This window comes from Euleptes europaea, chromosome 9 (assembly GCF_029931775.1).
Source record: "Euleptes europaea isolate rEulEur1 chromosome 9, rEulEur1.hap1, whole genome shotgun sequence".
In the NCBI taxonomy this organism is placed as follows: Eukaryota; Metazoa; Chordata; class Lepidosauria; order Squamata; family Sphaerodactylidae; genus Euleptes; species Euleptes europaea.
The window spans coordinates 71,914,932-72,203,289 of NC_079320.1; the positions used below are offsets into that span (position 1 = coordinate 71,914,932).

The window sequence follows — 288,358 nt, forward strand, 5'->3', positions numbered from 1 at the left end:
TAAAAACCCCATTTCATCATCTAAATCCAGGCAGGTCACCGACGCTGATTACTCAGAGGACGACAAGGAATCAGAGCAGAGTTCTGAGGACACTTTTCTCCCTTCCCCTGAGGATAGGGTGGGAGACCCTAACCTGATCTCCCCTTCGGAAGACCTTAAGGTTTTCTCAGAACTGCTACTTAGGATGGCCAAGGCTCTAGGTTTGATGGCTATCCAAGCCGACCTCAAACCATCTGACCCCATTATGGGAGTACTGAATAACCCAGGTATAGGCCCTGCCACACTACCATTAGTACAGGGCATTAAGGAAGTTGCCATGTCAACTTGGCAACGGCCAGCCTCGGTGATAGCCTCTATCAAAAAGGTGGAAAATTTGTATAAGGTCACAGAAGAAGGGGCAGAGTTGGTGTGTAAGCACCCCCAGCCTAATTCAATAATAACTGAGGTTTTGGCCACAAAATATAAATCTGGAGCCCATACAGCCCCTCTGGACAAGGAGGGGCGTAAGTTAGATAGCTTGGGACGCAAGCTTTATTCCTCTAATGCTCTGGGCATACGAATTGCTAATTTCGGAGCCCTAATGGGTAGATACCAAATGTCCCTGTGGGACAGAGTGTCAGAGGTTTTGGAATTCTTACCTGAGGACAAGAGGGTCCTACTTAAGGGCATACAACTGGAGGGCCAAAGGTTGGGTAAAAACCAGATAGCATCAGCCCGCCATATGGCAGACTGTTCGGGAAGAGGCATGGCCTCAAGCATTGTGCTCAGGCGCCATTCGTGGCTTAGAGCATCCTCTTTAACGCAGGATGTCAAAACTAAAATAGAAGAGATGCCTTTTGATGCGAAAGCGCTTTTCTGTGAACAAACCGATGAGGTACTTCATAACCTCAAGAAACAGAAGGCGACAGCAAAATCATTGGGGGTCACCCTACAATCTACACCTGTATATAGGCCTAAGCCTCCCTATAGACAATCCCAACCATACTATTCTGGGAGATTTACTAGACCCCAATCTTGGGAATACCAACAATCTCAATCCCGACAGTACTCATCTTCCCAGAATGATAAGAAATTTACCCCTAAAGGGAGAGGAAAGAAGGGGGGCTATACCCCCCAGGATCAGGGGGGCAAAAAGACTATGTCCTGACGGTTAAGCTCTACTTTGCATAAACCGGAGGTGGTAGATGCAATGCTACCATACCCCATGTTATTGCACACTGTTGTATCAAGTGCTGTTTCTCAAGAGTTACCTGTGTTCTTTGAGCGCCATGGTGCTTTTTACAGTAAATGGTTACAGATTTCATGCGATTCCTGGATTTTATAAATAATAGAGTTGGGATACTATCTAGAATTCTCAACTATACCACCGTGTACCACTCTGCACCATAATACTGATAAGGCAGCCCCTGAACTCTTGATAGAGATACAATCTTTATTACAGAAAGGAGCGATTCGAATAATTCCACCCACAGAATCGCAATGGGGGTTTTACTCCAGGTATTTCCTAATCCCTAAGAAAGGTGGAGGAAAAAGGCCAATTATGGACCTTAGAGACCTAAATGAGTATATTGTTGGTAGGCGATTCAGGATGCTCTCTCTACAGGAGATTTTGCCATTACTCTCGAATGATCTATGGTTTCCAGTCTTGGACCTCAAAGATGCGTACTTTCACGTGTCCATCCATAGACATTGCAGGAAATTCCTAAGATTTACAAGTCAAGGGGTCACCTATGAATACATGGTCTTACCTTTTGGATTGTCCTGTGCTCCCCGCGTGTTCACAAAGGTCATGGCAGAGGTGGTGGGGTTCTTAGCTCTTAAGAATTGTACTATATACCCATATCTTGATGACTGGCTCATCGTGGCTGGTTTGCGTCAACACCTGACCAAGTCACTAATTCTAGTGACAAACACCCTAACAGAACTGGGCCTGATTATCAACGTGGAGAAGTCCCGACTCACCCCCTCCAAGGTAGCGTCCTTCATTGGAGCTACACTGGATGCGAATAGAGGCTCTGCTTTTCTACCAGTTCCAAGGATTAGATCTATTCAAAAACTGGTTAGAATTTTTACGGCACAAAGGTACCAAAAAGCCGTGAGGATACAAAAAATGCTAGGCCTTATGGCATCTACTATTGCGGTAGTCCCATATGCCAGATTGCGCATGAGACCCTTACAAAATTGGTTCTTATGAGCATTCAAGATTAATGTAGATCCCCAAGGAAAAATGTTATCTATTCCCAGGGTGATTATTAAATCTCTAGTATGGTGGTCACAGGAAACCAACCTACTTAAGGGTGTTAAATTCGGAGTCACATCTCAGGATATTCAAATTTTTACAGATGCCTCCATGGGGGGCACATTGTGGTTCCCTTCTAGCTAAGGGCTGTTGGACCCCTCATCAGGCCTCCCTACATATCAATGTTTTAGAATTAAAGGCAATTAGATATGGACTTTTTTCTTTTTCAGAGATTCTTGCCCACAAGGCTGTTCTTATCGGCACGGACAACACTACGGCTATGTTCTACGTGAACAAGCAAGGGGGCACAAATTCCCTAGCACTATGCCGAGAGGCTACCCGCATATGGGAATGGGCAATAGAGAAACAGGTATCCCTCACCGCCATTCACGTAGCAGGCTGTCACAACATCACAGCAGACGCCTTAAGAAGGGATACATCCGAGGACCACGAATGGTCTATTTCCCACAATTTTTTAGATCCTATTTTCCGCAGTTGGGGATGGCCAGAAGTAGACCTTTTTGTCTCAGAAAAAAACACGAGGTGTCATCAGTTTTGTTCAAGGGCCGCACAAGGGAAAGCGTCTCTAGGGGACGCTTTTCAGATCTCATGGTCGGTAGGGCTGTTGTACGCTTACCCACCCATCCCTCTGATTCCCAAAACATTGGGAAAGGCCCTGCACGACAAGGCGAATCTAATCCTAGTGACACCATTCTGGCCAAAGAGACCATGGTTTCCTACCCTGTGGAACATATCTCAACACAGGTATGTCAAGTTTCCCAACTCTCCTGCCCTTCTGACCAGGGGAGAGGTATTACACCACAACCCATCAGCACTGAGCTTAACAGCATGGAGAATCACCTGGTGACAGAGTGGTCCGATAGAGTAGCCCAAGTCCTCCTATCGTCACGTAAACCATCTACCAGGAAGGCATACACCCTCAAGTGGGAAAGGTTTTCCAACTGGGCATTGTCACGTGGGATTGAACCACAGAGGTGTCGCTTACCACTTATATTCGACTACCTCCTATCCCTAAAAGACAGGGGTCTTTCTAACTCATCAGTTAAATGCCACCTTGCAGCCATTTCGGCTTTTCATGATGGTATTAATGCCTCCTCACTGTTTTCGAATAAACTTTGTAAAAAGTTTTTGAAAGGACTTCAGAATTTATTTCCTCAGGTGAAAGTTCCAGTGCAACAATGGAGTCTTTCCCTGGTCCTGTCTCACCTAATGTCAAAGCCTTTTGAGCCTATGGCGGCATGTGAGTTATCTTTACTGTCGTACAAGACAGCTTTCTTAATAGCAATAACGTCAGCTAGAAGGGTCAGTGACCTAAGGGCCCTTAGATCAGACCCTCCATTTATCAGGTTTTTCCCAAATAGGGTCATACTACGACCAAGTTTGACATACCTACCCAAAGTGGTGTCAAAATTTCATCTCTCACAGGGCATCACGTTACCTGTGTTCTTTCCAAACCCACAGTCACCTTCAGAACAACAGTTGCACGCGTTGGATGTACGTAGAGCGCTGTTATTTTATTTACAGAGATCAAGACCATTTAGAAGGGATGACAATTTATTTATTTGTTTTAAGGGTAAAAATAAAGGGAAGGTGGTCTCCACTCACACCCTATCCAGATGGGTGGTATCAGCAATTAGATTAGCATACCAAGCAGGGGTAGACTGCCCTCCTCACCTACATGCACACTCTACAAGAGCTCAAGCAGCCTCGGCGGCCTTCACAGCGACGATTGACATCGCCGAGATCTGCAAGGCTGCAACGTGGTGCACACCGATGACCTTCATCCAACATTACGCCATCGATGTGGATACTAGAGCTGACGCAGCTGTGGGGAAAGCAGTGTTAAACACGTTATTTCGGTAACCATCTCACACCCACCTCCACAGTAAGTGAGTTTGCTATTCTCTCATGTGGGACTGCACAGAAGCCCCGAAAACGAAAAACAGTGTTGATTACCTGTAACTGTTGTTCGTTGAGGGGTCTTCTGTGCAGACACACACCCCTCCCTCCTTCCCCGCTGTGGGCTGGCACCGTAAAAGAGTGAACTCCCCGCGGCGGCGATTGGAGAACTGAGGGAAGAGTGCTCCCCCCCCCTTTAAGTGACTCTCGGACGGTTAAAACCGTTAAGGCTCGGCCAGAGTTGGGGGAGGGGAGCGCTCCTAGGGAGACAACTCTTCCATAAGCTTTGTTAATCTTTCCGTGGCTGGCCTGCGTAAGTGCAGTCCCATGTGTGCCTGCACAGAAGACCCCTCAACGAACAACAGTTACAGGTAAGCAACACTGTTTTTCTGGAACTACATTAATTTTAAAAAACTTTTTAAAGTATCTGAAAGGATAGGCACATGGCGTGTAGTCACATACAGCCATACAACCAGTGGGGTGGATCCAACAGTGCATTTCCATGAGTGCAAGATTTCTGCCTGTGGAGCACATGTGCCCATTTTTCAGCACTAGGGTAAACATCTCCTATTCTTAAGAAATGAACAGGATTTCCCCAAAGCACAAGGCCTCCTCTCATTAATCGCATCTGTATGCTTATAAGAAGTCCATGAAGAAGGATTAAGAACTGGTGTCGGAGGAGTAAGGGGGAAGTAGCTCTTGTTCTGTCACAAAAATAATGTCTATACGTGGCCATGCACATCCTACAGTGACTTATTGCTGTCAGGAACCACACAAACATTTACTGTATGGTGCTTGTTTCTGACCAAGTTAAACCAATAATTCGAAAGGGGGTACCTGAGTTAGTTTGTTGCAGCAAACGATAAGCAGGAGCCTTGTGGCAGCTTGAAGACTGCCAGGCATTTTATTTCACCATCCCTTTTTGTTTTGCTCACAAAAGTGTATGCTAAAACAAAATGTTGTTAGTCTTTCAGTTGACTCAAGACCAGTCATTCATTGTTGCTCCATTTCCTCCGAAAATGGCAACACATGGCCTTAACTGAGGGGTGAGAAGTAATGGACCACAGGGTCTGTTTTCCTACAAGCTTTAAAGAAATTTCTGGGGTTCTAGAATTGGGGGAAAGGGGGAAGGAGGGCTTTTCCAACCAGTGCTGAGAAAATACAATGTTCTCCAAAAGAGAGAGAAAAGAAACACAGAAGCACAATCTGGAAGAGTAATAGTTGGTCCTTCTTTTTTAAACTTGCCTTTATTGTGCCTGTATGTTTGCTGAGCCACTGTGGCTTAGTGGTTAGAAGAACCAAAATGTGGGAGGCCCACGTTCAAGTCCCCACTCAGCCATAAAGCTTGCTGGCTAATCTTGGGCCAGCCACTGTCTGGCTTTCAGCCTTGCAGGGTGGTTGTGAGGGCAAAAGTGGGCGGGGGGAACCATCTCCACCACTGAGCTCCTAGAAATATGTGAATTAAGTGCGGTCAAGTCGCTTCTGACTTATGGAGACCCTATGAAAATATCTTTCAAAATGTCCTATTGTTAAAGGACGGGATGAACATATAACTAGGGTTGCCAGCTCTGGGTTGGGAAATACCTGGAGATTTTTGGGGTGGAGCCTGAGGAGGGCAGGGCTGGGGAGAGACTTCAATGCCATAGAGCCCAATTGCTGAAGCGACTGTTTTTTTCCAGGCGAACTGATCTCTATTGGTGGGAAGTCAATTGTAATAGATCTCCAGCTAGTACCTGGAGGTTGAGCTGAGATAAATATGCACAAGTACTAACAAAGTGTGGCTGAGTAAACAATAGTACAAGGCTCAAACACTCAAATAGCAAAGATGTATATTTGAAAGTTACAATAGTGAAAGTGCAGGAAGTGACAAAAAGGAAACTTAACACAAAATCTATTCACTAAGATCTAAAGGTCGATAAATAATTATGTCTCGATAGAATCTTTAAAAGTTCATAATAAATATATTCAAATCCTTGCGTTGTGGAGACAGAAGTCAGGAGAAGACGGAACGCGGTCCGGATGCCTTGCGTTTTCGCCGCCCCTCAGGGCGGCTTCTTCAGCTCTCCGTTATAAACAGAAACTGTTCTCCTTAAATATTCATTCAGCAGTTTCTTAGATATAAAATCTCAGGTGGACTCTTCTTGCTCCCAACTGGGCCTATCCAAATTCTCAAAACTGCATGGGGGGCCTATTCTTCACCAGTTATGCATGGGAGGTTTTGCCGCTCTCTAGATGCACATTTTCCTAGGGTTGCCAGGTCCCTCTTCATCACTGGCGGGAGGTTTTTGGGGTGGAATCTGAGGAGGGCGTGGTTTGGGGAGGGACTTCAATGCCATAGAGTCCAATTGCCAAAGCGGCCATTTTCTCCAGGTGAACTGATATCTGTCGGCTGGAGATCAGTCGTAATAGCAGATCTTCTGCTGTTACCGGGAGGTTAAGCAAAACACAAAACCTATGCGGTAAATAGGATTCCTCGGAGAATGAGTGGCACGGAGGCTCCACAATGTATCAGTGTCAATAGAAATAAGCACTGTGTCAAACTGAAATTATTTAATGGGCATTCATTGCACGCCGCAATAGTAACTGTAAGTAACCAACAAAAATTTCACGTTCACTTAATAATTCAAACAAGGTATTGAAGTGCCCACAATAAAGGTATTTTACCTGTGGCACTATTAACTGTCCCTCCATACTTAAGCAGGTGCAGGAATCCTCCTTTTTAGACGTGACACCCATGTAGATAAATGCGTGTCAAGAAACCCCCCCGTCTTCTCTTGCTTTCCTTCACTCAGTTTGCATAAAGCACATACACAAACATTCCTCAATGTGCAACATAGCGCGTTATCTATTATAAAGACCTTCGTGTCCCGGCAAAAGACTTTGCTTTGCAGAATTACTTGTTGATCTCAGTTGCCAAGAATGACATCCATGGGAACCTCAGGATTGTATCGTATTGAAATTCATTGTTAGAAGTCTATAAAGCTTGAACAATTCTAAACAGCAATTTGATGCTTTCTGCAGTGTGACTCTCTGAGGTCTTGGCTGGAGAGATTTGATCCCAGCTTGTACTGTTTAAATTGGTACCATTAAACGGCATAGCTGTAAAACTAACTCCTGATCGCCAGTGCCTTATCCTTTGATCAGACATACCTGGGTTAGTGGTTTTTTTGGCACAACAGTATGAATGCACAGAACAATAAATCTCACATTCATAGTCACATTACAACCAACGGACAAACTGTATAATAAAGCGAATTGCAGAACTAAAAAATAATAACCCACCACCACCCTCCCGTGCAGTTTTGAGAATCCGGATGGGGGGAAATGTGCATCTAGAGAGCGGCGAATCCAAGGCACGACCTCCCCGCGCATCAAGGCCCAGCGCTGCGTTTTGTGAAGAAGCCCCGCGCACGGGTGGAAAATAGGCCACGCAAGTTAAAAATGATACTTATCACCTAATCCATTTTTTATTTTTTAAATATGTTCTTTTTTATTTCTTTTTCTTTATTTCAATGGGACAGGGTAAAAGCCGGAACGGCCCGGAATGGCACGGAACGGGCATTAAACAAATCATACCACAACAAAAAGCAGTGGCATGCCTAGCAGGGGCTCCAGAACAATATTTTAGAAATCAAAACGCGGAGAGAGCGCGCATTTATTAACCCTTTCCAGGCCAAAATGCCTTCGGAATGGCACAAAATGGCCCGGAACGGGCATGAAACAAATGATACCACAGCAAAAAACAGTGGCATGCCTTGAAGGAGCTCCTGAACAATATTTTAGAAATCAAAACGCGGAGAGAGCGCGCATTTATTAACCCTTTTCAGGCCAAAAAGCCTCCGGAACGGCACAAATTGGCCCGGAATGGGCATTAAACAAATCATACCACAGCAAAAAACAGTGGCATGCCTTGCAGGGGCTCCAGAACAATATTTTAGAAATCAAAATGTGGAGAGAGTGCATTTATTAACACTTTCCAAGCCAAAAAGCCTCTGGAACGGCACAAAATGCTCCGGAATGGCACAAAATGGCCCGGAACGGGCATGAAACAAATGATACCATAGCAAAAAAAAGTGGCATGCCTTGAAGGAGCTCCAGAACAATATTTTAGAAATCAAAATGCAGTGAGAGCGCAAATTTATTAGCCCTTTCCAGGCCAAAATCCCTCCGGAACGGCACAAAATGGCTCGGAACGGGCATTAAACAAATCATACCACAGCAAAAAACAGTGGCATGCCCTGCAGAGGCTCCAGAACAATATTTTAGAAATCAAAACGGGGAGAGAACGTTCATTTATTAACGCTTCCCAGGCCAAAATGCCTCTGAAACGGCACAAAATGTCCCGGAACGGGCATTAAACAAATCATACTATAGCAAAAACAGTGGCATGCCTTGCAGGGGTTCCAGAACAATATTTCAGAAATCGAAACGGGAGAGAGAGTGCATTTATTAACCCTTCCCAGGCCAAAATGCCTCTGAAATGGCACAAAATGTCCCGGAACGGGAATTAAACAAATCATACTATAGCAAAAAACAGTGGCATACCTTGCAGGGGCTCCAAAACAATATTTTAGAAATCAAAACACGGAGAGAGTGTGCATTTATTAACCCTTCCCAGGCCAAAAAGCCTCCGGAACGACACAAAATGGCCCGGAACAGGCATTAAACAAATCATACCACAGCAAAAAACAGTGGCATGTCTTTCAGGGTATCCAGAACAATATTTTAGAAATCAAAACATGGAGAGAGCGTGCATTTATTAACCCTTCCCAGGCCAAAATGCCTCTGGAAAGGCCCAAAATGGCCCGGAACAGCCCGGAACAGACATTAAACAAATCATACCACAGCAAAAAACAGTGGCATGTCTTTCAGGGGTTCCAGAACAATATTTTAGAAAAAAACGGGGAGACAACGTGCATTTATTAACCTTTTCCAGGCCAAAATAAATCCAGAATGGCCCAAAATGCCTCCGGAACAGCCCGGAACGGGCATTAAACAAATCATACCACAGCAAAAAACAGTGGCATGCCTTGCAGGGGCTCCAGAACAATATTTTAAAAATCAAAACGTGGAGAGAGAGTGCATTTATTAACCCTTCCCAGGCCAAAAAGCCTCCGGAACGACACAAAATGGCCCGGAACAGGCATTAAACAAATAATACCACAGCAAAAAACAGTGGCATGCCTTACAGGGGCTCCAGAACAATATTTTAGAAAACACAACACAGAGAGAGCGTGCATTTATTAACCCTTCCCAGGATAAAAAGCCTCCGGAACGGCACAAAATGGCCTGGAACAGCCCGGAACGGGCATTAAACAAATCATACCACAGCAAAAAACAGTGGCATGCCTTGCAGGGGCTACAGAACAATATTTTAGAAATCAAAACGCAGAGAGCGCGCACATTTATTAGCCCTTTCCAAGCCAAAATGCCTCCGGAACGGCACAAAATGCCTTTGGAACGGCCCGGAATGGCCCGGAACGGGCATTAAACATATAATACCACAGCAAAAAACAGTGGCATGCCTTGCAGGGGCTCCAGAGCAATATTTTAGAAATCACAACGCAGAGCGAACGCACATTTATTAACCCTTCCCAGGCCAAAATGCCTCCAGAACGGCCCAAAATGGCCCGGAATGGGCATTAAACAAATTGTACCACAATAAAAAACCATGGCCTGTCTTGCAGGGCCTCCAGAACAATATTTTGGAAATCAAAACAGGGAGAGAATGTGCATTTATTACCCTTCTGAAGTGTCTGTAAGGCTTACAGTGGCATGCCTTACAGTCACTTCAGAACTACATTTCGGAAATCAAATGGACGGTGGATCCTCAATGCGAATGTCCGCGAAGGTGTCTGGGAGTTGCCAGTGCAGGGACGCTGGCCCTTGCCCTCGTGACCTCTTTTCTGGCTCTGTGGCCAATGTGGGAGCTGTCCAGCCACTGTATCTCTGCCTCACAAGAGTACAGCCACCAAGAGGTGGCTGCCATGGAGATGGCAGCAGAAGCGCCCCTTCAATGGGCTCCCACATCCCTCCCCGGGGTCTGGGATTGCCATGGCAGGCCCCAATCCATCCACTGCTCCCCCGCCACCAAGACAAGAGTCAGGAGGCGGTGCCTTCAGCGACAGCAGTTTTATTGGAAGGCAACGGGCCTTGGGGAGTGGGAGCACAGACAGGAAGGGGAGGGGGTAGATGGTGGGGAATGAGGTGCCCTTCCCATGGATCCATGGCTACCCGCCCTACATTTGCATCACCAGTCGCAGTGAGGTATCAGTCCTCGGTGCTGGCAAGTACAACTGCCATGCAGCCACCCATCTGAACACGTCGTGCCTTCCCTGATGTCCAGCGTGTCCTCCATCATCCCCACATAGTCCTGCCACCCCCCTGTGCCTATACAGGTGGGAGCCCTCAATGGCTGCATGGCAGCACCCCCTGGGCCACCCCCTGGAAGCCACCTCACGCACCGGCTGCTCCCAGCGCTGGAGGCCACAGATTGGCAAAGGGGGCATTGGCCACTCACAGCAAGAGGGTGGCTGCAAGCTTTGCCTTTGAACCAAGGGAAAGGTGGTCCCCCTAAAGAGGGGGGTAGGTCTGCCAGCGTCCAAGCTTGGAGGTGCCACACATAAGCCAATGCACTTCTGCTAGGGGCAGGGGCTGACAGATAGTTCCGTCGGCCCCATTTTTTACTTGGGTCTGCCTTCGAGACTCTCTAGCCAATGGGGCGAGACACAGGAACTGAATGTCGGGCTTTTGCTGGTTTGTCAGGCCTTTGCTGGTTGCTTGACATGAGTAGGCCAGCCTCTGGCTCCGTGTCAAGACCTTGGTTCTCATGCCTGTAAACTCTGTGTACAATTTCATCCGTCCTGTTTTCCACAACTGTGTAATATTTAGTCTACACTTCCTGGGAAGACCTTATCTCGAGTTTGCCTTGCTTTGTTTTACTTTCACAGGCTAGAGTGCTTTTTAACCTGCCAATGTAGCGCCATTAGCAGCCTTCTTCTGTTTGATGACAGTCAGTTCTTTTACTCTACCTTTTTGCTCCTAATAAAGTATTACTGCTTCAGGACTACCTGCCTGGACGAGTTTGCTTATGGGATGCTAGGGGTAGACGCCTGATCCTGACACTGCGCATCTGTACAGATGGCTGTTCCCGTGAGTGTGCAGGCCCTGGCCATCCCTGTGGTTGTGCTATGGGACGTCCAAGCTCGAAAGGCAGCAAGACCCATGGAGCGTGACTGAGCAGTGAGGTAGCCACCTGTGTGGAGACGCCTGGCTGAGATGTCATGGTGGCCCGACTGCTGGGGTTTTTCAGGGTGCAGGGAGCAGGGGAGCAGTGCGGGCCACCACCACCCCCGATGGACGCCGCTTACACTGGGAGGTCGCGGCCGCGAGCATCCCTGCACCAAAGGACACCTCCAGCTCCATACAAATGTCCACAAAGATGGCTGGGAGCTGCCAGCACTGCAATGCCAACCCATGCCCCCTGCAGCTTCTCTAGGGCTTGCCAGCCACTGTCGGAGCTGCCCAGGCACTGAACCTCAGCCTCCCCGGAGAGCCCTTAGCAGGCGCTGTCCAATGTGCAGAGACACCGCCAGAGGACCCCCGTTCATGGCTGCGGCCAGCATTAAAGTGCGGTTCTGCATGGACAGAGTGCTGTGGTGGCCCCCAGCCCTCCCACCACTCCCCTGCCAACAAGGCACCACCAAGAGGATGCGGTCAGACAGGAAAGCTTGTGGATTGGGAGGCCAAGACAATGGAAGAAGCCACAGGGGTGTGTGGTGGTTTGATAAGGGCTGTCAGCCACCATGACCTCAGGGCCAACATCCCACTTCTCCCGGCAATGCAAAACACCGACCCATGGACCCTCGGCCACTCTGCTCCCCATGGGGAGTCCGCTGCCCCCCTTATGCCAATAGGTTGCATGACCACCCGGGGATGGGCTGCGGTGGGGAGTAAGTGGCCATGGGCTCTCAGTGGAAGCACTTTCGGCTCCAAAGCTCAGGAATGCACAGTTTGTGTGTTACATTGTATGTTCATACTTCTTTCTATTAATATGCCACATATGTGGACTTTTTGGTAGCATGCAAATGTATTTGAAAGGCAAAGGATTACTCAGGTAACTATTCTTTAATTAGCCATCAACATTTCCACTTGCTCAAAAATCACATGAAAATGGTCTGAAATGTTGGGTTGCCTAGTACCTGAAGATCCCCTTGCAAAGGTAGGGATGACCTAAGAGAGGGCTATGGAAAGGACAGTTGGGCAGATGACAGGAGGGGAGAACAATACAGGATTGGGTGGGAGTGGCAGGCAACAGGGTCTTCTGTGGTGGGTCAGGGCTGAAAGGGCCTCTGGGCATGCTTTCAGTGCCAAGCACCCCCCTGCGACTGTCCAGTGGTAGCTTGGGGCTTAAGGCATGGCCTCAACCTAATGAGGGTCAACTGGCTAGAGGCTACACAGTGCAGAGCCAGGGGTTCTGTGGAAGGGGCAAATGGGTATTTCCCCTCCCCAAGAGTTTTTGCAGGTCCCCTACTTGCACATCAGTCAATTTGTTAAAGTTCTACAAGACCAAGTGCAGTATTTAACCAGCTAACAATAAAAAAGAGATGCCATATTAACGTATATAAACAACTGAACAACTGAAACTAATTTAAGCATTGCTCTCCACAGCCAGTCATGAATACATGAACACATGAAGCTGCCTTATACTGAATGAGACCCTTGGTCCATCAAAGTCAGTATAGTCTACTCAGACCAGCAATGGCTCTCCAGGGTCTCAGGCAGAGGTCTTTCACATCACCTACTTGCCTAGTCCCTTTAACTGGAGATGCCGGGGATTGAACCTGGGACCTTCTGCATGCCAAGCAGATGCTATACCACTGAGCTACGGCCCTTCCTCTACTCAGACTGGCAGTGGTTGTCCCAAGTTTTCTAACACAGATATTCTTTAATCCGGCTTGCAGCAATTCTTCTTGAATTGGGCATGCCAAAGGTTGAACCTTGTGTAGTATTTTGAACCGAGGGATTGTAGCCCCTTCTGTAGGGCCACCTAGAATATATTCAGGCAGTGGGTAAGAATGAACGTGAGTGCAATAATAAAGGGAAGGTGGGGAGGATGTGCCTTGTGTACAGTGGATGGAAGTGAATAAAAACTGTAATGCAACTGCTGTCTTTTGAGTTGGTTGGAAAGCTGCATGAAGCTTTGGTATCTGAAGAGGGATTTGACAAAAGGGACGGCAGGTGCCCAGAGAGATGCATTTGTGCATCTCCTGGGATTTCCCCTGCTTGTCTCTAATTTTTCCCAAATCTGCTTGGCCGCAAATTTGTGAGAAAGATCTCAGCAAACCCTGGATGGCTGTAATGTTAGAATTTTGCCAGGCCAACGCATACAACAGCCATCTTACCTTCCCCTGTCCCCGGAAGCAGTAGTTCACTCCCTCTGGCACCATGACTCTTCTTATCAGCACATGAACATCATTATACAATCTTATGTTATGACAATGTATCTAGCTGATTCTCTGAATTTCCAGCTTTTATTTTTAACAAGTAAGTCTCTAGCCCATTTCATTGTAGAGATATAAGTGGAAAACATATTTGCAACAAAAGTAGCTAGACACTTTAAAAAAAGACATCTGGGAATTTGGAGAATCAGAGAGAAACACTGTCATATCATAATGATATATTCAACTGCAATTTTAAAAATGAAAGATGAACGTTCTGGGGGCACTTTGACCCAGAAAGGGTTAATAAATGCATACTATTTCTGAGTATTAGTTTCTAAATATTGTTCTAGAGGGCTTTCAACACATCCCACAGTTTTTTGTGGTCCTGTTATTTGTTTAATGTCCGTTCCGGAGGCATTTTGGCTTGGAAAGGGATAATAAATGTGCTCTCTCTCCACTTTTTGATTTCTAAAATATTGTTCTGGAGCCCATGCAAGGCATGCCACTGTTTTTTGCTGTGGTATGATTAGTTTAATGCCCATTCCGGGCCGTTCCGGCCTGGAAAGGGTTAATAAATGCATGTTCTCTCAGTGTTTTGATTTCTAAAATATTGCTCTGGAGCCCCTGCAAGGCATACCACTGTTTTTTGCTGTGGTATGATTTGTTTAACGCCCGTTCCGGGCCGTTCAGAGCCCTTCCGGGCTGTTCCGAAGGCATTTTGGCCTGGAAAGGGTTAATAAATGCACGCTCTCTCCGTGTTTTGATTTCTAAAATATTGTTCTGAAGCCCCTGCAAGGCATGCCACTGTTTTTTGCTGTGGTATGATTTGTTTAATGCCCGTTCCGGGCTGTTCTGGGCCATTTTATGCCGTTCTGGAGGCTTTTTGGCCTGGAAAGGGTTAATAAATGCACGTTCTCTCCGTGTTTTGATTTCTAAAATATTGTTCTGGAGCCCCTGCAAGGAATGCCACTGTTTTTTGCTGTGGTATGATTTGTTTAATGCTCATTCCGGGCTGTTCCGGAGGCATTTTGTGCCGTTCCGGATTCATTTTGGCTTGGAAAAGGTTAATAAATGCATGCTATCTCCCCGTTTTGATTTCTAAAATATTGTTTTGTAGCCCCTGCAAGGCATGCCACTCTTTTCTGCTGTGGTATTATTTGTTTAATGCCCATTCCGGGCTGTTCCGGAGGCATTTTGTGCTGTTCAGGATTCATTTTGGCCTGAAAAAGGTTAATAAATCCACGCCCTCTCCCCGTTTTTTTCTAAAATATTGTTCTGGAGCCCCTACAAAACATGCCACTCTTTTTTGCTGTGGTATGATTTGTTTAATGCCCGTTCCGGGCGGTTCTGGGCCATTTTGGGCCTTTCTGGAGGCATTTTCGACTGGAAAGGGTTAATAAATGCGCTCTCTCTCTGCGTTTTGATTTCTAAAATATTGTTCTGGAGCCCCTGAAAGGCATGCCACTTGTTTTTGTTGTGGTATGATTTGTTTAATGCCCGTTCCGGGATGTTCCGGGCCATTTTGTGCCGTTCTGGAGGCATTTTGTGCCGTTCCGGAGGCATTTTGGCCTGGAAAGGGCTAATAAATGTGCGCTCTCGCTGCGTTTTGATTTATAAAATATTGTTTTGGAGTCCCTGCAAGGCATGCCACCGTTTTTTGCTGTAGTATGATTTGTTTAATGCCCGTTCGGAGCCATTTTGTGCCGTTCCGGAGGCATTTTGTGCCGTTCCGGAGGCATTTTGGCCTGGAAAGGGTTGATAAATGCGCTCTCTCTTCGCGTTTTAATTTCTAAAATATTGTTCTGGAGCTCCTGCAAGGCATGCCACTGTTTTTTGCTGTGGTGTGATTTGTTTAATGCCCGTTCCGGGCAATTTTGTGCCGTTCCGGAGGCATTTTGGCCTGGAAAGGGTTAATAAATGCGCTCTCTCTCGGTGTTTTGATTTCTAAAATATTGTTCTGGAGCCCCTGCAAGGCATGCCACTGTTTTTTGCTGTGGTATGATTTGTTTAATGCCCGTTCCGGGCCATTTTGTGCCGTTCCGGAGGCATTTTGGCCTGGAAAGGGTTAATAAATGCACGTTCTCTCCGTGTTTTGATTTCTAAAATATTGTTCTGGAGCCCCTGCAAGGCATGCCACTGTTTTTTGCTGTGGTATGATTTGTTTAATGCCCGTTTCGGGCTGTTCCGGGCCATTTTGTGCCGTTCTGGAGGCTTTTTGGCCTGGAAAGGGTTAATAAATGCACGTTCTCTCCGTGTTTTGATTTCTAAAATATTGTTCTGGAGCCCCTGCAAGGCATGCCACTCTTTTTTGCTGTGGTATTATTTGTTTAATGCACATTCCGGGCTGTTCCGGAGGCATTTTGTGCTGTTCAGGATTCATTTTGGCCTGAAAAAGGTTAATAAATCCACGCCCTCTCCCCGTTTTTTTCCTAAAATATTGTTCTGGAGCCCCTGCAAAACATGCCACTCTTTTTTGCTGTGGTATGATTTGTTTAATGCCCGTTCCGGGCGGTTCCGGGCCATTTTGGGCCTTTCTGGAGGCTTTTTATCCTGGAAAGGGTTAATAAATGCACGCTCTCTCTGTGTTGTGATTTCTAAAATATTGTTCTGGAGCCCCTGCAAGGCATGCCACTGTTTTTTGCTGTGGTATTATTTGTTTAATGCCTGTTCCGGGCCATTTTGTGCCGTTCCGGAGGCTTTTTGGCCTGGAAAGGGTTAATAAATGCACTCTCTCTCCACTTTTTGATTTTTAAAATATTGTTCTGGAGCCCCTGCAAGGCATGCCACTGTTTTTTGCTGTGGTATGATTTGTTTAATGCCCGTTTCGGGCTGTTCCGGGCCATTTTGTGCCGTTCTGGAGGCTTTTTGGCCTGGAAAGGGTTAATAAATGCACATTCTCTCCGTGTTTTGATTTCTAAAATATTGTACTGGAGCCCCTGCAAGGCATGCCACTGTTTTTTGCTGTGGTATGATTTGTTTAATGCCCGTTCCGGGCTGCTCTGGAGGCATTTTGTGCTGTTCCGGAGGCATTTTGGCCTGGAAAAGGTTAATAAATGCACGTTCTCTCCCCGTTTTTTTCTAAAATATTGTTCTGGAGCCCCTGCAAAACATGCCACTGTTTTTTGCTGTGGTATGATTTGCTTAATGCCCATTCCGGGCGGTTCCGGGCCATTTTGGGCCTTTCTGGAGGCATTTTGGCCTGGAAAGGGTTAATAAATGTGCGCTCTCTCTGCGTTTTGATTTCTAAAATATTGTTCTGGAGCCCCTGAAAGGCATGCCACTGTTTTTTGCTGTGGTATGATTTGCTTAATGCCCATTCCGGGCGGTTCCGGGCCATTTTGGGCCTTTCTGGAGGCATTTTGGCCTGGAAAGGGTTAATAAATGTGCGCTCTCTCTGCGTTTTGATTTCTAAAATATTGTTCTGGAGCCCCTGAAAGGCATGCCACTGTTTTTTGCTGTGGTATGATTTGCTTAATGCCCATTCCGGGCGGTTCCGGGCCATTTTGGGCCTTTCTGGAGGCATTTTGGCCTGGAAAGGGTTAATAAATGTGCGCTCTCTCTGCGTTTTGATTTCTAAAATATTGTTCTGGAGCCCCTGAAAGGCATGCCACTGTTTTTTGCTGTGGTATGATTTGCTTAATGCCCATTCCGGGCGGTTCCGGGCCATTTTGGGCCTTTCTGGAGGCATTTTGGCCTGGAAAGGGTTAATAAATGTGCGCTCTCTCTGCGTTTTGATTTCTAAAATATTGTTCTGGAGCCCCTGAAAGGCATGCCACTGTTTTTTGCTGTGGTATGATTTGCTTAATGCCCATTCCGGGCGGTTCCGGGCCATTTTGGGCCTTTCTGGAGGCATTTTGGCCTGGAAAGGGTTAATAAATGTGCGCTCTCTCTGCGTTTTGATTTCTAAAATATTGTTCTGGAGCCCCTGAAAGGCATGCCACGTGTTTTTGCTGTGGTATGATTTGTTTAATGCCCGTTCTGGGCTGTTCGGGTTTTTACCCTGTCCCTATGTCAATCTATAAGTAAATGAAATAGCAAACGTTATAAAAGTCTGTAACAATATAAGGATTAGAATCTTAAACAAAGGAGATTACAAATAAATGATAAGACTGAGGTGTAGGGGAAGTCTCTCTCTTTTATTTTTTATCTATATGTGGATGTATTTTCAACAATTATTAATTAGAATTTATACTTTGATGTTTACTTATATTGACAGTTGAATACTTGGTCTAATCCGTATCGAAAAATAATAACAATAAATTATATGTATTAAAAAAGGAGACTAGGCCGCGCAGCCGCAGGCCCCGCCAGGCGCTTCGCTGTCGGCGGCCGCTCGATTGGGGCGCGCGGCGGCAGCCGAGCGGGAGGCTTCGGGCGAGGCCTGGCGAGCTCCCTCCGCCGCCGTCTCCCGCCCAGCAGCCCTGAGAGGCGCCTCCTTTCCCCTCCAGCGCCAGAACAAACGCCGAGGAGGAGGAGGAGGAAGAGGAGCGGAGGCCCGGGAGGACGGCGGCGTTGGCTTCGGCCCCCCGCGGGAAGGCGGCCAGGGAGGGCCGGCCGAGGGGCCTGGGCGCCGCGCTGGCCTGCGCGCGTTCGTCAGCCGGCCGAGGGGCAGGACGAGGCGGGACTGAGCGGGAAGAGGGAAGGCCTTTCCTCCTCGCCCCCCCCCCCATCCATCCATCCTATCCCCCCCTCAAGCGTCCACACAGGCCCAATACCCTGCCAGAAAATATTCTTGTTAGTCTTTTAAGGTGCTACTGGACTCTTGCTCTTTTCTATTACTGCAGACAGACTAACACGGCGACCCACTGTGAATTACCCCCCAAAAAGGGGTCGCCATAAATCGGCTGCGACTTGACCGCACTTTACACCCACACACAATCTAATCCTTCCCGAGAGACGGGGCGGGGGGAAGAGGCTCCTGGCTCCCTCCCTGCAGCTGGCTTTCCCCCCCTCCCTTCCTCTTGCCTTTTTCGCCTTTCCTAAGTTTGTCCCGCCGTGCGCCCCATCCCTCCCTGGGTCCCCTTTGCAGCCAATACAGCCCCTTCCTTGTCCAGAACAGTAAAAGCGGCGTCCGTTTTATTGCGCTGCAATCGGCTCCGCCTCTGGAATTTCCTCCTTTCCTCCCCTCCCTTCCAGTATGGCGCCGCCCCTCCCGCCGATGAATGGGGAAGCCGCTCTTTAAATAGAGGCGGTGCAAAAGCGCCTCTGCCGGCCGCCCCCGTCTGGCCTCGGCGTGTCCGCTCAGCCTCTCTCCAGCTGCGGCATCACCTCTTGGCACCTCTGGCCCCAAGGCATCGGAAATCCTCGGCGCCGGGTATGTATTTCTCTATAGGTGCTGCTAACGAGGGCGGATTGTTTTTTTTTTTTTTTTTGGTCTTTTTATTTCGATTTCCTTTTTCAGGCGTCGGTGTTTGCATCGCTTCGCGCACGAGCAGCCCCTTCTCATCTTACTCTCCCCCCGACCCCCCCCCCCCTCCATTCTTGCTTAGGTCTTACAGAAAGGAATCCATTCATTCGACAAGGATCTGGAGGTTAAGGGTATGTATGAGTGTGGGGATCGCTTGGTTTCCGTGTATGTTTCAGAGGTGGTTCTTGTTAAGGCTCTTCCTGAGCCTTTTTTTATTTTTTTTAATTTTTTTTTGCTAACCGCTGTGTTTAATCAAAAGCATAAGGAGATCCTCCCTCTTCGCAGCCCTCTAGGAAGGAATGCCTTTGTCAGGGCGTTTGAATGACTCCCGTTTTGCAATGCTGCTTCCTGGAAAAGGAGGGAGGGGGTTGCCTTTGACTAAAAAGAAGTGCAAAAATTAGACTCCAGATTTCTTAAGACTGCAATTCGGAACGTACCTGTTCCAGAATTGGTATGGAGTGGATAGACTGACAGATAAAAAAACGAAGGATACCCTCTAGGTTAGAACTATTTGGGAACAATGTGGCTTCCTCCAGATTGTAATCCATACAAATTAACCCATAATAACTACAGTATATGTATTTGGAAACTTCTGAAAAATCTTTCTAGAGGATGAAATGAGGAAAAGAAAAGCTATGTGCACCGCTCTGAGCTCTTTGGAGGAAGGGTAGGGTTTTTTAAAAGTACTAAATTTAGAGTACTCTGAAGTAAATTAAATCTTGGGACATCACGGGTTGCAATATTACTTAATGAATTCTTATGTCTGTTATTTTCTGGTAGGGTATGAGCTTTCGTGAGCCACAGCTCACTTCTTCAGAAAGCTCATACCCTACCAGAAACTATTTTTGTTAGTCTTTAAGGTGCTACTGGACTCTTGCCCTTTTTGACTACTGCAAACAGACTAACACGGCTACCCACTGTGAATTATGTCTGTTATGTTTGTCTTCCACATCTCCCATAAGGAGCTCGTGGTGGGGATTTGTTTCTCATTTTATCTCATCTACCCCATGAAGTAGGTTGGGCTGAGAGTGATCAGCCCAGGGGTCACCCAGTGAACCATAGCTGGGTGAGAATTTGAACTCTACCCACTAACACCACATTGGCTGTCCCTTAGTGCCAGCAGTCCCTGTATTATTACTGGTAGGCTAAACATAAACTGTGATAGAACTTTGCTATTACCTTCTCAGTACCACCCTTTCCCAAATGGAGACCTGAGTCTTGGTAATGTTGAAGGACACTCAATAAATGTAATGGCCAGATGAGTCTTGAATACTGACATGTAGAAATCCAGTGTTGTGTAGTGGTTAGAGTGTTAAGTGGGTGATCTCGGGGCAGTCACTGGAGGCAGGCAATGGCAAACCACCTCTGAAAGTCTCTTGCCTTGAAAACCCTACAGGGTCGCTATAAGGCAGCTATGACTTGGCAGCACTTTCCACCGGCAGCCATGAAACAACCATATCTTTTCAAAGTAAGGTTTAGAATTTATTGAGGGAAATACAGGGGTACAGGAATTGAACAGGTACATAAGCATATTCAGGTGGTTAAGTGTATGAAGAGTTGCATGAGTGTGAAAGAGAGCCAGCCTTTGGCTGAGTGAGAATTTTGCACCAGGGAATGATCACAAGGAGAAGTGGGAGGGAAATTTAAAGAAGGGAAAAGAAGTTTTTAAGAGAAAAGGAATGAACAGAAGGAGTTTACCTGTCCTCAGTCTGCTGAGCTGGGTAGAGTGCATTGTCTGCTAACCAGTAGTTCCCAGCCTTTTCGGTATAGTGACCTACAAATCCAAATTTACTTGGTATGGTGACCCATCCAGGGCTGGCCCAAGAATTTTTGGCACCCGAGGCAAGTTATGGCCTTGACACCCATCTAGTTCAGCATGCTGTTTTCTACAGTGGCTAACCAGATGTTTTTGAGAAATCAATAAACATCGCACAAAGGGTGCAGCTGCCTCTGCTATGAACCCCAAGCAAGTGGTGTGACGACATACCCAGCCTTTCCATATGGAGAACACGCTCCAGTCTTTGATCACTTCCTTCCTCCCTCACTGCTTGATATAATCCCCTATAAAATTCTCACCCACTCTAGTGACCATCAGGACCCTTTGGCTTGATCAACATGTATATGCAATGGTGGGGGGGGGGGGTTAGAAGATACTGTTTCCAGGGCCAGATCTTGGTTTGTAAAATTAAAAAAGATAGTAAGGGGACGGGCAGCGGTGGTCATTAGGGAGGGCTGGCCCATGACCCACTTAGAATCATAGAGTTGGAAGGGACCACCAGTGTCATCTAGTCCAACCCCCTGCACAATGCAGGAAATTCACAACTATCTCCCCCACACATCCCCAGTGACCCCTACTCCATGCCCAGATGATGGCCAAGATGCCCTCCCTCTCATGATCTACCTAAGTTCATAGAATCAGCATTGCTGACAGATGGCCATCTAGGGCCGTGTTGGCGAACCTATGGCACGCGTGCCAAGTCCGGCATGTCGAGCCCTCTCTGTGGGCACGCGCGGGGGCTTTGAAGGGAGCGCGGAGCCGTTCAAAGTCCCCCCCTTCCCTGGACTCCCCACCGCTCCCCCCCCTGCCGAGCTGGGAGGAAACCTCAGTATTCAGGTTAAATTGCCGTGTTGGCACTTTGCGATAAATAAGTGGGTTTTGGGTTGCAGTTTGGGCACTCGGTCTCTAAAAGGTTTGCCATCACTGATCTAGGCTCTGCTTAAAAGCCTCCAGGGAAGGAGAGCTTACCACTTTCCAAGGAAGCCTGTTCAACTGAGGAACTGCTCAAACTGTTAGAAAATTCTTCCTAATGTCTAGATCAGGGGTGGGGAACGTCAGGCCCAGGGGCCATTTAAGGCCTGCGAAATCATTTGGTCTGGCCCTTCATGGGTCCTGGCAGATCTCTAGCTCAGAAGGATCTAAGACTGGTGATCCGCCCCCTGCTGCGGACAGGAATAGCCTCTATTCAAGGCGGAATGTGGGTTTGTTTTGCCGAGAAAAGGAACCTTTTCCCCCCTGGCAGAGGAGTCATCAGCTATGGAGCTGCTAGGACCACCCAAGAAACTATGTTAACCCTTTGCCCACACCAAGGGGGGGGGGTCATCTGGGGCAGCTGCCTGCGTGGGGCTTGGTCAGCTTTTGTTGATAATTTTGCATGGCCCACAAATGATGTTATAAATAGGTTGTGATAGCCAGTAATATAAATTATTTGTAAAAGGATTAGATAAATTAATGGAAGTTAGACCTATCAGTGTCTGCTAGTCATACAGTATAATCCTAAACAGGTCTACTTAGAAACCTTCTAATGGGGCTCACTCCTAGGAAATTGTACTTGGGCATGCATTGAGAATGACTGGGTATGTAAAATTCATGTGAAGAGGCCTTTATATCTCCAGTTACTAGATGTTGGGACAGGAAGCAACTGTCTCCATTGCCCTCTGGCCATGAGTTTCCCTAGGGGCGTCTGGCTGGACTCTGTGGAAAACAGAATGCTGAGCTAGGAGGACTTTAGCAAGGCAGTTTGTGTGGTTTAACAAGTGATTAAATATAACACATTAACCGATGGACCTTTTCCTGCCACTGTGACTAGTGCAGTTGAAAAGGAGTTAACATGTCTGTTTAATCATTGCCAGAAGGTGTATCTCACTGCAAGAAATGCAGAAGGCCTGCAATGCAATTTTAATATATTTTGGATTGTGAATTGAGGGGAGAAATGGAATCATGATGACACTACAAATACTTTTTATGACTGTACATAACGAAATGCTGCCCTTGGCCTGTGGGCCATAAAGTTGGTGGCTAAAGTAAGTGTGACAAGTGCAGCTCTCAGCGGGGGAGTCCCTAAGTAGAGCTAGGGAGGCCAGCCTCCAGGCAGGGCCTGGGGATCCCCCAGAATTACAGTGCATCTCCAGACTGCAGAGATGACTTTCCCTGGAGAAAATGGACTCTTTGGAGGGTGGACACTATGGTATTGTACCCCACTGAAGTCCCTGTTCTCCCCAGGTTCAGTCCCCAAATATCCAGGAGTTTCCCAACCTGGAACTGGCAACTAGGGTTGCCAGGTCCCTCTTCGCCACCAGTGGGAGGTGTTTGGGGCGGAGCCTGAGGAGGGCGGGGTTTGGGGAGGAGAGGGACTTCAATGCCATAGAGTCCAATTGCCAAACCAGCCATTTTCTCCAGGGGAACTGATCTCTATCGACTGGAGATCAGTTTTAATAGCAGGAGATCTCCAGCTAGTACCTGGAGGTTGGCAACCCTACTGGCAACCCTACCCCCATCCCCCACCAGGGGGAGCTGGCAACCCTAACCATAGCCCTATCGAAAATTAATCCAACCTAACTTGTAAGTTCTGCCCAGCAAAACTGTGATTAAAAACATTTAGAAACTTGGAGGAGAAATCTGATCAAATCAGCCACAAAACAAGTTACTTACAGTACAGTCCTAAACTGAACTGCACCCTTCTAAGCTCATTGACTTCAGTGGATTTAGAAGAATGTAACTCTGTTCAGGATTGCACTGTACAACAGATTTAGAAGAATGTAACTCTTCTTAGGATTGCATTGTAAATGAAAGAAAACCAACGTACACTTGTCATTTGAACTGTTTATATAGCTACTATGAGAATGTCCAGCTCATGGCTAGAGCAACATATTGGAGAATGTACAGTGCCCTCTCTGAAATCCACAAGTACTTGGGGAGGGATCTTGCACAGCAGACCCCTTTCCACCCAAACTAGTTTGGGGAAGGGAAGGCATTCTTCATTTGTCAATCTAGTAGTCTTTCAGAGGGAAAGGGTGGGTAACTACTCCTTCTGGAGCCCATGTAAAGAAGAAGAAGAGTTGGTTTTTATACCGTTATTTTCTCTACCATTAAGGAGTCTCAAACTGGATTACAATCGCCTTTCCTTCCTCTCCCCACAACAGGCACCCTGTGAGGCAGGTGGGTCTGAGGGAGCTCTAAGAGAACTGTGACTGGCCCAAGGTCACCCAGCAGGCTTCATGTGTAGGAATGGGGAAACCAATCCATTTCACCAGATTGGAATCCGCTGCTCTTAACCACTACACCATGCTGGCTCTGCATGTTTCCTCAACGGGTCTGCTCATGCAACGTTTTCAACAGCAAGGCAAACAGCAATGTCAAACAGTGACCTTCTTGGAAGGATCAGTCTGTAATCCTAAGAACATTTTATGGCTTACTTACAAACCTTTGAGTCACTGTGAATACGAGCGCTTCACTTAGGGCAGTGGTCAGCAAACCGCGGCTCACGAGCCGCATGCGGCTCTTTGGGCCCTTGAGTGCGGCTCTGGAAACCCAAATGTTTCTGAGGAGGAGGAAGAGGCGCCCCCCCCCAAAAGTCGACCACGAAACCTCTCCTCACCGCCCCATTTCGGGTTTATCCCCCCCCCCACGAGAGGGGCGGTGTGTGCAGTAAAGTGCCCTCCCCCCCTTCCCCCTCCTCCCCCCCTTTCCCTCCCCTCACAGCGCGGCCGGGTTTTGCACGCGGCGCTCGAGGGCCAGCGGTGCCAAGGCGGGCGGCGGCAGCCAATCAGTGGGCGGGATTTTTCACGCTGGTTTTGGCTGGCGGAGGAGGCCGAGGCGCTGAGGACGGGCGGACGGCAGGCTGGCCGGGGAGAGAAGGAAGGAGCCCAGGCGGCGGCGAGGAGGAGGAGGTCGGGCCCTGGGGGGGGGAAGCCATGTTTGATTCATGCACATTTTCCCCATCCAGATTCTCAAAACTCTGCATGGGGGGTTATTGGCCATTTATGAATGGGAGGTTTTGCCTTGGATTTGCCACTCAGATGCACATTTTCCCCATCCAGATTCTCAAAACTCAAAAATAAGCCCCCCTGCAGAGTTTTGAGAATGCAGATGGGGAAAATGTACAGTGTTTGTCAGTCATTGTCATGATTTAATTTTATGGATACCTTACTTACAACTTAATTTTTATCAATAAATAAGATCACTATTAAGTATGATATCAAGTTTTATTCAGTGTACCTATAGTTTAATTAAGACTTAAAACTTTAATTAAAGTTTATTAATAAACAGTGTACCTACCTATATAGTTTAAGTTTAAGAAATTTGGCCCTCAAAAGAAATCTCAATCGTTTGGCTCTGTTGACTAATGAGTTTGCCGACCACTGACTTAGGGGAATCCCTATATTTGTGTCAGGAAGACTCTTGAAATGAAAGGTATAGTCCTCTACAGAGAAACAAACTCTGAAGTCATTCATTTTAAACCTCTCAGGTTATGCACTTTTAGATGTGCTCTGTACCCCCGTGATATATTAAGGTATTCTGGAAACGTTTTGCTCAAATATGATGCCTCATGTACAGATGTTAGCATTTTTTGTGTAGAGGGGGAAGATAAAACCAGCCGGGCTTTCCTATTTCAGTATGCCTTACATCCACCTGTTCGATGTCGTATTTGCATAGGCATGAATCGCACAATCTGTGCCAAGCGACATTGAAATGGACAGATCGCATGACTATGTGCATTCATATGAACTCTCGGGCAGATATGACGTTCTACATATGGTTGTTGTGCATATTGAAGGGGAAGGGCCCAGTGGCAGGATCCGAGGGGGCCCCCATTGTATAATTTTAGTATCTGTACCAGGGCATTGTGTTAGGATAATGGAGCATTTGGTTGTTCTACTCTATGTAGAACATAGTTGTTCTACTCTATGTCCTCCATGTTCTACTCTAGTAGGCAGCAGCAATACTCCTGGGCCTCAAGAAGAATTTTTTCCTGTAACTGCTTCTTGAGTGCCTTTAACTGAAGATGTCTGGGACTCAACTTGGTAGGTTTCACTTGTCATAGAATCATAGAGTTGGAAGGGACCACCAGGGTCATCTAGTCCAATCCCCTGCACAATGCAGGAAATTCACAGCTGCCTCCCCACACCCCCACTGACCTCTGCTCCATGCCCAGAAGATTTTCAGCAGATACTGCGCCATCGCATCATTTCCCTCTTTGAAACTGTGTTACTCAGCACCACAATGATTTCAAATAAAATGTATGATGCATTATCCCTGTGTTGGCTTGGTGGCCTTGAATACACCACACATCCTCAGCTTCCATTTCCACATCTGGAAGTCCATTTTGCAGAGATGAGTGATAGAAATGATTAGTGAATGATAATTCAGTCGCTCCACTCATATGTTAAATTGGGTTTCACGTGCTACAGTTAACTGTGTATATCCTTGACACTTTCCTTTGTTTTTCATATCTAAGTTTGGACCCTGCAAGCTGGCACATTAATTTAGACCCATCCTAATAAAGCAGACCAATAACCTTGTGCAATGAAATGTGATGATGTTCTTTGAAAAGTTGGTCAAACGAGATTCAATTATTGCCCAGAAGCAGCTTCTTGGGCACTTGAAACCAGTAGTCAGGGCCATCTTAACGCATGGGCCCGATGGGCACTTGCCCGGGGGCCCCACGAGCATAGGGGCTCTATGCCAATCTGTGTATGTTAAGTGACTTGCCATAAATAAGTACTACTACACAGTAGTCTAGACTATACTAAACTATAAAACAATATTTGCTGCAATGTTATTGTGCTACAAATGGACATTGTGATTTGTCTCTGATTATCGACCATTTACTTTTTATTCCTGTGAGTGGTTGTCATGGGGCCCCAGCACACTGGTTTGCCCAGGGGGCCCATAATGCTGTTGAGATGACCCTGCCAGTAGTAGTTCATTATGTTAGTTGCCATAATGTTTTAAGTGAATGAGAATGTGGGGAATATTGTTATGTTCATACACAAAGGCTGTGATCCAACCGAGCATGCGTAGAATGGCCAAGGCTGTTCATTCATAGCCCTTTAAAAAAAGGGGGGTGCTAGCGTACTGCCAAACAGCTATGGAATGCAACCCCCTGCTATCTCTTCCAGATGACCATTGGTGGGATTTATTTTGTCAAAGGGCTATGGATTAGGGAAGGGAATCACACGTTGCACACATACGTTCTTACCCTTCTAGATTGTGCACAAGGAAGCAAGAATATGTTTATTCAACCAAATGTATGTTTCTCAAAAGGCTAGTATTGTCTGAATTTGCAATGCTTGTATGAGTATTTTGAAATTAAAGCGACACAAGGAAAATAGTGGAGGAAGACAGGGGGAATCTTAATTAGTGTATTATACTTTATCTAGTTAGAATGTTTGCGCTGGTTATTTTTCTGCCTTATATATGGATGCAAACCCTTTCCCCCCATATTGCTAGATAGAAAAGGCCCCTGCTAAATCAATATTTTATTTATTAGAACATTTATACTCCACCTTTCCTTTTGGCGCAAGGTGGCTTACAATAATCGTTAAACACATTTTCAGTTGAAATGAAATAGCAAACCCCAAATTTCTCCCTTCCTCCCCACCTTAAAAGAGATAATGTTGCCAGGTCGCTCTTCACCACTGGCGGGAAGTTTTTGGGCCGGAGCTTGAGGAGGGTGGGGTTTGGGGAGGGGAGGGACTTCAATGCTATAGAGTCCAATTGCCAAAGTGGCTTTTTCTCCAGGGGAACTGATCTCTATCGGCTGGAGATCAGTTATAATAGGAGGAGATCTCCAGCTAGTATCTGGAGATTGGGAACCCTAAAAAGAGACCAGATGTGATCTGCTGATTCATCCAAAGGGAGCAGTTGCATGACGTTGTGCTTGCTTCAGTGTAAATTTAACCTTAGCCCTGTCGCTTGCCTGTTGGGGAGTAGCCATTGCCTCTGAGTAAACACACCCTTGCCTTTTCTTACCCAGCCACCACAGCTAGGCACTACTTTTCCCAAGGTGAAGGTCAGAATACTGACCGAGAGCCAACAAAGTGCTACATAGTGTGACTCTGGCTAAAGAAACGCAGCAGTTCTATGCTGCTGGCATTTGCTCCCCTTGCTCAGAGCCTGACAACTAAAAAGAAAGATGTACACAGCAATTGGCCTCTGCCCTATGGCAATGATTAATTTATCTAAAAGAGGACAAAACAATGATGTGATGTTGTAGGGATTGGGTGACCCTTGCAAATATTAATGATTTTGTACTGCCATGGTAGGAGCCCTGTGGTGCAGAGTGGTAAGCTGCAGTACTGCAGTCAAAACTCTGCTCATGACCTGAGTTCGATCCCACGGAAGTCAGTTTCAGGTAGCCGGTTCAAGGTTGGCTCAGCCTTCCTTCCTTCTGAGGTCGGTAAAATTGAGTACCCAGCTTGCTGGGGGTGAAGTGTAGACGACTGGGGAAGGCAATGGCAAACCACCAATGGTAAACGTAGTCTGCCTAGGAAACGTCCGGATGTGGCCGCACCCCATGGGTCAGGAATGACCCAGTGATTGCACCTTTACCTTTTTACTGCCATGGAGTTATTGTAGCATACTGGTTAGTGTGTCGGACTAGGATCTGGGAGACCCTGGATCAAATCCCCACTATGCAATAGAAACTTGCTGGGTCAATCACACATTCTCAGCCTAACCTATCTCACAGGGCTGTTGTGAGGATAACATAAGGGAGAGGAGAATGATGTAAACTGCTTTGGATCCCTATTGGAGATAAAAGTGGGGTATAAATAAATAAAAGTTCTGTCACTTGGTCATGCTGGAAAAGCATTTATCTCTTGATAATTGTTCACAGATATTTCATTACAAATGTATTCCTGCAGTCCCTTAAACTGGCATTGGTAGACCTTTAAAGTGTCTCTTCAAAGAGATTAAGCATGTCTCTAAGATGAAAGGGTATGAAATGTTCCTGTTTGGTTAGCAATTTAAGAATTTGACTGGTTTTAAATCCTGTAAACTGATCCTGTTCCATTTTGTTTATTCTCACCAGAGCAATCATGTTTGAAATTAAGAAGATCTGCTGCATCGGTGCTGGGTACGTTGGCGGGCCAACGTGTAGCGTCATCGCCCATATGTGCCCCAAAGTTCAGGTCACAGTTGTTGACGTCAATGAAGCCAGAATCAATGCATGGAATTCTGACACTCTTCCCATTTATGAGGTAAATCTGTATTTAATAAATACTTCTCCACCTTTACTCTCTTTGCCTCTTACGATGCAGCTTTTCTCTGGTACAGCTTATTGTTGCAGACGTCTGCAAAAGTGCATCGCTTTTAAATGGTGTTGTTACTTGCATTTGGATGCTGCTGTTCCTCCAAGGGGTTTCAAGATGGCTACAGGGGTCAAAAGTGTTGCAAACACATACGTAGTGTTAAAGTTATTCTCACATGTTGCAAATTCATGAGTTAGAGAGAGAATGAGAAGGAAGAACAGCCAGGTAGAAAGCTTTCTTTCTGTGCCCTTTTCTCCATTTAAAAGCCCTCCAAAGTTTCTACAGAATGGGGGGCGGGGACACGGGACAGATGTATTAGTTTTTCCCCTCATGCATTTTCAGGGGGGGAGGGTTTCAACGGGGGGGGGGGTAGAAATGCGAGGAAAAGGATTAAATATCTCCTGCCTGTGATCTTTTCCCCTGAGTACCTGTTAATTGAGGGTTTTTAAAATGTAAACATTTCTAATAATTTTCCACATGATGTCTAAATCTTTGATTTTCTGGCCATCATATTACTTATACAGCCATGTGACCATTTGTTTCATGGGTGAGCTACAAGCCAATCACACATTGCTTTTGTAACCAACCTTCATGTTGCACCTGAGTCCCAGCAAAAATGCCTGCTGGAATGTTAAGCTTCTTCATAAACTGGGTGTGGGCGCTGGCATTTCTTTGAAACAGGATCAGTGATTTATATGTGAAATGCCACAAATAGATTAATTCCCTCTGTCTCATAGTTTTTTGGTTCAAAAGTAACTAGGGTTTTACACTGAAGAGGAAGTAGCTGGGCAATAGCATAGGAGGAAAGAGCAGGGAAGGAGGGATCATGTAAACTTGAGGATTCCCCAGGCTGATCCACATGGTACCAAACCATGGTTTAATGTTGGGACTGGGCCGAGCGATCGAGTTAAATTATCATGATCCTGTATGTGTGGAGGAATCTTCCTATTTATACTGTTTCTTAAATATACTTGTATAAAGCTTTTTAACTCTCAAAAAACTTCTTGATCCTTCTCCAGCCAGGTTTAAAAGAAGTGGTCGAGTCCTGTAGAGGGAAAAACCTCTTTTTTTCCACCAGTATTGATGATGCCATCAGAGAAGCTGATCTTGTGTTTATTTCTGTAAGTAATGGCTTTTGTCCTGGAATAATTTTGACTGTACTGAGTATAAGTAGCAGTAGAAGAGTTGGGGGAAATAGGGGCAGTCCCAATCCACACTAACCATGAGCTTCTATTACAACGAGTTCAGTTGGCGGGGGGGTGGGGGTGGTTAAAGGGGGAGGGATTTCAAGGGTAAACAAAGAAGCTCTGCCATTTTGTGTGTGGTCCACGTGTATTTAGGACCAATTCATGCTCTGCTTATAAAGTTTGTTTATATGGCAAAAAAAATTGCATGGTGCTGACATTTGTGGCTATAAATGTCAAGATTTTCCTACAGCAGACATGCAAGGGGTTACTGGGAAAGGATCTTGCCCCTGCTCCCATGTTTACCGCAGCATGATTCTATGCACATCCATTCAGAATTAAGTCCTACTGAGTTCAGTGGGAATTACTTCTGGTAAATATGCATAGCGTTCCAACCTCAGCCGTCTCAACTCATTTGTGCCATTCACAATTGACAGTGCTGCAAATTTATTTTACAGTTTGCTTCACCCCCCCTTTTTTTTTTGCATCAGTGTTTTGAAAGTGAAGAGCAGATCAGATCTATCTTAGCATTGTTTTTTTGGGTGTGTGTGTTAGGACTAGAGTAGCAGGGAAAGACAGAAAGTTCAGTTGTCAAAATACTCTGTCATTCCTGACTTGATAGATTGAAGGGAAGAGATCATGACAAACTGGGATGAGTCTGTTTCCTCCATGAAAAGACTTTGGAGAGCAGAAAGTACCTAGTGTAGAAACTTTCCTTCGAGATTAAAGACTGTGCTTCAGCGAAGCTGCAGCAATGTAGTGAATGGTTCTTTTCACAAAATCCCGCATGAGTCTAGTTATGTTTTTTTTAGCAGCCACAAGAAGCAATTGGGGGTCTGTTTTCTGCTCATTTATTCTGCCACCCAGCAGTTGGACTGAGCAGTGAAATAGAAATCTCTCTGTGTTAAATTCCTAAAATGGTTTTTCTTCAGTCGGATCTTTCCATTCACATGAGTAGGAGCCAAAATGAATCCAGGCCCACTTCACCCAATGTTAAACCAGGGTGGGGTTTTCTTTTCGTACAGAGGTTGTTGTTGTTTTTTGGCTAGCCGAAAAGAGTTTTCTTAATTCAGTGTTGAGCAACAGACTACTTTAAACACACTTACATTTAAATGAATCAGAGAGGCTGTGAGTGTGCATATTGTCTTGGAAGAGGTTGACAGTCCTGCAGATGGGCATGTTGTCATGGCGATACTTCAGAAAGAGGAACCACGCAATCTGCATGAGTGCAAAACCACTGTGCAGGACCAGAGTTTCGCCAAGGCTGGGGAGGCGAAGTCCTGAGAATGAGGCAAGGGAGGGAGGTGACACAAACCTGGAGCGGCAGAGGCCTGTCTACTGGTCTGATGAGCTTGCTTCTTTAGCTCAAGCATCCTAGGGGATACACAAGCAGGATCCCTGTCTGCCATCCCTCAAGCTCTAGTTCAGAACTTGAACTGCAGGCATGAGTCCTGACATTCTTCAAGACAGGTTTAGTCCTTTAGGCCTTCAAAGGAAATTGGCTTTTTTTCTGAAATGGTTATCCAAAGCTTAATTTTACTAGTAGATTAGACAATAGATTTTCCCTTCCAATAGAGTGACTGAAAGCTGCAAGGAATAGTACTCGGAAAGCAAGCAGTAAACAATTACAAAACAAGATCTTAAATGAGGATTGGTCCTTAGTGTTTAAGGACGCAAATTGTAAATGTTCACCTCACTTCATCCAGATACCCTTCAACAGAACTTTCTCCTTGCCAGACTATTTCCACTGGTTAGAAATTCATAAGTTCAGACGAGCTTTCTTATTGGCGAGATGTAATGCCCTAGACACAAGGGCTATACAACAAATTACTGCAGAAGAACAAAAATGCCCATTTTGTCTGGATCAAGTAGACTCTCTAGCCCACATTATTTTAGCATGTCCACGAAATAATATTGCACGAAATAAATATATCACTCCCTGAATAAAACCGCTAAAGACACTCTGAGAAGCGGATACTGCATTATCTGCTGTCAAATAGATTGGTTAATTGCGTGAGAGATGTGGCAACTTTCCTCTTTATAGTGTCATGGAAAAATCCAATTTCATTTCCCCTTTCTAAAGTGTGAAGTGGTTGATGGATAGCCAGTGGCTGTTAAATCTAGGAAAAGGAATTTTACATTTTGTCATGACAGCTAAGGAAGAAGGCTTTGGTAGGATTTCCCCCCCTATAACGATTGCCCTTTGACTTTACCTGTCATTAGGTGAACACCCCAACAAAGACTTACGGCATGGGGAAAGGCCGGGCGGCAGATCTGAAATACATCGAGGCCTGTGCAAGGCGGATTGTGCAAAACTCAAATGGCTATAAAATTGTGACTGAGAAAAGCACTGTCCCTGTCCGTGCTGCAGAGAGCATCCGGCGTATATTTGATGCCAACACCAAACCCAACTTGAATTTGCAGGTAAAGTAATAAGCGCTCATCTACTGTGCATGGAATGGACTTTGATCTCTTGTCTGCTCTTCAGGTTGATCTGTGGTTCTTGTGTGTGCAGGTACTGTCTAACCCAGAATTCCTAGCTGAAGGCACAGCGGTGAAGGACCTGAAGAATCCAGACAGAGTGCTGATTGGGGGAGACGAGACTCCTGAGGGCCAGAAAGCCGTTCGTGCACTGTGTGCTATCTATGAGCAGTGGGTGCCCAAAGAGAAAATCCTTACAACCAATACCTGGTCATCTGAACTTTCCAAACTGGTTGGTGTTGCTTAAAATAAGATGTCAGCTTGGTAGTAGTAGGTCTTCATTTTCCCAAAGCCTCACTATGACAAAATATTACGTGTCATCATATCACATGAACACATGAAGCTGCCTTATACTGAACCAGATCCTTGGTCCATCAAAGTCAGTATTGTCTACTCAAACTGGCAGTCTTTCACGTCACCTACTTGCCTAGTTTCTTTAACTGGAGATGCCGGGGATTGAACCTGGGACCTTGTGCATGCCAAGCAGATGCTCTACCACTGAGGCACTGCCCCTCCCCAAATTGGCTTTTTTTTCTGGTGTCATCATTGACTGTTTCCACCAAAAGATTTTCAAATGGCTCCTCTGATTTTTCAGTTACAAAGTCCATGATGTTTAGGCAGCGCTTACAGTTTAATTGAATGGATGCAGCTTGGAATTCTGATTCTTTGGATTCTCAGGTACCCTTTAACACTCATCGACCTGATCTAAAGCTCCCCAGTCCCTCCATGACATGTTGATAGTTAAGTCATAAAGATTATGGATATTGTGATAGCAATCCTAAACAGATCTACTCAGAAGTAAGTCCTAATTCATTCACTGGGCTTAGTCCCAGGAAAGCGGTTTTAGGATTTCACCTTATATTAGCCCATGGACTAGGAATGGGCTGATCCCTGATACTTAGAGGAAGGCTGGAGTCCTTCTGTTGTATCCATTTGATATTGCTAATTAAGCCCTTGGTATGCATCAGAAATAATTTGCTACAAACTTAATTTGTTTTTCAGTCCTACTGCATGTTTTTAGAAAAGCTAAAGGGGAGAAACTGCATGTGTTTAGAAAAGCTAGTTCAAATTAAATTATCTCAAGGCCAGTTGTTTCACATCTATTTTAACTTTTCTGCTATTAAAGACATACAATAAGCCTTGAGTGTGTGCCATAGAACGCTGATGTGGCTGTTAGAATTTTGAGAGTCCCAGCTTTCACTGTGATTGAAGAAAAATGTCTAGACCTCATGGTCTCAGAGATAAGCATGTCAAAAGTAGTGATCATTGCTAAAGGACCAAGGAAGTAAAGTTAGAAAGTATCTTCTGTTGATCATAACTTCTTCATACTTGATGATTCCAAAAGATTGCTTGTTTATTTGTTGAAAGGGAACTCCACATTAGGAATATTTTAGAATAATTTCAGTATTGCAAGGTGCTGTGGGTTGAAATCCTTCATATTTATGTAAGTTAGCAGATGCATGCCTTGAACATTTTCAGTGGCAAATCCAGCTATTGTGGGTTTTTTTAAAAACATAAAATTCTATGCCAAGAAACAACATCCAGCTACCTGTATAAACTATGTAAATTAAGGATTAGTATTCTTTATTTGCTTACATTATGCAATAGATTCTGCTGCTAATCCTAGGGATAGGCAGAGAGAGAGGCTTCTGACTCATGAAAACCACAAGTCAGTGTTGCTTGTTCTGAGTTTTCACCAGCCACAGTATATGTCTGTGTTGGTGAACCTATGGCACGCGTGCCGACTCCGGCAGCCCCTCCCCTCCGCCACCCCCCCGCCATTCACTCGCTCCGCCTCCCAGGCAGGGAAGGCAGGCAGGGAAGGCAGGCAGGAGGAGGGACCCGACCGCCGCGCTAGCACCACAGGAGAGGAAGGGACCGCTACAGAGCTGCCGCCGCCCTTGCGCACGAGGGACCGCTACGGCGGCCCCTACGACTCTCCAAAGCGGCCCCGGGGGAGCGACGGGCAGCCCTGCTCGTCTTCTGCCGCCGCCGGGCTCCTGGGGCCTCTGGGCTGCCGGCTTCCCTGCGCCACACTCGCTGCCTCCTCCCGGGCGGGCAGAGGGGGGGGAGGAGGAGGCGGAAAATGGCGCGCCCGGCGCAGGCGCAGCCACCACACAGGCGGGCGGAAAGGGCCGAACCCAAGGGGGAGGCGCCCCAGACAACCCTGCCTTCCTCGGCGCTGCCACCGGAGGCTCCGCTCCCACCTCCAGCGGAGCAGCCCCCCCGGCGCGCCCACCCCCCGGGCCCAGCCTCTGCGGAGCAACTGCCTTTCTCGCGGCAATGCCCGTGCTTGGCTCCAGCCCACTGTGCACCTCGCGACTGGCCCCGGGGTCTGGGGCAGCAGCCGGAGCTGGAGCTCTCAGGACCCGGCCTGCAGAGAGCTCTCAGGACCCGGCCTGCAGAGAGAGGCCCCTTCTTGGCAGCCCCCCCCCTCCCGGAGCCATCTGGCCACAGCTGTGCCCTCCAGAGGTGCCCAGAGCCCCCCTCCGCTCTGGCTGTCTTCACTCCCTTCCCGTCCCTGCTAAAACTCTGCCCAAAGAGGCCCAGCTTCGGAGGCCACCTGTCAGGGATGGGGGTCTTCACCCACCCATGACGGATGCTGCAAGAACAGACTGAAGGAGGACCCCACCCTCTTCCCTCCTCAAGAGGCCCAGCGCCAAGGGTGGGGAGGCTGGCCTGCCCAGGGCCGCTGCCCGGGTAGCTGCCTCTCCTCTCCATACAATCCCCCCCAACAGTCCCCGCCTGAAACCCAAAGGCTCCCTTCCTCCCAATGTGTGTTATGCCTGGGAGGTTTCGCCTTGGATTGGCCGCTCTCTAGATGCAAACTTTCCCCATCCAAATTCTCAAAACTCAACAGTAAGCCCCCCATGGAGAGTTTTGAGAATTCGGAGGGGGGAAACGTGCATCCAGAGAGCAGCAAATCCAAGGCAAAACCTCCCAGGCATAAATGGCCTGATCTCGAAGCGTTTGAGGCTGGTGTGTGTGTGTTTTCCATCGCACCCTTCTCGGCAGCCCGAGTTGGCGGGGGGGGGGGCGGACGAGGAGCTCCAAAGGGGGGGCCTGATCTGAAACCCGACCAACTTGCAGGGGGGGCCTCCTGCTCCAGTGCCCTTCTGGAGGGCATCCCCCTAACGCCGCGTTGGGCCGGGTGGGAAGCGGTGAGTAGCGGGGTGGGGGGAGAAGGAGATGCAGCTATCTTTGGGGAGGAGCCCTTTTTGGGGAGGGGGAGAGAAAGATCCCCCCCACACACACACAATTAAGTATGATATCAAGTTTTATTCAGTTTACCTATAGTTAATTAAGACTTACAACTTCAATTAATGTTTATTAAGTTAATAAACAGTGTACCTACCTATATAGTTTAAGTTTAAGAAATTTGGCTCTCAAAAGAAATCTCAATCGTTGTACTGTTGATATTTGGCTCTGTTGACTAATGAGTTTGCCGACCACTGGCCTTGTGTTCCAGATGCTCAAATCTGCGCCTTAATTCCAAATATATGGAGGTTTGGCCATTTATGCATGGTCAGTTTTGATGCTCACTCAAAGCTCTTTTTAAAAATGCAACTTTAAAACTGCCTATTCACGGTCTTGAAGCAGAAGGAGAAATTCCACCCCTCCCACTCGCTTGCTCCTTTGTTCCTGTTTGCATAGCCATTAGCATGTGCATAGCTAACCCGCCGCTGTTATTTTGCATGGTTCCTTCAGGGGGATTCTTCAGGCTAAATTGCCGTGTTGGCACTTCGCGATAAATAAGTGGGTTTTGGGTTGCAGTTTGGGCACTCGGTCTCTAAAAGGTTCACCTACACTGGTATACATTGTATCAAGTTTATCCCCACAATCTTGAAGGCTAGAAACACTTCCGGAAGAGACGCTGATCTGAGCGCCACGTTCCTCAGGAGCTCCCGAGGGACCCAAGAAACGTTCGATTTTGGGGTGCAACTCTGCACCCCCCCCCCAGGTTCCTAAATAGTGGACTGGGAAGCAGGAATACCCCTGCAGCCGAGAAGAGCGTTTTGACCCCCAATTTCTCTGCGAGAACTTCAGAAAGTCTCTCGGAACATTGGGTGTAGTCCTGCCTGCATCGAGGGGAATTACATCGCCGTGAACGTCTCCTTGGCATCAGGCTCAGATCTCCTCTATCTATTACCATTTAAGCAACTACATGGAAGCAAGGATACCTACTCTTCTAAAATCTGAGTAAGTTACAAGAACACTTTCGTTTTACCTGGATCTGGAAGCTCTGAAGGATTATTAAACACATCTATTAAATCCACGTCTCCCCACCTAATGTATAAATGACTCTTTGAAAACAAGAAAATATCTGATAAACTGGCAGAAATCTTATCAATTGGATCGGTGGGTAGACATAACAAATAGGATTTTTTTGAAAGACACTACAACTACCAATCAGATACTACGACGCAGAAAGGGGAGGGAGGAGGAGATACCCCCACCCCACTTTTTTTGACGTCTTTCCAATTCAAGTAGGTCTTCCAGCCACGTTTTCCCTGGAAGTGACTTATCTTGGAGAACCGGAAGACAGTAAGAAACTTTGGTTCTTGTAGGTTATCCGGGCTGTGTAACCGTGGTCTTGGAATTTTATTTCCTGACGTTTCGCCAGCAACAGACCACTGTTACACAGCCTGGATAACCTACAAGAACCAATGAACTCTGACCATGAAAGCCTTCGATAATATTTAGTAAGAAACTTGTTGCTTTCTAAGGCGTCTAATACCATTGCAGCATTATTGATCGTGGGACCGGAAGTGTGTCTCCCTTGTGCAACTGGCAAATATCTCCCAAGTTCCTGGATACCAAGAGGAGGTAACGGAAGGTCCACGATCCTGCAACTTCCTGTGTATATCCTGTTTCCTGCAACATCTCCGTGCTACAGTGTCTTCAACTCGATGCTGTTCTAATACTAAAGTACTACCCAAAATACAAGAATCCTGCCAAACTATTTACAAACTTACTTTTTTCGGTGTATCTGTCTGGACTTTACCAACTAAGTTTTAATAGAATTTTTAAAAGCAGCAACCATGGAACGTATGATTAATCAAATGGATCAACTACTTGCTATGATGAATTCTCAATATCAAATTATCAACCAAAAACTGGACATCATCTTAGACGAATTTAAAGAGATAAATAACCAAGTTACTATAATGAAGCCAGATGTGGGAGCAGTGGACGTTCTAACTGAGAAGACGGCTGAAGAACAGAAAAATCCTACAAAGGAACTGGAAAGCCATGATGAACAACCAGAGGCTGCATACTTTCAGGAAGAAACCACAACAGATCAGCTGGCTACAATGGAGCTGAATGTGAGAGACTTTGATTTCTGTCTTTGCACTCTGCCTGAAGAACTCTTTAATGCTAGCTTGGAGGATTTGAAGGGTGGAAAGGCTGGAGTTACTGGGATCTCTCTCTACGACTTAGGGATGGAAGAAATTACAGTGCAGATCTACTATGAGAACCCTATGTCTGCAGAGGGAATTTTACCAACAATCTCCAAGGATGCTTTTTGACGTTTAGTGTTAAAGAGGAAAAGTGGAAGACGCTGGAAATTCCGGACAAAGGGACTGGATAAAAGAGTTTACATCTTCTGGAATAAAAAAAAAGAACTGGTTAAAAGGTTTAGTTTTGGTGAAAATGTAACAATCTACTATATTAATATACTAGAAAGATAATTTGCAATTATGGGTGATTGGGAGACATGAAGGGTTTACAGAGAAATTGACTTTTAAAGGAGGTAATAAATGTTACCTAATGTTCTAATCTAATTACTATTATTGAGATTTATTAAATTTTTTGTGTTGGTGTCAATTAATTTTTTAATGAATATATTCAATCCTTTATCTTTAAAATTGTGTGTGATTTAGTTTAATCAATAAAATTAAAAATATGAGGATTGGAAATATCTATACTAAAGAGTATATAGGCTTATTGATGGATGGAGGAAGATGTAGGGGAAGTTTTTTTCTTTTTTTCTTTTTGTATTGGATATATTTTAAATGTATATGTTTATTTGATTTAGAAAAACAAAAATTATATAAAAAATTATTTAAAAAATCTTGAAGGCTAGTAACTTGCTTTTTATTTTATTTCTTTAAAATGGAGTTTGAGATTCTCAGAATTCTAACTTGGGTGTCCAGTGCCAATTTCTGTACTTGGAAACTGGGATTGTGAACATTTGGTGTCTCTTCCTTCAGTATTAGGAAACTCTCATTTATGGGGACATGAGAGAGAGTCATTGTTCCTTTTGAAACAATTGCATGCCAGTGTCACAAACCTTAGTATCACACTGAAAGTATGTTACCAAAATATGCACTTTGTCTTCAGTGATCCAGTTTATAACATTTTTTACCAGCTCCAATAGAGATACTAATATGTAATGGCTTTATCTAGTCCACTGTTGATTCTGGCAGAAGGTAACATCCTTGTTTGTTTTCTGTACTCTTCATCTTCAGGCAGCAAATGCTTTCCTTGCCCAGAGAATTAGCAGCATCAACTCCATAAGTGCTCTCTGTGAAGCAACAGGTGCCGATGTAGAAGAGGTAGCAAGAGCCATTGGAATGGACCAAAGAATTGGAAACAAGTTTCTGAAAGCCAGTGTTGGTAAATATTACAAACTATCTCTTTTTCGTTGCAGTGGAGAGCTACCTTGAAGCTGTATCCTCTTTAGGCTACAGGCATTTATAAATAAGCTCCATGAAACTTTAAAACTGGACTTCATCTCTGACTTTCCCATTATGGTGTAGAAAAGAGCAACCAAAATGATCAGGGGAGTAGAGCAACTGCCCTATGAGGAACGGTTAAAACGCTTAGGGCTATTTAGCTTGGAAAGAAGATGGTTAAGGAGACATGATAGTCTATAAAATTATGCATGGGGTCATCTGCTGAAGCTGGAGGGTGAGACATTCAAAACAGATAAAAAGAAGCATTTCTTCACACATAGTGAAATGGTGGCACTCCCTGCCCCAGGATGTGGTGATGGCTGCCAACTTGGAAGGCTTGAAGAGGGGAGTGGACATGTTCATGGAGGAGAGGGCTGTTCATGGCTACTAGTCAAACTGGATACTAGTAATGATGCATACCTGTTCTCTCCAGGATCAGAGGAGCATGCCTATTATATTACGTGCTTTGGAATACAGGCAGGACAATGCTGCTGCAGTTGTCTGGTTTGCGGGCTTCCTAGAGACACCTGGTGAACAGACTGCTGGACTTGATGAACCTTGATCTGGTCCAGCATTGCCTTTCTTATGTTATGTTCTTATGATTGCCGCAACACCTCAGTATTTTCCTATCAGGTTCCAGTGAACTTTGCATGTTTATGGTTGGCCTGAGGTCACCCAACAAGCTTTCATGGCAGAGCAGGGATTTGAATTTGAGTCGGTCAGAGAGTCCTTCAGCTGTAGCTGACTTAGCTTGTGTCCAAATCTGGCCCTGATCTCTCCCAGCGACTTGGGGTGGCAGCAGCTGGTGGCTCCCCTCTCTTTGGCTTGATGGCTGAACTAGTAATGGTGCTATGCAGTACTGTTGTTGTCTGTTGGTAAGAATTTTTGTTAAACAATTATGCATGGAGTGGAGAAAGCAAATGGAGAATTTCCCCCTTCCTTCTCCCATAATAGTAGAAGTTGGAGTGGTTCTGTAGAAAAGTGATTGGCAGTAGATTCAAGACAGACACAAGGAAGGACTACTTCACAGAGGGGGTGGTTGATGCGTGGAACTCACCGACACATGATGTGGCAATGGCCACTGGCTTAGACGGATATAAAAAGTGGATTGAACAAATTTATTATCTCTGAGCTTCCCTGTGGTATCCGAGTGGTCACTGCTAGAAACAGGATGCTGGACTAGATGGACCATTGGCCTCTCTGTTATATTCTTAGGAAGTGAAATATAATAAGATATGTGTCTCTTCCTTATAGTGTAGGACCGTGTTGGTGAACCTGTGGCACGCGTGCCATAAGCGGCACGCCGAGCCCTCTCTGTGGGCACGAGCGGAGCCGTCGCGTCTGCCCCCCCCTCCGCCCCTCCTCGCGGCCTCGACGCAAGTTTCCGCCGCACCGCAGCCAACTTTGTCACGGGGCGGGGGCGGAGGCGAGGAGGCAGGCGTAGCGGTGTGGCTGGCCGGGTAGCTGCTGGCCCGTGACAGCAGCTTCCTGGTGCGCAAGAGCGTGGCCGGCGCCTTCGCCCTCTGCCTGCTGTGAGTGGCCCTGGCCCCTTGGAGGCTGAGGGAAGAGGGCTTTCTCTCGCCCCCCGGTAGGCTGCTCTGTGATCGGTGGCAGGGAGTTGGGAATCACTCCCCCCTTTCCCTCCCCTCGGAGCCCCCCTGAGTCGGGAGCTGCTACCGAGCGTGCTTCTCCGCTCGGCACCAGTCCCGCTCCGCACACCCCAGGCCAATGGATACCGTATGCAGGAGGGCGACAGCAGAGCTCCAGAACTGATTTCCACCTCCTCGTCCATCCCAGGGTTTGCATTTTGCTGCAGGCGGCGGAGGGGAGCCGGAACGGAGTGGGAAAGCTTCCCCCCCAGCCCACTTTTGCAAACTTGCCGCCCTTTGCACCCGCACAGCTTTTGCTGCTGGTGTGGGAAGCGCGCAAGCTTGTCCCCCCTTACCCGGGGTGCGATGCAAAGGCGCCTCTTTCTCTGCAACACGGGAGGCTTTTTTGTGTGTTTTTGTGTCTTTGCATCGTTGGGGGGCGAGTTGCAAAAGTTCACCTTGCGGGTTTTCATGCAAGCCTGTGGACAACTCGACCTTTCCTCAGGGTGTGTGTGTGTGTCTCCCCCCCCCCCCCATACACCCCGTTGCTGGGGCAAGCTGGCCCCTCGCACATTTTCCCCATCCAGATTCTCAAAACTCTGCATGGGGGGTAATTGGCCATTTATTAATGGGAGGTTTTGCCTTGGATTTGCCACTCAGAATTCCTTAAAAATGTGGAATTCTCTGCCAAATAATTTTAAGTCAATGAAAGCACTTGGGATTGCTTTCCTCACTTTGTTTGGATCATCTTATGCTTGTGAGCAGCTGTTTTCAGCTTTGAATTATATCAAATCTGACACCAGAAACAACTAACAGATGACCTGAGTGCTGCATGTGTTGCTCTCAAATTTACAAAGTATGAGCCAAGGGTAGACAAATTATCAGCATGCACACAACAGCAAAAATCACATTAATTGTTCAAAAGCATGTCTTTCGATAAAAAGTTGTTTGTATCATTGAAAGCTCTGTTATTGTGTTTTTCTTTTAAGGCAAAAGATGTTAACGTATGAGTTGTTTTTTCTAAACTAAAACCTCAGTATTCAGGTTAAATTGCCGCATTGGCACTCGGCGATAAATAAGTGGGTTTGAGGTTGCAGTTTGGGCACTCGGTCTCTAAAAGGTTCGCCATCATTGGTGTAGGATGTTGTTGTACCTTTGATGGCAAAAAAAAACCTGTACAATTTTAATTGGACTGTCTGGTTTAATCCTGTTTGTTTGCTTGTTAAAAATCAGTTAATACTCTATTTTAACAGTGTTCATAACCAATATAACTCACTGTTGTAATCCACTGATAACAGCTTCTTCATTGATGAGAGTTTGGTCCTGTCTCCTAAGAGTCAGCAAGTAATTACGCTTTAGAATCCAAACTCCAGCAACACAATAATCGATTGTTTCGGTAGCACATGGAACATTCTCAGAAGTCTGGCTTGCCTAGGAAGTTTCTCTTATTTAGAAGGCTCATGAAGGCTTCATGAAGGTTAATTTGAAGTGGAGCGTTCACTTGGCTAATAACTGCAAGCTACTAACAAGGCCCATCAGGTGCTTCTAGGGCTCTGATTCTGTGCATCCATACTTGAGAGCAAACACACTGAATTCTTTGAGGTTTACTTCTAAGTACAAGTGTGTAGAAGGAAAGAAAGACGCTTCCCATATGGGTTACATGTAGAGTAACAGTTTTTATTTATTTCCCCCCCCCCCCCCAGGATTTGGTGGTAGCTGCTTTCAAAAAGATGTTCTGAATTTGGTTTATCTTTGTGAGGCCCTGAATTTGCCAGAAGTAGCTCGTTACTGGCAACAGGTAAGAATTCGTTTTGTGGAAATCTGCCCTCCATTAATACATTTACACTGCAGTCCCAAACAGAGGTAAGCTGTAGCCCATGAGCCTCACTAGACTTAGAATGGTATGTCACTGCTTAGGTTTTCGCTGTTATTCTTCCCTTTTTTCTCATTTCTTGCTTGCATTCTTTAGTAGAACATAACATTTTTAAAATCAGGAACGAGAGGGAAAGGCAAACAATGCATTTCTTTGTACATATATGTTATAAATATCTTAAAGACATGTTTGTCTTGAACCCAAAGTTTCTGTCAGAACAGACATTTAATTAGGAACTCCTTCCTTTTTTTGCAGCGAGGTTTAAGCAAGAATAGCCCAGATAACTGAGCCTTGTCAAGTTTTTAAAATTATCTCACATGGCCTTATAAGTGGAGTTTGGAATTCTAAGGCCTTGGCTGGACATTTCTTTTCTGCATCTGGTATATAAAGTAAGCCGGTCTCAGGCTTGCATGGGCCCTTGGTGAGCACCCTACCCACCCCAGATAAAAATTAATACTTAACCTGACGGGAGGCTTATCTGTACCTGGAATCTTTCTAATAGACTTGCAGGGCTGTTGGGAAATGGTTACCTGTTAGATGGGAAGCCAACTCAGGTTCCCATGGCGCCTGTCTTCTGGCTTCTTGGAGGGCAGTGGGACTCCAGCATTGCCCACTGGCTGAGTAGGAAGGAGAGCATTGGCTAAAGATCCTGAAGGCTGTCCTCTCTGCTATGGGGTTCAAAAATAGACTAGATCGGGGGTGTCAAACATAAGGCCCGCGGGCCAGCTCCACCCCTTTGAGAACTTTAATCTGGCTTGGCGAGGCATGGCCCAGCCTGACCAAGTGACATTTATGTCATATCTGGCCCTCGTAACAATTGCATTAGACACCCATGTACTTGACTTTTTAAAAGGAACATATTTTTAACTTTAATTAGCTCAATGAAAACATCCAGCTTTTAAGCATGAATATGTCTTTGGCTATTTGGGTCTCCGTTGAGCTGTGTGTGTGCCGTGACCCATACACCTGTCCTACCTGCTACTTACACATACCTGTCCTACTGCCATTATAGCATTACTGGCTAATTCTAAGCCAGTATCTCTGACAGAAGGAAGCTTGCTAAAGAAGTAAATCTGCATACACTTGATTGATCTGCATAGGTTTTCCTGATCCTTGTACATATTTGGGCTTTTATTAACTCCTTTCATCACTATCAAAATCATGCCATAAGTGTTAAAACTGCCTTGAGGACTTTTACTTGAAGTTTGGTATATAAATAATGTTGTGTTAACTACTGAATAGAAGCACTTTGCACTCCCATCCTTGTGTCCTGTGTAATTGTAGGTGATTGACATGAATGACTATCAGAGGAGAAGATTTGCTTCCCGGATCATTGATAGCTTATTTAACACCATCACTGACAAGAAGATTGCTATTTTGGGATTTGCGTTCAAAAAAGACACAGGAGACACAAGGTAATACAAAGCAAGCTCAGCCTGCAGTTGTAAGTATTCCTAGGGTTGCTGATACTCTAACCCATCCTGAATAATGCACTTTCACGATGGTTTGCAAGTGGATTTTGCCGTTTCACACAGTAAAATCCAGTTGCAAAGTACATTGAAAGTGGATTGAAGGTGCATCATTGAGGATGTGTGAAAGCGCCCCCAGTGTTATCTACCCTGCCAGTCACAGAGCACCACATTCACAACTACCATCAACCAAAAGAGCCACATTTACTTCCATCCCTAGTATGAGGCCTGCATCTTAGAGAGGCATGCAGCTTTTCCATTCCTTTAGCAGCAGCTGTTTCACCTGGGAACCCACTGCCAATCACAGTCCCCACCAGGCAAAGGCCTTGCCCATTTTCCTGAGATAGGGGACAGATGCCACACGGTAGAATGGTGCTCAGAAGAACCACATGTGGTTCCCAAGTGTACTGAGTGAGTTACTGCTCTGACTAGTTTATCACAAAGGAAACACAAATTCTATGCCCAAAATAAGTTACGAAATTACACTACCTTGAGCTTCGTTGAGGGAGGGTGGGATAAAAATGTACTTGATGGATGGATTCCTCTTCCCCGTGCATGGATCTTCATCCCTAACCATGCCCCCACAAAGCTCCCACCAGTGGCATGGGGGAACCTGGCAACCCTAGGAGGTTCCCAAGGGGAAAGGATTACATTAATCTACTCTTCCATTGTCACTTGACTATCCATGGATCAAATCAGAGAATTGTCCTCTGTGTCTTCTGTTCCCGTCTCCCACTGTCTGCAGAACCAGGCTGGGATGCTGCAAACTGAGCAGAATTGAGTGTTCAAAATACACAAAGATCCCTCTACCTTTTTCTGGCATCTGGCTTCATTGGTTAGCTTGCACCATTCAATCAACTCTTTTATACGAAGCAGAAAAAGAGGAGGATTTGGTGTCATGATAGCTTTTGTTTGAGTTATCTTTTACCTGCAATGGCCTTTCTTCTCCTTTTATGGCCTTGTGGTTAATGTAACATGCCAGCTCCCATGACTCAGCTGTTTTTTGCACTTTGAGTTTACAGGCTAGCATTAACCACTGAGATTTTAATAAAGCAAGAATGGTCTCTACAGTGCAGGTTTTAAAAATGTCATGACAGGGGCCATGGAGAGCCTGGGTAGAAAGTCTGCTGAATCAGTTGATGCATTTGTTTTTATTTTGTATTCTTTGCCAGTCCTCTTGCAAAATTGGATTGTAACACCCAGGGACACTAGTTCTCTGTATCACTCTAATAATAATAATAATTACATGATTTCCTGCGCAGAAAACCAATGCATCATTGGCATTCTGATTATACCTTTCAAAAATCTGTTTCTAGCCCTCATGCTTATAGGAGGAAAAAAGTCTTAAAAGGGTAGGAGCTGTGGGTAGCTTTGCCAGTGTAAGATTAATGTGCTTATTGAAAGGACTTCAGAGACTCAATCTAATAATTATTGTCTTCTTCCTTGTGTGTGTGTGTAAAGTGCCTTCAAGTCGCAGCCGACTTATGGCGACCCCTTTTGGGGTTTTCATGGCAGAAGACTAACAGAGGTGGTTTGCCAGTGCCTTCCTCTGCACAGCAACCCTGGTATTCCTTGGTGGTCTCCCATCCAAATACTAACCAGGGCCGACCCTGCTTAGCTTCTGAGATCTGACGAGATCAGGCTTGCCTGGGCCATCCAGGTCAGGGCGTCTTCTTCCTTACAAAAGTGGTAATCTTGTTCACCTGCAACCCATGAACCTGATTGCAATTCTGGTTTTATAACAGTCCCCTCCATATTTTAACATATAATTATTTAATGAAAGCTTCTCCATAAAAGGTGTTTGTCCCCCTTAGAGAATCCTCCAGCATCTACATCAGCAAATATTTAATGGATGAAGGTGCAAAGCTACATATCTATGACCCCAAAGTGCTGAGAGAACAAATAATTCTGGATCTTTCCCACCCAGGTGTATCTGAGGATGATCAAGGTGAGTGAGTCTTGCTTTGTAGATGCTCCTTCAGCTCTGAGATTGCACACGTATGAGCAGTTTGCCTAGTGGTTACTGTGCTCTTTGTGGCGGGTCTCTGCAGCAGAACGTCTGCAATTATACCAATGATCTACAGAGTCGAATCTGCTCCCCTTCTGATTTTTATGTGCATCTGAGAATCTTGGTGAAAATGTTACATTGCTGACACTAAAATATGTTTTTATATTAGAACATTTATACTCCGCCTTTTCTCAATAGCTCAAAGGAGGCTCACGGTACCACCTAAAACACATAGGTAGATAAATGCAGTAAAATCTAGCAAAAGAATACACAGACCTTACAGGTGTTGTCTAAAAATCAGAACATTGATGAACTGCAGAGGTGACCATCATGAAACCTGTTTACAATGTAAACTCTGAATGGAAGGCACTCTGAACAGAGCTGTCAGTGGTGACTTTCAAAGCCATGTAGATTGATGGTTTAGAGTAGACTATAATTAAAGCTGTATGTGTGCTGTGATTCCACAGGGGCATAACCCTTACACACAGAATATAGTGTTGTGTGTTTGTGTGTGCATGTGTGCGAATAATTGTTGTTGTTTTGGTTCCTTGCAGCAAGATAATGTGAAGTTAATGCTTGAATGCATCTTTTTCTACATTGCAGTGTCCCGACTAGTCACCATTAGCAAAGATCCCTATGAAGCATGTGATGGAGCCCACGCCCTTGTGATCTGTACTGAGTGGGACATGTTTAAGGTAAGCAGGCTGCAAAGTGGTAAAATTCCAAAAGCGAGAGGGGAGAAGCACCTGACTCTGAAAACAAGTCTCTGACGTTATTTGCAGGAGCTGGACTATGAGCGCATTCACAAAAAAATGTTGAAGCCAGCTTTCATCTTTGATGGTAGGAGAGTCCTTGATGAACTTCATAATGAACTACAAGGCATTGGTTTCCAGGTAATTTTTCTGTTGCCTACTAGTTGAGCCACAGTAAGATCTTTGTATGGCTTCAGTGAGAAACAGGACAGGGGCCGATATATCCTTCATTCCATTTTGTTATGCGTTTCTTTGAACACTGATACTTTCCTGAAACATATACCACGCAAATTCCATTTGCCAAAACATTTTACCTGTTTTTGAGAACCAGTGAGTGTAGTGGTTAAGAATGGTGTTTTGGAGAGTTGGACTCTAATCTGGAGAACCGGGTTTGATTTCCCACTCCTCCACATGAGTGGTGGACGCTAATCTGGTGAACCAGGTTGGTTTCCTCACTCCTGGACACCAAGCCAGCTGGGTGACCTTGGGCTAGTCACAGCTTTTAGAACTCTCTCAGCCCCACCTACCTCACAGGGTGTTTGTTGTGGGGAGGGGGAGGGAAGGTGATTGTAAGCCGGTTTGATTCTTCCTTAAGTGGTAGAGAAAGTCGGCATATAAAAACCAACTCTTCTTCTTTTTTGTTGAGGATTGGTTTGCAGACCATGATGACCAGGGCCAGTCCAAGCATATTGGCTAACTGGGCAGCTTCCTGGGGCCTCGCCAGCCAAAGGGTGCCTGCTGTGCTGGATCCCCATAAGAATGTGAATCCTCAGCAACACATTAGGCAGTTCTGGAGCACTCTTTCGAGGTATCAGGTACCTGATACCTGAAAGCCAGAACCAGTTTTGAACATAGGCCGGTTTTGGCCCCAAATCTTGTGGCTCGCTCATGTAAGTTTCCAAACCATGTATTGAACTCTCCAGAGATGGTCTTAGCCACAGGAAATCAGGGGAGCTGCCCTGAGCCCTGGAGTGGGGCAGTGTGCTGGGGGAGGGCTGAGTACCAAGTTGCCCTCATTGCTAGCTGCCACTACTGTACACAATGACAATAAGGGGCATCGCTAAGGCAGTGGCCCAAGCAATCAAGGCAGTGAGGGGTGCCCCCATTCGGCAATCAGCTGTAGACCAGTGGGAGGGCACTACTGTGGTTGCTGCCCTGCCTGCCATACCCAGTGATTCTGAAGCCTCATCCCTCAATCCAGAGCCCCAGAATCACTAAGACTGCCCCTTGAACTCTCATGAAAGCTGAGAGTTACTATTGGAGAAATATTGCAGTGTTTGCTCACATGAAGGGTGTTGCTGATCATCATATAAAATTAAGTAGGAATTTCTTACCAGGTCATATTAGCTAATGCATATTTTTGGGGGCTGCCACTTGCAACTTAGGTGTGCCTTAGCACTCCTGTTTGCATTATTTGGAATTGTTTACTCTGCAGGCCCTTTTCTATAGTGTGTATATGAGTGCTTTTTGTGCCATCTTTTGGCTTATGTAGGTTGTTGATCTGTTTGGATGGGTAGGTGAAATGGCCATGATTTTGGAGAGGCATTGGAATTAAATGCCCTTTTGATTCCTTCCAGTATTGTGCTCAGAGGAAAAGATCCAGAAGCCTCCTTAGCTATTACACATTGAGATTAGCAGTAGGCCTTGCTCTCACACATTTCTGCCCTTCCCCCACTACACAGAAGCTAATAACCAAAGCAGGAGATCCTGTCCTCGGCACAGTTTATAATGATTGAGGGCCAAGCTACATTTTCAGAACTATCACATGATACAGACTGTTCCCCTTTAGAAAGAGGGCAGAGGAATTGCATGTTTAAATGTGATTAATCTTGTCCTGTGGATTTCTCCCCCCCCCCCCTTCAGATTGAGACAATTGGGAAGAAGGTATCGGCCAAGAGGATTCCATTTGCTTCTTCGTGTGACATACCAAAGTTTAGCCTACAGGATCCTCCCCTGAAGAAGCCAAGAGTATAGGTTTTAAATCAGTAACAAAGGGTTATAATGGAATGTCTTCTGTGAGCTATAAATCAGCATCAGTTTAATAACGGGTACAATTCAGCCAAAGTTGAGGACTTAGACCTATTTGTTTCAATGCAAGGGATAAGCACCTTAAGTGAAATGAATGGGGACTAAGAAGGGCTTTACTGGATTGTGCTCAGTATGTTCTCATAATGAAGACAATTTTACATGAAGAATATCAAGGTACTTCGCACATTTCAAACCAGAATCTATTTTGTAATCGCTATTTTTATAATATTGGAACTGCTGTCATTTTTTCAGGTTAAAAACTGGACAGTTGTGATTTTTAGTAATGAATTTTTTATATTAAAAACCCCATTGACTTCAAACTGTAGACTTCTACTTTAAAAGTTGACAAAAGGATTTGTATCCCCACTTGTTGGGAACCGTAATTTGTTTTACATGTTCTAAAACCACAAGGGGTAGCCATGTCAGTGTGCTCTAGCCCAAACTACAAAAATCTTGTGGTTCCTTTAAAGACTAACAAATTTATTTGGGCCTAAGCTTTCATGAGCCAGAGCCCTCTCCGATCAGGTGTATAAAGGTTGTACAACGACTTTTGTTGGAATTTTTCCTTTGACTCTAGGCAGGGGTGGGCAGGTTGTGCAAGGACCACTTTTCACCTGCCAGAGTAACCCCTGGGGTTTAAGGCTTTTTGGCATCAGAAGCAGAAAATGCAGACAGCACCCCCAACTCGTTACCAGTGGGGGCGAATCTTAATAACAGAGCTGCCTCTTCAACAGTAGCCCTCAATTTGCTGCTCGAGGCAGGCTGTATCAGCATGCTTAATGATAGGGCTGTTCCCAGCCCCTTTTCAGAAGCCAGATGTATTTAACTAGATGTCAGTAATGAAAGAGCTTGCTAGGAGTCCAGCATCACCATAAATGACCAGAGCCTGTTGACAACCCTGGTGACTGTGGTGGAGGCAGCGTTTGCATCCACACTCAGTATACGTTTGCAATAGTAACACATTAAAGAGGGTGAGCTGTATGTGGAGTCCATTTGTTCTTAACCCTTCTCTGTCAATTCCTCTGACCTCTGTTCTTAGCCTGCCTTAGACAAAGGTTTGTACATACCCACTTAACTGGATATCTGATGCAAGCAGAACTCTCTTGGCAAGGAAGCTTTTGTGAAGTGGGAGGGGGAACTGGCTTTGTTTTTCATTTAAGCAACCGAGACGTGAAACAAATACGGGCTAGAAACGTTTACAGCCTTACTTGCAAGGCTACATTAGAAGCTAAGGAACGATTCCATTTCCTTGTCATAGACAGCAAACCTCCATTGGTTTCAATGGGTCACAGCTGCATCTAGAAGTTCTAGAACTTACCTGAGTGTTAGAGAGAGAAAGCAAGAAAATTGCTATTTAGACTGTTCCTTGGTACAAATTTAACAAACAGGTGTAATGTGTTCTGCAGTCAGATGTGTATAAGTGTGATTCAAATTTCTGCAATGGCCATTCACGGTGGGTGGGGGGGTTAGAATGTTGGATTAGGAGTGGGGAGACCATGTTTTCACATCTCCACTTATTCATAAAACATGCTGAGTGACCTTAAGTCTGTCACACAGTTTCAGCCTAAACCACTTTACAAAGTTCTTATGATCAAATGGAGAAGGAGAAAACAACATACATTGCCCTGAACTCCTTGGAGAAATTGTGAAGTAAAAGAGTAACCATCTCCCACTCTGCCCTAATCAGCCATCTTTATTATATAGTGCAGCTCGTTGTTTGAATGAGACCTGTGAGAAGTGTAGGTACTGGTAGAAAGGGGCTGAGGGCTGCCACCTTCCCATCTAGGCTACTGGTCAGGAAGTGGAACTCCAAGCAATGAAACATGAATGACTGTGTAACTTCCACCCCTGCCTTCCCAAATGTGTATTATGGTTGTACATGTCACCTACCAACCACTCTTTTAATGTTTCCCTGCATTCTAACATTTAGGAATACCAGATTGCAGGGATCACCTGTAAGTGCTACTCTCCAGAACGGCCTTTAAAAAAATCATTGCCTCCAATCAATGGTCCTGTCTATTTTTCTTGATGGGGGGGGCCCTCACTATCAGACCTTTGGCATAAGAGTTGGCCCATTGCTATTAGTGGCCGGACCCACAAATAATGTATAAATCTAGATTAGCTCAAGTGGTAACACTTGGCCGAAACAAAGCCAAGCCACTGAAAGTGTTTTCCCCCTTGATGTTTTGATAGCAGGTGCTGAAGCAAAGGTTTGAGACTCTAGCAGAATGAAATGTTGTATATGAATCATGCTTGCTACCTCACTGTAATTACAAAAAATAAATTTTATGCTCATATTGATATTAACCTGCTGTGTTGCTTTTTTTCTCCCCTCCCCCCCAGTATTACTAAGCCACTTATATTAAATAGCTTGATGAGGCACTATCGTGAAATCTTTACTAAGAAATGCTGTTCCCTCCTCTCCCAGCCCAGCAAAAAAAGACACCGGGGGTGGGGGGAGAAGGGAAACCCATGAAAAGTTATCATAGGACTTCAGCCAATCTTGCTCGCATCGTGGTTAGGAAATTTGGTAAAAACTTGCATTACTTTATGGCTATATTCTGAAACTGATATTTCAGTTTGGTAGAGGTCTCTTGAGAAGGAATGATAGGAACAAATGCTGGAGTCGTGAAGGAGCCACAGTAGACCTCTGTCATTATTTTAAGAATAATCTACAAGTGACCAAAGTTCTCCCTAAATCAATTTGTAACCAACAATTTCTACAGGCTATATAGTAAGTTCATTCTAAAATATGTGCATGTGGACAACACAACTATGTTATAAAGTTCCGTACAGATATGCAAGGGGATGACAGGCTAGCCCTTCACCCTTTTTCCATGGGTGGAAGATGTTGGGGCCCCCTTTTGACTACCCAAAAAAAAGCTGTGCCAAAATTGCTACTACGGTTAAACAGTAACTACTGCCAATTGACCACAGACTTTCAAATGATATCATGATGGTATGAATCTCTTGAGTGGTCTCAGCACTGTTAAGAGTTAATCGCAACCAATAACAACTACTGTTGCTGCTTACAGTAAGAGTGGCGAATGGGGGACTGAAAGGAGGCAGAAAGCTAAATGGTATGTTGGCCCCCAACCTTCTACCATCATACCACATCTCCAAGGTCTAGCACGGCAGTGAACGTGCCCACAGACTCAAGAAAACTTTGCATCAGTAAAATATGCCACTCTTTTGAAATGTAAAAGGGGTGTGACTTTTAGGAGCAGGATCTGCTGCAAAGAAAATATCACTGTGGTTTTCTGGTTGAAGAAGATGGGACTACTCCAGAGAAAAGTTGCTTCGTGTGTGATCTTTTATGCATGAACCAACTGCACTTAACTGTGGGCCTGCTACTGCCGGCCCATGCTGCTGCACAGTGAAATGTTTTGGATCGGCTCACACTGCCAGCACAATGCATTAGCGGCACTCCATTCTTATTTGGCAGTCAGACTGAACTATTCAGTGCCGTCTCTACACAGCATCAAACAAACCACAAGAGGTGTAAGTTATGGCAAAGACTCTGTGATAATGATCCAGACAGATTCAAGGGCTCAAGTCTCATTTAAATGGACAGCTGAAATACACATTTAAATATACTCCTCTAGAATCAACAGCATTTATAGTTTATCTTTGGTTGGGTTCTGCCTTTTGACATTGTTATTCGATGTTTCAGATTACTTTTGTAGGGTAAAAAACGTAAACTAATGCAGGGTTGAAAACATGGGTGCATTTTTTAACACCCAAGAAATTATCTACACAGCGTCTATCCAGGATCTTTATTTCATTATTGTTATGCAAATATTGAGATTTTAAATAGCTGTCTTAAGGCTGCAATCCTAAAAACACTTTCCAAGGAGTAAGCCCCACTGAATAAATGTATAAGAGTATACCTGCCTAGGACTGCTCTCTAAACAATATTGTAATGTAAAGCCATTTAAAGACATGGTTTAATATAGTAAAATATAATACGTAAGAGTTCAAAGACCATCTGCATACTTCAAGGCTAGGTTTAATTCTGCGGTCCACAAAGCCCAGCTGAATGCATACCCCCTCAGTCTCTTCATGATGCTCCCACCAGGAATCCTATACATTAAAGTGGTACTTGCACTTCTTCCAGGTAGCTGCTGTTTTAGATCACTTTTGTCTTCCTCTTCTCTACTAAGTTTTTCAAGAAAAATTCACCTACAAAACAGGCAAAAATGAAATGGGCATCAGTTTTAATCAAGAAGCAAATAATTCTTTCCCAACCTGGTGCTTCTTTAAAATTGTGCTACAGCCACAAAGCAAAGTGACTTAACAAATATTGAACTGGTCTTTTAACTTCGCCTTCTTCAGTTAACTATTAATTTATGTCTATATGTTAAGTGCTGTCAAGTCCCTTCCGACTTATGGCGACCCTATGAATTCATACCAGCTTTTATATTGTCTACTGTGGATGCTAAAACCCACATCATTAGAGAACTATTTACTAAACTTGATTTGAAAATTACTATGACTGAAAATAGATCCCATTTTAAGCTCCCTGGATGATATTTCATTGCCAAAAGGTATAATGCACACAATAGCACTTAAAAGGCAAAAGGAATCAGAAGTTTGCATGTGATAGTGGAAGTGGTAACTCTACACAGTAATTTAGAACTTAATTTTCCTTCTGGCCACAACTCATCATGCACTGCTTCTGCTCAACGACCCAATGGTGCTTTCATGGGAAACCACTGGCATGAATTGAATTTGTGCAACTGTATTTGATGGTCACGCTCTTTACAACTTAAAACATGCAATTACATGTTTAAGCAGATCCTTAAGGGACAGGCAACATTTTCTGTAACCAATGCTATTCAGCAAGACTGCAAAATCAGAAATACAGTTTCTGGGTATCTAAAGGTATATTGCTCTTAACAGGATTTGTGGGGAAGGGGCAGATGTGTAGCCTTACTTTACAAACAAGGACCAACATTTCACCTGCTTTGTATGAAGAGCGTACAAGAGGCCCACTGGCAGTGTAATGAAATCCAAGGTCGTTTCCTACTTTCTCCCAGTATTTAAACTTCTCAGGTGTAATGTATTCTTCTACCTGGAAAAGAAAAAAATACTGAGCATGATCTAGTAATCCAGAAGCACATTTTTTCTGACCTTAATGAATACAAGTTACCCCTCCTGTTAATCGGAAAGGTACTTGGGCCTGTGTTCCCAGAGAGACTTCATTCTGAGTAATGTTTAGGATTGTACTGTTTGTTTCATAGGGGATGGGCACAGAGGTGTGTCAACAGTTTCACAGAAAACGTTTTTTTAGGAGAGACTTATATTAATAGATAAAAGACTGCACAGGATAGGTTCAGAACAGAGCCAGTGTGGTGTAGTGGTTAAGAGCAGTGGTATGGAGAGTTGGACTCTAATCTGGAGAACTGGATTTGATTCTCCACTCCTCCACATGAGGAGCAGACACTAATCTGGTGAATGGGGTTGGTTTCTCCACTCCTCCACGTGAAGCCAGCTGGGTGACCTTGGACTAGTCACAGCTCTCTTAGAGCTCTGTCAGCCCTACCTACCTCACTGGGTGTCTGTTGTGGGGAGGGGGGGAAAGGTGATTGTAAGCCAGTTTGATTCTTCCTTAAGTGGTAGAGGAAGTCAGCATATAAAAACCAACTCTCCTTCTTCTCCTCTCTTTTTACACAGTTCCACTAAAAGTAATACATTTAACAGAACATTTACAGAAACCCAGTATGCATCAGCGGCAAGTTTTGTGACATCCCATGTGAATGACAGCTGTTGCAAACATTCCATAAGCCAACAATGATCAAGCAGGAAGAGCGACTGTCACACTTTGAATACAAAAACATAACGCTTTTTACCTTTAAGTGACGTTTTGTGGGTTGCATGTATTGTCCTAAGGTCAGACAGTCCACATCTGCTTCCCGTAATACTATGAAAGATAAAAAGGATATCTTGGTATGGTATTGCTTGGCACCCTGATCCTAAGCACGGTTACTCAGAAGAAAGGCTCACTGACTTCACTGGAATTTGCTTTCAAGTAACTGTATTTCAAATTGCCAGCCTTAATTCACTAAATGAGAACAACAACAAAAAAAGAGTACAATCCTCTCCTTCAAAGCACCATATCAAAAGCTAAGATTAGGACTCCAAAAACACTGAAAAGCTCCCAGTGGATGAACGTACCTTGCCGTATATTTAAAGTCAAGCATGAACAAAAGGTCTGAGGGTCCCCGGTATGCTTTGGGAAAGTGAGCCTTGGAAGCCCCATTATGAATGCACAGCTATCCACACTGTCATTTGAATCCTGTGTTCTACCAGTGCCCCCTACTCCGTTCCAAGCATGGCCTGTGCTCACATGGAAGAAGGTTGACTTACATTTCAAGGTGGCCAGTACTTGTTTGTCTGTTTCACCCAGGCCCAGCATGATGGATGTTTTGGAAATGACATCAGGTTGCACCTTCTTAGCATGCTTCAAAACATTCAGGGATTGGTCAAAGTTGGCCCGAGGATCTCGAACTAGTCTTCAGCAACAAGGACAACAAAAATGATAAATATGATCAAAAGCTGTCTATTCATAAAACAAGGGTCTATCTTTAACTTCCCCGGTTTTTGAGTTCTCTATCTGTATGTAGTTTCTCTGATCTTTCCAGCATAATTTTTTTGTCTCAGGCAAGTAAAACAGAATCTCTGCCCTAAGGCAGGGAAGAAAAACTTAGAAAAATGGAAGAGCGAACACACGCTCCCAGTGATGACTGATATTTACATTACTGTTTATAGTGACCATTCCTGCAAATTATTTGTTTGCTGAGAACAGGCAAATGTTTTAGTGTGAGTAATCATACACACAGCAAGCCAAATCTGCAGTTTTGTTTATAAGCCTCTAGCCAAAGAATGAAACCCAAAGCAGATCCACTCAGAGTCCTACTCTGGATTCTAGGGCTTACTTGAGGAAAGTGTTCTTAGGATTGCACTGAACGTGACTTACAGGAATCAACATGTGGGCCCTTTAGGTTTGGGGCGATGCACCCCACATGAATTACCATCAGTGCAGACTGCTTTCCTTTCCTCAGGGAAGGGGGCATCTTAGGAACAATGAGTAGCTCACTTTGTGGAAGCCTCACCCCAAGATGCAGTAAAAATAGAAGGCAATGATCTTCTAAGTGTGCAGAGACATAATCCTCAGCATATGCCACATTTTGTAGGATCCTAATGTGCATAGAAAACCAAAGCGGATCCAGAGCTTTGCCTTTTTACACGCAGAACCTGCATAGGATCTGACTATATACAATAAACAAAGAAATCCTATTAAGATTGGCAGATCCCCCTTCTACAGGAATGAACCCCCTTTGGCAAACAGAAACAGGCATTGCCAATATATTCTTGAAGGGTCCTTTCCAGCTTGTTTTAAAGAATATTCCATTGTGTGAAACCTATCTTTATATTTATCACCTTTCATCACCTCTGTAAATCTGGAACTGTCTCCACATTGTGGGCGTATACATCTAGCCCTGACGCAGCAACTTTCTCCACAGCCTTAAGGTCTCCTCGAAAATCAGGGGTTAAACATTCCACTAGAATTTTTGGATTCCTGAAAAGTAAAGGTTAAAAAAACTTAATACGTACAGTATATGTTATATCGTGGGAAAACAATGCTGCATTAATCTTTAAGAAAAGTTCTATGTGTAAATTTACACATACTCACACTCACCTTTCTTTTAAGTGTGATACTGTTTTTGCAAAGTGTGCTGCTCCACCATCAGGAATATCTAGGAACAGTAAATTGGAGTTAATTTTCATGCAAAGCAAGTATCTACTTTGTGTCAAAGGTGTGGGGTTTTTTTTGCTGCATTTCCATACATGGCAGCTCACAAGAATATATAAAAACACTAACGCAATTGGGCAGCCATTTCCCCAAATAAAGATGAGCTTGGCAAAAGGCAATTCATACATGAGTCTCATTCACCCAGGGAGGTGCCAGAAGGGATCAGGAAATGCACCTACAGCCTGGGAATGGCTAGGCCTACAGACATGCATCTAGCTGCAAGGTGATGTGCTGCTCATGAGAACTACACAGGGTGGATGGGAGGGGTGCATGGGAACAGGCATTCTCAGCCATGATATCACCTAGATGCTCATTTTTGCATGCAATTTAATTTAAACTGAGGCTTATCACGGGGTGGACCCAGGGAAGTCAGGAACAACTAAGAAGACTATGGTTTGTGAGTGACATTATTTGCAGGCTCTTTGCTAAACTCCTTTTGAAGTACAATCCTATGCCGAGTTACTCCTGTCTAAGTCAGCTGAAATCATTGCATTTAAACTGAAGATTACAAGGGATTGCATTGCTGGTTTTGCATGGTTTTCAGGGTATGTGTATCTTCTATGTGTTAACAGGCATTTGTAGTGGCTATCTAGTCTGGCAGGTGACCCGACTGAAAACATCCTGCTTAAATTCTATACCTTTCTCACCTCCCTTTCACATAGTCAGGGTAGCATACAAAATGTTGGCCAGTGATCCTGGAGGGTTTTTTTGCCATCTTCTGGGCCTGGAGTAGGGGTCACTAGGGGTTTGTGGGGGTGGACAGAAGAGGATGTGAATTTCCTGCCTTGTGCAGGGGGTTGAACTAGAACCCTGGAGGTCTCTTCCAACTTTATGTTTCTATGATTCTTTGTTTCCTAAGATCAACATTGGTGTGTGTACCTTCCAGCTACCCATCCCTTTCTAAATTTAATAGTTGTTCTTTTTTACTTTTATTTAGCTTGTTCTTTTTTACTTTTATTTAGCTTGTATCAATTTTGTTAAAAAATCACCATTACAATTTAGCAGGCAATTAATATTTGTTTGCATGACTTACAAATACCTTAGATAAGCATTAAACACTGAGACTTTGACATGCATACATACAAACATACATTTTGTCTTGGGAAATATGTACACTTACTAACCATCCCTATCCACAGAAGTCAGCACAACATAATCCAGACCCCATTCAGCTATTGCTCTTGCTGTGTTATATGGCTCCTCAGGATCTAATGGAGGTGGACTTTTGGCTGTCTTGACTGAGCAGAACCGACAACCTCTTGTACACGTATCTCCCATTAGCTGGAACAGGAAAGGGTATGATAGCTACGTTATTCAAGAAAGATCACCCAACTTTCTACAATTCAAATTTTAAAAATCTTAGTAGCTGGCTAGCAGATGAGAAAGTAATTCACTATACACTGCAGAAGTCTAAGCAATATATAATGTACAGAGTTGAAGACTTGCACAACCCCCTAGCCCACCTTCACTTTCCTCATGTGGCTATCACACATGGTACATGGAGTCCCTCAACAGAAACCAAGCCGCAGGTATGGCAGGACACCAAAAAGATTCTTAGCTGTACTTTGTGATAATCTTTTTTAAAGCTCCCATCTTGCCTCCTAAATGAATGACACTGAACTTCATAGTAGAACCTGCTGCAGAATTTGACTTAAGGCCTGTTCTTTTGTTACCGGGGCAGGGTGGTTGAGCTTGCAGAGATGCACACTGCGCTGGCAACATATTCCAATAGGAAGATCACACAGGAGGGGTGGATTATGTGGTTATTCCTGATGCCAGCTTCATACCTCTCTAGGACCCGCAGTCATGGACACCCCATGTCTGCTCCTCCCATGCAGACTCTGTGTTTAAAGGGTGTATTACAAGCGTGGCCTGTTTCTATACAGGAGTTTTATCCATACCATTCATACAAAGTCAGAACGAGTCCTTAGAACACTGACTATGTGACCAAAGTAGCCCACCACTTTCTACAAAGACATAGCAAAGACAAGTAGTTCCTTCCATGCCTTTCAGTCTATGCTGTTCTGGTACAGTGCCCACGAATAAACATAGCAGAGAAGTTGTTATATACATTCACTCTCCAAAGATCATTAAAAAAATTTCACATTACTGTTCTAAACAGGGTTTGTATATTAACAATAAGAAGTCTAAAATTATGGTCTTTTCTAAGACAAAGGAAATTCCCTCTTTTAACAGGCTTTTAGATGGTCTTATGCTTGAATAGGTCAAGGAAATTAGGTCTTTGGGTATCTTGGTTACATCTAATTTGGCATCCAACAAGGTCAGATTACTTCAGGCGTAGCCATTTTTTTCCTGTCCTTTCATCCTTTAAGTCATAGCTATCATTGCTGCTCAAAAGCATTGTCTCATGGAGCTTCGATGGCAGAAAGGAAAGGTACACATTCACCGCTCTTAATGAAACGTTCTGATGCCAGTGGTCAGCTTACCATTATAGTTGCTGTAGCAGTAGCATACTCTCCTCCTCCCCAGCACTCCCCGATATTTGGACAACGGGCTTCCTCACATACCTACAGTAAAAATGAAATAGCTGTTGACAGTGGAACAAGAGTTCAGCCTTTTTTAAGGAAAATAGTACTGCTATGACAATGATGACTTTAAGAAGAAGAGCTGGTTTTTATATCTCGCTTTTCTCTACCTTTAAAGAGGCTCAAAGCGGCTTACAATTGCCTTGCCTTCCCCACAACAGACACCTTGTGAGGGAGGTGGGGCTGAGAGTGTTTTGAGAGAACTGTGACTAGCCCAAGGTCACCCAGCAGACTGCACATGGAGGAGTGGGGAAACAAATCTGGTTCACCAGTTTAGAGTCCGCTGTTCATGAGGAGGAGTAGGGACTCAAACCCAGTTCTCCAGATTAGAGTCTGCTGCTCTTAACCACTACACCAACACCGGCTCATAATGAGAAGTCACAATACCAATGCAGTGGCCTAGCCTGTAGCATTCCGCCAGTGCTAAGGGCCAGTGCTAGCAGAATAACCACCCAAACTGCCCTACTGGGTTAGCAGTCACTTCTCCTTTCTCCATCCCATGCAGTGTCATGTCTGCCATACTTCAAGGCCCACAACTAACAGACAGGCCCCAAAAAGCAACGTCTTGTGTGTCTTTTCACATTTGAAGAATGCATTCTGGTGCAAGCATGCTGTGGACCCAAGATGCTCAGGGGTGGGTTTTAACAGCAACAACCTTACTAGAAATACATTGTTGCAGTGACTTCAGGAACAAAAGCCACTGCTACTAGTACATGGTCTATCAGCTCTGAAAATAAAACTTGGATCTTATGTTAATTTCCTTATGATTCTAAGACTTACTTCCAAGTAAATCCCACTAACTGCAATAGAATTTGCTTCCAAATAAGTGTGCTCAGGGCTGCAGCCTAAATCACAAGGACTCATGACTACCCAGAATTTAACAGGTATTAGATTTACCGTATGGAGATTTAAATTTCGCAGTGTAGTCTTCAATTTGTTGTAATTCTTTCCAATTGGGATCTGGGTTTTCAGCCATGGAGGAAGCCGCAGTCTGAAACAATAATAAAAACAGAAATAGCATAATACTTATTTTGTGTTATTAGGTAGCTAAACCTTCTACAGATTAGAAATTATTTTTTCCTTACAAACAATATTTTTCATAAAAATATTATTCTTTTTTTCATATTCTTGTTTGTTACTCAGCAGTGGCACCTTCCATACCAACTGGACAAAGCATTTAATGCTAGACAAAGAGTTTGTGAAGATTTCTGAAAACTGATTGTTTCTTGCACTTTTCATACCAACCCATAGCCTACATGAAGATGGTAGATAGCTAAAAACTGGTGGCCCTAAATTATCTCTTAGTTCACAGCAACAATACTCATTTCTAAATAGTATTCTCATTTTGTTTTCACCTTCAAAGTGTGCTTCTTAAGAAGCTGACATTTTGCTTCGGCAGAAAAACAACTGGAAAACAAAAAGCATTTCATTTAGATGAGGGAAACTTCGGATTGTCATGCCAATAGCCTGAAATTGCAGCTGGTTAGGAAAGTACTGGAAAGCAGAATGAAAGACAATCTTCATTTAATTACCTTTCTCCTTTCTGACGCTTTAGATTGCCTTTATATTTTGCCCAATTTGTCTTGTCTGAAAGTTCCCCAGATACAAAGTCCTGCAAATCAGGTCCACTTTGCAAACATGCCTTCTGTTCCTTTGATAACGACACTGATACTCCAGACTGGTTGCATGAATTCCTTTGAAATAACTGGGAGGAAATAACTGTATTATCTTCCAGAAGTAGAAAATAAATGTAATACCTTTCAAAATTCTAATCACCCTTTACAATATATGATATTCTAAAAGGTAATGTCCGCTTTATGAAAAAGCTGACATTTTAACCCATGATCCAAAGAATCTCTTCAGACACAAATACCTCTGACATAAACTCACTAGGGTGACTTGTATATAATCTGCCCTGATGATCCATTTTTTGGGATAGAAGAGCAGGATATAAATAATGATAATCACTCTCTTCTTTCATTATGGGGAAGATGGCAGAAGGAATGCTGGAGATGATTATTATAGTAGCAGACAAAATCCTGAAATATTGTCGAAGGCTTTCACGGTCAGAGTTCATTGGTTCTTGTAGGTTATCCGGGCTGTGTAACCGTGGTCTTGGAAATTCCAAGACCACGGTTACACAGCCCGGATAACCTACAAGAACCAAAAATCCTGAAAGTCACACTTTTGTCTGGCAGAAACTTGTTGAACTCTTTTAATACTGAAGCCACATACTTCTGTTAGCTCTATAGTGGCCAACCTCTCATACTTTCTTTCCATTTAGTTCCATTTCTCTTCATACAGACTTGCCCATTATTTCTTTACTCCTTGTTTGTTTTTAGCTCTTGAGGAAGTTGTAGATTAGAGTTGCCAAGATAAGATGTTTTGCTGTTGCTCATTTGTGTAAATTTGTAAAATTAAAAGCAATACAATTTGCAGAAAACACACCAAGCCAACAAACCAGTTACTACAAAGGGTTATGGTTTGGGGGACACAACAGAAGGGAAGCTGTGGTATTTTGCATTCTTGTGTGTATGTCAGAGCAGTAGTCTTCAACTTTTCCAGATCTGTAACCCACTGACCGCCCTGACCTGGATGGCCCAGGCTAGCCTGATCTCGTCAGATCTCAGAAGCTAAGAAGGGTCAGCCCTGGTTAGTATTTGGATGGGAGACCACCAAGGGATACCAGAGTTGCTGTGCAGAGGAAAGCACTGGCAAACCACCTCTGTTAGTCTTTTGCCATGAAAACCCCAAAAGGGGTCGCCATAAGTCGGCTGCGACTTGACGGCACTTTACACACACAACCCACTGACCTGCAATTGCATGAGAAGAAGTCATGTGACAGAGTCCTATGAGAGGGGAAAGGGAGGAGCCAGGCCTATATACCTCACAAGTGGTAAGCCCAGTATGATGGGAAGCAAACCAAAAGAGCTGGGGACAAGAAAACCAATCCTCAGGAGATGTGCCACAGTGAAAAACAAGCCTGAGGTCAGAGCAGGGTTGCCAACCTCCAGGTAGTACCTGGAGATCTCCTGCGATTAAAATTTACCTTCAGGTGACAGAAATCAATTCACCTGGAGAAAATGGCTGCTTTGGAAGGTGAACTCTGTGGCATCAAACCTCATTGAAGTCCCTCCCCAAACACCACCCTACTCAGGCTTCATTTCCAAAATCTTCAGGTATTTCTCAATCTTGAGCTGGCAACCCTAGGTCAGAGCCACTAAGGAATCCTCTCCATCACTGAGTGATCTCCCCTCACTCTTCCCATTATGTATGGTGCAAAGAGCGTCAGAAGGCGTTGCTCTGTGTCTTCCAAAAGGCAGCCCTCCAAGAGCTCAGGGCCCAGCAGAAGGGAGTCTGAGACTAACTTGAGGGTCAATAAACAGAAAAGGGGTGGGGAGACTCAACCTGAAAAACCAAAAGCTGCATACCCCAAAGGTTGGGTGGAGAAAGGTAAAATGTTGTTACGTAGAAATATATTTATATTTATTTTAGGGTGCTTATATCAGTGTTAAAAACATTAAAAATTATAAAACAAAGTACAATAGCAACTATCAAGGTTGATAAACCTAAACCACACACCATACGCGTTTCAGTCAACCGGCCTTCATCAGTGGTCAGATACAATCCCATACAATGCAAACACAAACAATAATCAAATGTATCACAATATATAAACAGAATTATAAAAGCCCAGGTACGTGCATAGGGGTGTACATCAATTTTCAAATCTGAAAGCCCACTAAGGTGGAATACCTACAGGTTGCTCTACTCTGGGCTATCTCCCCTACAGAATGTGCATGCTAGTTTTATCAGGTTGATACTGGCAACCTTAATAGTTGCTATTGTGCTTTGTTGTATCATCTTTAGTGTTTGTTGTATCATCTTTAGATATTTCTACTTAACATTATTTTACCTTTCTCCACCCAGCCTTTGACTAAGCTGAGGGTCCCAAACCACAGGGGGAAGACCTCGACTTAGCCTAAAGGGCCAAATCACCGCTGCCACCTTCACTCTCTTCCTCCCTCCTCAGGAATTTAAACTGGAGAGGGGGGATGCAACCTGAAACACGGGGACGACGAAGAACAAGTCCCAGAAAACAGAGGCTGCCCATGGCAAACAAAGGCACATATGGGCATATTTCGACGGGACAGAAGAGGAGCCATGGTTGAGGCACAGAGATCGCAGCCGCTCCCCATGGCCTCCCCCCTTCGAGACACGGGAGGATTGAGGGAGACTACCGGGAAGAACTCCCGGTACTCACCGGGCTCCCCGGGGCTGCCAGGCTGCGGCTCCACAGGTTCGCTCTGGCAGCTACCGCGGCGACAACCCCAGAGGGGGAAGCCCGGTGGAGCAAAGACATGTTCGGCCACCGCCCAGCCCGAGAGGCCTCCCGCTCATCCCCGGCCTTCCTCCCCAGCCGGATCCCCTCTCATGAAATTCCCCTCAGGCCGTTGCCCTTCAATCGAGGAACTCGGCGCTCGGCTGCCTAGCCTACGTCAACCGTTTTCTCCGCCGCGCTAACGCCTGCCAATCGAAGCGCTCGGCTATCTTCCAGACTAGGAAAACGCGCCTTCGAACGAAGGATTCGGCGCTCAGCCTGCCTTTTCCCGCCACGCAAACGCTAAGCGATCGATTGGTTCGGTCTGGGCTCCGCTGTAGGACGTGACCCGAACGTGATAGCGTCACCTCGAAGACGTGTGGTAGGGTACAAGACCGTGATGACGCAGCACGCTCCCCTTTTCCTCCTTTCTGTTAACAAGAAGGTGAGGGCCGGGTATGTTTCTTGGCGGCTCGGCGGGGAGGGAATCGGTGTCCATCCGCGAAGCCGAGGCCGTCTGGCGTCCGGAACGGCCCGCGACCGTGACGGGCGGAGGCCCACGTGGGGAAGTGGGATAGTATTAGGATGAGGGTCGGTTGGGCTGTGGAAGGAAAGGCCCAGGAGTTGTCTCCCCCCCCCCCCACGGCCCGGTCGGGTCTCAGTGAAGAAAGACAGCGCGAGCTCATAACTGCTTGTGCGCTTGCGTGAACCGAGTATCCTGCTTTGCCGAACTAGGGGTGCAGTTTTGGCCCTGGTGCTGTTTCAGTGGACGCTGCCTGTGTCCCTCTGCCGGGGGAAGAGGAACCCTCGGCTGCCGGTGACGCTCGGGCCTGGTCCGCCCATGCAGCACCATGAAGGAGTAGAAGCGCTCTGGGCATCTCACGGACTGTAGCAATGAAGAGTATTGGTGGAGAAAGTCGCCGTTTGAATGCTCTTTCTCGGGAGGGGAAAAAGCTTCTAGTCTAGCTGCTGAAGCTGGAGGGTGAGATAATCAAAACGGATGGCTTCACACAACGCATAGTTAAATTGTGGAACTCACTTCCCCAGGATGTGGTGGCGGCTGCCAACTGGGAAGTCTTTAAGGGGGGAGTGGATATATTCATGGAGGAGAGGGCTATTGATGGCTACTAGTCAAAATGGATTCTAGTCATGATGCATACCTATTATCTTCAGTATCAGAGGAGCATGCCTATTATATTGGGTGCTGTGGAACGCAGGCAGGACAATGCGGCTGCAGTCGTCTTGTTTGGGGGCTTCCTGGAGGCACCTGGTTGGCCACTGTGTGAACAGACTGTTGGACTTGATGGGCCTGGGTCTGATCCAGCAGGGCCTTTCTTATGTCTAACCCTTCACATGCTGTGCTGATTGTCCATTTGCGAGGGTGTTATTGACGGAGGAGAACTCTAGAACATGTGATCCCTTCCCTGCATTCTGAAGTAGCAATTGTACCACGCCAGCAGCTTTCCATACCAGTACTACCTCGTTGTGCTGCATGTTGAGACCAGCATTAGAACGTGGCTAGGGAAGGAAATATTAAAGGGTAAAGCTGGCGTCACAGTTACACAGAGACGTATGTTGAATGGGGTATTTTTTGCGGTAGGGTTGCTGGGGGAGGGGGCTAGGGCAGGGGATGTCCTTGTTGCCCATGGCTGAGATTTGCTTACCCAATGCTTTAGAATGGTTCAGTGGGGAGGGTCTGTGGCTCAGTGGTAGAGCATCTGCTTGGCATCCAGAAAGTCCCACGTTCAGACCCTGGCATCTCCAGTTAAAGGGACCCGGCAAGTAAGTGATGTGAAAGAACTTTGCCTGAGACCTTGGAGAGCTGCTGTCAGTCTGAGTAGACAATATTGACTTTGATGGATCAAGGGTCTGGTTCAGTATAAGGTTGTGTGTTCAGTGATGCACCTGCTTCCTTTTGGTGTCTGTAATAATGGGTGTCTAATAATGTAATGGGTGGAAAACTTTCCAATGCTGAACCTATAGTTCTGAGGGCTCTTGCACTGCAGTTCAGTCGTATTAGATGGGCTATATGTGGGGTACAAAGTGAGGACAAGCCCCAGTTTGTGTGCATGGTGTATATGGTTTCTTTGGTTAAGACTATTTAAATTTTGCTTACATTATTTAAATTGTTTAAGTTTGAATCAGAAAGTATTCTAATTCAAGCTTTTCTGGAAAACCTACATCACTGGTCTAGAATGGATTTTAGCACTGTTGCTTGCAAGAACAAGATACAGTGTGATAGAAGGTCTTTGGGGATAGCTAGCGTAGGATGTGTAGTGGTATGTTCAGGGAACTGGAAAAGGATTTCAGAATGCATGGAGGATAGATCCATCAATGACTGTTAGCTATGATGGCTGAAACTTCTAGGTTTATAGGTACATTTTTTAATGCTGTTTGTTCTGTGTGACTGAATAGTAATAGAGGAAACAGTATAAATTAAGGAATAGAATCCTTGTGAGAAGAAAAATAGTTCAATATAATATAGATTTTAATCCTGATTTGTTCGAGCATATGAATTTATGTTAACAGATGCCTGTTTATTCTGTGGCTTTATCTTTGGTGTTTAGGATGGCCTATAAATAAAGCAAATACATGATTGTATTATATGAATAGTGATTCCTACTGCAACATGTCTGTTGTTTCTCATTTAGTTTTTCTAGTTAGATTTAAAATGAAGACCATTCTCAGCAACCAGACTGTTGACATCCCTGACAAAGGTATGTGTATCTATGTGGATGTCTTTGTGTGAAAAATTCTATTATATGTAAGTGTCATGTGTTGTAGTATGGTTAATTTCTCTTTCCCCCCCTTCTTTAGTTGACATTCGTCTGAAGGGCCGGACTGTTATTGTGAAGGGCCCCAGAGGAACCCTGCGACGGGACTTCAACCACATCAATGTAGAACTTTCTCTCTTGGGAAAAAAACGCAAGAAGGTGAGTGGTCTGGCCGTTGAGAAGATCACTGAGTTCTCATTTTGTTTTTGCTGAAATGGAGCACCATGGCTTTGGGCAGGTTTGGGGGTTCTTTGTCATTTTTGCATTTAAACCACAGTTTCCCAAGGTTCTGTCGCTGGAACTATGCCTTTTGAATGGCTGGAATTTAAGAATCAGAGACATCACCACATAACCTGCAGTCCATTCTTCATATCCTCTTCTCCATGGAATGCAACAAACTCACATCTGGAACTTGGCTTGGGGGAAGGAGGGTGTAGGAGAAAGGGGTAGGGGAAGGTGTGAGCACCCACTGCCGTTTTTCTGCTACAAATCACTCCCCCCCCCCACCATTGCAGCTGTTCAACAGAAATCTGGGACCAGATGACCTGAAGGACCACTTTCTCTTGTACACTCCTGATCATGCGTTCCTGTGGATAATGTAACATCTGAATGGAGCATGCATGGATATTGCTAATACGCTACTGACAATAATTCCAGTGATTGTGGCAGTGTGAAAAGTATCAGTACAACTGCTGCTGGCAAACCATTGCCTGTACCTTTATACTTCCAGTTCATACATTATATTATCCCAAGAAATGTCAGGGTGCTGCTTGTGTGGAGAAGGTAATGTGGTGAGCCAAGCCTTATTTGACAATGAATATTTTTACCTCCGAACGTACATGCTGTGTATATTACGTAAAAATGTCTTTTTTACAAGTTGGTGAATAACTTGCCCTTTACCCATTAGAGATCCCTGCAATGCTGATTTGTAGAAATTCAGTGATCTGATGAATCTTGTAATTCTTGGACAATTGAAGGAAAACTTGCTTTATAATTGAACTAGACAATATTTAATATCTATCAATATTTTGATTTCACAGCTGCGTGTTGACAAATGGTGGGGTAACAGAAAGGAGTTAGCCACAGTTCGCACCATTTGCAGTCATGTGCAAAACATGATCAAGGGTGTCACACTGGTAAGTATTAATGTGCAATAGAGCTCAAATAAAATGAATGTTAAACCTATCGGCTTGATGGCTGAATTATCTTGGATCAGCCCTGCTTTCAGTAAGATTATTTTTATTACTTCTTGCTTTCAGGGCTTTCGTTACAAGATGAGGTCTGTATATGCTCACTTCCCCATCAATGTGGTTATACAGGAGAATGGCTCACTTGTGGAAATCCGTAACTTTCTTGGGGAGAAGTATATCCGTCGGGTGCGCATGAGGCCAGGTGAGCTGTTCAGCATGGTGGTATTATTTACTAAGCTTGAAATACAAGGAATTGTACTGAGGCATTTTTCTCAGTTTCAGTCAGTGTTAAATCTAGTTTGAAAGGGCACAACTGTGTTTGCTTTAAATGAGTCCTAGAATTGTCTTTTAAAATGGTGCTTGTTAAATGAAGTATTTCTACAATGTATACTTCATATGCAAAGATCACTTGCAGAGTCTGTGCTTTTATTTTTAAGGGGAGGTGGGATCTCAAAAGTTCAAGGGAATCTAAAATAATTGTAGAAATAGAGAACTCATAAGCACTACTCAGTCAAACAGTTAGGGTATTATCACTCCTGTAAATTTTGGTAAGATTACTATTTTCTAGCATAGGAAAGTCTCGAAACTATGCTCTGTCTTAGACGCCAGTAAGTCTCTAAGGAGAGCAAACTCTCCTTAGGAGAAATGAGAGAGGAGAATATCCTTTTTCATATCACTGTTATGGGAAATGGAATGTTCCAGCTGCAGCTTAAAATTAGGGGTTTATGGTAAAATGTGAGCTACTTAGGATTCTGTAGATTGTGTTCAGAAGGCTAAAAGAAGCTGGATCATTGTAGTAGGTTTTCTTGGAAGACTTTAAAAGGGGAGTAACATGTTCATGGAGGAGAGGGGTATTCATGGAGGAGAGGGGTATTCATGGCTACTAGTAAAAATGGCTACAAGTCATGATGCATACCTATTCTTTCCAGGATCAGAGGAGCATGCCTATTATATTAGGTGCTTTGTAACACAGACAAGATAATGCTGCTACAGTTGTCTTGTTTGTGGGCTTCCTTAGAGGCACCTGGTTGGCCACTGTGTGAACAGACTGCTGGACCTGATGGACCTTGGTCTGATCCAGCATGGCCTTCCTTATGTCTTGCAACTCTTGTCGGACAGCTGACTGCCGTGTTCTTCCTGAGCTATAGCTCTTGAACTGTCTGCGTTGGAGAAGGGTTCTCTAGATAACATTAGTGGAAAGGTCCCGAGGCCACTGGCCCCTCCTATACTGTCTATCAAAAAATTAGATCAACCCTATTGAGGGCCTCCCAAAATTATAGCAAAATCATGGTTAGGATATCCTCACCAGCATTATTGTATAACAGATCTGCATTGAAACTCTGGGGTAGATGAGTGACTTTGTGCTGTGCCCTGAATCATCTTCAGTCCTTACTGATTTGCCTGCTGGGCTGCTTTCAGCTTCAGAGTCATCAGATTCTTAATGCTTAGGGCACACTGGACCAACAGGGGTCTCCTCGTACTAACAGGCCTGTCGCTTTTTTCATAGGTGTCAATTGTGCGGTATCTCAAGCCCAGAAGGATGAGCTGATTCTTGAAGGAAATGACATTGAATTGGTATCTAACTCTGGTATGTCAATTAAGTATGGTATGTCAGTTAAGCTTGCTTGGGGTAAAGGGTAGACTGCTGGGGAAGGCAATGGCAAACCACCCTGTAAACATAGTCTGCCAAGTAAACGTCAGGATATGATATCATCCTATAGGTCAGTAATGACAGAATGGTGACTGGCCCAAGGCCACCCAGCAGGCTAGCTATATATGGATGCTGGCAGTGGGATTCATCTTTCTAGCAAAGTTGATCAAAGTTTGATTTTTCAGCTGCAAGTATCTGTCTGGCTCTTATTAAATTGTTTTTATAAGTTAAATGAGGGAGAATATTATTGTTCTATTAGTTTAAACTCCACTAACCAATCTCGATTCCTTTATAGCTGCCTTGATCCAGCAGGCTACTACAGTCAAAAACAAAGATATCAGAAAATTCTTGGATGGTATCTACGTGTCTGAAAAGGGAACAGTACAACAGGCAGATGAATAAACTCTTCAGTAGGTTGGTGCTCTTTTCACATACCTATTGTATTGTGTGAAGGGCTTGGTTTTACTTTATATTGTATATGTGAGACCTGTTCTTCTCGGGAAGACTTTTTGGTAATAAAAATAACAAGAATGAAACTGATTGTTTCATACAATGTGTGTGTGTGTGTAATAACAATCTGTGACCAAGGAAGCCACAGTTTCCCTCATTTATTTATTTACATTATTTTTAATCCACCTTTCTCACTGTGATTCAGGGCCCTTTGTTTTGGTTACATTGGGGTATGTTTTGAACGATGAGGAATAAACTTACTGACCGAAATGACATTGAAGCATTACATGTTATTACTGAATTAGACTGTAAGACTAGCTTAGAGTGAATGAAGCAGAGAATGCTTTCTGTTCTTGAATCAGAAATATTTTCACAGAAGACTCAATCTTCACATCATGTGTGAATAGTGGCCATTTACCAAGTGATAGTTCTGCTACAGCCAGTATCTTTGTGTCTGGCCAAGTATATATCCAAGTGATGACATATACACGGTTGTAAGTTAGTGTTACAGCCTGCTGATGGTTCTTCCGCTTGAGGAAGCCCACCTGGCATCTACTAGAGCAGGGGTCTATGACCAGTGGTGTTCTAGAGCCAAATGTAGCTCAATACAGAACCAAAGATGGCTCTGATAAAGAAAAAAAGTGAAATCTTAACTGTCTTTAGATAATGGGAGGCGGGATTCTAGAATAACCAGTATGTGGAGGGAATGGCAGGCAAAATATTTACAGGAATAAAGGGATTCTTAGAGATGCTTTATAGAAAGCGAAATGATAGAGGGGAACAGTTGCCAGCAGGGCACCAAAGCAATCATGCAGGGTGTATATGACTTATTGTGAGGCCTTGTATGTGCCACTTCCTAATAAAGAACTCACAACATCCAGTGTGTGGGGTGCAGAAACTTTATAATTTATTAACCAACATGTCAGTTTTCATTGTATAATTTCATTTACACAAATAGCTGTATGCAGTTTTCACTTATGCAAATGAACAAATGCCTCTGTTGATAACTTGCTCTGGGTTTTGATTTAGTTTGCCCGTTTAGTTATAATTATAAAACATTGCTTATCTTCCCGTACTAGAGCATCTGGTTTTTCTGTTGTAGCTCCTAGTCCATGGAACAGGTTCCCTGAAAAGGGGCACTGCACAGTTTCTAGAAATTTTTAAGACCATGTTGGCGAACCTATGGCACGCGTGCCACTTCCGGCACGCGTAGCCCTCTCTGCCGGCACGCGCGGTTCCTCCAAGCTGCTGGCCTTTCTGGCTCTGCCCCGGATGGGGGAGGCTGTAGCCAGGGGGAACCTCCGACATCATTGGCGGTGGCCCCCGAACTCTCCCACAGAAGCCGCTGCCATTGCCGCCGCTGGAGCGTGCGCGGCCGGCCAGGCGGGTGGGAGAGCGGGGAACATGGCCTGCGGCTTCTCCGGCGCCCTCTGGGCCTGTGCGGACGGAGTGGCATGGCTGGCCAGTGGGAGCAAAGGAGGTGCCCTCTGCCCCACCCTGCTCGCCTCTCACAAGCCTGCCGCCGCCGCGCCCCACAGCCGCATCCCCCCCTCGGCGCAGGCAGGCCAGGTGGGTGGGAGATCCCCTCTGGGCGGGGGGCTTAGGGGCCTGGGCAAGCCAGGCAGGCAGAGAGGGGCGCTGAGCTAGGCTGGGCTCCCTCCCTCCTTCCTTCCCTCTGCGCCAGACGGGCCTCCTTTCCGCTGGAGCTCCACTCTGAAAGGGGTGGGTGGAGGTGGTGGCAGCGAGGCCCAGCTGGGCGGGGGATCCTCCTCCTCCTGCTGCTCGCCCCTGGCACGTGGGAGGCGGCGGGACCCAGCCCCGTCCATAGGCAAAGGGCGCAGCGGCAGGGCTGGTGGCTGGTGAGCCGCAGGGCGGGAAGTCAGGCGGAGTCTCTGGGGCGCCTCCCTCCCCCCCTCGCTGGCAGCGGGGCAGGATTTTTTCTTTTTTCTTTTTCCCTTCTTGTCCCCCTTCCCTTCTTCCCCCTTCGCAGCTGGTGCCTGATTGTGGAAGGCTTCTGGGCCCTTGTCCATTCCCCCCTTCTCTCCTTGCATGCCTTCCTGCGCGCCGCCCAGCTGGCTGGTGGGCCTGAGCCACACCGCCGCATTGTTGGCCTTCCTTGGGCTGCTCTGCCTCTCCTGCCCCCTCACCCTTCCTCTCCCAGCTCCTTCTCCCTCACCCAGGACCTGCCCCAGCCCTCCATGGGTGTGTAGGAGCGGGGCAGGACCCCGAGCCTCCGCGAGAAGGGAAGGGTCTCCCAGCGCCCCGTGCGCTGCGGGCTGTTCTGTGTGCGCGCCCCCCACTTCTCTGCTGGGGGAGGAGGCGGGGGCTGTGTGTGTGTGTGTGTGAGAGAGAGAGAGAGAGAGAGAGAGAAAAGGAAGGCTTTTCTGTCTCTGGCCATTCAAGCATGGGAGGATTTGCCACTCTGTAGATGCACATTTTCCCCATCCAAATTCTCAAAACTCATCTGTAAGTCCCCATGCAGAGTTTTGAGAATCCGGATGGGGAAAATGTGCATCAGGAGAGTGGCAAATCCAAGGCAAAACCTCCCATGCATAAATGGCCTCTTTCTTTCTGTCTCCCTCTGTCCTTTTCTTTCCCTACTTTTCTTTCTCTCCCACGCTCCATTTCTTTCTCCCTTTCTCTCTCTTTTTCTTTCTTTCTTTCTCCCCTTCCTCCCTCCCTTCTTTCCTTCCTTCCTTCCTTCCTTCCTTCCTTCCTTCTTTCTTTCCCTCCAGTAGCTTCTCCGGCACCCTCTGGGTCTGTGCGGGCAGAGGGGTGTGCAGTCCTATTCCACCTTTGAAGTGCCCACAAGCCATCCTCCAAACACCTTTTCATTTGTCTTGCTATGTAGAGAGAAAACACTAAGGAACTAGTTGCCAATCTCCAGGTATTAGCTGGAGATCTCCTGCTATTACAAGTGATCTCCAACCAATAGAGATCAGTTCCCCTGGAAAAAATTGCCACTTTTGCAATTGGACTCTATGGCACTGAAGTCCTTCCCCAAACCCCACCCTCCTCAGGCGCCACCCCAAAAACCTCCCACTCATGGCGAAGAGGAACTTGGCAACCCTAGCCTCTCCCTCTGGGCCCCCTCTGGGGGTGGTATTCAGGTTAAATTGTCGCATTGGCACTCGGTGATAAATAAGTGGGTTTTCGGTTGCAGTTTGGGCACTCAGTCTCTAAAAGGTTCGCCATCACTGTTTTAAGAGGTGTTGCAAGGCTGTTTTATCCACTATGACTTTTCATGGGATGGTTAATTGGGGTAAAGCAGGATATAAATATTTTAATAAGCCACCGCTTGGTAAATTGTTATCTATATTCTCAAAGCAACCCAGTCTTACATCAGCTTAAAGACTCATTTTTCTGACTGCTGCAGGCTTGTACTACTCCTCTGGAATTTGTATTCACTCAGCTTGAAAATTAAGCACACATTTTTATATGAGAAGGAAGCATAACTTGATCCAGCAGCTCTCTGGCCAGGCATTTCCCATAGCCCCTTCCAAACCTGCTGTTAGATGCTGTCCTTTCCCAGGTTCCTAACAAGAGACCTCTTTAAATTCCAAGGCTAAAATTTTCTGCCAGACTGATGGAGTTGTCAGTTTTCTGATTTATAAATATCAAGCAAGGAAATGTTCCAGCTGCTGCTTTTTGGAGTTAAATGGTGGTAAAAATGCTTCTGTAGTCTGGCGTCTGAGTTGATCTGGCTGGTAGGTTCTCCAAATAATATTTACCTGTCATGCGCCCAACTGATCTTATTGTTCTCCCTGGTCCTTGGGGCCATCTAATGTTTATTGCTAGTATTTGATCAATGTACCTGATGCTATACAGGGTAACATGGACAAAAAGAAGGTCCCTGCCGTACTGTCTAGCTACAATTTGTAGCAGCAGTTTCCTGGATGCATGAGACAACACTGTGCGACGTCTCCACTGTTGCTATAAAAATGCCCTCTTTCTGGAGTGGAAAGGGGAAACTGAGAATTCAGGCCACCTGAATCTGGAAGTCTGATTTCCAGCTCTAGACAAAAGTCTAGTAGCTCAATCTTTTGGCAGAAGCACAATAGATTATGGGATTTAATCAGCTCACATACAAGTGTGTGCAGGATTGTGCCCCCCTGGTTGTATTTTTGTCTACTTTGGGGCGGGCTCTTTCCCAGGCCTTTCTTCGTTCCCACAATTGTTCAGATGCTCCGTTAGTATCAGCTGCTCTGTGGTTGAAGTGCAGTTTTTGAAATTGTTTGGACACCTGAAATGTTTATAGCAAGGCAGACTCTTGGGTGTTAAATGCTGCAAGGTTGTATTGCCAGTATTAAGACATTCGCACCTCGCCTTTTCTGCCAAACAGGGACCCCTTAGTGTTATGCTGTTCATTCTCATTTGGTGATTTGAAACTGTCTGTAGTTGAAGTCAGTAGTGCAAATTGGGATCTAGCCTCAGAATGTGTTCTTCTAATTCCTCTCTCCAGATCTGTTTTCCTCCTTCCTTCCATGTGTTCAATGTTGCTGATGAAAGCCATGGCTCTTCCGTAAATTAAAGTGAAATCACTGTTTGAAATAGATTTGCAGAATATGGTTACAAGGGGACCTGGTTTTGTGTTAACTATGTTCTTCATTACTGCATGTGTAACATAAAAATACAGGAAGAATTCCTCTAGGGAGCAGGAAAGGAAAACGCTGTGTTCCAAAGGCAGCAGCCAATTTATAAACTGTGGCTTGCAGGGAGCCACTGTTACCTCTTCACTGAGCCAGTATGAATAGTCAGGATTGTGGCTAGTCACACAAAAAGCACATATTTGATTGGCTTTTGGATTGTATGTTTTCTAGCTTTCGCCTGTATAGTCTTTCTTCAAAGCATTGTATTATGCTTCTGATAGTCAGACTGAAGAATTAATTTAGTGAGTCAAAATCTCATGTCTGTACTTGCATGCATCTTGAGTTCACGCTAGTGAAACTTACTATATTATTTAGATACATGTCCTTTGTTTAAATGCTTAATATTTTTTATTTTTTAAATAATCTAATCTTTTTATTATTTTAGATTCTGAAATGACCACCCAGGACTGAACACCTACAAACCAGATTCAGAGTCTGCTGTATAAGATGAACAATAAAATATCTTTAATAAGCTGTGTTTGCGATTTAATACTAATAAGTAGTACTTTAAAATGTTAAAGTTTTAACGTGTGGTGTAGTGGTTAAGAGTGGCAGACTCTAATCTAGAGAACCGGGTTGCTTTCCCCACTCCTCCATATGCAGCCTGCTGGGTGACCTTGCTCCAGTCACAGTTCTCTCAACCTCACCTACCTCACAAGGTGTCTGTTGTGGGGAAGGGAAGGTGATTTAAGCCACTTTGAGACTCCTTAAAGGTAGAGAAAAGCGGGGTATAAAAACCCACTTTTCTTAAATAGCTGATGCTACCGCTTCTGGAGAGGTAACCTCATAAAACAGGATGTAATTAACATTTTACTAGCAAATTTTTAAACGTGCTTCCAAGAATTTTTTTTCTTAAACATTATTTTGGAGGATCTGTAAACAACTTTGTGGTACAGTAATATAGCTGATACCAGTTTGCAGTCTGTTTGAAAAGTGGATACTGGCCTGGAATAGTACAATGCTGAATTGGATTGATTGCACTGTTAGATGTACAATTGAATCCATTCTTAAAAGTGGCCAAGAGCAGTGAACAGTTGATAACTGTAGAACATTTTGGCCTGAAGAACCAGCAGGTGAACTTTCCGTTGCACATTACCTGCTCTGAAATGCTGTGGCTACTTCTAAGTCCCTGAAGTCAACAGTAACAAGGAGTTTGTACCAAACAAAAAGGCATGCATTCCTCTAGTGTACCTGGATCCAGTTCAGCTGGAAAAAAATTTCCTGAGGAATGTGTTGAATGTCCTTTGTACTTTTTGTGAGCTGCTTTGGGAACCAATTGTGGCTGGAAAATAGGATCAAAAGGAGAAGCTTGGTGGGTCTTGAAGGTAATTAAAACTGAGCCACGGCCTCTCCCCAACAACTGAACCAACATTTAGTATTCTGTTGTAGCTGCCCTACAAACAGCTAAGCTGGCTTTATGTAGCAGTGAACAAGTTTGTATATTGTGTCTGAGATTCAAGGGGTAATGCAATGCAAAGAAACAGCTGTGAGGCAATGAAAGAGCTACTACAAGTCCTCTGCAACATGCTGATTGGCCTCTACTTCTGCTGTATCTATTTCTGACTTCTCTCAGTAGCCATAAGGGTGTAGGTGTACAATTCACAGTAAGCTAGGATTTTCATCAGATAATTGTAATTACAACTATAATCCTATGAATCTAAGTCCTAAGGCAACAAAAACAAGCCTTGACTTAGCATGCTCTCCATTCCCTTTGATGTGGAGCAGAACGGGGGGGGGGGGTTGGAAGCTTTGAGGATCATTTGCTTGATGTTCAGATGCATTAATAACTGCAGCAACAAAAACAAGACGCTTGTTCCATTTAAGCCACTGGCTTGTTTTCTTTCTAGTACCAGTATTTTCTATAGGTTTGGAGTAGCTTTACAGCTATGTATGGTTTTGGGGAGAAGGTTATACCATTTGGTAGCTGGCATGGCTATGTCAGTGAAGCAGCTACAATGGGAAAAACTTAACGTACTGTGTTCTTCCCAGTTCAAGCTATTTACAGGTTTGTTTCTTGCTTGGGTGCAAAATAGCACACAATGCCTCAGCCTCTTTCCCCCTAGCTTAGACTTAATTTGACTGCATTTTATTACAGTGTGGTTAAATCTGAAAGCAGTGGTGGGCAACAAAATGTCAGTGGGTTTCAGTGGTGGCTGCTGAACATGCTTGGTTGTCAGCACACGGAGGCATTTAATCTCAAATCTGATCTGCTCTTTGAACATCATGGCAAATGTGAGTCTGATGCCAAAGCGGAAAGCGTTCAGTTGTGCATTTTGCATGAAGGAGGTGGAAGGAAATGCAGCAGCTGAGCAGCAAGTTGGAGTTCTTGGCCATGTCAAAGGCTTTTGATTTCAGAATGCACCCTGTTTCTGCTATCTCTGCCTGTTGGTTCACCTTCATATTAGATTGCTAAGTAAACAGGTGTGCAATACAGTTTTGTGCTTCAAGGAATAAAACGCGACTAAGAGAAAAAGCAAAATTTTAGTCCTGGAGGAATTGCCAAAAGTGTAATAGGTCAAGACTTACAAAGCCGAGGGACGAGGTAGGAAGCACACTAAAATGCATCTGAAGAGGCATGTTTTTAATACCAATGAAAACATTTCTGCTACTTGTGGAAAATATGACTTTTAATGGGTAGAATGCATACTAAAGGGGGAAACAGTTTCAAGTAAGGACTGCCCACACACTGAATATTGAATGTAGATAATACCTTGGTTCTGATATAACAAAAAAATTGTTTATTTTACTGAAGTTAGTTTATGAACCCAAGATACCACTTGGATTCAATTCTGGTTTGTTTTGACAAATCTGCTTCTCTGTTCCAGTACTAAGTATGATTTGAGAAGTTCAAACAATTCATAATTAAACTGGTTTTACAGTAATGCATGAGCCAAGCCACTGGGTCACATGTTTTGCATGCCTCAAATTAACTATCAGTGTTCATCTGTCACAAAATACAACATCTGCCTTTTTTTAAAAAAATGCCAATTATAAGCATTTTTGTGATGGGCCTTACAGCTATATATATTTGGTTCTGGATCACTTGAAGTGTGCCTCAGCCTTTTAAAGAAAGGCCATCCAAACACTGTTGACTAGGGTGGCCACTGGCTGGAGGTTTTTGGGGCGGAGCCTGAGGGCAGGGTGGGACTTCAATCCCATAGAGTCCAATTGCCAAAGCGGCCATTTCCTCCAGGTGAACTGATCTCTATCAGCTGGAGATCAGTTGTAATAGTAGGAGATTTCCAGCTACTACGTGGAGGTTGGCAACCCTACTGTTGACTGTGGTAATCTTCAATGCTTGTGTTACCTAAAGTGATAAAAGATTCTAACCGCACAAACAGGTTCATATTTTACAATCTGATCAAAACAACAGAGCTCACTTTCCCCCAAATATGTTTTCCTTCTCCACCAAAAAATGCTTCTTTTTCCCTGTATGCGGGCATGTTAAAAATGGTTTCCATAATCTTAGCCAGGGCCATATATTCTTCATTATTCCAGCATTTCGTTCACTGTGGTGAGGGATAAAATTCTTAGCTGGTCATAAATAGTGCGGTTGCCTATATGAAATTGCCAAATTTTCTATGGACAAATTAGCAGCTGAGGATTTGTGTATGTGAGATACTCAGACTTTTGCCAATTATATACAGACCTTTGGCATGTTTGAAACATTCAAACTGGATTTTAATGTTAAAGATGGGGGGGCTGTCTAAATGTTACCCCTCAAAAAACACAACAAGCACAGCTTTTTATCTCAATACAATACATATGAATTTCTATCAAAGTGCACAAATTCTTCACAGTTTAATGTCTTTTTCAAGTCAAAACTAGTTAAGCAATTATACGAGGCTGCATGAGGACACTTCTTAAGTTATAATTTAAAAATAAATTAACTCTTCTGAAACTCAATGCTTTTTTCTTCAGCATACACCTGTCTTAAGGCTCACTCACATCTTGAGATTCCCTGACATGACTGCCAATAAATTTGCATCAGTTGGGTTCATTTACACGATCAAAGAGTTAATCCAGAGCTGAAGAATATGAAATGCAAAGGAAGAGGCTCTCAATACCATTTGTGCCATTTTCATTTGGTGCCATACAACAGAGTAGAATGACCATTGTCCCATATCTGGCAAGGGGAATTCTAAGAGTGATGACAGCGAAGAGGGACATGTAGCGAAAATGCTCTGGGATTCCCTGCCTGTGTAAACACAAACTAATAATTCAGGATAACCATCCCGAACAAACCACCTTGCATGTTCTGATCGTACGAAGCTCTTTTGCAAGGACCCTGGTATATGTAACTGGAGTGACTTGGAGTGCTTCCATTTAATTGTCTCATCCTTGTTGATGTGCATGCTTTATATCTGGCTGAGAATATTCTTGTGCCTGGTTTTAACAGGGATACAGATAACTTGGAAGTTTTTTGACCAGCACCACTTTCTCCTTTTTCTTTTGTGTAAAAGGATAATGCTTGTAAGCAAAACGAAAGAAGAGAAAAGGCAGCATCCCAAGAATATTATCGGCTTTTTCAGTGTTAGAAACGGGCAGAGAGTACAAGATGCTTTTTCCATTGGTGGGTCGCATGTGTTTTCTGAAGACTGCAGAGGGAAGCCGCGGTTGCTGATCACCTGGTTGTAGAGCTGGACAGCATGTTTGGCTTTAGAGTCAGATGTGAAGAATCCAAATCTGGGTTTGGCTTTTTCATCGGTCAGTTTAAATGCAAAATAGCCTCTGATCTTGACTTTGTCAATGTGGTGAGCTGAAAGTAACCATAAAGAAGTGAATGTTAACCTTGAAACTTTGCCATGGCTTGTAAACTGAAATTTCTATTTTACAGTACTTTTGATGTAGTGATTAGAGTGCCAAAGTAGGCCAAGGGAAACCCACGTTCAGTTTTCCAGTCAGCCATGAAGCTCACTGGCTAATTGTGGGACAGTAACTCTCAGCTTAATTAGTGCATTGGAGAGTTGGCATGGTGTAGTGGGTTAGAGCATCAGATTAAAATCTGGAAGAACCAGGTTCACATCCGCATTCTGCCATGGAGGCTTGCTCACTGGGTAATCTTGGGCTAGTCACTCTCCGCCTCACGTACCCCACAGGATAAAATGGAGCACAGGCGAACAGTATCTGCTGCCTTGGGGGAAGGATGAGATACAACGTGATGGAAAGTCCTAGAAAGATGATAGCTTAACCTTGTTGATTTAATAGAAATAATATGTCTTGGCAGTATATGATTAGAGTACGTAGGTACTTCCTACTTTACAAGTGACGTAGATGAGAACCAGTACGCTAGCATGGTAAATATTTAACCACCACCACCAGATGTAGTCTCATTTACAAGAAATCTTCATCAAGCTTACAGTACAGCCCTGAGCAGTGTTTTGAAGTTATTGCACGTAAAAAGATGCAATTCTGTTTATATTGCACTGATAACTGCCAAGGTGAACTGGTTCTGATATTTGTCATGGGGCCCAAGGGCTTTTGTTGCCCTAGGCCAGCCCCCCTCCCCCGTGGGTTTAGACATAGGCCAGTCTTCTGAGAATAAGAATATGGAGTTCCCTTTTCCCCCTCCCCTCTAACGGAGATGCGCTGTCTTTGCCTTCCCACCACAGACAACAAAGATACAGGAAGACTAGGGTTGCCAGGTCCCTCTTCACCACTGGTGGGAGGTTTTTGGGGCGGAGCCTGAGGAGGGCAGGTTTTGGGGAGATGAGGGACTTCAATGCCATACAGTCCAATGGCCAAAGCGGCCATTTTCCTCCAGGTGAACTACTGACTGGAGATCAGTTGTAATAGCAGGAGATCTCCAGGTAGTGCCTGGAGGTGGGCAACCCTAAGGCAGACCAATTACCCTCCTTTACCCTTCTCTCACCTTTAAAGGCTTCTTGTATGTATTTTTCGATGTAGTATTTTCGAAGTTCATCATTGTTTAAAGAATGGTCATCTATCCCACTGGCTGTCACGTAGATGTCTATGTTTCCGTAGTGCTTTCTAATCCAGTTTAGAATTTTGCGTAACCCCTCTGGCACTACTGCTGAGCGAGACGGGGAATTTAGGTAAGTCAAGTCTTGGAGAAATGCAACATCCCGATCGAATTCATACCGACTTCCATTTTTCGCCTCGTGGATCACGAACCTCGTAGTGAAGTGATTCAGCGCATAAAAATCAGCAGCCCCTTTTACAAGCTTCTTTTCCTCTCTTGTGAAATGTGGCAAAGCAGAGCGAGAGAGGCCTTTGCTGTTCTTGTACGCCAGGTATTCTCTCATGGCGGCTGGGTAGTCGCCTGCCTTAAAAATCGGATCTGAAAACCAAGCGACTTCAAACTGAAGAAATCTTTCGGCAGCTTTCTGGTGTGTGTCAACAAAGGGGTTGGCGGGCTCTGCCCAATCAGAATGCAGAGACAGAGACACCTGACCCCTCTGAAAGGATCTATATTCTTTATCGTAGACGTGCCAAGCCAAGGCATGAGCTATCAGTAAATTGTGTGCTGCTTGGTAAGTATCATTGCTACTGTTGTTGTAAATATCACTGAGCCGATTGGGCTCGTTGATCGTGATCCAGAATTTAACCAAGTCCCCAAGCTTCTGGAAACACACTTCTGCATAGTTTCTAAAAGCCTGAACCGTAGACTGGTTTAACCATCCTCCGTTCTGAAGTAAAGGCCCAGGCAGACCCAGAGAGCGGTGGGTTGGGTAATATAAGGTGACCACAGGGCTAATTTGGACTTTGATCATCTCGCTAACCACACATCGGTAATAACGAAGGACTTGCCTGTTTATGGACGACAACTCGCCGCTGGGTAGAAGCAGCGACCAATTGAGTGCAAATCTATAATGCGTGATTTTTGTTTTTGACAACAGCGCCAGCTGTTTTTTAATGCTGACAAAATCTGTACACTGAGCAGGACGGGTTTTCAGTTGGACTCCTTTCACCTGGTGGAAAAGTCCATCCCCAGTAATGTTCCAGAGATACAGGTTGGGGTCACGAAACTGAGGAGACGAGGCGACAGTTTCAGCCTGTAAATAAAATGAGATAATAAGTGAGATTGGAACAAGGGGAGAGTTTAATGCAAGCATGAGAGAAAACGGAGTTCAAACATTACCTTAATGGCAGCAGGAGATTGTGAGGCACTCTCCGCAGAAAGTAAATGCATTGCCCCAGGTGCTGATATTTTTGTGCTGGCATATATCTTTGCTTTTCTCTGTGGTCTCTAAGAAATATGGTCTATCTGGCTAATGACTCTATTGTATTCTTTGCATTGCTTTTAATTTGTTTTTTTCCAGATAAATCCATCTGTTTCTCAGTTAAATTACCCTGGTCTGACCTAACAAGGTTGTCTGCTAAAGCTAATAAAGAAAATACTGTACATCGCCCAACTATCTGTTGCTACAGATTGATATGTTATCATTTGTATAATATGTACAAGCTTAGGTTTGTTCTTTTCCCCCCAGTGACTAGTGAATGCTGATTTGAATAAATTTCTCAGTGATTAAAAGGTGCTTGCGGGTATTTCCTGATGCATTACCTTATTTTTCTTCTGCCTATGCAGACTATTGCTAGCAATGAATATGGAAACAAGGGTTTTAAAGAAGGCAGTGGCTTAGATTCAAGGGGCCTTTTGCATGAACAGAAGGAGAACCACTGATCTCTGCCCATTCCCCACCTGCAGTTACAACCCCCTGTGTAGTGTTGCCAACCTCCAGGTTGTAGCTGGAGATCCCCTGTTATTACAATGGATCTCCAGGCCACGGAGATCAGTTCACATGGAGAAAATGGCTGCTATGGCGGGTGGACCGTATGGCATTAAACCCCACTGAAGTCCCTCCCCTCTTCAAACCCTGCCCTTCTCAGGCTCTGCCCCCCAAATCTCCAGGTATTTCCCAACTCGGAGTTGGCAACCCTGCCCCCATGTCACATGTTGTTTTTTGGGGGGGATCATTCCATTTATGGGAGTGGGTTATTTTGGTAAGATATTATGCTGCAATATTTTTAAAAACCTGTGGGAAAGCCCCATTGTGCAACATAAAACATTGTGCTCAGTGCTTTCGAGTCAAAACTTAGCCCCCTCTTGATGCTTGTAACTCAACATCCTGAGTTGAAAAATCTGTTAATTACTCAGTTAGCAAGTGCCTTATTCTGGAAGTGGTGTCTGGTCCTGGCCCGAAGCTGTGGTGTATATTTGTTTTCCAGCTTGATGATTCCACAATTAATCCTTGGATTTATGAGCCTCAGGACTTTGGACTACAATGAGATTACCATCAAAAACACTTCTCCCTTTATTACCTTTGTAGATGCTCAAATGACTTTTTCTTCTTATGTCTGAACAGGGAGAGTTTAGGCTACAAGCTCGGAGATATTTCACTAGAACCTGGTTCAAACCCACAATAAGCTATGAAACTTGCTGGGCAGCGTTTAGCCAGTTGATCTCCCCCGTCTAATCTTCTTTCTCAGTAGGGTTGCCAGCTCTGGGTTCGGAAATACCTGGAGATTTTGGGGGCATAGCCTGAGGAGGGCAGGGTTTGGACAGAGGAAGAATTTCAATGCCATAGAGTTCAATTGCCAAAGTGGCCATTTTCTCCACGGGAACTGATCTCTGTCACCTGGAGATAGTTTTCAGGTCCCTCTTCACCACTGGAGGGAAGTTTTTAGGGCAGAGCCTGAGGAGGGCAGGGTTTGGAAAGAGAGTCCAATTGCCAAAGCGGCCATTTTCTCCAGGTGAACTGATCTTTATTGGCTAGAGATCAGTTGTAATAGCAGATCTCCAGCCACCACCTGGATGTGGGCAAACCCTACTTCTCATTAAGACTGAACAGTTTCCCGTTTGACCAAGCTTCAATTTGCCATGACATGGCAAATTAGAGTTTGTTTCCCACTGCAAGCCAGAATTCTAGATTTCAGTTAATCCATTTTAGAATTCTGCCTTTGGTGGGGAGTGGGTGGGGAGCAAACTCCAGTTTGCATTCAGGTATCACAACAAACTGGAGCTAGATCAAACTGAGAAGCATTCAGTTGAGCTAGAGATGAGATGAGAAGAGCAACAGGAACAAGCAGTATTTGTACAAGATGCTGAGAAACCTCTGAACATAGGGTTGCCAACCTCCAGGTACTAGCTGGAGATCTCCTGCTATTACAACTGATCTCCAGCCGGTAGAGATCAGTTCACCTGGAGAAAATGGCCACTTTGGCAATTGGACTCTCTGGCATTGAAGTCCCTCCCCTCCCCAAACCCCGCCCTCCTCAGGCTCCACCCCAAAAACCTTCCACTGGTGGCGAAGAGGGACCTGGAAACCCTATCTGAGCACCACAGCCTGAAGATGCTTACCTTAATAACAGACTCTGTCATACCCCAAAAAAAACCACAGGGAAATTGACTGTGTAAAGCTGGGGTTGACTCCTTCATAGGAAAGCCATTTTCCTGTATGATTTGCTTGTAATACAATGCAGATGACTTAGGAATCCGCTCTTTTTCTTTACTCTTGAAATCAATGTAAAACAATCCTCGTCTGGTGCTGTAAACATGTTGCCATTCAAATCCATCCAAGAGGGACCAAGCCGTGTAACCAAATACATCAATCTTGTCATACTTAATAGCTGCAGAAGGGGAATCAATGTGAAAGTCCACATCAGAGAATGCAGAATGCAAATAGACGGCTGATACTGTTGTGCACACCTAATATGTAATGTCAGCCCAGTCCAGAAAGAAACATTCAGACTGCATTCCATGTTTGAGTGCCTTTACAATTTAAAACATATTTTAATAACAATCTGACAACATAGTCACAGAGTTCATTTGGAATACATCCGTAAATACATATCTGGGCTATTACAAAATTGTTTTATCTGTTGATTAATGTGTATGTATGCATAAGAAGTTTTATTAGACCACTGATGAAGGCCTGAGGGCCGAAACGCATATGGAATGTGGTTTTAGACAATCAACCTTGTATTTGTTGCCATATTGGCTCGCTTTTAATATCTGCATGAGCTATTTATAATAAATATATTTCATAGTATAAATGAGTTCTTTTCCACCCAACCTTTGGCTACCCAGCTTTGTCTTCAGGTTGGGTCCCCCCCCCCTCTGTTTTGTACAGAGTAAGATGTTTTCAGATCAGGGGGCATTCTTCTATTTATCTGTGGCCTAATTTCCCTGTTCAAGAGCCCCATGGCACAGAGGGGTAAGCTGCAATACTGCAGTCCAAGCTCTGCTCACGACCTGAGTTTGATCCCAACGGAAGTTGGTTTCAGGTAGCTGGCTCAAGGTTGACTCAGCCTTCCATCCTTCCGAGGTCGGTCAAATTAGTACCCAGCTTGCTGGGGGTAAAGGGAAGATGACTGGGGAAGGCCCTGACAAACCACCCTGTAAACAAAGTCTGCCTAGTAAACGTCAGGATGTGACATCACCCCATGGGTCAGGAATGACCTGGTGCTTGCACAGGGACCTTTACCTTTTTAATTTCCCTTTTCAGAAGACCTTGCAGAGAGGTTCCTGCCACCTGGGGAAGTGGTTGGCCCAAGGAACAGGGGCTTCTTAGTGAGCAAAACGGAATCTGTTCCCTAAGAAGGCCGAGCTTTCTCCCTGTTGAGCTTCAGGACAGTGCTACAAATCACCATTGTTCTAGAAAAACAAATGCAATGCCACTCTTTCCCACAGCAAACACATTATTTATGGAAGCAACAGATGCACACATAAGCGCCTCTTAACTAGGGTCGCCAGGTTTCTGGGGCAGAGCCTGAGGAGGGCGAGCTTTTGGGGAGGGATTTCAATGCCATAGAGTCCAATTGCTAAACTGGCCATTTTCTCCAGGTGAACTGATCTCTATTGGCTGGAGATCAAGTGTAATAGCAGATCTCCAGCTAGTACCTAGAGGTTGGACCCCTAAATACATAAGATAAGCCATGCTGGATCAGACCAAGGTCCATCAAGTCCAGCAGTCTGTTCACACACAGTGGCCAACCAGGCGCCTCTACGAAGCCCACAAACAAGACAACTACAGCAGCATTATCCAGCCACAGCACCTAATATAATAGGCATGCTCCTCTGATCTTGGAGATAGGTTTGCATCATGACTATTATCCATTTTGACTAGTAGCCATGAATAGCCCTATCCTCCATGAAAATGTCCACTCCCCTCTAAAAGCTTCTCTCTGTCCACTCTGTCCATACTGCGTATAATTTTATACACCTTTATCATGTCTCCCCTTAACCACCACCTTTCCATACTAAACAGCCCTAAGCATTTTAACCGCTCCTCACAGGGCTGTTGCTCTAGTCCCCTGATCATTTTGGTTGCATCTTTTCAAGCTCTGCAATATCCTAATACCCCACTTACTGTCTGGTTTGAATACTGTCTTTGGAAATATATACAGTATTTTTTAAAAAGGAGTGTTTTACAAACCTTGCAAGACTTTATTAATAAAACCCTTCATTATGTAAATGACTGTGGTGTCTTCTGTCTTGACATCGCTTTTGGTGAACCACCCGTTTTCTGCAATAAAGATTCTGGGATTGTGATATTCCAATTTAATCCAGTTTAGTACTTCCCTTAGGTCGAGGGAGAAATTTTGTCCCATTTTAGGTAGCATGTTCCGTGGTATAAAATTATTAGGGCCAAAGGAAAAAGCAAAGAAATCAGCAGTTCCTTTTATATGATTTTTCTCTGCCTTGGTAAAATTGGGCAAGATAGAAGCGAGTTCACTTCTCAGTTCTTCGGGGTAATCTCCGTCCCCATGGATTGGATTGGCAAACCACCCTAAAACTGTCTGCATGGACTGCTGACACTTGGTAATGTCTGAAGCATCCTTGGAGCGGTTAGGTTCAATCCAGTGAGATCCCAGTGTTATTGACAAAAATCCTTTCTGGTGCGGCCGGAAATGCTTGTTGTAGTGATGCCAGATCCTTGCATGAGCCTAAAGAGGAAAATATAATTAATTAATTAAATGCCATCGAGTTGTAACCAATTTATGACAACCCCCATGGGTTTTCAGTGGTGGTCTGCCATTCCTCTGTATAGGAACCCTGGTCTTTCTTGGTGGTCTCCAATCATCCAAGTACTAACTATGCCTGACTGCTTAAGTTTCCAAGCTCTAGCAAGTCTGGGCTATTCAGGCTGCTAAAGAGGAAACTATACGTATACAAAAGTAGAAATGCTCTTTGGCTAAACATTTTAGCTTTCAGAGGGGAAAGTAACATACCATAACTAACATTTCTTGGTAATGTCTACAACATTAGAGGTATAGACACATGAACACATGAGGCTGCCTTATACTGAATCAGACCCTTGGTCTATCAAAGTCAGTATTGCCTACTCAGCAGCTCTCCAGGGTTCAGGCAAAGGTTTTTCACATCACCTACTTGCCTAGTCCCTTTAACTGGAGATGCCAGGGATTGAACCCGGGACCTTCCGCATGCCAAGCAGATGCTCTGCCATTGAGGCACAGCCCCTCCCTTCACAGATTTGAAGTATAGAAATAAGGGTTTTGATCCAATAGGCTGGATCTGGCCAACTTTTTCACTCACCTAATTCCTCTCTTACCACAGCGCACATGGCTTGTGTTCACGCAGCAGCAGGACCCACAATTCCCAGCAACAAAGACTGCAGTAAATTTTACCTGTGCATTAGGTCCCCAGATCCAACTAATCTAGTCTACTAATGGCAGAGCCTTCCTTTGGTGCAAGAACCCTTCCTTCAGTGTAAAAGGCATGATCTGTTGGATCAAGGTTTCTTTCACAAGAAAAAGGCTCCTAGTGCCAAAAGAAGGTCAGAATTCTAGAACCGCCACCACCTTTGGTATAAGAGGAAAGTCAAGATCTCACAAATTCACTCAGGCACAGCAAAGCATGGACTTTCTCATCTGAAAACTCTTAACAACAATCCACGTAAGCAGTAAACACATTCTACACTTGCATCGAGTGTTTTCTTAAGCTTTATGACCTCAGGCTTCCCCTTGGGGTTTCAACCCTAGTCCGCCTCCTCTGTAGCTTGGAGACCACCACGATGCTGGCAGCAGCAATGTGTCCATTTTAATTTGATACACATTTCTACATTCTAAGGCTTTAATTCTGACAACCCTCTTTTAGAGCTTATCTTGAGCAGAAGAATCCAATCCTAGGCACATTCAATTAAAAATGACAGCAAAGAAAGGACATTGTAAAAACATCAGGCTTGGTGTGTTATGGTTGTCAGTTTTAAAGATTTTCTAAGTTAAACAGACTCCTCTTCTTTCCCAGCCTAGTCCTCCACATGATTCATAAATATGAAACTTCCTAATTTCTCTTGCTGGTTTGTAGCCTGATGATACAGAAACTGGCACCCATATACAATGTCCCCAGAACTGCATTCCTATCTGTAGCTGCCATCTCAATGATCTTGGTCTTCTCATACAGCTTTTCACTGCTAGTGTGTGCCATTCTTTTCAACTGTCACAAGCATACAGGGTGGGGGGAAGGAGGCCGCCTGAGAAACTGTACCTTCTGGGGGGGGGCATATCCCAATAATTACAGTTGCCAACCACCAGGTGGGGGCTGGTGATCTCCCACAACTACAACGGATCTTCAGACTTCAGAGATCAGTTCCCCTGGAAAATATAGCTGCTTTGGAGGGTGGACTCTATGGCATTACATCCTGCAGAGATCCCTCCCCTCCTCAAACCCCTCCCTCCCCAGGCTCTACCCCCCAAATCTCCAGGAATTTCCCAACCCAGAATTGGCAACCCTACCAATGCTGCCAGTGTAGGGTTGCCAGGTCCCTCTTCACAACTGGCGGGAGGTTTTTTGGGCGGCCTGAGGAGGGCAGGGTTTGGGAAGGGACTTCAATGCCATAGAGTCCAATTGCCAAAGTGGCCATTTTCTCTAGGTGAACTGATCTCTATTGGCTGGAGATCAGTTGTAATAGCAGGAGATCTCCAGCTAGTACCTGGAGGCTGGCAACCCAATGACGGTGGGAAATTGGGTGGGAGGCAACAGGGCTGGATGGTGCCTCTCCATCACTGGTGCCCTAGACAATCATCTAGGGCTGCTTAGCGGATGGGCCTTCCTTGTCCCCTTTCTACCATGTGGTAAATGTCTGCATAGCACAGAATGTGCCTGTGGTTTAAGACTAGCTTGTTGTTTTCCATCTGGGCGCCCTTTGTTTCACATCTTCACATCCATTATTTGAGTAAGCTATCACTGAGGTCAACCTTTGTGATCGCTGGATGAAGAGCGCTGGTCAAAAGCAAAGCAATATTGGGAATGGGATGAAGTGTATCATCTTTGTTTATAAGGCTTGGGGCAAAGCCTTTAAAAACATATTTGACTTACACAGGGTAATTTGACCTCTCATCCCTTAGATAAAGGTGCCTGTCAGATTATCTGGAGTTTACCTTACCTCTGAGATGGACATTTTTGCCTTGTGAAGAAGAGAACATCTCTTTACAGGCAGAGAAAACGCTGACAGACCATGGGAAATGTGTTGATTGTCAATTACTCAGCAAACCAAGTCTGCCCAGAATATGAAATCCCCTTTTCATTTTTTTTGAGGGGAGGAGAATATGCAAAAATACCGGTAACTAAATTTTTATAATATCTGAAAATCCAGTAAAAAACACAAGGTACAAACCTATCTTGATTTGTTTTCTGTTCCAAAACATAGGGCTTTTCTGCATATTCAGCTTACTCCTGATTTTCATGACAGTCGATCCTAGGGTTGCCAACCTCCAGGTAATAGCTGGAGATCTCCTACTATTACAGCTGATCTCCAGCCAATAGAGATCAGTTCACCTGGAGAAAATGGCCACTTTGGCAACTGGACTCTATGGCATTGAAGTCCCTCCCCTCCCCAAACCCTGCCCCCCTCAGGCTCCTCCCCAAAATCCTCCCACCAGTGGCAAAGAGGGACCTGGAAACCCTAGTCGATCCACAAGCACTGGAATCAGTTTGGGCATGGTTCTTCCACACGTCTGCCCTCCCTCTGCATTTTAGTTTTTTCTACACGTGCCTTGCTGTGCAATCCTGAAAGTGGGGGGGGGGAAATGCCCATCGGAGCTGGTGTTACCCCTACACCAGCGTCTGTGCCACTGGCACCATGCAAACTGGCATGGACATTGGAGTAGGGCGACTTATGCCAGCCCCCCAGGACTGTAATGGCAGCGTGGCTCTTGCACCCTGGTGTAGCCCCCCGCCAGTGTTTCCCTGGTGTATCTCCCCGCGCTGGTGTCCTGTGGGCAGCTCTTCCTAACCCCTTTCGGCCTGGGAATGCCCCTCCATGAAGCAGTGTGGCTACGCCAGCAAAATAACTGTCATAACCTCACTAAACTCTATGGGACATTTTTGTGACTTGTAAAAATTTTTTCAGTGCGTTTATTTTCCATTTTTCCAGCTGGGAAGCCTCTGTGGAGGTGGCGTGGCTCTGCACCACTCCTGGCCACTGCCTAAATACCCCCTTTCAGGAATGGTCTCTTAAATAATCAGGATTTTCAGGGGAGGTTGTTGCAGTCATCAGTGGCATCTAGGGTTACCAACCTCCAGGTAGTAGCAGGAGATCTCCTGCTATTACAACTAATCTCCAGCCAACAGAGATTAGTTCACCTGGAGAAAATGGCCGCTTTGGCAACTCTATGGACTCTATGGCATTGAAGTCCCTCCCCTCCACAAACCCCACCCACCTCAGGCTCCGCCCCAAAAAACTCCCATGGGTGGAGAGGGGGGAACTGACAACTCTACCCCCATGACTGTTCCTAGTCCAAATTGGGCAGTACATGCACAGGGAATGAGGAGAATCTGCAACTTACATCTGACCCAACCTGTGTACTCCATAATGTGAGAATTGGCACAGAAGAATGACTGTTAGCAATTAGCATCTCTCAGCCTAATTTTCACACAGATTTGTTGTGAAAATAAAATGAGATAACCCTATGTATTCTGAATTCTTTGCAGGACAAGCAATAGGATTTATTAAAAAAACAGGATCCGAAGGGGGCAGTATCCTCTTCCATATACACACCCTGTCACTGCCTGTCTCTCTTGGTTCTTATTTTTGACAACCAGCTTTGACATGAGACTCACTGGTAGCCCATTGCAACAGATTAACTGCAAAACAAACAAGCATAAAATAGTCACTGCGACATCTGCATTATTTTTAGCAAATCCTGATTACACTTTCCCCCTGCCTCCCCTTTGCTGTTTATTACCTAATCTGTTCTACACCTTGAAGATCAAAGCTAAATGTTAAGGCTAAGTAGACAGCGTGGGTATGATCAATACTGTACATTATGCTCTGGATAAACAGCACTAAATTCTGCACATTTCCCTGGTATTACTGCAGGTATAGTAGTTAATGTATAGCCTTTTGGAATGAATAGATGAACTAAGAATGTACCACCGAACAGATATTAATTTCTAAAAGATTAAAACCATTGTGCTGTTGCTGAGTTTTGTACACCATTCTTGATGCTGGCTGATGGTATTAATGTGAAAACAAATTCCAGAAAAAGAACACTTCAGATCTTAGCCATCTGCATAACATTTGACTTTGCTGCATCTATTCCAACACAATTTAGCTACTTTTGGGTTATTTCCCCCCAACAATTGCTTGCAAGGCAGCAGGAAAAATATTAGCGGAAGGGAATGTCATATTGTACCCTGTAGTCAAGATAACCGCAGTGTACAAATGGCTCACCTGGTTCCTTTTCAAAACAGCAGCCTGCCTGCCCCTCCCCTCCCACTCTCTGCCTTCTCTCTGCCTCAAGAAAAGCAGCTTTTGCATTTTTAGGGAGTTCTAAAGAAACCTACCCTGGACCCAGGAGAGATAAATAAGTACCGTTCAGTCTCGAATCAACCTTTCTTGAGCCAGGTGATTGAACACATGGTGGCTGGCCAACTTCAGGGGCTCCTGAATGATGCTGATTGATCCCTTCCAATCTGGTTTCAGGCCTGGTTATAGGACTGAAACAGCCCGGTCACTCTGCTGGGTGACATGAACTGGGAGATGGATGGGGGGAGCGCAATCTTGTTAATTTTCCTGGGCCTCTCAGTGGTTTTTGACATCATTGATCATGGTACCCTTCTGGACTGCCTTTTGGGGTTGGGATTGGGAGGCACTGTTGAGAGCCAGTGTGGTGTAGTGGTTAAGAGCGGTGGTTAGGAGCGGTGGACTCTGATGTGGAGAACCGGGTTTGATTCCCCACTCCTCCACATGAGCAGCTGGGGGCTAATCTGGTGAACTGGATTTGTTTCCCCACTCCTACACATGAAGCCAGCTGGGTGACCTTGGGCTAGTCACACTCTCTCAGCCCCACCTACCTCAGTGTGTCTGTTGTGGGGAGGGGAAGGGAAGGTGATTGTAAGCCGGTTTGATTCTTCCTTAAGTGGTAGAGAAAGTCGGCATATAACAACCAACTCTTCTTCAGCAGTGCCTCAAAGGTAGGTTTCAGAGTGGGGGACTGGGGGACTGCTGCTCTGCCCCGTGACCTCTGGTTTATGGGGTTTCACAAGTTTCTATCTTGTCCCCTATGATTTCAACATCTATGTAAAGCCGCTGAGCGATCTGGGCTGAGTTGCCACAAATATGCATATGGTACTCAGCTCTATCTCATGCTTCCAGCAGATCCCAAGGAGGCTGTGGAAACCATGAGCAGGAGACTCATGGGGGCAGTTATGGGATCGATGAGGGCTAACAAACTGAAATTTAATCCAGACAAAATGGAGGTGCTACTGGTAGGGGGAAGGTTTGACCCAGGTTCATAGCTTGAAGATGTTGCTGGACCTGGGCCTCCTGTTGGATAAACAGGTCACAGCATTTTTCAGGTGCACAGTGAAGCATAGACGCGGGAGAGAAAGCAACAACAACAACAACAAAGAATTGCCTAGACAACTAATGGCAGATACTCATAGGAATGCAGGAAATAGAGTGAGATATAAGAAGCACTTGCAATTTCAAATAGTAACTGCATACAGTTGAAGGTACACAATATTCCAACTGGAAGTGCAAATAATATTGGGAGGGAAGTGGAATTTTGCGAGGTCATTATTGATTCCAACAAACTCCTCATGTTGGCTGGAACCAGAACAGTCCACACTAATTATAAATTTAATTGCAACTGCACTTGAAAACCTTTCTCTATGAACCAATGTTCGAAAGAAAGGATAAACTGAGGAACGCATAGGTTAGCCAGAATATCTTCTGGATTGCATGTGATTACAATAGAGAAAAAACACACCATATAGTTTGTCCCATTTGGGGTGGAAGAAAAAAGTCATAGATTTGTGACTCTCCCCAGATTTTATTTATCCCAACCTAGATTTTAGTAATGATTTCATTTAGGGGTCTGTCCAAGGACAACTTAGAATCATAGAATCACAGTGTTGGAAGGGACCACCAGGGTCATCAAGTCCAACCCCCTGCACAATGCAGGAAATTCACAACTACCTCCCCCCCCACACCTAGTGACCAGAAGATGGCCAAGATGCCCTCCCTCTCATCATCTGCCTACGATCAAAGAATTAGCATTGCTGACAGATGGCCATCTAACCTCTTCTTAAAAACCTCCAGGGAAGGAGAGCCCACCACCTCCCGAGGAAGCCTGTTCCACCAAGGAACCGCTCTAACTGTTAGAAAATTCTTTCTAATGTCTAGACGGAAACTCTTTTGATTTAATTTCAACCATTGGTTCTGTTCCGAACTTCTAGGGCAACAGAAAACAACTCGGCACCATCCTCAATATGACAGCCCCTCAAGTACTTGAACATGGTTATCATATCCCCTCTCAGTCTTCTCCTCTTCAGGCTAAACATACCCAGCTCCTTCAACATTTCCTCATAGGACTTGGTCTCCAGACCCCTCACCATCTTTGTTGCCCTCCTCTGGACACGTTCCAGCTTGTCTACATCTTTCTTAAATCGTGGTGCCCAAAACTGAACACAGTACTCTAGCTGAGGTCTAACCAGAGCGGAATAAAGCGATACCATCACTTCGCGTGATCTGGACACTATACTTCTGTTGATGCAGCCCAAGACTGCATTTGCCTTTTTAGCTACAGCATCACACTGCTGACTCATGTTTAGTGGTTGGGCTACTAAGACCCCAAGATCCTTTTCACACACACTACTGCTCAGATAAGTCTCCCCCATCCTATAATTATGCATTTGATTTTTCCTACCTAAATGCAGAACTTTACATTCGTCTTTGTTGAAATGCATTTTATTAGTTCTAGCCCAGTTCTCCAGCCTGTCAACATCATCCTCCATCTTGGCTCTGTCTTCTACCGTATTTGCTACCCCTCCCAATTTAGTATCATCTGCAAATTTAATAAGCATCCCCTCTATTCCTTCATCCAAATAATTTCTAAAGATGTTGAACAACACAGGGCCCAGCACAGATCCCTGAGGAACTCCACTAGTCACTTCTCTCCAAGTGGATGAGGAACCATTAACTAGCGCTCTTTGGGTATGATCTGTCAACCAGATCCACCTAACAATAATAGGATCTAAACCACATTTTCCCAATTTGTAAACTAGAATACTATGTGGAACCTTATCAAAAGCCTTACTGAAATCTAGATAAACTATGTCTACAGCATTCCCCTGATCCAGCAAGGTAGTAACTTTCTCAAAAAAGGAGATAAGATTAGTCTGACATGACTTATTCATGACTTATTCTAACTTCTTTGGGTAGGGTTGCCAGCTCCGATTTGGGAAATACCTGGAGATTTCAGGGGGGAACCTTAGGAGGAGGGCCAGGTTTGTGGACGGGAAGGACTTCAATGGGGCATAATGCCATAGAGTTCACCTTTCAAAGTGGCCACTTTCTCCAGGTGAACTGACCTCTGTCTCTTGGAGATCAGTTGTAATAGTGGGAGATCTGCAGCCACCAACTGGAGGTTGGCAGCCGTATCTTTGGGGGAAAGTAGGATTGGGATCCTGCTTCTGAGAATATGAATGACAAGCTTCAATACTGCATCTGTTTTGGACATGCCTCAATGTGGGGAACAAAGGTTTTCAGAAAGCAACTTCTGTATCTTGATGGCATTTGTAAAACACAGCCCCTCCTTGGGACAATCAGGAAGAACCAGCTTTTGAGTGTGTGTGTGTTTGTGGGTGGGTGGGGGAAATCTTAGTAATACATATCATTTAGCTGTTCCCCCCCCCCCAGTAACTTTGGTGGTAGAAAGTGCCATTGTCACAGATTACTTATAGTGACCCCCATAGGGTTTTTAAGGCAAGAGGTGTTCAGAGGTGGTTTGCCATTTTGCCTGCCATTGCTTAGCAACCCTGGACTTCCTTGGTGGGTCTTCCATCTATGTACTAATGAGGGCGTAACTTCTGAGATCTGACAAGATCAGGCTAGCCTGGGTTATCCAGGTAAGGGCTCAGATCTTTTATCAATAAGCTTTTTTTGAAACTTTTCCTCCTCCCATAGAAGGATTTTACAGAAATATTCACACATTACTTTTAAAATATCCTTAAATATTTAAAATCTTTCAGTGATGGAGTAGAAGATGCATTTGAATAACATTGATTAGTGTAGACTACAGATAGTTACATAGGCAAGTGATTATCTTAATTTGCCTTCCCTATTGTGTGGGTGAAACTAGAGGATTAAGTGATGGATTAAACAAGGTCTATCTTTTACCCTAATTCAGTCAAGATCACACTCAAGACAATAGCTTTCATGGTATCAAAGGTCTTATGCTGACTAGAGACCCTGGATTAAGTTTCTGACTTCTAGAAACTGCAATGGTTACTGGATAACTACGATTTTATCTACATTGTGCCAAAGCGAATAAGAACTCCTAAAAAATCAAGGTATGTTTTAACAATCACACAATTTTATTTGACATGTTTGTAGGGGCCCTATCAGTCCATGATCTCTTCACTGAGGTACAAAGTCATGCAGAATTTCAATTTTTAATGTTTACAAATTTATAATGTTGAATCTTTGTGACTATCCTTCTCCCAATTCATTCACAAACTAGTCAGAATTAGGAATGTTTGAGCACCCACCAATTCGGTTTACCATCTGTTGGCTGGTCATGTATATGGAGCTGATTGTCCATTGATTAGTTTGCTGTTCACAAGCAGTTTGGGCCTGTTACTTTGCTAGTATTCAAACAGCACAATACAGTGCTAGTTTCCCTCTTACAATTTAATGACCTGACCTACCCATCCATGATTCCAGGTATAATCAATCTCACCTACTGGGCAGATACAAAAGCCCCCATAAGGCAAGGAAATTAAATTCCATCACCACAAGGAAATGAAACTCTACCACAGCAGCTACTACACAGCTGCAAAATTGTTCCTCAGCTGTTCGAGGAGGCCAATGGACAGGCAAACGGACTGGACGTTCAGCTGGCAGATGGTTATTTGCAGCATGTACAGTCAGAAAACTGGAATACACAGCACATTACCCTGAAGATGCTGACATAGCTATCTTTCTAATCAGGAAGAAGTACTCAAAATATGACAACAGGGTCCTTCTCAGGAACAGTTGGTGGTTAAGGCAAAATAAATCATAAAGGTACATTTCTGGCTGAACTTTAAGTTTTGTCACCAAAATTGCCAGAGCAGGTGGTTGCTTCTCAACTCCAAGGGCTCTTGGAAGAGACTGCACCCATTTCGATTTGGATTTGGGACAGAGAATAATAAGAAGAGAAGAGTTGGTTGCTGACTTTCTCTACCACTTAAGGAAGAATCAAACCAGCTTACAATCACCTTCCCTTCCCCTCCCCACAATAGACTCCCTGTGAAGTAGGTGGGGCTGGGAGAGCTCTAAGAGAGCTGTGACTAGCCCATGGTCACCCAGCTGGCTTCATGTGTAGGAGTGAGGAAACCAACCCAGTTCACCAGATTAGAGTCCGCCGCTCATGTGGAGGAGTGGGGAATCAAACCGGGTTCTCCAAATTAGAGTCCACAGCTCTTAACCATTGCTCTTAACCACTACACCACAGATACTGCTTTGGTCACCCTGGTTGATGACCTCTACCAAGAACTAGACAAGGAGAGTGTGACCCTGCTAGTTTTGCTGAATCTCTCAGCTGCCTTTGATACCATTGACCATAGTATCCTACTGGGTTGCCTTTCGGCTCTGGGACTAAGGGGCACCGTGTTATGGTAGTTTGAGTTCTGTCTCGGTGGCTGGTCCCGGAAGGGTGCTAGGAGATTCCTGCTCTGCCCCATGGCTGTTGGCTTGTGGGGTTCCACAGGGCTCAGTCTTATCCCTCATGCTATTTAATAGCTACATGAAGTCACTGGGAGTGGTCATCAGGAGATTTGAGCTGCAGTGTCACCAATATGCAGATGATCCTCGGCTCTACCTTTCTTTTCCACCTAATTCCAAGGACGTTGTTGGTGTTTACATTGGTGCTTGGAGTCAGTAATGGGCTCTATGAGGGTGAACAAGCTGGAACTTAATCCCAACATGACAGAAGGGCTCTGGGTTAGTAGAAAGGCAGACCAGTGACTTGTAGCTTGGGAGTGCTGCTCAATGCAGCAATCACTTTAGAAAATCAGATGGCTGCTGTGGTTTGGAGTTCTTTTGCCCAGCTTTGGCTGGTGCGCTAGCTGTGCCTGTTCCTGGCTCAGTCTCATCTAGCCACAGTGATCCATGCCTTAGTTACATCTAGACTAGACTACTGCAATGCACTCTACCTGGGGCTTCCCTTAGAGGTTGCAACCAGTGCAGAATGCTGTGGCTAGGCTGCCTGTTTGGGCCAGTTACCAGGGTCATGTGACCCCAATCCTACAACAATTACACTGGCTCCTGAGCCCAGTTCAGAGGGTTGTTTTTCTTACTTGTAAAGCTCTACATGGCTTGGGACCAGGGTATCTAAAGGACCATCTTCTCCCATACGTTCCTGCAAGGAAGTAAAATCACAGGGCGAGGCCCTTTCAATTGTCCCATCAACAAAAGAAGCTTGTCTGGTGGGTACACGAGAGAGGGATTTTGCAGTGACAGCGGCACAGTTATGGAACAACCCTCTCCAGACAGTTTTATTTATGAAAGCATTTGATTAGTTCTTCTGTCTACTGGCTGTTTTAAATTATTGATTTTAACTAATGATTTTATATATTTTGTTATTATCTGCTGCTGCTGTATCCTGTGGTTATACAGACTTTACTGATAAACCCCTTTTCCTTCCCCACTTTAGCCTGCTTTCTCTTCCTTAAAGTTCACCTCCCCACCTTCATACTGACAGCTGATTTAGAAATGCTTTCAACATTGTGGTTTTGCTCAAGACTAGAATTCAAACTGGTTTTTGGGTGGGTTTTTTTTTTTGCATCCATATGATGTCACACAATATCGTCTCCTAATTCTCTACTATCTCCACTCCTCTTGCTTTGTTCTGATATTTCTTAAATCTCAAATATTTCTCAAGTCAAGGTTGGTTTGATAGACTTTGGGGGAGAAGTTGTAATCAAAGTGCATTTACATACTGTGTAGTGAGAAAGATGCACATTTTTGCAGGTCCCACTCACATCTATGCCATTTTACTTGCCCCAGCCCCCTGTGCCATTCCCCTTCCATCCAATGGGAGGGGTTTGGGGGGCTTTAAAAATTAACATATCACTATAGCGTTAGTCTACAACAATATCAATTACCAATTTTTTAAAGTCTGAGAAAGTCCTCTGGTGGCACCAAGAATGGCAGCTGTGGAGTGCTGAGTAGGGTTGCCAGGTCCCTCTTTGCCACCAGTGGGAGGCTTTTGGGGCGGAGCATAAGGAGGGCAGGGTTTGGGGAGGGGAAGGACTTCAATGCCTTGCAGCTGACCACATGAACCGACTTCACTGCAACCTATCATGAGTTAAAGTTGGTGTGGTGCTTTGTGTTCTGTTTGTGATTGATCTGTGATGGCTCATTCCCACGTGCAAGCCAGTCACGGAGTTGGAAGGGGCCATATAGGCCATCTAGTCCAACCCCCTGCTCAATGCAGGATCAGCCCAAAGCATCCCTGACAAGTGTTTGTCCAGCCGCTGCTTGAAGACAGCCAGTGAGGGGGAGCTCACCAGCTCACTCATTGCTGTGCCATCATATGTCTAAGCCAGGTCTAATTTATCCTACTATTTCCCCACTTCTCTCTCTCTCTCTCTCTCTCTGACAGTCAGTCTCTCTCTCTCTCTCTCTCTCTTTATACATTGTTCATTTCCTGCCCAGGAATATGTCCATTACTAGGGTTGCCAACCTCCAGGTACTAGCTGGAGATTTGCTATTACAACTGATCTCCAGCCGATAGAGATCACCTGGAGAAAAATGGCCACTTTGGCCATTGGTCTCAATGACATTGAAGTCCCTCCCCTCCCCAAACCCCGCCCTTCTCAGGCTCCGCCCCAAAAACCTCCCACCGGTGGCGAAGAAAGACCTGGCAACCCTATCCATTACAGGCTTGTGAACAGTTACTTCCTTCATGATCTAAGAATCCTCTCCAGAGATGCTTTTGTAGGTTGGCTGAGAATTAGGTCTTAGAATCATAGAATCAGTTGGAAGGGACCACCAGGGTCATCAAGTCCAACCCCCTGCACAATGCAGGAAATTCACAACTACCTCCCCCCCACACCTAGTGACCAGAAGATGGCCAAGATGCCCTCCCTCTCATCATCTGCCTACGGTCACAGAATCAGCATTGCTGACAGATGGCCATCTAACCTCTTCTTAAAAACCTCCAGGGAAGGAGAGCTTACCACCTCCCGAGGAAGCCTGTTCCACCGAGGAACCGCTCTAACTGTTAGAAAATTCTTTCTAATGTCTAGACGGAAACTCTTTTGATTTAATTTCAACCCATTGGTTCTGTTCCGAACTTCTAGGGCAACAGAAAACAACTCGGCACCATCCTCAATATGACAGCCCCTCAAGTACTTGAACATGGTTATCATATCCCCTCTCAGTCTTCTCCTCTTCAGGCTAAACATACCCAGCTCCTTCAACATTTCCTCATAGGACTTGATCTCCAGACCCCTCACCATCTTTGTTGCCCTCCTCTGGACACGTTCCAGCTTGTCTACATCTTTCTTAAATCGTGGTGCCCAAAACTGAACACAGTACTCTAGCTGAGGTCTAACCAGAGCGGAATAAAGCGATACCATCACTTCGCGTGATCTGGACACTATACTTCTGTTGATGCAGCCCAAGATTGCATTTGCCTTTTTAGCTACCGCATCACACTGCTGACTCATGTTTAGTGGCTGGGCTACTAAGACCCCAAGATCCTTTTCACACACACTACTGCTCAGACAAGTCTCCCCCATCCTATAATTATGCATTTGATTTTTCCTACCTAAATGCAGAACTTTACATTCGTCTTTGTTGAAATGCATTTTATTAGTTCTAGCCCAGTTCTCCAGCCTGTCAACATCATCCTGCATCTTGGCTCTGTCTTCTACTGTATTTGCTACCCCTCCTAATTTAGTATCATCTGCAAATTTAATAAGCATCCCCTCTATTCCTTCATCCAAATCGTTTCTAAAGATGTTGAACAACACAGGGCCCAGCACAGATCCCTGAGGAACTCCACTAGTCACTTCTCTCCAAGTGGATGAGGAACCATTAACTAGCGCTCTTTGGGTACGATCTGTCAACCAGTTGCAGATGCACCTAACAATAATAGGATCTAAACCACATTTTCCCAATTTGTAAACTAGAATACTATGTGGAACCTTATCAAAAGCCTTACTGAAATCTAGATAAACTATGTCTACAGCATTCCCCTGATCTAGCAAGGTAGTAACTTTCTCAAAAAAGGAGATAAGATTAGTCTGACACGACTTATTATTGAGAAACCCGTGCTGGCTCTTAGTGATCAGATCCATCCTTTCTAAATGTTCAAGGACTGACTGATGATTTGTTCAAACACTTTTCCTGGTATAGAAGTCAAGCTGATGGGTCGGTAGTTACCCGGATCCTCCTTTTTCCCCTTCTTGAAGATGGGGACAACATTTGCCCACCTCCAATCTTCTGGTACCTCACCTGTTTGCCAGCAATGTGTTTTTCTCTAGGCCAGCAATTCTGCGTGTGTGAGCTAGTGCCATTTCATGCTACAAAATTCAATTTTGTTTTCTTTGCTTTGGGCTTACATGCCAGACACAAGGATCAGTGTTTGTAGTTGTTGGGTGTTGTAGAGTTCTTTTGGTTACAACATACTTATTTGTATATATTTTTAATTCTATCCTTCTTTTCTCCCTGATAGCAACCTAAAGTGGCTTCTCGCATCATTTCCTCATTCCCGACACCACTTTATCATCACAACAATACCCCTGTGAGGTAGGTTAGTCTGAGAGATTGTGGCAAGCCCAGGGTCATGCAGTGAACTTCCATGGCAGAGTGGGAATTAGAATCTGGTCATCTTCTCGGTTCCTAGTCTGGCATCCTGACTGCTATTCCATGCCAGCTCTCTAACCACGATGTATTACCAGCTCTCACAAAGACACCATTCTATGCTGCTGCTGCCCTTCTAGAAGCAATGTGTCCAGTGTCATTATCACTGTTACTTATGCACCATAGTCTAGAGTAGGGTTGCCAACCTCCAGGTACTAGCTGGAGATCTCCTGCTATTACAACTGATCTCCAGCCAATAGAGATCAATTCACCTGGAGAAAATGGCCGCTTTGGCAATTGGACTCTATGGCATTGAGTCCCTCCTCTCCTCAAATCCCACCTTTCTCAGGCTCTGCCCCAAAAACCTCCCGCCGGTGGCAAAGAGGGACCTGGCAACCCTATTCTAGAGGCCCGTCCAGCAGGGGAGCAATGAACATGGCAGCCACAAAGCCAGTCATGTGACTAGTGACGCACCAGCCATGTACATGCTTCTGTTCTTTTACCATGGATAAGCATGCAAGGATAGTTAACCACATGTGGACAACCTAACAACATGCCAGGCCATGTCATGTCTCAATTCTATCCTTCCTCTCCTTTCGGCCTGGTCTCCAGGTAGAAGACAATGAGATAGCCATGGCTGTACTGCAATACTCTTTAAAGGTACTATTTTTCTCACCTCTTATTATTAAAAAAAGGGTATCTTGGGACCTGCCACTGTTGGTGAATTGAAGTTGTACAGGAGAGGAGAGGAGAGAAAGGGAATTGTATAACTGTAAAGCTACCATTACAAAAGAACCTAATGAGTATTTCTTGTAGAACTTCCAGACACAGATTATTTCTCAGCTGATGTAGTTGCCAGTATGATATTGCTGATTTTCATTTCTAACAGCAGAAGAAACACAAATCATGCAGAGTACTACTGTTTACAGATTTACGATCAGAGCTACATCTAATTTCACTGAGCATTAAGTAAATAACGGAAGGATTGCTTCCTTGGTGTGCGTAATTCGACACAGCAAGGGAGAGGCAGGTACGCTAACCTACCATTAAAAAATTATACACACGAAAACAGGATTGGACTGACGTCATTCTGAAAATCTTCAATGTTGACATAAAGAATGTTTCTCTTCAAACAATTTAAAATAACCTGGTAACCTTGTTAGTTCAGCGTGGTGGCGATTGATTTGCAATGGGACTTTATCATGCTGGGATGTACAGTTTAATTATTGGTTATTTATGGGTGCTTCACTTAGCTACAATTTATCAGATTTCGGACTGTTCAACAAACATTTGTTTATGCTTCTCAAATATTTTCAGCGTATGAATAATTTATGCGTGTTATTGGACAAGACAAATGAAGCTTGGAAGGAAGTGCACGCCGTTTTAGGGAAGAGACTATAATCATTAACGTTTCTGAAGATAAATATGAAGGAGCGGAGAAGGCTGTTGTGAGCTCCTTTGAGTCCCCAATGGGGAGAAAAGTGAGTATTAAGATCTTTGTAAATAAATAATAGCACTCTTCAATCAGTTAGATATTAAGTCCTATTGATTTTAATGGGAAAGGACAGTGCAATCCTTACTCAAAGTAAGACCCGATGGGTTGGATCCAACCAGCTATTCCACTGATGAAAAACAAAGGATAGGGTTCTTCTTGATGACCAGCTAGGCAGTACTGAAGATTATGGGACCTGCATGGAGAAAAGCCATTTGGGACAGGGGCTATAGTAAAGAGGGGAATTGGCCAAGATTGAGCTAAAAAGCTGGCATGGTCCAACCCACTGAATTTATATTGACTTAGTTTGAAGCAGATGCTTAGCTCACCCTTTAAAAGAAGCAGGACTTCAAAAGTGCATGCAATTTGGCTGAACTGCATCCTAAAACTGCAGCTTAATTTTATGTTTGAGTGGCACAGACGAGAAAGAACTCAGGAAGACATTTGTTTTGGCTTTTAGGCGGTGACAATTAAGATTATTTATTACCATTACTTGCTATGATAATACTTTTGCTGATACAATGAAGTCAGGCTATACTTTACCTTGATAAGATTATGTCCTACGGTGTAGACAGCTGCTCGTTCCTGCCTCTCTCCTGGCGCATGGATACCCGTGCCATACCCATGCCAAGCTACTAGGAAAGGATTGTGGATTGTAATCCAGTATTTAACTCGATCCCCAAAGGCTTGGAAGCAAAACATGGCGAAGTCATTGAAAATATCAATGAGGGATTCGTTTTTCCAGCCTCCATATTCCTCTTGCAGCCTCAAAGGTAAATCCCAGTGGTAAAGAGTGACCACCGGCTCAATTCGTCTGTGAACAAGAGCATTAAGAAGCCTGTTGTAGTAATGGAGCCCCTTTTCATTGACAGCTGTTACTATCCCAGTGGGAAAGAGCCTTGGCCATGAAATTGAGAAGTGGTAAAAAGAAACGCCCAAGAGATCCAGAGCTGACAAATCTTTTTCCAGGAGAGTGTAGCTGTCACTGGAGTCATCTGTCCTGAAACCAGCTCGGAAAGGTGACTGGATGAAGTGTTCCCATATTGAAGGTCCTTTTCCATCCTTCTGCTGGCTGCCCTCCACCTGAAACGCTCCAGTTCCTACACCCCAGAGGAACTTTGGAGGGAATGTGTCATATAGGAACATCTGAGTTTCATTCACAGGACTTAAATTGGGGTCTTTTTTCCACACGGATCTTCCATCTGTGTCAATCCCAATAATGATCGGCACAAAAACCAATGTCCATAAAGCCGCAGTTCCTTCCCAGTGTCGTATGAACATTGTGTGTCCCACTGGAGCATATGTTAAAAGTCAAATTTCTCTCACTGAGACTGGAGAAAATCCACTCAACTCCCCAGGCTCCCTGCTGCACAGCCTGTCTTCATTTGCTACTAACTGCTGAAGTGTCTTATCAAAGCTTGAGTAAGGAAAAAAAAAACCTTGCAATTGTAAAACCCCTGTCAATTATTAGCTCGGACTACGGGACTTAGGATGGGTCACAATAAGCAACGTCAACCCAGGGAGGAGGCTTTCTTATACTCACCAGGACACCTAAGAGGCATCTTTGCTTATGACACAAAAAGACGTTATAATCTGTGATGCTTCTCCTTCAGTTTGTTGGTGCCCTGCGTGCCTGAAACAGCTGTAAATGAAGCTGTCAGTCAGTGGATGCCTGTCGCTGATTCAGTTACGTTTCAAGGGAATAGAGAATAATTTCCTTTTTGATGCTATAGCCCCAATAACAAATGGTTTGCCATTGCTAAATAATACATTGTGATTGCCAGCATCAAGGACAATAGGAATTGTTTCTTTTGGTCTGTTGCAGCAAAACTCAAATGAGTCTCAGAGTACTAGAAAGACTAAAAACTTTAGACTGTCGTCCCACATTTTATCCTGTTCTTCCTCCAAGGCAATCAGGGGATCATACACCGTTCTCTGTTTTATCCCAACATGGCTGCATCCACATGGATATTGCGCTATTGTACTACAGCAGTTATTTTTAAATGGGTCGTCTTGTCCACTTAGGAATGTCCAGTTGCAAATGATGGTTTATAGTGCAATGATAGCAAAGAGCCAATGTGTGGATGCAGTCCGTGTCATCTGGTTGAATTAGGTCACCCGGTGAGTTTCACGCAGAGACGGCTCTGGAACAGGAGCCGCCCCCACCGCCCGACCCTTTGAAGCCTGGGCGCAACTTTGGAATTCTGACACAGGGTCGGGGTTGCAGTTCCAAAATGGCAGCTGCAGGAGGTGGAGCCAATCAGAAAACGTCAAGGGGTGAGGTTATGCATAACTCTAATAGTAACTCTTCAACATTTTCGTTCTTCTGCAGTAATTTTATTGTATCACCCTTGTGTCTCAGCTGAGTCTAGGGCATTACATCTCGGCAATAAGAAAGCTTGTCCAAACTTATGAATGTCTAACCAGCGGAAATAGTCTGGCAAGGAGAAAGTTTTGTTGAAGGGTATCTGGAAGAAGCGAGGTGAACATTTCCTTAAATACATGGGCTGTATTGTGATTATAGCGGCATGAACAAGAAGAACCTACTTCAGCAGATGCAGGAGATGTTTCTTTGGTATCATCATCAGAAAAACGTATGGGAGTCCACATGGATAAGCGTGTACAGTTTGACCAAGCAGAAACAGGATGCAAAGGTGTGTGGGGTGGAACTATGGCTCAGTGGTAAAGCAGCAGCTAACATGAACATATGGAGTGATGAATCTGACCATTGGTCCATCCTAGTCAGTACTGTCTACTCAGGCTGGCAGTGGATCTCCAGTGTTTCCAGAAGAGGTCTTTCACATCACTTACTAACAGACCCTTTAATTGCAGATGCCAGGGACTGGACCTGGGACCTTCTGTGTGCCAAGCAGAGGTTCTACCACTGAGCCATGGCTCCTCCCCAGTGGTTCTAAAAACGGTATTCAGCAGAGCTGCACAATATGCAAAGTGGTTGTTCATGGGCGCCTAGCCATCAGCAGACCATTTCAACACTGAACTTACAAAATGGAATATAGAATTGTCTCCATTTCATTTGACTGCTTAGACCAGAGGCCCCCAATCTTATTATGCTTATGTGCATAATAAGTGCATTGTGTGCCTTTTGGAATTTGGCAAAAGGTTGGTGGTGCCACCACAAAAAGGATGTCACAAAACATTAAATGGTTTCACAAAATGATGAGGGGTTCCAAGCCGAGTGTCCTTCTAGGATGGAGGCAGCTGCATCCAAATAAGTGATCCTTGCAGACACAAAGGGGATGACTCCTTGGCTCTTCTTCAGCACCTCTTGCACCAAGGGTCGGCTCTTTGCGTTTGGGAAAAAGATGCTGTTTGGTTTAATTCTTAAAGGAAGGGGAAGGTTTGTTCTCTGCACAGCCATAATGAGAGGTTTTCCAGCTGAGATATAAGGAAATCCATCTACTGCCTAACTGAAAGTGCACAGCCTTTAATCACTATAATATGACTACCTCGCTATGTATTGATCATGCTTTTGCTGGCTGCAGCTTTATTGCTACATTAAATGAAAAAAACAGAATCTTACCAGTGCAACTACATTTCCTAGCTTTGTTTTATATTTCCTAAATGTCTACAGACAAAGAATCCAATTTCTGCAATTCAATCATGTCCTTTTTCCTGTTCTTTGCTACAGTCCGATCACAGATATTCAGCAGTTAGAAGAGCAGATCTGGAGAGACCAGAAAGAAACTACAGCACTGAAGCCAAAGCATCTGGATCCAAACAATCTTAAGCATCTGGACTTTTGTTATTCTGACTAGGAGAAGAATAACAAAATTTCTGGCAGGGTATGAGCTTTCTTGAATCACAGATCACTTCTTCAGACATAGCTAGAGACTGAAGGCTGCTCACCTTCAGACTAACATGGCTACCCATCATGATCTGATTAGGAGCAGTGATTGATCAGATCACGAGTAAAAAACAAAACATTTAGCAGACATAAGGAATCCAGAGGGCACACTTTTACTTTGACAGTGTTTTTAATCATTGTGATCTGTCTCAAAAAAAATTGAGAAGCCCCAACAGTTAACCATGTATGATATGAAAAGGTATGATCCATGTGATTTAAGCCAATAATTAACATAATAGATACATTTTAGGATGAAAACTTCTTGGAGAAAAGACTTGGATTTTTTGTTAGTTACTCTGTAAAGGGCCATGCACTGTGATCGTGCTATATAAGTTCCAATTACTGTAATGTGCTCTACGCAGAACCACCTTTGAAAACGGGTACTGAAACTTTAGTTGGTGCCTAGTGTGGCAGTCAGGCTGACAGAGGCTGGATTCAAGAAGTGTATCACTCAAGTGGTGAAAGATCTGCACTGGCTACCCATTTGTTTTCAGGTACAATTCTAATGTTATGTTTTATTATATTATTTTGCAAGTCACCTGGGCAGATTACCCTGTGGTGGCATAAGTATCCCCTAAATAAATAACAACCAATAAGTTACACCTAAATTAAAAGTCGCAGATTTCAAATTGTTCAAAGCACGTTACCCCTGTCCTCTGCATTTTTTAGGATTGGCTTGGCACCAATGTAAATGAATACAAGGCAACCGCTGGACTGCTGTTATTCCCTAAACAAATAAACACAAATAAAAACAATAAATAACACCTAAATTAAAAGCTGATAGGAAGAAAGTAGATTTCTTTGAAATGTGGTGTTGGAGGAGTGTTATGGATACCATGGACTGCCCCCCCCCCAAAAAAAACAAAGCAGTGGGTTATAGACCAAATCAAGCCTTAGGGTTGCCAGGTCCCTCTTTGCCACTGGTGGGAGGTTTTTGGGGTGGAGCCTGAGAAGGGCAGGGTTTGGGGAGGGATTTCAATGCCATAGAGTCCAATTGCCAAAACAGCCATTTTCTCCAGGTGAACTGATTTCTATCGGCTGGAGATCAGTTGTAATAGCAGGAGATCTCCAGCTAGAACCGGGAGGTTGGCAACCCTATCAAGCCTGAACTGACCCTGAAGCTAAAATTACTAAACTGAGGATATCGTACTTTGGTCACATTATGAGAAGACAAGAGTCACTGGAAAAGACAATCATGCTAGGAAAAGTTGAAATTAGCAGGAAAAGAGGAAGACCCAACAAGAAATGGATTGGCTCTGTAAAGGAAGCCACAGCCCTCAGTTTGCAAGATCTGAGCAAGGCTGCTAAGGATAGGACGTTTTGGAGGATATTGATTCAGAGGGTCACCATGAGTTGGAAGCAACTTGACGGCTCTTAACACCCACAAATTAAAAATCGCAAAATTCCAAATGGTTCAAATCACGTTTCCCCTGTCCTCTGCATTTTTTAAGGATTGGATTGGCACCAGTGTCAATGAATACAAACCGGGGTGCCAGCTCCGGATTGGGAAATAGCTGGAGATTTTTAAGGTGGAGCCTGAGGAGGGCGGGGTTTGAAGAGGGGAGGGACTTCAATGCCATAGAGTCCAATTGCCAAAGCGGCCATTTTCTCCAGGTGAACTGATTTCTATCGGCTGGAGATCAGTTGTAATAGCAGGAGATATCCAGCCACCACCGGTATACGTCCATGTATACAAGGAAGGCACACTCCTTCATATATTGAATGAACTTAGCACGGAAGGACTAAGAGCTTGAAAAAGTTTCATATGAAATGGAATTATACCGGATTTCCATTGCACCACGTCTTGTCTTCGTTGCTTGAATTTTGCAATCTTCATGCATGGACTTGAAATTATGATATGCATTGAGCACTTTTGCCTATATTTATCTTTGTGTAAAGCTTGTATGCTGTTATATTGAATTCACTTTGAACCGTTTGTAAATTTCCTGTTTGCTCAACCAAGGTTGCGCCTGTGAGTAATTACCTCTAATATACATTTTAAGAGCAATTTTGTATTGTAGTTACCTTATTTTAGGTTTACTTTTGCTGGTGCTTGCACCTTGAATTCTAAACCACCTGGAGGTTGGCAACCCTAAACACAAGGCAACCACTGGACTACTATCCCTCCCACCCCACCCAGGGTTGCCAGCTCTGGGTCGGGAAATACCTGGAAATTTTTGTGAGCGGAGTCTGAGGAGGGCGGGGTTTGGGGAGGGGAGGGACTTCAATGCCATAGAGTCCAATTGCCAAAACAGCCATTTTCTCCAGGTGAACTGATTTCTATCGGCTGGAGATCAGTTGTAATAGCAGGAGATCTCCAGCTAGAACCGGGAGGTTGGCAACCCTATCAAGCCTGAACTGACCCTGAAGCTAAAATTACTAAACTGAGGATATCGTACTTTGGTCACATTATGAGAAGACAAGAGTCACTGGAAAAGACAATCATGCTAGGAAAAGTTGAAATTAGCAGGAAAAGAGGAAGACCCAACAAGAAATGGATTGGCTCTGTAAAGGAAGCCACAGCCCTCAGTTTGCAAGATCTGAGCAAGGCTGCTAAGGATAGGACGTTTTGGAGGATATTGATTCAGAGGGTCACCATGAGTTGGAAGCAACTTGACGGCTCTTAACACCCACAAATTAAAAATCGCAAAATTCCAAATGGTTCAAATCACGTTTCCCCTGTCCTCTGCATTTTTTAAGGATTGGATTGGCACCAGTGTCAATGAATACAAACCGGGGTGCCAGCTCCGGATTGGGAAATAGCTGGAGATTTTTAAGGTGGAGCCTGAGGAGGGCGGGGTTTGAAGAGGGGAGGGACTTCAATGCCATAGAGTCCAATTGCCAAAGCGGCCATTTTCTCCAGGTGAACTGATTTCTATCGGCTGGAGATCAGTTGTAATAGCAGGAGATATCCAGCCACCACCGGTATACGTCCATGTATACAAGGAAGGCACACTCCTTCATATATTGAATGAACTTAGCACGGAAGGACTAAGAGCTTGAAAAAGTTTCATATGAAATGGAATTATACCGGATTTCCATTGCACCACGTCTTGTCTTCGTTGCTTGAATTTTGCAATCTTCATGCATGGACTTGAAATTATGATATGCATTGAGCACTTTTGCCTATATTTATCTTTGTGTAAAGCTTGTATGCTGTTATATTGAATTCACTTTGAACCGTTTGTAAATTTCCTGTTTGCTCAACCAAGGTTGCGCCTGTGAGTAATTACCTCTAATATACATTTTAAGAGCAATTTTGTATTGTAGTTACCTTATTTTAGGTTTACTTTTGCTGGTGCTTGCACCTTGAATTCTAAACCACCTGGAGGTTGGCAACCCTAAACACAAGGCAACCACTGGACTACTATCCCTCCCACCCCACCCAGGGTTGCCAGCTCTGGGTCGGGAAATACCTGGAAATTTTTGTGAGCGGAGTCTGAGGAGGGCGGGGTTTGGGGAGGGGAGGGACTTCAATGCCATAGAGGCCAATCGCCAAAGCGGCCATTTTTCTCCAGGGGAACTGATCTCTATCGGCTGGAGACCAGTTGTAACAGCAGGCGACCTCCAGCAACCCTAGCCCCACTCCACCGCGGCCTAGCTGAAGAAACGGGCTCTCTCGCCCCCTCGGGCCTCTGGCCGAACGACGTTCCGCCGGGCTCGACCCTCGCCCCCTCTTTTGCCGCCGGCCCCGCCCCCTCCGTGACGCCATCACGTCGCGCGCGCCTGCGCGCTTGTTTATTGGCGCGAAGTTAACGGAGGGGACGGCGAGGGAGGGGGGGACGAGAGAGATGGAGCCCCGCTTGGGCCAACCGCCGCCAACGGCATAAACCGACGTTCCGGGAAGCCTCCCGGCCCTGGCGAGCATGGTGAGCGCGTGCGTGGGCGCGCGCTTCAGGGGGAGGGGCACGCAGTCTCTTCCCCGGAGGGGGGGCTCAATAGGGGGGATGGAGCTCGGTGGCCCCGATCCCACGCACCCCAGCCTCAATAAGGACGTGCAACTTGACGGGGTGTGATGGTGGCGGCGCGTGGTGGCCTATATAACCGCATCGGGGCTACCCGGGAGTCTGTGGAGGCCCCGAGGAGCGGTTGTGTCTGTAGATATTATTTCTCTCCCCCCCCCTCACGTGTAGGCCCTATTTCGCCTCCAGGTGAAAACTTTATTTGGGTTGTTTTGCTCTCCCCCCCCCCTTGCTCCTCTTCTTCCCTTCCGCCCCCCCCCCAATTCTTTCATTGGACTTTCCTACCCCATAATCATAGCTGAATCCTTCTCTTTTTCGATGTAATTTAACCCAGTTGCTGAATTGGATTAAATTTTCCAAAGCTCTAAATAGGAAGTGTGACGAACTCCATCCTAGAAACCGTGGTTTGATGTTGGCCACAGGCAGAGGTTTTGCCAAAGTGACTGGCTAGTTTCTAGATGGTTGCTGCAGCGTTTCACAATAGCAGGCTTCATACGGTGACAAACCCAAGTTTGCCAGCCTGTGTTCATTTGCTGAATGTGATCATACATTTTGAACCATGCATTTTACATTTTGGGTGTATGCTTAAAGCATCTTTGGTGTGCACCTAAAAACACAGTTTGAGATGCTCTCAAACTTCCACTCTTTTCTCTGTGTGATGTGCCCCAACTTGCCTCTGTGGTATATCTTCATGCCAGATGTGATGCATATTTGTCACATGTACGGTATTTGTGTGCCAGGTGTCACCTTGGCTGCTGGTAGATGCAGCCACATCTTCCTGATAGTGGTTTCTGTGATCATGGCAGCTCAGACTTCAACAAAGCAATCGTTCGAATTGCTTACAAGTAGCTTCAGAGGGTAGCCGGGATGGTCTGCAGTAGAGCAGTTAGGTTTGAGTCCAGTAGTGCTTTAGAGACCAACAAGAGTTTCAGGGTGTAAGCGTTCGAGAGTCAAAGCTCCTTTTGTGAGACAGGTAGCTGTGGCTCTGCTGAGGCTGCAGAGATCCCATACAAACCAATCTGTGAGAATTGGCAGGGCATGGTTACATGCAAAAGATATTTGGATCCTGACGTAAGAACAGTTTCCTTCCCTACACATTACATGCACGTTGCATGCGAACGTTGGAGATAATGTTGTATGCCACTTAGGAGAAAAGTGGAGTATAGAAGAAGGAAATAAATACCGTCATGAGTGACACATTGAATTTTACACACAATCATGCTGTATATACATAGCAAAAAAGACCTATGCAAAAAAGTCAAACTTTTAAAATAATGGTAAAAACACATATCTGAATGGCCAGTAAATTGTTTGAGAGCACCCAAGGTTTCAACAGTGCTCAAACTAGGGAGGTATGGCCCTGGCCCAAACTGGATAGGAATGTATTGAGAGTCTTATGTAACAATCAAATATAACACAGGTTGAGTATCCATTATCCAGACCGCTTGGGACAATAAGTGGACCGTATTTTGATATTTTTGCATATACATAATGAGATATCCTGGCGATGGGACACAAGTGTAAACATGAAATTCATTTATGCTTCTATATTTTATAGACACTTTATACGCATAGCCTGGGTGTAATTTTAAACAATATTTTTAATAATTTTGTGTACATTGAACCATCAATGGCACTGCTGAGGGCCTGTGAGTAATGCCTGCATGCTGGCTCAAAAGGTCTAGTTTTTGGATCATTCTGGATATCGGATGTCTGGATAAGGAATACTCAACCTGTAAATTGATATTTTTAAAATGTCACAAAATAGTTACAGTTGTACACAGTATTCCATCTTGTTCTGTCAGGGAATATACTGAAAAATGGCCCAACACAGACTCTGCCAGGGCTTATTTTGTGAGTTGCAACATCAAAGTGTCTTGGTGGAGACCTTATTTACTTGATTTTTTTTTTAGCTCATATGTATCCATAGCTTCCCGTGGCTGAAGTGTGTTGAATGCCCTTCCTTTACATTCTCTGCAGCTCTTGCTTTGTATTGTGGGCTTTAAAAACTGTACTATCAAAGGTGTTGTGGGTTGCATATCAAAGGAGATGGAAACATGCTGATATTGCTTTGGTTCTGGTTTTGATTTGTCTATATCACGGAGAGCCATGGTGATGTAGTGGTTAAGAGGGGCGTATGCTAATCTGGAGAACCAGGTTCAATTCCCCACTCCTCCACATGAAGCCTGCTGGGTGACCTTGGGCCAGTCAGTTCACTCAGAACTCTCAGTCCGCGCAGAGGTAGGCAGTGGCAAACTGAAGTGCCCACAATAAAGGTATTTTACCTGTGGCACTATGAACTGCCCTGTGTACATGAACAGGTGCGGGGATCCTCCTTTTAGACAGAACACTCGTGTAGATAAATGCGTGTCAAGAATCAACCCCCCCTTTCCTCTCTGTCTTTCTCTTGCTTTCAATTGACAGTCTGCATAAAGCACAACATACCACAATGTTGCAACTTCGCAAACAGCGGTTTTCTGTGCTCTGGTAGCTTGTTATCTAGTTTAAAAGATTCTAATGTGCCTTGCAAGGAACTCTCTGTGTTCGGACCTAATGCAGTGCTGACTTGTTAATTTCAGTAGCCAAGAAGTGATGATTATGGGGTGATTCAGAAATGTATCTTTACTGAGAAAATGTATAAAGGGGGAAGAATACTGAACAGCAAGGTGTTTTATTTTTGCAGTCTGAATCCTTGTGTTTGGGCTGGAGAGATTTTGATCCCGGCTTCTATGTTTAAACTTGGTACCATTAAATAGAGCACGCTGTTAAAACTAACTTCTGATCTCCAGTGCGCTATCTTTGATCTGACCTATCTGGATAGCGTTTTCTAGGCACAACAAAACCACCTCTGGACATCTATTGCCTTGAAAAGCCTGCAGGGTTGCCATAAGTCAGCTGGGACTTGACAGCACTTTCCACCACCATATATATCACAGATGAATAATATATGTGCCCATTCAGGAAAGGGGGGAGTGAAGCACATGACGCTGCCTTATACTGAATCAGACCCTTGGGCCATCAAAGTCAGTATTGTCTCCTAAGACTGGCAGCAGCTCTCAAGCAGAAGTCTTTCACATCACCTAACACAGGATTTTAAAGCTGGAGATGCTAGGGCTGGAACCTGGGACCTTCTGTGTGCCAAGCAGATGCTCTACCACTTAGCCACAGCCTCTCCCCACAGCAGCACATGTAGAAACTAAGATAGAGAACAAGGATAATATATAAATCAAGCCAGCCCTTTCAGGAAATCCGCCATCCTATCCTGAGTATAATAGGAAAGGATGCCACGTTTCCTCTTCCGACAGGAACAATTTGATCATTAGAAATCATTCTGTCTAATGCAGCTTTGGGCTTTGTTGCGGCAAGCCAGCCTTTAAAAAGGAGAGGGACAGAAAGTGCCCTTTTCACTGAGCAGCAGCTGGAACAATAGCAGAACTGGGTTAATTTCTCACTTTATCATGTACATTTTGTTCAAGCTACGTTGCCTTCAAATAGCTGAAAGGAGGGATAAATGTTAAAGATAAAAGAATTAACAATCAAAACAAACGTTCTTTCGAGAAAATAACATCTGCACAATCTCTATTTCTTAGTTCTGAAATAGCCTAAAAGAATTTATGAAGATCATTCAGGCTGATGTGTTTTAGAGAGCCAAAACAATTATTTATTTGTATCATGTGTGCCCTGCCTTTCTGCCCAGTGGGGACCCCAAAGCAGCATACATTGTTCTCCTCTCCTCCATTTAATCCTCACAACCACCCTGTGAGGTGGGTTAGGCCGTGTGTGTGACTGGCCTAAGCTCTCCCACTGCTCAAGCATCCATGGCAGAATGGTCTCCCAGATTCTAGTCTGACCCTCCAACCACTACACTACACTAGCTTTCACAACAATGTGGGTATTGTGAGATGGCTCTGCAAGTATTCCAGAATCTTGTGCAAATACTTTGCTACTTCACCTACTGGTGGCTGAGTAGATCCTACAGAAGGCCTTGCTTCTCAAGAACTCCCAGAGAAGGGAAAATAAGAAAGAGTGTTACTTGGGTCATTATGAACCCATGGGCCACACCCTTTTGTCTCATAAAACCCACTCCTGGTGCTTTCTTTTGCTCCCCTTGAAATAGCTGCTATTGAGATGGCAGTGGTCTCTGGGAATAGAGATTGTGAGCAGGTACAAAAGGAATTTAGATTATTTTTCTAAAAGAAGTGTTTAGAAAATAGAAGAAAAGTAGTATCTTTGCTAAATTTGTTAGGCTTTGAATCATTAACTCATTTTTTTCTTTAGTTATTGTTTATATTCCACTCAAAGAGTGGAATTATAACACCTCTTGTTGCCAAACTTTCTGTATGCTCACATGATTTTCATCTTTTATTTCTCTTGGCTGGTAGCGATAAAGGAATTACACTCGCTGTAGTTAAATTTATTCCTCTCTTAAAATTAGGAGCTTGTATGTATCATCTGAAACCAGGGATTAATTTCCCCCCAATATTTAATAGTTTGGGACATTTTTATTTGGCTGGGTTCTTTGGCACATAGGCACTCAAATTTCTGAACAGGAGTGAGGCTTTCTTCTTTTCAGGTTCTGTAATACCAGTGCTTGAAATCAATAAAATATTGTTTTGGGTAGGGCAGGAAAAATCCTTGGCTCTCAGTAGCTCAAGTACTGAAAACATTTGCTATGCAAACTTCTTTTGAGTATTTGTTACATTTTTTTGTTAGGTTGGTACCTAGTTACTGTGTTCTGACTACTAAAAGTATTTAATTAAGAACTAGAAATGCTTTTCCAGTCCCAGCTATTTTAACAGAAGTTACTGTTATAACTGAATACCCGTATCTTCTTGACTCCTCCTGATCACTATGGCGTTTTAGAATTATCTGACTCATGTTTTCTAGAAGTCCTGTTAAATTACATAAACATTTTGGAAAAGACCACTTGTAATTATATGTTGTCCCCCCCCCCCCAATAAGGTTTCAAGCTTTTTAATCAACCCCTATAGCTTTATCTCTAACTACAACTTGGTCTTCTGTGGTTAGGAGTCAATATTTATCTTCATGCTAAGAAAAGTTTCACTGGTAATTCTTGCACGTGGAGGAACAGAGGCCAACTGAAAGTTTGTAGCCCTGAATCAAAGATCTTTTGGGTTTCTATAGTGTTTCTTAACTATAGGTTAGGGGTTTCATCTTCTAGCTGGCACTTGCTTCGTTTTGCTGATGAAAACTGAAGGGTCTCCTCCTTTACTAATGTGAAAGTGTTTTAATTTAAGCTTCAGAAACCCTTTCATGCTTTGCTGCTTCATTTCTTGTAAGAAAGGCTTCAGGGCCACTTTCTTCCTGTAGAGACTTTCACCGAACTGTGGTTGATAGAAGCTGTTTCTGGTAGTCTTTTCAACCGAATACTTCAGTTTTTTTTAAATATATCTTGGGGGGGAAATCCTAGATCTGATCAGTATAATTTGTAATCCCCTAGAAATTTGTTGCTGCTTTGGGGGGTGTCTTATTTTGATAGAGGTAGTTCACATTCATCCTACCACCAAAACGGTTTGCATTTAGACCCTCATAAGGATTTCTCTAATCTCTTCAGTTAGCATAAATTGCTTAATACTAACCTGGCTTGGAAAAGATAGGGCAGGGATATAGACGTGCATTCTTTGTTTGTGAAGCTGGTGCAGATTAGGACTACTATTCTGTGCACATTTAGGAGCAAGCTCTTTTGAACTCTGAGTAAACGTGCCTTGAATCAGATTGTATTCCTGGCATTCAGAAGTTTACTGCCTCTGAATGGAAAGGTCTGCTTGACAAGCTTGAAAAAACCTTGTCAATTTCTCAATTGCTGAGCAAACTTTCCCTGCCCATCTCTTTGTCACCATTCCTCCTGTGGCTCTAAGGAGGGGAAGGGGACTTTCCCCTTTCTGAATGGTACCGTGCACACTGGAACTGATGTTCTTTAAAAAGAAAACGGAAGAGCAGACCCAATGTTGTTGGATTGCATGGAGAGCCAGCGTGGTGTAGTGGATAAGAGCTGTGGTTGGAAGCAGTGGAGTCTGATCTGGAGAACCAGGTTTGATTCCCCACTCCTCCGCATGAGCAGCGGATTATAATCTGGTGAACTGGATTTGTTTCCCCACTCATACACACGAAGCCAGCTGGGTGACTTTGGGCTAGTCACAGTTCTCTTAGAGCTCTCTCAGCCCCATCTACCTCACAGGGTGTCTGTTATGGGGAGGGGAAGGGAAGGTGATTGTAAAACGGTTTGATTCTTCCTTAAGTGGTAGAGAAAGTTGGCATATAAAAACCAACTCTTCTTTCTTCCTCCTCCTCCTCCTTCCCTGTTGATTTCTCTAATATATGGATCTAGGTAATATGTATAGAATGGGGAAGATTCTTGTTTATGCATATGCCTCAGGCTTCAGACCACGATATTGCAGTGTTCCTTCAGGATTTTAGCCTAGTATAGGAATATACTGGTAGACTGCGATACTGTGTTGTTGTTTTTTAAATTTAGAAAGCTGCCTTTAAAATAATGAAGTCTACAGACCACTAAATCATTTACATTGAATATACTAGCAAGTAGAGTATATTCAATACAGGTATATATTTTTTAAAATAATCATAATTAGTATTACAATGTTTGGTTTTTGCTTTTATGATCCTAGAGAGCTGTCTAAGCTGTATCCTAACATGCATACAGATCACAGAATTCTGGGTTGCTTTTAGAACTGTTGTTCCATTTTCATCAGGATATACGGAAATTCTTTGGAGTTGTAAATGTTGTTAAGAAACATGAAAATGACACTGCCAAAAACCCCGAGAAACTCAAAGATAAGGAAGGCGAGAAGTCTAAATCGAAGGAAATCAAGGTGGGTTTATCACACCTCTGTTTTGCGAATGCACGCATTAGTAATTTCTCTGAGGCTTTCACAATCGCCTTACTGGTTTAAAAGAGCAGGATCCTAAGAGCTGCAGAACTAATTCTGTGTATCCACTTGGGCTTTGGAGTTTTCTTCTGTCTTGCCTAAAGCATAGATAGAGGCTGCCAGTTTCTGCCTTCCCCTCTATTTGTCTTTCCCCTTTCTCTCAGTCCAGCTGAAGGAACAAACATACATAAAGCTTGTCTTTTACCAAATCAGACTAATGCTGTGCCTTGCTCAGCACTGTGTGCTTCGATTGGAGGTGAATCTCGGGCAAGGGTTTTTCCCCATTCTGAAACTTAAACACAGGGAGATGCTAGTATTGAACCTTGTTGCTTTTTCACCTGAAGTTTGTGTTCTGCTACTGAGCTACACGTTGCTAACTACTGACAGTTTCCTCAATGTGCTCGCCTTCCTTGCTAGGAATGGAGATGCTTGAGGTTTACTCACATAGAAGCCTTTGTTGATTGCTGTAAGTGTAGATAATTACAAGGCTGCTGAAAAGGCAAGTACTTACCTTATTTATTTAGGATATTTTAAAACCACTTTGGAGACCTGTGCAAGGCAGCTCACAAAGTTAACAAAAAGTATAAAAAATCCTCCATAAAATATCAGTATAAACAATATTATGCAGCCTCTTTTGGGTTGGCTGAGAACCTGGATTTAACTGTAAACACAGATTGTTTTGGGTTGAGATATTAAAATGGGAAGCGAGCCAATTCTCACTTGTATGCTGAGTGAAGTCTGCTTCTGATGCAGATACATCTTGTCCTGTCTGGCGGATAATCGCCCCATCATGAGACATGGAAAGCTTAGACTATTTTGTATGCAGTGTTTAGACTACAGGGGTTAGACACACTGTTCAAATCAGCTAAAGGTCATTATCAGGTTTCAAAAAAATGTTTCTGAGGAAGAACCAACAAGATGCCCGGGGTCAGATTTGAACATAGGAAAAATGCTCCCAGGTGAAAAGCTGTTCCCTTTCATAATTGTCTTCTGCAATTTGAGATCTCGTATTTATCACTGAGTACATTTTAAGAAGTAATCGACACGTGACTTCATCGGGGATATTGATAGTATGTGGCAATGTGATAAAAGTTGATCGAATAAGAGATAATTTTACTTGATTGATACTTCTTGAGTATTAGGTAGATATAGGCTGATATTAGAGGAATTTTTTAAATGACTAACTAGTGAACTGTCACAACTAGGAGAAGAATTCATCTCCTGAAGAGGATTCCAAACAAAGGCAGGTTACCAAAAAGAAGAGGATAATCTATGATTCAGGTAACATTTATGATTGCATTGTCTGTGGCCATTTTGTATCTCTGAGATAATTTACCTGCTAGATCTTAAATTAATTTTGAATGCTTAATTCTGGTGGATTTCTTTGAAATGAAATAATGTTTAGTTCTACATTACGCAAAACAAACATAGTGAAAATACCGAGCTGTTTTTGGTTTTGTTAAGGCAGGCTGGGACTTCTGCTGTTCTTACCTGCAGGTGAGAAGCTGTGTTATAACAAGTCAGTCTGGTGTCCTAACCCTGCCCCAGACTGACTCTTCTGGCTGGCAGTAATTGTCTTAAGTCTTGGGCAGGGGCTTTCTTAGCCTGGTCATCCTTTCAACCTGAGATGGTTGGGTCTGAACCTGGAATTTGCTTTATACAAAAGATGCAGGTTACCATATAAGCTCCAGACCCTCCCTGTATTCTTATTCTTGACTATCAAAACTATCAAGATTGAAAAACTCAGAGCAAATATTTTCCTTAGGCCAATATACATGAAAATTCTTTGAGGGAGGATTTTAAATAGAAGCTGGGTGTGGAGATTCTTATTTAGAGTTTTGGTGGCGGTGCTGGCACTGTCTAAAAGCACTGGAGCCCACCCCTGAACAACTGGGTAAATACTTGTGATGACTTATTTGTGAAACATGCATCTTCAAAAAGGGTCAACTTGAATTTCACTGTCCATCATTTGCCTGTTAAGAATAGAATTTGAAAGAATGGTTGTCTGCCTGTCTGTCCTCTTGATCCTAAACCATTCGCATGAAGAGTATGTTGGTAGCATTTTGCCTTTGATTGTGGTCCTTGCTGTGTATTAAAAAGTTTGTTTCCTGCCCTTTCATCAATGTTGGTCTACAGAGCAGTCATAAAGCTCCACCAGCTGCTTCCTTCAAGGTGACTGACTACTCCCACTTTTAATGAGGCAATTACTATGACTAAAGTGTCCAACCCCTTCATCCAGATGGTGTACTAGTTAGTAGAAACGTGGGCAAGGACTGAACGTACGGGTAGTAGGCAGTATCCCTTCAAACACTGTCAGGATCTTCACTCTGTAATGAATGATATTGGCTCAAGCACTATTGACAGCTAGGAGCTAAAAGAACGTCCTGCATCCAACCTGCTGATCAAAATGGGCATTAGCAGTTTTCACCTGAAGTGCTGAGTGAATAAATTGCAATTGGGCTGACAGGAGTTTCAAATAATCACCCCAAGGGGATCCCAGAAGTACATTATAGAGACAACTTGCTTTGTTTTTTGGGGTGTAGCAATGCATGTAAGCTTTCCATTTAACAAAACTGTCTTTTACAGGTCCTGGTCAGCCTACTAGCATGACATGGCTTATAGTAGTTGTTATCACAGATTAGGAGGAAGCCTTGTTCAAAATTTCATAGAGAGTATACATTTTCTTTAAGTTTGTATGGCCTTGAAATAATCATGCTGTAATTTGTTTTTAAAATGCAGATTCTGAAGAGGAGATACAGTTGATGAAAAAATCAAAGAAGTCTCCAGTTAGAAAACAGCCTTTAAAACCTGATAAGATTCTAAAGAAGGACCCGGTTGTTTATGTTTCAGAAACAGGTAATAGGTACTCCATAGTAACTGTTTATATATGGGTATTATGCTATATTGGAGAAATGTTTAGTACTTGCTTAACTTTAGGTAGTACTATACGATGAACTTTTTTTTAAAGGAGTCTGGGTTATGGAATACAAAACTGGGTGTGGAATCTGTGACATATATTCTTCTGAAGAAGAACTATGGTATACAAAGGTATACAAATAGTATATAAAAAGCAAAGCTTCTGTTACTGATGTAATAATTGCCTTTAAATATACTACTGAACCTTGTAGTATGAATAGTTTCCTATGGAAATGTTGTGCTATCATGACCTACTTTTAAGAATTGATTTTTTCCTTGCACTTTTGATCCATGTTTATATACATGAAGATTGTGGGCTGACAGAAGCTGGTGTAATAGCTGCTCTGCTTCAATTATATATAGGTGTGAGGTATGCATACCCTGGGAAAGATCACTGAAAGGCACTGGTATTAAAACATAAGATTGTTATATAGGAAAAAGGTTAGTAAGGTGAAGAATCCCACTAGATAAGACTGGTTTCTATTTTGAAACTGTGCAGAAAATTCTAGCACAGAATATGTTTTGGGCACAGTCAGTAGATTGAAAGAGAAAATATCTGAGTAAACAAGCTGGATATAGTTCTCTGGTGGCGAAAGTACAAAGATCAGATTTAGATGTGCATGTACAGACTATGTATTTGCTGAGCTCAAGGGTGTTTGTTCGTGACTAGTGTTGGTTGCAGAGGAGCCATGACGTCTTGTATTATACTGTGTATGTGTGGTGTATTTAATGGTCCTCAGTTTTGTTTTCTGGTATGCCTATCTTAGTCATATGTGGACTCAAAGGTGGGTTGTGGCAGTGGATAGCTTTCTTGCCTGATTACCCTAAAAAGGTGTACAGGTAGTCCCCTGTGCAAGCACCGGGTCATTCCTGACCCATGGGATGACATCACATCCCGACGTTTACTAGGCAGACTATGTTTACGGGGTGGTTTGCCATTGCCTTCCCCAGTCAGCTACTCTTTACCCCCAGTAAGCTGGGTACTCATTTTACCAACCTCAAAAGGATGGACAGCTGAGTCAACCTTGAGCTGGCTACCTGAAACTGACTTCCGCCGGGATCGAACTCAGGTCATGAGCAGAACTTTTGACTGCAGTACTGCAGCTTACCACTCTACGCCATGAGTCTCTCTTGATTACCTGAAGGCAGTTCTTATTTCCCACACACTATCAGGTGAACAGCTGTTTATAAGCCTGTCACAACAACTTTAAAAACATCCCTTGTATGGTCTTACAGTGTTGCTGTTTTTTAATATTTTTTTTAATTTCCCCCCATACTGATTAAACACAATCAACAATCAATGTAAATAAGCATCAAGGTGTAGATTCCAATAAAAAATTGTTGAATATATATATATATATATATATAAATAAATAAAATATGAAGACTTCCCCTACACCTCCCTCGATCTTGTCATTTATTTGTAATCTCCTTTGTTTAAAATTCTAATCCTAATATTATTACAAACATTTATAAGAAATTATTCTTTATTTAATATTACTCATAATCTAGGTAATCACTATTTCGATTATAACAATTTTCTATATTCAAGTAAAGAGAAAAAAATAAGAGAGAAAGAGAAAACAGAAAAAAAGCACCATTTTATAATAAAAAAGACTGATTAGATAATAGGTATCATTTTTTTTACTTCCTTAAAAAATAGGTATCATTATAACTCCTCCATTTCTCCCAGACATCTAATAAGTATCTATTATGTTAATGTCATTAATTATTCTGTTTTTGTCAAAGCCAAGCCATTAATTAGTCCCTTTTAGTGAAATCCCAAGAGATCTAGACCCTCTGAACCAGTCTCTTTATCCTGAATTTCCTACATCTTCCTCTTTTTCTCAGTAGCTTTAAACGTCGAAGAGCATCCTTGGAAATTGTTAGTGCAGTTCCCTCTGCGGAAATTGACGAGTGATAGTCAATCTGCAGTGTGGTTTCTTCCATCCCTAAGGCGAAGAGAAAGATCCCGGTGTTTCCAGCTTTTCGCCCTTTTAAGTTCTCTCAGTTAACATTGAAGAATTCATCTGGTAGATTATACAAACAAAAGTCAAAGTCTCTTACGCTCAAATCCATGGTTGTCAACTGGATTGGTTCAATTTCTTCTTGCAGATGTATATCCTTTGGTTGTCCATTGTGGCTCTCCAGCTCCTTAGCAGACTTTAATTCTTCTTTTGATGGCTTGTCATTTGGAGAGCTTTCTTCTCCCATCTCTGATCTCAATGTAGTAACTTGGTCTTTTATATCCTTGAGATCTTCCAAAATTACATCCAGTTTCCGGTTGAAAAGTTTGTAGATATTATTTGCAGAGAGAGTAGTCGATCCATCTGTTTAGTCACACTTTCCATGGTTGCTGCTTCTAATAGTTCTGTTGAAATTTAATTGGTAAAGTCCAGACAGGTATATCACTAGTTCCTATGTTGTGGTTAGTGAAGAAATGTTGCAGGGGGCAGGATATAAAGTCGCAAGCCTGCCGTTACTTCCTTTTGTCCAGGAACTTGGGAGATATTTGCCAGTTACACAGTAATGCCACACTTCCGGTCTCAAGTTCCGTGGTGTTCTCGCGATAGCAGACAGTAGCAGACGCTTCCGGATAAGACGTGGCTTAAAGACTTGTTTACTCAGAAAACTTCTTCCCGGAAATGGGGGGGATCTCCTCCTCCCTCCCCTTTGCACATCTCAGTCTCTGATTGGTGGCTGTAACGTCATTCAGAGAGTCCCGATTGTTATGTCTACCCACCCATCAATTTGATAAAAATCCTGCCAGTTTATCCAGTGTTTTTAATTTTCAAAGAGTCATCCAAACATCAGATGGGGAGATACGGATTCAATAGGTATTTTTTCGCTCCTTTAAGACTTCCAGATCCAGGTAAAACAAAAGGATTCTTGTAACTTACTCAGATTTTAGAAGAGTAGGTATTCTTGCTTCTGTATTGTTGCTTAGATGGTAGTAGATAGGGGAGATCTGAGCCTGATTCCAAAGAGACGTTCGCGGCAATGTTTTCCCCTCAGGCCGGCGGGACCTCGTCCAGTATCCCGAGAGTCGTCCGAAGGCTCTCTCAGCAAAACTGGGGGTCAAAACCGCACTTAAAGGCAGCAGGGGTAGTCCTGCTTCCCGGTCCACTTTTTAGGATCGGGTAGGGGTGCAGGATTGCACCCCAGATTCGAACGATTCTTGGTTCCCTCGGGAGCCCCCGAGAGACGTGGTGCTCAGATCAACGTCCCTAGTGGAAGTCCGTCTTACAGTGTTGTGATACTTTCCGCATGTTAGTTTAATACTTGTTTTACTTCAACTACCAGACTTAAAATTTCTTCTGTACGGTGTTAACTAAGTTACGTGATGGATAAAACATGGAGCCACAAGGCATTGTGGAGAGTGGTGGAAAACAACTGGGAAATCTCCCCCCCCCCAAAAAAAAAACCCTTCCCCTTCATATTTCTTATGTGCTGTTAGTGATTAGAGCAAGAGATTTTCGCCCTCTTTTCCCCCTTTCACTGACGCTCAACAATCTGTGCTTCTTGGACATTAAGTTCTCACCAGGCTTTTTGATGGAGGTGGGTGTCGTTTGATCAATTCAGAACAGGTTTTTTTCATGCTTGAATATTCCTATGAAGATAGCCCTACTCCATCTGTGCGTGGTCTGGTCTTCTGGTTTTGTTAGCATAACAGGGCAAGCCACTTTTAGACGGAACAAGTGTGGGACTCATGGGGAAGGTTAGATCTTATGCTTCACACACACACACCTGCCAGTCCCTGACTCCACACTGTATGGGGCCAGTAGCCAAGTGGTCCCTGGTGGTTATTTATAGGCCCAGTGGCTACATGTTCATCAGTGGCTTGGAGCTGAACGCACACAAGCTTCTTCCGATTGCCTGACTGGAGGCGTTTCCATCTTCCCCCTCAGTTCCTCTTCAGTTTCCTCTCTCCCCCTCCCTCTCAGTCTCCTTGCCCAGCTAATTGTTTGCCTCACCTGCTGTTTTTCCCTCTCCCCATGTCAGCTGTTTCACGCCCCACAATCTCTGTTTTCTCTGTCTTCTTGCTTTCCCCCTTTACATGGCTCTTCTGTTACATATGACGCCACCTTATACTGAGTCAGACCATTGGTCCCTCAAAGTCAGTAATGTCTACTCAGACCAGCAGTTAGTTGCTCCCCAAGGTCTCAGGTGGAGATCTTTCACATCACCTTCTACCTGATCCTTTAACTGGAGATGCCAGGGAAGGTGCAACATTCTGTGTGCAGTGTGTGTGTGTGTGCCGTCAAGTCACAGTTGACTTATGGCGACCCCATAGGGTTTTCAAGGCAAGGGAAGTTTGGAGGTGGTTTGCCATTGCCTGCCTCTGTGCGGGCTGAGAGAGTTCTGAGAGAACTGTGACTGGCCCAAGGTCACCCAGCAGGCTTCATGGGGAGGAGTGGGGAATCTAATCTAGTTCTCCAGATCAGAGTCTGCCGCTCTTAACCACTGCACTACGCTTGGCACCACGTTCAGTATGCAGTAGTCATGCAAAACACTGTCTGAAGTTTTTTTTTCCTTAGCTGTTCCAGTTTTGGAGATTTTAACCTACTCATTGAAAAAACTTTTTGGACTTCTGTACAAATCTCGATGTTTCCCCTGGTTTGTAAAAAAAAACCTCTGCACTATCTGTACATGGCCCTACTGTGAATTTGTTGATCTGCCCTCTGGGACCAAGATTGGAATTAGATGATGAGGGAGAGGGCTGTGGCTCAGTGGTAGAGCATCTACTTGGCATATAGAAGGTCCCAGGTTCAGTCCCCAGCATCTTCAGTTAAAGGGACCAGGCAGGTAAGGTGATGTGAAAGACCACTTCCTGAGACCCTGGAGAGCCGTTGCCGGTCTGAGTAGACAATACTGGACCAAGGGTCTGACTCAGTATAAGGCAGTTTCATGTGTTCATATATTCATGATGCACCACAAATGTGGACTGTAGGAAATGGTGTGTGTGTGTGTGTGTGTGTGTGTGGAAACTTGGTTATACTACATACAGAGACTGACAGCCACGTGTTTCCATTCCTGTGGATGTTTGGATTGAAAGGTTTTGGTTTTCTAGCATTCATGATATCCATTATATTCTCTGTTGTTGTTTTTTGTAAGCTAGTCTCCATGGGGTGTGCCTGGAGGCAGGGTAGCAAGTGGTGTTCTTTATTACTTAACTGTAGGTGGTGGCAGTCGGGTTTTCTCAGTGTCGACATGCCAGAAAACATTGGTCAAGGTTGAACGTAAAGGACCTCAATTGCAGATCAAGGTTATTCTTATCTGGCAATTGTAAGCACACAACAGGGCAAGGTTGACATAAGCAGTGATTAACGCTGATTGTGAATGCAAGAGTTAATGACTTTATATGATGCCCTCATTAATCACCCAGGCCTGACTGCTTTGTCTGTGGGTTCTGAGGAGTATTTTGGCAGCCAGTTGACACTACTACTGAAAGTAAGGGATAGTGTGTAGGTATAGAAGAGCATATACCTACTGGCCACCAAGACTAGATTAATTCATATACTGGCCACCAAGACTAGATTAATTCTTGCCATCGTATTCTCTATTACTATGTATGGATGTGAAAGCTGGACAGTTAAGAAAGCTGATAGGAAGAAAATAGATTCCTTTGAAATGTGGTGTTGGAGAAAAGAGTTACGGATTCCTTGGACTGCCAAAAAAAAAATCAGTGGGTTATAGATCAAATCAAGCCTGAACTGACCCTAGAAGCTAAAATGACTAAACTGAGGCTATCGTATTTTGGTCACGTCATGAGACAAGAGTCACTGGAAAAGACAGTCATGCTAGGAAAAGTTGAGGGCAGCAGGAAAAGAGGAAGACCCAACAGGAGATGGATTGACTCAATAAAGGAAGCCACAGCCTTCAGTTTGCAAGTTCTGAGCAAGGCTGTCAAGGATAGAACATTTTGGAGGACTTTCATTCATAGGGTCGCCATGAGTCGGAGGCAACTTGACGGCACTTAACACACACACACACACACACACACACACACACACACACACACACACACACACACAGAAGAGCATAGTAATGCAGAATTGCTGCCTGTCCTGGCCACTCTAGTCCACGGCCATCCAGCTCTAACATTGCTTTAGGGATGCAAAACATGAAATGACAAAGCAATAAGGATCTATTTACTGTCTACATATTGATGTAGATGTTTCAGCGTCTTCCAAGGCTTAGAAATCTGGCAAAGGGATGCCTGCACAATCCAGGTTTGTCTGTTTTTGTGGACTATGTGTTTTCCAGTGCTGCCATTAATAGTCTGGAACAAGAGCCAACACCGGAGCATGTTCTTTTTAATAAAAATTGGTAGCAGAGCTTGATAGATCATAAGGTTGGTAATCTTTAAATGAGGACATCTATTGCTGTGTATTCAACAACAGTAAAAAAAAAAAGAAATGCACCAAGAATTACTGGAAAAGCCACAACATTTGCAGTCTGGAAGCCCTTTAAACAGCACAAGGTTCAAGGCAACATTCGCCTCATATTCTTGAGGATTTTAACACATTTGCTAATGCTAGGCCAGCTCAAGATTACCTGGCCCCCACCACCAAACTGGTATCTCCCAAATAAATGGGTATCCTTTGGATTTAATGTTTTACTCTAGAAATAGGTGATCCGTTAATTTGGGGATGGTAAATTGGAACATAGTGATGACGAGAGCACTACCTCATGAAACAGAAGATTCCTGCCCTCTGTGTTGAAGTCATGACTAAACGTGTCCACCTCAGAACTCATGGAGTCAGTTGGGTGGATTCCAGAACTTTCTGGGGAGTGTTCCTCCTCTAATTTGGACAGTTGTTACATTGGGCACTACGTTGACCAAAGGAATTAAGGGTCTTCTGCAGCTATTTTACAACTCAGTTGCAGATTGCTCTGGTTTATAGCACACCTGATTCAATATGTGAAAGGAAATGAGCAGAACCCAGTGTTGGTTTCATGTTGAAGCTGACCAATTGTGTCATTACAGGCAGCATCAATGGGAAACAAATCCATCTCTTCTGCTGTCGTAGTGCTTTCCCACATGGTGAAAAGCTCAGGTGGTGTGAGATCGGGACTTTTTTTTAACCTTAAATTAATCTCACTAATGCTGCTTCAGGGTGCAAACGTTTACATTTCAAAGCAGTGAAAATCTGTCGTAAACTAATGTACCCTGTCTGTGAGCTCAATCCTAAATGGAGACCTTCTGGCCATTTGTTTCTGAGGTGATCTTACTAAGTATCATAGTGTATGAATAGGGGTTAAACTGGCTTCAAAATTGTGGCTTTAGGAGGTTAATTTTAATGGTTTCTTTCCTTTTTTGCTTATTCCTCCTCAATTTTCTCTCCTTGCAGTTCTTTGGCTGTGGGGGTATCGACTTCTAAAGGGTACAGAGCTACAGTTCATGTGAAAAATTGCATTGTCTTTGAGCACAGGGAGTTCTGTACAGGTCATTAAGCTTATCATTTTAATGTTTATCGAACACTTTTCATCATTACCATGTTTGGTTAAACCAGCTTCTTCTTCCTTTAGATTATTGATTGTAAAAAATGAAACACAATGTAACTCACAAGTAATGAGTAAAGGAAGAACAGATTTGTAAATACCCAAGACTGATTAGCGATGGAAGTATGCTGGGAGACCTCCAAATGCTTGCACCTGTTCGGTAACATCCATTCTCTATGGTTCTGTGCACTATGGGACCTGAAGTGTTGTTTGCAGAAGACAACTTGTGAATGCCGCATTGAACCTTGTGCGACCTAGTTAAAGGGCTTCTGGGTTGCAAATACTGTGGCTCTTCTAGTAAATCATGGTGCTTTTTTTACTGTTGTTTCATACACAGCAATAAATGTTCTTGTTGCTGTGTTTGGCTGATAAAGCATATCCATACCCAAACCCTTTCTGTGCTTATTAATCCACCTTTTTGTGTGTGTGTAAAGTGCCGTCAAGTCGTAGCCGACTTATGGTGATTCCTTTTGGGGTTTTCATGGCAAAAGACTAACAGAGGTGGTTTGCCAGTGCCTTCCTCTGCACAGCAACCCTGGTATTCCTTGGTGGTCTCCCATCCAAATACTAACCAGGGCTGACCCTGCTTAGCTTCTGAGATCTGACAAGATCAGGCTAGCCTGGGCCATCCAAGTCAGGGCAATCCACCTTTTTACATTGCTTTAACTGAAACTGCTCAAAGTCATGTTGCAACAAGCCCCCCCCCCCAGTAATTGCAAATAATATCAATATGGTAACTTGCTATATATTATGTGTAGATGATTGGAAGATGGCTGTTGCTTTCTTTCTCTGCTCTTCTCTGCTCTTTTCTCTTCTCTTTTTCTCTCTTTGTTTTTCTCTTTTTCTCTCTTCTCTTTTATCTTCCCTCTCCCCTCTCCTTCCCTCTTCTCTCTTCGCCACCATTTTCTGAAAGAAATTTCCTTCATGGAAAGTATCCATGTCATACAGTAATCAAGTTTGTCTAGAAATGATGTTTCTGCTTACCAAAAACATTAAGAATAAAAACCGACAAACCAGTCACAAACGACAAAACTAATTACAGCCCAAACAATTTCATGTGTTGATTATTTCTGAAGATAGCAAGTTGAATGCTTTTAAGTTATAATGACTTTTCTTTTATTAGCATAAGATCTGAATCTGATTAGGAACTCCCTTAGTTTTACAGGTAACATTATGATAGAAAATACATTTGGCTACCCCAATTGATGTATACCTGTTTATAATATACACAGATGAGGGAGAAACGGGTACTCAACAAAAGTGGCTTTTTGTGCCCAAGTGGAGCTTTTGGGATAACCTGTTTATCCTTTATCTTTGTAGCTGTTAACAGTACTCCACCCCCAATTGTTTTTCCTTCTGGAAGCTCATGAGATTGACTTACCCTGCAGTCCTAAAGAGAATTTCACCCTTCTAAGTTTATTGACCTTGAAGGCTTAGAAGAGTGGAACACTCTTTAGGATTGGATTGTTAATCTCAGGGATGGAAGAGAGGTATTTTTCTTGGAGAGAGGCTTCTGTTTTGAGTCTGTTTTCTTTTTGGACTGCTCAAGTGCTTTCAAAAGCTCTTAAGAAATTTTTATCTGGCTTTGTTACTAGTTTTTTTTTTTTTTTAACCTGCTGGTAGATTATTTGGTTTTATTGTGTTTTTTCCCTATTATGTTGCATTTTTGTGGTTTGCTTTGTAAGCTGCTTTGAGGGATATATGTTGAAAGGTAGGAGTGAAATTCTCTAAATAAAGAGGCGGTTTTGTGATCAAGTGTTTTGGACTTTGTATTTTTACGTGTGTATAAAACGATAGGAGCCCTGTGGCGCAGAGGGGTAAGCTGCAGTACTGCAGTCCAAGCTCTGTTCACAACCTGAGTTCGATCCCGACGGAAGTTGGCTTCAGGTAGCCGGCTCAAGGTTGACTCAGCCTTCCATCCTTCCGAGGTCGGTCAAATGAGTATCCAGCTTGCTGGGGGTAAGGGGAAGATGACTGGGGAAGGCACTGGCAAACCACCCCGTGAACAAAGTCTCCCTAGTAAATGTCAGGATGTGACGTCGCCTCATGGGTCAGGAATGACCCAGTGCTTGCACAGGGGACCTTTACCTTTTACCTTTATAAAACTATAACATTTATATGTATATAATATTGTCTTGTTCTGCCTGTGATCAGGAATATAAGTTTTTCTGTTCTCTGCAATATTCTGAGACACAGATATCAAATCTGGGAAGCCTGTATGTGGAGGTAATATTTTCTTTTTGGATGTCTGTTTGAGGGCATTGTTTTGTGTCTCAGAATCTTACAGAGAACCCACCAAATGTGGCTTCTGACAGTGCAAAACAACAAAGGCACTAGCAAGGGGAATCTTTTTTTCATCCCTTCCGCATGTGTCCTTTCCATTCGTAATGTTCATGTGTGGAAACTCCCAAAAAGTCTAGAAAGTTGGTTGCTGGTAACTTTCCAAGCTTGTTCTAAAAGTCTGTGGGAGATATGTAAGCCAGCATCTTAAAGATTGTGGAGCCCAGAAACCCAGGTTCACTGTGAGTGGAATGAGCTCAGTTGACAATTGAAGTAATGTAGCAAACTTGCTTTAATCTGCATCAGCAAGAGAGGCATTAATTTGAGACTGAGACTCATACTGGGTTTATGGTATTCTACCACGAAGGCAACATAGGCCAGAAATTAAAGACCAAAGAAGGAGGAGAGATGATAGGTTGGCAGGTGGTGGGCAAAGACACAGAAAGGCTAGGGGTTGCATGAGAAGGGGTAGGTCTATGAAGAATAGAAGAAGTATCTCATCTGGTACCTGGGAGGCTTTCTGATCACCCCCCCCCCCCCCCGCATCAGCCAGATTCCTCAGAGACTTTAGCAAACTTCATTTTAAGGCTTTGTCTCTTCAAATGAAAAATATGGTCATAAAAGGAAAAAAGGCACAAAAGCAAAATGGTTCAGACTTGCTTCTGCACTGGATGAGGGTATTCTGGTTTTAGTATGGTAGTTACTACTAGAAAGGAAGCCCTGACCTGGATGGCCCAGGCTAGCCTGATCTCATCAGATCTCAGAAGCTAAGCAGGGTCAGCCCTGGTTAGTATTTGGATGGGAGACCACCAAGGAATATCAGAGTTGCTGTGCAGAGGAAGGCGCTGGCAAACCACTTCTGTTAGTCTCTTGCCATGAAAATCCCAAAAGGGGTCGCCATAAGTCGGCTGCAACTTGACGGCACTTCACACACACGCACGTGCACACACACACACACACACACGAAAGGAATCTTCATGCTATTTGCAAGTTGTCAGTGTATATGTGGATGTCGTGGCTAAGATAATAGCTGCTATGGTTCAAGGTGCCTCCATGTCTCTGTTTTCTCCAGTAAAGTAATAAACTGGGATTGATGTCAGACTAGACTGAGTGGATCAATTTTATGCTTTTATTACAGCTGCGGCTCTTGACATTTTGCTTCAGATAAGAGGGCTGTAATTGCATTAATTTAAAAGGCTAATTTGAGATGCACCCAGAATTAAATTATATATTTTTTAAAAAATCTATGTAAGAAAGTGCAAAGGCTTGCTGTGATAGGCCACCAACAGAAATAAGCTATTTAGGGTGGATGGGTATCTGATGTTTTCAGGTCGGCAGTTCCTGCCACCTGAAAGGGGCTGCTGGGCCGAGTAGAAGGTCGCTTTCTTCTTCTGTTGTGGGAGCATCTATGGTGAAAGTGTCAAACATCTCCACCAGCTCATTGAACTCCACTTTGAATAGTTCCTCCATAGTTTCTGTGAACTTTGCTTGTGCTGTAAAATATTTTACCCAAAGTCTTATTACAGCACTGCATGTTGAGACAGAAAAGACAGTATAATTTTAATTTGCCTTAATGGAAGCATAACAGTTGTTATGCGTGTGTATGTAAAGAGCTGCCAAGTCACAGCCGACAAGACAACCCGGTAGGGTTTTCAAGGCAAGAGACTTCAGAGGTGGTTTGCCATTGCCTTCCTCTACATAGCGACCCTGGACTTCCTTGGTGGTCTCCCATCCAAATACTGACCAGGAACAACTCTGCCTAGCTTCTGAGATCTGATGAGATCAGGCTAGCCTGGGCCACCCAGGTCAGGGCAACAGTTAATATACCAAGGTTCCATTAATTAAAATACTTTCTCATTTATTGCTCTTTTTTTGGTGTTTTGTTTTAAAGCAGAGGTGTTGAACTCAAATGTGTTAAGGGCCGGATATGACATAAACGTCACTTGGTCGGGCTGGGCCATGCCTTGCTGGCCCAGATTGAGAATGTGGGTGGGTGGCTGCCTCAGTTGGCTCGCGGGCCGGATAAGAGCTCTCAAGGGGCCAAGACACCCCTGTTTTAAAGTATTGCAAGGTGTTAAACAGCTGCACACAAGGAATGTGTTCTCAGTGCCAGGGTACTGAGGAGTAATCAGATACGTGTTGGCTTTCAGATGAAGATGAAGACTTCATTCATAAGAAGGTCTCCCAAAAACCCAAGGAGAATGGGACGTCGGCAAGCCTTCATCTAGGAATGACTGCAGCACCAAAGGCTGATACAAAACCGAAGATAAAAACAAAGCCCTTATCGCCAGTGAAACTGACACCAACTTCTGTAGTTGATTACTTTGGAACAGGTAGCATCCAGCGATCGGAGAAAAAACTGGTGTCAAGCAAAAGAAAAGAAGTGAGTAGTCCAGGGCTTAATTTTCTTCTAGCTAACTTGTGTGTGAGCATGAAAAAAAAACCCACAAATGTAATTAAAGTATAAATTATGATGGATAGTAATGTTCCTTTAAGCATCTTCCTTCAGAGGATAGGAATGTGATGCTAATGCCAGAGAGGAAGTGGAGGGCAGTAAACCAATTTTGTGTGCGTCATCTTTTCTGTGAATAGATTTGGGTTGTCTTCTGTAAAAGGTGGCATTGCTGTGAAAAGGTCACAGCTGGATTTTCATCAGATTTTTTTGCTTAACTGGAAAACTGTATGTTGTCACTATTAAACAGCTCTACCTGTCTACTAAATCCCCACAGTTTTTAAAAGTAATTTTATACCTGTTTTTGGCAGAAGCTTTCAGTAGTTCACAGTATAAAATCATGGTTTACTAAAGAGATTAAATTGCTTTTTAAAAAAGTAAAGCACCTGAAAAAAATCATAATCAATTAGGAGGAAGCTATGAACAATCTAACTCGCAACAAATAGTTTTAAAGCCTGTTAGAAAAGAGCTGGTAAGAAAGTCTGCTGTATTTTCCTGTGGGAGGAAGTTCCTCGATCGTGGGGCCACTGTCAAAAGAACCTGTTAGCAGCTTAAGGCATATTTTTGGTTAAGCATTTGTTTGCCTGATCCTATGGATTGGTTTACACTGCCATAGGGCAAGTGATTGGTTGCAGCTGAAGCATAATTCTGTGCTTGGCCAAATTCCTTCTATGCAGCCAGCCCATAAAGAGTGGGCTGCAAGATCATCTCTTTGATGAATATTCTGTGAGAAATGTTTTCATGGCCTGGTCCTAAGATTTACTACACCAGTGTAAGAATTAGATGTGCCGAATGATTGCCATGTTTTTATGCCGCTTCAAGGGCATTTGGAGACCTCCCCGCCTGCAATGTCGGGGAGTCAGGTTAATGGTTTACTGAGCAGAGGATTCATAGTTTGTTTATGTATGATATTTATATGCTGCTTCTCTAGAGACCTGCTTGAGGTGGTTTACCAGCCACAATACAACAATCGTAAAAACAGTTTAAGCAGTATCCAGTCTTTACTACACTTCCTTTCTTTGTCTCTGACTGCCAGCACAGGCCTGTGCAAATGAAGTTTTCAACAGCATCAGTTCATCCATTGTTCTTTTCATCTCCAGCTTCTTAATTGGCTAGCACAGAAATCATTCACCTCCCATCCTTGGAAAATATTTTTTTAAGTCAAAATTATGAACAGATGCAATTTGTGCCCTTCCTTCCCTTCCCTGTGCAATTGAAGTAAGGAATTTGGTTCTAGGTATTGGGAACTGATGAGCCCCGTGGCGCAGAGTGGTAAGCTGCAGTACTGCTGTCCAAGCTCTGCTCACGACCTGAGTTCAATCCCAACAGAAGTTGGTTTCAGGTAGCCGGCTCAAGGTTGACTCAGCCTTCCAGCCTTCCGAGGTCGGTCAAATGAGTACCCAGCTTGCTGGGGGTAAAGGGAAGACGACTGGGGAAGGCACGGGCAAACCACCCCATAAACAAAGTCTGCCTAGTAAATGTCGGGATGGGACGTCACCCCATGGGTCAGGAATGACCCGGTGCTTGCACAGGGGACTTTTACCTTTATTGGGAACTGATGGTTCAGAAGGCATAATGCAGGACAGCCAGAATTAATCTCACCCCTATAAGAAAGGGAACCACTTCCTGCTCCAATGAGCTTAATGACTAATTTGGGAAACACTAGAGGAGAGCCCATTGTTTGAATGTGGGCTTTAGCTTCAACTTTTGTGTCACTTGTATCACTTTTTCCCTGCACATTCATAAATTCTGAACAGGGCAATCGAGTATGTCTCAAGTGCTCTAATAATTACATCCATATTAGAGGGGATTATTGTATAGAGAGCCAGTGTGGTGCAGTTGTTAAGAGCGGCGGACTGTAACCTGGAGAACTGGGTTTGATTCCCCACTCCTCCACATGAAGCCTGCTGGGTGACTTTGGGCCAGTCACAGTTCTCTCAGAACTCTCTCTGCCCCACCTACCTCACAAAGTGCCTGTTGTGTGTGTGTGTGGGGGGGGGGAGATGATTGCAAGCCACTTTGAGAATCCTTCTGGTAGAAAAAAACAGGGTGTAAAAACTAACTCTTCTTCAATATGGAGTGCATATTGGTGCAAGTACTGGAGTGTCTGCAATAAAATCTGTATCTGATGTCTATGGTCTCTGTCACATTGCAGGGCAAGACTAGCCACCGTTTCCCAACCCCCCTGCCTTTCGGTCACCACCCCCACCACTTAGGGTAAAATCTAGCCCCCATCTCTCAACCTTGGAGGGGTATCACTCAGTAGCATGCCAAGGAATCAGGCCAGTGGATAAGGACTTGTGCAGACTCTCTCAAGTTAAACAAAACTTTATTTGTACAAGGCACAAACTCAGGGTGTTGCAAAGGACAGGATCTAAGCACCCTAAGGAAAATAAACTAAAAGACTGGTGCTAACTAAAGTACTCTCAATCCCTGTTGCATCTGATTTGAATAGTTGCAGAATGCCCTGTCCTGGTGCATCTGCAATTCTCTTTAGCATCATTCCCCTCTGTTATCCTTCATGGAAAAATACCTGCTCCAAGGAGTTCCCAACAAGGAGCTCGAACCAAGAAGGAGCCCCAAACAAAGGAATAGCCTCCTTTTCTAGACCCCACCTCATATGTGTTCTGGGGGCCTTAGCCAACCTGGGTGCTATGCCTTGGGGCTCCAGCCCGTCAAACCTGCGCCCCCCCCCCCGAATTAGGAGGTGTACATCAGAGAGCTGGCGTGTTATCCCTCCCAGCTGGAAAGGATGTTCTGTATCTGGCAAAGAGCATCTTTTCCTCCTCTTTCCTAGCCACAAAGACACCTGGATCACTTTCCTTCACCATAACTGTCAAGGCATCTCCCCCCCCCACCCGCCCCTCTTCTCACCGCAATGTCTTTGTAACTAAAGGAGGTAACCTGACATCTTTATCAGGTTGTAACTGTGTAGGCTTACATTGCAATTCTATGCGGCGTTTCTCCGGTATAACCCTGTTGATTTCACTGACCGGTAAGTACTGTGTCAGACAGTACTCCACCATTTTTTTCAGAAACGTGACTGCAGAAGATCATGTGTTTGCCATGCTTCCGAGATCAGGGACTCATATGTTGTGAGTTCTGATGTCCTTTTGGAAAACAATTTATGAATAGAAATGGATCTTTTTTGTGAAAGAAATGCTGAAAGCCGTTGTGTGAAGGGTTTTTTGTAAATACTTTAAATGCTGGGGTTTAGGTTGAGGCTTTACCATCTTTATTCTCATTCCTGTAACAGTATTCCATGTTGCATGTCAGTGTGTTGGTTCCAAATTGAGCCTTTCTGTGACTCTTCTCTTTGAGGTGCTGCCTTCACAAAGCAAGGATTCCACTCTCAATGATGCAGTTATTGCCAAGCAACTACAGCTTGAAGAAAATGCAGAGGTGCGATACTTCAAATGCTTTCCTTTTTTAGCACCCTTTTGAGAGCCAGCGTGGTGTAGTGGTTAAGAGTGTTGGTTTGGAGCGGTGGACTCTGATCTGGAGAACCGGGTTTGATTCCCCTCTCCTACACATGAAGCCAGCTGGGTGACCTTGGGCTAGTCACAGCTCTCTCAGCCCCACCTACCTCACAGGATGTCTGTTGTGGGGAAGGGAAGGTGATTGTAAGCCGATTTGAGTCTTCCTTAAGTGATAGAGAAAGTCAACATATAAAAACCAACTCTTCTTTTTCTTTTCATGCTGAATGTGCAGGAGTCCACTTGCCTCTTTTGATGAATGACATTCTTACTGGCAAATATTTTGGGCATGTTGGCTCAGTATAACCCCCCCCCTTTTTTTGTACTTTACCACCTCCTAGAACCGTGGATCTCAAATCTTTTCTTTGGTTTCTCATCCTGACTCAGTGGTACCTGCAGCTTGTGGAGAGCCACATTCACAGATTTCATCAGCCAAAAGAGTCACATTTACTGCCATCTCTGACATGAGGCCTGCATCTCAGGATAGTAGGTGATGTGAAAGACCTCTGTCTGAGACCCTGGAAAACTGCTGCCAGAATAGACAATACTGACCTTGATAGACCAGTGGGTTAACTCAGTACAAGGCGTAAGTGTTTTTATATAATACAGAGTAGAGGTCGTAGACAGGGAGCCATTAGGTGAGGATGTGTAGAGTCCTGCATCAGTCAGTTGCCTGACTGTTGAATCCTAGGAACATGTCTGACAGATGACGAAAAGTGTGGGTTTTGCATCTTCCAAGCTGGACTCTGAGGGGAATCTGGGTGGTCTGGTTGCGTTACTTAATTTGATGCCTGAAAATGTCCTGAGGATGACTATTACAGCATCACTAAGGGACTCTAGGCTGTCATAGAAAATATGTATCCCAACTGCAAACCTGCTCATAAGAGAAGAGTTGGAAGAATAGGTAAAATAAATAGATAACTTCTATTGAACTGTCATGTGGTACCAGCTTTGTCTTGGAGGCCGATCACAGAGTGTCTCCAATTTCTTGAGCGGATGGAGGCTTCTCTTAAGCACTGGCGTGGCTGTGCCAGTAGCTTCTCTTGCCCTTGGCATTGTCAGCAGAGATGCCTCACAGTGCCGGGACTACGGGAATGAGAGTTTGATCCCCTTTGGATGCTGCTGTAATTTGAAAACTCCATAGTGAAGGCTGGGATTAGGCTGTAAACTTTTAACTTCACGGTGTTTCTCCGTTACGAGATATAAAAGCCAACCTGGCAACTAAAAAGAGCTATCTGTGTGTTTAAGTATTTAAGTATATAAAGAATATGTAAAGTTAACTGATGCTTTGGAAAGGAGGTTTGGTTTAGGGGAGACCCTTTTTCTTCAGTTCAGTCCTTTTCCTTTTGTGCTGTTCGGTTTGTTGGCCCGCTTGCGCTTCTGGTGTTAGAGCTGCTTCATGGCGAAAACAGGAAAGATTAATGCAATTCATTGGTCTTAATATCCTCCTGTGGTTTATGACCATGTAGCCCTAGAGCCTGTGGCATTCTTCTGCTTATGAAGTTATCTGTCTGAATCACAGGCATTGAGGCAAGTTTTGATCTCATTCTTGTCCAAAGATTGGATTTATGTAACATGGGCAGTCCAACTTTTATTAATAAAACTCTCGACAAGAAGACATTAGTTTCTCTTAAAGAGGCAATATTTGACAATAACCAGGTTCTGGTCACCATAGATATTGTCATTATTGAGTTAATGGCAAAATGAAGGAAAACTTCACTAGGCTTTGATTGAATAGTAACAAATGGAACTGCCGGGGCATATATTTGTTTTAGGGCAGAAAGGTAGTGCAGAAGATAACTTAAAATTCAACTTGGGAATTATGAGGGTTGGCCTAATTTGCATAAATTAAAATGCTTCCCCCTCCCTTTGCCACCAAACCCTTCTCCAGTTGCCAGTACAACGACATCACAGGGTGAATAGTATTTAAGGTTAAAGTTGATACAGGTTGAGTATCTCTTAACCAGACATCCAAACACCGGAATGACCCAAAAACTGGACTTCTAAGATAAAATGTAACCAGCCCTGAGCCCGGCCCTGGTTGGGAAAGGGCAGGTTAAAAATCTAATAAATAAATAAATTAAATTTAAAAAATGTTGTTAATGAGGCAGGTGACTCCAGAGGAAACATTTTAAAAAGCCATCCAGCAGAATGCCTCTTCATCCCTAGAGGGGTGAACCACTTCCTGGTTCCTCAACTGCTTCTGATGTTTCTTCTCACCTAAAAAAATAAAGTACAGTGTACACAGCATCGTAGATGGAGACTGAAAGCCTGCCGTTGTTAGTTAGTTTGTTGTTGCTCTTGTTCAACAGCTGATACAGGTATTCTGGTGAGATAGTTACACCTTTGCTTTCTGATGGTTGAATGTACACAAAATTATTTAAAATGTTGTTTAAAATTACATTCAGGCTATATGTATAAAGTGTATATAAAATATATACAAAGCATAAATGAATGTAGTGTTTAGACCTGGGTCCCATCCCCAAGATATCTCATTATGTATATGCAAATATTTCAAAATATGGAAAGATCCGAAATACGGAACACTTATGGGCCCAAGCATTCTGGATAAGGCATATTCAACCTGTACGGATCTTGAAAGCTCCACCTATTACTCTCTTGTCATTTTAGGCAGATCTTGCCAAAAATAGGTGGTGGAGCTGTTGAGGAACTTCTGGACCTCCTCATTCTTGGTTGGGCTTGTTTGCTTTTGCTACTTGCAAGATGGCTTATGCTAAATCGGCGGGGGGCGGGGGAGATGTTGACAAATGTTTGGTTTATATATGCTTTCAACCTTGTTCACAGGTAGGGTTAATTGGTTATTAGTGATGTAAGTTCACTTTTGCTGTGATGAGTGATATCTTTCCTACTGCTTATAGTTGGAGAGACAATTGCATGAAGATGAAGAGTTTGCTAGAACACTGGCCATGCTGGACGAAACTCCAAAGAAGAAAAAGGTAACCCTTTGTGAAGGTTTTGCTGTGTGTAATTGTTGACACCAGTTGGGGCAATGTAGAAAAATGTACATTCCTTATATATGAGTATGAGGGGTGTCGCTGGAGACCCTATGTCATCTGTGATGTGTATTTGAAATAACAATGGCCACATCTGTTTCTTTCTTGCTCTAGGTTTGCTACTTTCATGTTCAGATAGCTGTGCTCTTTCTTTCTCTCTGTTCCATAGTCAATTATTCTCACTCATTTGGTTCAGTTATGGTAATTCAGTATGCAAAGTCAAGTGGATGGATACTTGCAGCTATGTCATATTTCCTCGACCAAATCTTGTATTGTGAATGAGTTTTCCACACACCTTGCTATAGCTGTTGGACTGAACTGGCTGGATTCTTGGAAAGTTGGCAAATAACAGGCACTGTACCAGGCAATATTCAGTAGCTACTGGAAATCACTTTGTAACTGACCCTGAGTCAACACCGAAATTACTCATGATGGGAAGCCAGATAAGTGATCCTGATGGCTGTGGTGAAATATCTTATAACTTGCCTGTATGGCCACAAAATTATGTACACAAAATTATTTAAAATGTTGTTTAAAATTACATTCAGGCTATATGTATAAAGTGTATATAAAATATATACAAAGCATAAATGAATGTAGTGTTTAGACCTGGGTCCCATCCCCAAGATATCTCATTATGTATATGCAAATATTCCAAAATATGGAAAGATCTGAAATACGGAACACTTATGGGCCCAATTATGTACACAACATTATTTAAAATGTTGTTTAAAATTACATTCAGGCTATATGTATAAAGTGTATATAAAATATATACAAAGCATAAATGAATGTAGTGTCAACCAATCCTCTACTTAAATAAAGGAAACAGAAAGAAGGGAGGCTTAGCAGTGTTGAAGAATGGCAGTAGCTTATTAGTCCAGAAAGCTTTGGAACAACTGGAAGGGAAAGAATTAATTTTTTTAAATCCAAACAATATATGCTACTAAGACCATTTTAGCTGAAACATATTTTGGGTTTGAATTACAAATGGGGACACTCGTTATTATTAACATTTTATTGTGTTTTTGTTGCCCTGGTAGCTTTCAGAATTGGGCAGTACATTGCTAGTGCTGTGGCATATATTTTCTGTGGCAGTAATTAAAAACAAATATCCCCAACTTTTTGTCTAGCGCTTCTTCCAATGCTCCAAGCACTCTCGGGGTTGTTGTAAGAAAGGAGATGGGTGTTAAGAGAACGGGCAATTTCCCTCTCGGTGTGCTTCTTTTCGTCTCCCCCCTCCCACCAGTAACCTTGGAATAGTTACTGTTGCATGTGTTTGATTGGATGTCTTGGTTGTCCACTTCTATCCTATGCTGTCCCCACAAAAGCTTGGTCAAGACCAAGTACTTCTAGTCATCTAGTATCTTTAAGCCCTGACCCGGATGGCCCAGACTAGCCTGATCTTGTCAGATCTCAGAAGCTAAGCATGGTTGGCCCTGTTAGTAATTGGATGGGGGACCAAGGAATGCCCGGGTCTCTTTGCAGAGGGAGGCAATGGCAAACCACCTCTGTTAGTCTCTTGCCTTGAAAACCCTATGGGGTTGCCATGAGTCAGCTGCGACTTGATGGCACTTTACACACACACACACACAGTATCTTTAAATGATTTTGTAGAAGTTGTGAAAGACACGTTTGACAGTATAGAAAGTCATCTAATGTTAGGGCACAGTGGCTGGGGGGGTGGGGGAAATAGGTATCGTTCTGACACTGTGATGTCACTTCCAGTGCCATCCCAGAAGTGATGTTATTGTATTGAGGCAACATGCTACAACTCCCCTGAAACTCTGGTAAAACTCTGCCCCACCTCCCAACCTTCTGCTGGTTGCAGGCCCTGAGCTGGCAACCCTGTCTGGTATCCTCATGTTGAAAGGGTATTGAATTTCCCTTATGATCGACTTGAGTTGGAGCTCCCAGCAGTGAATGGATATTGACTGCTATACAAATAAAGAATGGAGATATTTTGAAATTTAAACTGTGCAGTTTAATTCTAAAGTACACTGAGCACGTCTCTTAATCTGACCTTTTTTCTTTAGCCTCGGAAAGATCCAGAAGATAAGCAGCAGATTTCAAGAGCAAAAACTAGTCCTGAGGAAACGGAAAGAAATAAGCAGGCTCACAAAGGTAACTTTTAACTTGGAAAAATAGATATATATATATTTTTTGGTTTGTACTCTATAGCATTTGTCATGTGCTTAAAGCTTCCCTTTCCCCCCAGTGAAATCTGCCAATTTAAGAAATTATACTGAAAAGGACCAGACTTGCACAGAAAGTTCCGGAACAGTGCTGGATCCACACCCAGAGTCTTCTGTTAGTAAAGAGAGGAAGGATTTGGGGGATAAGATGCCGTCTTCAAAAGTGAGCTCTAAACTGGCAGCTCTGAAGCAAAAAGGAGAGAGTATCAAAAAAGAAAACGGGACTCCAAAAGTAAAATCAGTTTCACCAAAGGAAGAGAAGACACCTAAAAAAGAGAAAGTTTCTCCCCAAAAATCTAAGGTAGGCTGGGGGAATACCACTTAGGGACAGTATACTTAGTTACTTTTGTGCTGATGTGTGCTGGAAGGTTTTGTGGAGGCGGGTTGGTCGTATTGGTTGGCTGTTGCCAACAGCTGTGGTGAAGAGCAGATCCTACACTTGATTTCCATTCACGTGCCTAGGTGACATATTAATCCGTAACCCAGTCCCAGTTCATAGTTAAATTGTGGAACTCCCTGCCCCTGGTTGTGGTGATGGCTGCCAACTTGGAAGGCTTTAAGAGGGGAGTGGACGTGTTTATGGAGGAGAGGGCTATCTATGGCTACTAGTCGAATACTAGTCATGCATATCTATTCTCTCCAGTATCTGAGAAGCATGCCTATTATATTAGGTGCTGTGGAAAACAAGCAGGATAATGCTACTGCAGTTGTCTTGGCCACTGTGTGAACAGACTGCTGGACCTTATGGGCCTTGGTCTGATCCAACGTGGCTTTTCTTATGTTCATATTTCATTTCCAACGTCTGATTACATCCAAAGTAAATATTTTTTCCCCTTTTGAAGTCTGTAAGTCCTGAAGACTCTGAAAAGAAGCAAGCCAACTATCAGGCTTATAGAAGCTTCCTTAATCGAGAAGGTCCACAAGCACTCGGGTCTAAAGAGATACCACAGGTAAGTCTAATTGATTGGTTAGAGAAGGAGAGTCTTCTGTGTGTTGCTGATGTCTCCTGGCTCAGCTGTTCCAGGTGGGATGGATGAATGGATGGGCACTGTCCTCCCCATCCTGCCCTCCTGTTGCTTTAGTTGGTGTTGCTTATACTGAAACTGGTGTCTTCTGTTGCATTTTTCTGAGTCCTGAGGAGACTTTTAACACTTGATAGGGATCACCCCTTTTCCTTGGAGCTATTTCCCTCAGGGAAGGACTACTGGTTTTACTTCCCTTTTTCAGGATCCTGTTCGATGCTTCACTTTCCTCCTTCTCCATTCCTCCACCTTAACTGCCAGTCTCAAGTGCCACTCTCCCAGTTCAACCCTAGAATTTTTTTTAAACCCCCTGTCAATCAGGGTTCTCAGACTGGTAAGGCATCTACAGTTAGCTGTCTGTCAGAGAATCCACGTTCTTGCCTGCCCCATCCTCCTGCAGCCCAAAATGCTGCTGCGGGGGACTTGGGATCTCCCCTTCTGTTAGCAGAAATCTACTGCTATACCCAGCCTACTCTCTTGGATTCTGAAAGCAGCACAGCAAGCCCACCCAAAGGCAGGTAAGGGTTTCCCTAATTATGCCGGAAAATAAGACTTTTGTAAGTTAACCGAAAGAGAAAGATGGGGGATATCCTAAACCTGGTGTGAAGAAGATTCCAGGAGACGCAAGACTTGAGAGAGCCAAGTCCCAGTTGGGGGAAGGGGGCAGATTAGCCTGCTCAAATGCATGGAAGCTCATAGAACCCTGGAGGGGGAGATCCTGAATGGTGTGATAGGATTTCCAAATTATTCTTTCCCCCACCCCCCGCCCCATTCATCTCAGGCCTCCAGCTTGCACCTGTAAGCATCCTAAACATCACAGCCTTTAAAAAAAAATTAAATGCTGCTGTTTATTGTGGTCATGGAAAATATCCTAGAAAATGATTACTTGGTATTCTCCAACTAAAATGTTTTTTGGGTTGTTGTTTTTTGGGAGGGTGGGGAAAGGTCTAGGTCAGTGAAAATATGAAGTTCTGTGTGGTTTGCAAATTATGGTTTGCAGGAATGCTTCATGTTAACACATTTCTGTTCCTAGGGTGGTGAAAATTGCCTGGAGGGTCTGACATTTGTGATCACGGGTGTCTTGGAATCTATTGAGCGAGATGAGGCCAAGTCTCTAATTGAGCGCTATGGTGGGAAGGTCACTGGCAACATCAGCAAGAAGACCAACTATCTTGTCAAGGGCCGTGACTGTGGTGCATCCAAGTGTGAAAAGGTATGTTGTTCCAGATGTAGTGGGCTGTCCCATGCTGATTTTCCATTGGCTGAAGGCAGGGGGGAGCTATCCGGTACCTTCCCTGTTATATTTTAGCCATGAGTCCCATGACGTCCCCCCATCTGCATTGTGCTGCAGAGGGAAGGGGAAGGTGGGGATAAACAGAGAAAAGGAAATATTTCTTCACACAACGCATAGTTAAATTGTGGAACTCCCTGCCCCAGGATGTGGTGATGGCTGCCAACTTGGAAGGCTTTAAGAGGGGAGTGGACATGTTCATAGAGGAGAGGGCTATCCATGGCTACTAGTCAAAATGGCTACTAGTCATGATGCATTCCTATTCTCTCCAGGATCAGAGGAGCATGCCTAATATATAAGGTGCTTTGGAACACAGGCAGGACAATGCTGCTGCAGTCGTTTGTGGGCTTCCTAAAGGCACCTGGTTGGCCACTGTATGAACAGACTGCTGGACTTGATGGGCCTTGGTCTGATCCGGCATAGCTTTTCTTATGTTCTTATGGGATTTGAATGGTTTACACTAGCGGAAACCTGGCAGGATCCAGTCATGACATTAAAATGTGTTGGAGTCATGGACTCCTTGCCGAATCATGGTGGCTTCCCATCTCTCTGACCCACATGCCGCCATCTTCCTCCTATCCCACACTGGCAGGGAGCAGTCTGCTGACATTTTAATTTTTCCGCACATCTGGAAATGTAGTCTCTGCTGTCCTGTGACAAGAGAAGAATCAACTGCTGTTGTTTTAAGAAGACAATTCCTTTACTGGATCGCATCAGGGTTGATCCTGCCCAATGTTCTTGCATTATTTAACGGTGCTCTACATTGCCTTGGGATATCATAATCCATGCTTGATAGTCATGGCCAACCTAGTTTGTCCTCAGCCTCTGATTATAGTTCTATTTAGCTATTTTGTTTAATGACCATTGATCTGTGCTTGATTTGTGCTTTGTCAATCTGTCTAACCATCTTTTAAAGCCACCTCGGTTAATGGCCGTCACCTTCAGTTTCATAGGTATTCCTCTTCTACTGCATTTTAACCCATTGCCCTAGAAGATTTGACACAGAGCTATGCAGCCGTAAGCTATTGTGAACTTTTGTTTCTGGCATAGGCATCAGCTTTGGGGACCAAAATTGTTGATGAAGATGGTTTATTTGACCTCATTCGGAAGATGCCAGGCAAGAAGTCAAAGTATGAAGTGGTAGCTGAAGCAGAGGTTTGTGCAAATTAATTTGTAGTCGATCCTGTGATCCATAACGTGTGCTTTTCTGTAAGCGAAAACTGGCTGGCAAATTGCTTTATAATTCCCAGTACTGAAGAGCTGAAACAAAGGTGGAGCTGTCCTTTGTAAATAATCTCCGCTTCATCACTATAATCGGGGTTGTCTGCTTACCCCACTCCTTCCCCCAACAAAAGCCATGTCCTATAAATTGTATGAATGTGGCAAAATAAGCTTCTGATATTTCAGCATGCTTGCATCTGTGAGGTCTACGTGCTTATTCTAAGCGATGAAAGCTAGGTTCTTATTTCGTTGGATTATTTATCTAAAGTTTCTTGCATGTACAGAGTACATAGACAAAAGCTGTGTCCCTCACTGTTTGCATTCTGACATAAAGACAAACCGTTGTTTGCTTCGAATGTGGAAACTGAATAGAGGTACTGAATTGGAAAAAGGACGTCCTGTTAATAAATTGGTCTGAAAGCTTTACAGTGTATCTTAGAACTGTACTTTTCAGTCTTCAGAGAACCCTTTCCAGATTCATTTGTCTGAGGCAGATACCCGGTGCATCTTCTGTAGCCCCTGTGCATATAGCAGAGGATGGGACAGTGGTGAGGCCTGGTAATCCTCATTGTCACATTGAATGAATATATGAAGTACTCTGGAACTCATCTGTGCATAGCAGAGAGAGACAAGTAGCGGGTGGGCAAGCTGTTACTTAGGGGAGTTTGACCGCCCCTACTGATCTCTTTGATGAATCCCTGATAAGCTTCACAGTTGTCTTGGACTTCCCAGAATACTGTTCAGTTTTTACTTTTATGGTCATTTGACCAAAAATTAGAACACATCTAATCAGAAGTAACATAAATTTGTAATAAAAACAGTATCAGTCAGACAAAGAGTCCACAAAATAAAATATATCAATAAAATCCCATATCTAAAGAGGCAAATAAGCTAGCTTCTAAAATATCTATCAAATTTTACCTATTTGTAAATTGCAACCTTTCGGGCCTTATATATAGCAACCCAAAATTTGGCCACACATCTCGAAGTTTGTGGGGTACTATCTTCCAGTAGTCGTTGGATACAAATTTTATCAGGTAGCTCTATATTATTTCTTAAAATTTCTTGGATAGTCTTAGATCTTAACTCGTGACAGAGAGAGCAGTATAAGAAGAAGTGTTCACTGGTCTCAATTTCTTCACCAGAATACTGTTTGCTTCACTTTCCCTTTCCTTCCTAGCTCCCGTGACCCAGTGGTCTTGAGCAGTTAATGGGGAGGTTTTTTTTCTGTTTAAGGAAAATATGGTGGAGAGATACTTGGCCACTGCCAGCATTATACTTGGATCTCTATCTCTATCCACCAGCAAGAAGGGGACTATTTTGTCACCTATTATGGTGGTGGGTGGTTTGGTTAAAATAGGAGCAATCCATTGGTCACGTTGGAGTTTGAAATGGGGATACTCCAGCATCATGTGAGAAGGCATATCAATTTTCTTCATGTTACATGAGCAAAGCCTTTCTGAGTAGGGTCTATTGCCGTACCTTCCATTTAGCACTGCTGAAGTTGCGGCATTCAGATGAGCAAGCATAAAGGCTCTTCGGAAACATGGAACTGTTAAATTACTGAAATATCGTGGAGTTCACAGAGGAGGAAGGATACTTAAGGATTGAGTAGAGCATATTCTACGAGCACGCAAAAATACTGTTTGCTGTCTTCAGGCTTAGGCCTGCCAACTGTTTCCTGGTTGTTGTTTTTGCTTCCTTCAAGGCAAAGAAAACAAAACCCAAATGGGGAGGGAGAACACCACAGAAGGTAGAGGCAGAAAAAAGAAAAGCCAGCCCAGCAAAGCAGGAGATTGAGGCTAAAAAGAAAACGCCCACTCCTGGAAAAGACGGGGCCGTGAAACCGACAAAGAAGGTAGCCATGGAAGTTAGGAGAGGTCTGGTTTTCAATCAGAAAGCCTTAGAGAAAAAACCTGCTTCAAAGGATGCCAAGAGCCCCGTTCAAGAGAGAAGTAAAGGCAAGGCAGAGGTGTTGTTGTGGGTGGACAAATACAAGCCCACGTCCCTCAAAACAATCATTGGACAGCAAGGAGATCAGAGCTGTGCCAATAAACTCTTGCGTTGGCTTCGAAACTGGCACAAGAAAACTTCAGAGGACAAGCATGGTAAATGTACATTAATTATTTGTTTGCTTAAAATGTTTTTGGGGCTGCCCCCCGTGATGTCGGTTCAAGGTGGTATACAAATATGCTGCACAGGGCATAACATTTCTTCTGGGATCTGACCGTCTAGTAGTTGGCTCTATCTAAAGAGTCCGTTCTGTTAACAGAAGTTGCGGGTGCTTCATTTTAGTTCAAAGTCATTTGATTTTGTCCGTCTCCGTATTAGACATGGCTAGATAAACCTGTCCTCCCATTTTCCCTGCAGTAAAATCCAGTAAGTCTGGAGGCAAAGATGACGGCGCTAGTTTCAAAGCAGCTTTGCTTTCGGGGCCACCAGGGGTTGGCAAAACGACAACTGCTTCATTGGTTTGTGAGGTGAGTCGTATTTTTTTTCAAACAGTTGATGAGTAGGTGGGAAATCTGGTCCGCGCTGTTGGGGTTTCCATTGGGGCTTGTTGGTCGCATCAGCTGAATGGCAGGAAAAGTGCAGCATTTTTATGTCGGGGAGGATGTTGGTGCTGCTTTTCTACTTACCAGCCAATTGAGAATTCTGAAGGCTCCACCGTTGGCATGCAGAGAAAACTGGAGGGGTTGGTCCACTTGACTGACCTTTTCTCAGTCATTTTCTCTGTTTATCTCTGACCTTACTGGCTGAATTTTTAATATCCTGTTAATGTCTTGTTCTTTGTGCCACACTGATGTATTTATCTGTTTTGATCCATGTTTATAAATCAAGAACTAGTAAGAACTAGTACTTGCTTGGTAACCAGCGTGGTGTAGTGGTTTCGAGTGGTGGTTTGGAGCGGTGGACTCTAATCTGGAGATTCTGGTTTGATTCCCCACCCCTCCACATGAGTGGTGGACTCTAATTTGGAGAACCGAGTTGGTTTCCCCACTCCTTCACATGAAGCCAGATGGGTGACCTTGGGCTAGTCACAGTTCTCTTAGAGCTGTCTCAGCCCCACCTACCTCACGGGGGGTGCCTGTTGTGGGGAGGGGAAGGGAAAGTGATTGTAAGCTGGTTTGATTCTTAAGTGGTAGAGAAAGTCAGCATATAAAAACCATCTCTTCTTTTTTCTCTGGAGACACTTTTTTTTACATTGGTGGCTGACCAGGTACACAGGAATTGTATTGAGGAAGTGATAATTCCTTGTTCAAGGAGGCATGCTGAGGAGTATGGGGTACCCACCTCCTCCCCAGTTGCCAACCTAGAAGCAAGAGAGATATGGTGGCAGACAGATTGGGCAGTCTTCTTTGGGGACACTGGAAAGAGCCAGGCCCCACTAGCACCACCCTTAGAGGGTCCTCCTGCAAAACTCGCTACAGACTAAGGATTTATTTGATATGAATTAGTGTTTTTTGGGGGGGAGGGTAATGTTGCTTTAGTTGGTGTTGCTTATACTGAAACTGGTGTCTTGTTTGTGTGCTGGGATTAGGAACTGGGTTTGAGCTACGTGGAACTAAATGCCAGTGACACACGCAGTAAGAACAGCCTGAAGGAGGTGGTTGCTGAATCTCTGAACAACACCAGCATCAAAGGATTCTGTTCAGGTATTTCGATTTATGTGGATGTCTATTGATTCCCCTAATTCAGCTATCCTAGGTTTGGCTACCGGTCCACAAGTTCAGCATTTTTTCGCTAGCTGACACGCCCACTTTAAACCAGTCTTTCGCGAGCAGCATTTTAGAAAGCTAGAACTTGGGAAGGAGGCCTTGGTGTGATCTTTTTTGCTTCTCCATCCTTTCTTTAGGAGCATCAACTTCTGTTAGCTCAAAGCATGTCTTAATCATGGATGAGGTGGATGGAATGGCAGGCAACGAAGACCGAGGAGGAATTCAGGTGAGACTTCTTTTGGGAAGCATAAAGGAGTTATGATCCAGCGAATGGTTTTGTGGGATAGGTGGGGAAGTGGAGAATGTTGGATGCTTCTGGGGACAGACTAAACTGAAAAGAGACTCAAACGTCAAAATGACTAATGTGACCAAAATAAAGGAGTAGAGAGATGGGAAACTGACATAAATATAGATTAGATGAAACAAGCAATGGTCATTCAAAACCTGTTTTTCTGACAAGAATAACCAGAAGGAAACATGGAAGAATGTATGGTATTGTGTAAAAAAGGGTAAAGGTCCCCTGTGCAAACACCGGCTCATTCCTGACCCATCGGGTGACGTCACATCCTGACTTTTCCAAGGCAGACTATGTTTACGGGGTGGTTTGCCAGTGCCTTCCCAGTCGTCTTCCCTTTACCCCCAGCAAGCTGGGTACTCATTTGACCTACCTTGGAAGGATGGAAGGCTGAGACAATCTTGAGCTGGCTACCTGAAACCAACTTCCGTTGGGATCGAACTCAAGTTGTGAGCAGAGCTTGGGACTGCAGTACTGCAGCTTACCACTCTGCTCCATGGGGCTCTTTATGGTATTGTGTATGTTGCCTTAAATCACTGCGTACTTTTATTCTGGCCCGGTGAAAGCCTAGCAGTTGTTCCTCTGTAACTGCAGTTAAGAGTGTGGAGAAGCATCTGCAGGATGACTTTCCTTGAGACCCCTTCTCACCTGGGAATGAGTGTCACTGTACTGTGGTTAAGGAAATGTTAACAATGAGGCCAACCACAGTTAATATGTTACAGGGTGTCCAGGTTCAGGAACCCCAGGTTAATGGTTGTTTCACATGAACACACGAAGCTGCCTTACACTGAGTCAGACCTTTGGTCCATCAAAGTCAGTAATGTGTACTCAGACCAGCAGCGGCTCTCCAGGGTGTCAGGCAGGGGTCTTTCACATCACCTACTTGCCTTGTCCCTTTAACTGGAGATGCCGGGGATAGAACCTGGGACCTTCTGCATGCCAAGCAGATACTCTACACCACTGAGCTACGGCTCCTCCCACATTAGAACCACGTTAAATGGGAACCCAGGTTTATATTAACTATCAGCTTAGATTGGTACAGATGATTCCTTTAAACATGGTTTTACATGGAAGGGGATGGAGGACACATTTTTATACCTGGCTTCTTATTGTGGGTTGGAAGGAGGGGATGAATATATTTAAAGAAAGTAATTCCATAACTTTTTAAAGGGGTCTGATTTTATTTCTCCAGTGACTCTTGATTTGATAAGACAAACTGGAAGCAGTATTTTAGATCACCAAGGATTATACATGTTTTGAACTGGGCATGTTTCTTCCTTCATTGTTGTGGATTTATTCTTGTATTAATAAAGAATAAGAAGTGTGTGCTTACTGAAAAGAACCTGCTTCTTTCTAAGACAGTACGGCAGAGTCTTTTGTTCTACACTGAACACTTTTTGCCTAAAATCTATAGATGCCTCCTTGTTTTATCAAGCACGTAAAGCAGAAAATTATGCCAATAAAGGTCTATGTATGTAAAGCAGGAAAAGGTTGCCTTTTCTGACTCGTAACTGAGTGCCAGCACTTTGCACTACTAATCGTTCAACGTAAAAATGTGAAGCCATTCTTGAACAGCTGGAGGTGATGCTCTTATGTGTTTGGCTGCCTTAGTTCTATACTAAGAACATAACCCTGATGTCACAATCTGTAATTGCAGGAACTAATTGACCTGATTAAGCATACAAAGGTTCCAATAATTTGTATGTGTAATGATCGGAATCATCCAAAGATCCGTTCCCTCGTCCACTACTGTCTTGACCTTCGCTTTCAGAGACCACGTGTGGAACAGATTAAGGTATGCAGGTGACAACATATATGCTGGGACTCTTCACCTAATGCCTCACAATAGTTCAGTCTGCATTAAAGGTGCCTAACCAGATGTTTCCAGGCAATTTGTAAGCTGGGCATGATTGTTGTCCCGTGTTCGCCGCAAGCATCATCTGATCTCAGATGCTGCCACTGGAGATAAAAGAGGTTCCAGTCAGTTGTCACAGCTAGTAGCCAGTGAGAGATAAATTTATAGAGGACAGATCTGACTTGAATGTGTACATGTGACATATTGTGATATTCCAGATATTTAACAACTCTCCTGTTTTGGCAGTTTGGAGCACATAGCCGAGACAGGAAGCCAGCAGGCAGCTTGACTATTGGCTCACAGGCTGTACAAGCCAGGCAGATGTTTAGACTGACTCTTTCTCCCTGACATGATGTGTGCAGTGAGGGTTTTTTTATGGGGCAAGGGGAAACAGTCAACATGCAGCACTCTGTTAGAAGGTCAAGAGTGGCACCATCCAGGAAAATCTTAGTCACATAATTCTATAGGTTTAATAAACTGGCGCTGAATTCATTTTTGAGGGACCTCATTGTAGAGCCTGAAATAGTCAGGCCTCCAACCTGGAAGACTTATGCCTCCTCCTTGTACCCAGGGATTTTTTGGTCGTTACGATAAGGGAAATGCTGATCATTTCTTTGGGGGAGGGAAGGGGCAGAAAGACTGGCTGATCATTCTGATTTCCCAAGAATTATAGCTGTCTGTTGCTGTTGAGCAAGAGGAAAACGCTTAACCTGGAATATGTTGGGGGTAATTTTGCCTTCTCTGTCAGCTGCGTACACTTCTGTAAAGAGAGAGTTTCATTTAGTTCTTAAAGTAAAAATGACAGAAGTCATGTGTCCATTATAAAATGTAATGGCTGTCATGGTTTACTAGAATTCTTGGGGGGGTTGCCTTCTGCTCTTTCTGTTGTTTTCATATTTTGAACTGTGTGCTCCTTACAGGGTGCCATGATGTCTATTGCTTTTAAAGAAGGGCTTAAGGTTCCACCACCAGCAATGAATGAAATTATCTTGGCAGCTAACCAGGACATCAGACAAGTGAGTTCTCTGTTCCAACCTTAGTACTGCTCTGTCACATGTGGATGGGATCCCACCAGGTGAAAGGCAGATAACTTCATCTGAAGATGTAAGGTTGGACAAGGGGCAGATGGCAGTTTGAGGATGGGCATGGCGGAAGGGGGGAGGTGAAGGATTTGGATAAGCCAATAAGTCACATGGAAATTTTTATCTCTTAATGGGAGAAGAGTTGGAGGAGTGATTGGCAGAAGAAGTAGGCTTGAGAATGTTCTAGATGGATACGATAAATGGAACAGATGCAATATGTGTAACTTGAAAATAAAGGGAACCCTGACTTGAGCGGGGGAGGGCAGGCTGCAGCAGTGAACAGATCTGGCCAGAAGGTTCCAAGAAACAAGTGCTGAAAGAGTGGTAGAAGGAGGCAAAGGTAAGGAGAGATTTTGAAATCAGAGCGGAAGTCTTGCTTGCAGTGGGAAATATCACAGCTGTTTGTGGGTATTTGCTGATATCATACAGATGACCGTTCCTGATCATTTATAAACTTTGTGTTTTTCTCTGGAAGGACTACCAGCAAACGTTATCTAATCTTTCCACTTCCTTCTCAGGTTTTACATAATCTCAGCATGTGGTGTGCGAAAAGCAAAGCCCTGACTTACGACAGCGTCAGAGAAGATGTCAGCAAATCCAAGAAGGATATGAAGCTGGTAAGAGAAGCATCAGGGTTGTGTATGGTCATAGACATGCCAGCTTGCCTGATCTGTTTGGAAATGGGACCAGCAAAAATTTTGTTGGCATGCCTCTTTCAAAAATAACATTTTTATCTTGGGCAAGTGGGGGAATTGGTTAAAGTCCCCAGCGGTCTCTCAGAAAGTTAAAATCCTTTGGATCTCCAAAGCGATGCAAATGATTGGAGTTGTGGGGTTGAAATACTGAGAGGGCCTATGTACTTTTAAAGGAATGCCTATCCAAGCGGAAATTCTTAATCACAGAACTGCAGTGGTGAGGAAGCTGCAGCTGATAGAATTTGTCCTGTGGTCTTAATCAAGGTGATGGAGAGAACCAAGAAGGACTGAGAAATGTCTTGATAAGGGCATAGGCCAATTAGGATGAAGTTTTGCAGGATGGAGAGGGAAAAGGATGCTCCTTTTGGATTGTGTGACACCCAGAGTATGTGAAGAGAGTGGCCACTTTCTTTTGAAGGCATTGGGAAATGGCAGCTACCCAACATCTTTGGTATAATTAATTTTATAGCTGTCCCTCTCTGATCCTATTGCTAGAAGTCCTCAAAATCTAGGTCTGGCGCTATTTGGTTGTCACATTATAGAGCTTATTTAATTAGAATTTAAAAATTGGAATGAAGCGCACCTCTATCTCACTGTAACAGGCAGTGTAAGCATCTGATCTGCATCAGTTCTTGCTCTGTAGCAGTGCGCTTAGACACCGGCGTCTTGTGAGGTGGGGCTGCTACATAAAGCATCAACCATTTGTTTTCTTCTCCTTTTCTCCAACTTTGGTAATATCCAGTTCAAAAACAACTGCAGGCCACATGATGGGATGTCCTCATGCTCAGTCTCCCTGTTCATCTTGGCACAGGTGTCAAGAGAGGATAAATCCAGAGGGCAGTGATGGTTCATCACATGTTCTGCTTGTTATGGGAGCCGGGGGGGTGGGGGGAGATGCAAAGCTGTTGTTTTCAGCAGTAGTCCCACTCTTTTCAAACAGCTCATGACTTTGAAAAAAGGACATCATTTCATAATGTCCCAGAAGTCATTGCCATTCTTTAAACCAGTCTTATATGCTCTGGCCTTACAGGGCTGTTGAGATTTAATGCAAAGGTCACTGTTGTGAATCCTTGGGTAGATGATACTGTAAAGTTGGGGAACTGAGGCTGACTTGACTGATCGCTGCTGGAGCTTTCCTCGACGGCATTAACCCATCTTGCTTTAAAACCGTTGTGTTGCAGGGCCCCTTTGACGTTGCCAGGAAGGTTTTTGCCGCTGGGGAGGAAACTTCTCGTATGTCCCTTATTGACAAGTCAGACCTGTTCTTCCACGATTACTCTCTAGCCCCACTCTTCGTCCAGGAAAACTATGTACATGTGAGACCAGCTGCTGCTGGGTGAGTTAAATGGAATCAGTATAGCTGGGGCTGAAATGAAGATGTATGGAGATCAAACGGAATAGGTTGGTAATAACATGGTCAGGTGATCTTCTTCTAGGGGCAACATGAAGAAACACCTGATGTTGCTGAGCAAAGCGGCTGACAGCATATGTGATGGCGATTTAGTTGACCGGCAGATTCGCAGCAGGCAAAACTGGAACCTTCTACCAATCCAGGTAACTACCACTGAATTTGTGTGTGTGTGTGTAGTTTAGGAAACAACGTCATCTGTTACAGCCTCTATGCAAAACCAATATATATTCACTCTTCCCTTTTAAGGCCATTTATTCGAGTGTCCTCCCTGGGGAGCTGATGAGAGGTTACCTGCAGCAGTTCCCAAATTTTCCAAGTTGGTTGGGCAAATTTTCATCCACAGGAAAACATGACCGTATCCTTCAAGAGCTGTCGACACACATGAGCCTCAGGTAACAGTGGGTAACCTCTTGCCGATTCCTGATTGTAAGATATTATTGTGGCCCATTCTGTCTGTCAGGCACTCTGCATTATATCATGTGTTAAAAAAACTTCCTTGGAGAAAGGCAAAAAGCAGTGCAGTTGCTCTTGTGGCCTTTTCTAGATTGAGGCCTGGTCTACATGTACTGTTGAATGAATGAGTAGGATTCTAAGGTGGACAGAAATGCTTCAGGATGGGCAAGTAACAGCAAGCCTTGTGTCACCTTAAAGACCGGCAGGTTTATTTGCGGCCTGAGCTTTTGTGATCCGGAGCCCGCTTTGTAAAATGCACAGAGTGCAACATTCTCTTAGCAGAGAGCTTGACACCCAAAGGTAGGAGTAGCACAGAGGTGGGGAGGGAGGAGAAGTTACAAAAACAAATCGGGAAGGCCATTTCTTCCAGCAGATTTGGCAACAGTACATTGTAGAATGCAGTTGGAGACAAGAGCAAGACAGTCCATTCTGAGTCTTCCCTGTCAGCGTCAAACAAAACAAACCCTTATTGCAAATTAAAAACAGCCCCCCCACCCGCCCCCAAAAGCTAGCATTTCAGGGAGAGTCTAGCTCTGCCTGCTCAGAATATTCTCTGAGCTGAGTTTTCTTCCAGCAGTCATGCCTCTGGCTCCCAAAAGTTCAAGATGCCAGAATGTGACTACATGCTATTACAATGCATCAGAAGCATGGTCTACATTTTGCCCTTATCTTAGGAGACGCTTATATGAAGCTCCCTTATCAGGTCAGACTAGTGACCCATTCAGTTTGAATTACATTTGCATGTGCACACATGCACCCACTCCAAGACAGCAAGCAGAAGTCCGTCTCAGCCCTGCTGCCTCTGAATGAGAGTGCGTGAACCTGGGTCTGCCTTCGTGCACAGCGTGGACCCTCTAATGAGAAGAGGCTTGCTAATGTACGTTTTATCCCTCCCCACAGAACCCACGCAAGCAAGAGAGCAGTAAACCTGGACTATTTGTCATACTTACAAAATGCCATTGTGAGCCCCTTGGCTTGCCTGGGGACTGAAGGGGTACCGGGCGCTGTGGCCTTCATGGACTCCTATTGTTTGACAAAGGAAGACGTTGAAAACCTAATGGAAGTAACCAGTTGGGGAGGCCAGCCTAGCGCGTTTTCTAAACTGGATTCCAAGGTAAGATACCCATCAAATGAATTTCAGTTGAGACTGTGCAAAAAAGGGAAGGGTGCTTTATTTATAAGCTTCAAAGCTTGCAACAAATCACAGAAGGGGGGGTATGATTTGGATATCTTCCCTTCCAGGATTCTGTACATTCTTAGGGGCTTGAAAGGGCTGATTTCATTCCCTTCTCACCTTTAAACTCGTATTTAGCTGCTCTCAGCATTCCATCCCTTCTGGAGTTATTTTGTCCTTGTCAGGGTGTTGGGGAGGGTGCGGGTTGGTTTACAAAGTCTTATTTGATAGCCAGTTTAGTGTGCTGAAGAGATTCCCAACCTTCTTGCGTATTTTTTTAACATCAAAAATTTTTCAAGACTCCCTCCACAAGATGATATCTGTAGTATTAGTATCTGTTTGAGAAAATGACAAGATGAAAATGCCACTGCTTACTGCACATATGTATTTGCGGACCCTTTGCATTGGCTCTGCAGCCCCCTGGGGGTTTTGGCCCCCATATTGGGAACCAATGGATAGGAGTTAGAGTGTTGGACTAGGACGAGAGAGGCTGCATTAACCCTGAATGTACCACAGGACTAAATTTATTACAGCATAAGCTTTTAGAAGCAAGAGTCCACTTGGCCAGTTGTATCTAGCTAGGTGGATTCTAACCTTTGGAAGCTGATGCCACAATAAATGTGTTTGTGTTCAGGATGTCAGATGCCTTAGTCCTAAGAGAAAGAATCATGGATGGATCCCTTTTCTCCTTTCCCTTCTCTGCAAAAGGTGTCATTCTTGCTTTGCTTTTGTGATTGAGGACCGAGTTCCTAGATGAATCACTTTTACCTTTGTGAGACAATTTCCGCATCAAAATACTTGCCCCAGAACCTGGGCCATGATACCAGGCACTGTCCGTTGCCTCACATGTGCTCGTGTGGTCTGGAACCTACCCATGGTGTGCATGGACTGAGAGTTCAGGGGGAGCTGTCTTCACGGAAGCTAGTCTGCCGTTACTGGGTTCTCACTGAAAAATTGAAGCGGTCCCAAGGAACCCCAGGGAACACAAGTCTGAAAACCATGGTTCAAGCTGATTATTTATTTACTTCATTTACCCCTTCCTTTCTCCCCAGTGGGGCCCCAAGGCAACTTCTCCCATCCTCTATTCTGTCCTCGCAAAAAACCAGGGAGAGAGGTTAGGCTGAGTGTGTGTAACTGGCCCAAGGTCACCCAGTGAGCTTCCATGGCAGAGTGGAGGTTTGAACCTGGGTCTCCCAGATCCTCATCTGGCGCTGTAACCACTATACAACGCTGGCCTAAGTGAAATTTCAGTTTTCACACGCATGGTCTCTCCTTTACCCTGAACAGGTAAAATCGGCTTTCACGCGCACCTACAACAAAGAGGTGCATCTCACCCCCTATTCGCTGCAAGTAGTAAAGAAGTCAACACGACGAGCAGGGTCTTCTCTGGATATAGGGCTGAATGAAGAAGTGGAGGCTGATGAAGTCCAGTCTGAGGATGAGCAAGAGACTATTGAACACGATGCAATGATTAAGGTAGTATTTTTTCCATTAATGGTGAAGTTAATCTTATAAGAGAGGGCATCTCTAATCACTTAGCAAGCAAACTCAAGCGAGGAGGTACTTCAGGGAGATAGGTTAGGCTGAGAGTGTGTGATCAGCTAAAATGGCTCCTTTGCAGTGTTGGTGGACTTGTGGGAGATGACTGGTGTTAAGGTTGAAAGAACGCTTTCAAGCTTGTTGTGCACCACCTCGTCCCATTCCTTCAGTACATTTGACTCTGCAGAAAGTGCTCTGGGGATGATGTAAAGCACTGTGGCATGGACAACACATGACTTTGAATAGCAGATGGCAGGAGACCAGTATCTGGTTGAATGCATCTTTTCTGAAAAATCTGTAGGGATATTCCATCTCAGTGTGTTCTATGTTCAGGTGCAAACTCCTGTAGGAATAAGCGCCATTCCTTTCACTCACCGGAAGCAAACGTTGAGACACCAGTCCTGAATGACTGGTCAGTTGTGTAGTTTAGATGCTGAACAACTAATCCAAAACCTCTTTGAGAGCCTGAAAGAATAATCCGATTTATTGTGAAGGGATGTTGCCATTCTGCACTCTTCAGCTTGGAGAACTGCGGTTGTGAGGCGTGGCTGGCTCCTGTGGGGAACAAGATGCTGGACCAGACATCATTTTGATCTGATCCAGCAGCTCTTCTCATATGAGAGAGCCCTACAAATGGGATTTGATTGTTATCTGTTGGAGCTGCTTTCAGGTTACTGACTGTTTTTGGTATGAAGCGGGATGCCTTATTACCTTTGTCTTCATCCAAATAACTTTCCTTTTAAATGTTGTAAGTACAGTTGGAAGTCTTTGGCGGCAGAGTGATAACTTCATCCCTGGATGCTACTGCTTGTGTTTGGACAATGGTTAGAAAAAATGCCAAAGCTCAGAAGTGCAATAAAAATAAAAAATGGTCTGGTAATTGGGAGACTCCTGAAATCTCCCAGTTTTGGTAGTGCTACCAAACCTCTGCTTTTGCAGAAGTTGGTGGTTTAAAACTCAAGCTCCCATGATAAAATTATGGGTTGGTCTAATCAACGCTGTTTCTCTTTTATCCTTTTTTTCTTAGCCTCTGGGGAAAGCTGTGAAGGTGGTGTTTTGCATGTGTGACAGCCCATTCCTGAGGTGGGGGGCTGAAAGTGGTCTGGAGGTGGCATAAGTGGCCTCTTATTACTGAATAAGAGGCACTTACGCTGGTGGTGGGGGCAGTTCTGTTGGCGCCTGGGCACCGCAAAGCTACACTCCGCTCCTCCAATGCCGCAATCTCTCCAGGACCTAAATCCCGGAAGAGAAATGCAGCGCCGGCTTGGGGGGGGGGGTTCCCAGGGGTAGAGCTGGTGGTAGTCAGCTTCCAAAGCCCCTCCAGCCTGGGAATGCCTCCTCCAGCAACAGCCTGGCATAGCATCGCTGTTTTCAATGGGGGGAAAAGACCCATTTTCTTTTTCAGGCCTTGTGGTGGTCTGGGAACCTCTTTGGAGGCGCCCCAGCGGTGCCTCAGCTGCGCCGTCCCCGGTCGTCACAAGGCTCAGGCATGAGCTGTGAGCCAATGGAATATATAGATCAAAAGTTGGCAGTTGTTTGTTGTAATAGCTGTTTAAACACTTGAATGCATTTTCTCTCCTGCAGAAGAAGACAAGGCCTACCAAGCAGCCAAAAGTGGAAAGAACTGAAGATACAAAAAAGGGAAAAGCAAAGAAGAAATCTAAATGAATTATTCAGATGTTACTAATAATACTAACTGTTCAAACTATGCTGTCATGTTACTTTAGCCAGGGATGAAGGCTAAAAATGAATGGGCGTGTTTTACTACTGCAGTACAACACACACACACGAAGTCTAAATAAGACTGACGACTATTTCTGCCTATTGGTGTAAAGACTCATTGACAACATGGGGCGGGGGTACTGCTCTCTTGTTTCATCTTTGCAGAGCTCCTGGCATTTTTTATATAATCATTGTGTTGTCAGATCTTGTATATAGTATATAATAAGAGATGCTAAATTGCGTGTTTCTTTTGTACATGGTAAGTATGCAGCGGTGTGTAAAGTTGCAATAAAAATTAGTTTCATATTTTAAAGGGTTTTTTTCCTACTTGAATTTCATGATGCAGCTGAACTTTATTTCTCACACTCATTGCCTAACGCTAACGCAGAAGGCATTCTTCACGCACAACTCTTATGTGCATGCATAAAGGTGGATCATGGGCAGGGCGCATTCTATGCAATGAGGCAGAGAAGCTGGTTTCTGGGAAGAGTTTTGAAGATCTGGTTCAAGATTTCCTGCTGACCAAAGCAGGTACTGAAATTCCCCAGGGTCCCTGTATCACATAAAATCTTTCAGTACATTCAGAGCTTTCAAGGGGAAGTCTCCCCCTTGCCCCCTCTCAGAACACCCCTGGATTTGACCCATGGGGCTGTGGAGAATGGAGAATTTCATTTCCCAGCATGCTCCAGAGATCGTGTATGGCAGCTGCTAGTTTTTCCATTCCCCAAGAGTTTTTCCTCCCTTCTCCATAACATTTTCTTCCCAAAATATTTTCCTCTCCCTCTCAAGTATTAAGTATCACTACCAAAATAAACCATGTGAAGAGTTGCTTCTCAATCTTTACCTCTGTCTGCACCCACGAGCCCCCCCCCCCCAGTTAGTAGTGTAAATTTTGAGGGCAAAAGGGTATGACAGACCTAGTGCATTCCTGAGATATCATATTTTGTGTTTTTGGTAGGGAAGGTTGCTCAATGGTGCTATTTGCCCAAGGGACTTTCTGCCTAAAAGGGATTTCCACATTCAGAGACATCAGGAAGAACTTTTCTGACAGAAAACTGGAACAGGCTTCCTCAGTAGGGGGTAGGCTCTCCTTCCCTGAGGTTTTTAAGCAGAGGCTAGAGGGCCATCTGTCAGCAATACTAATTATGTGAACTTAGGCAGATCATGAGAGGGAGGGCAGGAATGGTTGCGTTAGTGTTTGGCTCTTGTGGCCCTTTCTTGCATGCCCAGGGAAATGCCAATCGCCTCTTTGGGGTCAGGAAGCAATTTTCTTCCAGGCCAGATTGGTTGGGGATCCTGGAGGGTGGGGTGTTTTTTTTGCCATCTTCTGGGCATGGTGTATGGGTCACTGGGGGTGTGGGGGAGAGGTAGTTGTGAATTTCCTGCATTGTTCAGGGGGTTGGACTAGATGACCCTAGAGGTCCCTTACAACTATGTTTCTATGATTCTAAATTAAACAGGGAGATTAAATGCATCCTTGTCGGACACCTTTGCCAATCGGAAACCATTGTGTTTCTCCATATTTTGTCCTAACAATAGCCTTTTGTCCAGAGTATAGGTTGCACATCAAAATAATTAAATGTGGCACACCCATTTCTTTTAAAACCCATTTCTTTTAAAACCAACCATAGTTTTCATGATCCACAGTCAAAAGCTTTGCAGTAATCTATGAAACACAAACATAAATTTACAAAATGATCTCTAGTGCCACTTCCTTTTCTGAATCCATCTTGACCTTGTTGTAAGATTTTGAGGAACACTTTACTTGTGTTAGATATTAATGCGATGGTTTAATAGTTGCTGCAGTCTTTGACATCTCCTTTTTCAGAATTGGAACGAGCGTTTTCAGTCTGAGGCCATTGTTTTGTTTTCCATATTTGTTAGCATATTCTTGGTAAGATTTTACTGGACTGTGTTTCTGTGACTTTTAATAGCTCCATTAATATCCCATATACTTGTGCTGATTTGTTTCTCCAAATTGCTTTGAGTGCAGCTTTCACTTCACTCTCTAAACTCGCAGGTTCTTCTTTAAAAGATTATTCTCTGAAGGAATCTGTCATCTTTTAATTTCTTCTGTATAGTTCTTCCATGTATTGTTCCCATCTTTATTTTGTCCTGTTCAGTTAATTCATTTCCATATTGATCTTTCAGCATACCTCCCCATGCTGTAAAATTCCTTTTTATTTCTTGGATCATGTGGAATAGATCTCTTGCTTTTCCTTTTTTGTTCTATTTCTTTACACTGGTTATTCTAGTAGTTCTCTACATGTAAGTCTCTGGAATGCAGCATTTAGACTAACACCTCCATCTTCTGCTTCCAATTATATAATCTACTTGATTTCTGTATCGGCCATCCAGTGAGGTCCACAAATAACAACTGTCGGTTCAGCTGCCTGAAACATGTTTGCCATGAACAACTTGTTGTCTTCACAGACTTCTATGAGTCACTCTCCTGCTTCATTTAGTGCTGCTAGCCCAGATTTTCCAATAATATCTTATTCTACTTTGTTTCCCTCAAACATCAGGTTAAAGGGTGACAGTCAGAGATATAATTTTCACATACATTTTGCTGACTGAAGAACAGCTGTGCTCTAGAACGAGCACCAAGTTATGACGTTAGCCAAGGCAGGAGGGATGGAGTGGGTGGCATCATGTTTTTGAGGTAGGGTTGCCAACCTCCAGGTGGGGCACGGAGATCTCTCAGGATTACAACGGCTCTCCAGATTACAGAGATCAATTCCCCTAGTGAAAATGGCTTCTTTGGAGGCTAGACTGTATAGCATTATTCCCTGCTGAAGTCACTCCCCTTCCTAGACAACACCCTCCCTGGGCTCCACCCCCAAATGTTTAAGAATTTCCTAGCCCAGAGTTGGCAACCCTACTTCGAGGTCACTGACCAAATGGTATCACATGTGAGATCAGTGCCTGCCTCTTAGAACTGAACTGTTCACACCACCTCCCTTCAGCCCCTCAATAGATGGCCTCTTGAGCCCATAATCAACGTATTACCATTCTCTGCTAAGGAAACCACAAGACAATTATCAATTTCAGAAACCATACAATTGCCATAAGGGTCCAAAATGCAGATCATGCCCTGTGAACAATTCTGAAATGATGGCAACATTGAATTAGCTTTGATTTCATGATTCAAATCACACACAAACATGACTTGGACTGCTCATTGATAAAATCCTAAATCAATGAATAGAACGTCCAGAGGGTTATCCGGGCTGTGTAACCGTGGTCTTGGTATTTTCTTTCCTGACGTTTCGCCAGCAGCTGTGGCAGGCATCTTCAGAGGAGTAACATCTTCAGAGGAGTGTTACTCCTCTGAAGATGCCTGCCACAGCTGCTGGCGAAACGTCAGGAAAGAAAATACCAAGACCACGGTTACACAGCCCGGATAACCCACAAGAACCAATGAACTCTGACTGTGAAAGCCTTCGACAATATTTAGAACGTCCAGACTCATGGCAACTAATTTATATTTCACCGACCAAATACTAATCTGTTTAAAGGCAGCTTCTGATCAAATAAACACTTCTTTAATTGTTAGCAGCTCTACATTCAACATTTTTTATTACTTTTATTTCCAAATCAAATCTTGCTCACTGACAAAATCTTAAGCATTCATAGTATAGAGCAGGGGTGGGGAACGTCAGGCCCGGGGGCCATTTAAGGCCCTCGAAATCATTTGGTCTGGCCCTTCGTGGGTCCTGGCAGATCTCAAGCTCAGAAGGATCTAAGACTGGTGATCCACCCCCTCCCGCAGACAGGAATAGCCTCTATTCAAGGCGGATGTGAGTTTGTTTTGCTGAGAAAAGGAACCTTTCCACCCCTTGCAGAAGAGTCGTTAGCTATGGAGCTGCTAGGACCGCCCAAGAAACTAATTTTTAAGTTAATAATTTTGTATGGCCCTCGAATGACGTTATACATATCCAAATGGCCCTTGGCGGAAAAAGGTTCCCCACCCCTGGCATAGAGAAACAGAGAGAAACAATTTTAGAATAAACACAGTTAATAAAAGACTATCTATTTGTGGTACAGGGTAAACTTGTGTTATCAGAGCTATTTGATAGCTTTAGGGCCATTACATGAGCTAGGTATTCGCTATCTGATGTACTTTCTCAGTATCTGAGTCTAGATCTGATAAAAGGAATGGTGTAATCCAAGGGTTTAAAGGGAGACCGTACTTTAGTAAAATAGGCATAATCCATTGGGTACTCTCTGCTTCCCACTTCTTACAAAAGAGTGATCTAAAGTTTCAACTACCCTTTCTCCACAGTCACACAGACGGTTGCTGAAAGGAATTTTTAAAAAATGACCATTCAAAACCTGTGTAGGGAATGCGTGCAATCTTGACAAAGTAAAAGCACGCCTTCGGTTAAGAAGGGTCAAAAGGTTTAAATACATGGGAAGGGCTTTCAGGAAAGTTGGTTATTCTTCAGAGTTAAGAAAGGAAGAAATGACTCAGATGCGAGGAAACGACACAGAGCATGAATGAGCCCAGACTGTCCCTCAATGGCCAATGGCTCTTAACCAATACTCAGTAGTCATTACTCAGATTATGTACCTCCTTTCTCCTCCACCCATTCCCTCCCTTTGCTGATGCCATCACCCAATCCAAACCCACTTACCTCCTGTTCAGACACCAACATTCCTTCCCCCCCACCAGCTTCCAGTTCCCAAATCATATCCTTTCTCACTCACCAGTTACACTCCCAGTTACCTTCCTTTTAGTTTATACAGGTATCATTCAATCTGCATTTAGGCATTCACAAACTTCATAGAATCACAGAGTTGGAAAGGACTGCCAGGGTCAACTAGTCCAACCCCCTGTACAATGCAGTGAATTCTCAACTACCCCCCCCCCACAACCTGTTACCCCTACTCCACACCCAGAAGATGGCAAAAACAAACAAACCCCAAAACCCCTTCCAGGATCCCTGGCCAATCTTGCCTGGAGGAAAATTGCTTCCTGACCCCAAAGTGGCAATCGGCACTACCCTGGGCATGCAAGAAAGGGCCATGAGAGCCAAACACTGATGCAAACCTTCCTGCCCTCCCTCTCATGATCTGCCTAAGGTCAGAATCAGCATTGCTGACAGATGGCCCTCTAGCCTCTGCTTAAAAACCTCCAGGGAAGGAGAGCCTACCCCCTACTGAGGAAGCCTGTTCCACTGAGGAACTGCTCTGTTAGAAAGTTCTTCCTGATGTTTAGCTGGAAACTCTTGATTTAATTTCAACCCCTTGGTTCTGGTCTAACCTTCTGGGGCAACACAAAACAACTCGGCACCATCCTCTATATGAAGTACTTGAAGATGGTTATCACATCACCTCTCAGTTGTCTCCTCTCCAGGCTAAACATACCGAGCTCCTTCAACCTTTCCTCATAGGACTTGGTCTCCAAAACCCTCACCATCTTCATTGCCCTCCTGTGGACACATTCCGCTTGTCAACATCCTTCTTAAATTGTGGTGCCCCAAACTGAACACAATACTCTGGTGAGGTCTGACCAGAGCAGAGCAAAGTGATACCATCACCTGTTCACAGCTTCTGAAAAATACAATGCCTGCAGATTTTGCTCTCAGCTCAACTGTCACCAGAGAATTCAAGAAGATGCTTCAATCTCCATGGAGGGAGGGTCCAGAAGATGCTGATCTCTAGGAACTGAGGCTGTGGAGTGGGCAATTTTCTTCATACATTGATTGACCTGGTCTGGTACTGAAACTTGTTCACAAGGGTGTATTTGAAACAGGTTAGCACAATGAAAGGCATCTGACTTAAGATCAGGCAGTATTTCCCCATGATGTAAAGGTAGAGAGCAGGTCTGTATTAATGTCAGTCATACAATCTGATATGAGAATACAGCAACCCATGTAGCAAGAGAGACTTAATGTTTTCCCTCTTGAAGTTTCCTAAGCCTTATGGCTGCAAAGGTAGGGCAGAGGCTGCTGCCCTCTCAAATCAAATAGGATTTCCAGTGTTTCCACTGTTCTCCATAGGTCTCGATCCACCTAAGCAAGTGCTAGGCAGAGCTCAGCAGAGCGGCATCAGAGGCAGAGGGGCATCTGGCTCCTCCGTGCTTTGGGCCAGCATGGTGTAGTGGTTAGGAGTGCAGAACAAGATTGATTTCCCCGCTCCTCCACATGAAGCCAGCTGGATGACCTTGGGCCAGTCACAGTTCTCGCTGGACTCTCTCAGCCTGACCTACTTCCCAATGTGTCTGTTGTGGGGAAAGGAAGGGAAGGAGATTATTAGCCGGTTTGATTCTCCTTAAAAGGTTGAGAAAGTCGGCATATAAAAACCAACTCTACTCTTCTTTGCTTCCAGAACCTTATAGAAGCTCTAGTGCTTGGAGGAAGAGGCTAAAGTATGCAACATCTAAGCAACTCCCATTCTGAGACTACCAATGGGGGAGGCATTTTTTAATGTTGCAAGCCATTCTGAAGATCTTTTATGATCAAAAGGGGGGGTATAAATCTTAAATATTCCAGCTGTTGCAGAAACAGAATCAACTTTGCACTGAAATATGATTTGGGCCTACAGTTGGAGAAAACAGCGCACATAGTGAGTAGATTTTGTGTAGCTCATGAACTTGCTGTTAGGGATTGCGTTAAAAGAAGGTATACTCTAGGGTAGTCTTGATCTGCAAATGTAACTCCTGTTTCATAAAGTTTGCTCATTCCAGAGGTATAGCTTTATTAGTCTGTTGCAGTAAAATAAGACAGAAATCCAGTGGCACCTTAAGGATTACATAAACATATTCCAGCATAAGCTTGTTTTGTTAGTCTTAGGCCATTAACACTTGGGCAAGATGTCACCGGTTAATCTCTCTCTCATCTCACACTATTTTAATCTGGGATCATAAAAGTAAACGCACGTCCGTCTCCCATCCCACACTATGTGCACCACCCGATGCTCCATGCGATATGGGATAACGTGGGATATTCGGGGAGTGCTCCGTGGCTACCCACGTCATTACATCACAGTCATGTGATTGTGCATGCTTGGCGTCTTCCTTTTTTTTCTTCTCCCCCCTAGAATGATATGCTGGTATACCAACGCAACTCACTTCAGGACATTAGTTTTTCTCCTGCCCTCCTGCTCTGCAGCAAAAAGCAGAGCTCTCCGGATCGCAGCTCCGCCATCTCCGTTTTTGAGGCGGCAGGAGGCTCAGAAGCTCAGGGCAGGCGCAGCTAGAGCAGGGAACACTGAGTCCACCGGCCAGCTGAGTGGTGGCTCGGCGGGTGCTGCGGGAGCCACGAGAGATGAGCGGACGCTTGGGCCGTCTCGTCAGGCTTAGAGGCGTTGCCCGCTCGCTTTCCTAGCCAGGGGAGGGGCGGTTTTGAGCCCCTGAGGGGAGTGAGCCTGTGAGGGAGAGGCGCGGCCTTGGCGCGAGGCGTACATGGGGCCTGGTGTCAGCGGGTGGCTGATCTACCAGAGGAACCCCCCCCTCTCTTTGGCGGGGAATTTCACACGCACACCCCTCTTTAGGGTGGCCAGGCTCTAATAAAAAAAATTACTCCCGGTTGCATTTGGCCGGGTGATTATCACACACAAGCACACGCTGGCACGTATTTCGCGATAAGATGGATCTTGGAAAACACCCAAGTAAATTGCGTTCGTGGTAGATTTGATCCGCAGAGGGGGGACAGCGTGCATGTGACCACTGGAAAACCAGTACATTAGGGGGGAGAAGCAAACCAAATCAGTCATGCGTTAACGGCCTTAGTCTTCAAGGTGTCACTGGAATCTATCACAGGGCTTAGGTAAGACTTACGTACCTTGTTGTTATCTCACTTTTAAAGAACATGCTTCATTTATTTATTTATTGTTTCAATTTAATACCCCGCTCTCCCTGGCCGAGACCGGGCTCAGAGCGGCTTGGATGTACTAAATGAATATTATAAATGATATATAAAATGAAATTAAAAAGTCAATATGCACTTTTATATGTCAAATTATCAAATGAAAGTGGTGACAAACGAGCTGGACCTCTTAAAACTGAAATGTTGCCTTCAGTGGATTTGTAAAATTGAAAAGACTTTAGTGATGTCTGAAATCCTCTTGGCTCAGTTTAGAGTCGGGGCTTGGAAACGGTTCTGGTTTGAAAACAGCCCATTCTCAAGTTGGAAACCACACGCTGCTGATTACGACAGTAGGAGTAGGGGACCAAAAGTGCCTCTCCTTAGTTCCCACATAGCACTGCTTTCTTACGGCATCCTCTCATCCAAACTTATCTGGCCGAGGCAATCATCTCTTCTTTTGTGCCTGGAACCACCGAAAAGGGAGAGGGGATGGCAGTGCTGCAGGCACAAGAAGCCCTGGGAAATGTAGTTTACCAGAGCCCCTGATCATCCTGCTGAGCACCCAGGTGCTCTAGATATCCTGACTCCTTGCTGAGCTGCAGGACATCTTAAGGGAATGGTGCTTCATTTGTAACGTAGCCACTTATTATAAAACTGTGTTTTCCAAACCCGGTATAAACTTTGGCCACTTCGCTAAGACTTGCCATTTAGCATTCAAACTTTTATTGTAAATGGAAAAGGCTATAGTACAAACATTCTATCAAAATATAAATATTTACAGGCTCAGAATAAGGACAAATTTGGTTACTATAAAATATTTTGAAGAGCAGAACCAACCGGATTCAAAACTTTGATGCTTTCTTAAATGTTGCAGCACTTGTCTGGCCAGTGCCTTCTGAAAATGCACACCGTTGTATGTTCTAACTCAGAAGGGTTAAGCAATTTTCATTACGTTGTGCAGTAGACAAAATCCATTTTCTGGCTTGTGAAATGTTGTATCTAATCTGTAGAGGTATAAAAACATAAAATGTCTTGTCTCAAAACTGTTTTATAGTCTTCCACATTCCAGGAGTTGGGGAAACAGGAGTGAGGGACAAAAGCTGCCATATACTGTCAATGTTTATTTTAAAACAGATATGGTTATTGCAGAGCTTGAGAAGGTGCAGAAAAGAGCAACCAAAATCATCAGGGGACTAGAGCAGCTGCCCTATGAGGAGTGGTTGAAACGCTTAGGGCTGTTTAGCCTGGAAAAAAGGCGGTTGAGGGGAGACATGACAGAGGTCTATAAGAGAGTGGACAGATAGAAGCTTTTCTCCCTCTCTCATAATACCAGAACGCGGGGTCATCTGCTGAAGCTGGAGGGTGAGAGATTCAAAACAGATAAAAGGAAGTATTTCTTCACACTACACATAGTTAAATTTTGGGACTCTCTGCCCCAGGATGTGGTGATGGCTGCCAACTGGGAAGGCTTTAAGAAGGGAGTGGACATGTTCATGGAGGCTATTCATAGCTATTCATAGCTACTAGTGAAAATGGATACTAGTCATGATGCATGCCTATTCTCTCCAGGATCAGAGGAGCATGCCTATTATATTAGGTGCTTTGGAACACAGGCAGGATAATGCTGCTGCAGTTGTTTGTGGACTTCTTAGAGGCACGTGGTTGGCCACTGTGTGAACAGACTGCTGGACTTGATGGGCCTTGGTCTGATCCAGCATGGCCTTTCTTATGTTCTTATGCCTACACTGTACAACAGCTTGACTTATTTTAAGACTATTAGATCTAGCATCCTGAATTAAACCACAAAATTCTACTTTAAAAATACTGGTGAATCTGGCCTACTTCTTACTACAACAATTCTTATATCGCTAACAAAGCAGGTATTTCACCACAGGATGAAAAACTTGCACACTAATTTTCTATGGGCATGGCTGTATGAATGAATGCACATGTGTGCACACTTGAGAAAGGTTGGGAATTGTCTTACAATAGGATCTGCTTGGCTGGACCGGCTCTGATTTGTTAAACCAAGCATTGGTTTATATCAATTCCGGTAAACAATTAAAAAAGTCAGTTTAAATTCTCTGATCAGTTAAAGACTAATCACTGTAGCAGAATCCTGGACTTCGATAACTCTCAGTGCTGCTTACACTATACAAGTTAGAATTTTATTCTAGTGACAGTATTCAGATTTGGGGGTAGATCTGTTTGTCTGGTGTCTCAAAGCTTATTTAGGGGGAGGGGAGAGAAATGTTACTTAGAATAAAATATGCATTCTCCTGATCCGGCATGGTCAGAGAAACCACAGGCCTCCTGGATCATTATCTTAATTATTTCTAACAGGTTAGAATGTCTCTAAAATTATAATGAAGGTCAAAACACTTACTTGACTATGATCATTATTCTACTTCAAGCTTGAGGTACGGTGTACAGTCAACTATTTTCATAAGGCTGACAATATTAACTTTTTCTGAACACATTGGACATGTGCTTTCATTCTGCAACAAGCTGTTTATAGAAGATAACTGAAATCAGGGTTGTGGCTGTCAGAATCACAAGTTAAACCATCACAAGTTTGTGTTTCAACTGTTTTTGATTTAACGTTTCTTTACAAGGATAGACTCCAATTAAGGGGACATTCATTTTAATGTTAACATAACTAAAATCTATGCACTGGGTTCACATGCACGTAGTTATGTCCAAAGCAAGAAATAAAAATAAGGCCAAGGCCGATGGTGCAATATATATTTTATTAGCTAAAAATTCCCTACATGTTTTGCCAACAGCTTCTTCAGGGGAATCTATAATATAATATACAAATACAGTATTGAGTTCTCATAATTATATAGCAGTGGTTGTCTAGTTAAAATTATATAAACAAAACATTGTTTTGAAAATCAAAATGCAGTTTGTACAGTGAACTATTGCACCCCACACTGAAAAGGGCTATGTGCAAAAATACCCTAGGACCATTGGTCAAATTCTTCTTTAGCAGCAAGTTGCTGCCAACAGGGACAGCTCCCTGCCCTCCTCTGTCACTTAGAGGAGAGCAGGGATCTGTTCCCATTGGCATCAGAGGATAGGACTCGCAATAATGGGTTTAATTTGTGGGTGGAATGGTACCAGCTGGATATTAGGGGGGAAAAATTTACAGTAAGAGTTGTTTGACAGTGGAATCAGCTCCCTAGGGAGGTGGTGAGCTCCCCCTCACTGGCAGTCTTTAAGCAGAGGCAGGACAAGTACTTCTCAGGGATGCTCTAGGTTGATCCTGCATTAAGCAGGGGGTTGGACTAGATGGCCTGTATGGCCCCATCCAACTCAATGATTCTATAAGTTTATGACAGGTCCAAAAAGGAACTCCCTACTTCTGAGGAACCCATTGAAATGTGTGCCAGAAAGGTGCAAACCTTTGCTTCCTGTCTGCCGAGCCTGAGATGTGTTATGGAAACAGGGACCCTGTCTGCAGGAGGGAGACGTATATGAAGATTCAGTTAGCAAACTGTATTTTTCTTATTTCCCTATTAGCTTTTTTTGTGTGTGTGCACAGAATAAAACCTTTGTTCTTTTGGCTCCAAATTGACCCTAGAAGCTAAAATGACTAACTGAGGCTATCATACTTTGGTCACATTATGAGAAGACAAGAATCACTGGAAAAGACAATCATGCCAGGAAAAGTTGAAGGCAGCAGGAAAAGAGGAAGACCCAACAAGAGATGGATGGACTCTATAAAGAAAGCCCTCAATTTGCAAGATCTGAGCAAGACTGTTAAAGACATTGATTTACAGGGTCATCATGAGTTGGAAGCGACTTGACGGCACTTAACAAGCACACAGTGCCTGGTTTGCTTTGAGGATAATGCAAAGCATCCTGGCCATTTAGGCAATATTCGTGTCGGTTAGGCTGAAAAGGACTCTCACTTACTTTCTGAACTCTGAATATAGGGCAGGGAAGTCACAGTGGGGACACACAGTCCAGTTGCCTTTCACCATATGCCGTCCCTAGATGAAATGGCATGGATAAGTTAACACACAACAACACATTCGCACCAAAAAAAGGGCATTTTGTCAGATTGTTGGTTGATGTATACATACGGACCATGAGGAAATGAACTGCCAAAATTAGATATAATTTAAAATAATGCATTTTTTACGTGTGAGCACGAAAATCATGGAACAAGATGATCTTAATAATGTCACCATTTGGCCAAACAGAATGAAATGTGAATCAAAAACTCAAAAACAGAAGTGTGAAATTACTTTAAAAAATACTATAAGCAAACAGTTTATCGGGTTCTTTACCAGAAATTTAAGGTGAGGCAGACTTAATTAAAAGTTTCCAGCTGCATTTAATTTGGTACTTACTGTAGCAATGCAGTAGGGAAGGTTGTTTTTACAGCCAGGACAGAGAAGCTCACATTCAGGCAGCAAGAATTCACAATAGGGGCAAGGTGTTGTTGGCTCTTCGGCTTCTGACGTGTCAGGTCGTCTAGCAACAGAATGGAAGAAATCTATTAAGAAATAAAGACTGCCAGGTCTTATGCCTAATAAAACTGTAAAACCGTTTTTCTCCAACTTGAAGAAGCACAAAGCATGGGTGCATTACACCAGTTCTTCGCTGCTACATGCCATCGTCTGAGTATTCAAAACAATTCCTGCAAATTGATTTTCAGCAGTTGGTCATTTCCCTGCTGTAGACACAGCTTGGTGGTCTACTTCTTCCATACTTCTTCCATACAAGTGACCCCAACCTACTAACAGCTTTATGATTGGTCTCCCAGGGTGATCAAACACTCAAAAGTTAGTTCCCAGCGTTTTGCCAGCTGTGATTCTGAAAGCGGTTTGTTTGCACCATGCCTGTAATTCTCCTGCCATCCCAATGAAAATTCAGTGAATGTACCGTGTAACCATTTGAAGCCCTCCTGGTTCAAAGCTCTGCCACGAAATCTCTAGGCGGCGCTCAACCTCAGCCCCTGCCCCTCTCAGACTCAGCTATGGGGAGATGAGTAATACTGAACTGCTGTAATGATTACTGAGATACTGTATGTAGGATTTGCAACAAATTTATATTATTATTATTTATTTTATTTCTAGCCCGTCCTCCCCTGCTGAAACCAGGCTCAGGGCGGGTAACAACAATAAAATCACAAAGTATAAATATAAATATCAGTTAAAACATATAAAACAATAAAATACAAACTCACAAATTATTAAAAACAGATGGCGCACAAATTACTGTAGTACCTGCTGTTGTGAAATAATGTCATAACTAGGGTTGCCAACCTCCAGGTGGTGGCTGGAGATCTCCCGCTCTTACAACTGATCTCCAGCCAATAGAGATTAGTTCACCTGGAGAAAACGGCTACTTTGGCAACTGGACTCTTCTATGGCGTTTAAGTCCCTCCCCTCTCCAAACCCCGCCCTCCTCAGGCTCTGCCCCAAAAATATCCAGATATTTCCCAACCCGGAGCTGCAACTCTAGTCATAACCAAGCAGGCAAGCCTATAAAAACCCCAGTTATACAAGAAAAGAGAGGGGAGGGGGAGGATAGGGAGGCCAGTATTGATACATCACCGTGGCTGACCTCTATAGTAGGCCTGGTGGAAAAGCTCCATCTTACAGGCCCCGAGGAACTCTTTAAGGTCCCGCAGGGCCCTGATGTCACTAGGCAGAGCATTCTACCAGGTCGGAGTCAGGGCCGAAAAAGCCCTGGCCCTTGTTGAGGACAGCTGGATACTCCTGGGCCCGGGGACCAACAAGAAGTTATTATTAGCAGAACGTAATGTCCTTGGGGGGGGGGTCAATTTTGGATGTCAATTTTATTTTAGTGCTGCCAACAAGGGATCAGGTCCTCGCTGCCTTGTGCTTCAGATCAATGAATAATCAGATTCTTAATGTGACAAAGGGAATGGTTGCCCCTATCTGTGCTTGTTAAAGGCGGGGGCGGGTGGGTTCTGTTGAGGAAGGCATTCTCACTTCATCCTGTGTGTTCTAAACCCCCTGCCCCCCCCCCAACCTCCCCAGATCCATAAGTGCTGGGCAGAGGCGATTAAGGGTGCTGCCTCAACTGAGAAGACAAGACAAAGACAATCATGTAGGAAAAGTTGAGGGCAGCAGGAAAAGAGGAAGGCCCAACAAGAGATGGATTGACTGTATAAATGAAGCAACGGCCCTCAGTTTGCAAGACCTGAGCAAGGCTGTTAAGGATAGGACATTTTGGAGGACATTGATTTACAGGGTCACCATGAGTCAGAAGCGACTTGATGGCACTTAACACACACACACACACACACACACACACACACTCAACTGTGCATTATTTATATTGGGCAAACCTAACAATAATAGACTTCCTTTAAAAAATAACTAATTTTTGAAACAAAAAACTACCACCTAAACGAATAATAATAAAAAACCTTTAAAAACAAACATAGAAATAATATAACAAAAAACAAAACAAAAAATACATAAAGTGGAATCAGATTATTGACTTAGTATTTAACACATTTCTCACTTTATCTTACAATTACAGATAAGAGAAATTCATTAATGGCATTGGGGATTTAAAAATATTTATATATTTGGAGTTAATTCCTTTTCCATAATATGAGGAAGAAAATAGATGTTGAATACATTTCTGATTCGTGTATGAAGCAAAATCATGCCACATTTCATAAAAATCTGATATTTTAGCTTTACCTCTGACTACTCTAAGTTGTTGTGTCAATTTTTCTGCCATAGCTATTTGCCACAATTGAGAACACCAAGAATGTAATGTTAAAAGTTCTGCAGTTTTCCAACATTTTGCTATTACCCTACAGGCTGCCATCGACATAAACACTATTAATCCCTTGGATGCCACTTTTCTTTTTTGTTCCCCCCAGATGGTTAACAGAGCCAATGGTGGTGTAGCACGGATGATCTGATGCGCAATGTTTGCCATTTCTATACATTTCCAAACCTGGGTTAAGCAAAGCAGCGACACTCACCTGACCATCGCTTCAATCTTCTTTTTATACTTAAGATCAATTTTATTCCGGTACTCTGGTCTCATCAACATGGCAGCAAAACCAAATGCTGACTTTTTCAGTCCTGCTCTATGACATTCAATCACAGTGGAGGTCAGGATGGGGACAATGTCTGCAAGGAAAACAATGGAAGCCAGGTTTCCGATGGTTAGGAAAGGCTTGTTCTGAGCTCCTTCGTATTCACTTTATTGTCACAGGTTCCATATGAATCCATCAATCAATAGCCATTGGCTATGATAAATAAATAGAACCTCCATGAACATAGGAAACATATCGATACCCAGGTGGTGGTAACCTCTGGGGATGGAATTCTTCCCACCATACTTTTTAAACCCTATGGGACAGTCAGGCACTGTCTGACTAAGGACGATATTTCTTAGATTCTTAATTATTCCCCCTTTTCCACTATCAATTCACAGCTCTGAATGCCAGTACTATTGTTTCTAAGAAAATTATAAACAAAACCTAGAAATGCCCCAAATGATTCATATAAAGTAGGAAGGTAAAGAGGTTATACAAAGAAGGGACTGTCACAGTGACAGAAAGAACTAGCATTTTCCTTAGTGGAATACAGTTTTTTCAAGGATGTGCAACTCTGAAATGAAATCTTACCCAATGCTGTTTATTAAAGAGTCAGAACCCTTATAGGCTCAGTAGCTTCAGTCTCTCATTCCAGTTTAGAGAAGATCTGCTGCTGCTTTCTTTCTCCAAAACCCTTTCCCACTCTCTTCCTGCCAGTAACTCTAGAGCTAATTTTTACTCTGACTTTAGACTACAAACACCTAGACTAACATCTCCTAAAATTCACTGCACCCCTAGGGGAAAACACTGTACTGATGAAGGCCTGGGAGTTGTAATTTTTGGCCAAGGCTTTAGTGCCTTGCTAAGAGTTTCGTTTGCAAGACCTGAGCAAGGGCTGTTAACGATAGGACGTTTTGGAGGACGCTGATTCATAGGGTCACCATGAGTTGGGAGCGACTTGACAGCACTCACACAAGCTCTTCATGCATTCCCAGCAGAGTTAACACTTACGGGATGGAAACTTGCTGATATTGTTTGCCACGCGAATAAGCATACGTGCTCCCTTCAGATGGTCACCATATTTAACATGAATCTGAAATACAAAAGCGAATTACTCTAAAGGAAAACAGTTCCGACATTTAGGAACAGTTTGGACTGGGGCATTTTGTGTGCCTGATCTGCTACTGATACTGGTTCAAGGAAGCAGCAAGGGTCCAAAGGCAAATTGAAAAAAATATTGCCCTATTTTTAGATCACGTATTGTGGGTATTATTTCACTTCATTCTATCCAGAAGCAAGGGGGTTCCTGAAGAAGGGCCACACGAGGTCCGAAGCACAGGGGCAGAGGCTATCCTGACCTCGTTCCACTTCCTGCAACAGTAGCTTGCATCCTCTTTTACTCTGTACCACTTGACACAAACTGCTGGGTGCCTCGTGGGAGCAAGCACCCCCTGCCCACGCAAGACATGTGGGAGTTGCCGCCGCCATGAGCTGGTGGCCCCATCCCCACAGGTGCAAGCCAGGAGGGCGCTGCATCGAGCCTACTAGTTCCCTCCCCCCGGGCCATTTCTGCCTCCCGTCTACCCTTGGACAAGGCTCCTTTTTTTACGCAGAACAATCACTAGGACAGAAGCAAAAATATGCCTTTTCAAGCTTCTTTTTCAATTTGAACAAGAAGAGTTGGTTTTTATACACCAACTTTCTCTACCTTTTAAGGAGAATCAAACCGGCTTACAATCACCTTTACTGTGGCCAGGTATAAGTTCTTGAGGAAGTGCTGCAGCTGATTTAAAGCTACTACATACCGATGGCTGAAATGTTGCCATTCATCTGTAGATTCAAATCTAACAGCACCAATAAACAACAAACCTGTTCCCTCAGGAGGAGCATAACTCTACCCAGACTAGGCTGGAACCCAATTCCACAACCAGTTCCATCACCAATCAGTAACAGTACTTTAGCCTTATTTCGACTGAGCTTCAGTTCAGTGGCTTTCATCTTATCTTATTACTCCTGCCAGAGTCCAATTCAGGACATCCACTGCCTCAACTGAGACAGAAAGGAGAGAAAGAGCTGTCATCTTAACATTCTTGACACTGTACGCCTCTCCCAGCAGCTTCACATGGGCATTAAAAAGCAAGGAGGAGGTAGAACTGAACCGTATGGTACTCTATGGCACAACTGCCATGAAGCCAAACAATACTCCCCCTAGCTCCATCTTCTGGGATGGTGGATCAGGTATGATCAGAACCACTACTGCACAGTGCCCTGAATACCCAACCCAGCCAGCTGATCCAGAAGGATACTCTAGATCAGGGGTCCTCAAACTTTTTAAACAGGGGGCCAGTTCACTGTCCCTCAAACACTGTTGGGGGCCGGACTATAGTTTGAAAAAAATATGAACGAATTCCTATTCACACTGCACATACTGCTCAGCAGTAACGCACAAGCTCACTCACTAGCAAACACACACACAAGCTCATTCACTAGCAAACACACACACACAAGCCCACTCACTAGCAGGCACACACACAAGCTCTTTAATTAACAGGCATTTATACTATTAAAGGTGAAGGTTTCCCCTACACCACGCTCACCTCTGCAGCGTAACAAAGATATAGTTAGTATTTTGCTCTTGCTGGGTTTTATAGCGCCAGGATTGCACTGTTACAGGAACCGCCAGAACTGAAAGGGCACACAAAATCTCTCATGGTCGTCATCTGACTACAAAACTCCACTGATGTCACCCAGCAAAGAGAAACCGGCTATTCTTTTCCTACAGAAGAAAAGTGGGCAACTGGCCACCCTGTGCCACCAGATGTGGCATATATGCCTACCTCTCGTCGGGCACACTACCGATGCCCAGGGAAGGGGCCAGCTGCCTACTTAGGCTCAGTCCCCCCACTTAGGCTTTCTGCAAAATCTTCGTTTCTGCAAAAGATGCTGTGCAGTTTTCAGCGAGGCGCCAAGGAGGACGGGGGGGGGGGGGGGGAGAGGTAAAATTAGGACTGATTTAAAAAGGGAGAGGGAAAATAAGGATAAAAAAAGAGGTAAATTTAGGAGGGGAAGTGGGAAAGGTCAGTATGAAGGAGAGGGCTGCAGGGCGGGTCACTAGTCTTGCAGGAGGTCGGCTTGATGCTTCCTGGGCATGCTGCTATATGGGGCTTATTTATTTAAAAAAAAATTCTTCAGTGCGATCCTAGGGCCGCTCTCTAAACGCAAATTTTCCCCAGCCAAATCCTCAAAAGTCAAAAATAAGCCCCTATGCAGAGTTTTTGAGAATTCAGATGGGGGGGAAATGCTTATGAGTGGAAGTTTTTGCCTTGGATTTGCTGCTCTCTAGATGCACATTTTCCCCAGCCAAATCCTCAAAAGTCAAAAATAAGCCCCTATGCAGAGTTTTTGCGAATTCAGATGGGGGAAAATGTTTATGCGTGGAAGGTTTTGCCTTGGATTTGATGCTCTCTAGATGCACATTTCCTCTATCTGAATTCTCAAAACTCTGCATGGGGGCTTATTTTTGGCCATTTATGCACGGGAGGTTTTGCCTTGGATTTGCACCTCTCTAGAGGAACATTTTTCCCATCTGAATGCTCAAAGCTCAACAATAAGCCCCCCCCCTCCCCCATGCAGAGTTTTGAGAATGCAAGATGGGGAAAATGTGCCTCTAGAGAGCGGCAAATCCAAGGCAAAACCTCCCGTGCATAAGTGGCCGAATTCGGCTTAGACAGGAGCAACTGGACAGGAGGCGGTGGGCTCCTTCCCAAACCACCGGCGGCGGCTGCAATTGGCGGCAGCCTCCTCAGCTCCCTCTTTTGGAGGGCTGGACGAAGGCAGGTGGGCAGGGAGGGGGAAAGGAGGAGGAGACGGTGACGGCCGCCTCAGGTCACAAGACAGCGCCCAAGCGGAGCCGGTCGGAGGCCATCCCCGCGCGGAGGGCTGCCTCGAACTACCGCTCCCGGCATGCAGCGGGAGGGGGAACAGGCTTTCTCCCCCTCCTGTTTCCATCCAGAGGCAGGCCGCGCTGCATCATGGGGCTCGTAGTTCCCGGTGGGGAGGCGCGGCGCTGGTTTTGGGCCCGGCCTGAGGGGCCGGGTTCAGGACCCTGAGGGGCCGGATCCGGCCCACTGGCCGTAGTTTGAGGACCCCTGCTCTAGATAGTGGTATTGAAGGCCACTGAGATGTCGGGGGTGGGGGGGAACCAATAGGGATACACTCCCATTGTTTCATTCTCAGTGGCCGTCTATCAGGGTGACCAAAGCAATTTCTGTCCTAAAACTAGCCTGAAAGTTCGATGCCAAAGAGATTCTAGCATAGCCCTTCCCCTGCTTTCTCTGTTCTCTATGTGTAAGCATTCTTCTTCCACAGAGGGACAATCAGGCACCCTTCCGGTCACCTCCACACACTCATGCAGTATGAATTGACAAAGTCCAAAATCATTTTTGCTCTGTTTGTGTACACTGGCCCTCAACCAGGCTATTCTGAGTCACTTTGAGTCTCTCTGAGCTACACAATGGAGCGTTTTCCATTCACACACTTTCCCAGTGCAGTCACATAGTTCTACCTACAGGGGCACCCGAATTCCACTGATGTGAGTTATTAACCAAGGGCAGTAGACACAATCAGTACAATGTGCATATAGGTTCACAGAGTTCTGTGCATAGTTTTCCTCTACTGCTACACTTACAATGGATTACCTTTACTAAAATATAGCTGTGTAGAATCATAAGGTTTGTAGCCATCTCAGAAGGTATTTTAATTTTTTGGGTTTTCAATTCTGAGTACATACTGAAGAGAACATCATGGGCATTTCGATAGTTACCTAAAAAAGAAAGTACATACAATAGTAAAATTTCTGAAAAATACTTTTCTTCTAGCAATGACTTGGTCCCCCTCATTGTATTCTAGCTGATCTCTTTTGAGACGAATTAGATACATTTTCTTTGACACTGAGGGATCAAACTGTGTGAGAGAGGATGTAAAAGGCATGTGACTAGTACATATACTGAAGTAATTACTATGTGGGAAGTTTTGAACCCACAGGTTTCAAAAAGAAGAAGAGTTGGTTTTTATATGCCGACTTTCTCTACCACTTAAGGGAGACTCAAACCGGCTTACAATCACCTTCCCTTCCCCTCCCCACAACAGACATCCTGTGAGGTAGGTGAGGCTGAGAGTGTGTGACTAGCCCAAGGTCACCCAGCTGGCCTCATGTGTAGGAGCGGGGAAACAAATCCAGTTCACCAGATTAGCCTCTGCCGCTCATGTGGAGGAATGGGGAATCAAACCTGGTTCTCCAGATCAGAATCCACTGCTCCACACCACTGCTCTTAACCACTACACCACGCTGGCTAAATGGAGTAAGATGAGGATTTCATTAATTCAAAAGAGATGAATCCATATTTAACTGCCAGTTTTTAAATAAGTCCAGAAGTACAAACATAATTTTGGTTACTGAACTTTCAAAACGTATAATCATCTGGGGTAATATATAAGCCTATACAAACAGGATATTTAGATTTAAGGCAGATTAAAATTCAGTAGCAATAGGGGAAAAATCACCTTCTTTTCTAAGGCTTTGTGCTTGAAAGGATATGCAAGATAGTGCTGGGGCCTAGTGTGGTGTCTGTTACCTTAATTTTTTTACATTATTTTATATAACCTTTCAGTAAAAAGACTCATAAGGTGTTTTATCAATTAAAATCAAACATTAGCACAATAAATACACAACTGATTTTACGGCTTCTAAAGTAGCACAACCAACTCCATAAAAATCAACAGCAGCTCTAAAAAATGTAATTGCAGTTTCAAATGCCTGGTGAAATGAAAATATAAAAGAGGAAGAAAGTGAGGAAGGAAGCTGGAAGTTAGATCCAAGACTAAAATACCAGGGCAATGGAATTTCCCTGCCTCCCTCCTCCCACTGTACCCCATGGATCTCCATTAAATGCTGCTCCTGGCAGATACAGGGCCAGGAATAACAAAATGAGAGGGTTCTGTCGCAGGAATGGGGAATCGGTGAAAACTGCCAATTTAGCCTGGATCCAGCCCTTAGATTCCACAGTTCTGGGGCAAACTGAAAATGCCCTGCTTCTGGTGAAGACTAATAAGCACCCATTCAACATGGTATTCTGAGCAGGGCCTCGCTGGCAATCGTCTTTCTAGGCAGGGGTGAGACCAAGGAAGGGATGTGGCAAGCATCTTGTGGCACAGGGAGGACAACTGATGAGGACAGCAAACGCCCCCAAACCTCACATCCCGTCCAGCCAGTTCTAGAATCTGTGGAAGTGAGGCATTGTGTTGAAGATACACTCTCTCGCCCGTCCCCCTCCACCCACTGCCTCTTTCTAGTCACTCATTTGCTCATGAGTAAGAGAGGCAACCAGGGAGGGAAGGCAGCATGGTATTGCCCGATCTCGTAAAATCTCGGAAGCTAATCAGGGTCAGCCCTGGTTAGTATTTGGATGGGAGGCCACCAAGGAATACCAGGGTTGCTATGCAGAGGAAGGCACTAGCAAACCACCTCTGTTAGTCTCTTGCCTTGAAAACCCCATAAGGGGCTGCCATAAGTTGGCTGCGAGTTTCACCACCTCTGTATTCTCCTACCTCATTCTTCAGGATGTGTGAACCAGACCTTTCAACTAAATAAAATTAAATAAATAAAATCAAAAGATTGTCGAAGGCTTTCACGGTCAGAGTTCATTGGTTCTTGTAGGTTATCCGGGCTGTGTAACCGTGGTCTTGGAATTTTCTTTCCTGACGTTTCGCCAGCAACTGTGGCAGGCATCTTCAGAGTAGTAACACTGAAGGACAGTGTCTCTCAGTGTCAAGGGTGTAGGAAGAGTAATATATAGTCAGAAAGGGGTTGGGTTTGAGCTGAGTATTGTCCTGCAAAAGTATTGTCCTGTAAGTATCAAGATAATGTGCTAATGAGGGTATGGTATGTTGATATGGAACCATTGTATCCTGAAGTGATCTGTTAATGTGTGTAATCCAAAACTAATCTGTATGGCTATTGTTGAATGTTGTCTTTGTCTGGAGGTTTTTCAGGGCAGGAAGCCAAGCCTTATTCATTCTTAAACTCTCCTCTTTTCTGTTAAAGTTGTGCTGATGTTTATGAATTTCAATGGCTTCTCTGTGCAATCTGACAAAATAGTTGGTAGAATTGTCCAGTCTTTCAGTGTCTTGGAATAAGACCCTGTGTCCTGTTTGTGTCAGTCCATGTTCAGCCACTGCTGATTTCTCAGGTTGGCCAAGTCTGCAGTATCTTTCATGTTCTTTTATCCTTGTTTGTATGCTGCGTTTTGTGGTCCCGATGTAAACTTCTCCACAGCTGCAAGGTATACGATATACTCCTGCAGAGGTGAGGGGGTCTCTTTTGTCTTTTGCTGATCGTAGCATTTGTTGTATTTTCTTGGTGGGTTTAAACACTGTTTGTAGGTTATGTTTTTTCAAAAGTTTCTCCATCCTATCAGTGACTCCTTTAATAAATGGCAAGAATACCTTTCCTATGGGAGACTGTTTTTCTTGAGTTTTCTGATTTTTGTTTGGTTCAATGGCCCTTCTGATTTCATTCTTGGAGTAGCCATTTGCTAGCAGTGCGTGATTTAGATGGTTAGTTTCTTCCTTGAGAAACTGTGGTTCACAGATCCGTCTTGCACGGTCCATTAATATTTTGATTATTCCTCTTTTCTGTCGGGGGTGGTGGTTGGAGTTTTTGTGTAAGTAGCGATCTGTGTGAGTTGGTTTCCGGTAGACCTTGTGACCTAACTGAAGGTTTGATTTACGGATGACAAGGGTATCAAGAAATGGGAGTTTACCCTCAATTTCCTTTTCCATGGTAAACTGAATGTTTGGATGGATATTATTAAGATGGTTTAGAAAGTCCATTAATTTTTCTTCACCATGGCTCCAAATGGTAAATGTATCATCTACGAACCTGAACCAGACTGTAGGTTTGTAAGGTGCTGATTCTAATGCTGTCTTTTCAAAATATTCCATGTAAAAGTTTGCTATTACTGGACTGAGTGGACTTCCCATAGCTACTCCATCAATCTGTTCATAAAATTCTTGATCCCATAGGAAATAACTTGTTGTCAAACAATGCTGAAATAAGGCTGTTATATCTTCTGGAAAAATCTGGTTAATCAATGAGATTGTGTCTTTTACTGGAACCTTGGTAAAGAGGGATACAACATCAAAACTGATTAATATATCCTTTGGATTGAGTCTTAACGGACTGATTTTGTTGATGAAGTGAGTTGAATCTTTGATGTAAGAAGTGGTTTTTCCAATGTGGTCCTGTAGGAGGGTGGTCAAATATTTAGCTAATTCATATGTTGGGGAACCAATGGCACTCACGATGGGTCGGAGTGGAACGGAATCCTTATGAATTTTAGGTAGTCCATATAATCGTGGTGGTTGTGCTTCAGTCTTGCATAGTTTTCTGTGTGTGTCGGGATGAAGAGTGGAATTCTTGATCAGAATGCTAGTTTTCCTGGTAATTTTGCAAGTTGGATCTCGTTTTAGTTTTTTGTATGTGGCAGGGTCCAGAAGTTCCTCAATCTTCTTTTTGTATTCTTCTGTTTTCATGATCACTGTGGCATTGCCTTTGTCAGCTGGTAGAATAATGATTTCTGGATCTGCATTGAGGGTCTTGATGGCGTTTCTCTCCTTGCGTGTTATATTGCTAGCAGGGGGCTTTGCTTTTCGTAGAATTCTTGCTGTCTCTCCTCTTATTTCCTCAGCATCTTCTTCAGGTAGATTACGAATGGCAGATTCTACATTTGCAATGATGTCTTCCACTGGAATTTGGGTGGGAGTGACTGCAAAGTTTCCTCCCTTAGCTAAGATGGAAGTTTCTTCAGGTGAGAGTTGTCGGTCTGTCAGATTGAAGATAATCCGTTTGTTGTCAAGTTTTGGACTGTTCTGTCTTCTTTCCTGTAATTTGTTAAACTTTTGCTTCTGTCTGGAAGTATGGCTGGTTAACCCCTGTTCCATTTTTCTGTAGGTGAGATTATCAATCTTGTCCCAATCATGGCTTCTCATTTTGTGGCTAGTATTGATATGTAAGGAAAACAACTCCTTGTCTGTGGCAGCAAGTTCTCTGCGGGTAGTGTGAATTCTCTCTCGTAAGAGAGCCCGTTCTAGATGGTCATAAATGCGGTTAGCTCGTGAAGTTTTAAAGATTCTTTTACTTGTGAGAAAAGATGGAATGGTTCCAGTATCTCTGCATCGCAGTAGAAAAGTTAAAGAACAAAGTAGATGTGCTTTCTTGTTCCGAAGTGTTTCCAATCTCCGGGTCTGTTGAAATATTTCCTCCCCGTAGAGGCGTTCAAAATATTGTCGAAGGCTTTCACGGTCAGAGTTCATTGGTTCTTGTAGGTTATCCGGGCTGTGTAACCGTGGTCTTGGAATTTTCTTTCCTGACGTTTCGCCAGCAACTGTGGCAGGCATCTTCAGAGTAGTAACACTGAAGGACAGTGTCTCTCAGTGTCAAGGGTGTAGGAAGAGTAATATATAGTCAGAAAGGGGTTGGGTTTGAGCTGAGTATTGTCCTGCAAAAGTATTGTCCTGTAAGTATCAAGATAATGTGCTAATGAGGGTATGGTATGTTGATATGGAACCATTGTATCCTGAAGTGATCTGTTAATGTGTGTAATCCAAAACTAATCTGTATGGCTATTGTTGAATGTTGTCTTTGTCTGGAGGTTTTTCAGGGCAGGAAGCCAAGCCTTATTCATTCTTAAACTCTCCTCTTTTCTGTTAAAGTTGTGCTGATGTTTATGAATTTCAATGGCTTCTCTGTGCAATCTGACAAAATAGTTGGTAGAATTGTCCAGTCTTTCAGTGTCTTGGAATAAGACCCTGTGTCCTGTTTGTGTCAGTCCATGTTCAGCCACTGCTGATTTCTCAGGTTGGCCAAGTCTGCAGTATCTTTCATGTTCTTTTATCCTTGTTTGTATGCTGCGTTTTGTGGTCCCGATGTGAACAGATTGATGGAGTAGCTATGGGAAGTCCACTCAGTCCAGTAATAGCAAACTTTTACATGGAATATTTTGAAAAGACAGCATTAGAATCAGCACCTTACAAACCTACAGTCTGGTTCAGGTTCGTAGATGATACATTTACCATTTGGAGCCATGGTGAAGAAAAATTAATGGACTTTCTAAACCATCTTAATAATATCCATCCAAACATTCAGTTTACCATGGAAAAGGAAATTGAGGGTAAACTCCCATTTCTTGATACCCTTGTCATCCGTAAATCAAACCTTCAGTTAGGTCACAAGGTCTACCGGAAACCAACTCACACAGATCGCTACTTACACAAAAACTCCAACCACCACCCCCGACAGAAAAGAGGAATAATCAAAACATTAATGGACCGTGCAAGACGGATCTGTGAAACACAGTTTCTCAAGGAAGAAACTAACCATCTAAATCACGCACTGCTAGCAAATGGCTACTCCAAGAATGAAATCAGAAGGGCCATTGAACCAAACAAAAATCAGAAAACTCAAGAAAAACAGTCTCCCATAGGAAAGGTATTCTTGCCATTTATTAAAGGAGTCACTGATAGGATGGAGAAACTTTTGAAAAAACATAACCTACAAACAGTGTTTAAACCCACCAAGAAAATACAACAAATGCTACGATCAGCAAAAGACAAAAGAGACCCCCTCACCTCTGCAGGAGTATATCGTATACCTTGCAGCTGTGGAGAAGTTTACATCGGGACCACAAAACGCAGCATACAAACAAGGATAAAAGAACATGAAAGATACTGCAGACTTGGCCAACCTGAGAAATCAGCAGTGGCTGAACATGGACTGACACAAACAGGACACAGGGTCTTATTCCAAGACACTGAAAGACTGGACAATTCTACCAACTATTTTGTCAGATTGCACAGAGAAGCCATTGAAATTCATAAACATCAGCACAACTTTAACAGAAAAGAGGAGAGTTTAAGAATGAATAAGGCTTGGCTTCCTGCCCTGAAAAACCTCCAGACAAAGACAACATTCAACAATAGCCATACAGATTAGTTTTGGATTACACACATTAACAGATCACTTCAGGATACAATGGTTCCATATCAACATACCATACCCTCATTAGCACATTATCTTGATACTTACAGGACAATACTTTTGCAGGACAATACTCAGCTCAAACCCAACCCCTTTCTGACTATATATTACTCTTCCTACACCCTTGACACTGAGAGACACTGTCCTTCAGTGTTACTACTCTGAAGATGCCTGCCACAGTTGCTGGCGAAACGTCAGGAAAGAAAATTCCAAGACCACGGTTACACAGCCCGGATAACCTACAAGAACCAAAAAATCAAAAGAATTTCTGTCTAGACATTAGGAAGAACTTTCTAACAGTTACAGTGGTTCCTCGGTGGAACAGGCTTCCTTGGGAGGTGGTGGGCTCTCCTTCCCTGGAGGTTTTTAAGCAGAGGCTAGATGGCCACCTGTCAGCAATGCTGATTCTATGACCTTAGGCAGATCATGAGAGGGAGGGCATATTGGCCATCTTCTGGGCATGGAGTAGGGATCACTGGGGGTGTGGGGGGAGGTAGTTGTGAATTTCCTGAATTGTGCAGGGGGTTGGACTAGATGACCCTGGTGATCCCTTCCAACTCTATGATTCTATGATGGTACTTTACGCTGACATGCACAAGAGAAGCACCCAACCCCAGCAGAAACGAACCAGCTCCATCACTGGGAGCATAAAGTGCCCGTACCTGCACACTGCTCTTCTCGGGCGATTATTATGGCTGTCCGGGCAGCTTCACGGTATTGCTTTAGCGCCATGTACAACCGAAACAGGTATTTGGCATCCTTCGTCAGAACAAAAAACAAGATATCTCTAAAGAGAATGCACAGTAATGTACAGTTGCTGGGATTTTGGCCACTCTGTGAGCCCAACAGTTTGTAAGCATTTGGGGCTCTTCAGCACAACCTTTCTGCCTAGGGGTTGGATGTCCACTGAAATTACTTCCCAGCCAAAAAAGATGTTTGTAGCCACTGTTCTAAAAGAAAAAAAGCTCTCCCTGCAATTTTAAATATGCATTTCAAGTTGCCACTTTTGAATAATAATAATAATTTTGTTGTTACTATCATTAGAAAGCAAAATCAAACATTTCCAAACAGAAGACAGCATTTTCAGAACTTTATTCTAACCAGATCTATTAGTGCCAAACGTTTGGATTCAAGTTCAATAAATGAAACTTGGGATAATGACAAAACAATGCAGGATGCTGCTATTTCAGCATACCTTCGTAGACCTAATGAAGTTTTGTTTTGTTTTTAAACACAGAACCTGTTACATTGTTATCAAAGACTGAAAATGCTCTGAATATGTTTCTGGTCAACAACTACTGAAGGCAGCAAAATTCTAGTATTCTAAAAGATCCTAAGCAGCAAAGGGCAGCTTTTATCAACAATTCTGTAGATAGTTTGCCTCACAATGATTAAACCAATGGCTTGTAGTCTTGATCCTTTAGAGCTTTTCTTCTACATTTAAGAAATGCAACTATGACTGATTACATTTAAAAAGTTACTCACAGAGACAGACTATGGCAGATGAAGTGGAGTAGAACAAGAAGAGACAGGTTTTAAATGAGAAAAACTGGTCATGGAGCAAACTAATATTGTTAAAAATGGCAATCAGCATGGTTACACAAAGTACTACAATGTTCTCTTTTTCAAAAATTAGACCAAACCATTTCCTATCCCCAAAATTTCCCAGGAGTACCAGATGTGCTGGGAATAATTATTACATAACCAAGTGGAACCAGGTTCCCATTTTTTTTCGGTATTTGCAATTTCTACACTCAGGAAGGAGGCATTTGTTAGGGAAACAAGCTCTTGTCTGCAGCTTCAAGTTACATTTATGAGGGTCCACCCCCAACTTGTCTATCATTGAACCACAGATTATGGTTCAATTTAACCCAAACCTTAACCACAGCAGACATGAAGTAGCTGCTGGAAACACGAGGAATAAAAAGAGGAAGAGAGTTCTTTCAAGTAAATTGCAGACAGGCAGCACAGAAATTGTTTCAAGAACCCAATTCCAGTTTTAAACGCTTTGAGCAAGAATGTGTCAGTCACAGCCTTACAGCTCATTCCTGACAGGGGGGAGGGTAGATAGGCGGTGGCCAGGAGCAAGTGCAGCCACGCCACCTCCACAGAGGTTTCCCGGCCGAAAAATAAAGGTCAAAATACATTTTTTAAAAAACCCTGTGAAATTCCTCCATGGGGTTACATGGAGCTATGCCAGCTATTTTGCTGGCGTAGCAACACTGCAGCGTAGAGGGGTGTTCCCAGGTGCTGATGGACTTTTAAAAGATAGACTAGCTGTCATGTTTAGCTGAAAAGCATTCAAGGGCTACCAAAGGATTAAATTATACTGAACAAAGGATAGTGTGTGTAATTTAGTACCTTTGGTATTCCATCACTCTCTCCCATGAGGTAATCTATGAGCTGATTAGTCAGAGCTTCATCTTTTGCCTGTCCCACCTATTGGGAAAATAACATGTTTCAAAGAAAAAACAATTAAGACACAATGAAACAAACACTACCTACAAACAACCTATAGCTATTATGATTCTTGGATTTGCAACTTCCATGCTTGCAAACAGTTATAGTACGATGAAAGACCCAATCCAGTGAATATATAGTTCACTCACTATGTTCTTACTTTGGAATCAAAATGAATAGAACTCAGTTACTGGTGCTGTTTCTGTACTTAATCGCTATAACAGAGAATGCAGAATTCTTGTAAAAGGATGAGTCATCGTCTCTCCTTCTCTTGCTAAATGAAGTTTCTTACCGTCTCTATTGCCATTTCTATAGCCATGTTATCATCTGTATTTGGACTTTTCAGAAAGTGCTTCAATGCCTGAAAAAAGCAAACGTGAACATTCAAAGCATTATATCTGAACATTGTATATATAAATCACTGTGTGTGAAGTCTTCATTTTTATTTTTAGAGGAAACCATATGGTACATGAAGATATGTTCTGTGTTCATATGTGTTTCTGCATTAGTTTTCATAAAATATGCATAGGTTAGCAGTTGGATAGCTAGGCTGGAAGATTTCAAATGGTAAGGAAATGTACCAGAAATGCAGAACATTAACATAATTCCCCAACACTGGTTTCTACTACGTGAATCAATGATCTTCAAGTTCCTAATGTTAACAGGCAGCAACCCTCTGAATGCCAGTCCTGGGAGACAACAACAGAGGACGCCTTCGGCCTCCATGCCCTGTCTGTGGGCCTGTCAGGGGTACCTGGCCGGTCACTGTGTAAAAAAGAATGCTACACAAGATGGACCACTGGTTTGATACAACATGGCGGTTCTTATGTTCTTCACTATATCATACAAACAAATCATGTTGGAATCTAAATCATCTACAGCTGCTCCCCTGACTGAGTACAGTGGCTTTGTCAGGTGAGAATCCTAAAGTGTTGTTTAAATGCATAACACCCTCTATGCACTATCCAACTCACTGTCTGAAGAACCCCCTTTGAACAGTAAATACCATTCGAAGGACTCAGTGATGTTTTTATGCTGAAACTTTGACGGGGATGCCTCAACACAGCTAGAAGCGCAGACATACCCTGAGGTTGAGGATATTCCCACATGTTTAGATTTAGTAGCTACACAACCCCTTATGCATCCCAGAATAGCTACTGTTAAAGACACAATGCAGGGCTAGAAAACAGGTCACCCAGTAAGGCTGTTTTTATTCTTCAATACTAACCCGGGCATACTGACCACACAGAAGGAAGAATTTCCCTGCCTGAAAATGCTTTTTCTCTCCTTCAAAATACAAGGCAATACTCTGAAAGTCTTCATTAGTGGTGTTCTCAGAACCTGCAACAAGTGAACATTTGGAGTGAAATAAAAAGTTAAAATTCCTGTCTGATGCATTCTGATGGAGAAGCAATTTAATTAAGATTTATCTTTTTTCTCTAATTGCAGGAACCAATTAGATCGTTTCACAGAGTGGCCATATTGGTCTGCAGTAGAATAGTCAGATTTGAGTGCAGAAGCACATTAGAAACCAACAAGATTTTAGGGGTATGAGCTTTCAATAGTATTGACAAATGGAGCTTTGACTCTAAAGCTCATACCCCCCAAAATTTTGTTGGTCTCTGAGGTTCTACTGGACTTTAATCTAACTGCAGGAATCAACTGGCTTCTATTTTGTGTTGTTCTGAGACTTTATTGGCAGTACATACCCCCTAACATATTTTACAATGTAATTTAACATTTCCCATGATTAAAAACAAACATACATACATGCTGGGTAGAGGAAAGACAAAGAATAATGTACTGGCAATAAAAGGACTAGGGAGAGAGCCAGCATGGTGTAGTGGTTAAGCGCAGTGGACGCTAATCCGGAGAACCGGGTTCAATTCCCCACTCCTCCACATGAAGCCTTCTGGGTGACTTTGGGTCAGTCACAGTTCTCTTAGAACTCTCTCAGCCCACACGTAGGCAAGTAATGGCAAACCACCTCCAATTATCTCTTGCCATGAAAACCTACAGGGTTGCCATAAGTCAGCATACATGCCCACACAACAAGGGAACAAACTTTAAATATTATTCTTGGGCTGTAATACTCACTAATTATTTCAGCATAAATCTCCATCTTATTGTGCTGCTGGGCCAAGGAAAAAGCTTCATTATTACATTTGGACATGACCAAAAATTGTATGGCAGAACCGTAGTCACCTAATTGCAGAAAGAACCTGAAAGAGAACAAATGATTTCAAATTAAAAACACCATTATTCAACAAAGGAACTTCAAAAGGGAGCAGGGACAGCTATAGTTCCTGGGCACAGGAGCAGGCAAAATGACTGCCAGTGGCCTCCAGGCCACAAAAGCACACAGCAAGGAGGGCACAGCGTGACTCCTTCATGATCCTTCAAGCCCCATCAGCACCAGAAGGATTAAAAAGCAGTGTGAAAGAGCCACGCTCTGCCTCCTCCTCAGATGCCCATCCCACAGGAAATGGCAGAAGCCTACAGAGGCCACTGTGACACCACAGAGGTCTCTGAGGTGATTTCACATTTCCTGTGGGGGTGACCTCCAGGGAGTAGGTTATGGAGCATGGCTCCGTTGTACTTCTTTTAGCCTTGGCTGAGCTGACAGAGCTTGAAGGAGTACAAAGGAAGTGCCCTCTACTCCTTCTCCCCCACATCACCAGGACCGAGAAGAAACAAACACAGGTAAGCAAAGGAGCAATGTCTCCTCAAAGGGGGCACTGCTGTTCAGGCACTGCTGTTCACTCACTCAGTTGCGTGGGTGTGTCAGCAACGACAGCCAGGGGCAACTACTACTACTGACCCTCTCCCTCCAGCAGGAATGGTAGTAGGGTTGGGTCCCTTTTTGGTCTCCGCTGTCTGGCAGAGGGATGAGCAGGAGCTAACCATCACACTGTGTATCAAGGAACTGCTAAAATAGAATTTATCTGGAAGTCTGACTGTAATAATCAATGCCTCTGTTGAGATGAAATTCTCCTCACCTTAATTATTTTAATAAAGCTGCGGAGCCTAGGCTGTTACCACTACTGCATTTTGATTTTGCACAGAAATGTAAAAACAAAACAAAAAAAAAACTTCTTGGCCTTTTGACCCTCATTTGGTTACCATGTTTCTTTCTCTATACCATGCATGTTTATCAATTTCTGAAAGCTGAGAATATAACTTCATTTACCTGATGAATTGTGGGCTACAGTTCATTTTAATGAATTAAGACATTAAAAATGTCACAAGAATGCCTTTATATTTATATGTGTGTGTGTGTGTATTATTTGCCGTCAAATTGCTTCCAATTTATGGCAACCCTATGAATTAATGATCTCCAAAATGTTCTATCGTTAACAGCCTTGCTTAGGCTGTTTATATTTATAACCTGGCCATTAAAGTTATATGTGGATAAAATTATAAGTCTGTTAATAGTCTGAACAACTAGGTTCTACCTGGCCACCATCTTTGCTCCATCGAGAGACTGTGTTTCTCTGACAATGCTAACAGCCTTTTCAGGATTGTTAAGATGATCCAAATATAGCCGGATAACGTTGTCCCACTGCTTGGCATTTTCATAGGCCAAGACAGCTTCTTTGTACCTATCGAAAAAGACCACAGATAAATTAAGCATAACTGTAATTGTAGCTCAAAACCTCCAGGTGCACTTAGTTTGTCAAAATATATCCAGAACCACGCTACCCAATATGCTCTGTGAATTCCTTGCGTTGAAGGCATGGAATATTCTAGGGACTCTGTTTGTAAGTATTTGTTGATGAGGAGTCTGTGTACTGTCTAGCCCAGCAGTGTCAAACATAAGGCCTGCAGGCCGGATCCAGCCCCTTGAGAGCTCTTATCCGGCCCATGATCCAACTGAGGCAGCTACACCCCACCCCCACTCTCGATCTCGGCTGGGGAGGCGTGGCCCAGCCCAACCAAGGGACATTGATGTCATATACGGCCCTCGTAACAACTGAGTTCGACACCCCTGGTCTAGCCCGTTGCATAGGAAACACTCCTGCAAACCTTTTCATGGGAATAACTCTGAGGCTATCCCAGAGGAAGGTGCCATATAACAGAACAGGTCTGTGGAATCCAATCCACTGTTTTGGATAACGTCAACACAGACACAAAGGTTGAGCTTATAGGAGTGCTTATGATTTCAAGGCTAATTTTTTACACTGGCTTAAAATCAAGTGATTAACTAATGAAGGGGACATGTTAAGATCTCACCACTATTGTTGGATCAATACCTCCCAAGACATGCCCACCAAAGGTGCCTGCTTGGGCACTGAATCACTCAGGCTGATCTTAAACAGTCTCATAGAACCCGTTTGGTTCCAGAACTCTCTCGGGCATTTTGCAAGCTTTGATGGATTCTCTCCGGATGGCTTCCTGTACCAAATTTCACCTAAGGATGAGTTGTATATTGTGTTTGCCAAACTGTACATTATTTAATGCCATGTTCCCTTCTCTTCAACTTCATCCCACCCCAAAACCACTGTCCACAAAACAAAAACACCTTTAATTCACATATATTTTAAAAACTTACATTTGTTAAAAGCCCATTTTTTTTAAACATTTGTACCTAGTTGACAGCCCTTTTTATGTCACACTGTGAAGACCTACTTGTATTAATTAGGTGACTAAAAAGGGCTTCATACATCTATTTTTCCATCTCCTAGATTTCAAATCCTTTTAAAATAACCTTATCTTGTAAAAAAATAGCAAAAAAGGAGGGATACTAATTCTGTAAAAGCATTCTTCTTTTGCTGTTCCTTCCAGGGCACAAATAAAATCACACACGTCATCTGAGATTTAAAACTCAGCAGCACAAAAATGAAGTGATTAATGTTCTATTCCTGAATGAATTAACATTTAAGAAGCCATCCTTCACACCCTTGCTCAGGTGTGAGTCCTGTCAAATTTAGCAGAGCCAACCCATAAATTCAACTATGATTAGAGGTTTACAATAATACAATTGGATCTGTCTCTAGAAGTTAACACATACCTGCCATCTGCTTCCTTTGCTTTGGCATACTGTAAATGTATCTTTGGCGAGGACACATGAGGGAGAAGCTCACCAACCTTTGCCCTAGATGACAGTGATAATTATATGTTACACTTTCTGATCATAATTTTACATTCTTTTTTGCCTCAAACAAGTTCCCCCCAAAATTGTACCAAGGAAACACTATTTTTTTTTTGCTCTTTATTTAGTTGGAAGTTTCTCAAAAAGTACCAAGATGTATTTAAGACTAGTCCTTCTCATTTATTATCAGCTATGCTATGATTTTTAGGGAATGCAGAAAGGCTCAGAATATGGTATCTGGTGTATAATTCAGCTTCCTCAGACTCCTAGTTGTCATTTAAAAAAAAAACATGTTCCTAGACTTTATGGCAGTGACAAAACATTTGCAGTGTGTGTGTGTGTGTGGTGCTTGTTGAAATCACAGGAGCCAAAGGGCTGGCTCAAGAAGACCATCTGCGCCTGGGGTATTGGTGGTCATCAGTGTCCTTGTCCACCCCATGATGAGCAAAACCAAATTAAACTACATAACATTATACTCCCATAGATAGGAAGTTGACACCAAAAAATCTTAATGTCAAGTTCTGTTTGGTTTTGCTGATTATTATAAAGTCTGTTAGTCAAATTCTAGCTAGTTTGTCAGATTCTAGATAATTCTGAATGTCTAACTTTTAATAATGTGCTTTGCATAGTATTTTACAAGCTTTGGTGGTTCTGAGAAGCATGCTTTTCCCTGTTACTATTAAAGCTTGTTACCTGCACTTATTGTGTTTTTAGATTAACTTTTGTAACGGCCTTTGGCCATACGCAATAAATTTGAACTTGAACATAAAATTTAAAAAAACCCAACTATGCAGATCTGCTCAATGTCTACACAGCTTGTATCTTTTTAAAATTATAATCCTCAATGTCAGGGGAGTCATTGGTTGACCACTTGCTTTGGCCCACAACCTGGCAGAGAGCTTATTCCTCAGTGGAGAAGCTGGATTGGTCTCCTGTTTCCCAGCATGATGTACATAGAGAGAGTGGAGGAAAGGGAATCACGCTCTGCTACCTCCTCCAGGCACACCTCCCAATCAGCCCAAAGGCCCCTGCAATGTTCGCTGATTCTTTCTCAGATTCACCAGCGCTTCTGGGGTTAAAAAAGCATGAAAGCAAGTCACACTCTGCAAATGGGACACCAGGGAATGCAGCTGCAATGGAAGGGAGGGGAGAAGAACAACAGTTGGGGGGGGTAAGGATGGCCATGATTTGGGGAGAGAGATGGAAGGGCGTATGACACTGCGTTAAAAAACCAACCCTAAGAAGGGTTTACATGTACGTTTGGAGAATATGCTGTGGGGAATTATTTCTCTCCTGGGTCTTTCTTGAAGCTAGACAAGAACAGCGGCTGAGGTTTGGGGAGAGGTGCAGAGAGCAGAAGACAGAAAGGAGCATAGCAGCCTGAAGACAGCTAGTCAGAGCTATTTTCTTTGAGAGTGTCTTTGATTATCAGCCAACTTGATCCCACGAGCTCAGGGCATAAAATACTATGTTAACAATAAAACCCCATTTACAACGAATAAACACTCATCTTGCTCTTTCCTTTTCTACCGCTCTGCAATTCCTGGAGATGTGCAAAATGTCAAGGCTTCAAGATCTTTCAAAAGTCTGACTTTCTTATTTAGGCTAGCATTTGTGGTAGGAGTTAATGGGGTGGGGGGCAGAGTTTTCATATTTAGAGGTTTTATATTTTTGCTTAATACGGCTATTTGAGGATAGGGTTTTCACAGGGTCTTTGGGTTAAAAGAACCCAAAAAAGCTAAATGAGAAGAATTAATGCTACTACAGATTGTACCACACATTTCATTTCTGCATCTGTAAAATGAGAGTAACAGCATTACATGACACATGAGGATAAATACACTGGGCAATTAACTGCTTCTATATGGTTAATAAAATGGTGGGGGTGGTAGGGAATCACAGATTACTCCAACAGTCTCAGCAAGGCTTTTCCCATTTTTCGACACTTTATTTAAATAAAACGTTTTTATGCCGCCTTTCCCATTAGGGTCCCCAAGGTGGCGAACATTAAAACATTTGAACTTCAAAGCATTTAAAATGATAAAGTAATAAACATATAAATACGTAAGTACACCCTAGCAAAAGTGGGGAGGAAGGCCAGTAACAGTTATTGGTGGTATGCCGAATGAAACAAAAAAAGTCTTCACCCATTGGTGGAAGTCACCAAAAGAGACAGATAAACATTCCTGGGGAGCGAGTTCCAATGTTTTGGAGTCGAGACTGAGAAGGCCCTTTCTTGGGTGTACCACCCATCCAGCCTCAGATGGTGCGGGTACCTGAAGCAGGGGCTCCAAAGATGATCGGAGCAAATGGGTAGGTTCATATGGGAGAAGGTTGTCTACAAAGCATTATACATTTTTACAGAAGTGCAACACTGCGTATTCTACACTTACCAATTTTTGCATCGGATATATACTGAGGCAGCTTTGTCATAATATTGCCCTTTTTCAAAAAGCTGGGCAGCTTCTGAAAATTGCTGTAACACAAATAAGTGATAAAAATGTTATGCCAAGAGTATGTCATACTGTGAACCCGTCCTTTATAAACTACAAGTTCTAGCTACCTTCATGCTCTCCAGAATAGCTCCACAATCTCTTTTCAAAACCCTGCTGGGATGCTTGATGGCTTGGTTGACGCCCCGCCGAATATCACCCATGCGAATAGACATCTGAGCGACTCCAGCGAGGCAGGCTTCATCATGCTCTTGGAACTGGAAATCAAGGGTACAGTACAAAGGTACAATAACAGAATCATAAAAAAGCACACCTACCACCATACCACGAAGAAGAAGAAGAGTTGGTTTTTATATGCCGACTTTCTCTACCACTCAAGGGAGACTCAAACCGGCTTACAATCACCTTCCCTTCCCCTCCCCACAACAGACACCCTGTGAGGTAGGTGGGGCTGAGAGAGCTCTAACAGAGCTGTAACTTGCCCAAGGTCACCCAGCTGGCTTTGTGTGTAGGAGTGGGGAAACAAATCCAGTTCACCAGATTAGCCTCCGCCACTCATGTGGAGGAGTGGGGAATCAAACCCAGTTCTCCAGATCTGACTCCACCTCTCCAAACCACCGCTCTTAACCACTACACCACGCTGGCTCTAAAAGGATAACAACCAACCCATGAACAACAGAAGGGCCGTTATTTTGGATGCATTAACAAAAAGAACCCCCACAGAAGGGAGATTTATCATTTGCGTTTAAAATCAATACCTATTTTTGTTTATAACTTCTTCTTTTTCTTTTTACCTTTTTCGTAGACAGGTTTCTCTCAAATAAATCGTTCAACACTTCAAAATATCATCAATACAAAACACAGATTTTGTAATCAAGACAGAAAAAAAAACTATTTCATTCTTCCTTGCCAAGCATAAAGAATAAGAGATCTGAAAGAAGGCAGTTATGTTCTCCCAAATGTCTGGTAAGCTTTGCTTTAATATGTATGGTTTCAGTGGCAAAACTGATTTTTGACATTATTAAATAAGCCTCAGTTCCTAATCAGTATTCTTGACTTTTAATAAGGTTCCAAATGAAGATTTTAATGGGAAAGTGGAGAGTATAATTGTGAGCCAACCATTACCTTATTGTTCCCTGTAATTCCTTTTTCATAGTGTGCCAGAGCATTCACATAATCTCCCCTAAAAGAAAACCAAATTATATCATTACCAAGTATCAGAGTATATGACTACATTGTGGCATAAATGAGATACTTAGGGAATCTAAGGAACAATTTCCAGATGTCCGGTTCTGAAAATGTCAGCACAAATTACATCCAGAAACCACACACAGAATCTGTTGTTTGTCACCCCTCTGTTGTTATAAGGGAGGATGAAGAGACTGCTGGCTGAGTACCTGTTCTTGACACTCACTATTGTTTTATTATCTAATGAACACTTATCGAGATGCTCTAGAAAAGGCCTGCTATTTTCTTCATTTATCTGTCCAGACCTGCATGCCTTAAGTTCCTCAACACTGATTTCTGCCTTGATCTAGAACTGACTCATGACACACACATGTGAAGACTACCAGACTGTATCTCCTATGCTTGGATTATATTATGACTGAAGAAGTTATTTTATGAACAAAATGGACTGATTCCCAACTTCCGTATCTATCTTCAGACTTTCAAGGTCTCATCACCATCATCTGTTTGGATTATGTATCTTCAGACAATTAAGGACATACGTTTTGCTTAACTTATGTTCCAACAGCAGCGTTGCTTAGCTATTGAGTTCTCTTATTTTTTGGATGTTTATATTGTTTTGTATTTGAATGGTTAGCTAATAAGCACTTTCTTAGGCTTTTCATTTGGCTGTGTGCTGTAATTTTTATTTCTTCTTTTTGATCAAGAATCTAGCAGCAACAAACCAGCAACAAGCTTCAGTTCTAGTTATTAAGTTCGAAAGGACACAACAGACTTATTTACATTCTCAAAAGCTGGGAAGCTTGTCTTTCCACTTACAAAGGGAGAATTTTAAAAAATGAGGGAGACGGAACTCGTTCCATTTTCTGTGACATTATACTAGAAAGGATGCAAGAAGCTTACTTTAAGAAGACTTCTGATGGAAAGCAAAATAGACTGGTTGGTGGACTCTTTGATTAGAAATATTCATCGTGGGTTCTTGGGACTACATTACATATATCTATTGGTAAAATGCATTACAGCTTTTCAGATAAGATCAAATTATTATGTTGCAACCCCCCCTCCCACTTCTAAAAACAAACATTTCTACCTGCACTTGTATCCAAGTGCTTAAAAAAGGCTACACTACAGTAACTGAGCTGGTAAAGCGCTCATTCAGAGGGAAGTGTTACTTGTCCTGGGCAACTAAGCAACCATGAGGGTGCTCTATTATTACATTACTTTCCTATCTGAGACACACGGGTGTACTGAAAATGCACTCAGACATAATCTAAGCATTACAATATGCACGACATATTACTCTAAAGAGAAACCATGGACAGCACACCTACTCCTGGAGTCTCACCCTTCACAATTCTTCTCTATGGGATAGTTGTCTTATAGTTCATGTTTCATCCGCATGGCTAGCAAGGGATTCCACCCATGCCTCCAAAAAGGAAACATAGGAAGCAGCCTGCATTTTCGACAGCAATCTAGTTTAAAAAAGGTTTCAGCTGATTTTGAGGTAGTTACTTACAATTTCCCCTTAAACAGCAACAAAATACAGTCCGACTTTTAAGAGAGAACATACGTGAATTCCAGTTGTACAGCATATTCCTTTGATATGAAGGGGATTTCATCTGGTGCCAAACGCTTAGCCAGCTGTAACGCGCTGTCCCAGTGCTGCAAATCTCTTCTCATCTATTACCAAAAGAAGTGTTGATTTTAATGGGAAGGTTTATGATGATCCCAAAGAATCAGCACATTAAAAATAAATCATGTATCCTCCAATGCAATTTTAGGTGGCTTAGTTACCTCAAGAGCAACAGAAGGACAAGAAGATGCCAGATACAAATCCTGAGCCAAGTTAAAGTCATTAGTAAACATAGCAAGGTGCCCTGCTAAAAGGTTGTGGTCTTCGATACCCTGAAAAAGACAATATAAAAATAGGTGAGATCTCTATTATGGGGCAAACCTAATTGTAGATACATTGCTGTTTTGTGTGGTAGTCCAGAAAAAAAACTCAAGAGTACAAAAGTAAAAAAACTTTACTTTCATTTAAAGAATGAAAATGTGCAATCCAAAGGGGAGAGGGATGTCCTTTCCATGTTCTGGACTACATATGCTCTGTATGCTGACTGCATATGCTACACATGAAAATTATTATTCAGCATGATGCAAAGCTCTATGTCAGCTTTGATGAGCACAATATCTCCCCCATGAGGAAAGTTCTCTCATACATTTTAACGTGAGGGATTGCACTGCAGGTGCACAGAAACCTGGCATTTAAAAGTCACAGTCATTTCTCCACCCACAGTGCGATCTCGCTTTCTCTCTGCTTCACAATTTGCATGATAGATACATACTTTATCAAACTGAATGTACAATCATTCTTGCTGTTCTCATCATGCATCAGACAACTACTTGCCTTTTTAACGGATTTTGAAATGCCACACGTACATTTATATGCATGTCATTCCCCCCCCCCTTTAAAAATGTTTTTAAAACTGCTACACAACTGCACCAGGGACTGGGATCCGATAGCTGCTTTGGTGACAGCCCTGGCACTAGCACATTCAGCAGGTCACAGCCAAAGGTAACTTGCACATAGTATATTTTCCCCTAGTGTTCAAGCCTGGAGGAGAAAAGGTACTTCAGTATTTTAAGTGGTCAGGGTGCTTTCATACTAGCTCATGCTGCTCCACTCTACATGCACAATGAACATTGGGGGCCTAATAATATACCTCATAGAAGAAGATTTGGTTTTTATATTCCAATTTTCTCTACCTTTTAAGGAGAATCAAACCGGCTTACAATCACCTTCCCTTCCTCTCCCCACAGCAGACAGGTGGGGCTGAGAGAGTTTGGAGAAAACTGTGACTAGCCCAAGGACACCCAGCAGGCTTCATGTATAGGAGTAGGGAAACCAACCCAGTTCTCCAGATTAGAGTCTTCCGCTCTTAACCACTACACCACGCTGGCTCTCTACAGTACTACGGTATACACATAAAAATCTTGCTTGCATGGGAGAGTAAATGTGAGCACAGGAGTCTCCACGAATACCATCAGATCAGCACTACATTTTACAGGTATATGTGTTGAATAAAAACAGCAAAAGCTTTTGAGCTTTGCCAGAGATAGATATTCAGAACAGAACTAATGGGGTTTTTCTTTGTACTGGGTTTTTAGAAAAAAATCAGGATCATCTATTATTTACAGTGCAATCCAAAAAGAGGAGTTACACCATTCCAAGGCCACTGACTTCAATTGACTTGTAACATTCAGTTTAGGAATGCTGTCACTCAAAAAAGTCTGAGCTCACACATTTTGCTTTATTTTTTGGTGCCTAACTGGAACTTTGGCTGAAGTTTAGGCTCTTAGAAATCAGGATGAGCTGTAGTGTAATCTGACAGGAGTTTAATTTAAACAGCTAAACCTGCAGAACATTTACATTTGTGTTACCTTTATTTGCTCTAGTGACATGACCATTCCCACATTTCTGATGGTCCTGTATACCCGAATTGCAAACTCCAGCTCCATGTGATGTAAACAAGCTCTGGCTAGTTCGTTCCAACTTGGCTGATTGTTCAGCAGTTTGCACAACTCCCATGCTTCCGAAAACCTACACAAAGTTGTGAAGACAAAGTAAAAAGCAGCGATAATCACACTAATCATGTCCAGCTCCAGGACATCTGTACTGTACTCATGTACTGTAATTAAAAGGAACCTACCTTTTCAACATTAACGTTTGTGTGAGCATTTGTTTCATATCATTAGGCCCCAAGCTTTTTAAAGTACCAAGAAAGCTATGAGTACTAAGGGCAACTGTGTTGGTTTTCCCACTTTGAGTCTGACAGGTTAATTCTCCGTTATATAACAACAATGGCTTGTGAGAATAAGGAACTTTAGTGCCTCCTGCCAAAATCACCTTGGATCCTGTGTTACAATGAAAAGAATGTTATTCTTTAAATTTTTCATTCCAACAAAGTTAACACTTGGTTGCTGATAAATGACTAACAGTACAGTCATAAACAGAGTTATATCCTGCTAAGTCCGTTGAGTTGATATATTTAGAAGGGTGTAACTCTGCTTAGAACTTAAGAAACAACAAAAACAACCAAAACAAAGTGGACATAAAGATTAACATAGTGTTCTACATCTATGCTGTAGTGTCTTGCCCTGAGAAAAAAAGAATTACATGCAAAAACTAGAGATTTAAGCTTGACCAACATATAAATTCTAAGAATTCTGAGCTCCTATTTTTAATGGACATGACTATGTTTCATTTTTTAAAACAAAAACAAAAGAGGAGTCAGAATAGCTGGGAAAAAAATTCCAAAAGAATTAAAAAAAAATTCAGATGGGCACTGAATTGACTGCAATAATTTGGGGTATTTTTCGTTGTAATCTGTACCCTCTATGTGTTATCATAGGCTTTAATCCTATTTACTTGGGAATAAATCTCATTTCAATTGAAGAACTGTAAGGCTGAAAGGGGAAAAAAGTTCACCCCTTGCCAGAAGACAGAACTAAACACTGACCAACTGTATAAAATTCAAATTACAGAATCCATATTGCAGTGGGACACAGAGAGTTCTACATGACTCAAGTAAAAAAGTGCAGCCACAACCTGTAGAAAAAGGTACAAACAAAACCAGAAAAAGAAACCTCACCCACCACAAAATAAAGTACTTAACATCGCTGAAGTAGACAGCTTAACCTAAACTGTCATGAAACTGAATTCAATCCTTGTTTCTATTGTTGATCCATCTCCCTTTAAACTCACGCCCCATCTAAATTTAACTTGTAAGCTCCTGGAACAGGCAACTGCCTTTTGTTCACACTATTCTGTAACCTGCTATTACACTAGTGGGAGAAAAACAAAACGTTAAATACCTTGTATAGTATCCTTATGGAAGACATAAGTATATATTTTATCATCATCATATGCAACAAACACTCCCTTGTCTATAAGCCAGTTTTCCCACAGAATGCCCTTGATAGTTGGCTGGAAATTTGGAATCTCATAGACACCATCATTCACCTACAGAAGACAGCAGTGCAAAATCACTTTGTAAATTGAAGAAGCAAATGGAACATGATCAATATTTCACATTCTGAGTTATATTAAAATGACATTTAAAGCAGGAAAAGCATAATCTAGCAACTATGGTAACGGGATGCAGCTGAATAAGGAGACAATTGTCAAGAGACTGGTCCCTTTTAGGGGTCTCTTGTCAATTCAAACAATTGGTTCACACTAATACATAACAAAACAAAAAAAATCACAGAAAACCCCGCCCCCTCTCTGAGAACCGAGGTCAAGCTCACTGTAGTGTCAAAGAATGAGACAAGGAGATGGGAGGGTGTCACAGGTGCCGGGAAGACCATTATCCCTATCAGTGTTAAAGAATCCATGAAGACACACTCCATCTTGTAACCTTAAAGACTTACGGGCTGGGGGAAGATGCTTGCTTAATTGGACCCTATAAATCTGCAGAGTATATGTTCTCACTAGGGGAACTCAATTGGTTGAGTCACCTGGTCAGCAAACAGATGATTGGTCAAGCTACATCATTGGGTATACATTTGATTGGTTAACTAGAATCATGCCTATGTGGGTCATTGGGCATAAAGAAAGATTCTTCAGCTTAGTTTTCACCCTTTTGTCTGGATTACATCTAACTTCAGGACAACTCAAGATTCTGGCCAGGTTGGCCAGAGTACTCGTTTGGACTTAAGACTCTGAAACTCTATTGGCTTCAGTCTTGCCAGGTGACATCTGGATTTAGAACCAATGGCTCTAAAAGTGCTTAGGTTAGATATTTAGCTTTATTATTTTATCCTCGTTGTTCACTGCTCTTTTATTGTATATTCCTGCACAATCATTTAGTAAAACACTTTAAATATACTTTGTGGTGTTCTTTGGTTTTGGGGCTTCAATCTGAATCCAGTACTTTAGTTCACATTGGCTACCGTTACTGCAATAACTATTTTCTGAAACTCACTTTATAAGTGTCCTACCTTGCAGGGATGACTTCTTGTTCTCAGACCTGGGAGGGCTAGAGACCCAGTCCCTTGGTCTCTGGCTGACGGGGTAGTAAGGGGATTAGTGGTAGCTTTACCCTGGGGGATGAGGATTCACACTTCAGCTTTTTTGGTTTTGTCTTGACCAACCCATCAACTGTAAGGAAGGCTTTGGCTTTAAAGTTTTTTGGCAACAATCCCTAGCGATTGTTACATTAAGCTGAAATGCATGCCTGGTTTTGGCCTTTAAGGGCTGCAAACCAGATCCCGTAAAAGTCTATGATACTTTTATGCATTATCAGCGAGAAAAAGCCAACATAGTTTAGCAAACAGAGTACTGTGTTTAGACTGAACAGACCTGGGTTCAAGGGTGCAATCAGTAATCAAGCTTATGGCATGGCACTGGACATGCCACTATCTCTAAGCCTAGCCTACCTCCTAAGAAGGCTGGAGATAAAATGGAATGACCCCACATACACTAGTCCAAGATCTTTAGAGAATATGTGAGATACAACTGAGAAACAAAGTGAAAAAGAAGTAAGTTGGGGGGGAACCCCCACTATACACTGCAATTCACAAATTATACTTTTATACCGAGTAAAACAACTTACAGGACAGTAGACAAAGCCATCACTTTTATCATCAATGAAAACCAGTCTGGAGCCATTGGGATCGGGGAAGATTTTTCGCACACTGACAGGATGCCGATAGTCATTCACATACTGCCAGTCTTCGATGTAAAAATATTGGATAAGACCAGCCTGGTAAAGAACAAAAAGGGTCATAAATAGCTGCACTAGAAACTAATAAAACAACATAGGTCTTTCATGCATGGCTGTTTCCCTTGCAGTCACCCCTCCAGCAACTTTGGGAGTTTTTGCTGATTATGCATGCTGTTTCCAACCATGAGAGGTCGCCTTGCTCTCCCCTGGCGTTTCTCCGCGTTTTGCCTGCGTTTTCAAATTCAAGATAAAACAGGTCTCTGAAAACGTGGGCAAAACGTGGGGAAATGCCGGGGAAAGCGAGGCGACCTCTGACAGTCAGAAACGGCAGGCATGCATAATCAACACAAAGACCCGAAGTTGTTGGAGGGGTGACAGCGAGTGAAACAGCCATGCATAAAAGACCATACTTGGGAGTCAGGGTGGTTTGTCTAGACACCTTCTCTAGCAAAATACTTTTTGACTTGAAAACTACAGAACAGCAAGACCCACACTTCAGCAAGAAAGGCAGACTATAACATAAATAAAAATGAATAAATAAACCAAACAAATAGCAAGCTCTCCCTACACTAGTAAAATGGGATGCCTGTTTGAAGACATACTCGAGGCCTACAAGGAGGGAGAACAAGGTAGGACAGGATCGCCAAAGATAGCAACTCCCTGCCCTTGCAGAAATATATTGGAGGGGGGCAGCCTCTCCCACTTGGGAAAGCCCTCTGACGCCTTCCAAACCCAAATCTAGACCAAGGTTGTTGTTCCTGGGTGTGTATGTGAATGTGTGCCCTTTCCTCATGCTAATGAAGAATACCTTCAACAGATAGCATTGCGCAATCACAAACCTTGGAACGGCGTGGGGAGGGGGAAGAGGGAGGAATTATATTGGCTCAGTTGAGCAGAGGTACAGGGTGAGTCAATTTCTGGTACATCCTCCCCCTGCACCTGTGCTAGTGAGGATCTTTCAATCAGTGAAGAGTTATCTGCCCCTTTGGGGTAGGACCTGGCATCTGAAGATACATGCCCTCAAAGAAGAATCTGCTACCTCCCATTGAGGAAGGCCAAGCCCTGTTTGCCATCAAATGAATTTTGGGGGGGGGGGGGGAGAATGACACCAAAACTGACTGTAAGGATGCATACCATAGAGTGCACATTTTTGGTACCCAATTTCCATACCAAAAATTATTTCAGCAGCAAAGCTACCCTTTCACCACTAAAATCATCAAGAGGGCAACAAGATTTTTTCTACCTCATTCCTCTCCTTTGTAGGGGCTGGGGAAGATAGGACAGCCACTGAATGATGTTCTGGATGTCCTGCATATGAAGGTTTTTTTCCCCCGTTTTGTTTCTTTGTAACAGGATGTCCAGTGTTAGGAAATGAATGTCCACAAAGCATGATAATGAAACCCTAACGCGTTAAAACTTGATACCAACCAAGCAAACTTTGAAACAAATACTCACATCAGTACCATAGATGAGGAAATCACTAGTTAAAGCATGGCACAAAATTTTACTTTTATCGTCATTATCGGGGAACAGTCTAGTCTCTCGTTCTTCCTGGGTATCCAAGCCTTCACTTTCTATCTATAATATACAACAAAACCGCAATGTTTCTCATCAGCAGTAAGAACTGAAACTATTTTAATCAGCTCATAATTTGAAATGAAAGAAGTTAGTCATATGCTGTATCCATCTCAGCCTTATCCTTTGATTCGAATTAGTTATACACCATCAGCTGTCATCCCAAAGGTCCTCAAGAGATCTTGCCAAACCAACTGTATTATTGAATTTATTTATGTTAAAATCATTCGCTGCCTTTCTCCCTAGTGGAGCTCAAGGCTATATAATAATCTAGAGCTTTTTGTTCTGTTAGCTCACTAACACTAAACCCATACCCTACTGCCACACAATCCTCTTAGCTTGTTTGTGTTATACAATCAGCTTCTAATACTGCAATCTTAAAAACACTTTCCTGGGAGTAAGCCCCACTGAATAAGCTTCAGTAGGATTCTGAGTAGACTTGCTTAGGATTGTAGCATTGTAAATTACTCTGGGAAGTGCAAAAGACACTTTTTCCCCCACAGGTGTGCCGTCATAAAGAGGGTGGTGTTGTCTTACATATGCATACAAATTACAGATGTCCAATAAAAATATATTTGTATATAATGTTTTTACGGGGGTCATCTTATATTCAGGCTCATCTTCCTTTCAAGTAAATACAGTATTTTAATATTTTCATCGACCTCAGCATCAAACCGAGCATATTTATAGTTTGTGCTCAGTTTTCTTCTGGCTCCTAAGATGCTTACCATATGTAACTGAACTTTACCCTCAAAAAGGGCAGCAGCATAATCAGAATTAAGGCACATATTGGTTACTGTTCCCAGATATTCCATGTCCTTGAGTTTTTTGACACCTGCAGAATTTTAAAAAACAAGTGTATTGTGATTATGTGTCTCCTTTGAATATTGCTTTAGAAATTTAAAACACTCCTAGACATTCAGAACAACAGATCCAAGCACTGAATGTTGGGGCTACCTGGATGAAATGCTCCATCTTTCAGGGCTATCCTAAGCAGACATACACCTTTCTAAGTCTGCTGAAGTCAAGGGTGGAACTTTGCTTTTTTTTGTTGCCATCTAGTCACAGCTGACATGACAACCTTGTGAGCTTTCTAGGCAAGAGACGTTCAGAGGCAGTTTGCCATTGCCTGCCTCTGCGTCACTTCCCTGGTATAGCTTGGAGGTCTCCCATCCAAATACTTGCCAGGATTGAGGCTGAGAGTGTGTGACTGGCCCAAGGTCACCCAGCAAGTTTATATGGCAAGTTTACATGGCATTTATCACACAATCCCAATGATATTCATTCTAAATGCCTCTATAACCATCTTCGTTTCCTAGCATCTAAATTCTGGGAACAGAATAGTCTTCTGAAAACTTCTAAATAGATGCTAGGGTCAACAGGGTACGACTTTAAGCAATAAACTTACATTTTGTAGAATGCAATATACTTAACAAAGAAGAAGGAGAAGAGCTGGTTTTTATATGCCGACTTTCTCTACCACTTAAGGAAGAATCAAACCAGTTTATAATCACCTTCCCCTCCCCACAACAGACACCCTATGAGGCAGGTGGGGCTGAGAGAATGTGACTAGCCCAAGGTCACCCAGCTGGCTTCATGTGCAGAAGCAGGAAAACAAATCCAGTTCACCAGATTTGCGTCTGCCGCTCATGTGGAGGAGTGGGGAATCAAACCCAGTTCTCCAGATTAGAGTCCTCCGCTCCAAACCACCGCTCTTAACCACTACACCATGCTGGAGCAGCAGAACACTACTTTTAAAGGAGGGAGCTACGGGTATACTTACTGTTCTCTCCAAGAGCATAAAACCATGCGCGGTTATTCATGCCCACAGCCAAATGGTAATGTCCCACGGCAACAAAGCTGGGCTCTACTTCCACAGAAACTGTAATTGGTATCTCCTAAAAGAGACCACATTTCTATAGCTGATTGACTGCCTAAAATAATCAAAGTGTTTACATTTAACTTGATTTACAAATGAATAAAATACCATACTCTTTCAATGTGATTGGCTACAGTGACTTCAAGGAGTGAGGTGAGGTATGCAATCCGTGTGCTGCACGAGTCTCCAAGAATGGGAAGTTTTGTTAAGAAGACATGAAGGGATCCTCTCTTTGTAGACACTGCCAGCAGCTGCCCATCATCAGTCCACGATAGCTCATCTAAACCTAAAACATTGAAAACATTTTGCAGGAAAAGGGCATTTTTGTCCCAGAAATCCAAAACTCAGATTTTTACAAGGTAACAGCTTCAAGGCTTCATCACAAAGACGCATTTCTGCAAATCTTGTATCCTTACATCATAGAAGAAAGTTATGTCTGTCAATGGAGCTTAATGTCACATGCAACATTACATATATTGGCCTACACCCCCACCGTAAATCTCTGCTAGCGGACTGGTGTTTCTGCCCATCTCTACCTTCCTGCTGCAGCCCCAAATGTTCCTGTGAATGCTGCTGTTAGAGAACAAGGAACCCACAGTAACCTTTTCCTCCAGGAACAGCGTTAAGGAGGAAGTCAGAGGTCTGCAGTGGGATGAGAGGATTGGCAAAAATGCCACCCTCTTCCACTAGATTTACAACGGGATCCAAGTTATTATTTTAAGAGCCAGCGTGGTGTAGTGGTTAAAGAGCAGTTGTTTGGAGCAGTGTAGTCTGATCTGGAGAACCGGGTTTGATTCCCCACTCCTCCACATGAGCAGCGGATGCTAATCTGGGGAACTGGATTTGTTTCCCCTCTCCTACACATGAAGCCAGCTGGGTGACCTGGGGCTAGTCTCAGCTCTCTCAGCCCCACCTCCCTCACAGGGTGTCTGTTGTGGGGAGGGGAAAGGAAGGTAATTGTAAGCCAGTTTGATTCTTCCTTAAGTGATAGAGAAAGTTGGCATATAAAAACCAACCTTCTAAGTTTTTATTTAAATTGCTAGTTCACTTATTCCTCAGTCTTGGGGACATAAATTTACATAGAGCAACGTAAAGAAAAAGATCCTACATTTGTGTCATCCCACTTGTGTAATCTTGTCCTTCCACCCAGGAGCTTAAGGCTACTTTCTTTGGATCTCTTGTTTTATCCTAACATCCTTAAGAAACAGGCGAAGCTAAGAGATACTAACTCGCCCAAGGCTATTTGCAGTGAGCTCCACAGCTGAGAAAAGATTTGAATTTAGGGTCATCCTGGTCCATACCCAACATGGGTGGCTCAGTGGTAGAGCCTCTGCTTGGCATGCAGAAGATCCCAGGTTCAATCCCCAGCATCTCCAGTTTAAGGGACTAGGTAAGTAGGTGATGTGAAAGACCTCTGCCTGAGACCCTGGAGAATTGCTGCCGGTCTGAGTAGACAATACTGATTTTGATGGACCAAGGACCTGATTTAGTCCAAGGCAGCTTCATGTGTTCATATTGTTACACCACATTTAAAAAAAATGTAAAGATGAGAATCTAAATAAAAATTGTGTGATACAATATGGCAAAACACCCCCATTTGGAAACTGACATACCTTTGTTTTCATCCTCTAAATTTATTATTGCATACATTTCGCTTAGGTCTGACAGGTCATGGATCTTAATGCTGTAACAAGAGAGAATCCCCTTCATCAATATTTATCATTTAATCAGGAATTATAAATTATCAGTATTTTAATTGTACAACTATGGAAAACAAATAATTGTCAAAAAGAACATGAATCTAGAAATAAAATTTAGAGATTATGAAATAATTCATCCTTAGCCAACCATTTAACTTTGTGAAAACTGCATGAACAGTCACACCCTTCTAACAACCCATTCCTGAGCTGTCGGCAGCCAGGGTCGGCAGGGAGGAGGCGGCGCAACTGCACCTCCAAGCCCATTTCCTGGCCGCTGAAAGCCTTAAAAAAGGTGTTTGCAGGCTTTTTGAAGTTGAAATGGGGCAAAATGCCCCATAGAGAATAACGAGGTTGCACCTGCAAAATAGCAGTCGCAGTCCTGCCATTCTCTGTGCCAGCGTCCAGTGACAAAAGGGGACAGGGAGCTGCCTACAGGCAGCTCTGCCCCCCGGCACGCCCTGAGAATGCTCCCCGGGACGCCAGCGTGGGTCTTTATGCCATTGGGATGTCGGCAGAAGGCCCAGTCGGCATTCCGGGGCAGCGCTGCCATGGCAGCAGCAGGAGACCAGCGTCCAGGCCTCCCCACCATTGTCAGGGTCACTCATGATGGCATAAGTAGCCTGGGCGCTGGCACAGGGGGGGGGGGCCAAATCCGGCGCAGCTCTTTCCTGGCCTTCTGAGGACTTTTGTCCTCAGAAATCAGGAATGCGCTGTAAGTCCACTGACTTCAACAGACTTAGAAGGGTGCAACTCAGTTTAGAATTGTCTGCAAAGACAATCCATAAACATGTTACTCATACAGTCTTTGTGACAATAATCCTGTCTAGACCCTCATAGAACCCTGTCGCAAAGAAAAAGCACAGCACTCTTCCAGCTCTGAAAACATCTCAAACATGACACTCATGAAAGTGGAAATATAATGGCCTTTTAAGCAGGGACGTTTTCCCGCGGTCACACCCACTGACTGCTTCGGGGCTTCCTTTTGATTATGTATGTGCTTTCCAACTATCAGAGGTCACCTGGCTCTCCCCGCAGGTTTTGCCCGTATTTTGTTTTAGCCAGAATCTGGAAAATGCGGGCAAAATGCACGGGGACAGCCAGGCAACCTCTGACGGTCGGAAAACACATGGCTAAACAAAAGGAACCCTGAAGCTGTCAGTGGGGATGACTGCGGGGAAATGTCCCTGCATAAAAGGCCGTTATCAGAAATAATCGGAATGGGACTAGAGCATCCCGATAAATCAAAGCATTCTGATAATCTAAACTATAGCGTTCCGATAATCTACAGAAAGTCGATGTCACCAGTACAATCACTATGTCTGTCTGAATGCAGTGGCTTCAGTATGGATCTTACAGCTCCAATAAGCACAAGAGACTCCATGTACATTGTATGCCATTTCCTTCCATTCTCAGACACAGAAGGTAATACGGCAAAGATCTTAATTGTACAGAATTCAGTATGAACCTTAGAGCTTCATTGAGTGTGGGATCATAGGGAAGCTTTGTAATTCAGCAATCTGCTCCAGGCCTGGAAACGCCAATGCATGAATGACTCTCTTTAACATCCATAAATTAAAAGGTGGGATTCTAAACTGTGTGCAGATTACTTTTTGCTCCTGGACTTATTCCCTCCTTTGGAATAAACTGGGTAGCATATTCCCACACAAACAATGCTTATTTTCCCACCTGAGGGCACACAGTCCTTTGGATATTAGTGACAGTTGTTAAAGTAGTTTCGCCTATTCCCATCATTTTCACTAACAAGTATCCATTGCTCGCTTTGAGATATCTGAGGTATTTTAATGGCCTCATCCAAAAAATGCCTCTCACCAGTTATCTCCACATGACGCAGCCTTGTTGAGTGACGGTGATATTGCAATGCTTGTCAGGCTGTCTTTATGATTGCAAGCTTGCAAGATTTCGTGACCTATCTCTCGAATGTGTGTAGAGATCACCACAAAGAAGCCCAGTGAGAAACCAATCATGATGTAACCATCCCCAAACCTAGAGAGACAGAAATAATATCATCACACAAACAAAATCCAGGCACTGCGGCTGCAAGAAAATTGAAACAAATAAAAGTCAAGGAGAGAGGCAAAAATTCCTCAGCTAGCAACAAATAAATTGGGAACATATATGGAAATAAAAGCGGCATCCCAATCTACAACTTTACTGTTAGACAAATGACTAACTACACGTCTTCTCTTTTCAAGAGCACTGCATTTTAATCATGAAGTATGCAAAGAAAACAGACAATAGATTTTACATCTACTAGGCTAAAAACAATTCAAAAAATTCTCCTTTTTCAAACTGTGTTGGAACTGTAATGAATCACTTGCCATTTGTAAGACACAATGCTCCCATAGTGCTGTTGAAACTGCAGCTCGATTGGGTTATCTGGATCTTTGAAATTAAAAAGATACAGTATTTTCTTGCCAACCACAACACTTACCTGTAAAAAAAGTGAAATATGAAGTATATATTGAATGAGACTAGCATAACTTTATATTAGCAGTGTAAGAGTGGGAGTCAAGCTCTCAGATACCCTTTGCAAATCAGTTCTAAAAATGAATAGTGCATCAATTATTCTAAACAAAAACAAAGGGCAGCCATATACCTTGGACTTTTCAAAATCTCTTGTCGATATACCTCATCTTTAAAGAGCATCTGAGCAATATGAAGATCATGTTGAAACTGTCTCAATGACAAGCCATAGAAACCAAAGATTAACATAAATCTTTTCTCCTCTATAACTGTTCAGAGCCAGCATGGTGTAGGGGTTAAGGTGTTGGACTAGGACCTGGGAAAACCAGGTATGAATCCCCACCTGTGCCATGGAAACTTGCTGAGTGACCTTGGGAAAGTCACACACTCTCAGCCCTGACCAGGATTTGGATGGAAGACCTCCAAGGAATACCATGGTCATGACACAGAGGCAGGCAATGGCAAACCACCTCCCGACGTCTCTTGCCTATGGGGTCACTATAAATCAGCTGTGACTTGATGGGCAAAAACATTTGTTCAGAGATAGGCAACTTATCAGAATTCAAATAAAGAGGGGAAAATACTGTAATAAAAAGAACCCTTATAGCCAAAAGACGCAGCCCTAGTTTTCAACCCAACTTGCGTCTTACTCACGAAGTATTTAAAAATAGTAGTTTCCAAACACTGACAAAATAGGATTTAATCTATATGATGAACGTCTACAATTTAAAACTCTTCATTGGGTCTACAATAAAAGATGGGTAGCCATGTTAGGCTGTAACAGCAAAATAAAACAGCAGTCCAACTAAAGACTAATAAGTATAGTGCCATCCTAAGAAAAATTACACCCTTCTAAGCCCATTGAAATCAATGGGCTTAGAAGGGTGTAACGCTGTGTAGGATTGCACTGTTACTAAAGCATATACTTCCCAGAGTGAAAACTCACTCCAATGTATCTAATGAAATGAGCTCTGACTCACAAAAATTTATGCTGGATTAAATTTTTACAGATGCTGCTGGACTGATTTAATAAAAAACAAGAACTTTCTCAATTAAAGAAGCAATAATTCCATTTTACAATAATCATTAAAGTTTACTACGTTTTAAGAACTGAGAATGTGACAGCAGAACCATGGTTAAGAGATTAACCATGTGACATCAGAACTGGGTAATACACCACAACTATTAATGCTTTGTTGACCTGCAGGCCAATGGCTACAGAACAGTGAGGAAAGAAATACTGAGATGATGCCACGGATGCTTAGAAATTCACAAAACTGCAACCAACATGCAAGTCTGACTGCTCTGAAGATTTCCTTCAAAGCCGTATTGTGAGCAGGTCTGCGTCTGTTCAGGGCAACATTTGGCATGGCGGCTGGTAAATGCTTCACTACTAAGACTGTGTTGACTGCATGACTACTGTGTTGGCTGTTCCCCCACTCAGACTGGCCAGGCTAATACTGACCAGGGCTCAGGCCCTTTCCACCACAGCTCCCAAACTGTGGAAGGGGGTCCTGAAGAAGTGAAGGGAGTTCCCTCATTGGAGATCTACAGGAGGAGCTGCGAGGCTTGCTTGCTTGCCCTGCCTTTTGATGGAAGTGGAGGGGGGTGGTATTTGGGGTTTTAACTGGTAATGCTTGAATTGTGATTTGTAAGCTGCCTTCAGCCAAGAGGGAAAGTGGGGTATAAATATTTACATAAACAAATAAATATACTGGGTCACAGCTAGATGTCATTTTTTAAAAAAAGCTACGTCAGGCTGTATGTGCTACTTTTGTATCTGCACTGTTGGCTGCATTCCTCCAGAGCATATTAACTGAAGCACAGTTAACACAGTCTGTTAGCAACTGGTCTTGTTCTTAATCGCTTACTGTGGTCTCGCTTCCTGACGTTCTGTCATCTGTCTTCATGACTATGAACTGCATATCACTGGGTTCTCCTTTCACTGCTGCCTATAAAATAAGACTTGAAAATTAATATTTGTATCACGGAAAAGCACATCGGTAACAGAGACCCATGCATGATTAAGAGTTTATTGCAAGCTTTAAAATCATTAGCTAGTGTGATAAAATAATTCACTTTCCTATATTTGCATATTTATTTATGGGGATGTGGACAGACCTTTTATTCAAGTCCATCTTGTTTTGTTCAATAAAAACTGTGTTTGGATTTCTTAACATTGTTATGGTATGCATTCAGTGTAGTTATTGCGTTCGGGAGACATTTACATTACTTTAAATGCACAACACGTCCCCGTCTATAACCTTTTTGACCTCCCAACCAACTGGATTGAAATTGTCAGTTACAGCATCCCTCACTCAAGGCGATTCTCTCTCCCAACTTTCAGGCAGGTAGGAGAGAGCCTCTCCATTCCAGAGGCAATGAAAATTCTCAATACAGACCAAGCTGGAAGAAAAACAATAACACTTTACATAGTGCAGTGGGGAGAGATCAATAGGGGGCATGGAGCACGGTGTGCCTCCTTCTCACTACCATACTCTGCTTTTGTAAAAATAAAACAAACAAAAGAAACAAATATGCTTTACACTTGAACAGGTAGACTGTAACAGCATCCCTTCACTGCCCCCAGGAAATGAAAATTTAAAAATGGCCTGAAGAAATGGAGAGAGAGAGCAGCTGAAGACAAATGGCCAGATCTTGCCCGGTGAATTTAGATCCAAAAAGACAGGAAATTTAATTCAGATTATCTTTCAGAAAGTAACATACATGGTGTGCTCAGATCAGATTTTGATTTGAATGTACATGTCTATTTATGTACAAATGTAGCTTCTCTCTTCCATTTGTGACTAACCAACATAGAGATGATTCAAAATATATTAAAAACCCATAAACCAAACTATAAGACGATCTGCAATAGTCTGCAACTTAGCTCTTTAATAAAACCCACTAGGTTTCAACATCTACACATTCACCACCCAGTAAACAGAGAAAACAAGAAAAGGCAAAATGAAAGATAAAAGAAATAGCGATAAAGAAACAACTATTACTGTATTGGTGATCATAAACAAACTTTCAACTTTCAGACTGTTAGTTTTGAAAGCTTGGGCATTCTAACAGAAGCTGGTCCAATTAAATGTAGAATTATAATGAAGATTTATACTACACAAACAGTGCAATCCTATGGTCAGTTATTCCAGCCTAAGCCCACTGAAGTCACTGGGCTTAGACTGGAGTAACTCTTCATAGGATTGTACTGAAAATCTTCCAAGTTAAATTCACAAGATTTTTGCACATGCAATGCTAAAGTGCTTTTTTCATCTAACTAAAATGTGACATAAATACTGGCTAGAATCAGGATTCTATTTATAGTTGTCTAACTTCCGCTTTCTCTCTCACCTTAAAAAAATTCACACATGAAATTTACAGCAAGAGAAGTACAAAGGCATTTTTCATGTTCTTTAACAGTTACAGTCTTCTGGATAACAACAACATAAATTTATTACCACTCGGATAGTGTCTCCTTCATGGTTACTAATTGTTATCAATTTGTCTTCACCACCTAATGCTAAAAGTTTTCCACTGCTCCAACAGCCACACGTGATGCGCTTGGTGTGTTTACCTGATAAAAGTAATGCACAAATGAAAGCCAGATTAAATACTTTTGCTCCCTAAAGCACAACGATATTAAAAATATTCAGAAATGAGCTGCATATAATTTAAGCAAGTGCAAGTGAGTGACCCATGAGGAACGGGGGAATCTTTTTCCTCTTCCCATTTTTGCAAGGAGGCCTTAGGGTCCAGTCAGGTTGCTACAGCAACCCCAAATAGTACCCAAAGCCTTGCAAGATGATCTGATGAAACCTCAGACGAAATTTAGTTTTGCTGTGGCAACCTGTTCCATGCCAAGGCCTCTGGCTTCCACTGAGCTGCGAAGAATGTCTCCGAAATATACTGCCATTGGCCAAGCATCAGGCCACTTGACCCCCGATCCTTGGTAGAAGGCAACATGCTGTGCAGTAGGCCCTGGGGCACAACACAAGCCAAATATCTTGCCATACAGTTGGGTTGTCAAGGCAACCCAAAACAGCACCCATTTTCATGCGTGTGCAGGCATCGCTGTGTGTTGACAACCTTATCAGTCCGCAGTGCAACCTGGATGCACGCACAGATCAAAGGAACCCTGGGTACAGGGTCCGAAGTTGGGGTTACGGCAGAGGGGGATAGTTGGATTCTGTTTACCCGGAGGTTCTCCCAAGTAAGCAGAAACCTCTCCTCCTTTTGCATGTGGCCCTGATACTGCGGAATCAGAAGTACTGGTTCTTAATAGTACCATTATCTCGCTAAATTAACACACTGTTATTCATTAAAATGAAACACTAATCTAGGCAAATATCTTACTTCCTTTTTAATAAAAAGTGACATCCTAGACAAAGGCTTAAATCCAGCTAATTTTTTGCTCAATCTCACCCAATTTCCCTCCTTACTACAGTCCCCACCTCACATGGCTTTTGTCCATGCACGTTCCATGATCTCCAGCATAGCCTTTTTGTGGACAAAGGAGACCCTTTCCTCCCTGAAAATATGGCTGGAACCAACCCAAACAGTCTCCCATTACACACTGTTAAGTGTTATACTACACAGAGAAGAATCTTAACTTTAACTGTTTAGTTTTCTCTCTTCTCTCTCTTTTACACTGACTTCATTGTGGCACTGACCAAGGATAGGTATCTTGCGAGAAGTTTGGCGATTATAGATTAGTAAGTTTCCCTTAGCTGTTCCAGCAGAAAGTAAGGCTTCAGTTTTTGACCAACGCAAGAAAGACATCGCCTCTCTGCAATACAAAGGAATTTGGGCTGTCAACCACTTAAAGACGTTTTAATTAAAGTATTTTCATTTTTAAAGCAATGAAGAGTAAGAATAGAGTCCATGGTTCAAAGACTGTTTAATAATACTTAGAGCATTCTAGGGCACTATTGTGCTCTGGTCAAATATGAATATTTATACATTTAAATGCTAATTGGGTATTAGCATGTGTACAGTATTTATAATCTGTCCTTCAGAGCTAACTGGTAACAGCCCTTCTTCCTTCCAAAGAGATCATAATAACATTCCTCACTTCAATCATCTGCATTTTAAACACGTTAAATTTAAACACACATACATATTACTCAAATTGCAATTCCAGTTTTTGACAGATCAAAGAAAGTGGGAGATAACAAGCAACAAACAAAAGCTAATGTTTACTGTTATTATGAATACCCATTATTCTCAGAAATAAATGGTTCACTTGCTCTCAGGTTCACACATTAAAGTTGACCCCCTCATACTATCAACTGAATTTTCAGTTGACTGATTAATCAGTTAAGCCAATAAAAGTTAACCCTAACCTCCACCTCCAATTATTACTAGAGGTGTGCAAAATTAAAAACACAGCTTTAATTTTGTATCAGGACATTGAGAAGGGAACCTTATAATTATGATAAGGAATCTTATCGTTGCCCTGACCTGGATGGCTCAGGCTAGCCCGATCCTGTCAGATCTTGGAAGCTAAATAGGATTTGCCCTAGTTAGTGCTTGGGAGACCACCAGGAAAGTCCAGGGTTGCTATGCAGAGGCAGGCAATGGCAAACCACATTCGTTGCCTTGAAAACCCTACAGGTTCGCCATACGTCAGCTGAGACTCGACATCAGTTTCTTCCACTATACCATACATATTGTTATCGTTAAAAATTAGGAATGTTACTGTCATATCGGAACATTGTTCCTGAAAACCAGAGAACCAATTATCTAGCAAATGCTGCTTTCTGTATCAACTTCACATTCTAATCATATTTAAGGTATCATATATACATTTATTTTAATATGTAAGATTTTCATACCTCATGCCAGTGTCCATCTGGCTGGTTTTGTTTGTGTTGGCATCCCACAGATAAATGGAATTAGATTTATCAGCAATTATTGCCAGGGTATCTCCATCTTGATCCCAATCCATGGCAATGCAGTTGCTAAATCAGCACAGAAAAACATTCATTAGAAGTTCTTAAATAAGGTTTGGTAGGAAAATATATTACATTGGATAGAAACTCAAACCTTGCTTAGATTCCTTTCCTCGCACCACTTCCTGATGGAGATGTACACTTTCTATCATGCTGGCCTTTAAAAACTGAGTACAGCCTCGTCCTCATCTAAATTCAACTCTCCTTAACTGCTGATGAACATAAGAGTCACCTTGGATCAGAGCAAAGGCCCATCTAGTCCAGCATCCTGTTCACACAGCAACCTCTAGGAAGCCCACAAACAGGAAGACTGCAACAGCATTGTTCTGCCTGTACTCCCCAGCGACTGATTTACAGTGCATTCCTGACTTCTGAGGACAAAAGTCCTCAGGAGGCCAGAAAGGGGCTGCGCTGGCATTGAGGCCCCCCGTACTGGCGCCCGGGCTACTTACGCTGTTGCGAGTGGCCCCAATGCCGGCAGGGAGGCCTGGACGCTGGTCTCCTGGTGCTGCCATGGCAGAGCTGCCCCCCGAGACTCTGGCTGGGCCTTCCGCCAGCGTCCCAGTGGTGTAAGGGCCCGCGCTAGCGAGGGTTCCAGGGAGGCGGGCTGCCTGTAGGCAGCTTCCTGTCACCGTTCAGCCCAGAATGCCGGTAGGTAGAACGGTGTTGCTGCATCGCTGTTCTCTATGTGGCGAAAAGCTCCATTTTTACAAAAAAAGCCTCTAAAAGGCTTTGGAGGAGCTGCGGTGGCTCCTCAGCTACGCTGTCCCTGGACACCGAAAGGTAAGGAATGCACAGTTAAGGTGGCTTACTACCTTTGGTTCTGGAGGGAGCAGATATCCATGATGCCTCTCTTCATCCCCTACGTCTGCTACTGTATAGCCACAAAGTTACATTAAAAAGTTAGCGTTTCCCTTTAGACAGAAAAATAAACAAAGATCTAACCAGGTAGCTAAACCATTTCTAGCAACTTTTATTCCATTGGTTTGCTTAAAATGACATTTTGAGTTTACACTATGCATTTTAAAATTAATATTTTCAGTCCTTTGGTAAGACTTACCCAGGTAGATTAATTTCATTTTTCTTTTGACCATGACGATCAAAGATTTTTATAGTGTGATCTGATCTATAAAGCAAAAAGATTAGCATGATGACAACCTTTTAAAAATAACAGTAAGTCTTAGTTTAAAGCTCCTAAGGTGCTTTTCATATAAGATTTGGTTCATCCATTTATTTTATTAACACACACAAGCAGGAGGAGGCATAAAAAGCAATTTTCACATCCAAATACACTTGCGGATTATAGTATTAACAGTACATACATGTATGTGTCTCTATGTATATATAAATGCACTGTTAATAATGTAGCTTTAAAAACATGTAATCTTACCCTGTAACAGCAATGAAGTTTCCTAATGTTTTCTGCCAAGCAAATTGCACAGGGGAACCAAGCACAGTTTTTTCTAACAGGGAAAATACTCGCTGTGGGAAAAAAGTGACAGTTTAAAACAAAACAGACGTGTAAATTTTTAAAGTTCATATACACACACTTACAAAATGTAACTGAAGTACTTTAAAGCCAATTACTAACAATCTGTCATGTTACTGTGACTGAGAAACAGAATATTTCTTGGATGGGCAATACAGATATTTTGCTGTTTCTAATGGCTCCATTAAATATATATACAGGAGATATTAAATGGGTTGCAATCTACTGGGGAGAGCATTATTTGAGTACATGAAAGGAACAGATCCATTTACAAAAGGGCAAAACAGCTTGCTAATATGTGTCGCCAACAGAGCTTCAAGTCTAAGAACTACAGCAACATAACCCAGCGAAAAATCAATGCCATTAAGCAAGGAACAAAAGAAAATATAGAATATACAAGGATTTTGCAGCAGGCCTTGTGAACAGGAGTGGGCAGAAAACTAGACTGTTCTCTGGACTTTTCTGCAAACTTCACATGTATTTTGCTTTCGTCCAATGCTACATGCTGTGGGTATATTCCTCTGTGGAAGAAAATATTAAGTACGTAGGCATTAGCCCTAAGCTTTCTAATTCCCACCAGGGGCCATAATTCCTTTGTAGAAATACGTGGCCTGAAGATTCTCAGGTGGATTCTCAGGGGGAAAAGCAAGTAATTCTTACAAGCATATATTACAGCACATATGCCAGCTTGTGGTCTGCACTGAAAATGGAAAGTGGTAGCCCAAGAGTTCAGTAAGCCCCTGACCCCTTCATAAACCTCCCCCCAAAAGCAAACAGTCCTCTCTATTAAATACACCTAGAAGAGAAGCCTAGTAGGTGTTTCTGTTCTTGCAGATTCTGTGTTGAATGTACATTCTACATCAGGGTCCTGAGGCTGTTGGATGTTTAGATACCCCAAAGCAAAAAAGAAAAATAATAACTGGTATCTGTCACAACCAGAAGCAAGCAAATCGCAAAGGGTTTAGGAGACTGAGTTCCATGTTCAATATCTTGCCTCAGTTCTGTAACAAATAAAATAAGAATACAGTGCCTGTGAGCACACATGAAGTGTACTGTGCTCACCAGACAGTTTTCACACCCTAGGGATCTGGAGAAGGGGAAAAGGCAGCTTCCAGATCCAAGGGTGATATCTTCAGTTGGTTCCAAGGTCCGAAATCTACTTTTCTAGAAATAAAGCACTGTAGTCCTGGCTGTGGCCTCTGAACTATTCACTGGCACATAGAAAAAGAAGCCTACTATCTCTTGCCAATGAGGACACAAAACAACATATTAAAGAAGTATTCAATGGTGCCCCAGGAGAAGAGTTGGTTTTGATACCCTGATTTTCTCTACCTTTAAGGTGTCCCAAAGCGGCTTACAGTCACCTTCCCTTCCTCTCCCCAAAACAGGCACCTTGTGAGGTAGGTGAGGCTGAGTTTGGAGAAAACTGCAACTAGCCCAAGGTCACCTAGCAGGCTTCACATTTAAGAGTGGGGAAACAAACCCGGTTCACCAGATTAGAGTCTGCTGCTCATGTGGAGGAGTTGGGGAATTAGACCCGATTATCCAGATTAAGGTCCACCGCTCTTAACTCTACACCTGGCTCTTGTTCTAAAGTGTGGCCATGTGCCCTCTTTTTCTCTGGTGTGTTCCACACTTGGGGCTCCATGCCTATTCCATTTGCCAAGGCAGAAAAAAATATTCAATCTTCACTATAGTTGCAATCCCCTCCAGAACAGATCTCTAGTATCTTCTACCAATAGTGTGGCAGTTAAAAGCTCATCAGGCAAAGCTCTCCCCTATTACTGTATCTCCATGCTGTGTGGAGGCAAGCTTCACTTGTTGAACAGCTGCCTGTCTTGAAGGCTTTTTTAAAAAGGATGCAGAGTTGAAGGCAACACAGCACAGCCCTTTGTGCCTTTTAACAGCTGCATGGCCTGGGAAATTTCACTGAGCTCCCCACTGCATCTCCATGTTGGGGAAATCTTCACCTGTCAAAGTTTGAAAGACACTAGAAAAAACAGGCCACGGAGCCTACTGCAGCACACTACCTGTACACATTTCCTTTCTGTATCAACCAACTTATCTTTAAATAGTAAAATTAAATAATAGGAGCTAGTAGCTAGAAAAGATTGTTAAGTGTAAGGATGTGTCACTGGCCACCAAGATCAAGTTAATTCATGCCATTGTATTCCCTATTACTATGTATGGGTGTGAAAGCTGGACACTGAAGAAAGCTGATAGGAAGAAAGTAGATTCCTTTGAAATGTGGTGTTGTTGGAGAGTGTTACGGATACCATGGACTGCCAAAAAAATAATAATCAGTGGGTTATAGAATAAATCAAGCCTGAACTGATCCTAGAAGTTAAAATGACTACACGAAGGCTATCATATTTTGGTCACATTATGGGAAGACAAGAGTCACTGGAAAAGACAATCATGCTAGGAAAAGTTGAGGGCAGCAGGAAAAGAGGAAGACCCAACAAAAGATGGATTGACTCAATAAAGGAAGCCACAGCCTTCAATTTGCAAGATCTGAGCAAGGCTGTCAAAGATAGGACATTTTGGAGGACATTAATTCATAGGGTCACCATGAGTCGGAAGCGACTTGACGGCACTTAACAAACGCAAGCCTAGCAGCAGCTCAAAAACTAACAACCATTTGTGTGTGTAAGGTGCTGTCAAGTCGATTCTGACTCTCGGCAACCCTATGACTCAATGTCCTCCAAAACGTCCTCTCTTTAACAGCCTTGCTCAGGTCTTGCAAATTGAGGGCCGTGGCTTCCTTTATTGATTCAATCCATCTCTTGTTGGGTCTTCCTCTTTACTCCTGCATAAGCTCTCTTGAGTCAGAAACCACTTCATCAGGTCTATGGAGCATGGAGGTGCTCGATTCATCCGCCCACTTGAAGAAGCGACCTCGGACTCCGCTCCTAAAATAAAAGGGTGCCGGTCTTCAAAGCGCTACAGGAACCCCGTGTAATTTTCCTGCAGCAGAGTTATCCCGCCCGTTCCTTCCCTGGCAGGCCTCCCTCCCTTGGCCTTGGCCTTTCAACAACTCCACGGCAAGGGGGGGAAACCCAACGGCTCCTCTCCCTCCACTGCGCCCATGTTTGGGGAAAGCTTCACCTGTTGAACGTCCACTAGCCTCTTGTACAAGGCGCAGGGAGTTCCGTGGGAGGGGAAGAGAGGGGGAAGCAACAGCAACCTCTAATTACTACTTATACAGAGGGGACCTAAGAAGCCAGAGAAGCGACGGGGAGGCTGCTAGAGGGGCCTTCTTCTTCAGCCGAGTCGTCGCCCCTCAGGAACAAGGGGGGGTGCCTCGCTCACTCATAGGCCTTGCTGCCTGCCCCTTTGGAACAGACCCCCCCCCACCGCAGGAGTTTGGGCCCTACTGAGGGACACAGGCGTGCGCGCGCAGCATCCGCCCCTCCCTCCAAGTAACGACCCCCCCCCCCTTTACCTTCATCCTTTCGCCTTTGCTACGGGTTTAACGAGGACGGGAGGGGGGGAAAGCCCTCCCGTACGCATGCGCGTTCCAAGCGCCCAGCCGGGCACCTCCCCGCCAAACAGCGTCGGCGTCACCCAGGAGATCGAGCCTGGGCGGGGCCGGCGTTGGAGGGAAATCGCCGCTGACGCGTACCCAATCAGAACGCGGAGGTCGACGCGTGGCCGCGCTCGAGGCCACGCCCCATCATGCAAGCGTCATTGACCCGAAGGGAGGGGGGAGGCCTGAGGGGCTTGAATGGCCGGTGTATCAGACACGTGATTGTGCCATTTTTCTACAAACGGTAGTCAGCAATGGAATTTTATTTTGCGCGGGGGATATCGTTTAGGCAATTGGTTTCTTTTGTATTCTCCATGCCCTCCCAAGAGCCAAACGGGCATTATTAAAAAAAAAACTTAAATGCACTTAAATAGGTATTAACAGATGTTGACAGAGTACTGTCGAAGGCTTTCACGGTCAGAGTTCATTGGTTCTTGTAGGTTATCAAGACCACGGTTACACAGCCCGGATAACCTACAAGAACCAATTGACAGAGTACGTTACTGAATCTGATTTACAATCATAGACCTAAAGGGAAAGTAACTATTTTGCATGCTTCCATGGATACGCTAATTTTGTTTTGTGATTAAAATAAGAGTGTCGGGTATCTGAAAGACTCTACCTCCTTTCCCCCAAATAGAGTCGACTCATGCCTGATTGCTGTCTTAACTTCTCCCGCATTTTAATCTGCCCCATAAGAAATATTCTTCGTTTGATGTCCATACTTATTTGAGGAACTGAGCGGTGTCTCACAAAACCTTGTATTAAAATAAATGTTAAGTCTTTTAGGTGCTACAGGACTTTTGGTTTTATTTCGCTACAACAGACTAACGCAGCATTTGCATTTATCTTAAAGACTAACAAAAGAGCCCACTTCCTCAAGAGTGTGAAGAGCAGTGCTCAGGGGCAATGAGATTTACACTCAGAAGAACTACAAACAACAGAAAGAGGATGGAGGATTGTCACAAAGATGCTAAAAGGAGTGATGAAGAATGACTATTGAGATGCACTGGCTTCTTCCAAATGACTATAAGGCTGCATTGATTTTCTGAGGGACCACTGAAAAGCATCAAAACATTATGGCATCTGTAATCTCCCTTCAGGAGCCCCGTATTGCAGAGTGGTAAGATGCGGTACTGCAGTCCAAGCTCTGCTCACGACCTGAGTTCGATCCGGCTCAAGGTTGACTCAGCCTTCCATCCTTCTGAGGTCTGTAAAATGAGTACCCAGCTTGCTGGGGGTAAAGGGAAGATGACTGGGGAAGACACTGGCAAACCACCCCGTAAACAAAGGTTGCCTAGGAAACATCGGGATGTAGCGTCACCTCATGGGTCAGGAATGACCCAGTGCTTGCACAGGGGACCTTTACCTTTTAAATCTGCCTTTGTTCAATGAAGGAAGAAGAGATGGCACCTCTCTGCTTTTGCTAACTTGCTTCAGAAGTGGATGCCACATTAGTTAAAACACTCCCATTAGTTCCAGCCATTGCTGATCTTGCAGGATCTGCGTAATAATCTTGTCTCTGTGTTCCTTAGATAAGCACCATGCAACAGGCACATTTAAACTCTTTATCTACAAAACAAGCACAAACAACACTGAGCATCTGCAAAAGCATTATGGGTATTTTATTGGCTTTCTATTGCAAGATGCAGATGGTCAAATTAGGTCAGAATTCCCGTGGGTGAGGCTTCCAAGCAGATCTTACTTGTAAATAGCTATACATTAGGGTCCATTTAGTTTAGGGAAAGGGGGATTCAATCCTTCCCCCCAGTACCATTTCCCCAATTTACCCATGGACCGGCTGTTTGTCCTAACCTGTCCAGATCAAGAAAATTCACATGAGAGAAAAAGGCTAATCACCACAAGGTTTCCAGCCTCAAGCGCTACAGCTGATCTCCAGACTACAGCGATCAGATCCCTCAGAGCAAATGGCAGTGTTTGAGGGCAGACTGTATGGCAGCGGTTCTCAACCTGTGGGTTGCGACCCCTTTGGGGGTCGAACGACCCTTTCACAGGGGTCGCCTAAGACCAGGGGTCGGCAAACCGCTCTTTGGCCCCTCGAGTGCAGGCACGCGCGGGGGTGTCGGTCGACTTGAGACGAATGCCGGTCGAGACGGGAGGGACGAGACGGAATACCAGCACGGCAGTACCGAAAGGTTTCCGAAAGGGGGCGAGAGTCTGCGCAGGAGGGCGGGAGAGAGTCTGCGCAGGAGGCGCTAGCGTGTCGAAGGAGCGACCGCGTGCTGCTGATGCTGGCGGGCCTGAGCTGGAGCCGCGCTGAACCGCCTGCCGCTCTGGCACCTCCCTCTTCCAGCGCGCTCCCCCCTCCACCGGCCAGCTGATGGGCGGGCTGTTTGGCCTCTCCCCGGGGACCCGGCTGGCTGGCCAGCCTGGGGGCCGGGGAACGTCGCGGCCGCTGCGGTGCCCTGTCGGCCGGGCGTGGTCCGCCCGGGCGGGTTCTCCCTCTCGCCAGCTGACGAGCGGGCCTGTCGGCGGTTGTGGGGGCTTCTGGCCCGCCCCCCCCCCGGTTGCTGGGAGGAAGCTCTAGCCGGCTGCTGTTCGCCGCCTCTCCCGACTGCTCTCCCGGTGAGTGGAGGCTCGAGGGCTCTTCCCTCTTCCCCTGCCTGGGGCGCTGGGGTCGGGGTTGGTCCTGGGCCCGGGAGCCCAGGCGGGGGGTTATTGGCCATTTATGAATGGGAGGTTTTGCCTTGGATTTGCCACTCAGATGCACATTTTCCGCAGCCAAATTCTCCAAACTCTGCATGGGGGGTTATTGGTCATTTATGTATGAATGGGAGGTTTTGCCTTGGATTTGCCACTCAGATGCACATTTTCCCCATCCAGATTCTCAAAACTCTGCATGGGGGGTTATTGGCCATTTATGAATGGGAGGTTTTGCCTTGAATTTGCCACTCAGATGCACATTTTCCCCATCCTGCCTGGGGATGGTTATTGGCCATTTATGAATGGGAGGTTTTCCTTGGATTTGCCACTCAGATGCACATTTTCCCCATCCAGATTCTCAAAACTCAACAATAAGCCCCCCTGCAGAGTTTTGAGAATGCAGATGGGGAAAATGTGCATCTAGAGAGCGGCAAATCCAAGGCAAAACCTCCCGTGCATGAATGGTTGTTAAAAGGCGTTGAGGAAAGGGGGGGATGAATGATCCAAGTCAGTGTGTGTATTATTAAGTTTATTAAGTTAATAAACAGTGTACCTGTAAAATTACAGGTATGAAGTAGCAACGAAAATAATTTTATGGTTGGGGGTCACCACAACATGAGAAACTGTATTAAAGGGTTGCGGCATTAGGAAGGTTGAGAACCACTCTATGGCATCTCATCCCTGCTGAGTTCTCTTCCCAAACTCTACCTTCCTCAGGTACCACCCCCAAATCTCCAGGATCTCCCCATGCCTGAGGCTCTATGCATCCATTCCTGATCGGTGCTCCCCGTTCCCCTAGGGTTTACAAATGGGGGGGGGGAGAGAAGCTTGGAAACACCAGATGAGGACCTCTAGTTTGACCCTAAAGTGTTATGTCCTGTGTTATTTACTTCATGGTCAATATTATTTCCTTTTGTCAGTTTGGAGAATGACCATTCAACTCCTTGGTCCAAGTCTTCCTCACAGGTCGTTACAGTGCTGTAAAGTTTACCAGAATACTGCCTTTATTAAACAGGAGTCTTGAGGGACTTTTTTGTAGACTTTTGCCTTCCATGCATGTTCCACGGCACCTCCACTTTGGATCTCAGGGGCGTGGTTGGCAGCCTAGGTGTCTGGACCACCCTTTTTGCCATGTTCTTCACAAATGCACCTGCAAAAAGCCCTGCAATAGCAGTGTAGGGAAAACATCTTGGGATAATAGCACCCGTGAAGGGCTGATGGTGGGAGAACTAAGCATACCCAGAAGCAGGGGTGGGGTGTGAGAAAGTCATGCCCACAAGCAGAAATCCTTCACTCCAAGATCCATTCACTTTATGGAAGGACCTCCTCCTGAAACAGTTCAAAGCAGCTAACAATAGTGTGTTGATATTGTCTTGAGAAGGGCAGAGGCCAAAATAAAAACAGAGTTGCACTTACCTGTAACTGTTGTTCATCGAGTGGTCTTCTGTGCAGGCACGCATGGGGACTGCGCTTGCGAAGGCCAGCCGCAGAGAACTGACTAGAAAGCTTTTAGGAGCTTCAGAACACCTGGAGCGCTCCCCCCTCAGTTCTCCCTTCGCCGCCGTGAAAGACCACCATAGCCACCAAGCAGTAGCCCACAGCGGGGAAAGGAGGGAGGGATGCGTGCCTGCACAGAAGACCACTCGATGAACAACAGTTACAGATAAGTGCAACTCTGTTTTTCATCTTCGTGGCTTCTGTGCAGTCCCGCATGGGAGAATAGCAAGTTCACCTACCATGGAGGCGGGTGTGGGCTTGTCACCTAATTAAAAGACAACTCTCCCAAACAGCTGTTTCCTCCCTGGAGACCACATCTACAGGGCAATGCCAGAGGTATGTGGATTGAAGGACCAGGTTGCCACTTTAGAGAAGCCTCAGAAATCTGTCATGGCAAGGAAAACAGTGAGAGACATGAGCCCTATTGCAAAAGGCCTCCATATGGAGTGGACAGCATAGTTCAGCATTGCTATAAACACAAAGTTTTGTAGTGTCCACCCATCGGGAAACGGTTTCCAAAGAAGCTGCTGGTTCAGCCTTCCATGCATTAGACCAATAGGTTGTTTATGTGCTGCACGGAACCTGAAGGACATGGTCTTCAGGCACTTGATTCCATGAAGAGATTGCTCAGTTAGCAACTGAGGATTTAGAAGAAAACAGGTTCGGCAACGGGACCTTACCCAAGGTCGAACTTCAATCTAGGTAATACTACCTTAACCTGATGGAAAGTGATCACAGACCAATAAGTTAAACAGGTTAAATGACAGCAACCAAAAACACCACCTTAGTGGATAAAAGAAAAACAGGTTAGACAGTGCCATTATACAAAAGGTTTAAAGCATAATGCAAAGAATAATAAGGGCATTAGCGTAGGAAAAAAATAGACCAGCCAAGGCCCTCAAACCATTAGCAAACTGGTGTTGCAAATATTGAATATGAATTAATCAGGAAACAGAGGGCTGAGATGACCACCAGATGTGCTTGACAGGAATAACAGCCAGGCTAGTATCGTTTCATGACACACCCCATATAAAGGTGAAGTAAGAGGTTGCAAACCGTCTGACCCTGATCATTCAAAAAACTGAGCCCACTTGGCAGCATAAGATGACAATCTGTGCGGTATGCATAATACTATTAACAACCTTGTGACTCTAGGTAGGTCCCGATCGATAGTTGAGATGACCACGCCACCCACTGTAGTGAAGCGACATTGTGGCAGAGAAGGAAGGGGCTATATCCCGGTCAGCTAGTCTTCTTGAGAAAGGACCCCAAATCCCCATCAAAAGTAATCTACAGATTGGGAACACAAAACATTGTGGCCAATAGGGACCTATGAGCATCACTGATGTCCTGGGTCTGTGGAGCCAGGGAACAAAAATGCAGCATCAAAAGAAATGTGACCAGTGAAACTGGAAAATCTCCCCGAAGGCCTCATGGCAGCCAGTGTTCTGTAGGAAGCAGGGACATATTGCATCAGCACTTGAGATAATAGGACTCTACCTGGGAAAAAACCATTCCCTTAAAAGGGAAAGCAGGGAACATAGAGTGAGGGATTACTTGTGGGTTGATGAAACCGGTCAGCTTGGGAAATCTGAGAGAGTAGACTTCTCCCACCACCTGGACGTCCAGGAAGGAAACATTGTGCTGTTAGGTCCTTTGCCGCAACCGGAAAAACCTGGGACAGCAGGACAGGGAACTCTCCCTCATGCTATAGATATTTACATTGACATGCTACATACACTCACAGCAATGGCTGAAAAAAGGTACAAAATGGTACTGGATTGTCCTGACTTCCAGAAGAATAATGTGATTTCATGAAGGAAAATATTCAGGTAAACACCCTTGCACAAGTGCTTGTGAGAACCTTAGTACTGGAGAGAACACAGCACAGTTCTGGATACAGGAAGACTGTCTTCAGGTGGTATTAGCATAGTTGCCCTGTCAGACAGGATCTGTACCACTAGTCTGGGAAGGAGCAGGAACCAAAGAGATGTGCAATAAAACCAACCGTAGTAGGGGACGATGACTGGAAACATATATGTTTGTTTATTTGCCTTTGGTAAGATATGTTTTTTAATGTCCTCTTGAAAACCCTTGTTTTTTAAATTCGGGTACCAGAGGTCTAATGTTCTTAGACTGATGATCCACAATACACACAGAGGAGTATTCCCCAGTCTCAGAACCAAGCTGAAACCCTTTAGTTGTCGGTCTTGTTTTTGTTTTTTAATTTTAATTTAATTTTATTTTGAAGCCTCTAGGTAGATACCCTAGGATATAGACCAGCAACAATGGTGATCAAAAATATTCCTTTTAAGAACTGATCTACACTTGCACATAAATCGTGCAGCTAAAGGGACAGAAAAACCATGGGCCCTTGAGTTGTTAAGGGCTCAAAGAAAAAACATTCAAAGTAGTGAAAAGAATGCTATGCTTTGAGTAGGGAGCAATTGGGATTACACAAATTCAACTAGAAAATCCAACGACACATAGGGCTGATGAGGTTAGAGACAGGCAAACCTGCAGGACTGGTAAAATGAATCGTCCAATAGCCAATAATCCAATTATGGATCAACAGCACCACCTGCTGACAGGAGGAAAGCAAGTGCAACAAGCCTGTAACATACTGTAACATACAATTAAGATAATTGTCCTTAGATACAGGACTACAACCAAAAAGGCTCCCAGGCAACTGAGGAAGGACATCTGAAAAGGGAAGTATCCTGAAATGTGGGCACCTGTGGATCTATATTAAGGAGTCTGAGGTCCAGTCGGGGTCCCTTATCAGCATTTTCCTTTATCCAAGATAAAAATACATAGATTAAAATTTGCGTGTTCCTAAATAAAGGGGTTTATTTGCATTGCAATATAGAGATCTCAGCTGCAATTAACTCTATATGGAGGGAACCCAGTGCCTTGGATGGTTAAGAGCACTATTCGGCACTTAGCATAAATCTACCCAGGAGTTAGCATTTATTATCCTGTAGTCATGCCACCTGTTTGTCCCTGTATGAAAAGTCCTTGGGAAGTCAAACACCCTGTGAGTTGGGGAAGTCTCCCCTGATGCTGGATGAAAGCAATATGTACAAGACTTATCAGTGTACATAATTTGCTTAGGCTAATTACGGCCCTAACACTGAAAAGTGTTCTTAATGGGAGATTCAGTGCTCCTGCCCAGAGTCAAAGTGGGCAGTCCCAGCAACCCCCGGAAAAAAAATGGGAACCTGACCCATATTAAGATAGAAGCGTCCCAGCAACCAGCAACTAGGTGAGGGATACTGTAAGAGGAATCCAGCATCCTCTTTTTAGCTTTGTATAGATTTCCCACCTTCTAGGGAAAAGCTTGGCTATAAAAAGAAGCCAAATGTATACCATATTGGTTTCGCATAACACAACTCCTTGTCAGATCCGACTTCGAATCTGAGGGAGAATATAAAATCTTCCAAGCCTATGCCATCCAGATTAAGTATTCTAAATAGAGCTGAATGACCCCATGGGTGAGACAGGCAGGAACCCAGATGGGTTACACATGAGAGGGAGCGTCTCATGAGCCCTCCCTCCTTGACGCCAAGGTGACCATGTAAATTGACTTTGAGGTCGGTGGGAAGACACTTGTCACAGAGGGGATGAGTGTCTATACACCCATGGGGATATATGCATTCCCGCAGGAGCATCCCAAGGAGAGGCTCAGGGAACATAAGGGGGGGGGGGAAACAGAACATGGCTGAGAAGCCTTCCCCACATGCTGGACAATGTTTCAGCACAAGCTTGCTTACCCCACCAGCGACGGCAATGCCTGACGTCGAGGGAAGCGGGGGGGGGGGCTGCAACGCCGAGACTCCTCCCCTTCTCTGAACAGATACCACCTCGGCAGCAACAGACAGTTGGCATGGAGGCAAACTCAAACCCGCTCATCTCAGCACCGAGGAGGAATCGGTGTCAACAAGAGCCAGGTGGCTGTTGTGTTGGTGCGTCCGAGGCGAGCCAACGTCGAGACTTTTACACCCTGAGGAGTAGGCGTTCCCACCTCCTTGGAATTGCTCGACCTCGAGACCTCCTCTCTGCATGCATGGGGGACTGATCCCCTAGTGCTGTAGACTAGCAGGCTTTCCACGGAGCCTGTCAATGTCGAGACATCATCCATGCACGTCATGGGGGCCAGAGCCCCTAGCACCACAGTAAAACGGCTTTCCACGCAGCCTGTCGACTTCGAGGTCTCATCCATGCACGTCATGGGGGACGGAACACCGAGCCCCTAATGCAACTGTACAATGGCTGTTCTCAGAGCCTGTCGACTTCAAGGTCTCATCCATGCACGTCATAGGGGACAGAACCCCTAGTGCTGCAGCATATCCAGTCCTTATCACAGCCTTTGGGTTTGAGACCTCTTTCCACACACGTCGTGGGGGTAACCTAAGCCCTTAGTGCATTAGTAAAGCCGGATTTTCTCACAGACATTCGAACTGGAGCAACACAGCCAGAATGACTTGTAAAAATTAGAAAGAAACAAGATTAAAACAAGTATCTGAAACAAAACCGACCATTAATTTGTGGCATACTCATTCTGCATTTGGCAGAATTGTCAAAGAAAGCGATATTGGCAAAACAGACATCAAATGCTGAAAGAAAATTTTTTCTGAGGTAGAAGAAAAGACACAAGTCTCTCAAATAGAACAAGCATTATTAATTTGTACCATACTATTGTACATTTGGCAAATTTGTTAAATAAAGCCACATTGACAAAAGAAAAGAAATCAAATCCTGAAGAGAAGACCTTTCTAAGTGAAAGAAAAGACATAAGTCTCTTAAACAGAACAATCATCGTTATTTTGTGCTATAATCCTTTCATATTTGGCACATTTGGTACATCAAACCATATTGGCAAAAAGGAAATCAAATCCTGAAGAGAAAAACTTTTCTGAAGTAAAAGAAAAAGCACAAATCTCTCAAACGTAACAACAGTCATTATTTTGTGCCATGCTATTTCTACATTTGGCACAGTTGTTAGATAAGATTATATTGGCAAAAAAGAAATAAAATCCTGAAGAGAAATTTTCTCTGAGGTAACAGAAAAGACGCTCTGAAACAAAGCTAGTGCTCTCTCCACGGCGGCGAAGAGAGAACTGAGGGGGGAGCGCCCCTCCTCCCTCCGTCACATGACCGTTGGGCGGGAAGCCGGCTTGCTCTCGGCCTGGGACGGAGGGGAGGGAGAGCGCTCCAGACGTTCTGAAGCTCCTAAAAGCTTTCTAGTCAGTTCTCCGCGGCTGGCCTGCGCAAGCGCAGTCCCCATGCGGGACTGCACAGAAGCCACGAAGATGAACATATGCATTGTAAAGTTCAGGGAAGCTGAAATGTGAATGTAAATCCACTGCTTCCCAGGAAGGTCAGATCAGGAGAAATCAGTCATACTATTGAAAGACAGAGACAAATTCACTACTTTCCAAATGGCAAGATTTGCTGCCGGCATCACAAAGCATAAAAAGATGATGGGGCATGCCGGCCATAGTATCTCTGACCCATAATTGCTCTACTCTGGGTCACTTGTCATCTTTTATTTGTCTCTGGATTGTATGATCTTTCCTTCCTATTATTAGATATATATTTTAATGATGAATTTGTATTTGCATTTTAATATTTTATGGAAAATGTTTAATTCTTTAACTTATGTTAAATTATGTTACTATTTTTAATGTTATTGATTTTATTTTGGCGGAATTTCCACCTTATTCTGTATTACTGCTATGCGTTTTTTTTGCTAATGCAAGACTTGATGATGATGTAAATCCACCATTCTGCCTAGCTATTGATCCATTTAGAAGTCTGCCTTTTCCCCCATGCATGCATTTTAAATACCTTTCTCCCCACACGTACACACCGACAAGTAGGAGAAAACATAGAGGCATGTGTGAATTTGGTCGAGATGCTAGAAAAAGAAACAGCTGGGCAAATTGTATATTGTTAATCTCATACTGGTTGAAAACTGATGTTTGTGCTCATTATGTACCACTGATTCAGTTTGTATTTTTGTGAACAAGGATTATAAAAAGTATCAGGTCTTCAGTTACCACTTATCCCAAAGGAAGCAAGACCATGAAAGCCCTGGATGCCCTGGAGCATCTCACCATAGGAAAGGTTAGAAATATGTAACAGTCGTGTTCGTGCTTGCAGGAAAACTAGAGTGTAGCCCTTGTCCTACCTTAAATCTTTGAGCCAGACCTGTCAAGTCTGAGTCATTCACTGGGCATAAATGGTATGAGCTCTGATCTCAACTACTAAGGTTCTGTACCAAGAGAATGGAGTGTGATATTTATTGATTCCTCACCTCCCGTGGCTGATCTCCAACTCCCACCTCATGCTGTTCCTTGGGGGTTCCCCTTTCCTCCTGGATCAGCGTTTGTGGGCATTTTGGTTGCAGTGTGTGTATGTGTGTGTGTGTGTGTGGGGGGGGGAAGTCCTGCTCCAATGGCAGACATCCCTCTATCAGGAGATTTTGCATGGGATCCAACCGTAAGTCTGTTCATGTTCATCTGCCAGTCATCAAGTAGAGAAATTGTGATTATTTCCTTTATTCACTCACTTGTTTCCTTCAGTTACCCCACACTCCATCCTTTCCTTCCCAACACAGTTACTCCACTTAGTAAACATGTTCTTTTTAACACTGCCTGCACAGATGGTTCAGGGATAAGTGCACAGGTAAGTCAATGTTCAGGTTTTGCCATTGCCAGGTCTGGATGGCTGCCTTGGTACTGAGATTCTCTGGTTTGATATTGGCTGTGTTGGGCTTGTGTCTGCCACATTGGCTGTGGGTTCTGCTTGGCTTCTGTGGTTTGATACTGATTCTGTTGGTCTTGTTGGTTTGGTTTGGTTTGGTTTGCACTGGGAGGCTTTTTGCCAGTGGTTGCTTGCTCTTGTGTGTTTGGCTTTTTTGCCCTGGAGAAAGCATGGAAATTTTTTTTCCGGATAGGAAACGGGCACCTTGTTCAGGAACCCATAGAATTGGACCTTGGTCCAATCTACTTGAAACTTGGGGAGTCTTTAGTGAAAAGGCAGCACTAACTCAGCTGCAATTTTGGTGTTATTGCTTAAAAACAACCAATCCAGGCCCCTGGAAGATTCTCCATAGGGAATAGTGGACCTAAATAATTTCAGAACTCTGGGGAAAAAAACCGAATCAGAATACCGAACTGGTATTTGGGACCCAAATAACTTCAAATAACAGTAATTATGCCCTTCCAGAAATATTGAAATTTTTTCAGGTGCACATCCCTACTGGTAGCTGAGAAAGAAAGGAAAACTATTTTGTGCCCCACTCTGTCACAGGATCCAGATCAATATCTACAATTATTACTTTTTAAAAGGCCAGAAACAACTTTGAATTTACAGTATTTTTGATTCGTAGAATAAACTTGTGTGTAAAAGAAAACAAGCAGGACGTGTATGTTGAAAGAAGTTATTTTTCTTTTCAGCCAATAAATAATTGTGAACCTCAAAATTGCATTTTAAAAGTTCCAAATGTGCAAAGACTTTCGGAATGAGACACGCTCCATTTACTTTCAAAAACTGCTCCTTGAGTTTACAGCTTCAGATTTTTCAAGATAAAAGTACAATAATGTGTTACACAACATATTCGGAAACATAAGAAACAAGGCACAAAAGAAAAATATAAAAGTTTCAGAGAACACTTGAACCCAAGTCATTCTGAGTAGTGTAAGAGGTCAACACAATAAGGCAAATTCTAAAGAAAATCCATTACACTAGCAAATAATTTAATCACATGAACATGATCCTTGGAAATACTGGTAGTGTTTTTTGGAAAGTGCAGAACATCCAAAAAGGATGTACCACTTGAAGTATAATGCCCACCCTCCCTAAAGTAATACTTAAATACCACAAGGAATTTTCACTTTATAAAAAGATTTGCACAAACTTTCCAAATGCGATTAAAATTAGATACTTGGAATTTAAGATAATGGAATGTGCCAGAAACCATCAACGGAAAACGCTTTTAATAACATTTTGGATCTCCTCCTACCTCTCTTCCTCAGTCTGCTTTCAGGAGGAAACCCACAAAATTAAGATGGAATCAGGTTCAGAAAAAAAATGAAAGTATATATAAATATTCATAGTGTACTGTAAGTTACATAAAATATTACAAAATCCAGCAAATGAACTGGATGCTGCAAAGCTTTTGGAAAAGTATCCCATAGAAGATTTCCTTAATATACCACGACAATAATGCAAGTAAGGCTTTGGTTGAACAACAACAAAAAAAGGCCATGGTGTGAAGAATTAAATACAGGCATCCACTGTATAGGATTTCCCAGGAAAGACATACAAGTAATTGCCTTGACTTCTTCTGCATTCGCTTCTCTTTGTACAAGTCGCAACAAGAATATTTTCAACAAAGGAAGGTCAACGCCCGCATCGTGAAACTACCAAAACCTTACACCTTGGAAGAATGAAATAAATGGGACTGTGCCCCAGGTCTCAAACAAAAAAGCAAAACCTTCTTCCAGAGGCTCCAGAACCAGGAGCCATCAGTTCTAGTGACTGCTTACTTTTTCAGTCTGGGTTTCAAATAGGAGATGTTTTACAGCAATCCAGCTGGCTGCAGTATGTTGTGTTACAAGTAAATGTACATACATTGCAGTATTCTTGTGTTTTTTTAAAGTGCGTAATGTTGGTCCATTTTTTTAAAAAAAGCTTTAGCTAACAGATTAAGATCAAACTCTTTGCCCTATGAAGATACCCAGTACCTTATTGGATTATAATTTAATACTTTGGGACAAAACCCCACGGAAAGTCTACAGAAGAGGATATCTTGGTAATTAGAGTTTTACAGTCACAACACAGGCCCCTGCTCTTCCTAGGCACAACGGTGCAACCTGTATGGATAAAGCAAAAACAGGTCAGTCACAGTGCAGATTTATTACACAGGTTAATGAGTCAATAATATTACAAATTACAGATTTAAAAGTATTTTGCAAAACTCAGAATTTGTCCCCTCCCTAAAACCCTTCAAATACTGCTAAACTTGGGCACAGGCCGAGAACCCTGTTTACAATGCCAGGGATCAGTTCCAGAAATGATGAAGTGAACTATTCTGCATGTGTCTTAAATGTCACCTGCTTCTAAGGAGCAAGATTCCAACACCTGCTGGCACCTTTTGCATTAGGTAGGCCTATTCTGATGGAACGTATGGGAATACTGATAGATGGTACCTGTTCTACCAGATGGTCTCTAGTCAAGAGAGCAAAAAATATGCTTCAGCTAGATTGATGAGAGCCAGCAGCTTAGCCAGCTAGAACAGAAGGAGCTGCTTCCAAGTTTAAATGTCAGTACCGCTTCTAAGAGCTGTCTTGGAAATCTGGTCTCCAATGTCATGTAACAGCTGGAAATATTGCTTGGTACTCCTCACCTAAATGAGAAGGAAAGCAATTCTGAACTGCCAAGAGTGTATTTGTGTCGTAACTACGTAGCCACAGCCAGCCTTCACAAAACAGACTAACAGTGCATTCCTAAGGACAGTTACTTCATTCCTAAGGATAGTTACTTCATTTCAATGGGCTTAGACTGGAGTAACTTTCCTTAGGAATGCAGTGTAAGTGGCAAGGATGGGCTGCATCATCCCAGGTTGCCATTCTGCCAGCATCATGGCTGTTATCCTGGTGGGCTGCCACTTCTGTTGGAAGAGAAAGGGGGGTGGCAATTTCCACTGACTTCCTCCTCCAAATACAGGTCCCCACTTTGCCTCCACACCACTCTGAAGGTCCCTTCACTCCCAAGGAACAGAACAGGGAGGTCTGTGGGCTGCAATGTGGTGAATTCCCGCTCTGCGGGCTTCCTTCTGTGACTGTTACATAGGATCCAACCCAGCGTTTCCAGGTTACAAAATGTGGCTTCTGGCAGAGGGCATCTTGGAGACAGACGGGTAATTCCTCTTTCCAGTGCTAGGGTAGGCAGGAAGTAATTGATTGCCCACTTCCTGTTTCCTGGCCAGAATCGCCCTCCACCTCATTTTCCTCCTGCCTCACTAGAGGAAGCCAGCTTCGCAGGTTGCACTGCAACAACCTTACAAAGAAGGAGCCCACCTTCCTTCCAGGACAAGGAACAAAGAAAGACTCTTTACAAGTTCTCTCCCTCCCCACCAACCAAAGAAGGGATGATATGGCTTCTAGGAAGGCACTAGTCCTAGCACTTTTCATTAAATGAATTAAATACAGGTTCTTGTTTTTCTATTTCTTCCAGGAAATCCTAAATGAAAAGATACAGATGCTTGCACCAAGAGGAACAGAAATATGAGAGACTGCCTAATCCATCTATAAATGGGGGCAGGGCAGGGCAGGGACCCCACCTCAGACCGAACAACACTAGGGAAACCTGCTTCCTGACCTTCTTCACACATGGCATGGGCAACCCCAGTTAAAGGCAGCTGAGAAGAATGTATTATAGTATATGCCCTGACTTTCAATAAAGGCTGATGTGACTTCTATGGGACAAGCGTTTGAATGTATGATGCTATCCTGTTGGTCCATCAAACCTAGTTTATCTACCCTGATCAACAGTGAACATCCAAGTTTTCAGATAAAGATCTCTGCCAATCCTCCTGTCTCAGATCCTTTTATCTGAAGTTGCCAGGACTGAGTCTTTTGCATGCAAAGTATATGCTCCATCGTTGAGTTATGTATCTTAAAAAAACACCCCCCCGAAAAACAGATCTTAATACCTGTGTCCACTCATTTGTCTGCGGGTCATAGGATTCCACTGTGTTAAGGTATGTTTGCCCATCATATCCTCCAACTGCGTATAATTTGTCACCAAGAAGACAGACTCCCACAGCATCTCTGCTAATGCTCATGGAAGCCACAGCAGTCCACATATCTGTTTTGGGGTCATATCTGGGGGGAAAATTAAGTCAAACTGAATCACCCCAAGATCTGACAAGAAAATATCATACATGCTACTCCAGCCTTCATTTGTTAAACAGGATTGCAGTTACCTATAACTGTTGTTCATAAAGTGGTCACCTGTACCCTCATGGGTACTGTGAACATGCAGGCCTACCATGGAAAGGTTACTGAATCTCAAAAAAGCTTGAGGGTGCTCTGTCCCCTTTTCCCATGCTATTTCCCACCTTTTCCAGTGTGATAAGGACAGGGTAGAGTACCCTTCCCTCAGTTTTTCTCTGCCCCCACTGAAGTGAGGTATAGTTCTCAGACTTAGTTAAGAGTTCACAGCAGGGCAGAAGAGAGAGATGAGTGACTGCACAGGTGACTATTTGATGAACAACAGTTACAAGTAAGTGCAACCCAGTTTTCATCGTCATGGTACCCGTGCAGTCCCACATGGGGAAGTAGCGAGCGGACTTACCAATCTTAGGAAGGTGAGTGTGAGCTCTCAGTTGAACAGAGACTGCAGGACTGCTCTTCCAACTGCTGCATCTCTTGCAGCAGTGGGAAGAGCAGTCTCTAACAAAGATCACTATTTAAAAATATAAATGACTTCTACTAAAGTGCGAGTTAGATCCTAAGGTACTGCTCTACTGACATGATGTATCACTTCTGTTAACTAAGGAGGGAGAATAACCTTGGTCAATTCCTCCCTCTCACTTTGCCTCTACCTTTGTTCCTGGTTGTCTAGTGACACAAGAGGACACAACTGGGGAGGGGGCACAGGAGGCTGAAGTGGATGGGAAAGTTGCCCTTCCTCTAATGCAAATATTTCTAATTTTAGTCCTAAAAGGAAAAGTGTTGTACTGTACGTTCTTGCTTGGGACAACCAGCCAGCATCTTAGTGTTTTATTGAATTGTTACCTTTCCACACAGTCAGACAGTCGGGAGGTCAGGGAAGCTGGTGCATCATGGCCTCCAATAGCATAGAGGAACCCATTCCAGGTGGTTACGCCAACACCCCCTCTTCGTTTTGACATATGAGCACAAAGCATCCACTTGTTAGTATGAGGATCAAAGCATTCCACTGATTTAAGACAAGAGCTGCCATCTCGACCACCAACTGCATATAATCTGTGAACAGATATTAGGAATTTAATGAAACAGTAAGTTTTAACCACATACAGACATACAAAGAAAGGAGAGACTCGTGCTGATACAGAATTAGATGGGTCGTTCTTGTAGAGTAAAAATGTCGAGAAGCCTAACGCACTGAAAGTTTCCTCTAGGGCAAGAGAGTCTGATGGTCTTTTTTCTTCAAAGGAAACTCTCTCGGGATGCTCTCTCTGAAAGGATCTTTCTCTAGTCTTGTTCACTGTCTGATGTTGCTGGTGTTAGACGTTACATATAATTTCTTGAAAACAATGTCAACCACTACCTTTATTCCAAACAAAAATCAGAAAACTCAGGAAAAACAGTCTCCCACAGGAAAGGTATGCTTGCCATTTATTAAAGGAGTCACTGATAGGATGGAGAAACTTTTGAAAAAACATAACCTAAAAACAGTGTTTAAACCCACCAAGAAAATACAACAGATGCTACGATCAGCAAAAGACAAAAGACACCCCTTCACCTCTGCAGGAGTATATCGTATACCTTGCAGCTGTGGACAAGTTTACATCGGGACCACAAAACGCAGCATACAAACAAGGATAAAAGAACATGAAAGATACTGCAGACTTGGCCAACCTGAGAAATTAGCAGTGGCTGAACATGGACTGACACAAACAGGACACAGGGTCTTATTCCAAGACACTGAAAGACTGGACAATTCTACCAACTACTTTGTCAGATTGCACAGAGAAGCCATTGAAATTCATAAACATCAGCACAACTTTAACAGAAAAGAGGAGAGTTTAAGAATGAATAAGGCTTGGCTTCCCGTCCTGAAAACTTCCAGACTAACAAAGACTACAGTCCACAATAGCCATGCGGATTAACTTTGGATTTCACACATTAACAGATCACTTCAGGATACAATGGTTCCATTTTAACATACCATTTTAACATTACCACATTATCTTGATACTTACAGGACAATGATTAGCACATTACCTTTGATACTTTTTGCAGGACAATGATTCAGCTCAAACCCAACCCCTTTCTGACTATATATTACTCTTCCTACACACTTGACACTGAGAGACACTGTCCTTCAGCGTTACTCCTCTGAAGATGCCTGCCACAGCTGCTGGCGAAACGTCAGGAAAGAAAATACCAAGACCACGGTCACACAGCCCAGATAACCTACAAGAACCAATGTCAACCACTGTTCCCACTCATTAGGTACAGCAGTTTGACCTTTTCTGCTGCATTAATTTGAGGCTAGCAGCATTTATGGATGGATAAATGTTTTGGAAGAACTATTTACAAATTAGTAGAAAAGAGCAAGAGTCCAGTAGCACCTTAAAGACTTAACAAAAATATTTTCTGGCAGGGTATGAGCTTTCGTGAGCCACAGCTCACTTCTTCAGATACAGCTAGAATGTGAATCCATCTGTCTTTAAGTAGAGGAGAGTGAATTCAGACAAGCATTAGTATGTAAATGTTAACAGTATGTAAATGTGAATAGCAGGCGTGATGGGATTAGGTGTGGTATGCAGAAGAGTCTGTGATGTCCAGGGGAGAGATGGGTGTGGAGAAATCAGCATTGGTAATTAGCCATGTATGCAAGGTCTTTATTCAGCCCAGGTAAATGCATTGTCTTTAGTTTGAATATCAACTGTAATTCAGCAGTTTTTCTTTCCAATCTCCCTTTGAAATTCCTTTGTAAGAGAACTGCTACTCTTAAATCTGCAACAGAATGTCCTGGAAGGTTGAAATGTTCTTCCACTGTTGCAGATTTTTTTAGCAACAAATATGTAACAGTCCAGATATGTAGCCTCTCCTGCCGCCTACCTTTCCCCATTAGAGTTCTTTAGATATAGAAAGCATTCACCCTTGCCAGATGCCAAGCTCTTCCCTCGGTGGTTGTGGATGGGAGATACAGAAAGGTTCCCCTGGAGCACTGGTTCCCAACCAGGGGTCCGTGGACCCCCAGGGGTCCGCGAGAACTAAATTAAGGTCCGCGAAATAAAGTTATAAACCCATAATAAATTAATAGTTTCAATTAAAAGTTCTCTATTAGAAAAATATATATTCAAATATTATTCTAAGCTTAATGTTTAACTAACAGTTATGATTAAAGTTTATTTTCAAATTCTCGGAATTTTTATTTTGAACCTTGGGGTCCCTGCACCGAACAAAAAAGTCCTAGTGGTCCCTGGTCAAAAAAAGGTTGGGAACCACTGCCCTGGAGGATAGGGTATGTCCCTGTGCTTTAAAGGAAATTGAAACAGAGCACGTTCTACTATGCTGTCCATTATATCAAGAAGTTTGTTCTAAGTTTATCTCCCCCTGGCTTAGTCGGCATTCCAGCCATTCAGGTCAGGAGCATACTAAAATGTTGCTTATAGATGAAAATCTACAGGTTATATAGGAACGGCTAAATTTTGTGCAGCAGCCTGTAGAATCCATCAGACGCTGTTGAAAACACCGGTGTGTCAATAATTTTAATGGGTAGTTTATAAAGTTTATATAGTTTGCAAAGAGTCCAAACAACTTTTTTACTATTTGTATTAACCTGTGGGTAGAGCGTAACACTAAGGGTTTTAATGGTAAATTGTGAAGAGTTGTACTGGTCTATGACTGTTTTTAATAAAGATTGATAGCAACAAATATGTTACTAGATTCTGTGTAAAAAATTACAAGAAAATCTTTTAATTATTTCTCAAATAAGTGCTACTTACTTTCCACTTAGTACTGCCACACCTACTGTACTCCTTGGAGTTGACATACTAGCCACAAAGTTCCACTGGCGTGCCTGTGGATCCCATCTTTCCACTGTATTCAGGTAGCTCCAGCCGTCATGTCCTCCTACGGCATACACAGGACCTTCCAACACAGCAACCCCTTAAAGCAGAACAAGCAGATGGTTTCTGAAGACGAAGCTGATAATTCATCATCATAGATGGCAATGGCCTTCAAAATCTTTACATTGAAGAAGAAACCCTTTAATGTTGCACAGGGCTGTGACCATGCTCTACACAACCACCTCGCATGGAGCACTGGCATTAACTACCGGTTGACATCTTCACTCTGCGTGAAGCATACTGTATTTTAGAAATCCCAATGTCCCCCTGAAGCTCTGCATTAAGTGAAAATGACTTGATGAGGGTGGACTGACTTTCATGGCTGCTTGTCCACCACTTATTGATCTTTTCACTGGGGAACCCCTGATAATCTTTCAAGGAACTTTTAAGTTCATGGGGAAAGAGTCTGGAAAACACAGCCTGCCTTCTTGGTTTCTCAGTGAGGAGGTACAACTGCTTCAGTCTACTTTTGTCACCAGAAAGGTCAGAAGCTTTTCTGTCTTCAAATGAGTATACGTGAAGCTGTTGTACTGAATCAGACCATCCGTCTATCAAGGTCAATACTGTCTACTCAAGACTGGCAGTGGTTCTTCAGGATCTTAATTCAAGGTCTTTAGCATCATCTACTTCCTGATCCTTTTAAGTGGAGATGCCAAGGACTGAACCTGAGATCTACTGTGTGCAAATGGATGCTCTACCACCAAGTCATATCCCTCCTACAAGATGAAATGAAAGCCTGATATCTCAACTACTTCCTAGCAGAGAGATCACCACAATGTCTGCAACCCTAGAATATTACAAGCAGGAAAGAGGTCAAATCCTTTGTCATAACCAACAGAAAAATTGGTATACCTATCAAAATGTATACTAAAACCTCCTCAGCATTACATCATTAAATATAATTTCCTACATGGAAGAAACTTTAAGAAAATACGGCAAAACAGACATGTGTTGCTTATTTATTTTTTACTGTATCTTGCTTTTTGACACAACAACCCCTCACCAGCTTATACTATATCAATACATTCTCCCAGTCCATATTTGCCTGCAGCGCATGGATTTTCTGTACTGTACTGTGGGCCCAGTTCTAAATTAGATATAATAAATGGGGGACCTGTGAGAACATGGGGTGGGGTCTCATTTCCCTATTAACTTTCTCCCTCTTGCCTTTTCTCTTTAACTTCTTCTGGTAGTGCATGCAGCTGTTCCCTTTCTTTTTCTTCCTCCTACCCACTTCCTTTACTGTTTCTCCCCCTGGCAGCTTCTGGCCCTATCTCTCCCCCCACATTTCTGTTCCCCTATACCATTTTCAGTTTTATCTTTTTACATTTTTTTCCTCCTCCCTCCAGCTTTAATGCCCCTCCCTCTTATCTTCTGCCTTTGTTAGTCTGTCTCTTTCTCCCATCCTTCACACTGACACTAACTGTGGCTTGGTATCTTCAGCAATGTTGGATACAGGTTGCCTAGCAACCCCCAAAATGGCCACCAAGATCTCACAGTGTAGTCTCATGAGATCTCAGTGGCACACTTTTCTTATTGAATCAAACATTGCTTTTATGATTTTGGGGTTTTCCTACCCCCCCCTTTTTTGTAATTCTAGGGCTCCTGCCAGGCTTGTAAAACAATACTCCATGGTCCCACTGTGTGGGTTTTTTATTCGCTCTCTATCGACTGGGTCAGAATTAGATCTAATGATAATTACAGGTTTCTTTTATCTGGTACAAATTTCTAGTATCCATACCAATTGCATTCTTATGGCAAAACAATACAAATGGTCTTTTATAAAGAAGGGATTTGCTTGACGGATCATACCACAGCTCTCACTTTAAAAAAGCAAGCTACAAAGAACCAGAGTACATACCAAGTCCATGCCGGTGAGTAGACATAGGTGGCATTACACTCCAAGTTTTTGTTTTGGGGTTGTAACACTCCACAGTATTCAATGTTTTCAGTCCATCTCTACCACCGACAACATACAGTTTATCATCCAATACTGCTACTCCAAACTGTAATCTTCTCCCATTCATATTTGCTACAGGAGTCCACATATTGGTACGGAGATCATATTTTTCAATGCTTGTTGCTCCTTAGCAGTAATATAAAATCATGTTAATAGAAAAGTCACCTTTGTTATCACTGTTCATTGTAAAAAAATGACCTGAGCTCTGTACTGTAAGGTGATGAGCAATCCAACCATATCGTTATTTTATATTCACTAACATGCACAGGAGTATTACTAGGAATATGTTCTTTCAAAACACATTCTTGAAATTTGTCAGGATCTACTTAAATAGCAATAAATTAAACAATCAAGTTTCAAGTAAGCATTTCCTAAACATTTTACCTGAGCAAACGTGTACAAAATGTATGGTATGATTTAGGAACAATCAACTTATTTGTAGATATGACAGAGATATATAACAGAAAACCTCATTCTTGCCCCATGCTAAAAGTAGTTTTTTCTTATTTTTTTAAGCAATACACATTAGTACAAGCCAATAAACATTTTATTGCTCTAGGGATTGTGGTATGGAGCCCTGTGGCGCAGAATGGTAAACTGCAGTACTGCAGTCAAAAGCTCTGCTCACAACCTGAGTTCAATCCTGACGGACGTTGGTTTCAGATAGCCGCCTCCAGGATGACTCAGCCATCCATCCCTCTGAGTCAGGAAAAGGAGTACCCGGCTTGCTAGGGGTAAAGTGTAGATAACTGAGGAAGGAAATGGCAAACCACCCCATAAACATAGTCTGCCTAGGAAATGTTGTAATGTGATGTCATCCCATGGGTCAGTAATTACCTGGTGCTTGCACAGGGGACTACCTTTACCTTTAGGGATTGCAGGGAGATAAATACTTGCCAACTGCTGGCTTTTCAGTCATGAAACCACTTCTAAACCAGTCCCGTTTCTCTAAAAACGTTTCATCCATTGTCAAATTGCACAGATGGGCTGCACTGGCAAAAGTATAAAAAAGTGAAACAAAAGGTACACAAAGAATCTTCAAATATGTAAATCACTGAATAAGTATTGTTTACATATCATCAAATAAATACTGTTTACATATTTGAAGGTTCTTTGTGCACCTATTGTTTTGCTTTGTTTACATCATCCACTGTCAGCCTTTATGTTGCCACACAAAATAAATACCTTTAGTTGCATCCATTCCTCCAACTGCAAACAACACACCAACGGTAGACTTTCTAGGCTTTGTACGGGGGCTTTGTAACATGGGTCGTCTCTCTGGCAACAAATGGTACTTCATTGCTTCCATAATGAGTTTCTGACATTCAATGTCATCTCTAAACAGTGTATTATTTTCCATATCTGCCAAAAACTAGCAGAAAAAAGAATAAGATGTATTGAACTGATAGGCAAACAAGAATTTATTAGCAAGAATATTCTACTCATAAAAAGCCAAAGGCTCTGTTGGGAATACTGTTAACAGTGCAATATTAATTAACCTGTAATCAATGCAGAATTTACACGTTTATATAGCGGGAATCATCTCCCCAAGGAACATTTTGTATTGAAATTTAGTTGTAACTTATATTAGATATGCTGTGAGCTGCTTTGGGAGCAAATTTTTGTCTGAAGAATATTTATAAATAAAAAAAATACAAACTAGGGAACAATCCAAAAGAATAAGCATGTAAGTAGCAAAGCTAAAGCATCCAGAGAAAGCTAATCACACAAAATATGCCTGCCTAATGCTATGGATTACACCAGTTTAGCACTTTGCAGCAGAAACCAACTTAGTATCGCCAGTCAATGCAAAACCTAGAAATAAATTTCACATTCCTTTCATTATGATGTCAATAACAGCAGGGCTCACCAGGCAATTACATAGGGTATTTATGTGTTAAGAATAATTATGTCAGACCCACAACTGATTATCCTCAGTCGATTGACCTGTTCCCCACGGTAGATAGTGTCATGTAATGCTATGGATGAGGATAATGGTTGGTCACAAAGCAAAAATAACAGTACTGTGAGAAATATCTCTGCATGTCTAATGTGTCATGACTTCCATGAGAGATACTGTGATGCTGTTGTGATAGAAACAAATAGTATTTTATACTGACAAAAATATAAAACTCTGTATGGAAGACTTTAACTCCAGCTAGATTGAAAAGATCTATGATAACTATTCTGGGTGCTGCAAGTGTTCTTGTGTGTTTGTGGGTAACTATGATAGTTGTAGCCAAATAAGTTTAAACAAAATATTAGAGAAGCAAGGAACTACTGCTGGATAATGATTAAAATATATTGAACATTTTAATACTATCAAAGCTAACATTATAGATAGTTGTACCCCCGTACCCATGGGATTCCAATATTCAGACAGACAGGACAGTCCAGTTTTGACAGTAATTAGAATTCTCACTTGTATGGCAGGCTCAAGGAAACCTTTTCCTGAAATCCTCAACTAGGAGTTAGGAAGACACCAGTTTTAAACAAAAAAACGAGTATTTGGGTCAGGGTAACTACATCCTCCCCTTCCTAACCCATACTTTAGCATTTACTTCTCAGTTCACCCAACTTCTGATATCAGAGGCTGGTCAGGAGAAAAATGCCAAATCAGATTGTGCTGTATTTGGACACTGGAAAATTTTCTGGAAGTTCTCCAGAAAAATTTCCTTGTTCTACTACTTGAATTGCTGGGAAGGGGAAAAAAACCCCAAACAACCTGCTGCCAGAATGCTCATGGGACTCACTTTATTGGGGGGAACTTAGGGACAAACTAGACATGACGGCATCCTCATGCAAGACATGGAGCACTGCCACCGTTTTAAAGCCTAAAGGCGCTCCTGCTTGTTCTCCCTCCCCCCACACCTTTTCAAGTGCCAAATGCCTCCCATTGCTGTTTTGGCACTTGAATAGACATGGGGGGGGGGGAGAAATCTTCCTCCCACTGTGCTGTGAGCGCAATTAGAATCAGGCCCTCGCAACATCAGGCCCTCGCAACATCACCCATTTTAGGCTTTAAAGTGGCAGCACTGTCCCCGTGCCAGACACGAGGACACTGTCACATCTAGTTTAGCTCTTAGCTTCTCCTTTGTCCAAGTGGCAGCTCCACAGAGGAATTTACTTGTATGTAAACTAGCCCATCCAAAGGAAGAACCAAGTCAATGATCAGTCAAATTAACATTTCGGAAACATGTTAATATATAAAATTTGAGTAGGCGCTGTGGAAGTGCACTCACTCCGTCGTGTCCAAATAGTCAATCTCCTCTAACAGGTCTAACTCGGGGAAATCTGTTCTGTGTGTCAGCAGCGGAAGGTGGCAATGCGCTGTGCCGCAGGCTGAAAGTGGTGAGATCACCAGTCCAGATTTCCTTGCCCCAACCCCAGCCAAAATTTGTTCCATCCATCCCCTTTTTATTAAAAAAAATTGAGATATGGAAACCAATGAATAGGTCAGTTAGAAAGACCAAGTTGTAGGTAGCTCACCTAAAGAAGCATGGGAGGAAGTGCAAGAAAGAATACTAAGTCAGCATTCAAGTCGCTGGCCAGGATGTCTGTCGCATGCACTGAGTGGGGGTGGGGCCAGGCCAGGCTCAGTCCAAGGAAGGGAAGACCATGGTGAGTCCCAGTTTGTATGTAAATTTGCATGCATCCTGACACACACAAGTCACCATTTGCCTTACAGAAGCTTAACTGAAGTCTATGGCTTTGACCCAAAGAACCGCACAACTATTTCTACATGCCATGGGGAGTTCTGGGTATATTCCTCTCTAACAGCACCTGTCCATGCCACCTGGTAAACTTCTGAAATTGAAGAGAGTTTCAGAAGTAATTAGCAGTATGTAAGGTGGTCTATTGTTCAAAAGAAAGAAGTCAGACACTTCACTGAGTACGTCCAAGTTTGCTCTTTGGATCCCATCCTAAGCTAATCTTCAAAAAAGTACATTTTTAACACTCTGTACAAAATAATATTTGTAATTTATAATGTAATGCAATGGTTATGTTTCCCACAGGAGAAAAAAAACCCGGAAAACTATGTGAGTATATGACTATCACAACCTCTTGTGCCCTTTTGTGTGTGCAATAATGATAAATCCATTGTTATTATGATCTATGAACTTAATACTGACTGAGAGGAAATATTGGAAAAGTACCTGCAGCAGCCTGCTGGCAGCGTTAAGATGAGAGTACTGGGCACCTACTAACCAAAGCCTTGAATACTCAGGTTCCCAGTCCACATAACCTCATGCTTAAAACCCAAAACCATTTTCTGTTGACCCCCAGATAATAGCTTAGAGGACTCAAAAATACCAAGTGCAAATTCTGCAATTCCAAACATTCTGCATTATCAGCTGGAGCTTTGGATTTCACAATATAGATTAATGGCTTTGCTGCAGACAGAGCGAATACATAAGGAAGTGGGCTAAATGTCAACACATTTCTCAAGCACAGAACCACAAAGTTGTGCCCTTACAGGGGAAAAAGTTTCCATTTGTAACCAGAAATGGGGCCTCAGACCTGACCCTGCAGCATGCCTATCCAACTTGCGACTTTCCAAGCCAAATGAAACCCATTCACCATGTACTGTGGATGGCAAAGTGTTTGACAACAGCTCAGCAAGAGTCAAAAACAGGCTTATTAAGCTCTGGCAGGGCCAGCATCCATAGCTGCAGAGCTCTCTTTGGCTTGGTGAGTTGTGCAGGCAAGAGCAACTACAAATGTAATTAATCTCCTTTTCTTGCACATGAACCATATGCAAAATAAAGCAGAGAAAAAACAAATTGGTCTAAAGGACATAAGTCACATTGTTTCTCGACAACATGGTGTAGTGGTTAAGAGCGGTGGATTCTAATCTGGAGAAGTGGGTTTGATTCCCTGCTCCTCCACATGAGCGGTGGTCTCTAATCTGGCGAAATGGGTTGGTTTCCCCACTCCTACATGTGCAGTCTGCTGGGTGACCTTGGGCTAGTCACAGCTGTCTCCAAACTCTCTCATCCCCACCTATCTCACAAGGTGGCTGTTGTGAGGCGAGGAAGGGAAGGTGATTGTAAGCAGGTTTGATTCTCCTTAAAAGAGAAAGTCGGTATATAAAAAACAATTCTTCTTCTTAATATAAGGACGGATGCACATTTACAAGAGAACAAATGCAACCACTGCTATGCATGGTTATGGATCGTTGGGACAAGGACTTGTTGTTTGGCTTATAAAAAGAGTGTTGTGCATACTGGTAGCACTGTATTAACCACCACTGCTGCACAGACACAGATGGATACAAAGAGCAAGTCCACTAGATGAGACACAACTAAAGAGTATCACCCTAACTTGTTCATTTTCAGATCATAAATGGCTGAATAGATTGCAACAATGTACCTGTGGTGCAAGCAGCGGCAGCCGGATGTAGGCCAAGAGTTTACTGAGATCCTTCTTCCTCTGTTCCAAATCATGTCGCACCCACGTAAGCAATGCATTCAGAATGGTCTCTTCATTTGGAATATTCATGTCGTCACTTGCCAAAAGCTTTGCAATTTCAGTGGCAGGCAACAACAAAAATTCTTGATTTCTAATTACCTCCATGAAATGTTCCTAGAAATTAAAAAAAAAAATCTTAAAATTAACAGACAACAAATAATCAACATGTTGAAAGTTCACTGGAGTGGAGGACGGATTCTGGCCTGAGAGAGAGGGCAAGCCGAGCGCGCAGGGGGAGAGGGTGGGCAGACTCAATCCAGATCTATCCTTGCTGGGGCGGCCCCCACTCGTGCGACATCACTACTGAAATATGAATTGAAGGATAAAATTGATTTGGTGTACAAAATTCAAACACAACACCACTACCCCCAGGTTCGTTTTATGGAATGCCAGGCTGAAGGCATAAACGTGTGGGTCAGTGTGTCTGGGAGTGATTGTGTCTACTTGACAACCGCACAAAAACAAGCTGGTTCCATTATTTGCAGTGAACACAAGCTAGTCACAAAAGCAGGAGATACTTTTCCCAGTTTGCAGGGAACTCAAAGGGACACTGTGTGCATGACTGCCTTCCCCACCTCGGGCCTTCTATCTTGGTTATCGTGTTGGGAACCTCTGACCAAAGTGCTGAAGACGCCCTGGATCTGGGCTCACCATGTCTTCAGAATCAGCCCACTTCACCCTTCTGAAAAGAGGGAAAGGAGAAGTTTTCCCCAGGCTGTCCCAAACAGAAGGCCAATTCTCCAAGAAAGCTGTGGCACCACCCACCTGCATCTGGCTGATTCCCACCCTGTTCCTAGAAAGGAGGAAGGTGGTAATTCATGAAGGACCTAAGACAGAAATGGGTATAAAACCATGAAAAGATGGGGGGGGGGGTTAGAATCTTCTTCGCCACCTGTTGGGAATCTCCAAATCAGATTGTGTCAGTTTCATCTACAGCCAGCCTAGGTATGTATGGAGGCGAGCCTGCATATGAGTATGTATGAGTGGAATACAAGGAGGTGCTTTTCAATTTCTTTGCTGTGAACTTCACTTCACTTCTTTATTTACAGTAAGAGTTGTTCGACACTGGAATCAGCTACCTAGGGATGTGATGAGCTCCCCTCACTGGCAGTCTTTAAGCAGAGCCCGGACAAACAATTGTCAGGGATGCTCTAGGCTGATCCTGCACTAAGCAGGGGGTTGGCCTAGATTGCCTGTATGGCCCCTTCCAACTCTATGATTCTATGATTCTATTCTAAAGCAAATAGCTTGATCATGATCAATTCATTGCCAGTCATCAGCATAATCACTTTAAAAACAGAATGTCTTCTTCTTTTAACACAATAGCAGCCACACACTTGTAAACTGAAGTGTCAAGAGTACTAGAATCTATGTTACTTACATTCACACTTCAAGTCTTAATACGCCAAATGAAACCATGCCAACACTTCCAAGAGACAGTAACAGCATTGTTTAGCTATTGAAAAGCCTATTAGTTGAAGTGAGTCCTAGGAGAATGTTCACTCAACATATCCTTTAAACCAAGAAATACCCACTTCAACTGAACCGCTGGTAGTCAGTCCCAAATGCAGCTGATTTAAAATAAGATACAAACCCACTTGCAGTTTCATAGAACAACAGATGCTTTAAGTGATCAGATGCTTCAACTGGGCCCCACATAGCAAACAGCCAGTCAGATGTGGAGCCAGAGGCAACAAGACTACAAAAAAGTGTTCAAATTGAAATATAAATATTTTACACTAATTCCTTTCCAATTTTAAAAGCCTTCAGCAGAAGCACAACTGTGTTGAAGATCTAACTCACAACATGACTGCTTCATGGCCACGCCTTTGCCAGAACTTAACTACCGTTTGAAGCACATACATAATTGATTGTTTTTTAAATAAGGAGCACTGCTTTGAGATTGCATAGGCACACTGAACTCCTACTACTGTGCTTTCCAAGAAAGAACACCAAGTTTCAGAGTTAACGTTTCCCTGCTTTTAAGCAGCCTTTAAGCAAATGAAATTACATGGGGATTTCTTCTAATTGATGATTCATGTTTCTATTCTGTTTCCATGGCAACATTAATTTCAAGCCAAAGTAGCTCCTTCTGTATCACTCATTATTGCTAAACTTCAATTTTATGTCTCTGTTGGAACTAAACAACATTAAAAAGGGGCCATGAGAAGAATTCATTTAGCACAACTAATTAGTCTGGAAAATAGCTTTTTAAAATCCCCCTAATTTGAATTTCATCCATGTCTAAGTATTCACAGCTGTAATTGTGCCACTGTTTATCAGTGTCAATAGCTTCAAGGTAGGTATTTCTATGGCCACAATTTAAAGATAACTGTTATGCTGCGTCTCAACTATTTCATAACAGATGGGGAAATTGTACATCAGTAACAGACTAAAAACAGCAAAGCAATAAGGAAAGCCTCCGAGTTGTTGGCTTCTCTCTCCCATCATGGCAACCAGCTCTTCACTGGCAGTTACATGAGAAGCAGAAGGTTTGGACCATCTACAAGGCAGGACAAAGAATGAAAGCCAGCAGAGAAGGGGCAAGATGGGAATAAACCCATGCAATCTCAGCATGCTCTCTAGAAAACATCAGCACCTTGGAGAGAAACAAGATATTTGATCAAATTCTCAGACCACTAATGAGGACCTCTCAGTAATTACTCAAGACTACTTCAGTACAACAACTCTAGCCCCCTTAGCACTACAAAGCCCACAGTAGGTTTTCTCCACTAAAAGGTTCCTAGTCCAGAGTTGTTTAATTGGGGCTACGGAATTTCCTGCCAAAAAACCCAGTACAGTGAGGTAACTGTGCTCTAACATACCTCTTCTCTACCCAGAGAATTTCCCTTTTTTCTGTATTTGGGCATATATCCCAGACCTAGAAGCTCCCTCCTTCTGCCCATCAGTCAATCAGGAAGCATAGCTCTCCTGGATCCCTCTTCCTTTTTCTCCCAGCCTGGAAAAGAAAACTTTTATTTCCATTCAAGCTTCTAGCTCTATAAATGAAGCCAGAATCTGTGCTCAAACTGTATTTCTGATCACCCCGGCTGTGTAGCCTAATCTTCCATCCGCTGCAATGTTATGTGGATTTTACCTCTTGCTTCTTGAGTACTTTTCATATTATTGGCTGCCATGATGCTTGAGATCATTGCCCAGGACTCGGACTGATGCCTGGAATCTGCATGGAGAGGCAGCTGTAGATCTCGGTCTTACCCCCTTCCTCTTTGGCCTTGCTCCCCCCTCCTTTAGTGAAACACACTGCATAGTGTGTATGGGAATGTGTACAAACGTTTGGAATATTTGTATATTAACATGGACACAAAGTTGTTCATGTTTATTTATGCTTGGTATTATTGTTGCGGCACTAGTGCAGTAAACTCAGGTGTCGCCAAAATTCTAGGTCTCTACTTCTCCTAAACTTGTGCTAGGAGCTTTGTTACTTTGTCATGAACCCTTGGATGCCACTTGTGTTGATCACTGCCCAGACTGGGCACATAACCAGGTATAAAATCTAAGCCAGCAGCCCCTAGGAGTGAGAGGCAATAGAAGGAAAGTCCTCTCTATTATGCTTAGGTTACCCTAAGTGTGTATTTGAGTTCACTTGGACACTTCTCTATGTTAAACATTCTTATTCTTCTGGCAGTCTTTAAGCAGAGGCTGGACAAGCACTTGTCAGGGATGCTCTAGGCTGATCATGCATTAAGCAGGGGGTTGGACTAGATGGCCTGTCTGGCCCATTCCAACTCTATGATTCTATGATTTATTTAAATCATGTATATCCCATACCCCTAGACTTACAGCATCAAAGCAGCTTACAACAATAAAAATAGTTAAAAGTATCCACACCACTATTAAATATACAAGCACTTACATGACTATAAAGGAACATAATTACCATTTGATTAAAAAACAGCAGCTTTAGGCTAATCTACAGGCTAAAGTATCCCAAACATAAAAAGTTCTTGGGAGGGAGGGACAACGCAAACCCTGGGAAAATAAAAATATGTTTTTGACTAGCATTTAAATTTCAAACAAGGTTGGTACGTGGCAGACTTCTGTGGGGAGGGAATTCCACAATTAAGGTAAGATAACCAAGAAGGGCCTGGCTTTGGTCTCTCACCCATCCGCCAATGAAGGCACAGAGCAGGGTCTCAGAAACCAACCGTGGCTGAAGGACAAATTCATACGGGACTAGGCAGTCCTGCAAACACCCTAGTTGCAATTCAAATTCTTGGAAGTGAAACTTTTAGCCAAGGCTTTTTCTAATATTCTAGACAAATAAGGAAACAGAAAGGGAATGAACCAGTCTACCACAGTTACTGCACCAGCATACAGAGGATTCTCACAGAGACATTTGCCCCCTCCTCTGACAATGGGAGCAGAATGCTAAGCCACTAGAGGGCCTAGGAGTTCTAGGTAGCTTCCTATAGTACCCCAAAGCCAGTGTGTTGCAGTGGTTAAAATGTCAGACGAGGGTCTGAGAAACCCAAGTTTGAATCCCCATGCTGCCATGGAAGCTCAAGTCTTGACTTGTCTGTTGTCATTAACCACAATAAATAAGAGTTGATTATTGCTTATCATAACAAGCCCCATATAAAAGATTTTAGAAGACTACGACGAAGAAGAAGAGTTGGTTTTTATATGCTGACTTTCTCTACCACTTAAGGAAGAATCAAACCAGCTTACAAATCACCTTTCCTTCCCCTCCCCACAACAGACACCCTGTGAGGTAGGTGAGGCTGAGAGAGCTGTGACTAGCCCAAGGTCACCCAGCTGGCTTTATGTGGAAGAGTGGGAAATAAAACCCGGTTCTCCAGATTAAAGTCCACCGCTTCAAACCACCGCTCTTACCCACTACACCACGCTGGCTCTTCACAAACACACATTGTATTCTTCACAAACACACAAGCAGTTACACATTTCAGCCTGTTAATTTCAACAGGGTTAAATAGAGACTATCAAGGAATGTCCGTAAACCTGTTTATGCCACTGTACTTTCAGAACAGTAGCTTGAAGTTCACAATATCGCTTGGCTCATATATGCCAAATTATGGTATGTGAACAAGCCTTAACACTGGTCAGGACCAATGCATTCCTACTTTCAGTATATGCTTAAAACCCTTTATCATGCATTACCAAAACTTCATAGCATATCTGTCAATCCCAGGATCTTCACAGGACCAGTTTCATATGTGAGAGTTAACTTAGGCATCAGAACAAGGACACATAAAAGTGGTAGAAACGTGGATACATTCAGTGGGCAAAAATCAGCAATAAACTAAGAATTCTCTGATTGTTCCTCTTACCCTGTATTTACCGATTTTACACATCACTTAATTGACTACTGAATAATATGTGTCATGTGGTGTATGGAGCCCCGTGGCGCAGAGTGTTAAGCTGCAGTACTGCAGTCAAAAGCTCTGCTCACGACCTGAGTTCGATCCCGACGGAAGTCGGTTTCAGGTAGCCGGCTCAAGGTTGACTCAGCCTTCCATCCTTCCGAGGTCGGTCAAATGAGTACCCACCTTGCTGGGGGTAAAGGGAAGATGACTGGGGAAGGCACTGGCAAACCACCCCGCAAACAAAGTCTGCCTAGAAAACGTCGGGATGTGACGTCTCCCCATGGGTCAGGAATGACCCGGTGCTTGCACAGGGGACCTTTACCTTTTTTTTGTGGTGTATACCACACACCTACTCTTCTAAGTACTCAAAGCATTTCATATATAGTCATTTTAGCCCTGCAAGGTAGGCTGGTAATTGTTCCCTAAGTTAAAGATGAGGGAGAAGGAAGTCAGACTTAAGAAACAGCAGGTTGTCCAAGTCTAATTAGCTCACAACAGAGCCGAGATTTGAGCCAGAGGGTTTAAGTACACCAGTTCATAGACTATGCCAGAAACATATTCTGAGGTACACAAAAGAGATGTATTTTTCTCTTGTTTCTCTGCTGTATTCCTTGAAACAACCCCCCCAATCAATAATCAGATTACAGATGAACATGCAAACCACATACCATGGTGTAATTGTGAGCCACTTTGTGCAAATCTGTGCAACCCTGTGCATCAGCAAAGGAGCGGATTCCAAGGCAATTGGACGGATGAAGCTGTTTCATTAAGAATTTACAGCAAGCTTCTACGACCTGAGAGAGCTGGAGAATACAAGCTGTAGATAACAGGCACTCAATATTGTCTTCTTTTAGTTCAAGGCGACCTAAAGTAATTAGAAAAAGTATTCATTATTTAGGAAAGAATACGAACACAAGGGCAGCACTAGAAAAATCAGACCAAGGTATCTTGGAAACAGGATTCTGGACAGCAGGGGATAACCAGATTCTTTTGGGAAGTCCATAAGTAGGGCAGGAAGACAACAAGCCCTCCCCTATTTTTTGTCCCCCCAGCAACTGATACTGAGATACGCTGCCTTTAACTCTGGGAGTTCCATTAGTTATCATGATGAACAGATAAAGGTTACCTAGTGTAACTCATTCCTTTCTAAATCTGTAAGCATATGGAAAGCGGGGGGGGGGAGAGTCAATCTCACATGATGGAGGGGACAGTGTAATGCCCAATTTGATACGGGACAAGAAATGCAAGCAATACTACAGAAAGAGACAGTGAAAATTGAGGTGCCCCAGTGACCTCCATGGAAATGAGTTAACTTTTATTGAAATAGATGAGTGGACAATCACATCCATGGTGCATTAAGCACAGCTCTTTGGGTTGCTAAACTGATTTCAAGTGGGTTTCAGTTGGAGTAATTCTTCATAGTACTGAACTGTGAGCATGTCAACAGTTTTCATTATCCTTGATTTTTTTCATAAATCAAAACCATGGAAATGGAGGATGTTATACTGTCTTTAGATGACACAATGTTTTTCATACTCAAATATTTCAGTTCAAGATTTTGTTGCTACAGAAACACAACATTAACATGGGGTAATTTCAAAACGTTGTTTACTAAATATAAGGCAAAATAAATATGATAAACCAGATCACACTCTATTTAGGGAATCAGAAAAATTTCCAGAAAATTTCCCAACTCATATTTCCCCCAGAAAACCCACATCACTACAGTATACAAAAGAGCAGCGTCCAGCTCACTTATGTGGGGCACTCTGAAATAAAACATTCACTTAGTATTAAAACGTTCACTTAGTATTAAACAACTTTACAAGCCACTTATTACCTGTATACGCATATTGCACCAAAGCCCATAGTGCATTTGGTTCCACGCCTTCCATTTTGATTTCTTCTTGCCTTGCTTCCCTTACATCATTAGTAAACATGGCTGCAAAATAGTCTGAGACTGAAGACAACACCAACCTGTGGGCATATGGAAAGGGGGGGGGAGAGAGAGACAATCTGACATTTGCTGCTTTGTTTTGTCCCTAGAAGGAAGAATATTCATGAAAGCATTTTAAACTTGACAGAATTCTTTTATGCTCCCATATCCCTCTATGAAGTACTGCTCCTGCAAACACGGGCTTGTGAAGTTAACAAGAAAAGAAGCTACTGACTCTACCTGTTCAAATGGACAAGGTATCACTGCTGGCTATATCCTGTCATACTATTCCAATAAAGTGCTAGCATGATATAGGATTTAACTGGAGGGAAACCGATGTACAATTTTTATCTTTTTCAAGCACCACAGAGAAAAGATGTGGTGGTTCGAAGTCTGACTTCTCAGGTGACTGTGTTGGATCCAGTAATCCACTGACACAAGGATCACAGATTGTTGCAACATTTCCTTCCACCCCAGCAGTCTCTTCCAACTCTGGGAAAGTAAGATTCCCATAGTTATGGGGTAGGTATGGCCTAAAGCCTATACAAATCCAACCCACCAATTAAGTGCACTTTTCTAAATGTTTATTATTCTACAACATTACTAAAACTCATGCAAATAACAAACATTTTTGCCCAAGCACAAGCTTTTTATATAATTGCAAGGCACAACTCAGGCCAGACAAACTCTTGTACGTAAAAACATTTTGGAGTTATAAATTCCTTGAAAGGAAGAAAGGCAGTCATACAAAATGAAAGTCAAGTGAGTCCAATCAGATTTCCCACTGATGAAAAAGGTAGGTGAGTCCCCTCTAACCACGTGGAAAAGATTATGCCAGGGATAGTGGCACCTGCATGGACAAAACCAGGAGCTATAGGAAGGAGTGGAGTTGGGCAAGATAGAGTGGGAAAGCCAGTCGGATCCCTCCCGCCAGTGATTCTGGCCAAGTTTGAATGATGCCATTCCTTCAGTCTTCTTTCAGCACACGGTGGGATAATGAGGAGTTGCTTTCCCAAACCACACACCAGGCCCCTCTGGTCATCCATGAACTCTTGAATGCAGCATATATCTCTGCACTCTAACACAAGTATGACGGATCAAGGGGGCTACAGCTCAGTGGAAGAAGGTACATTGTTTACTTACCGAGAAGGTCCTTTCAGCTCTGAAGAAGAAGGTCATCTTGCAGCGTTGGGTGTTTCTCGTCCCATTTGCTAGGAGAGGCAGGACTAATTTTAAAACAGCTTCCTGTCTCGGGGCGAGGAACGCCCACCTACTTCCAGTTCTTTGACAAGCTTACAATGACAGGAAACGACAGATCAGGTTAACAAACAATTCACGAAACAATTCAACACCCAACGGGGTGAACTAAACTAACTGAAATTTAGGATTGAACTCATCCCTAGGTTGGATGAAACGTCACTGTAGTGTGGTTGCAGCACCATCTGCCACCCTTGGAAGATGACTGGCATCTCCGGGTGGGGCAAGATGACCTTCTTCTTCAGAGCAGAAAGGACCTTCTCGGTAAGTAAACAATGTACCTTTCCCGCTCTGAACGAAGGTCATCTTGCAGCGTTGGGATGTCCAAGAGCTATTCATTTGGGTGGGAATCCGTGTCGTCATCTTCCACCACGTGTTGCAGGACACGCCATCCGAATGCGGCTTCCACCGAAGCTATGGTATTGATGCGGTAGTGCCTGATGAAGGTAGAAGGGTTAGACCATGTGGGTGCTCGGCAGATCTCTTCTGTAGATGCTTGCTTGAAAAAGGCAACCGATGTGGCCGCACTGCGTAAGGAATGGGCCGTGATTCCTGTTGGAGGCGTGATGCCACTGGCGATGTAGGCCTCCCTAATGCATCCTCGAATTGTAGAGCTAATGGACTGTCGGGACATTGGCATACCCTTATTGGGGTTTGTTATGGCAATAAACAGCTGCTCCGTCTTTCTAATGGCAGCAGTCCTTGAGATGTAGATGCGCAGGGCCCTGCGTACGTCCAAATTATGCCAAGTGCGTTGCTTGGGTCCCATTTGATTAGGGCAAAAGGAAGGTAAGTTGATTTCTTGAGTTTGATGAAATGACGAACAAACCTTGGGAGTGAATGAAGGATCTGTCCGAAGGACTTTATGGAAAATGCATAAGTCCCTACGAACTGACAGAGAGCCCAGTTCCGACACCCGGCGAGTCGAGGTGATGGCTATCAGAAATAATGTTTTCATTCAAAGGTATCTGAGGGAGATCTCTTTCATAGGCTCGAACGGTTTCTTGGTAAGGCCCAGTAGGACTGTATTCAGCCTCCAGGTAGGGAAGCAATGTAACACGGGGTGGTGGTGGATTGAGTTACCCCTTTGATAAATGCCTTGACCTGTGGGTGAGACGGAATGGCAGTCCCTTCCACTACCAGACAAACTGATAAATGCCTTGACCTGTGGGTGAGACGAAATGGCAGTCCCTTCCACTACCGGACAAACTGAGAGTGGATGCTCTGAGGTTCTGGCAAACTCCATCCTGCAGGAATTCCAAGAGTTGTGACAACGATGGAAAGAGTGGATCAGCTGCCTTTCGTGCGCACCAGCATGTAAAGGTATTCCACGTATAGTCGTAAATCCTGTTAGTGGATGGTTTTCTGGCCTTTAAAATTAGTGGTAGTAACGTCCTGGGACAGACCAAGGTCTAGGAGCCTTGCCCTCTCAATCTCTAGGCGGTCAATTGGAACCAGGCCGGGTCTGGATGAATGATGGGCCCTTGACGAAGTAGATCCGGTCGTATTGGTAAATGCCAAGGTGGGGAAATGGACATTTCCATTAGGGCTGGAAACCATGGCCTGCGGGGCCAGTTTGGAGCGATCAGGATGATGTCCGCTTTCTTGGTCCGAATCTTCCGGATGACCTTTGGAAGGGTCGGGAGAGGAGGGAAGGTGTACAGAAGGCCCTGGGGCCAATGTGCCAGGAGGGCGTCCACTTGCTCGGCTCTCTAGTGGAAGAATCTGGAGAAGAAGCGAGGTACTTGGCAGTTCTGCGCCGAGGCGAAGAGATCCACCTCCGGGACTCCGAATCGGTCCGTCAATGCTCGAAAGGTCAGTGGGTTGAGTGACCATTCCCCTTCTTGGATCGATTGCCGGCTCAGCCAATCCGCCTCTAGGTTGTGAATGCCTCTTATGTGTTCCGCCCTCAAGGAGAGAAGGTATTTTTCCGCCCATGTCAGGATGATGTTGGCCTCCTCAGGGCTTTTGATCTGGATCCTCCTTGTCTGTTGATGTAGGCCTTGGAGGCCACATTGTCTGTTCGAATGAGTACGTGGTGATTCCGTAGTATGTGCTGGAACTTGAGCAGTGCTAGTCCTATTGCTTTCAACTCGAGTAGATTGATGTGAAGCTTGGCTTCCGAAGGAGTCCATGATCCTAGGGCGAATGTTCCCAGGGCTGTCGCGCCCCAACCTTCGAGGCTGGAGTCTGTGAAGACCTGAATTGAATCCTCGTGAAAATAGAGCTGGTCCAATGTTAGGTTGGCTGTCTTGGTCCACCAAGATAGGCTGGTTCAGACCTTGGGCTGTAAGGTAATGCGTTTGTCCATCTTGTGTGATATTAAAAGTTGAAAGGGTTGAAGTGCTGTCTGAAGGGGCCTGGAATGGAATCGCATCCAGGGACCCAAGCCGATGCAAGAGATCATTAAACCAAGCAGTCTTGTCATGGCCATGAGTCGATGCTGATTTGATCTGAGGGCCGACCTGGCTACTGCAGCAAGCTTCAGGGCCTTGGACAGGGGAAGAGAGACCCTGTTTTGACTGGAGTCGATGATAGCTCCTAGGTGGACAATCTGTTGTGCTGGAGATAGGGAGCTTTTTGCTCGATTGATGAGGTAGCCATGAGCTTGTAGTGTCTGGATTACTTGGTTGGTGTGTGCTGTTGCAAGCGCCGGAGACGGAGCGCATATGAGAAAATCGTCGAGGTAAGGGTGGAGTTGGATGCCCACCCTCCTCAACGATGCTACTAAGGTCACCAGGATTTTGGAAAAGACGCGGGGGGTGGATGTGAGGCCGAAGGGCAGGGCTCTGTATTGGAAGTGCAGGTCCGCGTATTGGAACCGGAGGAAGCGTCGGTGCGATGGATGAATGGGGACATGGAGGTATGCCTCCATGAGATCGATGGAGGTCATGTATGTGCCCGGACGAAGGGCCTCTATGACTGACCTGATGGTCTCCATCCGAAAGTGCTTCTTTAAGACGAAGCGATTGATGAATTTTAAGTCCAAAATCGCTCTCCATTGCCCGTTCTTTTTTGGCACTGTAAAAAATACTGAGTAAACTCCAGTAGACTGCTCTTTGAAGGGGACTTCTTCTATGGCTCCTATGATTATGAGATGTGAGATGGCCTCCATGGTTATTTGGTGCTTGGTGAGGGTGCGATACCGTGGGGATGACATGAATCGATCTGGTGGTAGATGTCGAAACTCGATTAAGTAGCCTTGTTCGATGGACTGTAGAACCCAGGCATCCGCCTGGGAACTGCACCATTGTGGGAGAAAGTGCTGGAGTCTTCCCCCCACCGCCATAGATATGGCGTCACTGTTTGTTCCCCTTGGGGAACTTGTCAAATTTGTCAAATTTGTCCCCTCTGAATGGCTGGGCTTGGCGGGGGGCATCCGAATTTGTTAAATCTACGAAAGGAGCCTCGTTGGGATGACCAGGAGGGGCGCCTTTGGTCCTGTCTGAAGCGAGACAGTGTATGTGAGGAACGAAAGGTTTGGGGAAAGTGGTTGTTTTTAAAATCCTTTCTTTGATTCCTCAGCATATATTTATTTTTGTCTTTGGCATCAATTAACATCTGGTCCAATCTTTCCCTGAAAAGTTTTTCCCCTTTAAAGGGATGGGCTAAGAGAATGGCTTTAGAATGATAGTCAACTTTCCATGGTCTCAGCCAGAGGGCTCGTCTGATGGCAGTGTTAGAGGCCACAGCCCTGGAGGCAAAGGTTAGTGTATCCAGGGAGGCATCTGCCATGAAGGACGACGCCTGCAATACCCTGGACAGGCCTTCAGCGACTCTTTTATCTGCTTTGGGAAGTAGTTTTATGATTTTCTTGGTCCAGGCATTTGTAGCTCTAGCAACGCGAGCAATAGCAGTGGAGGCCTGAATGGACAAGGCCGAGACTTCGTGGACCTTTCTAGAAAGGGAGTCCATTTTTCTATCAAGCATGTCTTTAATGGACCCCCCCCATCCTCTGTGAAAAAATCAGTGGACTGAAGTGTGGTGATGGTACCACTGGTAATTACCACTGGTAATTGTAGCATGGCCATGGCTTCAGGAGCCATGTCGTACAACTTTTTGGCTAGGCCTGAGAACTGTTTATTGTGTAAGGGTTGTCCCATTCGGTTCTGATTAGGTTCTCAAAGTGTTCTGGCATAGGAACCTTCAGTACGTGGGAATCCCCTTGGGGAAAATAATCCTTACATCCCCTCCATTTTGCTTTAGACTCTTCAGAGGGATCGGGCTCATCTAGGAGGTCTAGGGCAAAGAGAGCCTTAGCCAGAAAGGACTGGTAATCGTCAGGATTGAACAATCTGGGTTGTTGTTCCTGAACTACTGGGAGTTCTTCATCAGATATGAATTCTCCTTCTTCTAAATAGTCAGCCACTGAGCCCCTGTTGCCTAAAGATGCATCGTCTCCCAAGTCTAAGGCATGCCTATTGGGAGCAGCTTTCAAGGAAGCTTTTGTTAACCACTGCTTATTCCCTATGGACTGGGAGCAGCGGGGATCTGCAGAAGAAAGGGAAGAAGTTTCTGAGGCAAGGGACTCCCCCCCTGATTCTGGACAGATAAAACCAAGGCTTGGAGTTTCTGGAAGTGGCTAGTGAAGGTGTGCTCAATTAAGGCATTCACCTTTTCCTCAGTTAGGGTTTGGGAAGGGGCCCCACTTTCTGTCGAAGGTGGGGTTACTTTACCCTCTGGCGTCTTGGTAGAGCGCTTGGAGCTGTGGCGATCCGAGGAACCGGCAGGGACCTTGGAGGTCGAGGCAGCGCTCAGCTTGTTATGGCACCGGCAGTATGTTCTTTTCCCACTCTTTTTGCCGCCATTCGCGCCAGCCTTCTCTGCTCCCTTTTTTCCTCTGTCCTTATCGGTCGATTGAGAGGGCAGCGGGGCTTTTGCTGATTCCCCGTCTGAAAGACCGCCGGGGCAGCTGACAGGGGGGCTCGCTCGGGGCTGATTGCTGAAAGCCGTGTTGTGGTCGCTGTCGGAAAGGAGCTCCACTTCTTCCTGACGTGAAGCGGCGGTGGCGGCCATTGTATGTGCACGCGCCCTTCCCGCTCTTTCTCTCCCTGTTCGGATAGGGCCGTCAGAAGCTGCCAAAAAGGCGAACGGGAGACTAAACAATAATGCGGAAGCGACACAAAAGGAAGGACGGGAGGAAAGACAAATTGGAAGGTCCAAAAGGAATCTAATCTCCTCAGAAAATCTTCTATCTAGGTCCCAGCTAGGGCTGGGCACGTCCTCTCTCCAGCAAAGGCAGGAGAATAACTGGAAGTAGGTGGGCGTTCCTCGCCCCGAGACAGGAAGCTGTTTTAAAATTAGTCCTGCCTCTCCTAGCAAATGGGACGAGAAACACCCAACGCTGCAAGATGACCTTCGTTCAGAGCAGGAAATACATGTTTTTGCATGCAGGTCAACATTAAATCCCTGTTATCTTCAATAAAAGCATCTCAGGTGGCAGCAATGGAAGAGACCTAGGAGAGCTGCTGTCTGACTCAATAACAAGACAACTTCATAAAAAGAGCACAAATGACATTCCAATTTAAAAAAAAAAAAACCTGATTTTGGGAGGTATGCAAATCATGAGCAAGCATTACGGTCACATGACGGTATCTGGTGGCTTAGAGGGGGAGACAGGAATGTTAGATGGGCAGAGCGCTCTCACTCCCCCGTCACAGGCAGGAAGGAGAAAGAGAGAGGGAAGGAGGTATATCTTCTTAACTGAGCCACACATAGAGATACTTATCAACACTGATGAGAACAATGAACTTCAGGAATTTCATTCCTGCAGTCCAATGGGGCTCAATATATATTCTAATGTGGTAGCACAAAAAAGATGGGCTCAGCACCAATTACATGTTCTGCCATGGAAAATGGAAAGATGACAGAAGGATGGGTTACCTGTGTAAAGAAGTACTGGAAAGGCAGAGTAAAGTTGGAGGAGGTAAAACCCAGGCAGAAAAAGTGAAGAATTACCGTATTTTTCGCTCCATAAGACGCACCTGACCATAAGACGCACCAAGTTTTTAGAGGAAGGAAAACAAGAAAAAATATTCTGCTGAATAAAGACCCCCGTCCGGTTTCCAGGGAGTCCCTAGAAGCCGGGCGGGGGTCTTTAAACTGCTCTGCGATGCCTGCCTAGGCAGCGCAGAACAGTTTTACCTCCCCACCACCACTTCCCGGTCCGAGGCTCAGCTATTGGGTGGGGACCCGCCCGGTTTCTAGGGACTCCCTGGAAGCCAGGCGGGGGCGGGTGGTCTTGAAAGGCCCCAAGTTCAATCTCCAGCATCTCCAGTTAAAGAGCCCGGGCAAGTAGGTGATGTGAAAGACCCCCTGCCTGAGACCCTGGAGAGCTGCTGCCGGTCTGAGTAGACAATACTGAATTGGATGGACCAAGGGGGGAATCTGCCTTATACTGATCCTCGGGAATCTGCCTTATACTGATTCATCAGAAAGCAGCTTCATGTGTTCATGTGTATTTTGGAGGGGGCTGTGAGCTCAGTGGCGGAGCCTCTGCTCAGCATGCAGGAGGTCTCAGGTTCAATCCCCAGCAGCATCTCCAGTTAAAGGGACCGGGCAGGTAGGGGATGGGAAAGACCCTTTCTGCCTGAGACCCTGGAGAGCCATGGGGAGGGGGCTGTGAGCTCAGTGGTGGAGCCTCTGCTGGGCATGCAGGAGGTCCCAGGTTCAATCCCCAGCGGCATCTCCAGTTAAAGGGACTAGGCAAGTAGGTAATGGGAAAGACCCTTGCCTGAGACCCTGGAGAGCCATGGGAAGGGGGCTGTGAGCTCAGTGGTGGAGCCTCTGCTGGGCATGCAGGAGGTCCCAGGTTCAATCCCCAGTGGCATCTCCAGTTAAAGGGACTAGGCAAGTAGGTAATGGGAAAGACCCTTGCCTGAGACCCTGGAGAGCCATGGGAAGGGGGCTGTGAGCTCAGTGGTGGAGCCTCTGCTGGGCATGCAGGAGGTCCCAGGTTCAATCCCCAGCGGCATCTCCAGTTAAAGTGACCAGGCAAGTAGGTGATGGGAAAGACCCTTGCCTGAGCCCCTGGAGAGCCATGGGGAGGTGGCTGTGAGCTCAGTGGTGGAGCCTCTGCTGGGCATGCAGGAGGTCCCAGGTTCAATCCCCAGCGGCATCTCCAGTTAAAGGGACCAGGCAAGTAGGTGATGGGAAAGACCCCTGCCTGAGACCCTGGAAAGCGCTGCCAGTCCGAGTAGACAATACTGACTTCGATGGACCGAGGGGGGGGGGTCTGGTTCAGTATAAGGCAGCTTCCCGAGGAGGGGCCCGTGGCTCAGTGGCAGAGCCTCTGCTTGGGCATAGCAGGAGGCCCCCGGTTCAGTCCCCGCGGGGCGCCTCCGCTCCCACCCGCCCCTGGCCCAGGCGAGCCCAGCGCTGCCAGGCCTCCGCCTCCGCCTCCCCCCCACTCGCTGCACGGAGGCCGGGCGGGGCGGGCGGAGAGCGAGGCCGGATCCCGCTGCCGGGACGATCCGCCCGCCCCCCCTCCCTCCTTCCTTCCCCCTTCCTTCCCTTCTGCTCGCCTGGCCTCCATGCAGCAGGGATCGCCGAGGGGGAAGTGGGAGAGGGAAAAAAGGAAGGCTGGGGGTGGGGGGTGGGGTAGGCCTGAGGGGGAGACGCCGCCTTCGCCCGCAGGGGGGGGGAAGCCGGGGCAGGGGGAGGGGTCTGCTTACCTCCAGCGCTGTCTGCCCAGGAACCCAGCAGCAGCAGGAGCCGCCCCACCCCAGCCCAGGCCTCCTTCCTGTGAGGACTCCCGGGAAGGGGGGCGGTGGGGGTTAAAGCCTCCCCCCCGCGCTTCCCGGCCCTGAAGCGCCCCCACCCAAGCTGAGCGAAGGCGGCGTCTCCCCCTCAGGCCTACCCCACCCCCCACCCCCAGCCTTCCTTTTTTCCCTCTCCCACTTCCCCCTCAGCGATCCCTGCTGCACGGAGGCCAGGCGAGCAGAAGGGAAGGAAGGGGGAAGGAAGGAGGGAGGGGGGAAGGAAGGAGGGAGGGGGGGGCCGGGCGGATCGTCCCGGCAGCGGGATCCAGCCTCGCTCTCCGCCCACCCCGCCCGGCCTCCATGCAGCGAGTGGGGGGGAGGCGGAGGCGGAGGCCTGGCAGCGCCGGGCTCGCCTGGGCCAGGGGCGGATGGGAGCGGAGGCGCCCCGCGGGGACTGAACCGGGGGCCTCCTGCTATGCCCAAGCAGAGGCTCTGCCACTGAGCCACGGGCCCCTCCTCGGGAATCTGCCTTATACTGATCCAGACCCCCCCCCTCGGTCCATCCAAGTCAGTACTGTCTACTCAGTACTGTTCTGAGGCTCAGGAACGGGAAGCGCGCGGGGAGGGGAGGTTAAACTGCTCTGCGCTGCCTAGGCAGGCAGCGCAGAGCAGTTTAAATACCCCGCCTCCCAGCTGGCCTTCCAGGCGGGAACGCCAGCTTGCGTTCGGGTGCACCCAGCCGGCTGGCGGGGCGAGAGTCCGCACATTCGCTCCATAAGACGCACCAACATTTCCCCTCACTTTTGAGGAGGAAAAAAGTGCGTCTTATGGAGCGAAAAATACGGTATATGGCCTAGATTGCCAGTTTTTTTAATGACTTCACACCAACAGAAACATTCATGACAATGTCCTGTTGAGCAGGAGGAGGAGGAGGAAAAGAAGAGTTGGTTTTTCTCTACCACTTAAGGAAGAATAAAACCGGCTTACAATCACCTTCCCTTCCCCTAACCACAACAGACACCCTGTGAGGTAGGTGGGGCTAAGTGTGACTAGCCCAAGGTCACCCTGCTGGCTTCGTGGGTAGGAGTGGGGAAACAAATCCAGTTCACCAGATTAGCCTCCGCTGCTCATGTAGAGGAGTGGGGAATCAAACCTGGTTCTCCAGATCAGAGTCCACCGCTCCAAACCACTGTTCTTAACCACTACACCACGCTGGCAAATCAATGTTTTTCTTTTTAAAGATAGCTCTTCTATTCTAGAAGCCTTGTATGAGCAAGTCACATCAGATTCTGGGCCTCTCTCTACAAGCCAACGATTTACTGGCATTCTGTTTCATTTGCTGCAACTGAAAAGTCATTAAGGGCACACCTCTTTCTCTTAACATTATCAGAGTTCCATCACACTCTAAACCTCTTTTAAGAGGAAAAGAGGCCAGACTGCATTTCAGTAAAATGGAGGAGAGGAGAATAAACTGCTTTGAGAACCCACCAGGAAGAAAGGTGGGGTATAAACAAAATAAATAAAAAGTACTTTGAAAAAATAAATAAAATAAATAAATACTTAGTATCGTTAGAGATAGGGTGAAGTTTAGCTATTCTGTTTATGACTGTAGGTTATGTTTGAAGCATGAATATAGATAGATAAACGGACACACATGACAAACAATGCTTGCTTTTTTGCAAAATGTAACTTGGATGCTAAGGGTAACAAGCATCCATATTGTACAAGTGGCAAATAGAAAACAATATGCTTGTGAAATTTTAATGAAGGGAAAACAAGCCAAAGGTTAGTCCCATTTGTATAGCTTGTAGTCAGCACAAAAGAATGACTTCCTCATTGATCTTGCACTATTATGCTGTTTCTTGCCTCCATTCTGACTGAGGTTTTTTTGATGCCTTCAGCAGTTCTTACCACACATACAAATGTAACTGCTACTATGCTTTCAATGTAACGCAAGCACAACCTCTGAAACACATCTACTGAGAAAGAGGTTGCAAAACAAGCATTAGTTTCTCAACTTAAAAAACTGATGGTTTTCCTGCTCAGTTTATATGTCAAAACAGTGACAATGAATGTACTAAACATTACAGCAATAGATTTTTTGCATAAATTAATAAGCTTGTTTCATTAGTAATAGTTTATGTTTAACAGCCCTGACTAAGTTTGTCACAGCAGTATTTGAACAGCATGCAGTACAAACCTGTGCATGCTTACTCAGAAGTAAATACCCCTGCGTTCCATTGCATTTACTCCCAAACAAATACACATAGGATTGCAAGTCTTCATGCATGCAGCTTTCCTATCCCAAGGTATGATGAGTGCTGTCAAACACAACATGGGTGACAACCTCTTATGAAGGCGGAAGGAAAGAGGAAAGCTGGATGGAATGCTGCCCATTTCTGCTCCTCCCACTTCACTGGTGAACAGGTCATCAGGGCAGGAAAAGCTAATAGCACTAAGCACATCATGATACATGTGCAGATCAGAAGCACCGTGGCTGCAGCCCCACATCAAAGCAGGTCCTCTCCTCAAAGTGGATGCTGCTTTTTCCATCAGCAATGAAGTCAACCTGTGAGCATAAATCTGTTTCTGAACAAGGGCTGGCTAAAGAGCAAAAACCGGTATAGCTGAACATGCACCAGGCTCTGGTTCTCTCCTGGCAGAGAAACACTCAAAATACCGGCACAGCAGAGGAGTACAGCTAAACACCCATTCAACACACCGCAGAAAACAAAAGAGGTACTTCAGGTGGGGCGTGTGTGCTGACAATTGCTAGAAAAGTCTAACTTGAATATCAGAATTGCCATATAAGCCTATTATAAGTGGATTACTGACCAATGCTTCAAAATTTATTTTTAACTACTGTGATAAATATACCAATATACTGAGACTGCAACCTACATCTTAAGAGTCTTTACCTGTGAGCTGGAATTCGGCGGTCACCAGCAACTAAGACCACATCACACAACTGCTTGTGTCTCAAGTAATTTTCCATCTTTTTAAAGGTTTGTTCTGCATGATTGAGTGCTTGAAAAAATTCATCAGATGTACAAGGCTCCATAGTATGACAAGATGACAGAGTCTGGCTGCTATTGGAAGTCCTGTAATAATGACAATACACATATATATTAAACATCTTCATATGCAAAGCCTCACATAGTAAAAAAAAAACATTTTAAGAGGTATTTGCACTATACACAAAATAGGGACTTATATGATGCCAGTATTTTCCCCCAATAGGGCTCATAGCCACTGTAGGGGAGTGACGTTAGATTAGCGACCAGCATGGAGAAAAGGGTTAAAAATACTCCTTGCCCCGATGCTGTTTTCCGATTAACATATCCCAGACACAGATCTCCTGCATCAAACCTGCGCTATTATGTGAACATAAGAACATAAGAAAGGCCATGCTGGATCAGACCAAGGCCCATCAAGTCCAGCAGTCTGTTCCCAGTGGCCAACCAGGTGCCTCTACGAAGCCCACAAACGACTGCAGCAGCAGCATCTTCCTGTATTCCACAGCACCTAATATATTCAGGCATGCTCCTCTGATATTGGAAAGAACAGGTATGCATCATGACTAATATCCATTTTTACTAGTAGCCATGAATACCCCTCTCCTCCATGAACATGTCCACTCTCCTCTTAAAGCCTTCCACGTGGAGCACTTATAACTCAACATGAGCAATAAATCAAAGATTTTTAAAATAGCTCTTGTGCTCCTCTCTTCTCAATGTGATACCATTTTTTCAATAACAAAATGTCAATACAGAAGCTAGATGAATCAAAGCGAGTGCAGAAGCCAGACGAATCCAAATTAAGAGTTTCAAGTATAAGGCTTCACAGAGATCTGTACAAACAAGCCCAAATGCCTAAGAGGCAGACTTGCTGATAAGAGAATACAAACTGGAAACAACGCCACTGCTCCGCCAATCCCAGCAAGGCACTGAAGTACATGCAGTTTTATGAGCTTCAGATATTACTCTGAAGTTGACGACTGGAGTACCATACTAATGGATATTTTGTGCCAGGGAAAGGGGTTAATTGTTCAGCGAAGATGCAATTAATGGTAGTGCACTTATGTGATCATAATTAGGTCTCAAAATTAACAGCCTATTAAAAAGTTGTATAGGTGAATGAAAGAAGGGAAGTGGCACTGACTTCTATGCTTATCTTCCTGAGCCAGCTAGTAGCAGAAAGCGGGTGGCTCAGGCAGACCAGTTATTGCCAAGGCTGCAGCAAGTAAGTCAGAGCATCTGGCCCTTCTAGAGGTCTAAAATACTCCAGACACTTGGGTTACCTGGCAATGGTGCAAAATGCCTTCTCAGCAGAAACTGCATACTACCTCCTGTGCCTGGAATGGGAAATCAATTTGTGTCTTCAACAGCAACAGTTAGTGCTTTTTAGAAGCCTGCTTCTCAGTTTGAAACCTCGGGCAGGATCTCAATACGCACCCAGCATCTTGTGTCCAGCAGGGCTTCTGTTGAATCTCTTGCTCTTAAGAGCATCCCCTGTAGAGACTGGCAAACTGTTCCCAAAGCTCAGAGAAATGACACAAAGATCTTCCAACACTGAACGGCTCTCAGGGGAAAGAAATGGAAACGCCCCGTCGCTGTGTGCAAATTTTTCCATGCATCCAAAATGACTCTTTGATTCCCAGCTCTGGCCTAAAAACGCAATTTGCTTTCAAACAGTTCTGGCAGATTTATAACTTTTGGGCCAGTGCTTAAAGGTAGAAATAACTCAACAGCTAAGGTTTGCATTTATGATATCCACATTTTGTTGACATATGGTCAATACAACTGTATTACGTATGCAGACTTCTTATAAAGCAAAGGTCAAACACAGGGTCGATAACAAAAGAAATTTAAAAACCTACCTGCTATTAACTGAAAGCCATTCTAGTTGACAAACACAATCCTATGCTAGATGGAGCTAGATGGAGCATGCATATTACCCTTATTCTGCAATCACTCCATTGGCTGCCCATTAGTTAAGGGGCTCGATTTAAGGCACTGGCTGTCCCATACAAAGACCTTCATGGCCTTGATTCCTCATATCTCCAGGACTGTCTCTCCCCCTATGCTTTGCCATGACAGCTTCACTCACCTGAGCAGGACCTTCTACAGGTGCCAACCTGCAAATGGGCGAAATCAACGTACACACGTTCCTCCCCCCCCCCCCCCCGCCCATTGCACCCACCTTATGGAATGGCCTGCCTGCGGAAGTCAGGAAAGCTCCCACTCCCCTAACTTTCCATAATCTATGCAAAACTGAATTATTCAAGAGGGCTTTTCTACACCGATAACAGGGTTGCAGTGTACAAAATAGATGACAAAGTAACCTGGGCAAATGATTAGGGCAGTGATCTATACTACTGTGTAAAGCTTGCTGTAAGTAGGATCCTACAGTGTAACTTTTCATCATTTCATGTGTCATGTTAATACTTAAGCTTTGCTTCAGTTCGGTTTTTCAGATTTATGAATGGTTCCAGTCTTCTACAAGCCTAATTCTAATTGTTTATTTAATGTTTATCTAATTGTACAATCCTGTTGATTGTACTTACTCATTCTGTATAATCTGCCTGGAATCCCACTGAGAACGGTGGAATAGACGGACAGACAGATAGAGAAAAGCAAGGGAAAGGTACCACTACTGGGAAAAGAAATTAGCCTTCCTGGTGTTCATCATTTTCAACAAGATGGCTGTGCTGCAGCAGAAGACAAATCTGCAGTAGTAACAAAACAACAAGAAAACAAACAACTGGGAGGGAACACAACTATGTTGAACACATGAAGCTGCCTTATACTGAATCAGACCATTGGTTCATCAAGGTCAGTACTGTGCTCTAACAGCAGCTCTCCAAAGTCTCAGGCAGAGGTCCTTCATATCACATACTACCTGGAGATGCCAGGGATTGAACCTGGGACCTTCTGCATGCCAAGCAGATGCTCTACCCCTAAGCCATGGCTCCTCCCAAGTTGCTTGTCTCTACTAACACTCCAGGTACTAGATACACATCAAGAGATAATACATATGCAACTACACCACTTCCAATATTTTCAGTTACAATGGATGTGCTTTGGGGAAGGAGAAGAAGAAAATTGCATTTTTTTCCAGAGAAAATATGATGGTGTTGTCATGTGACCTGACAGTGTAGGAAGCCTACCAACAGAGAGGCCTATCCAACTATTGAACATTGATGATTCTGAAAATAGGTAAGGTAAAGGAAGTAGTAGCATGGAAGACCTCTTATTTCCATTACTCTGTCCTGGTGAACAACAGACAAGAGGGAACAAATGAAGCACTATGCACAATCGTTGGAGAACCATCTTTCCTGAAAATGTACAGTGCAAAGCTAAAAGGATGTCACTGCACAGGGGGTCTCTAAAAGTGGATTGGAAGGTAATTACTTCTCACCAATTTTGTTACATGAACTATTGTTTTTACACTATGTATGTTTGTTATTTCCCCCCTGCTCAATAGACCCCTTAAGGAGGCTCACAAAATCTCAAACATACAACGTAACTACAGTGAAATTCACCCTTACAGAACTAAAACATTTCCACAGTTTTAAAATATTGATACAACTTGTGAATGTTCGGTATTAAAGGAGAAATACATTAATTAAAGGAGAAATTACCCTAATTACCTTAAAAAAAGGAGAAATAAAATAGCTGTTTTATTAAAACAATGATAGCAGAATGTTATAAGCATAAACTGGGTTTTCAAAGAAATTAACATTATATAAAAATGAATGAAAAATGTAATGACGTTTTGATTTGCTAGGAAGTTGCTTTGCTTCCATGGTTATCAACATAATAGATTACAAAAGTCTGTGTGAGTATACAGGTCATGTAGCTTTTGTTTTTTTGAATTAACAACAGCATTTTATCAAGTAACTTTGCTTACATGAACACTACTGCCTATCAGTTACAGTGGTTGCTGAGTTGTAAACCACTCACTCCAATGTTAGAAATGGCATGCAGAAAGAAGTCAGGGCAGTTTCCAGGACGCCTTGAATGTCTTGAGGAAACATTTCTCCACCCTTATCAACTAGAACACTGCAAGCCAAATTCTACACGAATCCTCAGGAGAAATTAAATATAAACACCAATGAGAATAAGACAAATACTTGCATTGTTTTTGCTTATATTAATCTTTCACCATTCATACATTTTAAAATAAGACTTTTTAAAAATTTTATGAAAATATAGTTTTTACTCTTGGATGAGTGATGGGAAGACTAGATGTTTCTATGAAGGAAAAGAGCACAGGGATAATTCCTGTTTGTAAATTACATTCTTAAAAGAGATTCATGAGATATGTTGATTTCGTACATTAGTGAATGCATCTCCTCAGGAGAAAACATGAATGAAGCCACAGAATCAGATAACCACATCATATTGACATTTTAAAAGGTTACTTCCCCTCCATTCTCACATGGTTTCGATAGCCTTCAACATCATAACAGATTTACAGTGAAGCAAGCAATCCAAAATTCTCTTTTTACTGAAAGCAAAAGGACAGACCTAAGGGAAAAAGGGGGGGGGGAGAAAGGAGCCAGCCAGGCTTGCATGCTCTGGCTATCTCAAGTCCAAAAGTCAGGAGCCCTTTGGTAGAGCACAGCCTGAGGTTTGTGGGGCTGGACACCCTATAGGGAAACGTATAGGGTCTCACTGTGGTATGCCTGAAAGCATTTATGTGCTTGCACCTGCAAAGGCCTCCATACCCTGGGTTGGATCCAGCCAGCATTTTCACTTTGTTCATATAGCCTCTGTCCCACACTTTTCCATTTATTTTAAATACTGTAGTGTTGTTCCCCCCCCCCCAAACCTCAGGCCACCTTTAATGCTGGTCCTCAGGAAATCAAAATTGCCACTCTTCACTATTTAGCGCTCCAGAGGAACACCTCTATTAAAAAGGGAATTTTTCTCCACGGCATTCATTTGAGAACTTCAGAATAAGCTGTGTGGTAATGGTACATTCTCCTTGTACAAACGCTGAACAGATGTTGCTGTAAGCACTAACATTCACTGCCATCCACTTTGCCCAAGGTGAAGATTTATTCCTGTCACCTTCATTAATTATTTACTCCACTGAGTGCGCCATTACATGTATTTTTTAAAGTCCTTTGACAGAAACATTTAAGATTTGAATCAGACCTTCAGCTTCCATGCATTTCCACCACACAACAATTAAAATAAAAAAGTGAGAAAAGTCAAACACTACATCATCCCCCCAACCCACTTCTTTTGCAACAAAGTATTCTAGGTACAAAAAGAATAAACCCAGTTGATTAATCCATCATTAATTTCTATCAAAAACTCTCAACATTTAAAAGTGCATAGGAGTGCACAGCAATTTAGAGAAAGTCCATTTGCAGCCTAAATTTCAAAGAGCTAGGAAGTCAATCAAATATATCTGAATGGAAGAAGACAGCTCTGTGCCGTGCATCATGGAACGAGAGGAAGAACATAAAAGGGAAACCTGACCTCTCTCTGAACACTAAGGACAAAATCCATTCTGTGATGGAATTCTACTGCTGCACATTTGAAAACACTTTATTACAAAAATCAAATGCCTAACATGTTTAGCTACCCTTATGCTAAAGCAAAATGTGATTTGAGATGCATGACAAAGGCAGTGCCAGCTACACATTCTGTACACTGTGATGCTCAACCTCATTTCAGCTCTACGGGTTCAAACAAATCTTACATTTGACTCCTATTCAGCTCCGCAGCCAAAATAATGTAACCATAAAAATGGGTCAAGTTAATATGTGGCATACCTACAAACCATAAGTAAAAAAGAGCTGAGCATTCCCTCCTAGCTCTATTGCCTTTTCTCTCCAGAGTCTAGAAAATGAATTTGCTTTCTGTAGCAACTACCTTTTCATCCCCTTTAGAAATCATTTTGATACAGGTTAGAAACATAGGTAAAAGCGACATTTTAAAGCCACATATACATATATGCTGCTAATAGTTTACATATTTGGCAGTATTTTTCACAGCATGGCAACGGAAGATATATTTTTATACCCCGATTACACACCCACCCCTCAAGTCATAACCAATTTCAACAATAGGGAAGTAACAACCTGCACGAACTGCTGTTGGATACATTTTCCTCTTCGCTTGCTTCATCATCAGCTTCTGGTCTATCGAGCCAATGTGCACCTCCACAGTCCTCCGTGGCGAACTCACATGTAGGCACTTCAGAACTGGATGCCATTGGCCAAGAAGGTGAACTCTGGAAACCCTGCTGGCTGGACCTTCGGAAGCCGATTGACGCCAAAGGCAGGGACAAGTTCCCCGGATCTAAAAACTTTATCCCACCAGTAGTGGCATCATGCCCTGTGTTCCAGAAGTCTCCTGGCTGGCAGTCAGCACTAGGGTTAGGAGTCGTCTGCTGGTGACCGAACCACCTCCATCTGATTTTTAAAATCTGCTTCACGTCGAACTCTTTACGCGAGCCAGACATCTTCACCGAGAGCAAGTTATTGCCTAGGCAACGGGGCAAGCGGCAGCTCACATAAAGAAGATTTGTGCATCCAACCAGTACGAGGGAAACACATGGTCTGCCGGTTTACGGCCAACTGAGTTTGGGGAGGAAAGATTATCGCATTCAAATGCAGGTAGAAAAGCCTCTAGCATCAGCAGGGATAGCCCAGAAAACAGCACCACAGGAAAGGCTGGATTGTCACTTCCCTCAGAAAGAACACTAAAGAGCTACATCAAAGCAGCCAATACATCCTCTCTTGCTTTCCTCTATGCCCTCTCACCATTAAAGTTCAAACGGCACCGGCAGCATTTATTAGAGTACTTTCTAAGGCTGACCACCCGCCTTTCCTAAACCACTAATGACAAAGAATGCAACTCCTAGGCTGCATCTCGGGACCCACAATTTCTCCTGTTAACTCTTTCCTTGACAAAATCTTAGAGAGGAAAAAAGGACACGCCCACCCAACCACCAGGATTTTAAAAAGTCATCAAAATACCCAAGAGGAAAATTTCAGAATAGGGGCAAGCTAAATGTTAAGCTTTGACTTTTCCCTTTCATATCCAATATTTATATGCGATGTTTTAAGAATGACGGCAAAAGCATCTCTGCTATTAGTGCTTTGAAGTTCTTCTTACATTTAATATTGTTTTTAATGGCACTCCTTCAAGAACCTCCCAAGCAGCCTCCTTATCCAGACAGTGCCAGGCCATTACTTTTTTTGGAGAGGTAAAGAAGCTGGTCAGGCTGGGTAAGCTCATGGCCGCTTTCACCTCTTATAGTTCTTGTGTATGGCTTCAAATATCTGCTAAATTTGTTAGACTGGACATGGCAATATAACACAAATATGCATGTGTACACCACAGGAGGGAGGGAAGGTGGCATGGTATAGCCCAGTCTCATCAGATCTTGGAAGCTAAGCAGGGTTCGTATTTGGATGGGAGACCTCCAAGGAAGATTGTCCAGAGGAAGGAAATGGCAAAACACCTCTGCTTCTCACATGCCTTGAAAGCCCCTCAAAATATGTTTTGTACATATTTTAACATTGTTTTTAAATTGTTGTAATGATGTGTGTTGGGGTTTGATTTTAATGGTTTTAAAATGTGATTTTATCATATATGTTTTAAATTGTTGCTTTGATGGCCCTCGGAAGGAAGGAAGAAAGGAAGGAAGGAAGGAAGGAAGGAAGGAAGGAAGGAAGGAAGGAAGGAAGGAAGGAAGGAAGGAAGGAAGGAAGGAAGGAAGGAAGAGAGAGGGAGAGGGAGAGAGAGAGGGAGAGAGAGAGGGAGAGAGAGAGGGAGAGAGAGAGGGAGAGAGAGAGGGAGGGAGGGGGAGAGGGAGAGGGAGAGAGAGAGTGAGAAAGAGAGAGAGAGAGAAAGAGAGAGAGAGAGAAAGAGAGAGAGAGAGAAAGAGAGAGAGAGAGAAAGAGAGAGAGAGAGAAAGAGAGAGAGAGAGAGAGAGAGAAAGAGAGAAAGAGAGAAAGAGAGAAAGAGAGAAAGAGAGAAAGAGAGAAAGAGAGAAAGAGAGAAAGAGAGAAAGAGAGAAAGAGAGAAAGAGAGAAAGAAAGAAAGAAAGAAAGAAAGGATTTGGAAAAATATGCCAATATTACAAAGACAGCCTCAGCAATGGCCCTTACAACAAAAACTGTGTAATACAACAATAGACAGTCAGGGCCTGAAATGAGTGACCAGCTAGCACCAGTTGTGAAAGTATAGAGCCCGGGAGGATGCCAAAGACAGTCTTGTGATGTATCCAGCTTTCCTGGATAGTTGCATGCACGCGAGAATGATGGTGCTGTCAACACCCCTTGCTGGTCTCTCAGCAAGTGCCCAGCTTCTAGAGTCCTGATGGCTAGGGTAAGCAGGAACATCTGACCTTTTTACAGGTAGAGCATAAGACACAGTTTTATCTTTGTGTACCAACTTCAGCTTGAATCAGCAATTACAATGCAGTAACTGTAGTAGGCAATTAGCAGTACAATGTAGTAGACACTTTCTGTCTCAGTCCAAAACTGGCAACTGTACACCATATCATCCATGGCAGCCAGTCCAGCTCATCTCGGACATAAAGGACTTCTTCCTCCTTCGGTGCTTCTTCGCCATGTCACCAAAGCCGAAGCTGGCCACAATGTACGGCACCCCCCAACCTCATGTCAGCTGGCTCTCAGTTGGCTCCTTTTTTTCTTCTTAGTCTGTACTGACTCAATCCTCATGATGTTCCTATACATACTTACAGCTTCCATTCTGTAAGCACAGACACACTCATGCAAAAAGAAGAGAACTAAAACATTATTTATACTTTCTGGACTTACTATAACACTCTGTCATTTTCAAAATTTTAGACCATGCAACTGCACTAGAGATTAGAACAGATAGCCAAGATTCAACAAACCCAATGTGTTTCAGCCAGACGTAAGTAGAATTTGTTTTCCTTTCAGGTTTATTCCCTTATATTTGTCTCAAAGTAAGCGGACTTTAAAACAGAATATTGGTTTTATTAACATTCATTTTACATGCACTGAAAGCAAGGATTTCCCATGCTGCACTGGGATTCTAAAGGCAGCAGACTAAATTGATTAAATTAGATCTACCAACGGAGTGCTCTACTTTTGCTCAGAGCATGCTGTTTTGAGAGATAAGACAGCAGAATAACTTGCAATGTAATTAATCATCATTTCTTCACGTATGCAGCTCCTGAATTATAATCAGACTGGGGAAAAAGGGTTTGCATCAAAACACAGACTTCTGGATTTTAGACAAGATATGGAATACAGTGATAAAACTCACACGGCCAAGGTGGCATATTGTAGAGGACCCAGGCAAGACCCGTTCACACAGCCAATCAGGACATGTGAAAGAGCTCTCAATGCTAGCACCAGGACCTGACATTACCAAAAACCTGGCATAAACTAGATATACTGATATGGCAGTAGTGTTCATCTGAGAGCGCAGATTTATAAGACCTTTTCACCATGAACCTAAATGTCAATTATGTGAATAGCCCTGACTCTTCTCCACTGAATCGACTGTAGCTAAAACCCGTTCCATTTTTATCCCATCTCTCCAAGCTCAGGGCAGCATTCACAGTTCTCTCCTCTGCCATTTTACCCCACAATTACCCCGTGAGGCATGCTAGGATGAAAGAGAGTAACTGTCGCCTAGTGAGCCTCCTGGCCGAATGGGAATCTGAACCCAAATTTCCCTCTATTCTAGTCCAACACTATCACATTGGCTCTCTGGGTGGAATATACTTAGAGAGGCCAATAACTCTAGAACATGAACCCACAAACTCAAAGTATGCTAGCCGCATGATCAACACCTTATGCAGAAAACACAGTGAGGATCTATATGATTTTAACAATAAGTCCTCTAGAGATAGTGAAGCACTATTAGGTCACATTTGGCTGGATCCTATGCCATGTAGGTGGACATGGGACACAGCAACTTCTTTCCCCTACCATCCTCTGTTGTACATATTACTAACCATGCACTGGTAAGACTGGACTCCAATACATTTCTTTCCTGAACCAATTCACACTACCTTTTGCTTCCCATTGTTGCTTCCTGCAGGTTACAAGTCTGAGTGCACCACAAGACTTTCTGGATTAGCATTTTTCTCCAAAGGGCTTTCAGTTATGATGCGGGCCTTCCCCGGAAAATATAAAATGTTACTGTGTGATATGCAAATTCTCTGATTTCCCCCAGCATGTCTGTGGGTTCATAAACGAGAGCAGAAGAAGAGTTGTTTTTTATATGCTGACTTTCTCTACCACTTAAGGAAGAATCAAACAGGCTTATAATCACCTTCCCTTTGCCTCCCCACAACAGATACCCTGTGAGGTAGGTGGGGCTGAGAGAGTAGGACTAGCCCAAGGTCACCCAGCTGGCTTCATGTGAAGGAGTGGGGAAACAAATCCAGTTCACCAGATTAATGTCCGCCATTCATGTGTTCAGAGTCCACCACTCCAAACCACCGCACTTAGCCACTACACTATGCTGGCTCTCCAGGACACCAGGAGCAAGTCTGGGGTCCACACAGAGGCTTAGTGATCATGGAAATGGGAGACAAATTGACAGTTCACTCCTCCCCAAGAACAGCATTCCCATTTGTTCAGGCTATGCTTCCTTGTGGGGAGAAAAGTCCAATGGTTCCAGTACATTTCCCCTGCATTTGTTTGGCTGAAGAACATTTCGGAGCTCTGTGGCTGCCTCTTTCTCTTGGATCCCACCACCCCCATAACTGATACATGCTCACACCACCATTGCCAAGGGACAACTCCTGCATTTCATTTTCAATCCACGTGGTCTTTATCAGCCCAAATCCAATATACCAAGCCGTGGAAACTGCTTCTCAAAGGTCGACTGCAGTAGCCTGTGTGCTGGCTACCTCCTCCTCACTGTGCATCCAGTTTGGCCTTAATTTTGGGGCTCTGCTCCAAGAAAAGTGGGCTCAACTGAGAGTCTTCAGTTCAACCAGAACATGGATACTAGGGAGTAAAAGAACTGTCCAGACAACCTCTCTAGATCTGCACCTCAGGAATAAAACAGCACAGAACAGGTGAGGATACTGAGGGGAGAGGAGCAGAGTGAGAGATGAGGCAAGTTGCATTTTTCAAAAGTACCTACATTTATTGATTTCACTTATATCCTACCTCTTGGCTCAAAGAACCTCCACTGCAGCAATCACAATAAAACCAAGTTACAGCATTTTTGCCAGCGGTGCAAACTGTTCTGTATCTTTGCAAGCTGTGGTGATAAAAGGATAGTGGTTCCAATACCATTTTCCCCCACAGCTAACAATTTGCCAACTCATCACTCTGCCTCATATGCCTGTACTGCAGCATGCCTCTATGTTCAGCCCAGGTCTTTCCTGATACAGTTTATGAACGTCCAAACAAGCTGGAAGGAATTGTGGAAGAACCAACACACCATTTTCTCGATAGTGCCTTGGCAATCAATTCATAGCATAATTACAAACTGCTCCCTGGTTCAAATCTCACCTCTGACAAGGCAAGCTACTTTCTCTCAGTGCCCACCCTCAACCAAGCTACATGGGTAACACTCATGGCCTCTCTTACAGGGCTGTTTTTTAAAATGATGACATCATATGAGGTGCTTTTAGCTCTAAAAGCGCTATATAAATGTATTACATCAATACATTAAAAAGGCACCAGGTCATTACTGATTCTTGGGGTGACGTCACATCCTGGCATTTACCAGACAGACTGTTTACAGGGTAGTATGCCATTGCCTTCCCCAGTCATCTACACTTAACTCCCAGCAAGCTGGGCACTCATTTTACTGACCTCAGAAGGATGGAAGGCTGAGTCAACCTTGAGCCGGCTACCTGAAATCGACTTCCGTCGGGCTCAAATTCAGGTCGTGAGAAGAACTTTTGACTGCAGTACTGCAGCTTACCACTATGGGCCACGGGGCTCTACATTAATTCCTTCCATACATACATTAAATAACTGCAGCACACACATTTCCTGCACGTACTTCCTGCATCTTAAGAGTGACCTATTTTGCTCCTTTATATTTCTATCCAATGTTTCCATGAAATTGTACTCCCTTTAAACACCCATGAACATGTTTCAAGCGCCACTGATAGTAAGAGCAAGTTTCTGTTTGCAAATAAATTCTATTTAGCTAGCCAAAATAGCTTATGAAAATAGATTGAGAAAAAGCCAGACTCTACACTGACAAAAGAGACAAACAGAACAATCCCATGCAGAGTTTCTCTAGCCTAAGCCCACTGATTTCATACTTTGCACAGGATTGCACTGAAAGTGATAAAGCGATAGTCCCCAAGTTGTTCTGTATCTTGAAGCCAAAGATAAAGCCTTATCAAATTTAGGGTAAAAGAAATGAGAAAGTGTTTTAAATGGTAATATATTGCCACCACAATGAAATCATTGCGTGGAGCATCTTGATTTTTTTGTGATTTTTATAGCAATATAAATTCTGTGACAAGCATACCTTTTAGTTGTTACAGCAGCATTCTATACGGCTTCATCCAGAGAGCCAGCGTGGTGTAGTGGTTAAGAGCGGTGGTTTGGTGTGGTGGACTCTGATCTGGAGAACCGGATTTGGTTCCCCACTCCTCCACATGAGCAGCGGAGGCTAATATGGTGAACTGAATTTGTTTCCCCACTCCTACACATGAAGCCAGCTGGTGACCTTGGGCTAGTCACAGCTCTCTTAGCTCTCTCTCAGCTCCACCTACCTCACAGGGTGTCTGTTGTGGGGAGGGGAAGGGAAAGTGATTGTAAGCCGGTTTGATTTTTCCTTAAGCGGTAGAGAAAGTCGGCGTATAAAAACCAACTCTTCTTCTCCTTCATCCCACAGTGCTGCTATAGCTAAAGGTTCAGCACCACATAGGAAAGGCTAATCATGAGCACCCTTCCTACAACTGGCACTGAACTAGGACTGTGAGTGACGATGAGTGGGAAAGACCCTTGTCACCAGCCCTGTGACAAAGCCAGAGAAAGTGGTTTCCATACTGCTGTTGTCGTGCCTAAAAAGGCCCCCAGCCTATGCCTTTTCAGATGTAACACTGCAGCTACAGTGGCATGCATTATTCACTTGGAATGTGGAAGCAGCAATCCTTAGAATTACACTTATGCAAATAGCTCTAAACTTATCTACACCAATAATTGAAATGCAAATGGAAAACTGCTCATGCATTTACCAAAAAAAAAAAAAAAATCCTTTGAAACACCTCTGTGCTTATTCCTTACTCCTGTATTGTTCAGCCACTTGAATCTTGTTTACTTCCACATCTAGCTGTACAAAATCACAGATGTTCCACCAGACAATCTTCAGAGGAATAATTTACCCCGATCAAGATGAAACCCCAGGCCAAAGACAACAACAGCAGATTTCCCCTACCATAGTTTCTACAAACATGGCTTTAGCTAGGTGACATTTTTTTTAATGTGGCTTCCCCAGAGTTTTTGCCCCATTTCAGCATCCAAACCAAATCATTTTTTAAAAGCATAAACACAATGATGTCCCCTAATTGTCCATTTTCTGTTTTTTTCACCCTACTTTGAAGCAACCTTTTTGGGAAATGCAACAAAAACATATTTGCGGACAGGAAGGTGAGTATTTTTGCAGTACTCGCCCACATCAGCACCATTTGCCTTGTCTCAACCCTCTCCCTCCACTACTATTTCCCCTGCCACTGGAAAGCTTTGGGGGAAAAGCAGTTGACAGATCACTAAAGCACTTTTTTTTTTTAAGTATCTAGCTGATTAGCTAGTTTCATTGAAGAGATGTGACTTTCCCTTTATATCTCCACAGTGAAAGGGGCTAGAATCTTGCTTTTTAAACAAAACAAAAGCTGGGAATTCCGAAGAGCTAGGAGACAGATCACTATAATGCTATAATGATAACTGTTAATTGTTGATTTAAAAATAATAAAGCCTTCTGGTAGCTCAGGACCCCCCTCTGGTGGCATGGGACTAGCCAGCTGTACACAGCTGGTGCAAGGGAAGTATACTTAAATTCAGATACATTTTTCAGTAGCATTTTTCAACCACTCAGCAGTTTTCAGCAACAAATGCTACAAGGAGCATTGTTGCCATGTGTAAGTGGGCTCTCTTACAATACGGAAGGCTATTTCAAAAAAGAAAAAAGAGAAAAGCATGTCATACATCATATCTAAGCTGTGACATTTGGCCCTCTGACACACATGCAAGAAGGCCTGGTCCAAGGACTTTGGCCACCCTAGGCCAGGGTGCCCATGCTGTCCCCCTGCCACGAGGAAGCAGGAAGATGGTGCCCTCTCGCCCTCACACTGCAGGCAGGTGGGAAGATGGTGCCTGCCCCCCCCCCAACTGGGTCACAGCAAGAAGCTGGAGTCTGCATTCCTTGTCCCAGGGGACAGAGCAGAGTATGGTGGCAGGGCGAGGTGATACCCACCCTCCTTTGTGGGGCAGGAAGGAATTGCCTGCCTTTTTGCCACTCCCCCCATGGTCAGACCAAGTAAGGCAAGGTGTTGGGAAGAGGTCCATCCCAGAGGGAGGGAAAGAGGGAGTGGGCTCTCCACTGGCCACCCCATGGGGCTGGGGGCGCCTCCTGATGCTGTGGGCAGGGGCAACCAGGCTGGTTGGCACCCTAGGAAATCCCGTATGGCCACCTAGTAGACCAGCCACCCCTGCACGCAAGCAGCAATCAGAAAAGGATTAGGCTCACTCACAAGTATGTAAAGAGACAGTGACTATAGACACATGATTGTACACAGTTCAAACGCAATGCACCTGTACCTTGTATGCAGCGATCATACTCCAGTACAAAAAAATTCTCATTAAAAGCTCCTTGTGGATTTCCTTATTTATGTGAGCATCCATATATTTGGTAAATAACTACTTTAAAATTAAAGTAAGAAATAATCAACTTTTCAAGCACAGATGACTTGGTTCTGATATTTCATCTTTCAAACAAGCAGTTCCAAATGCAAACCTTAAACCTTGACTGATTGCAACTGCATCTTTCTCTCACTTTCTTAAGACCACAGCACTGACCTTACCATGTTCTCTTTTCAGCAAACCTAGCTGGAATTAATCCTACGAATTCAGAGAAAGTTGAAGTGGTATCTCCAAAGACACCAGACCAAAGAGAGGAGGAGGTCTTATGATGCTTCTGAAAGATCATCATGCTTTGGAAAGTCTCCCAAAACAGAATACTGGTTATGGGGCAGCCCCAGAGAATCCCTCTGCAATCTAAACACGTGCACTCGTCTTAAGTGTCCTAGTAACACCAATGTCACATCATAATTTGTGACTGTATCACCACAGCAGTCAGCATTCCTACCCTAGGCATTCATAAAGTTTTAGGATTGTGCCATTAACCTATAAAATAATGCTAAGCATCACAGTAACTCATGAAAGTCACAAACCAAAGCCTGGATAGAAACAATCTCACACCTAGCGCTACATACTCAAGGAGGCTCTGGACTGTTGCTTCTCAAAAACCAACTCCTCCTTCTGCATTAAAAATTCTCTTGAAATTGGTGTGTGTGTGTTAAAAGCATTAGATATTACAAAGCAAAAAAAAAAATATCCCATGGGATACTGACCCAAGAATAAAAGGTCTGAGAATGGGAGGAAAAGTGAAACAAAAGGTAAAGCACATATGGCCAACAACATCTGAACAGGTAAGAGAGCACTTTTTAAAATATTTGTATTGTATTAGAGCTAGACACTGCAACTAGCAACCCAAGTGTGGAAAAGTTCACATTTGGTTTGCTGGTTGTAGCTCCTTGCCTCAATAGGTAAAGGTCCCCTGTGCAAACACCGGGTCATTCCTGACCCATGGGGTGACGTCACATCCCGACGTTTTCTAGGCAGACTTTGTTTGCGGGGTGGTTTGCCAGTGCCTTCCCCAGTCATCTTCCCTTTACCCCCAGCAAGCTGGGTACTCATTTTACCGACCTCGGAAGGATGGAAGCCTGAGTCAACCTTGAGCCAGCTACCTGAAAGCGACTTCCGTCGGGATCGAACTCAGGTCGTGGGCAGAGCTTTTGACTGCAGTACTGCAGCTTACCACTCTGCGCCACGGGGCTCTTGCCTCAATACTATACAAATATTTGAAAGGTGTCTCTGAATTCACTGATGGAAAAATCAAAAGTCTCCCAACTCTGACATAACCAGCATAACATAAGGCAAAATAGACGCATGACCTCTAACATTAAAAATGTAAGAAAAAACACCTTAATTACAGTACAAAAGCCACATTCTTCCATGATGTTGAACACCAGGCCAAATAAACTGACCAGCAGTTAAGAAGCAGAATGAACCAAGAACTAGATGAATACCAAGTTCTTCCAGATACTTCATTAGCATATCTTGGTCAAGTTACTTAACGTTTGCTCCAGATTATGCAATTTTTGTACAAGATTAAGCCTTTCCTTAAACCAAGAGGTGCAGAAGAAGTAAATGTGCCCATTCCACAACATGGACCTATACAAGTTATTGAACTCAAAAAGGCACAGAAAAATTAGCATAAATCAGAATCACATGACAAGCACAGTTCTGTCACCCAACTCTAACTGCTCTCTCTTTCCAAATGGACAGCAGGAATTTTTTACAAAAAGTGCTATCAACTGCTAACAAATTAACTAAATATACTTGGATTTGATTCTGTACCTTGCTTAACCCATTTCAACAACTCCAGATGCCTCACTCTTTGACCCCACTTTTCACAACATTCCTGGCCCAATTCCCTTGTTTTGGATGAATCCAATAGCAAAAGTATTCCTCACTGATATATACCTGATCCTACACTTCCAAAAGTATCCTAGTTAACAAACACAGGATTTTGAAGACCATTCCAAACGATATCACAATTAATCTGCATTACTAAATTGTTCATCTGAAGATGGCTTTACTTTTTAAAACAACAGAGCTTCATAAAAACCCACCTGCTGTTCAAATCTTTGTTATATTTCATTTCCCATGAACTCTGGGCAACACGTTCTACTTCCAACAATCTACCACCTTGATAATATTACAAGGTTGGTTACAAGCCCATGTGTTTCATAGCTAGAATTTCTTCTTCTGGGTCTTGGCACACTCAAATTAAGAGTACAGTTGGGAATGCCCAGAGAAGTGTGTTTTCTTTGGGGGGAAAACCTCTATACCAGTGGTTCTCAACCTGGGGCCATATGGCCCCCCAGGGGCCCCCAGGATATTCCAAGGGGGGCACAGGTGAAAATTGCGTAAATGGGGGGCCACGGCACAAGACTAGGGGTCCACAGAGGGAATTGAGAAGTGACGAAAACGAGAAGTGACCAAGAAAAGAAAACAGAAAACAAAGAAGTGAAGAAAATAGAGAAAAGAGAAGTAGAATGAACAGAGAAGTGACCGTGCTTCCCAGTGGATAGATCACCATGAGCACTCTGCGGCAACATCGCTTCCGCTTCCTTCTCCCTCTCACTTCCACACTCCACCACTGTGAGTACCAAGCTGTCAGCATCTCATTTGTTACGGGCAAGGTGCGTGGCTGCAGCAGTGTCAAGTGTGTGGGGTACTGTTTCTTCATGACTTTGTTCATTGCACTGCTATGCATTGTTTGCAACTGTGGATTTTTGTATTGCTGTAATCTTGTGCAATGGTGGTAGAGGCTATGTTCTCCCTTGTATGAGAACACTGTTGTTTACTAGTGTGTTGTATTCCCTTTTTGTGGGGTATTTTTTGTAAATTTCAGTTTCCCAATAAGAACTGCACGTGTGCATTTTGTGTGGCTGTTTATGCTTCTCTGTTCCTTGGCTATTTGCAAATAAAACATTTAAATAGCTACCTTTCTACCGGTAGGACAGAGGGGCCACAGGAAGGAAACAAGGTCGGAAGGGGGCCAGTCAGAAAAAGGTTGAGAACCATTGCTCTATATCAGAGAAGGCCAATATGTCCCTTCAGCAATCCGAGTCTTTGTGGCAAAGGTTATTACATAGTTGCTATATGGATCTGAGTTGGGTTCATATGTCAACTATAGACCCCTTGATCCTTCAGACTAAATTTCTGAAAGCCATACTTGCGGTCCCCTGCTGTGTTCCTAATGCAGTTTTACGCCCAGAAGTGGGTTTAATTTCTCTGGAAGCTCATGCACGAATACACAGGATCAATTACTGGCTGAAGCTTATTTTCTCCTATGAGTCTTGCACCTTTAATACTAACAGACACCTTTCAGTCAAAATGGAAAAGGTCCTTTGCAGAGAAATTACAATCTGTTGGATATTCTCCTAGCAACTTAATGGTCTTGCGCAATTCCAAAGATAACTCTGAAATTAAACAAAAGATTTGAGACGCCGAACTTCAACACCATTTAAGTTCTGCTGCGAAATACCATCACTCCAAGAACAAGAAATTGGCTTTGTCAAACTATTTAGCTACTCTACTGATTCTCAAACACATGTTCCCTCAATGTTCTTCCATCTGCTTTATTAGAAGGAAGATATCATGGCGTGCCACTTCAGAGGTGCTTATGCCCTTGCACTGCTGGGGAAACTGAAATGGCTGGACATGTGCTGTTGCGCTGCCACTTCTATAATATATTTATATATATTTATTACACACACACACACACATATATATATATATATATTACATCCATCCTCCAAAAACTTCTGGGGAGATCCGAGTAATAGCATACCTCCTTTCTTCCTGCAGACCTTGAATCCGAAACCTCAGATAGTTGCCAGATTCTGTGCAGATGTCAGTCTATCAAGGCACAGTGTTGATTCAGTGATACGTGTTTTTTATACCAATATTGTAATGGAAGATTGTATATATATTTTTATAGCCACTCTGTTAATGCAGGTTTTATTCTGCTGGTTCATGACAATAATAAATCATTGGTTGACTGACAGCTAAAATTTGCTCTCATGCTTTGTAAAAAAAAGTAAAGCATGACCTAATAAAAGTTTTTTAAAAAACACTGAAATCCCAATGATTTTAATGATACAGGTGTGCAGCTAGGGTTGCCAGGTCCCTCCTGCCAACTGGTGGGAGCTCCGCGGGTGCTGGGCTTGGGGTGGCAATGAGCATCCTCAGCACAATGATGTCACTTCCACATAGACGTGGAAGCACCAGATCATGCCGGGGACTTCCGCGTAGACAGGGAAACACCGGCTTATGCTGGGCTGTAGCACTCTCCTCACAAAACACTGTAGTTTTTGGGGGAGAATGTTAGAGTGTTCCCAGTGTGATCCAGCACTTCCGTGTTGAAACGGAAGTGACGTCATCACACCGGTAACACTCATTGCCACCACCACCACCCCCGGCTGGGCCTGCTTCTGCCAACCAGCTGAGTGTTAGCGGGCAGCCCGGTGAATTGGTGGCAACCTGGGAACCCTATGTGCAGCCCACTTATTTAGGTGTACTCTGGTAGACATCTCACTGCGTTTACTGGGACTTGTTCTCTGCTTAAGTATGCATGGGATCACATTTTCCTTGACCTCTGGATAACACATTCTGCTTTCAACAATGCTTACCTCTGCCACTGAAATTAACTGAAGTCCAACTCTAGTTGGATTGCAAGCATAACTTGAAGAATGACTTTTTAAAAAGAAAGTTACCTATGTTGCTCATTTAGATGATCCACAGTTCCATACTCTTCTCCTTCAAGACATTCCAGGCAATAAGATGAGTTCTGAAAAAAATTAGAAAATTATGGAAGAATGTGAAGAAGCTATGCTAGAAAATAAAAGCTGGGGTTTAACGTGGGGCGCTGCAAACAAGCGTAAAATAAAACTGAATAATTCTTTTAGGTGTGAAGTGTTTTATTTTATCTGTAATATGGCTACATCGCATAGATCAACTACTTTTGCCAGCATCGGAGGAATTTCATTTTTCTCACATCATGACATTCCATACATTTAAGAAGCCAGTATGACAGCCACGATACATTAGATCAGACAACCTCAACCATCGTAGGCACTTTTAGAATTTTGAGAAATTCTACTGGTCACCACCACAAAATTCCTGCCAGGGGGTGGTGCTAAAATGGCTGCCCTGCAATTGGCTCTGCCTCCGAAGTACTGGGAGGTTCTAAGCAAAGTGTCAAAGTATAAGAAGAGATAGCTGCTTCTGAATGGGCACTCACTGAACAGTTGGGCTGTTTCAAAGTACCTCCTGCGTTAAGGTGGGTGGAGGAAAACTGATTCTTTGCTTTGGGGAAGAGACAGTGTTTGGTTAAAGTTTCCAAAGGAGTAGATTCACTTCCTCCATGGCCAAAAGAGAAAGGCCTCCAAGTCCAAAGACATAAGAAAGGCTGTGTTGATGGCCAAGCCAAGGGTGCATGGCTGAATATGCCTGCCCAGGATCAGTGTACTGCTTTGCTAGTCACCCAGATATGTGGGGATTATGGTTCTCCCTATGTATTTCTGTTCCATTCTATATTCTCTTCAAATGTTATCCCAAAAAAGCACCAAGTGATCTTCAAGAAATACACTGATCAGTGCTACACTGGCGATCACTGTTGTGTTTAACTACACCTCCTTTTGCAGTTTAAACCGTTTACATTCATCACACGCTCACTCGCTCATGACCTTGCTCCCGCCTTGTAAATATATCCAAAAAAGTCACGAGCCCACCAATATGCTTAACTAGACGTACACATTGATGGTGATCTGTTATGGCCTAAAAGGGTCACAGTAAACAACCAACCAGTGACAAAGGCCTGGAAGTGATGTTTACTCACCGCAGAAAGAGACCAGGTTTACCTGGCAAGTCATTCTGCTGGATCCAAAATTAGACAAGCAGAATGCACTCACCCAAGCAAACGATTTTCTTCTCTCCCCATCCCACAACAACCCACTGCAGTGACCCCCCCATTTCATTTTAGAGAACATGCCTTGAGTGACACTTGTTATAGCAAAAGGACAACGGGAGGGGGGACAATTTTTCCAATTCTGCTTCCTCACTGAAGCCCCCCCCCCAGGTCACTGTGGGGCATTTTGCTTATGAGGGTTCCTGACCCAGTGTATGGAAGAGAAGGTAGGGAACAGTCACTTGTGCAAACTCCTACTCCTGCAAGTTTGGATCCAGCTGACTGGTCCTGAACTGTTTTATTCAGCAGTTTAACTGTGGCCATTGGTCCTTAATCCCAGTCTAATCTGGGTCAGAAATTAAACGCTTTTAGAGCTGATTCCACTGTTTCTTTTTAGCAGGTACTGCATATTTTAAAAAAGTAAATTGATGCTAGTGGAATCTACTACCACGTAAGATCAAGCAGTTACAACATATATACTCTCACTAGAAATCAAACCACACTTAGTGCATATAATAAATTAATAAGAATGCAACTGATCAACAGTACATGATCAACTGTACACGGCACACACAAGGTGAGTCAAAAGACCATCTGGACACCAGTCACTTTGTCCTGATATTTATGCCAATTAATGCGCCAGCAGAAGAAAAAGGTAATGAGATCATCTGAGTTTACATTTACATCAAAATGTACTAAAAAACATAAGGTAGGTGTTTATCCGATTCTACAAATCCAGTAGAACTCCAGCACTGAGTGGTAGCTAGAAAGCAAAAGAGATTCAGTCTAGATTATGCATTAGTTACTCTCTTAACCACTTTGCCATATGCATCCAATTGGTTAATGGGCAGGATTTTTCTACATTCCATTGCATACTTATAAGCAAGGCAGGGATTTTAACTGGTAAGTCATTCCAAGTACAAAATCAAGGAATGTTTACTATTTCAGTTTTGTTAACATGGATTACGCAGCTGTGATGTTGTGTATGGAGCATCAAACGAAGTTTCAAGAGTAAAAGCATACAAGTGCATTGAACACTCCTTTTCCTTTAAAGAAATAGACTCCAGACTTGAAGCAAACAC

The 288,358-nt window shown here is 43.7% G+C and overlaps 7 protein-coding genes across 9 annotated transcripts; 3 read left to right on the plus strand and 4 right to left on the minus strand.

Annotated features, from left to right (window-relative positions):
• Positions 1 to 28,819: 28,819 nt before the first annotated feature.
• On the plus strand, positions 28,820 to 49,111 carry UGDH (UDP-glucose 6-dehydrogenase). The gene is made up of 11 exons (XM_056855479.1): positions 28,820 to 28,990; positions 30,061 to 30,162; positions 32,449 to 32,649; positions 32,741 to 32,938; positions 39,180 to 39,327; positions 42,679 to 42,773; positions 44,133 to 44,263; positions 46,132 to 46,265; positions 46,929 to 47,020; positions 47,108 to 47,218; positions 48,941 to 49,111. The coding sequence occupies exons 1-11, from the start codon at positions 28,829 to 28,831 to the stop codon at positions 49,049 to 49,051; spliced, it is 1,485 nt and encodes a 494-aa protein (XP_056711457.1). The 5' UTR covers positions 28,820 to 28,828; the 3' UTR covers positions 49,052 to 49,111.
• Positions 49,112 to 53,203: 4,092 nt separating this feature from the next.
• On the minus strand, positions 53,204 to 63,830 carry LIAS (lipoic acid synthetase). The gene is made up of 11 exons (XM_056855478.1): positions 63,732 to 63,830; positions 61,000 to 61,172; positions 60,365 to 60,458; positions 59,369 to 59,449; positions 58,046 to 58,202; positions 56,808 to 56,865; positions 56,559 to 56,687; positions 55,475 to 55,620; positions 54,958 to 55,028; positions 54,068 to 54,179; positions 53,204 to 53,287 (listed from the first exon to the last, which is right to left on the minus strand). Exons 1-11 carry the CDS (start codon positions 63,828 to 63,830, stop codon positions 53,235 to 53,237), a joined length of 1,173 nt encoding a protein of 390 aa, XP_056711456.1. The 3' UTR covers positions 53,204 to 53,234.
• Positions 63,831 to 66,414: 2,584 nt separating this feature from the next.
• Positions 66,415 to 74,998, plus strand: RPL9 (ribosomal protein L9). 2 transcript variants are annotated; one of them, XM_056855319.1, is made up of 7 exons: positions 66,415 to 66,505; positions 66,606 to 66,721; positions 67,603 to 67,698; positions 67,822 to 67,954; positions 69,260 to 69,340; positions 69,699 to 69,813; positions 74,888 to 74,998. In XM_056855319.1, the coding sequence occupies exons 1-6, from the start codon at positions 66,418 to 66,420 to the stop codon at positions 69,803 to 69,805; spliced, it is 621 nt and encodes a 206-aa protein (XP_056711297.1). In that variant the 5' UTR covers positions 66,415 to 66,417; the 3' UTR covers positions 69,806 to 69,813; positions 74,888 to 74,998. The 2 variants fall into 2 exon arrangements, with proteins under 2 accessions (XP_056711297.1, XP_056711296.1); XM_056855318.1 differs by having other exon boundaries at positions 69,699 to 69,817; positions 74,888 to 74,985.
• A 3,862-nt stretch (positions 74,999 to 78,860) lies between these two features.
• On the minus strand, positions 78,861 to 103,560 carry KLB (klotho beta). The gene is made up of 5 exons (XM_056855095.1): positions 102,823 to 103,560; positions 85,902 to 86,412; positions 83,825 to 84,093; positions 80,375 to 81,518; positions 78,861 to 79,261 (listed from the first exon to the last, which is right to left on the minus strand). The coding sequence occupies exons 1-5, from the start codon at positions 103,558 to 103,560 to the stop codon at positions 78,861 to 78,863; spliced, it is 3,063 nt and encodes a 1,020-aa protein (XP_056711073.1).
• A 1,247-nt stretch (positions 103,561 to 104,807) lies between these two features.
• Positions 104,808 to 158,334, plus strand: RFC1 (replication factor C subunit 1). The gene is made up of 25 exons (XM_056855096.1): positions 104,808 to 104,933; positions 116,838 to 116,957; positions 118,220 to 118,295; positions 119,754 to 119,870; positions 131,867 to 132,099; positions 135,490 to 135,570; positions 138,524 to 138,601; positions 140,695 to 140,782; positions 140,877 to 141,154; positions 141,696 to 141,803; positions 142,909 to 143,088; positions 144,217 to 144,321; positions 146,096 to 146,495; positions 146,758 to 146,867; positions 147,929 to 148,043; positions 148,244 to 148,332; positions 150,059 to 150,196; positions 151,177 to 151,272; positions 151,857 to 151,955; positions 153,215 to 153,369; positions 153,470 to 153,587; positions 153,691 to 153,836; positions 154,798 to 155,011; positions 156,359 to 156,547; positions 158,195 to 158,334. Exons 1-25 carry the CDS (start codon positions 104,808 to 104,810, stop codon positions 158,276 to 158,278), a joined length of 3,543 nt encoding a protein of 1,180 aa, XP_056711074.1. The 3' UTR covers positions 158,279 to 158,334.
• An 8,767-nt stretch (positions 158,335 to 167,101) lies between these two features.
• On the minus strand, positions 167,102 to 217,278 carry WDR19 (WD repeat domain 19). The gene is made up of 36 exons (XM_056855942.1): positions 217,190 to 217,278; positions 216,860 to 216,925; positions 215,683 to 215,808; positions 214,519 to 214,634; positions 213,307 to 213,422; positions 211,714 to 211,794; positions 209,698 to 209,810; positions 209,189 to 209,362; positions 207,272 to 207,342; positions 205,772 to 205,944; positions 205,563 to 205,677; positions 204,508 to 204,614; positions 203,660 to 203,782; positions 202,094 to 202,243; positions 200,352 to 200,499; positions 199,187 to 199,391; positions 198,918 to 199,077; positions 197,271 to 197,381; positions 197,047 to 197,156; positions 195,414 to 195,471; positions 194,399 to 194,545; positions 194,229 to 194,311; positions 191,755 to 191,838; positions 190,199 to 190,345; positions 188,841 to 188,965; positions 187,972 to 188,084; positions 187,036 to 187,104; positions 186,645 to 186,722; positions 184,946 to 185,042; positions 177,886 to 178,010; positions 174,200 to 174,281; positions 173,129 to 173,279; positions 170,505 to 170,628; positions 170,065 to 170,141; positions 168,530 to 168,651; positions 167,102 to 167,147 (listed from the first exon to the last, which is right to left on the minus strand). The coding sequence occupies exons 3-35, from the start codon at positions 215,793 to 215,795 to the stop codon at positions 168,543 to 168,545; spliced, it is 3,855 nt and encodes a 1,284-aa protein (XP_056711920.1). The 5' UTR covers positions 215,796 to 215,808; positions 216,860 to 216,925; positions 217,190 to 217,278; the 3' UTR covers positions 167,102 to 167,147; positions 168,530 to 168,542.
• Positions 217,279 to 233,669: 16,391 nt separating this feature from the next.
• Positions 233,670 to 273,003, minus strand: KLHL5 (kelch like family member 5). 2 transcript variants are annotated; one of them, XM_056855941.1, is made up of 11 exons: positions 272,606 to 273,003; positions 266,424 to 266,606; positions 254,453 to 254,589; positions 253,281 to 253,477; positions 247,169 to 247,381; positions 242,981 to 243,167; positions 241,697 to 241,921; positions 239,713 to 239,875; positions 236,789 to 236,998; positions 235,702 to 235,873; positions 233,670 to 233,860 (listed from the first exon to the last, which is right to left on the minus strand). In XM_056855941.1, exons 1-11 carry the CDS (start codon positions 272,986 to 272,988, stop codon positions 233,804 to 233,806), a joined length of 2,127 nt encoding a protein of 708 aa, XP_056711919.1. In that variant the 5' UTR covers positions 272,989 to 273,003; the 3' UTR covers positions 233,670 to 233,803. The 2 variants fall into 2 exon arrangements, with proteins under 2 accessions (XP_056711919.1, XP_056711918.1); XM_056855940.1 differs by having other exon boundaries at positions 272,589 to 272,610.
• Between the last annotated feature and the right edge of the window lie 15,355 nt (positions 273,004 to 288,358).

Excerpts from the sequence above, each read along its gene's own strand:
- KLB (XM_056855095.1), bottom strand. The coding sequence starts at position 103,560 with ATGTTCATACGACACTGGGAAGGAACTGCGGCTTTATGGACATTGGTT. Across the intron at positions 84,094-85,901 it reads TATTAATAAAGTCTTGCAAG|CTATTAAGTATGACAAGATT; the intron begins GTTTGTAAAACA and ends CCCCTTCTGCAG. Across the intron at positions 81,519-83,824 it reads TGACAGAGTCTGTTATTAAG|GCTGAAACTGTCGCCTCGTC; the intron begins GTAAGCATCTTC and ends TTTTATTTACAG.
- RPL9 (XM_056855319.1), top strand. The coding sequence starts at position 66,418 with ATGTCTGTTGTTTCTCATTTAGTTTTTCTAGTTAGATTTAAAATGAAG. Across the intron at positions 66,722-67,602 it reads TGGGAAAAAAACGCAAGAAG|CTGCGTGTTGACAAATGGTG; the intron begins GTGAGTGGTCTG and ends TTGATTTCACAG. Across the intron at positions 67,699-67,821 it reads TGATCAAGGGTGTCACACTG|GGCTTTCGTTACAAGATGAG; the intron begins GTAAGTATTAAT and ends TCTTGCTTTCAG.
- WDR19 (XM_056855942.1), bottom strand. The coding sequence starts at position 215,795 with ATGGATTGGGATCAAGATGGAGATACCCTGGCAATAATTGCTGATAAA. Across the intron at positions 211,795-213,306 it reads AAGGAGACACTATCCGAGTG|GCAGCAGTGAAAGGAGAACC; the intron begins GTAATAAATTTA and ends CTTATTTTATAG. Across the intron at positions 188,085-188,840 it reads GATTTATGCTGAAATAATTA|GTTCTGAGAACACCACTAAT; the intron begins GTGAGTATTACA and ends CACTTGTTGCAG.
- KLHL5 (XM_056855941.1), bottom strand. The coding sequence starts at position 272,988 with ATGTCTGGCTCGCGTAAAGAGTTCGACGTGAAGCAGATTTTAAAAATC. Across the intron at positions 239,876-241,696 it reads TACTCACCGGCATGGACTTG|GGGTTGCTGTGTTGGAAGGT; the intron begins GTATGTACTCTG and ends TTCTGCTTTAAG. Across the intron at positions 233,861-235,701 it reads AGACAAATGAGTGGACACAG|GTTGCACCGTTGTGCCTAGG; the intron begins GTATTAAGATCT and ends TTATCCATACAG.
- UGDH (XM_056855479.1), top strand. The coding sequence starts at position 28,829 with ATGTTTGAAATTAAGAAGATCTGCTGCATCGGTGCTGGGTACGTTGGC. Across the intron at positions 39,328-42,678 it reads GTTTCTGAAAGCCAGTGTTG|GATTTGGTGGTAGCTGCTTT; the intron begins GTAAATATTACA and ends CCCCCCCCCCAG. Across the intron at positions 47,021-47,107 it reads CTGAGTGGGACATGTTTAAG|GAGCTGGACTATGAGCGCAT; the intron begins GTAAGCAGGCTG and ends CGTTATTTGCAG.
- RFC1 (XM_056855096.1), top strand. The coding sequence starts at position 104,808 with ATGAACAAGAAGAACCTACTTCAGCAGATGCAGGAGATGTTTCTTTGG. Across the intron at positions 146,496-146,757 it reads AACTTCAGAGGACAAGCATG|TAAAATCCAGTAAGTCTGGA; the intron begins GTAAATGTACAT and ends TTTTCCCTGCAG. Across the intron at positions 153,588-153,690 it reads GGAACCTTCTACCAATCCAG|GCCATTTATTCGAGTGTCCT; the intron begins GTAACTACCACT and ends TTCCCTTTTAAG.
- LIAS (XM_056855478.1), bottom strand. The coding sequence starts at position 63,830 with ATGTCTTTGCTCCACCGGGCTTCCCCCTCTGGGGTTGTCGCCGCGGTA. Across the intron at positions 56,688-56,807 it reads GTATCACACTTAAAAGAAAG|GAATCCAAAAATTCTAGTGG; the intron begins GTGAGTGTGAGT and ends TTTACTTTTCAG. Across the intron at positions 53,288-54,067 it reads ACGCTCTTCATACAAAGCAG|GTGAATTTTTCTTGAAAAAC; the intron begins GTGAAATGTTGG and ends CCTGTTTTGTAG.